At 51.5% G+C, this 273,263-nt stretch overlaps 2 protein-coding genes and 1 long non-coding RNA gene across 20 annotated transcripts; 2 read left to right on the forward strand and 1 right to left on the reverse strand.

Moving 5' to 3' along the window:
• Nucleotides 1–6,594: 6,594 nt before the first annotated feature.
• Nucleotides 6,595–212,243, reverse strand: TNS1 (tensin 1). 17 transcript variants are annotated; one of them, XM_021923974.2, is made up of 36 exons: nt 212,093–212,243; nt 200,340–200,454; nt 187,893–187,930; nt 128,765–128,806; nt 115,859–115,900; nt 114,971–115,021; nt 108,757–108,806; nt 106,092–106,263; nt 103,301–103,351; nt 101,722–101,844; nt 101,261–101,325; nt 99,250–99,333; nt 94,840–94,952; nt 94,325–94,385; nt 94,025–94,100; nt 93,315–93,444; nt 90,669–90,734; nt 89,220–89,336; nt 56,045–57,622; nt 49,729–49,815; nt 44,552–44,748; nt 43,625–43,700; nt 39,987–40,079; nt 38,900–38,923; nt 38,377–38,415; nt 30,622–30,820; nt 26,548–27,617; nt 23,775–23,861; nt 22,550–22,681; nt 22,081–22,173; nt 21,250–21,327; nt 19,139–19,210; nt 18,716–18,884; nt 17,919–17,987; nt 17,440–17,472; nt 6,595–11,409 (listed from the first exon to the last, which is right to left on the reverse strand). In XM_021923974.2, exons 1-36 carry the CDS (start codon nt 212,123–212,125, stop codon nt 11,265–11,267), a joined length of 5,670 nt encoding a protein of 1,889 aa, XP_021779666.2. In that variant the 5' UTR covers nt 212,126–212,243; the 3' UTR covers nt 6,595–11,264. The 17 variants fall into 17 exon arrangements, with proteins under 17 accessions (XP_021779666.2, XP_031507361.1, XP_031507369.1 ...); XM_031651501.1 differs by lacking the exon at nt 212,093–212,243 and having other exon boundaries at nt 22,081–22,170; nt 200,340–200,444; XM_031651509.1 differs by lacking the exons at nt 200,340–200,454; nt 212,093–212,243 and adding an exon at nt 187,321–187,346 and having other exon boundaries at nt 187,893–188,008.
• LOC108581414 lies at nt 187,817–207,469 on the forward strand. 2 transcript variants are annotated; one of them, XR_002516272.2, is made up of 4 exons: nt 187,817–187,972; nt 193,111–193,337; nt 196,231–196,329; nt 207,233–207,469. It is a non-coding gene; the product is annotated as an uncharacterized LOC108581414 (long non-coding RNA). The 2 variants fall into 2 exon arrangements; XR_001893602.3 differs by having other exon boundaries at nt 207,346–207,469.
• Nucleotides 212,244–252,293: 40,050 nt separating the features above from the next.
• On the forward strand, nt 252,294–253,560 carry LOC110740943 (C-X-C chemokine receptor type 1-like). Its single transcript, XM_031651512.1, has one exon. The coding sequence runs from the start codon at nt 252,452–252,454 to the stop codon at nt 252,821–252,823; it is 372 nt and encodes a 123-aa protein (XP_031507372.1). The 5' UTR covers nt 252,294–252,451; the 3' UTR covers nt 252,824–253,560.
• Nucleotides 253,561–273,263: the final 19,703 nt, after the last annotated feature.

Raw genomic sequence — 273,263 nt, forward strand, 5'->3', positions numbered from 1 at the left:
ACGAAGACTCTCCTGCCCCTGGGCCTTGGCATGTGCTGTTCCCTCTGCCTGAAACACCCTTTCTTCCCTCTTTGCCTGACCAACTCCTGTTCACCCTTTGGATTCTGACATTCTGCACATGTCACTTCCTAAGGGACGCCTTCTCTGCTCTCCCCAGACCAGCCAGATCCATTTAGAAACTCTTGCTCCGTAAAGCACCCTTGCTCCCGTGCACGATCACATTGTGATTATATCTTTGCTGATTCTTTATAAGTTTTTCCTGATCCCGTGAGACCCGGAGTGCCGTGAGACAAACAAGCACATTGTTAGTGCTCAGGGCCAAGTACAGTGCCTGTACACAGTAGGTGCTCAGTATGTATCTTTCAAATCAGTTCATTGATTGGTTGATTGACTTAACCCCAAGCTGGGCCTGCTGTCTCCAGAGTGCTAAAGCTCCATCTCTCCTGGTGGTCTCTTGCTGTCCTCGAGGACCCCTGCCCATGCCCCAGTGGCCTTGGCTCCTATTACCCTACACCAGCCAGAGTCCCCTGAGGGAGGGAGAGGTAATGGTTCGGCCAGATCAGATTCTGCAAATGCAAGAGGGGCTGAGGGAGGGCCGGGGCGGGGAGATGACAACCTTCCAGGCACCCCTTGGTTTCCCAGGGCCAGGCCTGGGATGGGGGTTTCTCAGGACTGATCTGGGAGTCAGGAAATGGAGCAGAGGTTAAGAGGAGGGGCCCAGAAGATGGACATCCTGTCTCGATGGCCAGAGATGATCTTTCAAACCCCATAAAACCTGGAGCCATGGAGGCGGTTGTACCAGCATCCCACACGTCGTAGTCTGGAGTCCAGAGCCGGCCAGATCGATATCATGTGAGAGCCTTTCTGCTCCAGCCTTTCCGCTCTAGCCTTTCCTGCTGCCAAGTGTCCCCAGAGGCCTAAGGAAATGGCGGAGAAGGCAAGAGGCACCAGAAAAGGAAAGGAAGCACATGTTTCTCAGTGTCCCGCAGGGCCAGCAGTAAGCCGAGCACCGTGCTAGGTGCTGTGTGGTCATGCAGCCCTCCAGGATAGGTGTGACCCCATATGACAGATAAGGAAACTTGGGCCCAGCCATGCCTATCCTCTGGGCTCCATCTGGATGAGGCGGTCTCCTGGCATGTGCCAGCGGCCATACCTAGGACAGAGCCTCGAAAGGGCCTTTTGCAGTCTCTGGGCCCAACATTTCCAGGTACAGGAGCTCACCCCTCCCAAAGCACCCCTTTCCATTTCAAGCATCTCCTCCCACCTCTGGCCTCCCTGTGGCCCTCATCTGTTACATGTGGAGCCCAGAGAATGCTGACTCTTCCAGCGAGGGGGCCATCAAACATTGGAGGCCAGCATCCCATCTCATCCTCCCTGATCCCTGAAGCTCTTCTTCTCCAGGTCGAGCTCTCGGGTCCTTTGGGTGCTCCTTGGGGCCCTGACCCTTTCCCACCACACCCCAGCTTGCCCACATCCCACATCCAGTGTGTGCCAGGCACCACCCCCCCATGCAGCTGATCCCAGTCTGCAGAGCTCATGGAGACATTCTCTCCCCTCCTTTGATCCTGCCCTTCTGCCAACCAGTGCAGCAGGGGTCAGCTCACTGTGGGAGAAGCTCCCTGCCCCACTGATGACCCCATGATCCCTTGGACTGACTCATCAGTTAGCTGAACACCAGAATGCTTGGAGAGAAGGCGGTGGAAAGGAGATGCCTGTGTGGAGATGCAGCATATTCCGAGGGACTAGGTCTCTTGTGTACATGTGTCTGTGTGTGTACGTGTGGGCCTGTATGTCTGCACATCTTGTGTGTGTGCATCTGTGTGTCTCTGTGCATGTGTGTTCATGTGTGTGCATCTGTGTGTGCATGTGTATATGTGTGTCTGCGTGTCTCTGTCCGTGTGTGTCTGCATGTTTTGTGTGTGTGTATCTGTGTGTTTGTGTGCATGTGTTCATGTGTGTATGCATCTGTGTGTCTGTGTGTGTGCCTGTGTATATATGTGTCTGCATGTCTCTGTGTGTCCATGTGTGTGTCTGCATGTTGTATGTGTGTGCATCTGTGTGTCTGTATGCATGTGTGCTTGTGTGTGTGCATCTGTGTGGATGCATATGTGTTCATGTGTGCATCTGTGTGTCTATGTGTGTGCAACTGTGTGTGCATGCGTATGCACGTGTGTCTTTGTGTCTCTGTGTGCGCATGTGTGTGTCTGCATGTCTTGTGTGTGTGCATCTGTGTGCCTGTGTGCATCTGTGCGGGCATGTGTATGCACGGGTACCTGTGTGTCTCTGTGCATGTGTGTGTGTCTGCATGTCTTGTGTGTGTGCATCTGTGTGTATGGGGGGAAGGTGTGTCTTTAGTCCTATACCTACTGTCAGTGTTTTTAGAATGGGCCATATCCTTCCCATGTTCTGACTGCTTGTAAATTGCTAAGCACTAATAAATAGGCATTTTCACCAACTAACAGGGAAAATTCCAGAAAAACCAGTTTCTTAAAAGAGGAAGGCAGACTTTGATTTCACCACCCCGCCCCCCACCCCAGGAGGTATTGTAAAGCCCGTGGAGCTGAAATGAAGCAGCCTGCAAAGCCTCTTCCAGGTGTCCCCTCCCACCCAGCTGCGCAGGCCCTGGGGGTGAATCCCATGAAGATATGGCCATGGCCCCTCCCCTCTTAGACAGCCCACGGGACGCAGGAGGAGGGACATTTGAGGCCTGGAATTTTTAAAATACCAGTGGGCTCCACTGCAGATGGGAGGGGATGGTATCCTCCCACCCCCAAAAAGCGAGGCAGGGATCTAAGCCAGTCCAGAGGGGACTTCTTCCCACCGTGCCTTCCTCCACTCCTCAGCTCCCCACCCGTCCAAGCACAGGTGCCCATGGGCCTACACACACCCCTGACCTAGAAGAAGCCAATCTGAGGAGAGGGCTCCTAGCGACTTTCAGCCTGGGTTGCACAGAGTTACCCAAGAGTGATTAAAATTCCCACTGCCCAGGCTGGACCTTAGACTGACCCACTCAGAATCTCTGGGGTGGGGCCCAGGCTTCAGTACTTTCCAGCCGAGCTTGAGACAAGAGAGAGCCTCATAGCCGCCATCCCTCTGCCCCTCCTTGCCCCTGCTGACGTTCCCACCTCTTCCAAGGCTGGACTCTCTTCACACCCTGCACGCCTTGTGCAACCAGAGTTATCCTGCTCATCAGGACCAGGACTGGTCCCTACCGGCCTCAGCCAGCCCCAGGCAGCAGAGATTCCAGATTCTTGTCAATAAGGCAAGCACCCAAGGTGAGGTCTAGGGCTGCTTCTCTCCCATGGAGACCCACACTGGGTCCTCATGTTTCAGGTGGTTGAGGCAGAGCCCGGGGCTGAGCATCTCAGCCTGGCCTAGTCCCAGCAAGAGATACACATGCAAGCAGCTCAAACTTCAGCACTCACGCAGATTTTCTGGGGATCTGGCTAACATGAAGATTCTTATCTGCAGGCCTGGGGTGAGGCCAAAGGTCCTGTCTTTCCTGTAAGCACCAGGTGATACTGATGCCAATGGTACAGGGGCCACACTCTGCGTAGAAAATGCAAAGGTGGCTGGGCGCCTTTAATCACACCTGTAATCCCAGGACTTTGGGAGGCTGAGACAGGTGGATCACGTGAGGTCACGAGTTCGAGACCAGCCTGGCCAATATGGTGAACCCTCATCTCTACTAAAAATACAAAAATTAGCCAGGAGTGGTGGTGTGTGCCTGTAATCCCAGCTACTCAGGAGGCTGAAGCTAAAGAATCACTTGAACCTGGGAGGCGGAGGTTGCAGTGAGCTGAGATCGCACCACTGCGCTCCAGCCTCCTGGGTGATGGAGTGAGATTCTGTCTCAAAGAAAAAAAAAGAAAAGAAAAAGAAAAAGAAAAAAGAAAGAAAGAAAATGCAAGGTCCTTTGGGTATTCTGTGTGATAATGTGTGTCAGGAGAGCTGCCCTTCTTCACCCAGAGCCCTCCGCTGCAGGCCCGTCCACTTCCTTCTTGAGGTACCAGGAGCACAGCCACCACACTGCTGAGTCCCCTCAAAGGCCAGCTGCATCAGCTCGGCTCACAGGCCATAGCTTGTCTCTCTCATCAGACACTCCTCCCCTGTACCAGGCCAACCCCCGAGGTCCCTACATCCCTCCGCAGCTGGACAGTGTCAGGGGATGACCTCCTGACCTCCCCCATCACACACCCAGGAGCCCTGGTCCACTCCCTGGGAAGCCAGCCTACAGCCTAGCCCGTAACCCCCTATCTGACCAGTGACATCAGTTTGGTTTCCCGCTTGTCCATGGCTCATCAGAGTGTGTCTCTCCCCTCAGAAGCCAGCCCTGAGAGCGGAGAAAGAGGCAAGAGCTAGGAAGAGCCTGGCTGAGAAGTCAGCTCACCTGGGTTCGTAGCCTGGCTGGGCCACTTACCCCGGCTCTGTGATTTTGAGCAAGTGTCTTCACCTCGTTGAACTGCAGTTTCTTCATCTGTGAAATGAGGACAAGGATAACCCTTACCTCTCAGGTGCACGTGCGTGAGAAATGATACCCAAGTGCTTAGCACAGGCTCTGGCACTTAGCAGGTGTTGGCTGAATGCCAGCCTTCACCAGTGGTGATGCCGAGTACCAGCTCTTCCAGCTAGAAACTGTGTGACCTCTCAGAGCATCGGTTTCCTTATATGTCTCTGTGTATAACAGGGCCTACTTCACGGTTTTGTTGGGATGACTCAGCATGACGATATCTAACAGATAGCAGGGTGCAAGACATGTTCAGTCTCCACCTTGGACAGGGTCTGAGTTTCCTGGGTCTTGTATCCCTCATAGCAACAGGTTTCAAAGTATGATCCAGGGACCCCAGGGGTCCCTGAGACCCTTTCAGGAGTGCTGAGGTCAAAACCATTTTCATAATGCTATTAAGCCATTATTTGACTTTTTTGCTCATTTTCCCACAAGTATACAGTGTTTTCCAGAGGCCCATGATGGGTGATATTGCAACAGATTGTATGCAGAAACTGATATAAGAATCTGGCTGTCTCCTGGTAAGCCCGACACGAATAGGCCTTTACAAAATGCAAAGCACATGGTGGCTCATGCCTGTTATCCCAGCACTTTGGGAGGCCAAGGAGAGAGGATTGTTTGAGCCCAGGAGTTCGAGACCAGCCTGAGCAGCATAGTGAAACCTCTTTTGTACAAACAAAAATATTAAAAAATTAGCCAGGTATGGTGGCACACACCTGTGGTCCCAGCTCCTTGGGGGCTGAGGTGGGAGGATCACTTAAACCTAGGAGGTTCCCTAGTCATAGCGAGCGTGAGCTATGATTGTGCCACTACACTCCAGCCTGGGCAACAGAGCAAGACTCTGTCTCAAAAATAATAATAATAATAATGCAAAGCAAAGTCACCCTTCTCACCCAGTGCTTTTTGTTTTAGAAAATATTTTTTTTTCACAAAAATGCTATCTATATTAACATGTGAAGAATTTATTGCTATGGAAGTGAATTAAGTACTTTTAGTGTTCTCAGTTTTAATTTATACTATGGTAAAAGATCAAAATTTATACTATGGTAAAAGATCAAAAGATATAATCATTCTAAACAAAAGCCCTTTGGGGTCCTGAATAATTTTAAGAATGTAAAGGAATCCCAAGACCCAAAAACTTGAGAAGGCCGCCCACAGGAGGACCGTGAGGGTCACTGAGGGCTCAGCACAAACCTGCTCAAATAAGCTGGTCCAAGCCCCCCTCCAGCCACACGGTGAGCTCAGGGGAGAGCTTGCGCCATGTCATTGAGTATTTTGGATCTCCCAGAGACCCCTGTGCTGTGCTAGGCATGCCTCAATAGGTCCCACTCCCAAACTTTCTGAATTCCAAAGAATTCACCCAGGAACCCTGGGCCTGGTACACGAGTGAACCACACATTTGCCACTTGATGGGCACCAGCCCTGAGAGATGTTGCCTGACAACCCGTGTTCCCCCTCTCTCTGACAGACCTCACCCCTTCCGGGATCAACCACTTTCCCATTCTCAGTCCCCGTAGTTTCAGGAGGCTCCAGAGGCAGTTGTGTGACCCAGATCCGGATAGAGTGATTGGTTTCGAGTTAATCATATGAGCCAGGCAAGATCCAGATCACAGCCAATGAGCGCGTGTCCCAGTTTCTTGCTGAGAACATTGGGAGAAAAGAGCCCTCTTCCCCTAGGGCTATCGAGCTGGTGGGATGGAAGCCCAGAGCATCTGGGGGCACTGCCACTCAGATACAGCTTGCCTGAAAGTTAAGCCAACTCAGACCCAAGTGATGGGGACGAATTCCTGATTCTACCATTTGAGCTCTTAAATGCAGCTAGGCCCGGACTTCTCAGTCACTTGGGCCAAGAAACTTATTTTTTTCCTAAACAGGTTTGAGCTGAGTTTCTCTTCCAGCTGAAAGAGTCTGAATGAATAAACGCATGGAACCAGAACCACAATGCGGATGGTGGGGAAGGCGCTGGGAGGGTTTGAGCTGTCCACCAGAGGCATTGCTGAAGCCCACCTGGATCTCTGGAGAGGCCCCTTTTTGCCCACCAGAGACGTGGCAGACCCCTGTCTAAACAACACAGATAGATAACGGCACAGAGTTTTCTTTAACTTTATCATTTATAAAGCCATACAATGCATCGCAAAGAAACAAAGCAGCTGTACAGGAGTGGGGACGCGTCAGTGTACAATACATTCATGTCCAGGATAAGGAGCATACACCAGGATTTATACACGGTGGCAGCGGCTATAGGCACGATGATACAAAATATAAAGTATATTTCCATCTATATAAATACACAGCTGGGGTGGGGGAGGATGCTGGGTGATCTTGTTTCTCTCGCAGAGGGCCTGGGAGGCAGGGAGGGTGGTGGGAAGGGATTTCTTACATTTGTTCTGAATGACGGGTCTGAAGGGAGGAGAGAAATGGGGAAACGCAGCCTGCACACACTGATGTGCTCTCACACACACGCACAAACCAAACACAGACACAGGAGAGTTGCAAACGGCTTAACACTGACTGGAAAACAAGCTTGGGACATCCCTCTACAGTAACTCCACTGCTGGCAAGAGCCCAGGCGTGGGATATGAACAGAGGTCCTCCAACATTTTGGACATTTGAGGACAGAAGGGCCAAGAGGGACGAGGCCCCCACCCTGCCCCTCTGGGTGGCCCACTCCTCACCTGGGCCATCGCTGAGACTCCACCAACTGGTTGCCCTACAGGCCTCACCTCCCGATTCCCCTCACTGCTGGGCAACATTGAACTTGAAGTTCCATTGCCCAGCACCTCCAACCCCTACCCCCAAGTTCCCTAAAGAGATGAGCAAAACACACGCACATACATACATCCACACTTGCACATGCACACACACGTCCTGTGTTACCACTGGCCAAGGAAACGCAAGTCTCAGGATTCCAGGGCCTGGACCTGGGGTAAAGGGCTGCTCTGGGACTCCGCCCCCTAACCTCTTGGAGGACCCCGAGTGTGGGGGTAGAATTGGGTGTCTCCCTTGACTCACATGATCTTCCCAGGTCCTAAAACTGGAAAAAAAAAAAAAAAGTGGGAGAAGATCCAGGAGGCAGGAGTGAGGGACAAAAGTGGGAGTGAAACTGAAAAGTGGGAGTGAGACTAGATTTGATCACACTCACCACCCTTCTGTGTTCCCTGGACAGCATGTTCCCCTGGAGCCCCTGCGCAGGCTCATCAGAACAAGGCAGAATCCCCTACTCGCCAACCTCCTGAGAGCCCTTTATAGGGGCATCACGCTTGTCCAGGAGGACTGCCCCTCCTGCTGTCACACAACCACTGGCCCCTCCATCCCTCTCCTGGCCAGTCTCGGAAGACCCAGGGGGCCTCAAAAGCCAGGGGAGAAGGAATCCTGGCCATTGGTGTCCACAGCTTTCAGAGCTACTGGAGGAGAGGCTCAGATGAGGTGGCTCAAAGGCCTTTCCCAAACTTAGAATGTGATGTATCTGTCCCTCAAGTGCCTGGCTAAATAAGAGAGCCAGAACACCATGCTAGCAGGCTGATCAAACCGCTCACTTCCTCCCTGTCTTCCTTCTCTGGTCCCCTCTCCATTGTTTTCTCGCCCAATCCTTCCCTCTTGCTCCCCTTGGGAAAGAGCCACATGGAGCTCACTGGGCCCCTCCCCCAGCTGAAAGGACATGACCCTCTTCCCTCCAGACACCCAGCTGGACAGCTGGCGGCAGCACGGGACTGAGCCTGCTGGGGTCTGCGTCGCTGCGATGGCCATGACTCCCCGGCTCTTTCTTGCCCATCTTCTCCCAGACCCTTTCCCATCCCAGCCCATGTTCAAGGCCAGACAGCGCTCTCCTGGCTGACACACAGATTCAACAATAAACAACAGTAAAATAGATTGAGGGAGGGAGAAGACAGAAGAGGATAAACATTTACAAAATAATAATTAGTAAAAGTGCTTTCTTTTAAAGGAAATCTTTGGCAAGAATATACTGCAGTGCGGAGTGGTGTGTGCGTGGAGTGGTGTGTGTGCGTAGGTGTGTGCATGGCTGCACAGCTCCCTGTGACACAGGAAGGCTCTGGTGCGGGGCCCAGAGGTGGGGCCACTGTGGGGACTGGGAAACCCTTCCTCATCATTCACCTTGAAAGGCCACACTCTCAGAAACTGACTCCTTCCGCAGGGATGCTGGGAGGGAGTTACCAGCTTTCTGGCATCAACGAGTCCTCCCGCAGGGGCACACACAGCTCAGGCTGGAATGGAGGGGCTGGTCATGCATGCAAGGTGGGCTGCGGTGGGTGGTGAGGAAGAGGAAAGCGACTATGAAAGCTGACCCCAGACTCAGTCCCGGGCACCAGCCAGGCTGCTTGAAGGGTCTGATACACCGCCCAGCCTCAAGTGTGGACAGAACATCCATGCCAGGAAGAGGCTCCTGGGCTGTCCAGTGGGAGATGAGATATTTACAAAGGAAGGGGATGGGAAATATCTCCTATCTTGGGAGATAACTGGGGTTTGCTAGGGAATGAGGAGAGGGGGAAACCCAGATATTTGGCTTGAATATCTCAGAAGGAAGAGCACTTTGGAGGGACTTCGATCACCAGGCACAAGGTTTCACTCTGGGAAGCAGGGGGTGGCCGGTGGGGCCTCTGCCCCTGCTCTCCACCTTCTGCAGACACCCTCCTTTCCAACTCCCTGAAATAGAAAGTCCACACAGACACAGCTCCTTGGAGGAGAAAAAATACAAAAGGCACACACACCCCTATGTGTGCCACACACACCCATGTCCCCGCATGCTCACACACTTGCTCAGGCCTGCAGAGGCAGGGACAGCTCCCCACACATCCTGGGGGCTGACTGCTGGGCCCCTGGCTTGCTGAAAAGTAACGGGGCCAAAGGGTGGAACATATGCAACCCCTCCCAACACTGAGCCCCACACAGTCTAGGGAAGGCCAAAGCCAGGGCAAGGAGACCCTGGCTGCTCCAAGAACAAAGGCCCCCTACATTTCAGGCTTTACTTACATATGTAAAAAGGGATAGGAATTGGTTTATACCCAGGGAAGGCAATAAAGCAATATGGAAAAACAATAAATACTTCTTGTCAATTTACCTATTCTTTTTTTAACCTTTTCTTACATTTTATTAGCTTACAGATTCTGTCAGTATGTCTCATGTATATATTATATAATATTTATATATCAGTACAATGCCTCTCTCTAGGGGACCCCCATAGGCTTAAGAATGGAGTCCTGGTGAATTTTCCATTCTGGCTTAGAGTCCTTAAATGGTGGTCAGGTGTCTTCCCAACTGTCCAGTGGACCTTAGGCCCTTTGGCCCAAGTGCAAGCCTTCTGCCCTCTGCTGCATGGGCAGTGTGGCTCAGCTGGGGAAACCAAGGCAGAAAGGGTGACAGTGAGGTTTGGCATTGTAGGTAGGCGATACGGTGTACAGGTAGCAGCCCCAGGAGCTCTGCTGAGGTCAGAGGGTGCCTGCAAAAGCCAGACCCTAAAACACTTACAGAGGGGAGGATAAGGACTCCAGGTTTCTCCCCTGAGCCTCACTGAGCAGGAAGCAGGTTCCCCAGGGTGAATTCCAACACAGGGACCCTGCAGAATAGAACAGGGCTGGGCAGAGCAGGAAGGCTCAATCCCCAGCCCCTGAAAAGGCATCATGCAGGTAAGCAGGTCTGAGATAAGGCTGGTCCTGGGGCATGAAACCCAAGAACAGGGCTGAGAGGTGGGAGCTAAGGCAGAGTTCAGGGCCCCAGCAGGAGCACATTACCTTCCTTGCTGCTGAGCCACAGGCCTTGGGGAAGACACCCCGAGCTCAACAGCTGCCTGTTCTGACAGATCTCTTCGTATGGACACACATATTTCTACCTCCTCAAACCAAAGCTCCAGCCTTCTGGCCAAGGCGGGACAGGGTGATGCCATTGCAGACCCTCCCACTCCTGCTGGGGTCTTTGCAGAGGAGAAGGGTCTGGCGGCACCCAGGGCCACTAGAGTGCAGGTGCAGGCACCAGGAGAGAGCCTCTGTCACCCACAGCCTGGTTGTTTGTCCCTCCCCTGCTGCCCTGCCACCGCCAACCCTAATCTTTGGACAATATGCATGTGTGTCTACAAACACATGGGACAAGGACAAGCCGAGCTGTTTATAATTCGAGTGGATAAAGGCTGAACTAGATCAATGTGTGAGGATGTGGGTGCAGACACACACTCACACAACAATATAGTGAAGGCACAGCAAAGAGACCTGAGGTGCCTTGGGTCTGAGATACTTTCAAGCGAACAAGTTCTGCCACTTGATGTCCCACGGTGGCTCTGTTTGGTTTGACAACCTACCCTACAGGTGGCCAGAAAAAGATTCTCCCAGCTTGATTTCCCCTTGCAAAGCAGTTGAGTTAAGGAGACAGAGCTTTTCCATCCACCCCCCCGCCAAAACTGTGGATTCCCAAGGAGGTTTGTTCCTTCTCTTTTGAGGACATCCATCTTCTCGGGGTAGGGAGGGGGTATTAAGCAGACCTGGTTAGTTTTGGAGGCTTTGGGTTTTTGCAGTTTCCATCTACCCAGGGGAATCCAAGTTCTTCTCCTCCATCTTTTGCTTTCCCTCTTTCTCTCTCTCTCTTCCCCCTCCCCTCTGCAATTCACTTCCCTCTCCCCACGTTGCACTTTCTTCTCTCCTCCGAAATTGGCCCAAAGTCCTCCTTCTGGGTTCAAGAGTGGTCAGGATTCACGGGTCCCCTCCCCACGCGCCCCTTCCCCAAGGCACTGGCCCTGGGCAAGAGGCAGGGTTCATCTCTTTTGGCCGGCGTTCAGCATGACCTTGGAGACGAAGTTGACGATGGCAGAGGCCGGCTGGTTGGGGTCAAGTTCAGCAAAGAGGTGGCAGGCGTTGTCCGTGGTGCTGCCCTGCTTCCGGGCCACAAAGCCGAAGAGCCTGCAGGCAGGAGAGGGCAATGGGCATGAGGGGAGGGCAAATGGAATCCCAGGAGGTAGACAGCAGCCCAGGTAAGCAAGCTGGTCTCAGGCCAGCCTTTCTCCTCCATCCCTCCAGTAAGCCTCAGCATCAGGGACTCGGAGAGGCACAGAAGAGAATCCTCTGTGCACTCCCCTGACTGCAAGCCAAGGCCTGGAAACAGTGTCCCGCCTTGTTTAAGGATGGGCAGAAATCCCCCTTGGAGGGGTGCGAGGGAAGCTGCAGGGGACTGACAAAGCTGGATAGTGAGGGGTGGGGAGGAGACCAAAATAAAATGGGAACATTCCTAGACAGGCCTCTCCCCGCCCATCCCAGCCCTACCCCTACTGACTGTTCTGACACACAACACATATGCCAATCAGGAAAGTGCTGTCTGCCTGCAAAGAGCTCGGCCTCCTCAGACACCACAAGGTCAGGGAGACAAAGGTCAAGTAGTTCACACCCCTTCACACACACACTGATTCTTCCTGGGCTCAAGAACCTTGGAAGCCAGAAAATAAAAAGGGAAGGTGGACCCCACACCCATTCCCCACCCCCACCCGCAGGCCTGGAGTGACCCAGTGTTCTCTTTGCAAAACAGAGTTAAAAATATGAGGGCAGAGAACAGAATGTGAGCTCAGGCCCCCTCCCAGCCAGCATGTTGCTAATTAGAGCGAGATGGGGAAATGAGGACAGCTGGAGATTCCGATGGAAACCCCTCTCCCTACCGCAGGACCATGGCAGCTAAAGTTAGCAAAGGGGGATTCGGCTGTTCGCTGTGTGCCATACACACCACCACACTCATACACACCATCACACACGCATACAGCACACACACCACACACACACACCTACCACACACATACACACCACACACCACCACACATACACACTGCCCACATACCATCACACACACATACACACCACACACCACCACACACACCCACCACACATACACACACACCACCACACACATACACACTGCCCACATACCACCACACACATACACACCCTACACACACACCACCTACACACACATTACCACCCATCACACACACCACCACACACATACACACTGCCCACATATCACCACACACATACACACCCCACACACACCACCACCACACACACACACCATCACACATACCTTACTACATTATTACATAGTATACATACACACCAGCACACACACCACTCACAATACTAATTCCTACCACACACACATACACACCACACACATACAAACTCCACACATACCATAATTCCACACACACCACCCACATACCACCACACACACACCACCACACACATACCACCACACACGTACCACCACACACACACCTACCACACATATAAGTACTACTCCATGCTTTCACTACATATATATATTAGTCCTACCACACACCACCTCACACACACTACCACACCACCCATCACACACACCACCACACACACACACACAATGCCACACACACACCACACACACACACCACCTACACACAGTAGCACACACACACCACACACACCACCACACACACACACAGCACACACACACCACACACACACCATCACACACACACCTACCACACACATACACACCACACACATATACACCACACACACCACCACACACATACACACCACACACACATACTACCACACACATACCACCACACACACACCTACCACACATACCACCCACATACACCACATACACATACATACTCCCACATTACCACTACACACACACACCATCACACACACACACACCACCACCACACACACACACACACCATCACACACATACCACCACACACACACCTACCACACACCTACCACCCACATACCACGACACACATACACACCCCACACACACCAGCACACACATACCACCACACACACAGCACACACACACCACACACACACCAATACACACATACCCCTACCACACACATATACATACACCACACACACCACCACACACATACACACCCACCTATTATACTCACTCACACACACACACAGCACACACACCACACACACCGCCACACAACTTACCACACACATACAGACCACACACACCACCACACACACACACACCACCCACATACCACCACACACATACACATCACACACATACACACTATCATACACTATATCATATTGGGACACTCACCACACACATAATACCACATACACACACTCATATTACACATACAGGCATACATGACCACACACACCACTACACACATACCTACCACACACATACACACCACATACACCACCACACACACCACCCACCTACCACCACACACACACCACCACACATACACACCATCACACACACCACACACAACACTCATCACACCATCACACACCACCACACACACACCACATACATACACACCACCCACATATCACACACCACCACACACATACACACCACCTACATAACACCACACACACCACACACACACACACTACACACACACATACCACACACACCACCACACACATACACCACCACACACATACACACCACCCACATAACACCACACAACACACACCACCCACATAACACCACACACACCATCACACACACACACCACCACACATACACATCACCCACATAACACCACACACACACACCACCTACATAACACCACACACCACACACACCACCACTACACACACACCTACCACACACATACCACAGACATCACACACACCACACACACCACCACACTCATCACACCATCACACACCACCACACAGACACACCACACACATACCACCCACATACCACCACACACACCACATACACACCACCACACACATACATACCACCCACATAACACCACACACACACACACCACACACACTACCACACACACCACACCCACACAACACCACACACACACAACTCCTACATAACACCACACACACCATCACACACACACCACCACACACATACACATCACCTACATAACACCCACACACACACACACCACCTACATAACACCACACACACCACACACACACCACTACACACACACCTACCACACACATACCACAGACATCACACACACCATCACACACACCACCACACTCATCACACCATCACACACCACCACATGACATGACCCACTCACACAGACACACCATACATACTACCACCTACATACCACCACACACACCATACACCACCACCACACACACATACCACCCACATAACACCACACACACCACACACACTACCACACACATACACACCCACATAACACCACACAACCACTCACACACACCCATCACACACCACACACACCACACACACACACCACACCACACACACACACCACATACACATACACACACACCCACCCACATACACACACACACCATCACACACCACGACACACACCACACACACACACTACCTACATAGCATTTCACCCAACCCACATAACAATCTCACACACACACCCACACACACACACCATCACTCACACACACACCCACCACCACACACCCACACGCACACCACACACACCACCACACACATACACACCACCACATACATACACACCACCCACATACCACCACACAAACCACCACACACATACACACCCTCACATCCATACACACCATCACACACACAACACACACCACACACATACACCATCACACACCACACACACACCACTGCACACACCACACACACATATACCACACACACATATACCACACACATACACAAACCATGCATACATACATACACAGGCCACACACATACACAACATATACACACCAAACAACACACAAACACAACACACACACACCACACACACACACATTGATATTAATCCTTATAAGCTTTATAGCTGTGTTCCCCTAGCCTTAGAGTTCTGTGGGCTGGAGCAACAGGGCTGCTGCCTGGGTAATGCCCAGGTGGCGCGGTGAGCTGGGGTCCACAGGGCTGCCCCCAGCATCTGCCTTTCCTGGCTGGCTCGGACCCTGAGAAGGGGTGGGGGTGATCCCGGCAGAGGGAGGAAGCATGCCAGCCCTGGCTGTGGGCGTCTACCAGGATGGAGACCCAGCAACTGCACCTGACGGGAGCACCGAGCTTGCCCTCCCCTGATATTCCTTTCAGCTGTGGCTCCCAGGCTCCCGCAATAGACCAATCCTCTCATCTGCCACGAGGAATAGATCCAGGCAAGAAGCCTCAGCCCCTAAGGGCAGGAGGGAGCCCTTGCAAGATCCCAAGAGCTAACATCTTGAATTTTGCACCTGAGATCCCTGGCTGGCCTCGCCTCGTCCCTGTCATGATTCCCTGTTAGCCCACTGCCCTGCTCAGCCTCTCCCTGTGGCCTCTGTCCCACCCATCAAAGCCTCTTCAGCAGGAGGTTCAACTCAAAACCAGCTCCTGAAGGAGGAAAAGAGGGATTTCCAGGCTTAGGGGCCCCGCTCCCTTCTGTCCCTGACCCTCTCCCCTCGCAGGGCCCTGTGGTGAGTGAGCACAAGCACCTTCAAACACGAAGTTCCAGCCTGCCGCCGTGGCCTGCAGAGACATGGGAGATGCAGGGACTCGCAGCACTGATGACCCTATGAAGCCTGGACAGGGCTGAGCCCCACCATCCCACATGGCGTCTCCTAAGCCGCCATCACTGACCATGTGATAGACTAGTCAGTCCATTCATTCGGACTGAGGCATCCTCACCAGCCTCCTCCTGCCTCTGCTCCTCCAGCCTCTGTTCCCTCATTTCTTCACTCAACAAATATTTACCAGCCTCCCCATGTGCCAGACATGGCCCTTCCCTCGGGGAGCCTGCAGTCTGGTGGCCATGAGGCCCCTCCCCTGAAATAGTCCCTCCTACTCCCATTCTCATTTTGACCTGTCCAAATTGAACCTGTCTTTGAAGACCCATCCTTAAATATCTGCTCTTTCCACCTCTCTGAGGTGCTAATGTGTTCTCTTGCATGAGCTCCCCAGATGGAAGCTGAACTCTCTTGCTGCCTCTCCCTCCCTTGCAACTGACATGTTTTTTAACAGTGAACGTTTTGTTTTTCTAAAGCAACCTTGTATGAAGTTTGCATGTATAAAGGTGAAAGCAGTATTTTACAGCTCCAAATGCATGACATTTACCTATTATAAAGTCAATCAGTGAGGATAATAGGGTTGTTGGAATAATCCTGACAAAGTGGGAAGTGGATGACAGATCATAGTGACAGTCTCATGTCAGCTTCAGACCCCAGGTTATGCCTATATTTTGTTTTGGTTTTGTGATTGTGAGAAAAGCCTAGTTCCTACTGACAGACAACTGCAAAGAGCAGCAGAGTTTTCCCTCCCTTCTGAACACCAGGTGCAATCCAAGGATGCTAGGATCCTTGGAACACAGTTTGAAAGTCACAGAAGCATCTTAGTGCTATTTAGACATCTATCTTATCTGCTGTGCCAATAGGCCTCCTGAGGGCAGGGTCAGAGACCCAAGCAGGATCTGAGTTCCTTGGAGGCCCCTAGGACATGTCCACTGGATGGAGGAATCCACCCAAAGGTCCCAGGCCATCCCCAGAATTCAGACCTTCTGGGCTCCACATTCTGGTAAGGCTGCCTTGCTTGGCCACAAGACTCATAGGAAAGCCCAAAAAAGCAAGAACAAGAATAAAGGCAGCTAGAATTGGGGCAGAAAAGATCATGTAAGCAACCCCTGCCCCACTTCCATTGCTTCCAATGAGACTCTGTTTTCTGTCCACTTCCTGCCATCCCTGCTGCTTCTGACCCTGGGAGAATGAAGGTGGCTAGACCAGAGGCTGGGCCTCTGGCCTGGAGGAAGGACAAGGCAAAAGGCCTGTATGCCTGGTCAAGCTTCGCTTGGAAGCTGAGTGACCTCGGCACAAAGGGTTTTGCTGCTCTTTCCCTACCCCTGGCCCTGGTTTCTAAATGTGCCCCGTGCTTCCCTCACTGTGAAGTACAAAGGCCAGCCTGCTGGGTGGGGGGTAAGAAGTCACACTTACTTAGCAGGGGCACCACCCTCTGTTTTCATCCACCTGTGGAGAGAAAGTGGGCTCAGAGTAAATCACCGTACTTTCTCCCTAGAGCCCAGCCCCACACACACCCAGACCTTCTGCAGGAAGGCAGGGGACCGACCCCCCATTCCCAGGGCACAGGAGCTGCCCAAGCTCACACAGAGATGCATTCAAGGTGGAGAGAACACTGCAGCCTGCCTCCTGAGGGGCTCTCCCCATCGTGGAGAGGCAGGTTCAGGGTCAGGGCATGACAGAAGGGGTGGCTGTGGGCACTGAGTCCCTAGGAGAGTCCCCATATCTATAGTGGGAAAGACTCAAAAGATACCCAACACGATTATTCACACATGGGCAGATCTTCCAGCTGAATGGAGAATGTACACACATACACATGCACATGCACGCACCCACACAGACGTGTGGGAGGGAAGAGAGCTATGTGGGAGGGAAGGTGTGTACAAGAGACTTACTTTCTTTCCTGTGGATCCAGGTCACAGAAGGTGACAGTATTGAGGGGGTAGTGGCGTCTGAAAAAGAGCCTGCAGCACAGACATCAGATAAACAGGGAATGAGTGCTAACGGGGCTGCTTTTCCCCTCCTTCCACCAGCAGGTCAGGCCACCTTTCCACCATCTGTGGCTATCACAGGTCCACACAACCTCTCTCTTATGAGCAAGATGGCCTGAGCTGCTGACACTGGCAACCTAAGCAATGTACAGAGACAGACGTGCCATAGAATCATCCCAAATGCCAGGGGCTGGGAAAGGAGGAAACTGGCACTGAGGAATAGGAAATGTGGGGAGGGGTTGGAAGAAGAAGCAAAGAGGCCGGGGACACTGTTAGGAGAGAGTCCAAGTGGATGGGCTCTGCTCCTAGAAAGCAGGTCCTTTTTATCAGTTGTATTTACAGCCATATACGCAACGCTGGCAAATTCTCACAGAAGGATGGATGAATGGGTAGATGGATAGATGAATGGAGATATAGATGGATGAAGGGAAAAACGGGTGGTCAGGGATAGATGAGGGATGAATGAATGCAGGGATTAGATGGATAGATGCATGGATGGATGGATGGATGGATGGATGGATGGATGGATGGATGGATAAGTAGCTGGGTAGATGGGAGGTAGATGCAAGACAGATGGACAGGAGGGTAGATGAGAAGTTGGGTGCAAGGAATTAATCAATTGGTAAATGGGTGGGTACATGGATGAACAGATGGGTCACAGGAAGGAGAACCCCACCCAGGAGCAGGCACAGGAGTCTTACTTTCTCTGGTTGTCAGTCAGAGTGATTCCCTGGGCAGAGACTTTGAAGTGAACGATGGTGGCAGCTGGCGTGGGGTCTGCAGCCAATGTCTCAGATGTGGCTTTGGAAATGGCCTGTGGCCCAGTGAGTGACTCCATGTCCACAGAGTTGACGAAGAGCACATTGCAGGCTGGAAGAAACCAACCCAAGGGGGAGTCATGGGAGCTGGGGTGGGTGAGGACATTAACCCAGATCCATTCTTCAGGGAGAAGGTAGCAGATAAATTTCAGGCTAGCCTTGAGCCAAGGCATCTGCACATAGAAATGTGATCTTCCCAGAGATATTTGGGCCTGGAGAGACCTCCAGCCTGCATCTGCAGGAGGGATCAGGGCAGGAAGGCAGAAAGGAAGGCCTGGGCATGGGTAGTTTCAGGTGACCACTCACCTGCCCCTTGTTTCAGCAGGTCTGCTGTTGAATTGGCAGGGCCAGAGCTATCTTTCGATTCATCTGTGGGGTCTGAGACAAAAATTCAGTAGGAATTAAAACCCTAGAGCTGGAAAGAAGCACAAGTTTGGCTGGGCTGAAGTTGAGCTCTGCAACTCTTTGGCACAAGGGACATTGCTTTTCATACCAGAACATGGCAGTCAGCCCTGAGTTAGGCTCATTCTGAATGTTTGATGATTGCTCTAAGCAGCCAGCACACTGGTTGTGAGCTCTGGAGTCCAGCAGAACTGGGCTCAAACCCTCACCCCAGCACTTACTAAGTATCTATAAAACAAAGACGATGATCATGGTACCCATGTCACTTGGTTTTTGAGAGATTCCATGTACAATTTAGCCAGTGCTTAACATAAAGCAAGCCTTCAAGTGACAATTGGCATTGCTGTTATTGTTTTGCATTGATATATCTTTGTGTAGGTCAATAAATCCTCTAATTTCCCTAATTCATTAAACCATTGATCCAGCATAACTCTAATTCCAATGTTAATAAGAATTGAGTGATGGACATATTAGCTTGATTTAACCCACAATGTATGCATTTATCAAAACATCACATTGTACATGGTAGATAATTTTTTTTTTTGAAACAAAATCCTGCTCTGTCACCCAGGCTGGAGTGCAGTGGTGTGATCACAGCTCACTGCAACCTCAAACTCCCAGTCTTTAGTGGATTCTCCCACATTAGCCACCAGAGTAGCTGGGACTACAGGCATGAGCCACCATGCCTGGCTAATTTTTTTACTCTTCTGTAAAAATGGGGTCTTCTGATCTTGTCCAGGCTGGTCTTGAATGCCTCACTTCAAGCAATCCTTCCACCTCAGCCTCCCAAAGTTCTGAAGTTATAGGCATGAGCCACCATGCCCAGCCAATATTTGCATTTTTAACAAGTCCCCAGGAGATGCTGATGCTGTCGGTCTAGGCCCATACTTCGAAAATGACAGGTTTATACAATCTAAATATTAAACAGTTTTTTAATTGCTGAACTACTATGGTAAATTCCATAGGAATATAATTCAATTCGTGTCTGAATTGTGTCATTGGCTAATAGTGCTATTTAAGTTGTATTTGAACTTATAAGCTAATAATGTTGGTCCATTACCATTAATAGTTCAATGAACTAAACTGGATAAATAGAAATTGTCCAAAAATACTGGAGGTGTTATGTGTGGGCATAGCCCCAGGAGCTCCAAGACAGACTAGAAAAGATCCTAGGGCCACAGCCTAGGAGTGCTTCTGAAGGTCCTATTGTTGAGAGAGTGGGGAGAAGGCAGCCCAGCTCCCAGTTCTGAGACCTTGCACTGGGGGTGAGGCCAATGACCCTCAGGTGAGCCCTGTGTCTCCGAGGGCTGGGCAATAGAGGCCTGTGCTGGGAGGAGTTCCAGGTGCCCACCTGCCATGCTCCAGGGCTGATGCGCCTCCATGAGAGAAGCTAAACACCCCCTCTCCAGCCCTGCCGTCTCACTCAGATTCTCATCCTGCATGTCCTCATGCTCTTGAGTCCATTCCAACTTCCCACAATCAAAAGAGGACTTGCTCTTCCCTAACAGCTCAGCGTCCCCTCAGTCAGGGAACACCCTCCCAGCACACAGATTAGAAAATCCAGCGACATCGAGGCACTGCCTTCCCTTTCCTGAGGCTGCTCTCTCCTCTCCATCCAGACCAACCCCCAGCACCTCAGTCTGCCTCCCCGCTCTCTTCCCCAGATGCCCATCTCATCCTCCAGGACATGTCTCCTGTCCCCTACTTCTCCTGTCTCCTGTCATCCCTGGGATGACACGTGGTCTGAAGATTCCATATGAATTTCTTCACACGGAGGGTTTTCCTGAACAATCTGGCAAGTCCATTTATGTATGTTCCTGGAGTCAAGCTTTTTCATAAATTTTTTCTTCTTTTTTAATAGGAAAAAAAGGAGAGTAATTTTGAGTTTCTCCAGATTGGTAAAATGATGTGTGTCCTCCAGCCCTGGCCCATGTCTAGAGTGGCTGGCAGGATCAAGACATGACGGGGGCCAGCTCAAGGGTGTGGGTGGTGAGCCAGGAGTCTCACGTTCCTACCTCGATTTGGAATGACCAGCTTGCAAGGCAGGGCCAATGGGATGATAGAGTGCTGGTAGACCAGGGCAGACAGCGATCCTGCAGGGAAGCAGACAGCATGTCAGGGGCAGCGATACTGGAAGTCAGAGGGGAAACCTCCACCTCCACCCTCATCCCGATACACACGATCTTCCACTTCTTTGTTACTTCTACCTCAACCCACCAACAAAGCTGAAAATTCACACCCTCTTCTTAACAAGATCCAAAAGAGATTCCCAAGGTTCACTCCAGCAGTCATAAAGTTACCTAACAACTTTCCTTTGCAGAAAGTTCCTCCTAACATTGCTCCTAACTCACCCCAGTTACTGGGGCTCCTCTGAGAACAGGGCAGAAGGATCAGAGAATTGTGGGATCCAATCCCAACTCAGTCACATCTCACCTGTTGGTTCTCAGGTAAGTGTAACTTTGATGACTCTCATTTTTTTCATGTGTCAATTCCTCCCTATTAGGGAGGATGACCCCTATCAAACAGGAGAGCTGTGAGGCCAGACGTGATAGAAGGTGCTGGGACAGTGACATTCACACGGTAGGTGGTCAATTAAGGCAGCTGATTTTACTATTGTTACTCCAGTTATAATGAGAACAAGTCCCAGCTGGGCAGGACAAATACAGAATGCAGTTTGGCAGAATTAGGAGCTGCACTGCAGAGGGAGACAAGCCTCCATTCATTTTCTCCGCTGAATTCACGACAAGGGTGGCTGGCAGAGCCTGTCAGAAAGAACTTGGAGGAACCCAGGACAGGGCCAAGACTCAGGCCAGACTGTAGAGACGGGGGCAGCAGGGACAGCTCACCGAAGTTTGGCTCATTGGGGCAACCCTTGAGCTTGACTCCTCTGGGGCCGGTCTCTATCAGAAAATGCCTGACCAGCTCATGGGTCATGTCTCCTGGGACAAAGAGAAAGAAATGAGGCTCAGTCCCTTCCCATGGCTTCCTCCCACCACCTCCCAAGACTGCTTCAAAACTTCCGCAGTACGCAGGGCCAAGATGGGAGAAATGGCCGAAGAGAGAATGTGACTGGAGCCCCACGGACTGCAGCGCCCTCTGCTGCTCTCCCACCCCGCAGGAAACACATGGCAGGCACCCAATCTCCTGCTTTCCCCATCTTTGACCCCAACCATCGCCAAGCCCAAGACACCCTCTTCCGAAGAGTCTGATGGGAGTTAGGGTCCTGCGCAGCACCCTGGGTCCCTCCAGCACCTCCAGGTTTAGCAACTATAAAGCTCACCTTGTCCTGAGCCCCGCTCTGGGAGATGAGGTTACCTTTTTTATTCTGCTGCATGATGGTTGGAGGTGGCGAAGACACCTTCATGGCCAGCCCGTAGGCGCCTCGGAAGGAGTGACTGTCACGGATGATGAAGGCCCCGGGCTCCTGGTCCTTCAGGAGTGCGATGGCTGCATGGGGAAGGGACAAGGAGAGGGGAGGAAGCAAGACATTGGTGGCACTAGTTTTACTTAAGTCTCACTGAGCCTACCGACCTTTGTTTTTTCTTAGGTGAGACAACGTTCTTTGAAGTTAGAATTTAACTAGTCCTAAGGGTCTTCCTGTACTCCAGTTGGCAAACTTATTCTGTTGGGTTTTTTGTTTTTGTAAGACCGGGCCTCACTGTCACTCAGCCTGGCATGCAGGCACAATCATGGCTCACTGCAGCCTCGACCTCCTGGGCTCAGGGGATCCTCCCACCTCAGCCTCTCCAGTAGCTGGGACCACAGGCCACTGTTCAGCATGTGCCATTTTGCCTGGATAATTTTCTTTTTTTTTGTTTTGTAGATTCAGGATCTCACTATGTTGCCCTGGCTGGTCTTGAATTCCTGGCCTCAAGTGATCCCCCTGCCTTGGCCTCCTGAAATGCTGGGATGACAAGTGTGCCCCACCACACCCAGCTGACAAACTTCCTCTGTAAATGGCCAGAGAGTAAATATTTCACGCTTTGCAGGCCATGCAGCCTCTGCTACAACTACTCCACTCTGCCACTGCAGCAGGACACCAGCACAGAGAGGATGCAAGCCAGCAGGTGTGGGTGCGCCCCAATAAAACTTCATTTACAAAAGCAGGCAGCATCCAGATTTGACCTACGGGTTGCCGTTGCTGACCCCTGTCCCACACCCAGACAGGCTTCCCCTGAGAATCATTCCCACATTCCCCACTTTGTTCTCTCTCTCTCTGTAAAATGCAAAAACCTCCCACATCAGGCAGACAGAGAGCTACGGTTTCATGTTATCTTGGCAGACCTTTTACTTTGCCCAGGAAAACCAAGGCTTTGCTGTTTTTAAGAACCCTTCCAAGAACTGTCTACAACCACTGCTTCTGTGTTCCCACACTTCACTGAGGGAAGTGCTTCCTACTGTCTAACTTCAACCCCAGCCCCCTCTGTGATGACCCCCTGCTACAAAGAGGACTAAATTTGCCTCTGTTCCTTGCCCAGGGAAGACACAGGAGGCCTCAGCCAGCTATGACCTCTGATGGACCACAGAGCCCAGCACTCACCCTGCTCCCTGGAGATCTCAGGCTTGTACCAATACTTAGAAGTGTCCTGGACAAACTTCACTTTAGCCCGTGTCTCCGGGCTGTTGTCTAAAGCAGGAGAAGGGAAGAAAGTGTTATGGGTTAAATTGTGTTCGCCCAAAACATACATCAAAGTCTTGACCCCAGTGCTTGTGAATTTGACCTTATTTGGATATAGGGTCTTTGCAGATGTAGACAAATTAAGATGAGGTCACACAGGATTAGGGTGAGCCTTAATCCAGTATGCCTGTAGGCCTGGTGTCCTTACAAGGAGAGTAGACAGAGATACACACAGGGGAGAGCACCATGGAAGGTGCAGGCAGATACTGGGGTGATGCATCTACATGCCAAGGGACACCAAGGATGCTGGCGGCCACAAGAAACTGGGAGAGAGGTCTGGGACAGATTCTCCCCCGGAACATCAGGAAGGAGCTAACATTGCCAACACCTTGATTTTGGACTTCTAGCCTCCAGAACTGTGAGAGAACACGTTTCTGTCATTTTTAAGCCACTAAGCACACGGTCCTTTGTTATGGCAGCCCCAGGAAACTGACATCAAAAGCTGATGTCCTCGAACACACAGTGGAAGGGACCTTCGGCCTCCTCATCCATCCCCTATCCCCTGGCCGCCCTCTGGGTGGCTGAGCCACCTCCTGGTGGAGGGCCTGGCACTGCATTCTCGCAGAGCCCACCGAAAGCCTTCCTCCACCCCATGTCCCCCTTTCCCTAGAAGACTGTGACTAAACCCTTCCTGCGGCTTTTCTCCCACGGGCTAAAACGCTTGCTTCTAGAACCTTCCTCCACAGGCTCAGTTTCTCAACTTCAGCATACCCACTATGAAGATAAGGGCAGAAAGATCCATTTCTGCCCCCTGTTCCCCAGGCCCCTCCTCACTTTCTACAGGGAAAGCCTATGTTCTGCATCACAAAGTACAAAAAAAACTCACTTCTCTTTGGATTAAACAGGTGATAGCTGGCCTAGAATCTAGAGGCCATCTACTGCATGTCGGGCACCCCACTTCTCAGGCAGACAACAATGCCCACACACACCCATGCCCAGACTCTTTGCAGACCTTGCAAATTTGTCGTAGAACATGAGATTCTGGAGGGAGCTCAGACAGGACAGAGTCCAACTGCCTAATTTTACATATAAGGAGAAATTCAGAGACGAGAAGTGACTTGCCCAAGTCACACAGATGGTGGCCTTGGTAAGAGGCCCTAGCAGCCAGTTTAGGACCAGCTAAACTGTATCTTCCTGTCTAAGCATCAGGATGTGTGGCCCTCACTCTCAACCTCTTCCTTCAGCTTTTGGCACCAAAGAAAACCAAAAAAAAGGGAAGGGAAATAGAAAAAGATGAGGATTCCACATTTTTCCTCTCCTGTCTTCAGAGACAGCAGCTGGCATGAAAGACACTGTAAAGTTAAGAGAGCAGATCAGGAGACACAAGTTGTGTCTCCAGTGCTAAGTCAATTTCAACCTATGATTTACACTCCCTTATGCTTCTGGGATCTGTCTTCCAGCGATCGTGAGGGGAGAGGTCAGCTCCCTTTTCTGGCAGCTGTGTGCTGAAGGTCTCTGGGTTAGGCAGCTGGGCCGTGCAACTGCTTCAGGCTGCCTTTCTCCGTCCGAAGCCCCAGGCCCCACTGCTGCCATGGCCTGTTTAATGAGCTGTCAGAGGAGGCTGCAGTCCCACATGCCTTCCTGTGTTGACTCCAGAGGCTATTTTAAGCAGGGAAGATGGTGGGAAACAGGAAGTGTCCCAGCTACTAGACGTTTTGCATCCTTCAAGGAGAGGGGCTGGGAACCAGATGTCCCCAGGGGGCGGCAGGAAACAGGGGGTGCAGGGTCATTCTAGGTGTCCTGGCTTGGCAGGCTCAGGGCAGGACCTGAGAGTGATACCGGGAGAATCTAGGCAGCTGGGGCCCATCTGAGGCGGCCCAAAACATTCTAAATCTGCCTCAAACATTCAGGGCCACGGTGCACACAGTCAAGTTAGAGGCTGGCCTTTGTGTTTAGACAATGAGCTATCTAAGTAGAGGCAAAGGTGGCAAGTCCTGGCGATGGGTGAAGAATTCACTGCACAAACCTGCATGGGCTTCGATGAAGTTGGGTCTATGAGGAGTGATGTGGCCACTGCGGGGGTGGCAAAGGTATGGAGATCCAGGTTTGGAAGGCAGGTTTTCAAGGTCATGCTAAATAATGATGACCCCCCCAAGATACGGACACATGATAAAGATAACTCTAATGATGCTTGAAGACCATTAGTTTTGGGGTGGCGTGGCCTGGATTGGAAGCCTGGCTCTGCCATTTCTTGACTGTATGATACTAGACAAGTGACAGAGCCTCTAAGCCTCAGCTTGTAAACTGGGGTTAATAATATTAATACCTACTTGACCAAGTGGCCAAGAAGCTTAAATGAGACAGTACTTAGCTCAGAGCCTGGCACACAGCATGTGCCCAGCAAGTGGTAATGGCTATGAGGATGATGATAATCATAACCGTAATACTATTCATCGTTATTCTTTTTATCATCCTCATCTGTATCCACATCCTCATCTCAGCATCCACAACCACAGCACACTTATGGGGAGGACACCTCCAACTCTCCTTATACAGATAAACTAAGTCCCAGAAATCAGTGATTCACCCAGGCTCACCTGCCAAGGGAATGTCAGAACATTCACTGGGACAGATATTTCACTCTTGTACATACTTCATCAGCAGGAGAGGTGAAAATGGAAGTGGAGAGGCTCACCTGGCATGGAGTACTTGGAGAAGTCGGGCAGAGTGTGGGAGAAGGAGACAGTGCTGCCCCCGCTGGGACTGGACATGCCGCTGGCGACAGGCGAAGACACCTTCCCGTTGATGGTGGCATAGTTGGGGAGGCTGCCTGCCCGGTCTCCCACCGACATCCTTCGCTTCTCTGGCAAGGCCGGTGTTGGGCTCCCTTGCCGGAAGGCTGCTGAGTCCGGCGACGGGGAGGTGGCAGGGCTGCTCAGGCCAGGGTAGTAGGCAGGGGAGACAGGGAAGGAGGGCGTGGAAGGAGCCTGGTAGCCAGAGGCACTGCTCTGCCGGGACACTGTGGGTCTCCGATCCTCGGGGGTAGAGTAGCCACCATAGGCCACATGCCGGTCCAAGCAGGGGCTGCCAGGAACCACAGATCCAGACCCTCCCAGGTGACGGCCCAGGCTGGGGCTTCCAGGGCTGGCTATTGCATTGCCATGGAGACCGGAGGCCAGGTTGCCTTGGTGAGCCCCAGGGTGCCGGCCCAGGCTGGGACTCCCCGGGGTGGTGGCCACATTGTTGTGGAGGCCAGAAACCTGGTAGGCCCCTGTTGGGTGCCGACCCAGGCTGGGGCTCCCCGGGGTGGTCGCTGCACTGCTCTGGGGGCTGGAGACCGTGCTACCATGGAAGCCAGTGCCTGGTGGACCCATCACCTGGCGATGGCTCAAACTGGGACTGCTGGGGGCAGCCATGCTGGGGTTGATGGCCCGCCGGCCGAAGCCAGGGCTAGGGGGAGTGTTGGTGCCCACTGTTCTGTGACGCGCCTGAGGGCTCCCAGGCACCGTGTGGACGCCAGCCACACTGAACTGAGCTCGGGCCTGGCTTTCTGGAGACGAGCTGAATTGCTGAAGTGAGTAGTCGGGGCTGCTGTAGCTACTGCCTACAGTCGGGAGAGGAGAAGAGCTCTGGTAGTTTCTCTGGGCAGACGGGCTGGGCTGTCCCAGGCTGCCGGAGCGGAAGCCAGACTCCAACAAAGGCTGGGTGGGCGTCCGGGGACCCTGGTCACTGCTCTCTCCGGATGGGAAACTCCCCACTGAAGTGCTGCAGAGAGATGGAGGGTTGCGATGTCAGCGGACAGAACTGAATGAAGGGTGGATTTACAGCGTGCTCTCTGCCCTCCCTCCAACCACAAACAACAGGAAGAATGGGCCCACTGGCAGTGCGGCAGAACGTCAGAGTTTTATACGTTACCTTACAGAACCATCAGGGGAAGAAACTGAGGCTCAGGGAGGTTAAGCAGTAGGCTTAGGACCACACTGCTTATAAAAGACCAGGGTTTCAACTTAGCTGTGTCTGATTCCCAAGCCCATGTCTTCCCCACTGCACCATGCTCACTCCTGAGCCACGTCAAAGTGAAGAGCCCTCTCCTATCGAAACTGGAGGTGGCTGTCATGATAGAGCCTCCAGCATCACACAGATTCCCAGTGGAGTTTCCTGGCTCCTGTTCCTACTGGGGGTAGCCCTGCCTTGACTCAGTTTCCTCAAGTGTGATGTCATCATCCTTAAACATTGACTGAGAGTGCTAGACTGGGGCTTTCACTCCTGGATGGCTCCAAAAAAGCAAAGACAAGGAATCATAGGGGAAAGCTTCACATCAGGGGATTTCAGGTCATTATAAGGTCTGCTCTCCAGCCACTGGGGATGTGGCCACCAATGGAGAAAGCTGTCTTGCATGGTAATGAGGCTCCTGTCATTAGGAGCATTTAAGCAGAGGCTGACAGACTTACTGGCCTGAATGTTGTAGAAGGAATTTCCTGCATTGGGAGGTTAGATGAGATGAGCTGAGAGGTCACTACCAATTCTGACTCTGAAACAATTCAGTTCAGAGGAGACTATACCTGGGGTAATTGCCACAATCAAAAGTTCCCTTGTACAGTTAAGTCTAGGTCCGCATGGAGTGACATATGAGAGCACAGCAGCACAATGTGATGGCCAGTGAGTTTTTTTGCTTGTTGAAGTTTTTCCACGTGGAACATGACAGGGCTGGATTAGCTGACCCTGACTCCTTCTAGACCCAAATTTCTATCCATCTATGGTGAGAGAAACAAAGGTAGACGGAGGCTTTGCATAAACTAGTAGCTGTGGGGAGGTAGCAGGTAGGCCGTGCACCGGGAACTCCCCATGGGGAGGGGTCCTTACTTAGCCAATGGGCCAAAACCTGGAGCTGCAGGCTGGAAGGATCTTGTGGTGGGCTGGCCGTCCCTGGGCCAGGTTGGATAAGCTTAGGTTCACGGGGTGATGTGAGGTTTTGGTCGGGAGTGTGCTCTTGGGCCAGACAAGAGCCAGGAGTAAGGAGAAGGTCAGGGGCCAGGCTAGGGCAAAGTCTACTTTGCATCCCAGAAGGCGCCAGAGCAGAAGGCCACCTCCTGGTATAATCCAGAATAAACTGGATTCGGAGGAGTGGGAGACAGAGCCAGGCTGAGCAGGGCGAGAGAAGGAGACACTAAAATGGAGTTCTGGGAGGTTAATCCTAGGGGAGAAAGGCTAGCTTCCTGGAAAGGGCCAACACTTCAGCAGGAGGGATTTGAGTGAGAAACAATGAACAGCTTGCTAATGCCAGGGCTCACTGAGCACCAACAACGGGTGGCTGGGGCAACTTAGGAAAATCCCCTTTCCTTTAAAACAGGAAATGCAACCCTCTGCCGGAGTCAGGCCTCCTGAGCAACGCAGCCTGCTGCCTGTTAAGAGGCTGGGGAGGGGGAATGCTTGGCTTAGAATCCAGAAGACAGCTGCCTCCACTCATCTGCTCCCCTAGTTTTCCCATGGTACCCCCGCTTGCAGGGGAGGCTCAGCATGGAGCCAATGTAGACAGTGCAGCAAACTGGACCCACTGGGCCTGGCAGGGGAATTTGCAGGCCCTGTGACATCCCAGGCTAGGGAGGGCAGTGGGCACAGTGAAGAAGGGATGGTCAGGGCAGAGTCTCCCCTCCTGGGGGGCAACACCTCCTGGATCCTCCTCCTTTGCCTGGCACTCGATGCCTCGCCTGAGCTGATCGCAACCCTCCTTTCTTATGTTGTCATCCCATCTCTGTGTCCCCTCCACCTTCACCCCCACTGCCCCAGTCAAGCAGCTCCTTGCCGCACCCCTCCACTGAGTCTGTCAGCAGGGACTGTCCACCCAACTCTGGGCTTTCATCTCTGCATGATGCAATCAGAAATATGAACGCCAGTCGTCCATCCACCGAGGCACCCCCTAATAGCAGGCCACATGCCCTCAGCATCACACTCCCAACATGGCCACAGCCCAGTCCTCTGTCCCTGCTGGGCTGTCCTTCTGGAATGCCCTCTCTCTCTTTCTTCATCTTTCAACATCCCGCTAGTTCCTCTGGACCCTCCACAAATGCCTCCAGCCCTCAGAAATCCTCCCTGCATCCCTAGCCAGAAATAATGGCCCCTTGTTCTGAGCTCCAAGCCCTTTACTCATGTGTGGGCTTTGGGCCCATCTGACTCTCATCGTGTGCAGGGAGGGCGCCATGACGCAGGTCTGGGGCAGAGGACAGAGATGTGGGCTCTGGAACCACACGCTTCCACCTGAATCCGATTTATGCCACTGCTTAGCTGCGGGACCTTGAGCAAGCTACTGCACCTTTATGCCTCAGTTTCCTCGTCTGAAAAGTAGGAACAATAACAGTGCTTACCTCCTAGGATTGCTGCGAGGATTAAATAACTGCATAAAGCACATAGCAAAAGTGCCTGGTACCTAGGATGAGCCCACGATATAAGTCATTACTGTTGGTAGATTTTCAACTTGGAGAAGGACTTTGCGGCATTCACCGTGGTAAGCCTCACTCCTTCCAGCACAGTTTTGGATGGGCGGAATTGAATGAGGCCTGGGAATTATAGGTCACTGGGCTCCCCACAGGATTCGGCACGCAGGACATGTGCCCCCAATGCACCTTGATGAAGTGGTTTGCAAGGTGCCACCATCTGGGTATGATTTCTGCCTGTCCATGCCACAGGCAACAGATCCAGGAGGCCTCACCCATCCCGTCCCAGTCCCAGGCCTGGATTCTCATCCCCCACCCACTGCCCCTTCCCAGCTTACCTGTCAGCACTAAGGATGGGGCTGCTGGTGGAGAGGGGACTGGGGGACACAAAGGATCCACCCAGGGTCCCGTTCCTCAGGGGTGTCTCGTGGCCATAGGCCTGGGCGGCTGGAGCGCTAAAGCTCTTGGGCTCAGAGTCCTGAGCTCGGGGCCCAGCCACAGCTGTCCGTGCCACAGACTCCACATAGCTCCGGGGCTCTGGAAGGGGCAAGGGGAAAGAGACTCTGAGCACAGATCCACAGGGGTGCAGTGCAGGGCCCACCCAACCTCCCCTGGAACACAGCCTCCCAGACTCCTGCCTGGGAACATAGGAATAGCCCCCAAAGGACAGGAAAGGCTCCCGCCTGCCCAGACCCACCCTGCCCTGCAGTGACCTTTCACCAGGGCCTTGCTCAGAGGAGGGGGCTCTGAAACGGATCCCAGGCTCCGCCTCAGAATATGGTCATCAGAGACTCTTCCCTCCAAGAACTAAGAGTCTGTCCACAGCTGGCACCTTCTTTGGCTGCTCTCTTTCTTCAATGATCTTGCTCAGCACCCAGGCCCTTCCAGGTTCTCCTGGTGCCACTAGAGTCTGAGGCCCTACAGCGGGCCCAGAGGTCCATCCCTGCCTTGCCTGTATCCCAGGACAGTGCCAGAGTTCATGTGAGCTCCACCCCCTACCCAGAATCCAGAAACAGCTTTAGCCACCTAGCAACAGGCCTGCATTGGTGAGACTTGCCCTGCGGGGCTGCTGTGGACTCACCAGCCCCTTCGATGCCAAGACACACCCAGGCCTCTCCGCCCGACACACTCAGCATTCCTCTAGAGACTAGCGTCAGGGAACCCCATTCCCAGGCGGAACTCAACATTCCATCGCCCACCTCGGGCATTCCTGTAGCACCAAGCAGTTTACAGAGGACCTCATTATACACGGCCCTACCTGGTGTTCAAAACGGCCTAAGAGGAGGGGGTGGGGGACACATGCTAGAAAAGGCCACTTTACAGATGAGGATGCTGAGGCCTGGCAAGGGAAATGACTAGGTCCCAGATGGCCCGACTCCCAGACCAGCACCTGCCCGACTCCTCTAGGGCCTCTGAGGCTAGCTCCTAAACGAATTCCATTTGAAAAAGGAAGAAGCAGCAGAACACTTTTATTTACCCCAGGCCATGGTCGGGGAGGGATGTCATTCCTACCACCTCCACACCCCGCCCTGTCCCTGTCTCACCCAGGAGGAACCTGGCCTGAGTACAGAGCCATACCGCCCACAACTAAGTCATCCACTGAAATCAGCCTGAGAAACTGAAGAACCAGAGTCTGTGCAGCCCTCAGGAGGCCAGGCCCCTGCAGCCCCCGCTGGCCAAGACAGTGATGGTAAGAGTTGGAGAAGAGCCCCCTCCTCCAGGTCCCTTATGGGTGACAAGCCTGGGGTCCAGCTGGCTGAAATGCAACCTTCTTCCCCTTAGCCCAAAGAAAACCTTCATTTGGAAGGAGCCTAGTCACCAGGGTGCTAGCGGGGCGTTTCCAGCCTTGCTGCCTAGGGGCACAGCCTCCACGGAGTGGCTTCTGGGGTGGCCCCCAGGTCTGACATCCTACACCCAGGCCAGCGGCCTCTCTGGACACCGGAAAAGAACGGTCCCTCAGCACAGGAGGCTTTACAGAGCAGATCCCAGAGGCTGCAATGGAGTCTGCACACAGCTCCAGCCACAGCCTACCCATCTGCCTTTTGTCCCCACACAGAGCCCCCTCCACTCGACAGCAATGACAGTGGACAAGGCTGGGGTAGTTTGTCTGTGAAGAGACAGGCACGGGTGGTCTATTCTAGGTACCAGGCACAGGGTGATGCAGATCCAGGCACCTCAGCACCCAAAGCTGGAATCCATGTAGGCAGTGCCAGCAAGACCTCCTCGAAAGCCTCCCTCAACCAGCCCAGGCCACCCACTCCCCTCACAGAAGGCCCAGGCCAATTCACACCAAAGGCATGGATTCTGTGCCACCCAAGCATGAGGCTCTGCTGGAACTACGAGACAATGCAGAGATCCCCTGAGCAGGCCCAGTACACTTTTTTGTAAAGACTTAATAGTAAACATCTTAGGCTGGTGGGTCAGGCTGTCACTGTTGCAACTACACAACTCTGCTCTTGTGGTGTGAGAGCTTACATAGACAATAGGACAGTGAATGGGCATGGCTGGGTCGCAATCAAACTTTTTTTTCCAAAATAGTCAGTGGGTGGGATCTGACCAGCTACCACGGTGTGCTGACCCCTGATCTAACCTGTCTCCTCAGCCCAGAGAGGTGGAGCCATGTGCCCAGGACATATGGATAATTAGTGGCAGTGAACACTAGCACCAGAATCTCCAGACTCACAAGCTGGCTCTGGGTGACCTAGACAGGGCCCATAGGCTCACAGGACACCCAGAGCTGGCTCTATTCAGCACTCCAGCCCATCAGCCAGAGCAGAGCCAACTCGACAGGGTTATTCCTAATGATAAAAAGAGCAAACAATTATACAGGAAAAGTAGGATTCAGGGGGTGTAAGTACCTTGCCCAGGTCACAGCTGGCAAGGGGCAGAGTCGGCCGAGGAACCCAGGCAGTCTGGCCCCGACCTGCCCTTACCCACTGCACATGCAATCCTCTGCAAGTTGGGGAGCCAATAGTTTCAGTGAGTGCTTTAGTCTCGAGCAACTGGTAATCCAGCTTGGGAGAAGAGATCATCAGAGGGAGTCTCACCCACAGCCATGCAAATGACACCCAAGGTCAGAGTCCACTGTCCCCTCCCGTCTCTTGCCACCCTAGGTCACTCTCTGAAAACTCTTCCCAGACCCTTCCAGGCACTCAGCATGGCTTCGCCCGGGTCTCCACGGCTCTCGGAACCCCTTCTCTCCCAGCCAGGGAGACAAAGCCACTCTTTGGCTGCCCGTGGGCTCCCAGAGCCTGCCTAGCTGATCTGTGTGCTGAGCCCTCACACAGCACCTGGCACACAGCAGGCCCTCAATCTGCATGTGCTCCACAAAGTCACAGAAGCACGACACTTACCCTCCAGCCCCATCCAGAGACACATAGTAAGATCTCAGAGGCCACATCCATTTTTCTCACTCCCTAAAGTTCAAGTTGAAACCTATGTGAATGATACTGTGAAGGTCTGTGCTCTTCTCCAATCCACTGACATCACTCCTGATCCGCTCTCTACCCTGATCTGCGTTTCTGGAGGCTGACTTCTAGTTACTATGTCATCCAGACCCCCTTACTCTCTGGCTCAGGATAGCTTTGGCCTCTGGCTAGTAAGGAGGGACTGGCAGGGGATGAGAGGGAGGGAGACAGAAGAGCAAGGTGCCAGTGGCTACATCCCCTCCCCATCTCCCTCTAGCCACACTCCAGTCAGCGGCCCTGCCCTCCAGCTCCCTCCTGGTTCCTGAAAGCCTGGGATGATGGCTCCCTGCTCCTGATAGGGAGCACTCGGGGTGCTTTACCATCCCTCACTGCTCTGCCCAGACCTTTTAAGAGTCCATCAACTGTCCTAGGTTGTTCCACTGGAATGAACCATCAGTTTCCCGCCATGCCCTTGACCCACACATTAGGTAAGCAATTCCCATTGCCCTACGCCCCACCCCTTTAAGGAAGTACAGGTACCCCTTCTAGCAACTGTAAAACTGAGATAAAGTGGGCTGCACAACTCCATCCTGTAGTCTAAACGCAGGCACCTGAGCTGCAGCCTGGAGTCTGCGGGTAAGATTGCATGGAGGGCCCATGGGACAGTGTATTAGAACCCTGAGATGGCTCGATAGGATGGCCAAGTTCTTTAGGCAACAGTCCCATTGGCCCCTTCAGCTCCTAAACTGCAGAACACCAGAGCAGTTCTCAAGACACTGGGAGTCTGAACTTGGGGAACAGGATGGCTCGCCCAGGGAGAAGCAGCTGCATCCATTCCCACCACAATGTTGGAAACAGCCCTTGTGCCTTGGGTGGCCAACCTAGCCAAGGCCACTCAGACCCAGCCCCACCTGGCCCTGCCCTCACCGGGCCCCCACCTCCTTTCTCCTTCCCAGCACATCCTCTTCCTTGGTCAGCTGGTCTGCCCTCCGACTGCCACCCCTACCTGCCCTTCCAGTCCCACACCATGGGGTGGAGATGAACGAAGCCCTTCCATACAATCTCTACTCATGAACCCAGAGCAGGAAGGACCTTTGAGAAGTTATTTGATTTCCTGAGTTCATCTCCAGAACTGTTTAAAACCCATCTTCAGGGCTAAACATCAGTTTTCCCAAGTTTTCAGATGCAGATTTCCACATTGAAAATGCTTCCTTTTTCTGTCTATTCCCTGGCTCTTTCTCTCTCTCCCACCCCAGGACAATATACTTCTACTTGCAAGCTCTCTCCTCACCCACCACCCGTGCACTTACTAGAGACTTTCTGGGACTCAGTTTCCTCATCTGCAAAGTGGGAATGAGGATACCCACCTGCCCGGCTAGGATCAGGTGAGAAGAGACAGGAAAGTTCCTCCTAATTCTTTCTTGCCAATCCCAGGCCCGGTGTTCAGAACCACTGCTCTTAGCCGCCCATCCCTGCCTTCCTCCACTCCTCACTCGCACCACCTCTCCTGCTGTTTTCCTCCTTTCCTCCAATCCTGGAGCAGCTGCATCAGAGGCTACAGGGAGTTGGGCAGGGCGGGAGAGGTGGGGACAGGGAGGGTACTTCATGTAGAACATTCCAGGAGCCCAAACCCTGCCAAGTGACTGCTGGCGGTGGAGAGCAGCTGCAGCACAGGGTGACTTGGGCTCCTCCAGTCTGGCACTGTCAGCTCCTCGTCCACACCCTGAAGCACATTTTCTGTCTCCTCAAAGAGGCTCTTTGCTTGGAGAGAAGGGGCACACCCACTCTAAGTTAGATTAAGACATGTGGGTGAAAGAGAAAGAAGGGAATATGGAAACCCCCAGGTCCCAGATCTAGGAGCTCAAAAGTTAGAATTCCAAACCTTTTAGACTGGGCCACATGCCCCCTCCTCCCAGCCCCCATGCCATCCTATTCCTACCCCGGCTCAGCACTTTTGCCTAATATTGAAATGTCTGTTGGCATCACTCTCCTCACCAGCTGCCTTATGCATCCTTATATTCCCAAAGCCTGGCACACAGTCAGTGCACAAAATATTAAGAATAAATGAAGCAATGAATGAAAGAATGAATGAATGTAAAGTGTTTCGCACAGCGCCCGGGACATAGCAGACATCCCTCAAATTCTTCTTCTCCCCCAGCTGAATAATCCTGCCTCTGGCCATTTTTGCCTCACGGGCATTTTTTTCTGAATTTCCCATCAAAGTATCAGCAGGGAAATCAAGCGGAGCCTCAGAGGGTCAGCAAAGAATGAGCTTTAGTCTGACCCGGGCTATGGCACATGAGTCAGGAAATAAGGAACTGGCTGCCCACAGCTTCGCTCCCTGCCCCTTCCCCACTCCACTCCCCAGACCATGGGCAGCAATTCCAACTCCCACACTGGAATCCCAGGGCACGGTGCCTGCAGGCCTGAGAAGAGCTTTGAAACAGCCACTTGAGGAAGAGACAGGAGACCAATAACTCCAGTCTGGCTACATTACCTCCTAACTGTGACCTTGGGCAGATCCCCCAACACCACCCACAGTGCTGATGTCAGCTGCATATCTGTGACAACAATGGGTGTGGCTGAGTTAACCCCTAAGCACCTTCCCCTCCAAACTCTGTGGCTCTGGCCAGAGCACTTGGGGCCCTGTAAGATGAGAGTCATTCAGGAGGTGCAGTTGGCAGATAGTTCTGTTCTATCGAGGCCCATGCCCCTGAAGTCACCCCAAAGTGAGAGACAATCACCAGGCCCTGCCAGCTTGCTGGATAGTCCACCCCATGGTCCTTTCCACTGGACAGTGTTTGGGATACCACGGGTCTAAGTCAACCAGCTTCGAGGAGAGCTGACAGCCTATTGCATGGTCCGGCATCTGAAGCACAGGAACGTTGGCTCTGAGCTCCAGCTAATGCCAGTTTCTCTCTCCCAGCTCCTGCCCTGCCAGGAGCAGCGGTCAGCCTCCAGCTTGGGAGAAAGCCCTTTCCCCAGGTATGAGGCTGCAGGGGAGCAAGGAGGGGCCGTTCTCAGCAGAGGGATGCATGCTGTGGCCCACCTACTCTGTCTCTGGAAGCTGCCCTGTTCTGCAGCCCCCCACGCAGCCTGATGCTGTTGCCCAAACCCCAGCTGGTTAGGAGAGGGCAAAGTCTTCTGGGAAACTCCAACCATCCTAGCTGGGTGACAGCAGATTTAGAGGGGCACAGGCCATGCCCGCTTAGGGGGTGGAAAATCAAGGTGGTGTGTACAAAGGAAAGTGGGAAATAGGCCTGAGAAAACCAGCCAACCGGCCCAGGGCCCAGGTGGGAAGTCAGAACACCTAACCCGTCAGAACTGGAAGCGATCACAGCACCCACCTTGCCCCATCTTCCTGGTAGAGATGGGGATGCCAGTGCCCAGAACCAGATGCTGGTCTCCCGCCCAGGTTGGCACCTACTTTGTTTCACCTGCTGGTTTCAGTCCTCACTCGAGTTCTGCTCCTAGTGAGTCCAAGGCCTCCCACCTGATTACACCCCCTCTCTGCTTCCCTGGTGCCCAGTGCAGGGCTCATTTAAATCAGGGGTTCATCTGGGACCCATAGACATGCCAGCTCCTTGAAACTGCTTTTCAGAATTACTTGCATGGGAATCCCAATGCGTTATTATATACACAGGGGGTCCATAGATTTCCTGAAATACCCAAAGTTGTCTGAGATTCCCGAAAGACAGACCTGGTACTTTCAGTGTTGATAGGAAACCAGGCAGGGCTTCCAGAGGGCAAATCATGGCTCTAAGATGGGGTCTCTGAACCAGGAGAATTATCCCCCCAGGGGACACTGGCAATGCTGGAGACATTTTCGATTGTCATGACTGAGTGAGAGCTACTGGCATCTAGCAGGTAGAATCCAGGGACACTGCTAATCCTCCCACAGTGCACAGGGCAGCATCCACAACAAAGACTCATTCAGGGCCGGGCACAGTGGCTCACGCCTGTAATCCCTGCACTTTGGGAGGCCAAGGTGGGTGGATCATCTGAGGTCAAGAGTTCAAGACCAGCCTGGCCAACATGGTGAAACCCTGTCTCTACTAAAAATTTTTAAAAAATTAAAAAAAATTGCTGGCCATGGTGGTGCATGCCTGTAATCCCAGCTACTCAGGGGGCTGAAGTGGGAGAATTGCTTGAACCCGGGAGGCAGAGGTTGCAGTGAGCCAAGATTGTGCCGGTGCACTCCAGCCTAGGCAACAAGAGCGAAACTCCATCTCAGAAAAAAAAAAGGAGTCATTCAGGCCAAACTGTCAGTGGTGCCAAGGTGGAGAATCTCTGCTCTGAGAAATGCCTGTGGAGCACGCCCTGGAAAAGGGGATCTGAGTCCCTCCCTGTCTACCCCTGTGAGTGGCTGCACACCAGGCAGGCTGGCGCAAATGGTGCTGGGAGAGGAAGGTGCAAGAGGAGCGTTTGGGTCAGCAAGGTGACATTGCAGGAGCCCCCAGACACTGACTGCGCCTGTGCCTGGCAGCTACAAGCTCCCCCATCAGGACTCAGGAGGTGCCCAGGGTGATATCTCATCACCAAGCGTTGAGGGACAGGAAGGCCATGTACCTGGTCACCTGAGTTCTAGTGAAGAAAGAGAGCTGCCTCCAGCCAGCCTCTTCAAGCCCTGCATGAAAAGCCATTTCCAGACCCAGAGAGCAGGAAGCCACAGCAAATGCCACTTACCTTCTGAGAGCCTGACCACCACCTTCCCCTCATCTTCCTCTGAGGGAAGATGAGAAGAGAGATGGGAGGAAGGAGAGGCAGGAAAGAAGGGCAGGTGGTGAAGATGAGGAAGAGCAAAAAAGGAAAAAGAGAGAAAGATATTAACAGGGATTATTTCTTGAGAAAGAGAATCTGTGGAGAAAAGGGAGGTGGGAAAGCTGGGGTGAGGCCAGGGCCAATTTGCGCTGTCCACAGAAGGGCTCCAAGGGGAAGGCCGAGGCCCACCCTGCGCAGGACCCCAAGGCTCCACGGCATAGTTGAGCTCCTGACTCTCAGGAGCCCGAGCCCCTCACAACCCCCGTGCCCAGGGCTCTGTGGGCCGAGTGTCAAGCAGGAGTGTGCTGGCTGGTGAGAGGCAGCCGCTAGCCCCCTTCTACTGACCCCCCGTGGCTCAGTGTCCCTGGCCATGCTGACACTCTGAGTGGGAGGCTGTGCCCAGCTGTGTAGCTTCGTGGGTCACAAATGCATGCCACTGCCCACCTACCTGGCTGGATGCATCTTCTGGTAACTAAGGAAAAAAGTAAAGTTGACCCCAGGAGCCCCCACCCAGCCCTAAAACCAGAGCCCAGGGAGCAGCTTTCTGAGTTCAGTGGCCCCACATGGCCACCAAGGGCCCAGGGAGCCCTGTCTCCCTCCACCATAGGAAGGAGAGGAGCTGGGAAATGGGAGGAGGAGGTCAGAGGTGTGAACCTGGGGTGGTGTCTGCTCAGAGGAGCACCTTCTGCCAGACAGGCCCAGGGCCCTGCCCTCTACCGTGCCAACAGGACCGGCTGTTTGACCCCAGGGAGGCCAGGCAACCATCCTCCTTCCTTCCTCAGAGCTTGGGGTGCTCTCCTCAGCAGCAGGGTAAGATGCAGCCAGCATCGGGAATGGGGATGGGGGATGAGCACAGGCCGGAGAGAGTCAGAAGCCCGGAGGTGGCAGGTCTTGGAAAGGCAGGAGAAGACCTGGGCTGGGGGCAAGGGGGTCAAGGAGATGGCAGCCAGTGATGACTACTGCCAGTAATGGGTTTCTGTGGTAGGGTTCTGTGGGCCTGAAGAGGCAGACCAAGAGACCACTCTGAATGCCAAGTGATGCCTCGTGGATGCCAGGTGAATGCCTGTCATGCCTCGTGGATGCTCAGAGCAGAGCCAGCTGGGCTGCCAGCAGAGGCCCTGGCACAGAGCAGCAGGGGCATGCTTCTCTGACTGTGTGTGAGTGTGTGTGTATGTGTGTGTACCCATGTGTGCATGTGTGTGCGCCCATGTGCATGTACTCAAGGGCCTGAACACCTCGAATGTGTGGCTTCCAGCAGAGATCTCCACAACACCAAGGAAACTGAGACCAGGCCTCCAAAGCCCCAAGCTAGAGGAGGATGGAAGTTGTGCCAACTCCACAAGTCAACAGGCAGGAAGGCTGCAAGGAAATCTGTCACCCGCCAACCCTACAGAGAGAGTCCTCACCCAGGCCTGACCTCAGCATGGGCACAAAGCCGGCTGCTGACCGGATTCTGAGGCCCGGGTTTCTGTCCAGAACCACAGGAGTCCTCCTCCCCCTGGCCCCCCTCCCCATCTTCCCTCTTCCCAACTCACCTCCTGTGGGGTGCAACAGGATGTCTGCTGGGTTGTGGGGTTTCAGGCCCAGAGCAGACAGGGGTGTCTTGGCCAGACCCGGGGGGGACCGCACTGTGCCAGGAAGAAGAGGGGAGACACAGGGAGTGAGAGGTGGGCAGGAAGGCAGACGCACCAGGCATGTGAAGGCTGTGGGACCAGAGATGGTGCCGAGGAACCACCCTGAAGCCCAGCGCTTTGGCTCCACTGCCCTTTCCTGTCTGCATTTCTCCACGTTTGAGCAGTTTAAAGGATAGAGGGAAAGATTCAGGAAATGGCAACCTTGTCCTGGCTTTGGCCCCAAACTTGAGAGAACCATTTCCACCCCTAGGCCCTTAGCTTCTCGGTGCAGTCCCTTTACTTTGCAATGGCTTATAACACACATGCAGGCTTCTGCAACTGTCTCTGACATTCTCTATAATAATCTCTCATCCCTCTTCCTCCCCACCCAACGTGCGTGCGCGCGCGCGCACACACACACACACACACACACACAGAGTCCATTTAAAACATGCACTTGGATGGATTCAGAAGAGAACAGAAGAAAATTGGGCCTCAGGATGGCACACCCTGTAAAGGACAGAGACAGAAGGAGATAATGGGCCAGGGCTATGCCAATCCTGAGACCTCAGGCCAGCCCTTGGCCAAGCATGTCCCTTGAAAAGCCCAGGAGGAGAGAACTTCTCAATGTGGGGCTCTGTCCCCCTAAACCTCAGTGTCCTGGAAGGAGGAGAAGGATGCAGTCTGTGGCCAAGAGCACCTACTCCCTATGCAAAGCCTGGGCTCCTCCCAGGCCACGCATCTGGGTTACAAGTGTCATGTAACACGCAAGGTCAGAAAGGGCTGCTGGCTTTTTCCCATTGGCCAAGAACCCGGCCAGATTCGGAGCTGATCTGCAGGGTGGCTGTTATGCCCAGTCACGAGATACCTGGGTGGCAGCTGCCATGTCTCCTGACACAGCTCTGAGAAGGAGTTAAAAAATGAACTCTGTGTCTCCTATCAGCGACATTGGGAGCCTGCAGAGACCACAGCCCCAAGGACACTCTGCCTGCCGAATGGCCTCAACAGATTAGCCATGGCCCTCAGATGCCCAGGAACCACCAGCAGCAAAAGCTCCATGACCCTCCCTGCCCCTGCTGCTTTCCCCAAAAGACAGTGAGACCTACAGGAATCTTAGAATAACGAAAAAATACACTCTCTCTCCATGCAAGCAACATACATAACTCATTCGTGCAGGTGAACACCCACATGCACATGCGAACAGGAAGACATCACAGGGGTCCGGATGGGTGGCCCACCCCTGCCCTTCACCCTCACTCTGTCCTTGGATGTCCAAAGGACAAACACAGCATAGGGGACAAATGGGTACAAACATACACCTCCAGTTATGGGATAGGTCTAGGCCTCACGTCTCTGTCTATCCTCCCTCTGTCTTTACATACACACACACACACACACACACACATAGATGCATACACACAGATTCTGTTTCTACCACTGCCACACCCCCTCTTCCCTATCATGGTGTCTTGCTCATAGATACCTATCAAACGCTTATTAATGTTTGTCAAACCAATGGCGATTGAATGAAATTAATTATGAAATAATACACCTGGCCTCAGAGACAGTTGTTCGTGGAATAATCACGAAGCAGCCCCAGCCCACAGGTATGTGCATGTTTAACCAACTGGTGCAGCGGAGGCACAGGTGCGCCCACGAGGAGGTGAACGAGACGAGAGGACCAGACAGGGCAGGAACTCTCTCTTGGTTCCTCCCTTGTTCACCTCCAGCTCCTGAATTCCTCATTCCCCCGGTTCCTGGGCAAGTGGGCCCTTCTGCTGAGGCAGATGAGTGGGCGACACTAAAGCCAGGCAAGCCTTTTGCTTCCTGAGAGAAAAATTCCACACGTTTCTCTGCCTTCGGTCTTCTCTCCCTAACCCTGTGTGTCTGTGGAACCTCTGACTTCTTCTCGCCAAGGCACCCATGGCTGGCCAAGAGGAGGGAGAGAAGGCGGCAAAACCCAGTTCTAGCACAGCCCAGGTGGCTCCCACCCCAGGCAGGGTGATGCCCTTTCCCTGGCCATTTAGGGCTAACAGTGAATGGAAGCAGATGTCAGCTTGGAAAGTGAAGGCCTGGGAGAGAGGCTCCCCGCGGCCACAAGAGGCTGCAGCGTTGACTCTCGCGTCACCTGCTCTAGGTTCACCCTGTCCAGCACAGCAGCCACAAGCTACACATGGCCGCAGAGAACTTACAGAGTGACTAGAGTGAACGGAGATATGCCATAAGTGTGAAACACACACCGGGTTTTAAAGACTGAGTATGAAAAAGAACACAAAACATCCCGTTCTTTTTCACATTGATTATATGTTGAAATGCTAATATTCTAGACTGGGGTTAAATAAAACATAGTAAAATGAATTTCACCAGTTTCTTCTTACATTTTATAAGAGATTGTAAAATAGCTCAATATTTTTATTGACTTATTTGCCTATTGAAAGGATATTTTGGATTCAACAAAAATGTCATTAAAATTAATTTAGCCAGTTTCCTGTTATGTTTTTTAATGTGACTACTAGAGAAATTTTATTATAAATGTGCTCATATTATATTTCCATTGGACAGTACTGCTCAAGGGAGAGCCACAGCTTCCAGGGGCCGCCAATCAGTCACACCTTCAGCCTCCTCATGCCCAAGATGGCAGCCAACACAAGTTCTGCTGGCACATGGGCCACGTACATTGCCACATTCCTTTCCAGTACAGGACAGCCAGCCCCCAGGGGAATGTACAGCCAGCTCCAGTTCTCCCTCCTCTCGCCACTGCCAGTGGATAGCTTGGGCCAGGCCCAGCCAACCTGATCCCTGAACAGCACCAGTGTCTCCTTCTTGTGCTGACCCAGGCCTCTCCTGAGTACACTGAGTCCCTCGCGGCCTGGTATTAATCCATCACTTCCTTCCCCACAACCACCTCCTCCAGTTCCTCTTCATGTCTCTTCTATAAAAAGGAACACTGCCCCATGCCTCGGCTCATTTGGGTCTTGGCTTTAGGTGGACGTGTCTCTGTCCTTTGGGGATCTGCCTCCCCAGTAAGTGTATAGGGGCTGGGGGCTAAATGCCTCTGCCTGGAGGCCAAGGATGGATAAGCTGGGGGCTCTGTCAGCCTGAGGGTCCTGGGTCCCTCTCCCCTTGGTAGAAGCTAAATAGGTTGCCTGTAATGGAAGAGGTGTCTGGATACTGGCAGAAATGGAGGTCAGAAACAAAGCCAAAGTCAAGTCACAAGGAGTCACGCTAAGATGGTGGGGTCTTTTGAGTGTGGACGGTAACAAGACTCTAAACAAGTAAGAAAACTCTGTAATGTGGGAGCCCAGAGTCCCACGGTCACTCAGTCTGGACCCTAAAACTGGGGCAGCTGCACCCTTAGATGTGTGAGTGTGGACGATGGAGAAGACAATGGCCATGAGCAATGGAAGAGAAGGGGCCATGGGGGTGAGGAGCAGCACGTTCTGGCCCCACCTGGGGCACTGTCACCTCCAACCCTCAGGCCTGGGGCACTCCCACAGGCAGGGTTGAGCTGAGGGGCAGAAGGGGACACAGGGAAGACGAGCTTCACAGGGAATTCTTACCCCCACTCGGTGGTGGGCTGCTCGGGGAGGTTCCCTCCATCTCCTCGAAGGCCTCCTTGTAGCTGTGCAAATGGGGCTGTGGAAGAATACGGGCAGAAAAAGAGGGAAACCATGAGAAGGAGAAGTTTCCCCTTCAGATGACCTGGGGTATGAGGACAGTGAGTTAATCAGCCCCCGAATCCCCTCGTCAGACTGGCTCCTCACTGGTGCTCAGGGCAGGAGACAGGTCCTGCCAGAGGCAGGAGAGAAAAGATATCCACAAGCCCCTTCTATCCAGAATGACTCATTAGCCTGGCTTTTATAGGCCAGTACACTCGCTCCCTCAATGTGGCCCGTGGACCACCTACATCTGAATCTTCCAGGGCACACATTTAGAATGCAGATTCCCGGGTCCCATCCAGATCTACTACCCTGGAATCTCTGGAGGAGGATTTGGGAAGCTACAGTTTTAACAAACTCCCTTTTGGTTTACTCATGCTGTAGTTTGAGACTCACTGCCTTCAACTACTGAAATGTCTTAGAAATGCAAACCTTTTGGAATGAAAATTAAAGCTCCTGAGAAAAACCTTATAACTGCAAAGGGTTCAAAAATAATTTTTCCCCTCTCCAGGATCTAGTTTGGAGTTTTGAAATTGTATTCACCTATACCATCCCCAGGATTCTTACCACCTTATTAAGGTACTCTCTAGGAATCAAAAAAGAAACTTCAATCTCAACATTAATGCAAGAAGTGGGGACATAAAACTATTTAAGGAAGGAAATGGGCCCCAGATTCCACACGTCAGAGAAGAGAGTTTGGGTGAGGACGCAGGGGGTACAGATCACTGAGTATACTGACATCAGCGCCAAGTTGCCCATCAGGTTTCTGGAGATTTGAAGTGGGCACCACTAGCCTCTGTGGCCCCAAGATACAGCTTAAGGACTCACCTCTTTGGGCCGCCCTCCAGGATTGAGAGCGATGGTAAGAGCCAGCTCGGGGGAGACACACTGGACAGGGGAGCGAACCCCAGGGCTACGAGGGGATGTGGCTTCTGGAGACTGGTTCTCATACTGTCCATCACTGGCCGCCCGCCTCCGCAGAGGGGCTGGGGGCTCTGCAGGCTGCTTCTCCCGAGCCTGCACCCCTGGGAGGAAAGCAGGGTGTAGAGGACAATGAGCGTTTTGTGTAAGAAATGATCCATCGGCCTAATCCCTTCAGAGAAGGCAGTGCCTCCTAGCTCAGAGGCCAAGCTGGGGCTGGCCTGCCATCCCCCAGTGTCTTCCCCTCAGCCCTCCTGGGCCCAACTCTGTTCACACCCCAGGTTTTCTCTGCAGGAGAGGGGATCTGCTTAGATTGGCTCAGACTTCACCAGGAATCTCTCCACACAGGGCTGAGACCAAGAACACAAAGGACTGATACAAGAAACAGATGTCAACTACTTCCAACCCCTGGGGGCGGAGGGCCAGAGCTTCCAGACAAGGGAGGGGAGGCGGAGGGAAAAGAGAGTCTCCAAGGCAACTGCATCAACCAACCAGCAACATCAAGCCTGTGGGGAAGAACTCTTGGAAAGAGCTAAATTGCATCATCTTGCAAATGGTGCTCCCAAGGAGAAACAAAGACATGACTAAGCCTTGTTACGAAGTCCCCGGCCCCACTTGGCCTCTGGGATAATTTTGGCTTTCTCTGGGGTTCCCCAATTTCATCCGGTGTACCACTGAACCTCTTACCAACTCCCCTTATACTGGCCCCTTGGCTCCCCGCCCCAAAGATGGCGGCAGATCCCACCGTGTCCCTCCCAGCTGAAGAGCAGGCAGAGAGAAGTCATGTGCTCCATCTGCTTTTCTGTACTTCCCATCCTAATCCCATTCCACAGGCCTGGGGATGCTGTTAATCTCACCCTCCTTCCTTCCCACTCCCTCTTCCCACAGCTGGGCTGAGGCATGGAATCCATTGCCTCATTGAGCTGGTTCCCAGAATCCTAGAAAACTCACTTCCTGGGTCCCAGAGGCCAAGACCCAGCCTGAAGTGTGGGCTTCTGGTCCTGAATATCTTCTGGGAAGAGATTCCCAGCCCTGCTTTCACCACCGCTAGGACTTACCAAAGGCCCCAGGTCACATGGGTCAGTGCATGTGCACACATGCACACACACTGCCAGCCCCGAGGAATGTGCCAGTACAGCCAAGCAGAAATCACCCTCGTTCAGACAGAAACATCTTCTGCCATCCACAGTGAGGACTGCATGTCCCCAGGCGCGCCTCCCAGCACCCCTAGTCTGGCACAGCCACAAAGGCTGCCACAAACAGCACCACCTGTGAAGACTTCCTACTTGTCATGAACAGCAGGCTGCCGGCTGCCAAGCCTACGGGCAGACACACACTCACACTCACATAGGCAAAGCCGCTCTGAGACACGCCCTCATACTGTCCCATAATCAGGGGCTCCCATAATCGGGGGTGGGGGGTGCGTCGGGAGAGCAGCAGGACCGGCATTTGCACATCAAATGCAGAAGGTACCGAGAGATGCCCTGAGTCTCCGCTTTGGGCTCTTTATTAATCAGGGGCAGCCCTGCTGCCATCTCAGCTAAGAAAATAGCACCCAGGATGGGGACAGTAAACTGGACGCTGACCTCACTCTGCCACTTACAAACTGTTCCACTTAAAGCAAATAAGCCCCGTGCCTTGAAGAGCCCTTATTCACAGAACAGAAAAATAGGAGTCCCATTGGACCCAGCCAGGGGCTGCCAGGAGCATCTACCTGGAGAAAAGAGCAGTGTGGTTTTGGGAAGGGTGGGCAGCTTGCTTCCTGCAGCAACCCCACACTCCCAGGCCTTAGCTCCCCAGAGCCCCCATCCCACTCAGGTCTCCTGGGCAGCTTGGACCAACACTGCCACTGGTTTCATTCCTGGCAAAAACATTAGAGAGAAACAGACATAGCCATTGATTTTCTAACAATAATTGTGACAGAAGAAGCCCATTTGGGAAACGCTCTTGGGGTTTGGAACTGAGTTCAGCCCCAAGGTTAAAAGAAATGCATTAGGGCTGGTCTCAGTTCCGGGCTCCTCTGCCCCCAGCAGCTCTTTCTGGCAGATCCCTCTGCCTTTTCAAGGTGTGGCCAGTTTCCCTGCTGGGGGATCTGACGTTTGCCCTTAAAAAATAGATCTGTTTGCATTTGAGGCACCGAATCTCCTGGAAAAACCAAGAACATTCTACCCAAACTTCCCAAAGCTTTCTCCACGTTCAGGGGCCACGGATGCCTGCAGCAGCCTGGGGTGCAGGGGGCACCTGACAACCGTAGAGAATGTGAGATCCTGGCATGAGGCAGTCAGCCATCTGAAGGTGAGCTGCACCTTCCCAATCCTCTCTCCATCACCACCAGAATGGCACGTGGGAGCATGTTCTGACCAGAGGCAGGGAAATGGAGGGAATGACCTCCAAAGAGCTAAGGAGCTGCAGGGCAGCACCTCCCTCTGCGGAAGGGGGAAGACCCTGCATTCCACTCCCACGGGGCCAGCCCCTCCCCCTGAAGAGCACCAATGGCCCCATGGCACCAATGGCCAGTCAGGGCCACTCACATTCTTTGAACACAGTGTCCCACTGTTGTCCCCCTTGGCAAGCCCAGATCTGCCTGGAGTGTCTGGAGAGACATGTTCCCTCTCTCTTGTCTTGCTCTATGGGAGGGGAGACTGGCGTGGCAGAGGGGAGAGAAGAGAGCCCCATTGTTCCTTAGCCAAGCTGGGGTGTCTGGACACAAGCTGACAGCCAGTGTCAGGGAGAGAACACCCTCTCACGTCCCAGAAGCTGACCGATAACAAAAACAGGCCTGCTCTCCCCACCTCCCTCCCTCTCACCACCACCCTCCACCCCAGGACTTTCTCAGTCTTTGGCCCCATTCTCTCTCTCAGGGCCTCCGTCTCCTACACCCACCCAGGCAGAGGCAGGTGCCTTGCACAGACACACATGTGCATGCTTGCATGTGCACACACAAACACACACACACACATACACACAGCCTAACAGAAATGGCAGCAGGACACTGGGATGATGGGGGTACCTAGTGGGGCCACTGGGTCACCCTCAGAACCTCTAGGGCCAGCCCCTATCCCAGCAGAAGGCCATGTGGCCAGAGGAAGAAAGGAAGAGAAGCTCCCAGGAAGCTGAGAGGGCTGGGGTGCCCTTAAGACAACAAAGTGTCTTTAGGATCCTAACACCCTATGTTCAAGGAGCCCTGGGGGTCCTCTAAGGGCTGCTTCATACATGGGCATCAGGCCTTCCCCACAGCCCTGCCAGGATGAGAAGTTACCCTGGCCCCAGGGTTCCACACAGGCCCCCAGTCCTGAGGAGCACAACACCAGAGCAGCCCCCTTCCCAGGGAGGCGTCACTCTGCTGCCAGGACAGTGCTGTGCTGGACAACAGCTCACTCCAAGGCTCCCCTAGCGTGGGGCGGACTGTTGGAGGCAATCCCTTCATCTGACACACACACACACACACACACTCACACGCACACTCACACGCACACTCACACACCCTGCAATTCTGGGAGCTGTAGCCCTGACACAGACCAATACATGTACTTTGGCAAAGCACTGCTGCCCGCCGCCCCTGGATCACGCGGACAAGTACGCTGGTGTCAGGCTTCATGATGTGCCTCCTCTGCACCCCCAAGACTGGCCACTGCCACCCTCACAGACCCAGCTCTTCTTTCCAGTCTTCCAGTTTCCAAAAGACTGGATTCCTCAGCTCCAGGTGGCAGGGCTGGGCGTCCGACAGCATGCCTGGGGCTCCGGAAGCGAGGGCCACCTGCTGGGCCAGGGCACCAGAAAGCCACACGGCGATCACACTAGCAGCCCTAGGGCAAGCCATGCCAGCTCCCCTTAAGGCAGGCCCACCATCCCAGAACCTGCCCCTACCCAGGCCCTGCTGAACACTGCACTCCCCACCACTGGGCTGAGAGAAGGGCAGAGGGAGAAGAGAGGAGGGAGGGGCGGTTGAAGGGAGCAGTCTGCTAGAGCCATCTCCTGATCATCCCTGGACTGGGAGAAGGAGGGGCCATGGAGGCACCAGATACTGCTATTGGGAATCAACAGTTCCCATCACCCCTAGGCCTTTTCCTGGAGCTGCTCAGGGCCATGGTGTGGGGCAAGCCTGAGCACGGCATCTTCCCTGACCCAGCCTCCAGGGTCAGAAGAGCAGGGGAAGGAAGAGGTGATTCCCTGGCCCAGGCTCAACGCCTAAGGGCCTGCGTGTCCCAGAGGTCAGAGGTAGATGTTAGTGGATGGCATCATTCTCAAATGAACCACCGTGACCCCAATGAAGCATCCACGAGGTCCAGGGCATGTCAAACCCCGTGCAAAATACACAACAGGACAGGACTATCATCTGTCCACTTCTCAGATTGGGAAATTGAGCTCTAAGTAGTTAAGAGACTTGCCCAAAGTCACAGAGGTGGTCTCAGGCAGGGCCAGGACCCCAACCCAGGGCTTCTGACTCTTAGCCATGGGATCAGAGATTAGGAGTGGGACCAAAGGGGTATGCTGTCCCCAGGATGTGCCATGCTCAAGAGTGGACAGAGCAGCAGGGGCTGGGGCACCACTCTATGTTGTGTCTGGTGGCCCCAAGCAAAGCTCAGCCTGGCTCCTGCTGAGACCTAGCCCTGCAGCCCAGGCAGTCTGGCCAGGGTGGCCGGAGTGCTGAACTGTCCGGAGCCCTCACCGAGCACCCTCATTGCAAAGGCCTGTATCTCCGCAGGGGACTCTGAATGTTAGTCTAGTCATTCCAGACATTGTTCCCAGCAGGCAAGGCTAAGGCTAGCGTGGGGCCCATGTTCATGCAGACGTGAGCTCTGGCTCATGCAGAGAGGAGGGAGAGAGGGCTGGAGAGAGGAGGGATGGAGAAGTAAGTGAGGAGACAGAAGAGAGGATAGTGAGAAATGGGGGAGGAGAAGGAGAAACAGATGGAAACCAGAGAACAACAGAAGAGGGAGAAGAAAAGACAGAGGAGAGAAGGAAGAAGGTGGGAAAGGTTTGGAAGGAATAGCACGTGGAGAAGGAGTGAAAAAGAGAGAAATTGATGCTCAAAAGTGGGCCAAAGAACTGGAAAGGCAGAAGGGGGAAGGAGAGCCACCCACCAGAGAGGGAGGAAGATCGGAGCCGGTGGCGAGGAGGGGGCAGGAAGCTGCCACTGTGTCCGATGCCCTGCAGCTTGGCGTTGTATGCTGCCCACCCCCACCCCAGGGGAGCCAGCAGGAGTGGGAGGCAGGCAGGAAGGGAGGATATGGGGCAAGGCAGGCACCCCACCAACAGCACAGGGAACAGATGGACATGGGAAACACAGAGAATGAAGGGGACGGGGCATTAAACAGGACAAAACAAAACAAAAACAAAGAGAAAATCAAGATTAGTTGGTGTTTTGACTCTGGGATCTGGGCATACACTGGAGGGAGATGGGGAAGGTGTCAGACAGGAAGAGAGGGGGATCCAAGGTCCTGCTTCTCTAAAAGGCAGATGGACTTCCTGCTGGCCAGCACCACAGTGTGTCCCTCTCTTCTAACCCCAGGGTGGAAGCAAAGGTGCCAGCATGGGACCAGGAGACTTCACATGTCCCTCACCTGCTCCCATAGGCAGCAGGCCTGTCCCTGCACCACCCCTCTTTTCCTGGGCACCTGCCTCTCCCTGGACCCAGGTAACACACCCAGCCTGAGCCCAAGGGTCACCCTCTCTCACACTCTGGCTCCTTACCACAGCCATCTGAGTGATCCTCTTTCCTGGGGAACACTTTGTGCTTTTCTGCTCTGGCCCCCAGCTCCTGGTCATCACCAGAAAAGTCCTTAAGATGAACCTTCTCAGATGTACTAGAAGGACATGCTATGTTATCCTTTCCTTGCCCCTTGTTGACTCCTAACCCACCTTCACACCACAGGGCCACATGAGTGGTCAACACTGCCCCTGCCCTGGCCCCCAGAGCTTGAGCTATGTTACTTTTCCTCTCCTTCACAAGCTGCTCCATGCCAGTTCCTATGCTGGTTCCCTCTCTTATCTGTAGTCTCGAAACGTGGGAGGCTCCAGGACTCCATCCTTGGGACCTCTCCTTACCTGTCCTCAACCCCTCGGTGACATTGCCCAGTGCTATGCTTTACCTGGCATGTATACGTTGACAATTCCCACATCTCTAAGTTCCAGCCTCTCCTCCTTAACCTCTGCAGACGTTTCATGGTCATCTCAAACTTAATGTGTCCAAAAATCATGTTTCTAGTGTTCCCCTGAAACCTGCTCTTCGTACATTGTTACCCATCTCAATAAAGAGCAACTCCATTCTGTAGTTGCTCAGGCCCCAAACCTAAGCGTTGTCTCTGACCTTTCTCTTTCTGTCTCGTTCCATGTGTAATCTATCAGTAATCTTGTTGGCTCCACCTCCAAAATATGTCCACAATCCAAACTCTTCTCCCCGTTCCATGGCCACTGCCCAGCAGCAGCCACCTAACTGCTCTCCCTCCTTCCATCCTGCCCACCCTGGTCAATTCAGAACAAGTCGGATGATGTCACTCTTGGGCCCAAATCCTTCCTAAGGCTTCTCATGCCATATGGAGTAAAAGCCACCACTCTTTCAATCACCTCGAAGACTCTCTGTAAGCTGTCCCCATTCCCATTTCCTCTCTGAACTTGTGTCCTGCTATGCCTCCCTTGATCACTCTGCTCCAGCCACACCAGGCACACTCCTGCCTCGGGGCCTCTGTACTTGTTGCTCCATGGGGCTCATCTCTCACTGTCCAGTCCCGATCATCTCATGGAAAGTGCAGCCAGCCATCCCCTACTTCTCACTGCTTTATCTCAATGGCACGTACCACCTATCTGACATAACCTATGTATATGTGCTTATTTGTTTAGTATCCATCTCTGCCATAAGGGCAAGGATCTTTATTTGTCTTGTTTGCCACCATTTTCACAAAGCCTAGACTGGCAAGTAGCACGCATTAGAAGTTCATGTCGAATGAATGACTGAATGAGCCTTGAACTCATCTCCTATTCTCAGAACAAAATGTAAAAAAAAAAACAAGTGTTTTCAATTCAAGCTCCCAAATCTTGACATCAGTATTTCCCTCTATCTTTATCTATCCTTTATTCTAATTTCATGAAGAGGCATCTTACCTCCTGGTTGAGCCTAATTTACCTATGTGGACTCCTAGGCCTATCCCCTCTTACCTCCTTAGAGACCTTATTCTATCAACTTCTTTCTTTCTCTTCTTTTTCTTGTCCTTCCTCCCCACATGTCCAACCTACTCCCCTCCTCTTCTACATACAAACATTCTCATGACTCTTATATTTACAAAAAAGTCCCCAATCTCTCACTATCCTCTTTAACTACCACTCTCTCTCCCCTCTTATCACAAAACCACTCAAAAGAGTAGTTGGTTTGCTGTCTTCACTCCTTCTCCACTCATCCTCAATCCCCCATAGTCTGGTTTCTGTCACCAACACGCACTAAAAATATGCCTTTGATGTTTTACACAGGGTTGCCTAATTTGCAAGTCCAGTGGATTTTTCTCAGTCCTCCTCATGATCTCTCCAGGCTGACACTGCTAACCTCCTGCCCTTCCTCCGTGAAACCCTTTACTGCCTTGACTTCTGTGATGACATGCTGTCCTGGTCTCCTGCCACCACCCGAACACTCACTCTCAGCCCCTTTGCAGCCTCTACCTCTCTTCGTGGTCATTCCATCCTAAGTTATTTTCTCTCCAAGCCCTCTGACATTGAGATCTCATATACACCCAAAGATTTAACCATCACCTTTGTGAGAATGATTCCAAAACCTGCAGCTCTTCCCATTCTTTCAAGCTCAATTCCAAAGTTCAGTTGCCTTCCATACATCTCTCCCTGGAGGCTCTACTGTCCCCTCAAACTCAACATGTCTAACACCAAGGCTTCATCTTCCACCCAATGTCCTCCTTCTGCCTTCCTGCTTGTTAACAGAACCATCATTCTATTTCTATTCATGGAGCTCAGAATCATTTCTGATGAACCCTCTCCCTCACCCACTCCAGTCAATCAACACATAAGTGCATTGGTTCTACTTCCACAGGATCCATGGCATCATCTCTTCATTTGCGTTCCTATGGTCAGCACCCTAATCCAGCCCCACATCACTTAGGCTATCTAATAAGCTCCCAGCATCTCCTGGCTCGAAGTCTCTCCCATGTAGTGTCCTTCCTGCCCAGACCCACCAGACACATCATCCTGAACCTCAGCTCCGGTCATGGCATGTTACGCCTATGAAATCACAGTAATGGCTTCCTACAGTGCTGCCAGGTAAGATACAAGCTCCTTAGTCTGGTATTGAAGACCATCAAGAGACAGACCCCCAGGCTACCTATCCTGACTTGTCCCTCACAGAGACTATATGCTCTCAATCTACTTGCCATGCTCCGAACATTTTCTTTGCTCTCCTGTCTTCACTGTGAACCCTCTCTGCCCAGTGATCCCAATTACTTTCAAAATCCTATCCATCTTCCAAGGCTCAATTTAAAAACCACACTTAACACTGCCTCCCCCAGCTCTAGCTGATAGTGATCGCTTCACCTCTCTCCTTCAGAGCTTTCTCCTTTCTCCTTACCTCTCTTATTACAAAAGACTATTTTAAAGTTCCAGTTCTTTTTCCCCCTTCTAAACTCTAGACTCCTTAAGGATAAGATCCATATCTGATTTCCAACATGCACTGAAATCTCTACCTCTAGAGACATCTGAGATCAGTCCAGTCACACAATCAGGGACATAAGATAACCCAATGGACTCTCCAACTCTGACTCTTATTTCTTTTTCTTGTCTTATTGCACTAGCTAGGACATCCAATACAATGTTAGATGCAAGTGGTGATAACAGACATCCTTATTTTGTCCCTGGCTCTAATAGGAACGCTTCCAGTGCTCCACAGGAAAGTGTGATGCATGCTATAGGTTTCTGGTCCCTACCCTTTATCAAATTAGAAAACTGCCCCTACATTCTCTATGACTTAAACTGGAATAAGGCACAAGGGTGATTAGATCAAAGTGGAATAAACCAGGGACATGAGACTGAGGTATGGAGGACAGCCAATGGGGAAAAGGCAGACCTGGGGGAGGAAAGCCAGGAGAAATCAGATCAAGTTCATGGCCATGAAGAGGTTCTCCCACAGATCTGAGCTTCCTAGGTTACTCATGTCAAAGCACATGTTCCAGCTTCTTACAGCGGAGATGTAGAAAGAGCAGAAAGAAGTAGTGCTGAAATCTATCTTCCCTGCCTCCCAGACTGTTCTACACATTGATCTTGTCTGTCTGCCTTTATCCACACAGGCACTGCAGATATCCTGAAAGGCTACTAAGGAAATTACACACGCAGGACCTGCTGACATAAATTCTGTTATAATGACAGGGCTTGAAGCAAAGAGGCAACTTCATAGCCCTGGGAACCAAATATAACTGTCCCCTCTATACATTTCATCCCTTCTCCTGAGTCACTCCCAGTTGATGGAGGAAACGGAAACAGGGTTAAGGAATGGGAACATTGTCCCAACAGTATCCTTCCCTCCCTAAGATTTCATGGCAGCCAAAGCCTGAGAGGCTACAGAATATGGAAGCTGACAGTCAAGCCCTTGAAAGCTGGTAGGAGAGAAAGGGCTAAAAGGCAGTCCGCTACAAGATAGGCATCCTCCTAGGGCCATTAGGGTTGTGGCCTCCTCTTGAGCAAGCTCTAGGAGAGCTACATGGAAGGGTTCTTGTAGGGGAGGAAATGTATTCTGCTCCCCCAGAGAGAAGGCTCCTGGATCCTGCCCGTCATTAGACTAACATGTCACTAATCTTTAGGCCACCACTCCAACCTCACAAAATATTGGGAGGGGAATTAAATTCCCAGGGAATTCAGAGAGCCCCATCCCCCTCCCCTCAATAAAACCAAGAAGAAAAGGGTCTCTGCTGACAAAGCCAGGGGGGTGTCTTTATCTCAGGGGCCCAGATGCAGGAGGAGGCAGAAGTCAAAGCCCACCTGGACCACCCACGGAGCGTTTCATCCCTAGAGTTAAGAGCTGCTCATCCTGTGTTCCTATGCTCAGGTGAAAGGAATGGTTACTGCTAGTTCAGCTCTCTATGGGAGGTAAGGCTGATTGCCAATTTCCATGGTGTAAATACTCCCGCAATGGCCAATTTCAAGCTATTATACCAATAGTGGAGCTGGGGACTCTGCTCTGCTCTGAAGTACAGAAGCAGGGAGCCTGTGCCCCCACACCAGGTCCTGAGCCAGCTGGCCTGCCCCAAGCTGCTTCCCTAAACCCACGGTCCATCTCCAGGGAGGGTGTCTCCTTCCCTCCCTGCAGCTGGCATGGTGACTCAGCTTCCCCTAAATTTAGGAAAAGGGGCGGAGGACAGAGACAGCTGCCCAGGCTCCTCTCCTCCTCGCTGAGCTCCCACCACCCTGTCAGCTGAGGGGCTGGCACAAGGTCCACCCAAACCCACAGTCTCTGGTCCACCCCTGTCTGGGCTTCACCTCCAGAATAAAGTCACCCAATAGGTTTTCCTGCCAAGTTCAGCCACCCTTGTGGAATGGGCATAGGCTCAGACCAGTGGGAAGGGAACCTCGCAGCTGTCCCTCCCAACATGGCCCTGGACATGCTGCCATTTCTTGCCTTTGTCTCCCCAAAAGCTCTTCTGAGTGTCCCACTTTCCTCTCTCCCAAAAGAGAGGCCCACTCTCCGACAGGAAAAGAAGCTTTTTGTCTCGGTGCCTGCTTCCCATACCGGGCTGGTTCTCAGCAAAGACCAACAGGAAAACTGACTCGGAAGGGGAACCTTGGCCTCCCCGCAAAGACGATATCCTGAGAGGCCCCAGCAGATAGAGCCTAAGGGCTTAAGGATACCCTCTCAGCTCTTTCATGGCCTCTGGGAGTGGGGCCTAAGGGGGAATTTGAGTCTATAAAGACCTCCCTCCAGCCTTCTCCACATCTCCCCCAAGGAACTGAAGTCTGAGGACAGACAGCATGACAGGCAATTGCAGAGTCTCCTCTCTGTCTAGAAAGTCTGTACTCCAACCCCAAAGTCACCACCTCCTGGAAGCTTTCCCTGACTGCCCTAGGTGGTAAGCTTTGCTTTCCCAGGCTCTGGGTTCTTGGTCCCGCCTCTGTCCTGTCACAGTACACATTACTCTCTAATGAAATCATCTGTCTGTGTACCTGTCCACTCACTAGACTGTAAACTCCTTGAGGGCAGGAATTATTTGACATTGAACTTTGAAACTTGGTGTCTGACTTGGTGCCTATCAGACAATGAATGCAGGAAGGGATAACTGGCTAACATGTAGGCTCCAGAGACCCTCCTCCCACCAGTGAAAGCAACACCTGCTTAGGGGTCATGGCTGGACCTGTACCTCCCCCCAGGAAGACCAAATAAGGAAGGGATAGAAGGAGTCAGAACAGAATACCTCTTACCTGCTACCCTGTGGGCCACCAGCCCTTCCAAATTTAATGGCTCCTCCTCTGGAGTCCGGGAGGGATCTGAAGTCGCTTCCTTTGGTGAGAGCAGAGGCTGAGCAGTGAGGCCAGGGAGAGAGGCTGGGGGTTGCTGAGGCCCTAGAGGGCTGTGGGTGGTCGGAAGGAAGGCAGGCAAGGAGGAAGAGGCTGGGCTCTTTGAACGGAAATCCTGGTTAGGCCCAGCTGAACACGGCTGATAATCATAAGGTGAGTAAGACCTGCCAGGAGGGACAGACTCCAGAGAGGCCCGTGGGGCTGGCTCAGGGGTTCCCAACGAATGCCCACTGGTGATGTAGCCAGATCTGGACTGGGTCAGTGGATGGGACTGACGGGAGGATCCGGAGAGGGGCTGGGAGGAGAGTGGAGAAGCCCCTGGCCAGGCCCCGGGGACACTCTGGGACTTGTGTAGTGGGGCAGCAGCGGAGGCTGGCTCCAGGTCCAGCATCAGCATGTTGAGTGCTTCGATGGACTGTTCAATCTCCTGCTGGGAGGCTGCCCGCGGGAACTCAGGGAGACTGGGGATGGGGGTCTCTGCCAATGGCTGAGGGCTGGGCCTACTGGCTACAAGACTCTCCAAGTGGACTCTTTCCTGCTGGCGTGGAGGTGGGCGAGGCTGCGGCTGCTGCTGCTGCTGCTGCTGCCATGAATTCAGCCCCCTTTGCACAGCCTCCCGGCTGCTTCCCCCTCGAACTGGAGCTGGGGGCAGCTGGGGTTCGGCTTCCGAAAAGGATTGAGAGCGGAACATACTGCTGGGGTCATGGGCATAGTGGGAGGTGGTCACTGGCTGTGGCCAGGCTGGGTGGGGCCCCTCCCGCTGGTAGCCAGCTAAACCCTCCTGTGCAGAGTAGGAGGGCCGCATGGGGACCGTGTGGCCAGCATGGGCAGCCCCTGCCCGGCTGGCAGACTCGTAGGGGTAGCCTCCTCCATTGACCATAGGCTCCATGGGGTAGGGCTTGTCCAGACCATTGGTCAGTGGGGACAGGGCCTCTGGGTAGCCCCCCTCACTGGTGTTGGTGACCCCGTCCAGGGAAGACAGTGTGCCCACACTGCCCGCACTGTGACCATCCTGGTTTGGCAACTCATCATCCAGGATGTCTGTCTCCCGCTCAGAAGCTAATGCCCCGCCATTGACATGAACCTGGGCAGGGACAACATGGCGTCCAGAGGAGGGCACAGCCGGGACCCCCGCTGGGCGGGACCTGAGGTGCTGGGTGTGGTACATGGCGCCTTGCTTCTCTCGCTCTAAGCCAAAGCCACTCAGCAGGCGGTCCAGCTCCCGCTTCTCCTGGGGACTCAGGGCAGCAGGGGCACTGGAGGCCCCAGGGACAGGCTCATCGGTCTTGTCTGTCTTGGTGGAGGCCGTGGAGTTGCCTGAGTCGCTGCTCACTGAAAGCGTGTGTTCCACGTGGTTGGGGGTGGCCGACAGTGTAGGACGTGTGGCATTGACAGCCCCGGTGCTGCCGTGCAGGGAGTCTTTCTTCTTCACCTTGGCATACAGGCTCCCATCTAGTGGCCCCTGCGTGTGTCCCACCACCTCTGCAAGGGACAGAGCCGGAACGGAGACAACAGACAGCAGACATTAGTGGGAGGCAGGGGTATCATCCACTCTTCCAGAGAAAGAAGCTAACAGCTCCCATTCCCTGCATCCTAAAACCTCCTCTCAGCACCCTGAGGTGGGGAAAAGGGGAGATGACAGAAATACCTCTACCCTAGGCTTTGGGGCAGAGCCTCACCAACACAGGGTCAGGCAGCGGAGCCCAACACTGAACAGGAAGCGCTGGGGGCAAATCGCTCCAGTCCCAAACCTAGCTCCGGCATTTCACCAGCTTCCTGACCAGAGGCATGAATAACTCTCTGAGCCAGTCTCCTGGTCCATAAAATGGGGATCATAATAGAATCCAGTTGAACCATCTGAAATTGCCAATATTCATTAAACACACAGTGCTTCGAGTATAAATGAGTTGACACATGATGTGCCGAGACCAGTTCCTGGCACGTGGTGGGAGGTCAACAGCTGGGAGCCCTAACCATTGCCATTATGAGTATCCTAATTCCTGAATGACCATTTCCAACGCATCCTCGGTTCCCTCCGCCACCCCACCTCAGAAAGTCTCACCCCTGCTTCGATTTCTGGAGTTTCCATTCTGGATTAGAGGCAGAACGCCAAGAGAGTAGCCACTGCCTTGAATGCCCATAGAGGTATCAGCATGGACGGCCAGTCGCCCCTCAGGATAGCCTTTGCCCAGGTAAGCAGGGGGAGAACTCAGGAGGACAGTAGGGTGCAGTGAAGGGCCCCACCATGCCCAAGATGGTGGTGGCAGGGAGGCTGAAGGCAGAGCTGGGACTCTCTGAGACAAGCTAGCCCTCAGCTAGATTTGTCTCCAGCTCAATGCAAAGGATGCACTAGAACCATTCAGAGATACAACGTCATTCATGCTGCCCACTGCCACATTTCCAGAGGCTCCTCCCAGCTCCTCCCCAGCACTGCCCACTCCTGATGGACCCCCACCCCTCCACCAGCAAGCTCAGCCCATACCACCCAAGACTCCAGGAAAGGGATGCGGGTTCAGGGAAGGTACGCCAGGCAGGATCGCAGCAGGTCTGCAAAGACGAGCGTCCTGATCCCACCGCTCTGAGCCAGCCCAGGAGCCCCTGAAGAACGGGCCAAGGTGGGGCTCAGCCAAGCCAACAGTCCCTGTGTCAGAAGGGACACGCTTTTCCTATGCTGGAGGATGGGGAGCATATAGGGTGCTGATGCAGGGGGTTCAGGGACTAGGGCAGGAGGAGAAGCATCTTAGGGATCGTGAACACAAAAACAAGATGTCTTCAGGGGTGAGAGAGTCCTCTTGTCTGCAGGCAGCTCAGAGGACCCCCCTGAGCAACACTTTCTCTGGAAGGAAAAAGTGAGCGCTGGGTGGCTGGGGGCCAAAGGGCTGACTCAGGAATGAAGAACTTCCCCGCCCAGAGGAACTCAGTGATTTCACACCCTGTACAGTCAGCAGCCCAGCCGCCAGCCCCAACAGACACACACACACATACACACGCACCTCCCCTCACTCTAATCCAGGCTCTCCATTAGCAAGGAAAAAAGACCTTTCCCAAAGCCTACACCAGCTCCAGCCAGACACCAGCAGTCACACTCCAAGCCAGACAAAAAGACAGAGATCACCCAAATCAGAAACACCCAGGCATGAGCATGCACTGGGTGCCACACAATGCCAAGAACCACAGTCAGAAAGCACTGGCATGAACATGTGCACACAAATACCAACAACAGTGGCCACCACCATGCAGTGAGCACAGCCCAAACGCCAACACTTTGCCGGGTAGTCTACACGCGCATCCTCTCTAGCCATCGTCTCCGAGCCAGACAGTATTACACCGATCACAGCAAGGGAGAAACTGAGCCTCTGAGAGGCGAAACTGTTTATTTGCCAACAATGCTACCTGATAAAGCCAAGATTTAAAATCAGAGCTAATTTCCTTCCAAGAGTATGTAATTTGTATTATGCTACACCTCCCTCATATCACAAACACAGACACACATACACACAAATTAGAATAAACACATAACAGGCAGGAACACCCCCAAATAAATACTGAAAGCCACAAATATTTCAGAAAATACAAATGTTCCTACCATGCCCAAAGATCAGCCCTGAGGCCAGAAGTGGCAGCCTCTAAAAATAAACACTCTGACAGAAGCCCATGGCCAAAAACAAGTGATCAGACGACCACAAAACAGGAACATCCCAATCAACATACACACACACAGACCACAGGCCAGCCATGTTACAACACAGAGAACTTAGCACAAAGATGCCCCACCAGGCACTTGCATACCCCTACACACACACACACACACACACCCTGGGGACTGGATGCCCTCCTCATTTACTGACCTCTCCAGATCCATCTCTCTGCCCCCAGTTTTCCCCAAGGCTTTGGGACCTCAGCCAACACCAGCCCCAGACAACACAGGACCAGAGTGTTGCAGCGGCCCAGGGCCCAGGGCTAGGGGCTGGTCTGAACTGAAAAGGAGTTTTGGCTAAAATACAATCTGAATCTCCACCAACCTGGCCCTGTGCCTAGACCCCTAAAGGCTGCTAAGACGCAGGACCAGGCACAGCTGCCTCTTCCAATCCCCCTATTATCATCGTAAAGGGGTCTTCTCCCTGTAGGATGAGGGAGGCTAACCTTCATGCCTGCTCCCTCCAAAAAACTGAGCTCCTTGCTACGCAAAAAAGAGAACTCGGCCTGGCATGGTGACTCACGCCTGTAATCCCAGCAGTCTGGGAGGCCGAGGCAGGCGGATCACCTGAGGTCAGGAGTTGAAGACCAGCCTGGCCAAAATGGTGAAACCCCGCCTCTACTAAAAATACAAAAAATTAGCCAAGCGTGGTGGCACGTGCCTGTAATCCCAGCTGCTTGGGAGGCTGAGGCAGGAGAATTGCTTAAACCTGGGAGGCAGAGGTTGCAGTGAGCCGAGATCGCACCATTGCACTCCAGCCTGGGTGACAGAGCAAGACTCCATCTCAAAAAAAAAAAAAAAAAAAAAAAAAAAAGAAGAGACCCCAGCTGCCTGTTTCTAGAAGGGCGAAGCACGGAAAACAGGCGCCTCTGATGCACTCACATCTCTGGGGTGGTTCTCTCGAGGATGGAGCCCCTTGGACCAGCTGGCTCAAATCTGAAGAGCTGGCTTTCCTTCTCACTGTCCCTAGAAAGCTGCAGGCTCCCTCCTGGGCCAGGGCACCCCCTCTGCCGCCTACACTGTGAGGTGCCAGAATTCCGCTCCTGGGCCAGTGATCCCCTCCATCCTTTGTGCCTCCTCATCCCCCAACTTCATGCTCATGTGGTCTGAGAAGTGGGGAGCTGGAAAGCAAAGGCTGGTGTGTCCAGTGGCTTCCCCACTTAGACATGTTCCATAGTGAGAGCCACTGGGGGCAAATTCAAATCAGAAAGCACATACGCCCCTGCAGCATCTCAGTCATGATTAACAGAGAGCTTTCAGCGGCAGAGCTGTGAAGGCACCCCCCAGGCAGGACAGAGAATTGACTACCTGATATCTCAGCCCTTCTTTGCTTCTGCGGCCAAGCCCCACTCTGCATCGATTTTGAAAATATCAATGTTAAACTTATTCTGTCATGTAATCTATTCCCAAGTGGGCTCCTGTTTGCAGCAACAACATCAGGAACAATCATAGCCAAGCCACTAAGGCATAGTAAGAAAATCGAACAGATGTAAATTGTTTAATTAACTCATTTGCTAACTACAAATGGAAATGTCTCTTGGCCCCAGATTGCACCCTCCAGGCCACTCAGCACCTTTGCTGAGCTGTCCTCCTCTTCCTATCCAAGGGAAGTTTTGAGAATACCCAGGCGGGTCCCAGGCTTATCCAGCCCCCATGGGGGCTCTGCTGAAACCCCAGTATAGTGGCAGGATCTGAGGAGCACGTGCCCCTCCTCCTTCCATCAGAGACAAGACAAAAGTCTCCCATCCCCCACTCCGGCACACACACACTCATCATTCCCTTCTCCCCGTCCACCACGGCCACATTAGAGCTTTTTACTGGGACCACAAGAAGCCGGAACACAATGTTGGTTTCAATCTGTCAAGTCAGGAAGGGCAAAAGACAGAGGGGGACAGAGAGGACAGGAGTGAAATTACGTAGAGGAGGATGGGAGAGGGACTTAAGGGAGGCTGGGGAGGTGGCTTTATGGCTCTTAATCTGAGGGGCTCCCAGCACCATCTTCTTGAAGTCCCAGCAGCCACACAGGGAGTGGTCAGTTCGGGGGAATGCATCTCAGATGAGAGGAGGCTGGACATCCAGAACAACAGGGCATAGGCTAGAGGGAGGGGTCTGCATGTCTGGGGGCTGTGGGCATTGTCACGGGTGACAGTGGAGTGGGATAAACTGAAGCAGAAACACAAGCTGCAGGTGACCCCAGGTGGAGAGCTGCAGGCCCCAAGCCCAGTGAGCCTGGACATCTGCCCTTGTGGGCTGAAAGGTCCAGTGCCCTGCCCATTCCTCTTGGTGGTTGCAAACCCCAAAATCTCTCCATGGCCCCACTGGCTTTGTCTGAGGATGTCTCCCTGCTCTTCTCAGCAGCTGCAGAGAGTCCCAGACTCCACCCTCGACGCTGAGCTTGATTGCACCACGGGACCTTTATTCCAGGGCCACCATAGTCCAGATGCACGAGTCACGCTTTTGGAAAGCTCTGAGGAAAATCCCCAGCTGACTTGGGTGTGCACCCACTCCCCGAGGCTCCCTCCCAGCAAAGGGTGCCGAGGTGTGTGCGGCACTAGCCGTGCAACCGAGGCTGGGATGCAGGAAAGTAAGGACGCAGCCATCTAACACACTTGAAAAAGAACAAAGGAAACAAATAGGGGATGGTAAAGTCACACGGTTTCAGGGCAGCTGTTTTCTAATTTTGATGTTCATAAGAACCTCCTCTGGAGATTGTTGAAAATCTAGATTTTAGGACCCTATCCTCAAAGACTTTCACCCAGAGGCCTGGGGCGGGGCCAGGAATCTGCATTTTTGCCAGCTCTCCAGGGGTCCTGGCACACACATGGCTAGAGGACATTAGAGAAACCCACCCCAGCTCATCAGCACTTTGGGCTCTGAGATCAGGAAACCCCACTTCTGTTCCTCATGAGAAGCAGAGAGGTTTTGCTTATTTAGATGTTAGGACAGATGGCCCAACCACGAAGAATAAAAGGTGCCAGCCATATCGACTGCAAGAAAGGAGTCACCTTCATTGGTGATGACTCAAGGACAGACCCTTCCCTGTCCGACCAGCAGGTAGGTTTTGAATAGTGAATGAGTTATTAAGGTTTTCGGGATGGATCCCTTCATGATAAAAAGTCCTTTGGGTCCACATCCAGCAAATAACAATTCATTAAAATGCATTACCCAGAGCCGTGATGACCACCCAACGTGGGAGAAAATCAGTGCCATGCCAATAGGAAGAAGCACCGTGTCTAACCTGGACATAGGCAGTTTGGAGGCAGACTGGGCAAAACTCCTTAAAAGGAGGAGTGGGGAATCCAAGGCCACGTGCATCTGAGAGGTAGGTGAGCTTTGATGAGAAGTGAAGCTTGGCCAAGAGCCTGCCCAGAGAGCAAGTTCTGGTTGCGTTTTCCCTTATCCACACACTCTGCCCCAGCCATGGGAAGAGGCAGGAGAGGCTACGGCTGGGGCAGGCACCAGGGCAGGAGGGGGGGCTGGGTCCCGGGAGGCCACAAGGGATGTGGCTCTGGAGAGGAGACAGGGAAGTGTGCCCTCCCACCCCACCTCAGCAGCCGGACACACCAACACTCAGAAACATAGCTCCCATCTTAATGGCCATATCAGCTTGCATTGACCACTAACCCACTCAGAGCCCAGCCTCCGGGCCTGTCAGGTGAGGATTTGAGTGCGTGTGTGCAGCTTTGCTCAGTCATAGCACTCAGGAGCTAAGGCTCTTAAGCTAGACCTGGCATATCCAAGCACTCTCTACTTTTCCTCTCTCCATCCCCTGCTTTACATTTCAACAGCTCTCATCACCCACAGGGCAAAGCCCAACCCCCACACTGGAAATGTCAGACCTTTTCCCATCAGGCCTCTGTCTACCTTCTGAAGCCTCACTTCCTTGTCCTCAATACCCCGAACAACCCCTACTCTATTCCTACTCAACTCTTCATACGCTCTTTCCCCTCTGTACATGCTGTTCCTCCCCTGCAATGTCCTTCCTCATCCTGCCCGTGAAACTCCCAACCCCCTGGGTAAACACTTTCAGACTCAGTTCACACTTCCCTGGGAAGTTTCCCTTAATCTAACTTCTTCCCCACTGTCCTCCAGACTCAGGTAAACCTCTACCATGCTCCTGTTGTCCCTTGAAGACATCTTTACTGTGACAACAGTCACCCACAGAATGGTCATTACTGATGTCCATGTCTGTCTTCCCACTTTGCTGAGAGCTCGGTGAGGAAGAGCCTTTATTTCTCTCTCTGTCTCTCCCTCTCCCTAGGGCGGGTTCCCAGATGGTGCCATCCACAACGCGGTCTGTGTGAATGATGCCTCTTGAAGTTCAATGTGCAACCTGCATGGCTGTACAAAATGGCCCTAGAGAACAGTGCCTGTTCCATCAGTGCTTCTTGCATTACACTGAGTAGCCTAGAAAGCTTTATGTAGTTCTGTCAGCCATTGAGACATTCTTCTTTCACCACCACCCAGTGAAAAATCAGGGGTTCTAGGTGGACCCCAAGTTTCTCCCAAAGGTGAGGGAAGAGAGTCAGTGCAGCCAAAACATGAGAGACGGGTATTCCTCATATTCTGCAGCAAAGGCTGAGCATGGTGGAGGTCCTTGAGCCAGAGCCTACCCCATGGCATCCCCTACAGACCTCTCCGGCCACACTCCAGCCCAGTGGACATCAACTTTCCTAGACCAAGGACCCCTGGGAGATCTGGTGAAATAAGGGAGTTGACGAACACCCACACCATCTGTGGATCCCAAGATACAGCATATGCATCGAAAAGTTAGGGTGCTGCCTCTGGAGATCCTCTCTGTCACCCACGACTTGTGTGGAGAATGCCAGACTCCATCCAGGGGAAACAGGGCGGCACACTGAGCAGAAGCTTTGCAGCTGCGGGAGCCTGAGAAGTGGCTCAGAGCACCCCACTGGGTTTTAACCTGCCAGGGGAAGTGATGTGAGGAAGGCATGAGGGTAGAGAGGGCCCCATGGAGAACCCCGGCATTTGGCTCCAGGAAGACCCCGACCTCCTGCAACATCCTGGCATTGGTGGCAGGGACTTCCTCGGGCTCAGTCTGTGACAGTCTTGGCCTCCACCCATGCCAGCTTCCCTTCCCACAGACAGCCAGGGATTGAGGCAGCCCTTTGTTCCCCACAGCCTGCAGCGAGCTCTGGAACTTTCTCAAGGGGAATGGGCTTCCGCAGGGGCTCTGAAGTTCTGCAGAATTAGAGGTTGAAGAGAAATCCCTGAACCTCTGAAGGAGAGCCACACAGAGGAGACACACCCTCTGAACAGCAAAGAGGGCAGGTGCCAAGTGCAGCCCAGGAGACTTAGGTGCACGCTGGGAACACGGACAAGCACAGGGCCTTGGGCCCCGGTGGGCAGGGACAGACCAGTCCATGAGTGATAAATAGACACCTGTTTTTCTTTCCATTTAATAGCATACACCAGAGGGAAGCCACTGCACCTTCAGAAAGTGAACAGGAGAGAACAAGATTTTTCTCAGGGTTGTGCTGTCAGTCTTGTCACAGGTGGCTTTGTCCTCTAAGCAAGTGACCTCACCAGTGTCACCCACAAGCTTGCCTCTGGACCCAGGGAGGGTGGGCCAGCTGGGCTTCTCCTGGCCACCTCCGCATTCTGTTGAGTCCAAGAAAAAAAGATGGAGGCTCAAGGCCCAAGACCCACATGGAACCCAAATCTGAATGTCAGCCTGCGGCCTTGAAGATGGAGAAAGTCAGCTTCAGACTGAAATAAAAAATAGAGCGCCTCCCACCCACGGCTGCCTCCGCTGCTCCAGGCCCTCTGGGGGACAGCAGAACTGGGATCTCCAGGGCCCGGGAGGTCAGCTCAGCCAAGAGAGCTTTTTAAAAGCCCTGGGGCTTTTAGAGCTGAAGGGTCTTAGGGGAATAGTTAATCTCCCTGCCCACCCCTCACTTTATAGGCTGACAATGAAGCTTAGCAGGCTCAGGACCACCCAAGATCACCCAGCAAGGAAGTACAAAACCGACTCCTGGCTCCCCGTTCAGTGCTCTTTCCCCTAATGCTGCTTCAAGGTGAAGATGGCTAGGGCTGGAGGCGCTGGAAGACAGATTCTCCAACTATGTCTGAGGACCCAGAACCTCAGGACAACATAATATATGGTGCTTCTGTCAAGCGATGATGATAAATGTGTCCCCGGACCCTCCTTAGGACGGACCCATGGCAATTTTCCCAGATACCATCTTACTTGAATTCATACCATGCCTTCCATAAAAAGGGAGTAGGAGCAGAAAACCTGATCGTGACCTTGACTTCAGTCCCGAGGGCCCAGGGGCCTGGAGGGCCACTGATCTGCCCTGCCGTGGACAGCCCACACGTGCAGGACAAATGTGAATTCTCAGACCCAGCCTCCTGACTCTGGCCTGGCCTGGGTTCCCCCCAGCTTGGAGCTATAACCCGAACCTGGCACTCCCACCCCTACCCTCAGCCTATACAGGCAGCAGATAACACAGGCACACTCGGGATGGTAAAAATAGCTCCAGAGCCCACAACAAGCTGAAGTCCTTCTCCGCCAGGCCAGGGTGCCAGCCTGGGCACTCAGAGATCCCTGGCTAGAGGGGAGTCAAGCTGCCAAGATCTCTGCCAAAGTCAGGAGACAGCCGTGAATGGGAGCCCACAGGAGGCTGGTGGGGAATGGTGAGCGCTGGAGGTGCCCCAAAGCTCAGGCCACAGATGCAGGGAGGGGGCGTCCTGAATAACATCTCACCGGAGCTATCCACGCTTCCACCTCATTCCCTCTGCCCACCCCATTCGCGCACAAGACGAACCATTACCCCGCAAGACTTAGGACAACTCAGACACACAGCCCCCCAACAACTCAGGCACCTTCGCCCTGAAAACTGTGGCACTTACGTGTCCCAGAAGCAAGTCCAGGAAGGGGACCGCGAGGCCCGTCACATCCACATCAGACAGCAGCAGAGCGGGCCACAGCCCTGCTCAGCCACAAGCCCTTCCCAGGTAGGGTCGTGACAGAGCCTGCCCCTCCACACCCTCCCAGCACAGAAGCACCAGCCCCCCAGCCCAGGTTCAGCAGAAAGCCACACAAGGACACTCACAGGCAAAATAGCTGCCCAGCAGACACTTACCCTCTGGAGGGAGAGGGAGGAAGCAGAGGGAAGCCCGCTCTGATTTGATCCTGGTGCCCCAAGTTCCCAATAATTCCTACATGGCTGCAGCTCCAAGTGCTGTCTGCGTCCTACTCAAGCTCCCTCCGACTGTCAGGGGTGGGAGGAGCCAGTGCCGCCTGCCTGCCCATGTACACACACACACACACACACACACACACCCCACTCCCTCCCTCCCTCCACTCTCCTGCAGGCTCTCTCCCCAGCTCGGCTTGCTCTGCCTCACTCTGGCTTGTAGGAAGCCAGTGGGATAAAACTCTGTCTGTAATTTCAGCCAGCTGGGTCCCCAGGGCTTCACTTATCATCCTGCAGCTATGCAGTTCTTGAATGACATCACGGTGGCTTCCCAAGCCCTCCACTCCCACCGGCCGGGAGTCAGGAAAAGTGGCCAGCCCAGCCCAACCCCAGCCCCAGCCCCAGCCCCAGCCCCTGCTCAACTCTCACCCAGCACAGTCTAGCCCAGCCCAGTCCCAGCACAGCCCAGCCCAGCCCAGCCGGGTCCCAGTCCAACCCAGCCCAGTCCCAGGGTAGCCCAGCCCAGCCCCAGTCCCAAATCCATGGCAGCCCCAGTGCCCTGAGGAGAAGCAGGGAGAGAACCTGGGAGTAAGGTGAAACTGAGCCCTGAGCAGAGAGGCAGGGATGCAAGGGCCAGAGAGGGAGGGGAGAGAGGTCCTATGAGGGTATTGAGATTTATTTCCCCAAATTTTCCACATTTTTTTTCCATTCTCAGCAAATGGAAGGCAGAACAGATGACAACAATTTTCCAGCTGCTGAACAATAAGGTGGAAATCTTTTTTTCCCTTTCTCTCCCCCTTTCCCCTCCACAGGGCAGAGTCTAGGAGCCAGGACACATCCTTGACTTGGAAAAGGAAAAAGAAAAAAAATCCCACAGGGCCCTGCACTTCCCAGAGGTGAACACAGGACCTGAATATAAGGACTGGGGTGTCACCCAGGCAGGGCTCCAGGAGGGGACAGGAGCCCAGACATGAAGTTCTCAGTGCAAAGCTTTGGATTCTGGCTTGGCAACCTGACATTTTGGGGGCCTAACTTTGGGAAGGCCAGTGTGTGTCTGGCCAGGGATATTGGTCCTCCAGACCACCTGAGATGCTTCCATTGATTGGCTGTTGGTATTTTGCTTGTTCCCAGCTGTGGAAATCATGAATAGCAGAGTATCACTTTTCAGAGTTCGCAATGCCTCACCCTCATTCCCAACCACCCAGATGCGAGGGAGACCATGCAGCCAAAAGGTAGGTGAATGGCCTTCAAGTTCCCACCATTATCCTGGTGTGCCCTAAAAAGTGCCAGGAGTCCCTAACTGATAATAAGACACCAAATCCCCACTCTTATTAGCATGTCATTTGTGACTTATTTGCATATCAATTGAATCTCCCAACCCAATTCTCAGAGTGGACAGGAGGTGATTGGAGCTTTGCGGCCAGGCCAGTGGGAGCTTCAGCAACTGGTGTCTCCATGCAGAGGGTCCCAGTTAGTTTCAACCCCAAAGTGCTTCCACAGACACAGGCTTGCCCTGAGCTATGGCCACCCCATCCTCGCGCCCAGACCTTCCCAGCTAGGTTTGGTATTGTGAGATCCGGAGGGAGAGCTCTGCCAGGCACAGCCCAACTACTTCTCCCTCTGTTTCCCCTCCAACACCTGAACCCTCAACCCCTCCCCATTGTCAGCACCCCTCTCTGGCTGCTGTTCTTTGAGGGTAAAGAAAGAAAATAAGGGGAAGAATGAAAATGGTACCCAGTGCCCTATATCCTGACCACTGACCTATCTTCACTGATGAGATAGAGTGGGACAGCTTGGTGTCACAGACTTCAAAGAGACCATTAAAAATAGGGAGACCAGGGGAGGGGAAGCAGAGAGATTCTGTGCCTCAGGCTCCACCTGGGGAAGACCACAGTTTGGACAAACTATTGCAATTATCCTCCTACATCCATAGAGCCTTCTAGAACTAACCAACAAACCCCAGGCTCTTGAAAGGTTTAAGGCACCCCAGTTTACCCACTTGTCCCCACCCTACCCAATCCACAACAGTGTTAGCAGAGATTTTGTGTGCACACAACCTCCATGTTTATTTGCCCATCTGAATACCACCTACATTATTATTTTGTACATTATAAAAATAAACTTCATTTAACTTAAACTAGTTCTAAGCGCAATATCCATGATGTCCCAGATTGAATGGGCAAAATAGATATCTTTTTTCCAATATGCATCAAAATAAATATACCTAATGTCAGTTCATATATAATTAGCAGTCTGACCCCTGAACCATGCTTTGGAAAACACTACTATACAATAGTTCCTGCCAGTGGCAACCCCATCTGATGGTTCTCCACTATCATCCAGGGGGACTAGCCCCCAGGAAGTTTTATAAGAACCCTGATTCCCTGGCTCCACCCAGAGGCAAAACTGTCTAGAATGGGGCCTGAGAAATTGAATTTGAAAATGCTCCCCCGCTGTAAATAACAGAGAGCCAAGTTTGGCAAAAACCGCTCCTGGCTGTACTCAAATGCTTCCGGTACAGGGATCTTACTGTCTTCCTCCAAAAGCCCAGCTCATCTTTACAGGGCTGTAACAGTGGATTTTAGCTCAATATAGGAAAAAACACCCTGGAGCCCTCTTTTCCACTAACTGGCCTTACAGTGCCCGATGGAGTGGGTCAGAACAAGCCAACCGCCCCCTTGGGAGAGCCCTTCAGATACTGAATGAAACGCGCCTGTCCTGCTGAATCTCCCCTTTGACAGGCAGCCCCTCTCCCTGCAAGTCCCTGAGCCTGACATACTTTCTGGTTGCTTCTCTGCACTTGCTTCCAGTCGTTCTTTATCACTTTGAAGCAAGGGACCTACAAACAGCCCACGTGGGTGCTCTGACCTACAAGAGGCACAACAGGCCTGTCACCTCCCATTTTCTGGAAACCATGCTTTCGTTAATGCAGCCTAAGATTATGCCTGGCCCTTCTCATTCTCATTACTTCAGCATCTGCCGGGCTAAGAACATGGACTTGGAAGTCAGACATTGGTTTGAATACAGATACTACCAGTTACTAGCTTAAGGCAACCCTGAGCCAATTACTTGTCTGAGCTTCAGTTTCCTTATCTGTAAAATAGGTATACTAGTCATTGTATCTCAGCAAGTAGTGCAAAGACTGATATAACACATGAAAAGCTCTCAGCGCAGTGTACAGAACACAGAAGGTGCTCCAAAGGACAGACCACCAGCAGTGCAGCGTGGGCTTCCCCGTCTCCCTTCCCTAGCCCTGAGCCCCCTGAGCAGTACCTATGGGACCCTATCTCACCAGGTCATATGCATCACACCCAGTGCTTAAGCTTCAGGACATATAATTTGGCCTACCCTATCTCTGCTTGAAAATCATGGCCTGGAATGGCCAGCACAGAGAAGAGGCTTCGGAAATGGTGCAGACTCCAAGGATGTGATGCCATTCCATTAACAAATACTGAGCCTATCCCAACATTGATTACTGCCAATGGTGTGCCTGAAAATGCATTGCCACTTCCACCTGCAGAGATGAATTCATCATCAAGGACCACAAGGAGAGAAGGATGGGCATGGCCTCAGCTGCCTGCTTAAATACGAAAGGATTTCCCGGGGGCTTGGGCAGAGGACAGGGCACGGCAAATCCGGTTCGAAAAAGAATATGCTTCATCTTACCATGTTTCCTATTTGGGGAAAAAAAAAAAGACATTTTTTTTTTCTTAAAACAAACTACAGAAAATAGCAGGAGAAAAGTCTCTCCCAATAGGGGTGGGTTAAACTAAGCTTGAAAGATGATGGCATTATTCTGTCTTCAGAGGCAGCAGTATTCCCTGTACCCCCTGAGATGGCCCTGAGCAGGGCAGTTTCATAAAACACAAGTTCTAGAGGCAGAGGAATGGACCTGGATACCTTCTGGAAACTTCTCAGGTGCCAAGGATTCTTCAAGACCCCAGATTTGCCACGTGACACCACACTGTGGGCAGCCAGCCCAGGCAACATCCTAGAATCCCCTCATGGTCAAGCCAGAGGATGTCATGAGTTCATCAGGCCCAACCCACCCACCCGATTTCATCTGTCCAACTCAGGGAGGGGAAGAGTTTCCCACTGTCACAGATGGTCAGTGCTGGAGTGAGATTGCCACCAGGACTCCTGGCTCTCAGAGGGAGTCCTCCCCACTGCCAGATCTCAGTCAGATGCCATGAGATGGGTGCTCAGAGACTATGAATTCTCATTACAGAAGAACCACAAATGTCTGCAGGTCTAGCTGTGCAAAGAAAGTAGGATATTAGCGTGCAATTCTACAATGAAGACACACTTCCCAACTGTAGGTCAAGTAAATGCCCCTGTTCCCTCCAGACCATCCTTCCAGCCAGCAGACCTACAACTGGAGCCAGGCGGCCAGGGCCCCTCATCCACACTGAGGGGTCTCTCCAGAAAGGAAGGGGGCCCAGCCTTCCTGGCCACCCCCTCCCAAGGCTTAGCCCCTTCCTATCAAGTTCTTTCTTTTCATTCATAGGTATAAACCAACATTCCTGGTCTGGCTCTTTGTTCTTCCTCTTAAAGAACAGAATGACTGAGTGCTTTGGTTTCCAAGTAGACCCGTCCCAGAGCAGAAGGAGGAAACAGAACAGTGTCCCTAGTGAAGGACTACTGCACACCCTGCAGGTGGGAGAGGTGAGATCACAAAGATGAGAGGTTAGAGGAAAGAGAAGCACCTCCAGGTAGCCAGGGCCCCCCAGGCAATGTGTGACAATACTGCAGATATTTGGGGTTATCACACCTGGAGGAAATACTACTGGTGTCTAGTGGGTAGAGGCCAAAGATGCTGCTAAACATCCTACAATACACAGGACAGATTCCCACAACAAGCAATTATTGTGGTCCCAAGCAATTATATTGGTCCCAAATGCCAATAGTACCACAGGTGACAGGCCCTGAGCTAGACTGAGGGATGAAGGAGCTTGGGGTGTAATAGACTGATCTCTGAACTAAGACTCAGGAGTCTTGCGTTTCAACCCCATCTGGGCCACTACTTCGCTGCTTCAACTTGGGAAAGTGATTTCCTTTTCCTGGGATTCAGTTTCCAACGTGGTAAAATCAGTGGGACGAGATAGGCTTTGAACTCTAAAACTTCTGGTTCTATGGACAGCCATCAAGGAAGAGAAAGGCGTGGCTAGAGGGAGCAGTCAGGGCAGAAGAAGGAAGAGATCTCCCAAGATAGGCGTGGTGTCAAGGTCTCAAATGTCTGGGGATAGAGGGAGGAAGGGCCCGCTGCCTGGGGTGGGCACAGCAGCTGCATATGTGATAAAAACATGTCCTTAGACCTCCCCAGGACCTCCTTCCTGCCTCCCAGCCCAGTGGACAGGGAAGGCAGGGCCATAGGAGCAGGACAAGCTTCAGGCACCCCTGGCAGGGCTTCAGCCTTCCAGGGTCTTCACAATTCCCATCCCAGGAAGGCAGTGGGTAGGGCCAGGCCCAGGAGCACGTTCCCTGAGAACAGGACAGGAGACCGAGTGCCAGAGGATTACTCAGGAAGGGAATTGTCAACTCCCAGGCAGATGTTCGTGTTGGATGAGGGTCGGGATATATCCACTCACCGCCCTCCTGCTTCTCCCCACCCTTACTGCTCCCAGGACACAGACACCATGTCAGTGGCAGTCCTCACTTGCTGAGGATGGAGGAAGAATGGGGAGAGGGGATATGGGGCTTTGGGAGCAAGGGGGAAGGAGAGGGTAGAATGGAATAAGGCAGGCACGTTGTTGACTATGTGCCTGCACGTTAATGGAGGTTCCCTTGCTTGGTTCTACAACTGCCTTTCAAAGTGGATATTGTCATGCCAATCTTCCTGATAAAGAAACTAAGGCTCAGGGGTTGTGGCTTGCTCAGGATTACATTGCCAGTCTGACTCTGACAATCATGCTCTTTCTGCTTCCCAGAAAGGAAGGAGAAACAAGAAAGGAGATGGAGGAGGCAAAGGGTTAGATCTTAGAAGATCCAACAAGAAAAAAGGAGTGGAGAGTGACAATAAAGTCACAATGCTGGTTTATAACAAACTCCAGCAGCCAAGTGAGCACTGTCCCCATCAAACTGGTTCCCTGGGAATTTTATGCATGCATCCTCACAATGCTACCAGGGCTCAAAGCTCTTCTGGAAACAAGTAGAACACTGCCTCAGGGCTGGTTTATAATTCACACGAATGAAACCATCTCTGCCAGTGAGGTCAATCACTATTCCTGACCCCAAACAGGCCCATTCTTTCAGCATCCACATATAAGTTGGGTTACCAAACTGGCTGCACAGTTTTATAATTACAGCTCTCAACATTGATGGGTTGGGGTACACAGTGGGGCAGAGGTCCATGTGGTTCCACGCAGAGAGGTGGCTATGACTAGAGGGGTCCATGTGGTTCCATGTATGAGAGGTGGGTGTGAGCAGAGGAGTCCATGTGGCTTCATGCATGAGAGGTGGCTATGACTAGAGCGGTCCATGTGGTTCCATGCATGAGAGGTGGGTGTGAGCAGAGGGGTCCATGTGGTTCCATGTGTGAGAGGTGGCTATGAGTACAGGGGTCCATGTGGCTCCATGTACGAGTAGGTGCAGAGGAGGGTGGAAGATCTGGGTGGGTATCTGCTTCCTTCCTCAAATAAGTCCATCTAGGGCTAGGCTGAAAGTGACTCACTTATGCAGAGGCCACCAAACCATGGAGCACAGGCCTGCCTGGGAGACAGAAGCCAGGGCACCACCCTTGGGCCTTTCTACCTTTGCATCACATGAGGAGCACCCATCTGCTTCTCAAAGGTTCTTAAGCAATGTACAGACAGAGAGAGGAAAGCAGGGAAGAAGGAGAGATCTGAGAAGCTTTGAGCTTTCATATCAAAATCTGATCTCACTGCCCCTGGAGAAGGAGAACACACATCAAAGAACACTTTGCTGCTAACAATTTTTTTAAGCAATCAAAGGCATAAGTCCCAGATAAGCAGCCAGGGCATCGACTGCCTGTAAAGATGTAAAGACTGGGCAGTCTGAAGCTCCCCACACCCATCAACAGGACACAGGGAGATAAATGGCCCAGGGGTTGAACAACCGAGGTCCAGTGTCCTGGAACCAGGAGTGTCTGAGGCAGGACACCCAGGTCCCTGAGAGATAGTCTTGTGAGTGCAAATAATGCTTGAGCAAAGAAAGAGGGGCAGGAGAAAAGGGACTTTGGGGTGAGACTCCTGAGTCCCCTTTGCACAAGAATGAGCCAGGGCCTTGTCAGAACCCTCTAAAAGTTGCCTTGTTTTCCCATGTCCACGAGCCATGGTCACTCATCCCACCTAGACAGATGCGTGGGGTGGAAGGATTCTCCTCAACTTTCAGAAAATCTAGAATATCTAGTCCTGGCATCTGTTCCTGTTTCTCAGATCCCCCAAAGGCAAGAGAGTTCTCCTGAATGTCAGACCTCCATCCTTCCAGGAGCAGCTAAAACTCACCTCTCCAACTCTGCCCCTAGATCTCTAACTAGCCATGGTGTAATAAACAGACCTAGAGAAAACGCTGTCTGGCTGCAGCAGCAGCAGACTGGGAGCCAAGGGGCCAGAATTCTAAGGGGTGATTTTGGACAGGCCTCAGTTTACTCCACTGTGCAATGGCAGAGGGCAAGTATGGGTGATCCCTAAAGTCCTGTTTGGATCTTGATCCTCAAGGATACAACTCAGAGAAGATGCTCTACCAGGCACTGTTTGGATCCCAGAGCCTCTGAACTCGGCGGTCCTGTTTCTCCTCTCCTGCTTGGTCCTGCCCGGGTGGCTTCAGGCTCCAAACTTGTATGAGGCTATTTCTGAAGCAGCCACGGAGCCCCTGAGGCTAGGACAGAAAAGGGGACTTAGAGGAAGGCTGTAAATACACGCCAGGCTGCAGAGGTTCCCAGGGCCATGCAGGGCAATCAAAAGGCTGATTTATTTACATCAGTGAAATGCTGAAACTCAATCCCCGGAGCAAGCTGACCTGGCAGACAGCAGCAGGCAGCTCCTCACCCAGAGCAGAATTAGCTAGTCCACAGCCTCTCGGGCCTCTCTACTGGGGCTGGCAGAGGGAGGGGACAGGGAGAAGGCTGGGGCTGACCAGCTCAGCCACTGTGGCTCCAGATCCCTTGGGCTGGCCTCTCCCTTCCCCATCACTGGCCTGCACGTGTCTCCAGGACACAGGCACAGCACTGGGCAGAGCTGGACAGGCAGGCTTCCCACATTAACTCAGTTCCTATTCCCTAGGTTCTCAAACCCTGACTGCATAGGTCAGCAGGGTAGGGCTCCTCAGGACTCCTACCCTTGCAAGAAGTGATGAGAAATGTTATGCTGAGAAATGGTGGGTGTCAGAATCCAAGCTCTATCCCTACCTGGCCGTGTAAACATCAGTAAGTTACTTAACCTCTCTGTGCTTGTTTCTTCATCTGCGAAATAGGCACAAGAGAACTCAGGTCACAGGAGAGTCAGGAGGAGTACAAGAAATTATGGGTACCTAACAGTATCTCACATATGGGAGGGTGTATATTAAAGGAAGTGAGGGGGTAGATTCTCCTCCTCATCCCTAACCAAATCACTGGCTGGGAGCATCAATTAATACAATCCTTATGAAGGCCAGTCTGGCCCTGTCTATAAAAATTATTTCTTCATATATTCTTCTACCCAGCAATTCCACTTCCAGAAACGTGTCCTATAGATAGACTTACCCAAATGAAAATGGTGTATGTGCAGCACTACTCACTGCAGCATTCTTTTGGAAACAGCAAAAGATTGGAAACAACTTAAATGTTTCTATGATTTAAAGGCAGTTTTTAAAAACCTAGTTATTAAAACATAGCACACACATACAGTGGAATAGTATGCAGCTGAACAAAATGAGAAGACTCTTTACCTGCTATTATGGAAAGATCTTTACAATGTATCATTCAACAAAGAGGCTGAGGCCAAAGCCAAATCCTTACTATGGCTACAAGGCCCCAGGTGATCTACTCCCCGTTACCTTATTTCCCAACACAACCTCCATTCAGTCACGCTGTCCTCTTCCTGGCTTCCCAAACATCTCAGGCGGGCCCCTGCCTCAGGGCCTTTGCACCTGCTGTTACCTCTGCTTGGAATACTCTTCTCCAGATATTTGTCTGGCCAGCTCCTGCACTTCTTTCAAGTCTTGGCTCAAGTGTTTGCTCCTCAGAGGGCCTGGACTGACCAACTCCCCTTTTTAAAAATGTTAGCTAATTCAATGCCCACATTCCCAATCACCCTTACTCTGCTCCATTTTTCCCAGAGTATTTCTCAAGTTCTAACAGGCTCTGTCAGTTACTTATTATGGTTGTTTTTAAATGTGTTATTGTCTGCCTCCACTAGAATGGAACCACCACATGGCAGGGATCTTTGTTTCATTCATTGTTCCGTCCCCAGCATCTGGAACAGTAAGTGGCCAGCACAGAGTAAGCACTCAGTAAAGACCTGTTGGATGAAGAAGCGAATATGACTGAGAACAGCTTATGTACCAAAGAACATAGATGATGTGGGTTTTTTCCTTCTCTTCATCTTCTTCGATTGCATGGACTCAAGGTTAGGCCTATCTTCATGTCATTCCCACCCTCCTGCATGCTGATGTGTTTTCTCAAAGGGAGGAGGCCATAACCTGCAGTCTGATGGTCACTGATGACCAGTGCCAGGGAGGTAGGACCCCTGAGCAGAGGGAGTGGGTCACACCTGGGGATGGAGCCCGGTATTTAGATGATGTTGGGGAAAAGCTTCACAGACACCTAGTTCTGTATAATGGGAAGAACACTGGACTTGCAGCCAGAGGCCTCAGTTCAAAGTCCAGCTCAAGAACTGGGATGGTTGAAGGTGAACTCGGGGAAGCATTTTATAAAGTGCCACCCATGGTCAGGTGGCGGTATTAGCAAAAGTTAATGCTTAGTAATGACTTCCTGTATAATAGTTGCTGAGCTAGGCGTCCAAAGATTATTTCTGTTAATTCTCAACGCTGTAAGACAGGTACTAGCCTTCTCCCCACTTTACAGGTGAGAACACTGAGGCCCAGAAAGGCTCAATGACTTGCCCAAGGTCAACAAAAGGCAAGAGGCAGAGCTAGGGCTCAAGCCCAGACAGCCTGAGTCCCAAGACCATGCTTGCAATCACTACAGGACCTCCCAAGGATCTTCCCACCTAAAGACTATCACCTCCCAATGACGTAGGTTCCACCTCTTCCCAGCCCACTCTAAGACACTGTCCTTAATTTTAAAGGAGGCAGCCTATTACTGAAGCTATGTGAGCTCAGTGGCTTTGGTAGAATTTTAGAAGGTCTTGTGCCTGGGAGAGGGACATAGAGAAGAAAGAAGGAGATTTACAGGGGATGAATCATCCATGAGCAGCTGAGGAAGTAGAGGGAGGGTTATCAAAGGAAAAAGGACTGATCATTTGCCAGACCCCAGATCCCTTGAAACCTTTTCCCATAAACGGCCTCAGAACCATCCATCAGACAGAAAGCAGGGACTTGGAGAGTGGACCAAGAGGGAGGGGCTCTGCTGCAGGAAGATGGGGTGCCAGGTAGCAGGCAGGGGAGGCAGTGGGTAGATGCAGGCAGGCTCCAGGGAGGATGCCGCCTCTCCAAGGCTGATGGAGAGACTGGCCCCAAAGCCAGGCCAGGACAATGAGTGAAGAAGCTCAACTTTGCCAAAGCAAATCAACCTCTGAAAAGGCAGGGAGGAGCGCCCAAGGTCTGAATAGATCCAGCAAGGAATCATCTGGAATAATCTAGAAAGAGGACCTTCACCACAGAGGGCTAGATGCTGCTGTGAGCTGAATGGGGAGGCTGGAGGACTGGAGGCTGAAGGCAAGAAAGCCCACTGTGGGAGCCACACACCCACCAGAGCCAGGGGTGGCATCAACCCACCCCCACCTGCGTGGGACTCTGAGTGGCCTGGTGGAGTCTCCCCAGGCAGCCACATGGGGAGGAAGTGAGGAAAGGCAGCCCTCAGCCAGCCAAGTTCACCAGGGCAAGAAATGCAGGTTCTGTGGACACATCTACTGCAGGTTTGGTGTTCTTTATTTTGTAAAGGTTGCTTTAAAAAACTGAAAACGAAACAAAGGAGAAAAGAGGCCCCTGCACCCCTTCAATAGCAGACGGGGGAATGGAGCCCCAGGACTCTGATGAGAGCTTCCGGGACAGCTCAGCTCAGCTCAGCTCCTGGGAGCAGCAGGGGCCCCAGGGAACACCAGCCCCTCCCTTGGCCCCACACTGCAACTGTTCTCGCCTCCCTGGCCTCCTGCAAGGGTGTCCTGGCCCTCAGCTCACCTCCACCACCTCCAGCATCCTGCTAAGATCCCACCACCCCATCGCAGTGACCAGAGCAATTGTGTGAGGAAGCCAGTCAGATTTGATTGTTTCTCTTTCCTTTTACTTTCCAGACGTTGAGCAACGTTTTTATGCCACTTCTTAATCTGAAAAACAATTCTGCCTTCAATGCCATCTATCCTCCCAGGGGCCCTTCAAATGCAGACCCTCTGCAAAGCCAGCTCCTCTGATCACAATCATCCCCAGAAGACAGGGGACTTGCCCGAGCCCCTTACCCACAGGCTGTGGGTCAGAGTGGACACAGCACCGGGCTGACACCCCCACCCCGTCTCCAGACAACCCCAGGGCACAGCTTTCTGTATCCCCAGGACTCGCACAGTGGCCACCACCTAGCAAAGGATCAGTTAAGTATCTGGAGAAGAAAGGAAGGAAAGGAAGAAGAGAGGGAGGAAATGATGGGTGCAAAGCGGCTTTAGGTGGGTAAGAAAAAGTATTTGATAGAAGCTTAAATTTCTTTTATTGGATATAATTCGAGTCAGTATCTTGGGGTCCTGACAGGTCCGGATGACTTGCACTTGTCTACAGGTCTGGCAGGAGAGGAAACAGGGAGGGAGACTGAGGGGAAAGAGTTCACACTCCCCCGACCCCTGCCTCGATCTGGATATTTGAGCACAAGGGAGCAGACTGTGCCCAGAGCTCCGGCTAGCTCCGAGCGTGGCTCCGGCCTTCCAGCCTGCACCCGATGGCAGAGATTACAGAGCACCAAAGGCACATTCACTCGGGAGGGTATTGGTTTACTGTGTGTTCCATGGGCAGAGGCTGCTGCCCAAGCATGCCAGCTGCCTCGCAGAGCAGGGCCAGCTAAGGGTCCAAGGGCATTGAGACAAACCCAGCGCTGCTCGACAGGGAACAGTGCAAGCAGGTGGCTGGCAGATACCGGGTCAGTGGTGTCATATTTTTACCCGCAAGGTCAGGCTTGCCTTGTATTTGAATTCTCAAGACTCTGATTGTGCCAGTGAGTCAGGAGAGGACTCTCCTCTTGGAGGAGGCAAAAGAACCAAGAATCCTCCTCAAGGAGCTGTCTCATCCAGGCCTCTGTCTTGGCCTCTATGCAGACCAGCACACACTAACATCCACACCTCTTGTCCCTCAACATCTCTACCCAAGGGGGCCAAGAGGACAAGAGGACCAATCTCCCTGCCACAGCTGATTCACCCTCTCACAGTTGGGAAGTTCTACCAGGGGGCTAACCCAAACCTCTCCTGCTAGTATCTCAGCCCTTTGTCCTGTATGATGTGATAGATCAAGGACAGAAGCTTTCAGTAGCATCTTTGAATTCCTCCCTCCCCTGCTACTGCCCCTACCACCTTGAAGTCACAGGCCAGAAGGGGCTATCCCCTCTGGAGGCCAGGTGACCATTTCCCAACAAAAATCAGTTCAGGGCTGAATCCCAGGCTCTCAGCACCCACATATAGAAACTCACCCCTGAAGTCCTCTGCTCAGATACAAGGGGCACATGTATCACTCCCCAGGAACCTTGGACTATTTCCCTGAGTTATCTGGGACCACCTGCAATCCTGTACTCTCCTCTCTTGCTGGTTTCTCCCACGTCTTACTCAAAAGTTCAGACGGCAAGAATGTCAGACCCTGAGAAAATACATCAAGGGCAAACTGTGTGGTGCACTTGAGTTCCCTCCCGCAGCCCCACCCAGAGGGAGCGCTGGGACTCTGCTCCCCACTGCTGAAGTGTCTCACTCTTGAACCTGGAGGACACCTTCTCACCACTCTCCCATCTGGCCTGGGCCCCAGGAGATGAAGGGACACAGGGCTACATAGGCCCGGGACTGGCTGGAAGATAGAACTCATGGGCTTTTTTGCTGTTCTGCCATCCAGGGATCTGAAACTCGGCCTCCCTCTCTGTGTAATGGGGCAGCCTTTCCAGGCTAATCCAGGCACCTCTTCTAAAGCTGGAAAGAGATCAGGCCACACAGCCTAAAGCATTTTGGGCTACAGATGAAGATCATAAAATGACAGGTAGCAGTACAGATCCCTGACTGGTTGCAGACCCACCATGTTGGAATCCTGCCTTCACCATTTATCCAGAAGACTTCCTTGGACAAGGTCCTTAACATCGCTGTTACTTGCCTCAGTTTCCTCATCTATCAAATGGGAACACTATTTGTGACCAGATGTTAATGTGAAAGTACTTGGGTCTCAGTTGTAAAAGAGGCCTGAGGACAATGAATGATACATTTCAAAACTAAGGCAGGAGACAACCATGCAGGCCTTGCAGAAGAGATGACTAACATCAAGAAGTGAAAAGACCACTCACAGAATATATCTGCAAATATATACCTGATAAGGGACTTGTTGCCAGAATATAAAACGAATGCTTACAACTCAATAATGAAAAGACAAAACAAAAATTTAAAAAGTAAACAGAGGATGTGGATGGGCATTTTTCTAAAGAAGACCATAATGGCCAATTAACACATGAAAAGATGTTCAACATCATTAATTCTTAGGAAAATGCAAATCGAAACCACAATGCGATACCCTTTCACACCCACTAGGATGGCTAGAATCCCAAAGACAGAAAGTAAGTGTTGGTGAGGTTGAGGAGAAAGTCTCATACATTGCTGGTAGGAACGCCAAATGCTGTAGCCACTTTGGGAAACAGTCTGGCCGTTCCTCAAATGATGACACACGTGATCCAGCAATTCCGCTCCTGGCTATCTACCCAAGAGCAATGACAACCTAAGTCCACACAAAAACTTGCACATACAAGTTGACAGCAGCATTCTTCATGCAAGCCAAAAAGTTGAAACAATGCAAATGTTCATCAATTGATGGTGATGTATGGATAAACAAAATATGGTATGGTCTACAATAGAATATTATTCAGCAACAAAAATGAATAAAGTAGTGATACATATTACAATGTGAATGCACCTTGAAAGCACTGGGTCAAGTAAAAGAGACAAGACACAAAAGACCACATATTGTATCACTCCATTCACATAAAATGTCCAGAATAGACAAATCTACAGAGACACAAAGCAGATTAGGGTTGTGAGTTGGGGGCAGAAATGGGAGTGGCTGCTGCTGGTTATAAGGTTCCTTTGGGTGGGGGTGATAAAACTGTTCTAAAATGAGATTATGGTGATGGTTGTACAAGCCTAAATATACTAAAACCCATTGAATTGTATACTTTAAACAGGTGAAGTTGTGGTATTAAATTACATCTACACAGCTATTAAGTTTTTAAAGAGAGTGATGGCTGAAAACAGTTTTGTGGTTCCAAACTATACCACCATACACACCACGCACAAACATATGTATCAAAGGTGTAAAAAGATCAGGAAGTGGAAGATTGTAAGAGGAATTGTGGAGAGCATGGTGTTTGGCAGCAAGTCCCACCTTGCTATGGGCGTATCCCTCATCTCAGTGAGTCTGCTCAGAGGCTCAGCAGGCACCTGAGGGTGCATGGAGGATGTGAAAGACAGGGGCCTAACTGTGCTGTGGGAACAGGGGCGGGGGCACACTGGCCACCTCAACCCAGGTCTTTGCGGGGGCCAGGAGTGCTGATGGTTTACTTTCGACCAAGGTGAGAGAGAGCCAGCTCCTGGGCTACCTGAAATGTTGTCCATGAGGGCCACCTGCAGGAGTGAGAGATTTCAGCAGGATGAGGCTGGAGGGAGAGAGGGATGACTGGGCTGAGGAAGGGGGTCCTGAGCATCTGAACAGAACCACGTTCGCCACCCAAAGAGAACAGGGAATGAAAGACTTTTGGGCAGTTGGACGGGGTCTCCCAAATACCTACAGAAGTGCCTCAGGAGAGAAGCCAGAGGGCATTCAATGCCTCCAGAATCTTCCACTGGCAAAGAACCCAAGAGATATCATTTGTGTCTCTGTCTCCACACAGAGCATGCCTGTGTAACCTCACCAGGCAAGAAAGAATGTTCTGGAATGTTCCCCCTTTCTTCTCTTCCTAACCCTAAATACGTATGTCAGGAAAACAGAAAGAAAACTTACTGAGCCTCCCCACCACCACCACCACCCCCGCCCCCCAACCAACACACACAGAGCTAGCAGCCAGATAGGAGCTGCCAAGGGGGAGGAGCAAGTTCACCAGCACCAGGCATATTTATTTGTTACCAACTGAAGGACCTTGTATTACCTGAGAGTGGCTAGAAAAGGGATGGAACTTGCCCTAATGTCATCTGGGGGAAGGGGAAACAGGGTAGACTTAAAGGGCAGAAGTATACAAAACAAGTAGCATTTTAATCACATCCTTCAAGTTCCGCTTGTTCAGCCCAATAAGTACAAAACAACACCCACCTATAGGTGTTTGGGGAGGATTAACCAAGAGGACATACAGTCAGTGGTGCCCAGCACCCAGAAAGTACACAGTGCTCTTATCTCACGGTCATCGTCAGCATCAGCGTCCTCAACACTGTTAGGGTTTTGGAGCTGGAAGCCCTTTTTGAAATCCATTATCCTCAATTCGCTGATAATGAAACTGAGAACCAGAGAAGGGAAGTAATTTTTCCAAGGTCACATAGCAAGTTGATATCAGAGGCATGTCTCCTGACTCCCAAGAGTGGGGCTCCCAGCACAGAGCCAGCTATAGATGGTTCCCAGAGAGCAGAGGGACATGGTGAATGTGGGCTTTTTCTAAAGAGGAGAGGGCTAAAATCACATCTGTATCTTCTCTCCTCCAGCACTTCAATAATAATAAAAACAGACACAAATCACTGCCAGCATGGCATGCACCACTCTGCTTTTCACATTTTATGTATATTACCTCATTGTATATCAGACAATGCTATAGCGAAAGTACTGTTATTGAACCCATTTTACAATTAAGACATTTGGATCTCAGAAAGGCAAAGTTACTTGGCCAAGAAACACACCTATAAACAACAGAGCATAGAACCAGATCTTCTGATTCTGGGTCCCCTGGCCTTAATCCCTAGAATAGAGATTGGTCTGTTCAACCTAATTTCCAGCTTCTCATCTTCTATGCACAACTTCCTTGCTCCCTTTGAAGCTAGGCATGGGTGTGTGGCTTGTTTTGGCCAGTGAAACATGAGCAGAAGGAAAGCATGTGAGTTTTAGGCAGGAGCAGTGTGCAAGTCATGGTGTCCTCTTCCCACAGCCGCAGCAGCGAAGGAAGCACCTGCAAGATGAAGCCACCCTCAGCCTAGAGTATCTGTGATGAACAGAGACCTTGCTGACCCCCAGTGGACACATAGAATGAGCAAGAAATACGCTTTTGTTGGGTGAGGCCACTGAGAAGGTGGGACCATTTGTCACTGTGGCATAATTGAGCCTCTCCTGACTGATAAAACCACTAAGCCATGCTCCTTCCTGCTCTGAGCCCATGGGTTGGGCTCAGAAGGAAGCCTGGCAGGACCTTGTTAGGTCTTCACACGTCATGAAAAGACACAATGCTTGAGCTCAAAGAAATGGAAAGAAATACTATCTACTCCAACCCTCACATTTCATAAGAAGTAAAAAGGACCTATGGAAAAGGAGTTACCAGAGACATCCAGAACCCAAATCTTCTGCCTCCCAGGCCAATGTCTATGCATGCCTGTCTATCTCTCCATGTCTCTCATCTATTTCTTTCTCCTTCTTGGTCTCTGCCTGTTTGCTGTATCTCTTTCCCTCCCTCTATCCTCTTTCAAAAAAAAAAAAAAAGTATCACAGAGTCCTTGGATAAGCCCAGCTCATAAGAAGTCATCACAGAATAGGGATTCCTGGCTCCAGGCAGAGGCTCCTCCCCAACCCAGACAAAAGCACTTGGGGAGTGGACTGGCACCCTGCAGAACTGTAAGATCTCCTCTGAGGGCTGAGAAGCTTGGGCACAAAACCAAGGCCCCCTGTCACCAGCTCCCGGTTCTGGTGGGATTATCCATGGAAACAAAGGAAGTACTGATGGTTGCCAACCAGGAGAAACCCAGAAGTGGGGTGGACACCAGCCCCTCACCCTTGTCAGCCAGGCTGGGAGGCTTGTCATTCCCCTGCGTCACCATGTCCTTTGTCCCTGAGAAATCTACTTTCTGAGAGCACCCCTCACTTGCCCAACCCCTGTTCCTATCCTCTGTTGAGTCAAGAGAAACTCTAAACAACCAATGTCCAAGGAAGTCACGGAAAGGTGGGGATGGATGAGAAGGCAGGGAGGAACCCAGGCCTGGTCAGCCCGCAGGCTTCTCAGAGGCAGAGGGCAGCCCACATCCCTTGGTTCAAGGCTTGCTTCCGAGAAGGCTTGCCCTGGAACACTATGGAGGAATTTGGAGCCTGCTCTATACAGCAGAGGCAAAAACACAGCGCCACCCCTACCCATGGGGACCTGGAATCTGGGCACGGGGCATCAGATCTCAGGCCAAGTTGCTAATGGGGCTTCTGGAGGCTGCAAAACTGGTGTTAGCCAGAGTACTGAGCTGGCAGGCTCCAGACCTAACTGGAGAGGGGCAGAGGCTCCTGCAAGGAGGGGACCAGACCTCTCCCCATCACCCATCCTTGACCTCCCCTTCCTCCCCACTCAGGATCAAAGGCCTGGGGCATCCAAATACATGTGACCCAGAAAACTCCTTCTGAGGTGTGAAGACCTGCACTGTTGCCCCACTCAGATTCCTGTGTTGCAATCCTAACCCCCAGCAGCTCAGAATGCCACTGTATTTGGAGATACAGCCTTTAAAGAGGCAATTAAGGTGAAAAGAGATCATTAGTGTGAGCCCTACTCCAATATATCTGGTGTCTTTATAGGAAGAGATGAGGATAAGGATACAAGCCGAGGGAAGACGATGTGAAGATACAGGAAGAAGACAGCATCTTCAAGCCAGGGAGAGAGGTCTCAGGAGAAACCAACCCTGCTGAAACCTGGATCTCTCCGACCTGTAGCCTCCAGAACTACGTGAAAATTCATTTCTGTTGCACAAGCCCCCCAGGTCTGTGGTGCTTTGCTGTGCTGCCTGAGCAGACTAATAATACTTCAGGCATGAGAAGCATCAGAAGGCACTGCTCTGGAAATAAAGGGTACCCAAGACACCTCACTCCTGGCCACTGTCCCACAACAGACAACTTTGTCCAGTTGGAGGGTCCTTATTATTGAGCTTCCATTTGATTCTTCACCCTCATCACGCCCCGCTGCTCCTGGCCCAGGAGCAGGTGAGCCCAAAGTCTCCACCACAGCCTCAGCTTGCTACAGAGAGACACAGCTGGACCCGTCCCACCATGAAACGGGCTTCCCTGTGTGGTAGTGAGTCCCTGTCATCATTAGGGCTTGCGAAGTGAGACAATGATCCTGAAGGAGCCACCTGAATGGATTAGGGGTGTGGGTTCCGGGGTGCTGGTAAGCTGAGCTCCAAGGGAGGTAGAAAGGGATTTGGATTCCAATATCAACTCCACCTCTTGTCTCATGACTCTGGACAAGATTGCTAACCTCAGCCTACTTCCAGGGTCTTCCTCCAGGAAATGGGGTTGGCACAGGCTGAGCTGAGCTAATGCCAAGGAGGGTCCATACATGGGGGTTTCCTGCCCCATTGGCAAGCCCCCTCCCTTTTGGGTTTTATGACTAGCCTGGCCACCTGAGCCTGAGAAATCGGCCTTCAGAGAACAGAAATTCAACAGAATTCGGGAGAAGGCTCTAAGTGTCACAGTACTGCTAGCTGTAAACTTGAACTTGGAGTTGGTCTGGGGGACTGCAGGCAGTGAGGAAAGGGTTAAACGCAGAGCAGTTTCTGAGATGATGGTTAAGTTAGGGGCAGCAGGAGGGCCTCCTAGGGGACCAGGAGCTCTGAGCCCGGTGCTGGCCATGCCTCACTGCCAGGAGAGGGCAAGGTGGGGACACAGGTCACACTAGAGGATGCAGGCCAGAGATGACATCTGCTGCTGACTGCCTGGCTGGGTGCTCCCTGCCCCCGCCATCTGAGTCTCCTGGTGGGCTCCAGAGGGAATGATCTGGCCCCTACTATCACCCTCCCGCACTGGGCCTGAAATAGAAGAGGTAGGCAGGGGGCCACTTTCAGAAATGGCCCCAGGTCACCTTGGACACCCTTCCCTCTACCTATTTCAAGAGGCCAGCCACTCACCAGAAGCATTCCTGAGTGAGCGTCACACACTCTTCTCTGTGGGTGGGGCAGGGGCTCAGCTGTTGCCTGCACTGAAGTCTTGCTGAACACCTGCCTCAGGGCAAGCCCAACGGCCTCCGGGGTGCCACGCTCCAGCGCACCCCCCTCCCCTAACCCTCCCTCTTTCTCACAGTCAGGATTGGGTGAACTTCTCTGTCCGTGGGTGAGAGGTAGCAGCCAGAGAGGTACTAGGCTCAGTGGGACCCAGGTACTGCCACAAAACCAGATGCCCAGAGCTGGCCCCTAGGGACGTCAGCCAACCCAGGATAGCATGGTGGGCAGTGCGGTGGCTTGAAACCCAGATCTGCTCTTGACTGGTTTGGCAAGTGGGGCAGGTTACTTAACCCCTCTGTGCTTCAGTTTCCCCATTCAAACATAGTAAGAGTCACAGAATGGCTGGGAGCATCAAATGAAACGGCAACTACCAAGTTCTTGGTGCCATGGCTGCTGCATGATAAATCCAGGCCTTTTCCCTTAGCCATGTCTTGCAGGCACCTGACACGCTGGCCATAGTTGACACAAATGTGTCAGGGACCCCCGAGGACACACGGCCTGCAGCCCCTCCTCAGGTCATGCTGCCCACAAGGGGCTCAAAATGATTTGTTGACTGAATCCCCATTTCACAGCAGGGCAAACCGAGGCCCCAAGGGGCGGTATCTTGTCAAAGGATTTGAAGCCAGGTAGTTTGGTTGCAGAGGCTGCATTCTTAACCACATGCTAAACTGCCTCTCATGAAGGCTGCTACAGGCAGGTAGAGGGGACAGAGGGCTGGTGAGGGAAGGTCCTGGCTGCCTCTTCTGCCCCCTAGCCCTTCCTTTTTTCCCTTCTAATCCATTCCCTCAGACAGAGGGATGGAACCAGCGGGATCTTTTGGCCAGCTAAAGGTCAGCTCGTCCTGCAAGGACAGAGGGGCCCTGTCTGGAGGCTGAGAAGCTGGCCCTCTGCCGAGAGGGGGAGCCGCTCTCAGCTCTGCTGTCCCTGGGCTGCCTCCCACTCTGACCGTCTGCTCTTCTTCCTTCCCCCACAGCCAACTATATCCTAAGCCCCGTCTTTCCCACATCTCCTCCTCGCCCTTAATTATTTTACCTTTTATTTGCCTGGCACTTTATAGTTTACTAAATGTTTCTACATTTATCATCGCATTGACTGTGCACCAAGGAGAGATGGAGAGACAGTAAAAATTATTTCCAATTGCCAAGTGTTCTTGTTAAAAATGCAAACATCCCCAGCACAACGACCAATTAGGCTGGCAGCCACTGAGACCTCAGAACAAATTCGCTCCAGCCTCTGCTTTCTGCTTGGCCGCTCAGCGCCAGGGGATGGAGGAGTGCTTTTCGGGAGCAGCCTGGGGGGTCGGAGGGGCCTGGTGGGGTGTCTTGGCCAATCCAAGGGTGCTGGGCCCCTGGGGCAGGAAAAGCACCCCAGGAAGGGGTTGGGAACTGAGGCAGGTGTGAGGACAGGCCATCCACTTTTCGACGTTGCACAGAAAAAATGTGCTGTCAGCAAGTCCCCAAATTCTAGCCCAACCACCCTCCCTCATCCCACCTCTCTCTGAAACTTTGTGCACATTCTTGTGCCCCCAAGGTCAGAGGAGAAATCTGTATTCAAGAAAAGGCCCAAAGATTTTCAGAGAGGAGTCATCAAATCCAAAACCTTGGGGAGGGAGACGGAAGACAGCGCTGTGTAGAGGAAAGAGGGCAGGGGGAGGCCCCCAGGCCTGCCTGTCTCTAACTCAACTCTGCCATGGGCCCCAGGGGCCCCAGGATGGCACAGCCCTACCCAGGACTGGCTTCAGCTGGGAGGAGAAGCCGGACGCTGGGTGCTGGCATCCTTGAAAGGGCCATCCTGAGTCATGGGGGCAAATCAGGAGGTTCTGCCTCTGGGAGAGGTCTCAGTCACCCCACCTGAACACAGATCGGGAATGGGCTGGACCATCCCAAAGGTCCTCCCAGCTCCAACATTCTGCGGTCCTACGACCACCTCAAGAAAAGAAGCTCGTGGCCAAACCCCAGACAGGGCATCTCAAGAGTTCCTGGGCTCCGGGCATGCTCACTTTCAGAGCCCGCCCCATGTCTCCTTACACATATGCAGATAAACCACATACATAAATAGAACTCTCAAGAGATGACCTGAGTTGCAGTGGACGATTTGACATAATGTTGGGTTTGTAGCTAAATTAAACATGTATTAATTCCAATGCTGTTGCTTCTTTTCAAATTTCAGAGTGTATCAGTTTGTTCCCAGCTCTCAAACGTTTTTGTTGGCTGTTGATGAAAGCTTGCAGGCCCTAGATCCTGTGTCTCTGTTCCTAGTACCCTGACCCCAGAGAACTCAGGCAGCGAGCCTGAAGAAACCCAGCAGTGGGTTTAATACACACGTGACAAATGCTGTTTCTGCAGCACAACGGGGGGTATCTCAAGCTCCACTCAAGGCCGCGTCCTCCAAGGAGTCTTCCCAGATCACTCCAGCTCTCAAAATCCCTCCCTGCCAATCCCAGAGAACTCACTGTCCATGGAACTTACTTGGCTGCAGCAATACACTTCCACAATAACCCTCTTGTGGCCATTTTGCTGCCTTCCTTGGCTCTGTCCTCATTTTTATTTAATATATTCATATATGTGCCTTATCTTCCCCCAGTGGACTGTGAACTCTCAGAGGCACCTCAGACTTCCCCTCTGCCTCCTCTCGAACCCAGATCTCTTGACAGCAGGCCAAGAGAAGCAAGGTCATGTGAGCAGAGGCTGTGCAGTTTGGATAGGGGCTGGGAGCCACTGGGTCCCACCTACCCTCCATGCCGTCATCTCGATGTCCACTGAAGTTGTCGTAGGAGTCCCAGCGGATGAGGGGGTCGGAGGTGTTATAGTCCACAGACACGCTCGGCCCATTCTCCAGGTGCTCCATGCCTAAGTGGGATGGGAAAGGCAGGGGCAGTCAGGGAGGCAGTGCAGAGAGGGAAAAGGATCAGCAGCTGGAAAAACAGAGAAAGCCCACAAGCTCCCCAAGAGATGCTCCCTGAGGGACTTCTCGTTTTCTTGAGCATGGCGGGCGGGACCAGTGGTTTAAGCTGGACTGAGAACTGGGAGTCCAGTTTCTTACATTCTTGAAAAGGCTCATGCTGGGTCATAGGGGTAAACCAGGACAGGCACTGAAGAATGAAGACCCCCTGGAAGAAAGCAGGGAGGACCCCTGGCTGGGTGTCTGCCTCTTTGTCTTCTGTGTCCCTGGGGCTTCTGAGGCAGTGCCAAGAGACCAGGAAGTCTGCCCCTGGAGTCAGACCCTGGGGGTGGGGGGTAGGCTGGTTATGAGCTGCATGGGGTCAGGGACAGCAGGGAAATCACAGCCCTGACATTGAAAGGACATAAAGCCTCCAAAGGTCATCCCGGGCATGACCCTGCCCCCTCTTAAAATGCTCTCCACTCCAGACAGAAACCTAGGGAGCACGGCAGAATCTCCTAGCCACCCACAGAAAACCCAGCTTAGCATTAGGACAAATACCTAATGCATGCAGAGCGTAAAAGTAGATGATCGGTTGACAGGTGCAGCAAACCACCATGGCACATAGATGCCTAGGTAACAAACCTGCACATTCAGCACATGTATCCCAGAACTTAAGGTAAAATAAAAATAAATAAATAAATAAATGTTTAAAAACCCAGCTCAAAGACAGCATAGCTGCTAGTCAAGTCTGTTAGGGCGAGTTACCTTCCTGGCTTGGCAGTCCTTTCTTTAGTCTATCCAGAGTCCCTCTGCCCATAACCTAACTTCATCTCCTTTCATTCCATTCTCAAATAAGATGGTGAACAACTGGTCTCCACTTATAACCAGTCTAGAGGCTTCAAGGTTATTATTAAACTGGCCTTCAGGTTGAATCACCTCAGTTCTCATAAATACGCATCGTCTATCCAGCACCTTTGAGTGTCCCCTGCCCGCCAGCCACTCCCTCCATCTACCGTGGCCCTCAGTCTCTGAATATAACAGGCTGATGACCTAATGCGACCAGAACAGTTTATCCAACCCAATGCCTCTCTGTCTGCTTTTTTATTTTTATTATCCAGAGATTAAGTCACTGGTTCATGTTTAGCTAGGGGTCCACTCTGAAACCCAGATCCTCTACTGATGGCCTGCCTCTCAAAGATAACTTGGTCATTGTGGAAGAGACCGGGGTGGAAGGGTGGTGGAGATAGGGTCAGGATAAAAGGAAGGAGTGAGAGAATGAATTCTAACTTGGGTTATACCTTGAATTTTCTCTGGCCCATAAGAAAATACAAACTCCACTTTGCCATACTCTGGAAATCGATCATCTGGAAAAAGAGAAGGAAAAACAAAAATAGGCAAAAAGTCCCAAAAAGGACTCCATAAAAAGTTTTCTTCTAGAAAAAATTAAAATACCATATATGTACATGGTTAATAATATAATAATCAACGTATATTTATACATATATACATGAAATTATACAATGGAATTAAATCTCCTGCCACTCTAGCCCCTGTCCTACTTGCCTGAGGTAATGAGGTAACTGACTGTATTTCTATTTCTTTTCTACTAGCAATTTACCTCTAAGACTCTATCTAATAGCCACTATTTTTATGCCACTATTTCCAGATACCTATTTTATTTTATTTTATTTTAAGATGGAGTCTCATTCTGTCACCCAGGTTGGAATGCATATTTATATTTTTGAGACAGAATCTTGCTCTGTCACCCTAGATGGAGTACAGTGGTGCGATCACAGCTCACTGCAGCCTCAATCTCTCAAGCCAAAGTGATCCTCCTATCTCTGCCTCCAGAGTAACTGGGACTACAGGTGCAAGCCACCACACCCAGCTCATTTTTGTATTTTTTGTAGAGACAGAGTTTTGCTGTGTTGCTGAGGCTGGTCTCAAACTCCTGGGCTCAAGCAATCCACCGGCCTCAGCATCCCACAGTGCTGGGTCTACAGGTGTGAACCACCATACCCAGCCAGACATGAATTTTAAATAACTTCTGTGGATTGAGCACTATGAATATGAATAATTTGGTTCACTTACACTACTACCCCCACTTCCTCTCTTCTTAAATCTGATTATTGTTTTTATTTATTCTATTGATTGTCTTTGAAACTTTAAATAAGATAGTTAAGCCTCTATTTCTTTTTCTCTTTTTAGAGACCAGGTCTCACTCTGTTGCCCAGGCCAAAGTGCAGTGGTGCAATCATAGCTCACCGCAGTCTTGCACTCTTGGGCTCAAGTAATACTCCTGCCTCAGCCCCTGGAATAGCTGTGATGACAGGCACACGCCACCATGCCCAGCTAGTGTTTTTTTTTTTTTGTAAAGACAGAGGTCTCACTATATTTACCAGGCTAGTCTTAAACTCCTGGCCTCAAGCAATGCTCCCGCCTTGGCCTCCCAAAGTGCTGGGATTACAGGCATGAGCCACTGTGCCTGGCCATGCCTCTATTTATTGATCTGTCCATTTTCGATGGTATTTCCTGACTCCCACTATGTAAGAGAAGGAAATCTGTGACCCTCCCTTCTCTCAACTTCTGCCCAACCCCTTATTTATTTTATCAGCTATTCCTTTATTTTTCCTTGTTAAGACTGCCATCATTTACATTCTATACTGTAATTATGATGGCATCTTCTGGCTCCAGTGCAAGGAGAGCTCATTAAAGAAACACCCTTCTACATGAGCCAGGCTACACTAAGGAGATCTGGACCCTCCTCCAAACGTCAGTTCCAGTCTTTCACTGCCTGAGCCCAGTCTGGACACAGATCACTGCCCACTGCTTGTAGGAAAATAAGTTACAGCAAGGATGGCATCTGCTCCATGGGACTCCTATCATGCCTGTGCATGTCTCCATCACTGCAGGCATCACTTCGTAGTATCATGTTTGTGTGTCTCTCACTGAGGAAACTGTGAACTCCCTGAGGGTAGTGTCTGACTTCTTTCTGTTCATATCTATAGGGTCTAGCACATGCCCGACACATATAGACACACAAGTGATGCTTGGTGGATGGATGGATGGATGGATGGGCAGATGGATAGGTGGACAGATGAATGAATATGTGGATGGATGGATAGATGAATGAAGGGATGGATTAATGGATGGATGAATGGGTGGGTGGGTAGATGGATGGGTGGGTGGATGGATGGATGGACGGACGGACAGATGGAAGGACGGATGTATGGATGGATGGATAGATGGATGGATGTGTGTAAAGATGAATTGGTGGATGGAAAGAGAGATGGGTAAATAAATGTGCATTTATATGTCCCAGGCATGAATGTGATATAGATAAAACTTCCAATGAATAAAAGAAAGAAGCAAAAGCAAACACCAAACCTTTCCGAACCACCTCTTCTTCTCTCAGAAAATGGTTCCCCCTTGCGGCGGCCACACCCCTCCACTATTGCTCTTCTGCCCTACAGGGTAACTATCCCCTGCTGGTCTGCCTGCCAACTCAACAAGATTTTTGAACTCCACCAAGGCAGAGACCATGTCAGGTTTCACTTTGAATCCCCAGCACTTGGTACAGATCCTAACACAAAGCAGATGCCCAATGAATGTTGAAAAGAAATGATTATCAATAGGACACATGTGACAAACTGGGAGGACAAGATGAAGGAGAGACAGGGAAAGTAATAGAAGGCTGCAAGATATAAAACAGCCCAAGGACTGGGAGGAATTTACCTCCACTTCTACTAACAACTGGAATTCCCAGACCATCCCGATCTCAACTCTCTCCCAAGTCTCTCTCAACTCTCTCCCATCATCATCCTGAGATTAGACAGACCACATGGCCCAGAAAAGATGGTCCCCATACCCACCATATCCTCTCAAACTGAGCTCCTCTCCCTGCCACAGGGGTGCCCACCCCCAGCTCCACTCAAGGAGCGCACCTTTGAAAGCATCATCAAGGTCCTCCTTCCCAAAGACAACACCCAGGTCATGGATGGCACAGGTGTGGAACTGCACACGGAAGATGACGTCTCGGGCTGGGCTTCGGAACTTCTTGTGGTAGCACTTCAGCTGGGTGGGAAGATGGGCAGAACCAGTCAGGGGTCTGAGGCTCGGAGGTCAGGTCCCAGGGAGCCTCCTTATCAGCTCCACTGACTAAGCCCCCAAGGCTCACCCCAAACCCAATGAGGGAGAGCTCATCAACACCAAACAGGATCTCAGAGTTCTGTGGGGAAACTTCTAGAACAGCAAAGAATTGGAGATCAGCCTTGGCCTCTGGGGACAAAAATGTCCTCCCAAGAAGTTTCTGCATACAAGTCAGAGTGCAAAAAGTAAGATGGATTTAAATGGTAGCAGGAAGGACTAAAGCTAGATTTCACAGAGTCCTTGTCACCAATAAGAAGCCAGAAGGTAACAGCTCACACTGAGTGGTATTTCCCTGGAGATGCTCCAGAACAACAGCTAAGCCCAGGGTGAGAGACACGGACTGTGTGAGACTGGAAGGTCTTCCAAGAGCCCTGAGAGCCTATGGTTCCAAGCCCGGCAGCCCAGGAGGAGTAGCTGTCTTGTCCCGAGAGGCAGGAAGGGAGTAAGAAAAGAAGAGAGAGAAAATAAACAAGGATGGGGCTTGAGACAGAGGAACAGCACTCACCAAGATGTCTCCCTTCAAGAGCAGTCCTGGCTCGATGGTGATGCAGACGCTAGTCTGGCTGTCTCCTGGGATGTTGCTAAGGGAGAGAGGTGGACAGAAACCGAGAAGGCTGCTGGAGGGGAGATGAGGGAGGGGCGTTTTCTCCCTGCTGCCCCTATGCCACAGAGTTAGTGGGAAATCTCTCTGACTCTGTCCTTTCAGTCCTCTTGAGAACACTCTCTCCTCTCCCCACCCTTCTGACCTGGTCCTTAGCCCTGGGCCTTGGGCATCCCTGGCCTCTCATGCCCATGTAATACTTACTAGATGCCAGACGTGTACACAGGTTGCATGGCCTGGTAGATGCGGAGAAATGGCCGACATCCTGTAAAAGTGGGGTGGGTGTTAGCTAAGACAACAGAAACTGGCAGGTGGGAGGGGCAGAGGAGACAGTGAAGGGAGAAAGAGAGAAAGGAAAGAAGGAACGGGGAAGTCGAGGTAGGAAGGGGAAGGAGGAAAAGAGGAAAGAGAAAAAGAGGAAGCAGAAAGGGGAAGAAATGCCAACTTTTCACTTGTAAAGCAAACTAAATTTATAAAAACATTGCCCATCCAACATCATTGGCCAGCAGGCGCTGCAAATATCAAACCCATTTTGAAAATGAATAGATTGGGGCTTAGAAAAGTTCAGGAAGCAATGCACTTGAGAGTCCAGTGGAAGTCTTATGACCCTGTAGCTCTTATGTTGTCTGTTACTACCCAAGGTTGCCTCTTAGAGGAGAAGATGGAAGATGAAAGGGAGGAGTTGGTAAGGGGGAGGCTGGAGGGCTCAAGGCAGGTACCTCCTTTAGACTCAAAGTTGGGAATGCCGTGCATGATCACGTGGTGCAGAAACAAGGGCTTGTTGTTCATTTTGATGGAGCCGGAGAGCAGGCCACTGAAGTAATGCACATACCTGCAGTGGTGGAAGAAGCAGCTTCAGGGAGAGAGGTCTGTGCTGGTGCAGTAATCACTGTTCTGTCTTTTCTAAGAACATTGCCCTAGATCGCTTACCTACTCTACCCTCTCCCCAACCAACATGGTCCCCCTCCCCAACCAGGCCTCCCTCCCAGACATTCCTGCCTGCTACCGGGAGCCCCAGGTAGGAAGAGTGAGCAGGTGTACCAGACCTAGAGCTGGGTCAAGCCAAGCATCCCACTTGGAGTTCGCCACCGCCCTCTGGTGGTCAACATGAATATCTCTTTCCTGCTTCACTCCCAGCCCAAGAATCTCCTGCTGTACCAAAATTTCCACCCCACATACCTGACAGGCAACGTTTAGCTGCACAAGGCAGGCCCAACCACCAAACAGCTCTGACACCCTCACACCCCTACACAAAGCTCAAATCAAGCTTGCGCTCATACTCACAGCCCCAGTTCTGCCCACAGATCCAGTAGCCACAAGGGACAGTCTAGCAAATAGTGAGCAAGACTTTAATAGATGTAGTTCTTCACTTTCTCTACATCACACTAAAGTGCATGAAGTCCCTCTCTCTGTATCCTTGAGTTTACTTGATATTTGAGGTAACTAGCTTCTAATAAGTATTACTAACTCTAGGGTCAACATCCCCCAATATTTTTTTGTTGTTGTTTTTGAGATGGACTTTCACTCTTGTTGCCCAGGCTAGAGTGCAATGGTGCAATCTCGGCTCACCACCACCTCTGCCTCCCGGGTTCAAGCAATTCTCCTGCCTCAGCCTCCCAAGTAGCTGGGATTACAGGCATGCGCCAACATGCCCAGCTAATTTTGTATTTTTAGTAGATACGGGGTTTCTCCATGTTGGTCAGGCTGGTCTCGAACTCCCAACCTCAGGTGATCAGCCCGCCTCGGCCTCCCAAAGTGCTGGGATTACAGGCATGAGCCACCGCGCCTGGCCAGCATCCCCCAATTCTTTAACAAAGATCTGTTGGAAGAATGGAAGGACTAACCCATACCTTCTCCTTCTAGACAGAGAGGATAAATAAGGTCCAGGAGGGGTCACTGGACTCCAGAGACACACAGCAAGAAAACACAAAGCTGGGAGTGGATGGGGAGAGCAGGAAAGAAGTCTGGACCCCAACGCATCTGCCCAATAAACTAGAGATCAGTCCTTCTGCGTCCATTAGTCAGCATTTTCCCTTTTCTTATTGGCCAGGGAATGCCAAGCTGAGTCAGTTAGACCAATCAGAATGTATGCCAAGGCTCTGCAGGAGCCAATAGTAGGTCTCTGAGGAGGGTGGAACTAGAGCCCACATAACCATGATAAGATCCCCTCCTGTCTCTTGGCTCCTTGGCCCACCTCCAGGCCTGTGCGCCTCTGTCCCTGGGCTTGGGTGGGGCCTCCTCGGACTACTCAAGTAAGATAATCTGATGGGCAGTACCCGCTCCTATTCAGACCCCTGCCCCATTACTCAAGCCGGAAACCTGGAATAGCAGTTCCTATCAGATCTCTGGATCACGCCAACAGGATGTGTCTGTGTTCGGGGGACAATGAGTCCGGGGGCGGGTGACAATGAATGAGAGAGCTACAGGCAAAGCCCCTCCCTCTCTCTTTCCCTGCCTTCCTCTCCTCCATCTGCTCCACTCCCTGCAAGTGACATTGACAAGAAGGCAGGAGGGTGGCAACAAATGCATAGTAAACCCACAGTTGCACTTCCACATCTGGGCTCAGAGAGGTGACCCACCCACAAACAGAGGCAGTGTCAGATAGGAGCCAGGCAGACACGCCCCAACGGCACGCTGTGCAAGCGCATTTTGAACACCAGGTGATACGGTTTGGCAGCATCCTCACCCAAATATCATCTTGTTGTAGTTCCCATAGTTCCCTCGTGTTGTGGGAGGGACCCAGTGAGAGATAATTGAATCATGGGAGTGGTTTCCCCCATACTGTTCTCAGGGTAGTGAATAATTCTCACAAGATCTGATGGTTTTATAAGGGGAAACCCCTTTCCCTTGGCTCGCTCTCTTCTCTTGTCTGCCACCATGTGAGATTTGCCTTTCACCTTCCGCCATGATTGTGAGACCTCCCCAGCCACGTAGAACTGTGAGTTCATTAAACCTCTTTCTTTTGTAATTTGCCCAGTTTTGGATATGTCTTTATCAGCAGCGTGAAAATGGACTAATACGCCAGGGGATCCCTAAATAATCCTATTCCTGAGAGGTGACACTGATCCCTGGTCTTCAGACCTTCACTGCTCAGACTCAGAGATGTGATTCTCTGCTCATTCTCTCCAAGTCACACTGTGCCATTGGAACAGCATGCTTCTCTCTTAGTATCCTTATCCTTCAAGGTCAAAGGTCAAACTGTGATTACGGTCAGCAGACACACATGGCAAGCCAGAGACTGAGAAGGCAGTATTTGACCAATCGTTCTTCTTCCCTGAGAAGACTCTCATTGATCCACAGCTGCTGTGTCTGGGGGCCTAGCCAGAATTTTCTGCACATAAAGACATCCCATTTCTGGTTGCTGACTCTGAGGCTGGCTATCAACTGTTTTGTGCCCACTATAAGGTGCTGGGTTGCCTGAGGACTCACTCACTTCTTGGGCTTCCAATTACATTGGTGGGAATAGCCCCCAGCTGGGACAGCAAAGTTCTAGCCAGCCAAGCAAGGCAGGGTGATGGGGCATGTATTGAGACTCTCAGCATGGTGAGGCTAAAGAGCTCCAGGACTCACAGCTCTAGGCCCTTGTTGGCCCAGTCAATGTGCGCAGGGACTAAAAAGGCAAATGGGATGCTTTGGCCTCCAGGCCCTTCTAGTCAGTGCTATTCCTCTGTCTGGATCCTTTACCCTGGGCACATTCACTTGGAGGCTTCCTTCTCCCCACCCAGATCTCATGTTACACGTCACCTTCTCGGAAGGCCCTTCCATGTGAATCAGCCCTCTTGCCAGCCCCATCACTCTCTAGCCATCATAGTTTGCTTTTTCTTTGCAGCTCTCATGACTATCTGAATTGTTTCCTTATATGTGTATCATCCACTAGAAGCTGAGCTCCCTAAGCCCTTGCCTGGCAGATTCCGCACCATGTCACCAGTGTGCAGAACGGTGCTGACATCACAGCAGGTGGCAGGCCCACAACTCCCAGCAGCAAACGGAACTGGGCCTGTGTCCCACCATCCAGGTCTCCAGCTTGGGCTTGGGTTTCCCACCACCCTGGCTGCAGCCTCCCCCAAAGACGACCACCTGCCCCTGATGCTGCCTATGCCTTCCTGTGGATGAGATGTCATTGAGCAACACGTCACCCACGGAACAGGATCCCTCAGGACAGTGGGTCACACAACCGGGGGGCACTGCCCTGGCCCAGGCATTACTAGGCTTTCATGTACTTTCCAGTTCTGCCACTACTCGCTATAGACCCTGGCCATGTCCCCTCCCTTGGCTCAGCTTCTAATCTGCAAAATGGGATGCCTAGGTCGTCACATGACAGCTTACCACGATTCCAGTTTAGGCTCAAATTCACCTGCTCCAAGAGGTATTCCCCGACCATCCCCCTTAAAAGAGCCCCGTTCCCCTCCTATCAGTTCTCGTGTCTGCAGTGCCCTCTTTCCTTCCTAGCCTCATTGCTGTCTGACATTGTCTTGTTTGTACGGTTGTTCGTTTCATGTCCATCTCTCTCATTGGGTATCAGTTTACCAAGGGAAAGGACTTTTTCCTATTCGCCTGGATATCTCAGTGCTTGGAGCCATAGTAGATGATTTAAAGTTTGCTGAATTAATAAATCCATCCCTGCCCTGTTTCCTGCCTGGGCTATTGTGAGACTCCAATGAGACCATACGGTTGAAAGCTCTCAGTAAAACTGTCTAAACTCTCCCAACAGAAGGTGATCCTTATCATGAGTCTCTGACCTCCCACAGCAGGGGGCAGTGACGCAGTCTCCTGTAGACTCATCCAAGCACTGAAGCAATCCTGCCTCCAGGGCCAAGAACAGCACACGCCTTCCTATGCCAGCGCCTTTTTATCCCCAGACTCCTGCTTGCCCACGAAGGTTGCACTGCTCTCTAGCACAGGCCTCAGAGTCAAGTGCTGTGCCAACCTGCGGGCACGCACCACAGGCTGTCTCCCGGGCTCTTCTGTGTGCCTGAGCTCATACCACTGCAGGCTGGCATCTGAAAACATGTGCCTGGTACACCCTCACCTAGGCACAGCTATCCCATCCCTGTGAGTACACAAGTCTTGTCTCCACATACAGTGAGTGCACACATACATGCATGGGGCTGAGAGCCCCAGAGACCCACCTTCTTTGGGATGGCTGGCCAATGGGCACAATCTTATCCTCATAGAACCGCTTCATTGCAAACCGGTCCAGAGCCTGGTCCGCACTGCAGGGAGAGACAGGTGGTCAAAAGAGGCAACTCCTGCATCCAAGAGCCCCTTGTTTTCCCCACCCCTGCTCCCTCAGACCTGCAGAGCCCTCTGGCCAGCCCTTGTCCTGGAGGGAAGACAAGCCTCTTCCCCCTGCCATCCTGTGCTGAGAAGCTTTCTGGGAAAGAGTGCTTCAGCATCTCTCCAACTGTGTGGGGTAGCACTCAGCCCAGGCTTTAAAGCTCAGCAGCCTGGGAGCCCAGCTCAGGTCTACACTTATGAGCCCCATGTCCTGGTACAAGTTCATGAATCTCTCTGAACTTCATTCAGAGGAGAACTTCACTCTCCTCACCCATCAAATGAGGGTGATAATTGCCCCTTCCTCAAAGGTGACTATGGAGATGAAGCGAGGGAACATCCATAAAGAGCTTGACACACAATAGGGGTACAGGAGTACAGTAGGGGTGTAGCCTCATCTTTGCTCATCATTAAGCAAAGATGAGACTGGCTTGGGTTGCTCAAAGTCCTAACGCTACAGCCTCCTGGCAGGCCCTCCACAGAAGATTCTACCTGTCCTCACAGGGCGCTCAGAGAAATCACTTTGAAGTGAAAAGATCACGAAGCTCCAGTGACTTCCCATCACTCTTAGAGCAAACTCCAAAGTCCTCAGTGAGGCCACGAGGCCCCATGTCTCTGCCACCTCCTAGCTTACCCTCTTCTTCCTCTTCCCTCACTTGCTCAGCTTCAAATACCCCAGCCCCTCACATTCCCGTCCCTCCTCTTCTTTCAGTGTGCAGGGCTCATCCCGCAGGCCTGATACGGCTCAGCCCTTCCCATCCTGGTCACTCAGGTCTCTGCTTCAGTGTCGCCTCATCAAGAAGCCTCTTCTGACCATGTACCCGCCTCTCCACTGCCCTTCTCGAGTCCCTTTACTCTTTAATGATAACTAGCACCTGCTATTACTAATGTATTTGTTTGCGTGTTTAATGCCCATGAAGGCAGTGACCTGGCTTTGCCCTCTGCTGCATTCTCAGCACCTAGAACAGAGCCTGGCACATTGGCTGTCCAATATTTATTTATTTTTTTCTTTTTTAGACAGAGTCTCCCTCTGTCACCCAGGTTGGAGTGCAGTGGTGCCATCTCGGCTCACTGCAACCTCCGCCTCCCAGATTCAAGGGATTCTCCTGCCTCAGCCTCCTGAGTAGCTGGGATTACAGGCACCTGCCCCATCATACCCAGCTAATTTTTGTATTTTAGTAGAGACAGAGTTTCACCATGTTGGCCAGGCTGGTCTCGAACTTCTGACCTCAAGTAATCCACCTGCCTTGACCTCCCCAAGTGCTGGCATTACAGGTGTGAGCCACTGCACCTAGCCATATTCCTTGTTGAATGGATAACAAAATGAATGGGTGAATCCCTCTGCCTCCCTGAAGAGTGGGATAGGAAAGGGAGTCAGTGACTGGATGTTCTTTATTCTTGTTCCAAACACCTAGGTAGGAAGAGGGCCCCCTGTTGTCCAGAGGCAGAGGAATGCATGAGACAACTTCTATATTCTATATTCTATATTCTATATTGTTTTGTCAGACCCAGATCTGATCCGACATTTCTTTCTGACTCCCTTCCTGCTGGCCCAGGGAAAAAGAAGGTGGTTTGGCAAGGAAATGGGGCTCCGAAGAGCTGGCCGTATGGGGTGCTCAGGACAAGGCCTGCCTCCCAAGCCTGCCCCACCAGAGCCCCCAAAAGAGAACTGGACTCTCTTCCCTCCCACCCTCTGTCCACAGGCTCCTGCCTCAGAGCTGGGGGCCCCTGAACCCGTCCTCATCGCTTTGCATTCCCTCTGTGCTTATCCCGTCACTCCAGGGAACAGAGAGGCTGTGGGTGGATGAGAGGAAGGGGTCACACTGTCAATGTTCCGGAGGATGGGCGGCTCCAGGCCCCTCTTACCTGGCAGAAATGTTGCTGTAGTGCATGTAAGCCGCGATGACAACTCCTATCCTGCCTCGGTTTCCCTGAAAGAATCCCCAAACACAAAAGCATTTATTTCTAAGGCCAGCCCTGCTGCCCCAGAGCTTATCTAGAAGCCTTGGTGGAAAGGAATTATGGCTGGAGAGAGGGGTGTGGATTTAAGGGAGAACATAAGGAGGAAGGAGGCCTCAAGGGAGGGAAACAGGTGGGGACTAAGTCTCAGAAAAAACACATCTGATCATCCACTGCCGTGGACATAAGCTGATGTCACCTGCACTTCTTAGAGGTGCCCCCCAAGACAGAATCTATTATCCCCTAGAAAGAAAAATACACACAGACTTATATGCTCACAAAATCCAAGGATATAGGCAGGTACACACGATCATCCAAGGACACATTCAGGCACTCACACACACACACACCCCTGCCACAGCTCTGACCTTGTTGTGTAGAACAACGACATTGTGGGGGTCTGCGTTGAGCCATGTGTCCATGGCCTTACAGATGCTGCAGATCTTCTCCAGGGCTGGGGTGTGGAGGTCAGGCCAGCCAAATTCCAGTACCTACGGCCCAAGCCATGAGTGAGAAGAGGGCAGAAGCCCTGCAGAGTCAAGCAAGCCAGCGGGAGCCGCCCACGCCACGTGCTAGTACCTGGGCGGCGGCCCGCAGCTGCTGGTTCCTGCCAGGACTTGGTTCCTCCCTGCCCACTGGTCAGCAAGGAGGCAGGGGTGTGAAGAGTAAAGGCCGTGCATGACCCAGTACTGGGGACCCTGGGTCCAGGTCTTGGCCCTGGCACTGACTCACTGTGGGGCCTTAGGCCTCATGTCCTCTTCCAGTCTCAATTTCCCCATATGTGTGTTTAAAAAAAAGAAAGGCTTAGAGCTGATGACCCCAAGGTCCCTACCATAGAACTGACCTCCAACATGCTGAGGGGCCCCAAGCACTGCCCTCAAGCTCTTCTCCCACGGACAGCTCTGAGGTCTGGCTCAGGCTGAGAGAGGAAAAAGCAAAGGGCTGTCTGATGTTCATGACTCTTTTCTAAGCCCTGGACACACAAACCATCCACTTTCCAGGCCAGTCAAGAGCAGCCTCAAGGACACAAAGGGCAGACCTGAAGAGCAGGCTTCGGGCCTCTCAAAACCTTTCTAGACTCACCAACTTTAAAGTAAAAGAGAACTCTGCAAGGACCCGTACAGCATACCTAATCCAGCCAGGCCACTTTCAGAGGGGCGCACTGAGGCCCAGAGAAGTCCGTCACCCCCCCAGGGTCACAGAGCAGCATGTACCAAACTCTCAAGAGTTAGGAGCAGATGCCCATGGCAAAGCCTGCACACAGCCCCCCGAGCAAACAGAGTAAAAAGCAGCAGCAGGGCCAGCCTCGCTGGCTCACGCCTATAATCCCAGTACTTTGGGAGGCCAAGGTGGGCAGATCACTTGAGGCCAGGAGTTTGAGACCAGCCTGACCAACATGGCGAAACCCCGTCTCTACTAAAAATACAAAAATTAGCCAGGCGTGGTGGTGGGCACCTGTAGTCCCAGCTACTCGGGAGGCTGAGACAGGAGAATCGCTTGAACCCGGGAGGCGGAGGTTGCAGTGAGCTGAGATCATGCCACTGCTCTCCAGCCTGGGCGACAGAAGGAGACTCCATTTCAAAAAAAACAAAAAAACAAAAAACAAAAAATGGCAGCTGGAAGGTCAAAAGCAGCAACTTGCAACTACTTTAAATCCAAAAACTAAACATCTCACAACTCCAGTCTCACCCAAGAGATTCTGTGTACTCCCCAGCAGGCAGACCTGGGTGGAAAGTCACTGCCCCAAGCTTTGCTTTCTGTAATTTACATTATGGAAAGGATAAATAGATCATTTTCCATTTTCCAGATATAAGATGGCACTCTGACTTTGAATAGGCTTTTCAAACTGTCACAGCATTTTCCCCAAGATTATTATGTGGGAACCGCAGAGAGGGAGTCCATCTGTTCTCCTTCTCCTCCCCCACCCCAAAACAGCCACTGGCTCACCTTGGCATGGAGCTTCGTGATGTCAGGTCTCCGCTCAGAGAGGTTGAACAGCTAGAAGGAGAAAAAGGAAGAGAACATGAGGAGGTGAGAGTGAGGAGCGCAGCGAGGGGAGAGAGAACCATGGGCTGCTGGTCCCAGAAAGGATGGTGGCATCATCACCAACTTCCTCTGAAGAGCCCACGACAGCACCCAGCAGGGCATCGATGTCCTTCCACAGCCAGGGGCCTGGCCACAAAACAGCCATGAGCTCCCTGGACCTCCTGTGCCTGCTCTCACTCTCTCTCCCCTGATAGGAATTCTATCCATACATGAACATGCAGGTGAGTCCCAGCAGACACACCGTCACCAAGAGGAACTAAACTGTAGGTCCTCAGGATGAAGAAGGAGAGAGAGAGAGATGAGGACACTGAGCCACCCCGCTCCGTGAGCGAATGTCCTGAATGGAAGACGAGACAGGGATGGAACTTGTCTCCAGTCCCACTTGCTTCTCGTCACACTGAACGGGAATCCAGTGGTGTGAGATGATAAGTAGTTGGCAATCTCTGGTTTCCACTTCACACATGGACCTTAGAACCTCATCCCATGAGGCTGCAACTTCTCTGTCACCAGACATCCTCCATCAGAGGGGCAAACCATCCTGGGTGGTCCCAATCAGACCCTTGACATACCTCTCCCAGCACATGCCTTTCAATGCGTGACCACTGGGGTCCCATTCCTGACCACTGGAATCCCACGGAATTCCCCAGTCTCTGGAATTCCTGCCTCTACCTCCGAGGGGGGCATGCAGAACTTCCCACCTCCACCCCACTGCCTGGGAAACTCAAAGGCCACTGTGTCATCTCCTGGGGAGACAAGGGGACAGCCCAGTCTGGAATAGGCAGGATAGAGAGAGGGGTGGCAGGGCACCAAGTCCCCTAGAACCCTGGACCCCTAAAATCAGAAATAGGTGGATTTTCATCCACTCTTGCACTCTGTAAAGGAACACACTTTATTATGTTACAATAGCCATCACTCAATGAATGTCTGCCACCTGCCAGCCTGTGTTAAGGACTTTACATCTAACAGCTGGCTTAATTCTCTCACCAACCGTAAGAGGTAGATCTTAGACCCACTTTACAGATGCAGAAGCTAGGGCTTAGTGAGGCTAAACAGCCAAGATCTTGTAGTTAGTAAAAGGAGAGCCAGAATTTGAACCCAGAGCTTTCTGATGTTTAAAGCCAGGCTCTTAACAATGCCCCAATGCAGCTAACAGAGGGGTCTCTACAGTGGTTGAATAGTATCCTCAAAATGTCATGTCCGCCCAGAACTTCAGAATGCAACCTTGTTTGGAAACAGTGCCTTTGCCAATGTAAGTAGTTAAGGATCTCAATATGAGATCAACCTGGATCTAGGGTGGACCCTAAGTCCAATAATTGATGTCCTTATAGGAAGAGAACGCACACAGAGACACTGAAGAAGGCCACATGGAGATGGAGGCAGAGGTTGGGGTGATGCGCTACAAACCAAGGAATCCCACCAAAAGCTAGGAAAAGGCAAGAAGGGATTCTGCCCATAGGATTCAGAGGGAGTATGGCCCCCTCAACACCTTGATTTCAGATTTCCAGCCTTCAGAACTGTCAGAGAATAACTTTCTGTTATTTTGAGCCACCAAATTTGAGGTAGAGTCATCACTTGGTGTCTATGGGTGATTTGGATCTAGGACCCCTCCACCCCGCCATGGACAGTGGATATCAAAATCCATGGATGCTCAGGTCTCTTACATAAAATATGTACTATTTGCATACAACTTGCATATAAAAAATGTACTATTTGCATATAACTTATGCATATACTTCCGTAGCCTTTAAATCATCTCTAGGTTACTTGTAATACCTAATACAATATAAACGCTCTGCAAATAGTTGTTCTGCTGTATTGTTTTTATTTGTATTGTTTTTTATTGTTATTTACTGTTGGGTTTTTTCTGAGTATTTTCAACTCATGGTGGATTGAATCCACAGAGGTGAAACTCGTGGATAGAAAGGGCCGCCTCATTTGTTACAGCAGCCCTGGGAAACTAATGTGGCCTCCTACATCCCACCTCAAACACCCTGGGGGCAGCCACCTGAGGTTGTACAGATCAGATCTGTGGGTCCAGTCCACAGGCACCTCCCTCTAAAATGGACCCGAGCCCTCCTCTGGGGCCAAGGACGGATCGGCCTTTCTGCGTTAGTGGAGACCACTGCCAGTACCTCTCTCCCATGTGCTAAGGTGACTCCTCTGGGCCAGGCCAAGCCAGGTGCCAGCAACCCAGGGTCCCTTAAGACACATGTTGCCAAGACTCTGCCCTCAGACTTCTCAGAGGCACCGACCCTGTGCCAGCTCTGCCACTTCCTGACCCTGCAACCTTAGGCAAATAACCCCACCTCTCTGTGCTCCAGCAAGTGCCTGCTTGCTAGGGCTGCTGCAAAGGTTAAGTGCGTGGAAAGCAGTTGGAACAGGGCCTGGCTAGTAGCAAGCGCTCGATAACCTGAACTCTTATTGTTACTCTCTTCTCCTGGCCAGCACACACATGCACACACAGAGTTCCAGATGCCACATTCCAGCTGCAGCACACTGCTTAGAGCAGAGCTGGGCGGGAGAGTGATGGAAGACTCAGGCAAGAGAGCTGCCTGAGGAGAAGGGCAGATAAACAAAGAGAAGAGGGTGGGCTGGCACAGGGGCTGGTGGCAGGGATACCAGCCATGAAGAGGTGGCTAGCAGATGGAAGCATAGAGGGCACAGGACAATGGGCACGAGGCCCCATCCTCACCAGGTAGTTGCCTCCATGTTTGGACTTGAGCATCTGGGCCACCTCACGGAGGTTGCTCCGGAAGTTCTCCTCATTGGCTGTGCTGGGGAAGGAGACAGCGATGATCCTCTCTGTGACGTACACCAGGTCCAGCTCACAGCTGTCCTCCATGGTCCGGCTCACACTCATGTTTCTAGGGAGACAGCAGGCAGCAGAGGGTCCAGATCAGAATCCAGCCCACAGGGAAGGCCCCAGATAGCTGCACCCCATACACATCCTGTGTGACCCCCAATTGCAGTCCAGGGTGCTTGGCTGCTCTTCAACCCAAGGCCAAGGCCAGAGGCTTCCTCTGGCAAGGCCAGTGTGGCCAGCTTGGGATTGCCGGTGAGAACAAGCTGGGTAGGACTGGCAAGGACCTCAGGCCATTTCAGAACCAAACTGATAACACCAATTCTTGGTTCCCATCAGTCCACTGCCTTCAACCTGTGACTCCAGAGCTCAGAGCCAGGGCCAGACTGGCCCAGGAACCCGGAGCTCTGGCTCCCGACACTGTGACTGCCTGGCCAGGCAGAAATCTCCCGAAAGGCCCCAGACTGCTCTGGAAGAGGAAGGAGAGCCTGCGCTGAACGCTCTCCAGCCCTGGAACGGAGCCTTCCACTGCCCGCCCCTCGCTCTCTCGAGCTGTGGAGTGGGCGGGAGACCTCTCAGGGGAGAGGGCAGCTCAGGTGACATGTTCACCTGGGTTCCAGGTAAGCCAGACCACAGCACACATTCCAGCCCTCCCGGAGGCAGGCTGACTCCTGCCCTTTGTTCCTTGGCCTTCTCCCCACCTCTGGCAGCTCCCACCGCCTGCCAGAGCTGCTTCTTGGCAGCAGCCTCCCTGATTTCTAAGGGCCCAGGAAACAAGAGGGCATGGAGCCCTTGCTGCTGCAGTGGTGGGTAGCTGCCAGCACCATGCATTTCCCGGAGAGGTGGGGAGGTCCCTGGGCTGGCCATCCTCTCCACTGGGCACCGGGTGAGGAAGGGAGGGGCTCACATCTTTACATCTCTCCCAACTTTTCTTCCAGAGGAAGGGTCCAGGATGCCCACTGGGGAAGCCCACCTCTTGCTTCTAGAAGCACCTCCCCCATCCCTCCAGCTTTTTACCCCATCATCAACCTCCTAGTGTCTCGCTTCCCCTTCTATCAAATGCAGGCAGCACTCACATTTCGTTCTGCTAACCTTTCACCACAGCGGGATAAAGTGGAGAGTAGAGGCCAGCGAAAGGAATACCGCCGGGATATTTAAAAGTTACGAGGGCTTTCTGGCACTACACAGAACAAGGCCCCGGATGCTGAGAAGCCGTGAAGAATCCAGACCTCCACCAGGGTTCAATCCCAGCCCAGGTGGGGCGTGGAGGTGGGGCAGCCAACGATGAGGCATGGCAGGTCCTCTCTGGTGGGATGACAGGGCCCCAAGTGGGATTGGGGACCAGCACCCGGGGGTAAGGAGCCCGGTTTGAGTTTGACTCTGAGTCCCGGCCACTTCTTGTCCCTATGGAAAGCTTCTCATTGCAGCTGTGGGGGTGGTGAAGTTTCTATCTCAAGCCAACTGCCTACCCAAGGACAGTTCTTGTAGGTGGTGACCAGTCTGGGACAAGAAGCCACATGCACACATACCTGCAAGCAAGTGGGTGTGAGGGTGGGGAGCCTCAGCTAACTTGCAGCATCCCCTCCTCCCCACCCTCCAAAACCCCTCTCTGTCCTGGCTCCAAGGAAGAAACTAGAATGTCAGAAAAACTCGCAAGCCCAAGCTCCTGTGATTTCAGCCTCTCCCTCAACACAGGACGGGGAGCAAGAGGTACTGCTGAGGGCCATGAGTCAGACGTGGCCCACAGGGACGCTGACCTGCCCCTGTCTACAGGCTGGATCCCGGGAAGGACGCAAAGACAGAACAGTGCCACCAGCCGGACAGCCTCAGCATCACACTCTGAATCCATCTGTCCAGGTCTGAGGGAAGGAGGGGACCCTCTAAGAAGCCACCTCCAGTCCGTGGACAGCCAGCAGAGGGGCCAGAAACTGCCAGGGGCTTCCACTCTACCCCAAGGCTGGCATCCCCGATCATCTCAGGAGCCTCGGTGGGTGAAGGTGAGGCAGAGGCGGAGGGGAGCAAAACAAACTCTCTGGATCACCAAGACACAAAGTCCCTCGTGCATCCCCTTCCCCCGGCCCCTGCCAGCCTAGCCAGATAGGGAACTTTCCTTTTATAAACTACTCTGCCCAGTCAGAACCCCCTGTTTGCAGAGAGGAAAGGATTCAGCACAGGCCTCGATGCCCACCAGCCCTAAATGCAAATCCAAGTGCTGCTTCTTGGTAGCTGTGTGACCTTTACAAGTCACCTCATCTCTCTGAAACGCAGCTCTACCAAAGGGAATAAAATACTTACCTTGCGGGGTTGTTGCAAGGACTAGATGAGCTCATGCAGGTAAATAAAGACTCAGCTCAAGGGCCCGCTAAGAGCTCAAAACACAACTGTTGCCAAGGGCATCTGCACCCATCCTCTCCTGTGCCTTTCACATTTGCCCACACTCCCCACCCGTGGCTTTATGGCTGCAGTCTGGGGCACCCAGAGTCAAGACTTAACAGGAACACCCACAGTGACCCCCCTGCTTGCACTCCCGCCCCCTGCCCCCATGGGCCAGGCATACCTGATGGGCTGGAGGTGGGGCTGGACACTCGGGGTGACCCTGGCGGAGCCCTGAGAAGGAGAGAAGAGAAGCGGCATTATGCAGGGGTGGGCAGGATGACGGGAGGAGCACACCAGAGAGCTGTCCACAGGAGCAAACACGATCCTCTTCTCCTTTCCCTGCCAACATTCCGACCCTGCCACCCTAACCCCTGCAAAAACACAGCCCGCCGAAGCCAAAGCCATCAGCACTGATTCCACGTGAGTGTGCCTGCCTGTGTGCAAGCCCCAGAGGGACGAAAGGAAGAAATCCCGAATGCTGAGGACTGCACCCCACCGGGCTGGTGCCATCCACACTGAGGGCACACTCAACAGTTACGGACTCAGTGGAAACACATTTCACTTTGATTCACTCACCCACACAAGAGAAACCCCAAGAGGAGAATACGACTGCCACCACGAAAGAAACAGGAGTGATAAGAGTAATGGTGCCCCTCTGTCCTGCTACCATCACCCCACACTTCTCTGCTTGAAAGTAGTGACGTCAAGTCATTCACTTGAGTTTAGAGACCAGAACAGTCAGGTGGAGCATGCAGGAACCAAGACGAGGCCTAAGGCAGTGAGCCATGCTCCTGAGGGCCCACTCCCCACTGTCTGTGGCAGACAGTAGCCATCTCACCCACTCCCCTTTTCACAGCTGTCGAGTGGTACGAACTTAAGCAAATGGGCCCAATCCATCCCAGGGCAGCAGGATGGTATGGCGGGTGTGAAAGCACAGGGTCAGAGGCCCACAGACCATGGAGTTTGGATTCCAGGATCCTGCTGGGCAGCCCTGCCAGTTGTAATGTAACCCCTCTGAGCCTCTTGTAATGTCACATGTAAAATGGGACAACCTTCAGGCTGGCGGTGAGAATCCAAAGGAGTTATGCATATAAGGCACTTCGCATCATGCCTGGCATTCGCCAGATGACAGCTGTTGTTTCTGTCGTTACTTTTGTATCAAGAAAAATGAAAAGGGTAGTTACAACCAAACATTCACCTCTATAGAAAATCAACACCCTGCATCGCCTCTACCCATCCTTCCAGCCACCTCATAGGATTCAGAATCGGGATGCCCCGCTTCTAGATTCTCAGACCTCCTGAGCCCATTGACACCGTCCAAACACCCATGTGCCTCTCGGAAAATGGCCTTTTCCTCCCACCAACTTGCAGCCTCTTCTTCGAGGAGACAGGACCACAATCTGCCAAGAAAGGAAGAAACTGAAGCACAGAATAACTTACCCTCAAGTCCCTAGGAAGTTGATGGCCAGGCAGGATTCACACTCCAACCCGGGGCTTGACCATGGGGTCTCCAAGAAGAGGAGACCCTGCACCCCTCTCCTGGCTCTGCAGTGCCCACGAGGCAGGATAGGTGGGCTCCGAGGCCCAGCTCTCAGCTGAGCCCCAAGTTAGAGCAGCTCTGCTAAGAGGGGGACCCTCCATCCAGCCTTCGGGAAGAAGGCTCTGCCTAGAGTCCGCTCTGTCCCAGCTGCCTCGGACCAATGAGCAGCCCCGCAGCAGTGAAGGAAGGAACAGCCAAGTGCGGCTATCGGGGGGAAGTTTCTAAGTCTCACAGCTCTTCTGGCCCTGAGGACTCCAGTTTGCATGAGTCAAGCTTGGGGGTGGGGGGATTAGAGAAGGGTGGAGCTGGGAGTCAAGGAGTGATTGTGTTTGGTTTTCAAGACCCAAACCAGGCTGTTCCAAAACTACCCGCTCAGTGGAACACAGAAACCCAACACTTCATCCATCTCCATTCCACTGGTCCCTAATGAGGAGTCCCTGAATCTCCCCAGGCCCTAGGCCCTGCTCCAGGCCCCAGGGCCACCCTGCTATAAATAGCCCCTTGGGTTTCATCTGTTGCTGATCCGTAGCCACTTTTGGAGGAAGCCACCACAGCTGCTTTGAACAACTGGAAGCCACAACGGTAGCCAAGACGTGAGGTGTGGCCGGGAGCATGGGACCAGACCCAGGGAGCTGGAGAAAGACAATGGGCCATATTGAGATGGGCTTGGCAGGGGGAACTGGGGAACCAAGGGGAGCTGGGAGCCTGCAAAGGTGCAGGGGTAAGCAGGACGAGCAGGGCAGCAGACCTGGCTCCCGTTTCCCCACCGCCCTCTTCCAAACGTTACAACACTCCACATTCCTCAGCCTCCCCACCCCAAAAAAAGCCAGCGAAGATAAATAAAAACTTGGCCCAAACAGAGTCTGGCCAGGCCGCCTCCAGAGGTGATAAGGCAAAGTCCAAGCCTGCTCTGCTCCACCGGGCGGGGGGGAGAGGAGGGCAGGGGGAGGAAGCCACCCTGGACAGTGACCCCACTGCGGAGGATGGGGGACGAACAGCTGGGACTGTCATCCCCTGATGAATCACTGGGCTGCCCTCTCACTGACGGGGCTTCCTGTTTTCTGCAAAGTTTGGGGGCACGTGACCCTTGCTGGCAGAGAGAGAGCAGACATGCACGGTGACACGTCTGAGTGTCGGTGCACACAGACAGAACTCAGAGAACAACAAATGGGCTGGGGCGGGGGGGTGCGGCATGTCAGCAAACACACCCTAGTGCTCCAGAAACACAGGTGACCTCACACGAGGCTAGAGATGGCGCCTTTGGAAGCATGCCTCATCGTGTAGCTCTTTACAAGCACGGTGGGAGTAAGTCAAGGCATCCGGTCATCCCTGAGCCTCCAATCTTCATGCTCACTCTCTCATTCAGCAAACATCCACCGAGTGCCACCAGCTGTGTCCCCGGCCATGCTCCAGACACCAGGGGACAAAGGAAGTGAAGTCCCTGACCTCAGAGAGCTTGTATTTTACGGACCATGATACTCATCAGCGGGAGGAGGAGAGGTTCCGTCTCATTTACCCATCTGTAAAATGGGCCCCGTACAGCGCTCACATAATCTTCTGCCTACTCTGCATAGAGCCCCTAGGGCAAACGACTACAGGACTTTACAAACTGTTTTAAAAAGGAAAATAAGTTCTCTGCCTGCCTGTAATCCTATCTTTTCCTCTCTGGGGATCACAAAGCACTTTACCCACATGGCTTTGAACTTCTTCCTACCTCCTCTCAAGACATAGATCGATTATAGAACTTTTCTTTTTTTTTTTTTTTTTTTTTTTTTGAGACAGAGTTCATGAAGTCGCCCAGGCTGGAGTGCAGTGGGCGCCGATCTCGCTCGCTGCAAGTCTTCAGCCCCGGGTTCACGCCATTCTCCTGCCTCAGCCTCCCGAGGCTGGGACCACAGGGCTCACCAGCCGGCTAATTTTTTGCATTTTTAGTAGAGACGGGGTTTCACCGTGTTAGCCAGGATGGTCTCGATCTCCTGACCTCGTGATCCGCCCGCCTCGGCCTCCCAAAGTGCTGGGATTACAGGCGTGAGCCACCGCGCCCGGCCAGATTATAGAACTTTTCATCCAACTCTCTAAACACCAAACAGAACTCTCCCCTCTCCTCACCTCCAAAACACTATCCTTCCTTTGCTGAAAGGGCACCATGAAAGGAGACTCCACAGCCTCCTGGACATAGTGTCTTACTTTGCTCACTGTCAGGAAGTTCCTCCTGGTATCTAACCCCCATCCTTCCTGCTGCAGATTCAGCCAACTCTTTTTGCCTTGGTCCTCACTGCAGGCAAGAGCTGATCACCACTCAGACACTACTGGGTTGCTCAAGGTCTATGACCCCAGGTTCTGTTATCTGCCGCCTTCTTCCCCGTCATGAGGCAAGGAGCAGGAACCCCCAGCCTTGGGTGGGGTTGGTTTGAAGCAATGCCTCTGTGGGAAGAGCCCTGCCTTCCTTTGAGGTCCACAGACCAAACACAACAGCTCAGGACCAAAAGAAAAGCCATTTCCTGAGCCCAGGTCCCCAGAGGGCCACAGTTGGGAGGAGGGTCTGTAAGCGAACACCAGGGGCCTTGTCAGGCAGCCAGAGATTGGTGACTGACCTACGTCAGGGGCCCGGCCCCATTCCTACATCTCCTCTGGGGGCTGTGGCCAACCCCCACATAGCACCCCCTTCAGCCACACCTCTTCCCCTCTCCTTCCTGCCCACTAGCCTGGATTTTTCCAAAACAAAGTGCGACACAGCACACTGTCCACAAACTCCACTACACACCAACTCGGCAGGAGGAAAACAGCCATTCCTGCCTGTGAGTCCTGGGCCGTGAGCCAGAGACAGCAACGCAGCTTGACAAACAGCCACATTATCACAGCAGCAGGCCCAGGTCCTCCTCCCCTAGGGTAGACTGCTGGAGAGTCCCGTGGCTGGGCAGGGGATTGGCTCAATGACCCTGGGGCCAACCCAACCTGAGACAGGTGACAGGAGCCTTAAAATTTAGGTTTTCTCTCCTCTTTTGCAGTACACAGGCCGTTCTGCTAACTGCTCACTTGCTTACCCTTCCAAAGCTCATCTTGTCCCTCCTCCCATATCCAGACAAGACAGCACACTTACCCATCTTGACACACAGGCACAGACACATCCATCCCAGATCACCAATACTTTCTTCTTAAAAAAGTCAAAGAGCCTCAGTCACAAATAAACGGCCACCTCTTTCTTCCCTAGGACCAAGGTCATGCACACTCTTGCAATCAAAAGTTCTTCGTGATGTCCAACTTCACTCTCTCTTGCTGTAACACTAGTTGACGGGATCCATCTGGCCCAGGCTGGGAATGTGGGGACAGCAGCTCTAGGATTTGGCTCCTGAGTGTGCTCAGACCATTGGCTAGAAGGCTTGGTTCACACACCATCACCCTGTCCCCTTGCCAAAGGTTAGGAGTTCGGGATAACACCAGACCCCAGCAGCAGTCCCAGGAAGGGATGGAGTGGCATTCACCGAATCATTCAGCAATGCCAAGCCTCTGTTTCCTCATCTATAAAGTGGACTCGTAGGCTCTGCCATACAGGGGTATCAGGAGGATCTCAAAACAGCCAACAGAGCTCCCAGCCCTTAGTCAAAATAACAGTAATAAGAATGGCTCACAGTTATTGAGCACGTATGATATATTTTGAGTACATGAAGCTTGTACATCCTTGGTAGTAGGTACACACAAAAGATTAGGTTCCCCCTGCACCCCAGCCCCAGAAACATTACAAACAGGGACAAGGGCCCCTCCCCAGTACGAGTACCCCATGCCCAGAGGAACTCACGCATACCTTGAGCAGAGCCTCCCCCACTAATTTAAGAGGCATGCTCCCTGCTCCACCTGGAGAGGTCCCATGCGGCCCTTGGGATGCTGCCGCTTTGTAGGGCTGGACATGCAGGACTGCCCCAGGGCAATGTGGCGGTGGCAGTGGGCTCACCACAGGAGTCAGGCTGCCTATAGGAGCTGCCCCTCCTGCTCCCGCAGCACTCCCTCCAGGGCCCTCCCCACCGTGGGTCAGGCAGCTGTCAGATGATAGGGCCTCGTGCCATCAACATCTACCCCTGTGCCAACCACCAAAACCACTCCCTGTTCCTCTGCAGCCCAGGGCGGGTGAAGATGGAGGGGCCAGCACAGGAGGCACTGTGAGAGAGGGGCAGGGAAGAAAGGAGAAAGCCCCACTGTGCTGGGAGTCTGCCCCTGGGGTGTGGAGACAAGCCCAACCCCAAACGAGGCTCAAAGCACGTCCTGGAAGAGCCCCTGAGCCCTTCTGCGGGATCCTTCCATTTCAGGCATCTGCCCCTTCCCCTCTCCCCAAAATGGGAGGCAGGAGGAGCCCAGGGGGACCCGTGGACCCATCTACCAGCCTCCTCCTGAAGCAACAGCATCTAAGCCACACAGTGGTGCTTGCTATTTTCTAAGACTCTTGTCTCCAGGGAAGCAGGCCCTACCACTTCCCCAAGGACTAAGACGGCCCCAAGAGTCAGGGCTCCTTCTCTGCCTCAGCCCTCAGTTTCCCTTGCTGTGGTTTTGCGCGTTTCCCCTTGCTCCCCATGGCCACTCATCACACACCAGCCTGCCGTAGCATGCCCTCTCTCCTCCCGCCCGGCCTGAGCACTGAGGCCTGGCGCAGTCGCGGACAATGAGCTCTGGATCCCGCTTAGATGGAGGTGGCAGCCAAGACGAGGGCCCAGCCTGTAAGGAAACGGGCCTGCCCACAATCCCAGCCTCTCCTTCTACAGAGAGGTAAGGGAAGCCCACAAAACAAGGCATTATCCACCTTTCACCCCATTCCCCCTGGCCACCAGGGCCCAGCCCCATCCTTCTTCTCCCCCTCCACACTCACGTTGTCCTCGAGGCTTTTCCGTGTGTTTCCACCCCGGGAGGCTCCTTCTCCCTGCAGACAGAGAAAAGGCAGTCAGAGAGGGGAGGCAAGAAAAATAATCAAAACGCACCCAGGTCTTCCACCTGCTGGGTTCGTCAGGAGTGGCAGATGAGGAGGTTGGCAGAGGGGCCTGGAAATAACTTTGGTGTTTGTTTCACATTTCTTTGCTCATATCAAGGCCTCCCCAGAGCTAACCAGACCCTCTTGTTTACAACTCACCACCACTTCTGTGGGAGATACTGTTATTCTCATTTTGCAGATAAGAAAACTGAGGCATAGACAGGCTCATGCTTTGGCCACAGTCACATAATTAGAACCTTGGCGGAGTCAAGGTTTGAACTGAAGTCCTTCATCTCCAAGCCCATGATTTCCTGCTGATCATCACCAGGAGATCTCTCTCGGCAGTTAACCTCAGTTTCCCCATTGCGGAACCCACCTACTTTCCTCCCTTCAATCTTGCACATAGCCTGGAGGAAACTGTCCGTCTCTCAGCTAGGTCAGAAAGACCTGTTTGGAAAGATCTGCCTGGCTTTCTCACATTCTGCATATTTCATAAGGAAGCCCACATTTAACTACCGGCTGCTCCCTCTCAGCTCCCACCCCGCCTCTCCCTCTCTGCCTGCCCAGTTGCCTAGCAGCCCATTTCCGAACACACGGGGATAGTCAGACGCCCTTCTCCCAGCGTCAGCAGCCACCCCACTACTTCCCCGCAAGTTCCCCAAATCTATTCTGGAAGCATTTCCCCAACCACATCTGTCCGCTCTCCCCCAAATCCACTCTCCACTTCTGGCCTTCTCACTCCTGCTCAGGCTGTTCCGTCTCCCTCCACCACCATCTGCCATCACTCACCGTATCCACTACATTCTTTGGTGTGTTCTCAGTGGTGATGGGCTGTAGACAGAAGGAGAAACAGCATGAGCCCTCAGGGCAGACATCCCAGGGATGGGCTCTCTCCCCATGGCTGGTGGCCCTGATGGGCAGAATGCCCCCTGAGACAGGGATGATGAGGCCAACCCAAGACTCAGGCATAATCTGGTTGGCCCTAAGCACAGGGGGAAGAGTGTGGCATGCAGAAAACCATCCTAATAGTGCTAGAACCATCCAGTTCTACAAACCTTCACCAAAGACCCACGCTCGGTGCCCGGCGTCAGTCCTCTGGTTCTTACAGTTGCTGACCCTCAAATTGGAGGGGTCAATGACCTACAGCATCTCATTTATTCCCAAGAATCCAGGAGGTGAGTACCATTGCTACCTTTTAGCCCCACTCTACAGATAAGAAACTTAAATGACTGAGCCAACATCATCAACTCTAATAGAGACGGCAGGATTTGAACCCCATGTTGGGGCTTTAAGTGATATCCCAACAGTCTGAAATAGTGCAGCCAGCCAGTCTCATTACTTCAGTGGGCTTTCAGGCCGCCCACCATTGGGCCTCACACACCTCCATTTCCAAGCACAGAGGCTCTGCTCCATCAGCCCCGGCCCCTAAACCCTTCTTGCTTGTTCCCACATCCAGGTCTTTACTTGTGGAATGCCTTCCCCTCTTTTCCTACAAGGAGGGCTCTCTTCCTCCAGTTAGCCCTCCCTGGCCACCGCAGCAAGTGGGATCTCTTTCCCACCTCTGAACTCCAATCACCTCCCTGTCTGGTCCTCAGTGTATGAATAATCTCATCATGGGAACACATGACTTTTTTCCCCAACTACTGTTTTATTTGTGATTCTTATTCCACCTTCATCCGAAATAGATTCAAAGCAACATTTGGACCAATTCATTTGGAAACTCCCTCCTACCAGGGTGGATGTATGCATAGTGGGCCATCAACAAACACCTGTTGGCTGATCCCATTCCTTACCCCGGCACCCTCCTTTCTTCACTCAGAGCAACAGAAGGGCTTCCTACTAAAGATGGTCTGATTTCTCCCCATAGCAAGAAGAGAAGCTTCTTATGCCAGGTTCACCTCTTGACCAGAATCTAGGGCTCCGTTTCCAACTCAGTAAAGTGGTTATGGGGCCCTCAAATTGGGCAGAAAGGCCTGAGCACAACTGCAAAGGTTCTGGAGCAGAGCTTGGCGAGGACGAGTGTGACCCAGGTTTAAGACCATGTGTCTCAGCGCAAGAGGCAGCTGCTACAACCCCATCCCAAAGAGCTGAGGGAGGAGCTGCTCATGTCCAAAGGCAGGGGAATGGACAGAATGCCCCTCTAAAAGGTTCCCGCATCAGGGAGGAGTGGGCCCAGATGGGCATGGAGGAACAGACTGGGCTGAGCGGAGGTAACAGTGCCCTCTCTGGAAATGGCCCAGACTCGTCTACCCCTACTGCCTGGAAGACAGGCGGCTGAAGACAAAACTCCTTTCCAGGGGATGAAACTTCCTGAGCAGTTCAGGACCAAGGCAGCTGGGGATGGTAAAGGGACAATGGGGTCCAGGCACAGGGGTTGGGGGACTGGGGCAAACCCCTCCCACACATCTCCTCCACTCTCCTCCCCACTGCTAGGTACACCCCCTTCTCTCCACCCGGAGTCTGAGGATGGCTCTGGAGGAGGAGTAAAGATGCCATGTTCTGCCCTTTCTCAGCTCAGCCATAATCCTAACCCACTAATCCCCTAGCCCACTCAGGGTAAGCTGGAGCTCTTGGAGCTGCCTGCTTATTAGGACCAGGTGCTCCCCTCAGCCGCCAACAACCCAACCCCACCCACCCCTCTACCAGGGACCCCACCCCCACTAGAGCAGTGTCAGCCACCCCAGGCCCTCTCCACCCCCCAGCCTTTCCCTTCTTTTGCAGGGGCTCTGTCCTTCCCATGTGGAGACCTGAGGGTGGGCAGAACAGCCCAGCTGCCTCATCTCAGAGCTGCTCTGGTCTCCTGTGGGAAGGAAGGGAACTCCCGGAAGGCAGACCACAACGGCACTGAGACACAAACCCAAAGCCCTCACTCCTGACCTGTCCGCTACCCAGCCTGCTAGAATGGACAGACATGGAATGGGCTGGACAAGCTAAAGATGATACACCTGCCCCAGGCCCTTTCAGGGCCCAGATAAGCCTCTTCCTTCTCTGGTTAAAGCCTCCTAATAGGCCTCGACCCTCAATAGAGCATGAGCCCAGGGGTCTCAAACTTGAACGAGCATAGCACCACCCAGAGGGCTGTTGATACACAGGTGCCTGGGCCACCCCACATATACACAGTTAGACCTAGGATGGGACCCAAGGACGTGCATTTCTACCAGGTTTCCAGGCAACACAGGTCCCAGATGCTTCTCCGAGAACAACCAGCCCGAGCTAACAGCTCCCTTGCCACCAGGCAGGACAACTCCAGCTCAAAATCAGCTTGGGAGCAGGTGGCAGGATTTGGACCTACTGCTCCCTAAAAGACCTTGGCAGCAGACTGCTGGGGTCCACATGCTAATTCTCTCGGCTGCTACCTAACTATGCAACCTTAAGCAGGTCACCTTGTCCTTCCTGCTCCTCAACAGGCCCGCACAGGGTTATGTTTTGGGGATCAAATGCAATAAAGCACATAAAGCACTTAGAAGTGTACAAGACACTAGGAAGCTCTCAATACTTGTCAGCTATCACTATTATTTATCATCTCTACCCTTGGGGCAGCACTTCATATCCCTGAGGCCCAGGCCCTCTCCAGCCCACCCTGCCTCACTGTGACCCTCCTGCCCCACCCCTCCTGGGTCTGGCATGGTGCAGACAAGGGAGCTGAAGTCAATATTAGAAACCACAGGCCTCAGCAGTGCAAGAGAAACTTTCTCCTCCTGCCAGTGATCATCTGAGCACCATCCCCTTTGCCCCCACCCCTTCCCCATGCCAGCTGGAGGGCAGCCACATGGTGACGCTTGCCAGAGATCAGATGCCTTCAGCTTACTGGTTGAGATGCTTCCTGAGGAGCTAAAAATTTCCAAACCCCCACTCCCCACACCATCTAAACACCCGAGTTGTCCTGCAGTGTTTGCAAACACAGCCAGTATGCATGCTGCCCACCCCTCCTTTGCCCTCCAACCCAACTCTCCCAGGATTCAAGTCCTATTTCTCTGTTTCCCAACCACTGCCAGCCTTGGGGCTACTGGGAAGGAAAAAGGCATGGGACTGGTAACAGGAGGGCAGGATCCCCTGAGGCTGCCACTGCTCCATGCCCTGCAGGGAGACCAGAGCCAGTGGGAAGCCCTACCATTGACACTGCCTAGTGAGTCCAGCTGGCACTCCTGGGACCCTCTGGAACTGAAGCCCCTGACCTTTGTCTTCACTCCATTCCTGGCCAGGATGTTTCTACAGCTACCACACACACACACACACACACACACACCATCCTTGCATGCCACTCCTAGGGACATGGGCTCTGAGAGGGACTTAAGACATCATCTCCTCCATCCCCCTGTTCCACACATGGGGAAATTGAAGTACAGGGAGGTCTGATCTGTCGAGCCTTTCATGGTGAGGTTCGTGGCATGACTGGAGCTGGTTCCCAGGTTTGTAAAGCCCACTTCCAGGCTCATCTCACTGCCCTCACCCTTGGCCCCAGCCATCCTGCTGGCAGGGTTAGCTGGTACCTCCCTGCGGGCTCTTCTTCTCCTTCCTCCTCAAGTCAGCTGCAGAGGGATGAAGTGGGTGGAGCCCAAACACAGACAGACCCCTAGGTCTGACCCCACCCACTGCCCAGTCCCAGAACAAAGCCTGGAGCTTAAGGTCTCCAGGCTTTCCAAAGTGAGAGCAGCTGACTCACTGTCCCACCAAGGGTCTTCCAGAGTCCCCCTTACCTCCAGGAGGGACAACTCAGAATCCAGTTTAGGAGCAGGTAACAGGTTGCTACCTGAAAAGCAAGCCCTGCTCTTAGCGGGCCCCTCTGCTCTAGAGTCCCAAAGCCAGCAGTTAGAGCACAGCAAGGTGGGGACTAGGGCGAAGCCCTTGGGGCACAACATTTAAGAAGGCATCCGTCTCACTCTCAGGTCCTGCGAGTGCACTTGCATAATCCTGAGAGTGATGACTCTTCAGATCTTACACCATAGAGGCCTCACTTGCCTGGCCCTCGTCCTAGCCCTGGCCCTGAGATGCCTTTTCATAAACTTAGTGCAAGAACTACAACTATTCTTTCAGGGCTGGCAATGCCCGGAACATAGTGCTGGGCTCTTTGCTTTCCTGATCACCAGTCCTCAAAACCACCCTGGGAGGTGAGCATTACCACACAGTACAGTTTAGGAAACTGAGCGCCTGGGAGATGCAGTGACTTGCCCAAGTTTCCACAGCCAGTCAGCAGGAGAGCTGCTGTTTGAACCTTGCTCCTCACCTCCCCATCATGCTATCTCCCCTCTCCCTGGCAATGATCTCTAGGCAGTTCCTCTGATAACTGCCTTCCTGTGGGGAACAAGCTTTCTGAGAAGTGAAGGCTAGTTGTAGCAGGTCTTCTGTCCAGGTCCTCAGTAGGAAGACACTTCTTAACCACACTTCCACAGAAAGAATAGGAACCGGGCTGCAGTAGGAAAGACTGAGATCAGACAACAGAGAAAACTTCCTGAATTCGAGGGGTCGGGAACCACAGGGTGGATAAGGGAAGCTCCACATCCTTTCCTCAATTTTTTTCCAAAAAAAGACATACATGCCCTCTCCACACATGCCTTTACCCTCCCCCACTGCATGGGCCTGAGGAGGGGCGAGGAGGGGCCAGGAGGGGCCTTTGTGCTGGAAGGTTGGGGGGTGGCTGCCATGACTGCCTGGAGGCTCACACAGGAGGACATGTCAGTGGCCTGCAAGGAGGGTGGGCTGGGAAAAATATATCTGTGCTGCTGTTTTGGAGGAAGGAAACAACAGGATGGGGGAGGTTCCCAAGCCTGAGCTCAGGGATGAGGGGAAGGGGACTGGGGAGGAGGGTGTGCAGAATGCGGGCTCAGCCTCCGGAGGAACATTCCGTCCAGAAATTCCTTACACCCTGCCCCTTTCCACCCTCCAACTCTCCCAACTCTGGCCCCCTGGGAGGCCTGGAATCTGGGCGGTCTGGGGGCCAAAAAGACCACCCCATGACATCACATCTACTGCCACGGCAATGAACCGTGAGGTCACGGCGCACTGCCTATCAAGAGGGGAAGGAACTGGGAGCCGGCAGGGAGGGCTAGCGAGGGCTGGAATGGCCTCAGACCCAGGACCCAGAGAAAGTTATTCCAGGCTCACTTGTTTCAAAAATAGAAGCATAAGCAAATGCAGGGAAGGGGCTAAAAACAGAAGGGAAGGGCAGGGAAACAGCCTTCATGGGGCACTTGGAGCATGGCAGCCTCTGAGATGGCACGTTAGAGGCGTGGCCCCATTTAATCATCCCCACATACAGACCTATGAGAGCCCTTTATCAACAGCATAATTACAAAACCAAGGCAGTGGCGGAAGGCAGCAGAGGGAGACAGCTCTTTCTCCATGCCCCGTGCCTCCCAAGGCATCACCTCCCTTCACTGTCACAAGCAAGGGCTCTAGAAGGAGTACTTTGAACACCTTTCTGCAAATGAGGAGACGGAGTTTCCAGGGAGGGTGGCTGCTCAATGTGAGATCAGGTCTGCGCCTCTGAGTCTGAGACCTCTGAGGTCTGCACCTCCCAGAGCCCTGTGCTCTCCCCTCCCTCAGTCTTGAGAAAGTGGGAGCCAATGGGTAAGGGCTGGAGAAAGAGTGCTGAGCAGACAGGGCTGGCAGAGGACGCTGGCAGTGGAGCCTGCGACCCTGAAGTGTATCTGCTCAGTTGCTCCAGGGGCCCCATCGTCTCCCAGCAGGCCCAGGCCACCAGAGGAAAAAGAATAGGCTCCATGTGATTAAGGGGAAAGTTATGTCTGATTTCTCCACAGGCGAAGGATCTGGCCAGATCACGCCTGTCCTCAACCCCTTCTCCTAATTCACCTCGAGGGGCCCAACACCCAAATCCTGGCTGAGGCTGTGCAATGGTGGACACCCCCACTGCAGCCAGCTTGCACAGGTTGGAGTATTTTGTGCTGTTTCTTGTCATGTCCTTCACTGGTTATGGCTTTCCTCCCCGACTTGACCAGGCACTGGAAGCCTATGCCCTTCCTCCACACCCCTCCAGCCACCCTTGCCTATAGCCTTGGAGCCACACTGAGCATCTATGCCAGCCCTGCCCTCCCCGACAGTCCCTCCCTGCCAAGCCACCCTGAAACTGGCAGCAAACTCCCAGTTCTAACACTCTGCTTTGGGTCACTTCCCCACTCGGGGACTCAGGATAGCCCTTAATGCTTAGCACGTCAAGTTCAAGTTCCCCAGTGTGGTTTGTGGACTCCTCCAATATCTGGCCCCTTCTCCCTCCAGCCACTCCACTGTTTACTCTCTCTTCTCCAGCGTGCAGCCTCTGGTCACAGCTGCTCAGTCCCACCAGGCCTATCACGCTCGTCCCTGCCCCCATTTCTGCACCCATACTGCTCCCACCACCAGCCCCAGGCAGGGCCACCAAGGGTTGTTTGGGCCCCGGTGATACAAGATTGCCCGGTTCTCTCTTCCCCCTAGCAAGACAGACTTGCCCAAAACATTTATACTAGATTGCCTGGCCCTCTTTCAGACTCAGCAATTGGTATCCAGGTCCTACACCCTCTCTGTTTCAGCCCTGCTACCTTCCAAAATGCCCTCCCTCCTTCCCTCCTCTCTTCTATTTGTTCCAGACTTAAACTAGGCTTGAACAGAAGGCAGGTTTCCCCAACCACCACAGCACGAGCAAATCAAGCAAATCACTTCCTCTCCTGAACACCAAGGCTACCACCTCTCGTCAAAACCCCAGAGTCAGGCACTATTTCCATAGTGTAGTTCTCTCTCTCCCACTGAACAGAGGGTTCCCCAAGGTCAGGACCCTTCACCCTACTTGGACTTTTCAAAGCAAGGGTTACAGGGGAGGTGTTCAGCACATTCAGGGATGCCTTAGCCTTTGTGTATCTTGTCACTTCGTAACCCAGTCAAATGGCAGGACCTCAGTGAGCGTGAGGACTTCTACCCAGGCAGCTCCTTGAGGAGGGGATCTTCCATCAGCATGGTGCCTTATACCTGATAAGTATCAGTGAGAATGTTTTGTGTTTTTTGTTTGTTTTGTTTTTGTTTTTGTTTTGAGACGGAGTCTCGCTCTGTTGCCAGAATGGAGTGCAGTGGTGCGATCTCAGCTCACTGCAACCTCTGCCTCAGCCTCCCGAGTAGCTATGACTACAGGTGTGAGCCACCACGCCCAGCTAATTTTTGTAGTTTTAGTAGAGATGGGGTTTCACCATGTTGGCCAGGATGGTCTCGATCTCTTGAACTTGTGATCCACCCGCCTCAGCATCCCAAAGTGCTGGGATTATAGGCGTGAGCCACCATGCCCGGCCTAAATGCTGTTCTTTAAGAAGCACTTTGAACTCCTTTTGGCAAATGAGGAGACTGAGTTTCCTCCTCTTTCTGATGACCTTAACCTACCAAGTTCTACTTTGCAGAACAATGGAAAATGAGTTTATTTGCCTTTCAACATATTCTCACTCCCATTCTGCACCCATTCCATGTCTTGTCTCTCTAGGCTAAGCAGCCCTAGGGGTTGCTCAGGTTGGGGTTTTCAACCTCCCTCCCCATGCTCAGCATCCTCTTGGGAATGCAATGCTCAGAGCTTGCACCTCCCCTTTGAAAATCAGCCATTTTTTCAGGATTTCCCAAGGATGGCCACCCGTGGCCTGCCCAGTGCCTTGGGATGAAATGCATCAGGTCAGAGTTCAGGCTGACTGAAGTGACTGTACATCACCCTTGAGGGAGCAAGCCCGCACACTGAAGCTGAGTGCTCCACTCTCTTTCTCTGCTTTCAATTGACATCACACCCTTCTCTGCTTCCGTGAGGCAGCACAGTGCCTTCTAACCTCAGATCTGACACTGGGAGACCTTCAGAAAGTCACTTAAGAAGATCAGGGCCTGTTTCCTTATCTGCAAAAGAACAGGATGGGACTAGACAGCATCTACAGTCCTCTCCACCCTGTGGCTCCAGGTCTACTCCATGCCCATCTGTCTTCGAGAAGCACTGACACCTGTGGCAGAAAGGAACCCTGAAGCCCCAGCACATAGAACAGTGCCTAGCACTGAGGGGTCCTAAGCCCAGGGGGTAGGTGCTCAAGAGATATGTATTGGCAAGATGGCTGGATGGTTACATGGATGGACAGACCCTCCCCCACATCCCAAGCCTACTGGCAAATAGAGAAGCTAGCTGTTTAGAAAGAGGGGCCCAGGAGAAGTCCATCACCCAGCAACATCGCATACTTACATCAGGAGCAAGCACCAAGGGCAGCCTAGGGAGAAAAGCAGACCAAGAATCCACTCCTGACCCAGCCCTGCCACTGCGAGCTATGTGACCGTGAACAAGGCACCCGGTTTGCTCCATGCACAGTTTGTTCCTGTCTTCCCAGGATGGGCTCGGGCCTGCCAGGCTTCCACACAAGTCACTGTGGGGTCCCAATGGTCCCACGTCATGGAAAGGGCTTTGAAAACGGCAAGGGCTATGCAAGTGACAGTGATATCAGTCATTATTTGTGCTTAGGAGGGTGAACTCTGGTGCCAGACCACCGTGTCAGAATCCCAGCTCCCCTTTTAATAGCTCTGTGACCTTCAGCTTCAGTTCTTCATCTGTGACATTGGGATCATCACAGCACCTCCCTCATTGCACTGTCATCAGGATTAAATCAGTCTATTTTTGTAAAGTGTTTAGAACAAAGCTCGGCAGATATGAAGTTCCAGTAAAGGGTTAATTTCTCACTGTTGCTATTATCACTATTATGAGTGAAACCAGCCTCCTCGGACTCCCATGGTGTCCCTCTTCAATCCAAGCATGATTTCCTCCTGGGCAATTTCTATTCCCCATTCACCTCCTCCCCTCCAGACCCCCCACCCCGACCTACAGACCTCCAAGTCATTCTACAGTGACATTCCAAGCCCCTGTGCTGGGCCTGCCTGGGCGAGGAGAAGCAATGTGCACACCATTCCACCCCCAGTCCAGCTCTCCTGCCCACAGAAGACCTGACATCCGCCGACCTTGGTGGCCAACCCATTTGGCGATCACCCTTGAAAAATTCCTTTGACTCTTATTTTTCAGAAGTTGAGAAAAGCTGCTTCAGCTCTTTCCAAGGATCAGGAGTGTCTGTGGCAAACAAGCCCCCTCACCTCTCCATCCTGCCCCACCAGTGCCCCACAGGAGGGTGGTGACCCTAGGTCCCTTCTACCCAAGGCCTTGGGCAACATCTGTTGAGTAAGATGAAAACATGGTTGAAGATTAAGCCACTTTGCCCTGGCTGGCCCGGGCGCAGGCTGGGAAATGTGTTTGGCTGGCAGGGCCTGAAGCTGGGCAGAAATTCTATGTCTGAGAGGAGGGGTCCTAATCCCAGGGGTTGGAATTTAAGCAAGATCAGTGAGAAGGCCAGACAGAGAGCTGGAGCTGAACTGAGACATGAAGAAAACACAACACACAGAAGGACAGACACACCATGAGGGACAGGGAATGGGCAGGGAGGCTGGAGAGCAGCCTACTGAGGCTGAAGGGCAGGCAACAAATGGAAAAGGAAGGAAAAATACAAACCCGCCCTTTCCTCCCTCTTGTGAACCTGTTCAAAGCACTTGCCTCGCCCGCCCGTGAGGAAACAGGTGCTGAGTGCTCTTGGGGAAGCCAAACTTTCTCCCGGTTTCCCCTGGGCCACTTTCCCACTCCCCAGGGACAGTAGCAGAGCTTCCAGTTGAAGGCAGCTGCCACCCTCCCCCATGGCCCCCCACCTTTAGGACTCGACAGCCCCACCCATTCGCCAGCTAGGGAACAGGAGCCATAGCAGTCCTGATTATTGAGTACCCAATCTGCCAGACATCGGGCTGAATGCCTTCCTTCCAGCCATTCAAGAAACATATATGGAGCACCTACCGTGTGCAAGGCAGTGGGGACACAACACTGAACAGAACAGATAAAACTCCCTTGTCGTAATGGAGTTTACACGCTGGCGTGGGCAAAGCCCCTTAAACAAGACAAATAAGTAAAATGCATCGTGTATCAGGGGCGATGCATGCTGAGGGGCAGTGGAAGCATGGAAGGGAGACTAGGTGCTGGGGAAAGGGAAATGCTGACCCTTGAATAAAGATTTGAGGTTCGGCCAGGCGCAGTAGCTCACGCCTGTAATCCCAGCACTTTGAGAGGCCGAGGCAGGAGGATCATATGAGGTCAGGAGTTTGAGACCAGCCTGGCCAACCTAATGAAACCCCATCTCTACTAAAAATGCAAAAATTAGCAGAGTGTGGTGTTGTGCGCCTGTAGTCCCAGCTACTCAGGAGGCTGAGGCAGGAGAAATTGCTTGAATCCGGGAAGTGGAGGTTGCAGTGAGCCAAGATCGCACCACTGCACTCCAGCCTGGGCGACAAAGTGAGACTGTGTCTCCAAAAAAAAAAAAAACTTGAGACTGGGGGAAAAGCCTTACGGGTATTTGCAGGAAGAGCATTCCAGGCAGGGGGAAATAGCAAGTGCAAAGGCCTGGAGGCATCATGTATGTTCAAGGACCAGCAGGAAGGCCAGATGGCTGAAACAGAGCGAGTGAGGCGCTGAGAAGGAGATGAGGTGAGAAAGGAAAATGACAAGACACAGGTGAATGAGAAGGAGCTGAAGCAAGAGGAAACCTGTCATGTAGGGCTGCTTGGGCCAATGGAAGTACCTGAGCTTTTGCTCCAGTGAAATGGGCCAGCACTGAAGGGCTTTGAAAACAGGTGAATTAAATGGATTAATGTGCTTACTTTGGTCTTTTGGCAACCTTACAGCATAGGTACCGTCACTAACTCCCATTATGAAGAAGAGAAACAGAGGTCCAGGGAGGTTAGCAATGTCAGGGTCATACACCAAGGAGCAGGGGAGCTGGGATGCAGAAGGAGGTGGTCTAACTTCCTTGCTCTTTACTGCTGGGGAGGCGGGTTGTGACTCAGGCAGGGGAACCTCTGGGAGCACAGTCTGGTGTCATAGCCATTTCACTACCAGGCGGCTGATCCAGCCTCCTCGAAGGGCAGAGCCCCTGCACAGGTGGGGCACATCACAGAGACACGCAGCCTTGCTCAGGCATGAGTCTCTTCTGGATTCTAACTGCAGTCCCTCCAGCTGGAATGCCAACCTATTCCCTTTTGTCCCAACCTCTGACCGCTCTTCATGTAAACAAAGCTCATGAGACTCCCAGCAACCAAACATCTAGCTTCTGCCTGGTGGTCCCTAAACCCTGGACCCCCAGCCTCATAAAGCAGCCAAGAACATTCTGTTCTTAGCCACAAGGTGGGAGTTCAGCTGCAATAAGGAGAAATGTACACTCGCCCCTCCCCGCCCGCCCTCCTCGGACTCCCATGGTGTCCCTCTGCAATCCAAGCGCGATTTCTTGCTGGCAGTTCCAAGCCCGACTGCAGTCCACCCCCAGCCCCCGCTGTTGCCAGATGACCCTCCACTGGGCTCCGTGTGAATAACACTCCACATCTGCAGCAGCAGGGCTGGGCAGCACTGAGGCCCAGGAGAGCCTGGCCCTAGTGAGACCAGGGAAGGAGGGACCACTGCAAAGAAGGTAAACAGCCCCAGCAAGGCCTGAGCCGGAACGTGCAGAGCAGTGACACTCAGAGTCCCAAGCACTTCTGTGCACTTCATTTCACTCCATCACCACCCTGAATAGGGAGGGAGGGAGGGAGAGGGTACACTCATCAACATGGAGGGGGCCCTTGGAGCATCTTGACAGAAAGGAAAATGGAGGTCCAGAAAAAAAACAGGATGGGACCACCCACTTGTCATACAGCAAGTGGATATTGATGAAAGGAAGGAGACTCTGCGGCCTGACTGAGCGCCCAGTGTCTGGGCTGAGCAAGTCACCACAGAGATGTGTGAGGTACCTACAACTGCTTGAGCTCCAGGACAGCCTCGCCCCGCCCCAGGCTCCTGCTAACATCAGTACCGACACAGGCACCTCCACAGCCTGATCCAATTGTGCTCACAAGGTGCCCTTCTGGGACATACCCACACACCTGTACACAGGCACACACGTGCATGCGGGCAGCCCCCTTCCTTCCCCAGCAGCCCCCAGAGCCTTGTCTGCCTCCAGGGCCGCGGTGGGGAGGAAGAAGACCTCTGAAGGGTGAGAAGGTGGTGAGAGGCAGGAAGGAAGACTGCCCAGTGTGCCAAATCAGCCCAGCTGGCATCAGGGTGGAGCAAGACCCTCTCTACAGCTCACAACTCACAGGGATCCTGCCCCAGTCCGGGCTATGGTGCAAGCCTGATTTGGGGGTGAGGGGAAAAGAAGTGGGGTAAATGGAAAGGGAGCAGAAAAGCAAAGTCAAGCCAAGGGGCTTAGAGGCAGAACAGAGGTCGCCTGTGGGGTGAAACTGCCCAGGTGAATGGACTCTGAGGGTCATCCCCCACCTCCAGCCCCAGGGTGCCTGACCTGGCACCAGGCAGGCAGAAGGAGATGCGTGGCAGCCCCTGGTCCTTGAGCCCCGGGACAACAGGCACCTGGCCAGGCCTGGAGACACACAAGATGCCCTTTTATGGGTTTTTCTAAGGACGCAAGTCTCAAGGTTGGAAATAGCAGGCACTGCATCTCATCAGAAGGGACCTCATGACTCATTTCCTCCCAGGCCTGCTTCGGCCCAGGGAGGTCGACCCTCCTCCTCCACCTAATTGCCCGACACCCCAGTTACCAACATATTTGGGTCTAAAGAAAGCTGCAGCTGGGAGCTGCGGAGGGAGGGGAGGCGGGGCTTGCAGGGCAAGGAAGGGCCGTCACTCACCACCAGCTCATGGTTGGATGGAGGAACACAGGGGGCAGCCACCTGTGGAAGGAACAGAGAAAGGGCAGGTGAGCATCTCTTGTCTCCAGAAACAGTCAGCACCTCCTGAGGTCACCACATGCCTCCCCCCGCCCCATTCCCTCATACAGGCTGACACTTTCCGGGTTGAGAGTTCTTCAGCAGACTATGGAGCAACACAGAAAAAATACTCCAGCAATAACACCTGGGAAAGGGAGCGGGGGCCGCAGAAGGCAAAAATGAAATGAGTGTAACAATTAAAATTCTGAGACAAATATGCAGATGCTGGGAGACTGGAGGTCACTGCACAGGCATTTCAATAACAGAGGCTTCAGGTAATAAGAAGGAGGATTTTTTTTTTTTTCTCTATGTCCTGAAATTTCTACAATGTGGTAAAATTCATTTTGCATTTTTTAAAACTGTGATTAGGACCATCATCAGAAAAGGGAGAGTCACCACCTTGGTTCTCCCCATTGCTAAGGGATCTCCCCCAAAGTTCAGTGCTGCAGAAGGCTCCTACCAGCTCTGGCAGTTTCCCAGAGCATGCAGGAAGTGGGTTGGTAAAGTGACCCACCAGCCCTTCCGAAGAAAGCCATGAGTGCGGCTAATACATGTGGAAGGCTTGGAGAGGCAGAAGCACCCTCTGTGAGTGAGCTGTGATCTTCACAAGTTTCATGATCCTCATCTTCCTCTCTGATCCAGAGAAGGAGATGGCAACTTGAACCTCCAGACAGAGGGAAGAAGGGAGAGGGGGAGAGTAGACGGGAGGAAGGCAGCCGGGAAGAGGAGAGTAGAGGGGAGGCAGCCAGAGGGAGGAGGAGAGTAGAGGGGAGGGAGGGAAGGCTCCATTGCTCCCTTCCCTGAGATAACATTTTCCTGGCCAGGCCTGGCAGCCGAGCTATTACCCTGACAATTAGCAGGGGCATTATCAGAGACTGAATGTGCTCCTTTTTTCTAGCCAGGACACGTTTTTCTTGGAGCTCAGTCCTCCACCTTGGCTCCAATTCCTGACCTGAACACCAGGCAAGGGGCCCACAGTGGGCACAAAGTGGGAGACTCTCCCTCGGGCATGAGGCTATCTGGGAACAAGCCATGGATGTCCAAAGAGGGGGTAGCTGCCTCCCCCAGACAGGGGGCAACCCCTCCCCACCCACCAGCCCGGTGGAATGGTAGCAGCAAGAGCCCTCAGCCCAGCCCCAGCTGGTGCTGACTGGGCATTGGGCACCCTAGCTGAGCCCTCCCTCCAGCTGACCGCATGCTGTCATCCCACTAGCCCAGGGATTCCCCAGGCTTGACACACCAGCCCAGACAAGGACAGCACCTGTGGGGCAGTGTGCTCCAAGCTCTGGAAGGGGCAAAGTTGGCTGGGAGTTGGCATTCTTGGGTTCTTGACATAGTCAGGCTACAGACTCCCTGCCCAACTCGTTCTCTAGCAAACAGGCCCAAATGGAGTCCTAGCATTTATTCCCCGTTGCTCCACAGAATTCTAGGACTAGTGGGAGAATCACAGGGGGCCAAACAGAACCGACAAAAATAATACCCAATACTATTGAGTGTGTACTAGATGACAGGCATGATTATAAATGCTTTATCTCTGTTAACACCTTTAATCCCTGCAACCACCCAGTAAGATGGGTTACTATTGTTATTTCCTCAGTTGCGGTGCACAAGGCATGGAGAGGTTAAATTGCCCAAGGTCACACAGCTGATAAGTGGCTGAGATTTGAACCCAGGCGTCTAAGTCCCAAGATGAGATGTGAAGGGAAGCTTACCACTCGTGAGAATTTCGGGAGAATGAGGAGACACAGGGGGAACAGAACTGCCCCCAGAAGCCCAGCGTCCTTAATCTACACCAGCACGGGGCTATGAGTGATTGTTTTAGAAGAGGCCTCTGAGGGACAGAACCCAGGGCTGGGGGAGAGGGTGCCAGGGTAACAGACTGGGAGGGAAGGGGAGTTCCCCAGAGCTGGCTGTGGCCTGCAGGGCTCTCTGCTTGCCCTGCCTACGAGACCAGGTCTCAGCTACAGGGGACACTGCTGTCCCTGCCAAGCACAGCACCAAACGCTGCTCTGGGGACTGGGAGGTTTCAAGGTCATGGGCCAGGGCCCCAGGGTGCCTTCCCCCAACCCACTCTGTCACCATGGGTCCCTCAGTCCCGGGGGAGAGAGTACAGTTCCCAGGACAGCACCCTTGCTGTGTTCTTTCCTCTGAGCTTGGGTTGGGCAGGGACCACGAGCCAGGCCAAGCTGCCAGAGGACGGGCTGATGCCTGCCGCTGCCAGGGCCCCAGCCTCCACCAGTCCCCTCCCTCCCAAGAGGTGTGTTTCTGCTCTCCATTTAGAAGCTAGGGATTGGAAAAGGGAGGGAGGGGGTTATGGCTACATTTTGAACTAGGAACAGAAGAGACAGGTGTTCTCTGAGACGAACAGGACGGTCTCCCTCCCAGACCTACTCTCAGGCAGTGGACAGGAGGGGGCCCAGGTATCCTGACCGCAGGTCCCTTCCCTGGCCTCCAGAGGCAGAGGCACCCCCTAAGAACCTGGCCCTGCAGGGGAGCTGTCAAGCCCCAGCCCGATGGCCTGATGCCTGGGTGCCCCCTCGTGGCCTGCCACCCCCCACGGCGTCTTCCATCCTCCGCCCACAGTCATGCATTCCAGGCCCGCTGGCCGGCCAGCCCACTGACTTTGTTGTGTGTTTCAATGTTTCTTGTCTCTCTCTTTTTTTTTAAGCAGAGAAATGTTTCCTTAAAAGGCTCTCGCCTTCCCTCCGGCACCCTGGCCCCTGGCCACCCTCTCAGGAGTCCAGAATGTGCCAGGGAGAGCCAGGGCCCCCTGCCACTCTGTGGCCCATGCCCTGTGGCCCCACAGTCCTGGAGTCCCCAGGGGGCCCAGGTAAGGAAGCCTCCTTCTGCAGAGCGGCAGACTCTGAGGGTGGCTATAGGGGGTCTTGGTGCCAGCCCTGCCATAGGCTCACCTCCCAGAGCTGTCAGTGTGGGATTCCAGGGCTCAGACCCAGAAAGTCAGCCTCAGGTAAGCCCCCTTCTCCCAGTGGATCTCATTTAGACATTTGGAACTGACAGGGTGTCCTGCTCAATCTTTTCACTCTGAATAACATAGCAATAAAAATCACAGCAGCAAATAAACTCCCATCACCCTTGCTCTGTGCCAGGCACTGTTCTCAGCAGTTTGCATTAATTAACTCATTTAATTATCGTAACAATGCTGAGCGTAATCATTATTATCCCCATTTTGTGGATGAGAAGACTGAGGTACACAGAGGCTAATGAGTTGGCCAACAGGAGGCACAATGCAAAGTCGGGGTCCGGGTCTGGAGACATGCTCTTGTCCTCTGTGCTAGAAACACACATGTCCACAGAGCCATCCACAGTCACAGGAACAATGCTCATGGAGTGAGTGTGCTATGTCTACACTCAGCCCTTTGCTCACACTAACCAAAGCTTAATTACTGTACCAAGCCCTTTGCTCTCATTGGATGCTATTACCCCCGCTTCACAGATGAAGAAACTAAGGCACAGAAAGGTTAACAATTTGCCCAGCACTGCAGCAAAGCAGTCTGGCTCTGGAGGCTGCGAGGTGGAGCCCCGGGGGTGCAGCTGGAAGGTGAGCATGGTAGCCTCCCAGACCAGGGCTGATGCCTGGCACTCGTCAGCCCCACACCCACTAGTATTTTCTCAACTTCAGAGGTCCCTGAGCACAATGGCAACAACAGGGCACACCCGCGGAGACGCCCCCAGGACACGAGGGCCTAAAAGCGCTAGAGAGCAGCCAGCCCAGGCAGGGAGCTCCCTGCATGACCCAGGCTCTGCTGTCCTCTCCCTCTTCGTTCTATGCTCGGCCCCCTTATCCGGGACCCGAAGCCACACACAGGGATGGGTTCCTCTCAATCCCTCCGACACCTAGTTCTGTTCTTCCTCGGAGCCTGTGCGTACGCAGTTCCCTCTGCCTGGAACGCTCTTCCTCCAGCTGTCTGCAGAGCTGTGTCCTTCCTGTCCTTCTAGCTTTGGCTTAAATGTCACCATCCCAGAGACCCTCCCTAATTCCCTTATGTTTCTCTCTCTCTCTCTCTCTCTCACACGCACACACCCACACAATATTCTCTCTCCCACACTCATATCTCTTCCTTCACAGATCTTATTACAATTTGTAATTATAGGTGTGTGTGCTTCCTTGTCTATAATCTGTTTCCCCCTCTAGAAAACAAGTGTCATGAGGGCAGGAAGCACATCTTATCCATCAAACTAGTCCAGCACAGAGCCAGCACACAGTAGGTACACACTAAATGTCTGTTGAAGGAATGAAAGTGATTCGAGGCCTGAATCACTTTCAGGTGCCAGGGAGGCACCTGGGGTCACTTGTGGTAACAATCGCTGCTATTTGTTAAGTACCTATTAGGCGCCAGGCACTGGGGCTAATTTTGTCATACACCTGATCTCTCTGAGACCCTCCAAGCCCACAGAGTCAGCAATATTGCTCCCATTTCACATGTGGAGAAACAGAAGCTCCACAAGGTCATGATGTTTGCTCAGGTTAATCAGCTGGGAAGGAGTTTAGATCATAATCCCACTACATCTGCATTTGTGAAAGGTAACATTTCTTGAGATCTTGGCCCTTTGGGTGTCTGGTGCAGTGGTTATGCAGTGGTAACCCACTGAGGTTTTTGATTAGTCTCATCACAAGACTTAGGTTGTCCATCATGGTATTTCAGGTGACTGCAGTTATACAGCTGGGGGTACACAATTACCAACCACAGCAATATGTGCTTATACATTTCCCTTTTGCTTATTTCTTTATGAATACAGTTCATCTGCTCATAACTGTTATACCAATGTGACTATCATTAAACACCTGAGTGTTTATGCTTGCAAAAATATAAGTGTTATTATTGCCTATTTTATTGTGTAAAATGGCCTATGAAATGTTCTGTCGTGTTTTTACATGTTTCTCAAACCCCCTTTTAAAAATGTAAATAAACATCATTTAAAGAATTTTTGTTATTTTTTCCAAAATTATATTTTTGGGATTTTACCATTTGGGATTATGACATTCAGGCTTCTATGCTCGGCTCCCACTGAGAGGAGGTCATCTGCAGGTGGAATCTTGGTCTGTGGACTCCAGGCACTGCTCTTTGCAGATCAAGAGAAAACCCAGGCATCTGCCTAGCACTGCCCCTCTCACCTCCCAACCCTGCAAGTGGCAGGACCAGGGCCCCAACTGGGTGACACTCCCGTCCCCAGGCCCCCAAGAAAGAGCCAACATCTCAGCCTTAGTTATGTAAAATCCCAAACTCCTAAGCTTGCCCAGCCCTCCAAAGGGGCCCCCCACACACATTCACACTCACCTGGCCCCTGCGACTGAAGAGGACGGCCTTGCCCCCAGCTTAAACAAGACCCATGTGCATCTGGGAATTCAGCATTTCATATCAGACTGAGTGGAAAAGGGGTCTCCCCTCAACCATCTCCTGCTAGTCCCTTTTTCTTTACCGTGGTAAAATGCACATAACATAACCTTTACTATTTTAACTATTTCTAAATATATTCGGTGGCATTAAGAACATTCACGGTAATGTACAACCATTACCATTATCCATTTCTAGAACCTTTTCATCATCCCAAACATCCTTACACCCATTAGCACTCATTTCCCCTCCCCCAAACCCCTGGTAACCTCTATTCTACTCTCTTTCTTTATGAATTCGCCTATTCTAGGTACTTCCTGTAAGAGTAATCATATAATATTTGCCCTTTGATATCTGACTTATTTTACTTAGTATTAGAAGCTGAATTCTATGTCCTCCTTCATGTATCAAAGTCCTAACCCTCGGCAACCTCAGAATGTGACTGTATTTGGAGACAGGGTCTTTAATGAGGTAACTAAGTTAAAATGAGACCCTAATCCAATTTGACTGGTGTCCTTACAAGTGGAGGAAACGAGGGCACAGAAATATACCAGGGAAGACCGTGTGAAGGCACAGGGAGAAGGTGGCATCTCCAAGCCAAGAAGAGAGGTCTCAGCAGAAACCAACCCTGCTGATACCTTGATCTCAGCCTCTGGATTCCAGCCTCCAGAACCATAAGAAAATTCATTTCTATTGTTTAAGTCACCCGGTGTATGGTATTTTGTTATGGCAGCCCAAGCAGACTAATACCCTTAGCATCATATTTTCAAGAGTCATTCAGGTTGTAGCATGTATGAGAACTTCCTTCTTTTTAAGGCTGAATACTGTTCCATTGTACAGATTACACCACCTCGTGTTTTTCCATTCATCTATCCATGGACACCTGGGTTGCTGACACCTACCTCACATCCCTGCCCCAAAAGGCACATGAGAGGGAAGGAAACTGGGGTTTGTAGAGTACCCACTGTGTGTCTCTGAGCTGGGTGTTTTACATGTCTTATTTTTTGTGATCTTCTTGACAAGTTTTTCAGGTAAATGGGCTTGGAGAAGTTAAGCAATTTGCCCCAAGTGGAATAACTAGTGGTAGTCACTGTGGCGGAAACAGAAGTGTTCGTTGCTAAGATCTCTGCATGCCAGGCACTGTTCCGAGCTTTTGTGTATGCATCCTTCACTCCTCACAACCACCCACGAGGCAGGCATCAGCATCCCCGTCCTCCAGGGTCTCAGGCAGTCCTCTCAACCATTCTGCCAGACCCGAGACGGCGCAGCTTCCAAAGGATGGTATCAGGGCTGTCACCTGGGTCTGCCGGACTCAAACACCTGCCTAGCCCCACCTGTCATGCTGCCTCTACAGTGGGACAGGGCCCATGCTGTGGCAGAGGTGCCAGGGCTGCGGGATCACAGAGAGAAGTCAGGGGATCCAGGCAGGCTCCGTGAAGCAAGGGCAACTGAGCCTGGCGTGGAGGATGCATTGCTTCTGTTTGTCCACTGTGTGTCTCACCCACTACCCCGAAAGCTCCGAGAGGAGGCAGCACATGGATCATTTCCATTGAGAAGTCCCCGTGCCTGTCTCAGAGCCTGATGCTCACTTGGTGAGTGGATACAGTTTTGAAAGGTGGAGATGGGGAAAGGACATTTAGGGGTAGGAATAACACATAAAAAAGGCACGGAGGTGGGAATGCTTGGCGTGTTGAAAGAACCACTAGAAGCCCTCTTTGGCTGGGACACAGGATGGGTGAAGGAAAGGAAGAGGGGCATTGAAGCAGGCATTGGAAGGGATGAAGAGAAGAAGGATGACATAACTGTCTTTCTAGGCTTGACCATGGGCAACCTTGAATGCCCAGTGAAGGAGTTAAATTTTAGCCATTGGCACTGGGGAGCCACTGAAGGCACTTGAGTCGGAGAAGGACCAGGCTGAAATTATGCTCCAGATAAAAATGTCCAGGAGTAGGATCTGGGGAAGGTGATGGGTGGGAAGTTTAAGGCAAGCAAGGATGTACAGTCACATCACTAATAACAACAAGGGGAAGGAGAAAGTGGGGAAGAAGAGGACCCTATAACCCATAGACAAGAGGCCATCAGGCACCCTGAAACCCAGGGGCCCTCATCTCCACCCCAACAAAACACACATTTGCAGTGACCCCCATCCCCACCCTTGACTTCTCTTCCTCACCCAGAGCACGGGAGGGTGCCACTACCCACTCTTAGAGCAGACCTGGCATGCCCACAGCTCTGCCTGCAGTTCACCCTCTGGGCCCTGTCCCAGGAACCTGTGGCCAGGAGGCAGGCAGCTTCTGAGCCCTGGCCTCTTGAGACAATACCAGAGGGGTCCAGAAAAATCCAGACAATGATCCCAGAAGGCCCCAGTCTCCATGCCTGTGATGAGGAAATAGGCAGGTGACCCCCCAAGTCTGTGGACAGGGCTCACACCATGAGTCCACTGGAACTCAGGAAGGCCCCAGACAGCCCCTCCAACCCGGTAAGGCAAGCTGGGAGGCCCAGGGGAGAGGGCCAGTTGTTGGCCTGGCAGCCAGGAGGGAGGCAGGCCTCCTTCAGGATGTGAGGATGCTCAACAGACAAGGAGCTGCAAGAATGCCAGGGCCATGGAGGGAGGGCGTGGGGACAAGATTACCAGGCTTACCTGGAAGGGCCAGAGGTCTCAAGGATCCCAGCACAGCTCAAAGACACTGGCCTCCCAGGCTGAGCCTCAGGCCCTCAGAAGGAGGGATCCTGGAGAGAAGGTGGCCACTGCCGTGGCCCATTTCCTCCCCAGGCCTGTGCCCTCCCCGCCGGGCCGCTGGCCTTCACCAGGGCTTGCTCCAGCCTCTTCAGGCTCCCCGGCCTGCTAGGCTGTTTCCTTCCCTTATATAGAGTTCTGTTTGGACCAGGAAATGAAGCGCATCAAGTTCCTGGAGGCAAGAAGGGGCCTGTTTCCAGCGACACCAAGCCAGGGCACACACGCCCAAGCCCTGAGTGTCCCTCCAAAGACAGTGGGGACAGGGAGCGGGCCTGGCCATTTCCCCAAACGCAGAACAGGCTGGGACCCAGAACCTGCAACAGACAGGACACAGAAGAGTCCCAGAGGGCTGACTCAGCCCTGTCCCCAAGGCCCCAGGCCCCACCCCTCCCCAAATCCTCCTGAGCCAAGCTCCTCTTAGATCACTGGCCCCATCAACCTGTCCCCAAAGCTGCAGCTGCCCACTGCTTCCTCCTCCATTTCCTCTTCTTGTCTCAGGATCCTCTTTCCTGGCCCCACTCATTGACCCCCCAGCCCATCGCTAGGCTCCCTATCCTGCAAGTCACTCAAGATGGGCTCTTCAGACAGAGGAGTTCCTCTTCAGACAAGAACCTCCCCACCTCTAACCACACCCACACACAGAGCAGCTGTCAGGCCCACATAAAGGCCACTCAACAACCACACCTGAACGAGGCAGGGAAGAGCAGGTGTGCCTGGCCCTTCAGGAGCCTGTGGAATGTGGAGCTCCGGGCAGCTTCAGTCAGAAGCTGACAACAGTAAGGGGAACTCAGGGGGACCAGCAGGTCAAGCTGTGGGACCCATAGGCCTCCCACCCACTGAAGCTAGCCCCTCCCAAGCCAGCCTGGACGAAGGCACGACACCATGGCATTCAGATGGACCCACCCCAGGTGAATGCAGGGAGTCTTCTCTGAAGATTTGCCTCCAGACAACCCAAGCAGGGATCTCAAGGGCCTCGGCTCAGGGGCCACACTCACCCACACCCCGAATCAGGGAAGCTGGGAGAGGTGAGGCTGCACACTAGGCTGGACTTCTTAGGAGCATGTGCTGATGAGCAGGGGGGTCAGAGACGTGGGGTTCAGCAAAGCTGCACTGAGTACTTACTGTGTGCCAGACCCAGGGAGCACGAGAGAGCACAAGCCTGCCAGGACTGGGTAAGAGTGTCCCCGCAATAGCCAGGACAAAAGGCTAGGCCAGGCAGGGCCACAGGGAAGCACCAGCAGGAGTTAGAGGGCACGGAGGGGCCCAGGGCATGACCCGTCAGCATCCTGGATTCACGATCCAGCCCACACTCGGCCATGTCTTGGCCTTCCTGCATGGCACTGACAACCCTAGCCACCACCCCCAGCTCCACATCACCCCCTCCCTCAGCCCTGCACCCCCCACCCACCCTGGCCACCAAAGTTGTTCAAGCCAGAAGCCCGAGTATCCTCCTTCATTCTTTCCCCTCCCTTCCACCAAGCCTAGGCAATTCCTCCTCCTAAATACCTCTCTGAGCCACATACACCCCTTCCCAGGTCCTATTAATCATAGAGATGATTGCAACAGCCTTCAACACTGGTCTCCCTGCCCTCAGCCTTGTCCCCTCCAGCCCATTCTCCACTTGGCAGCCAGGGAGCTATTTCTAAAATGCACATCCAGCAGTGTCACTTCTCTGCCTAAAGTCCTTGCATCGCTCTCAGCTCACGGGAGAAAGTCCAAATGTCCTAATATGGCCATCAGGCCCTTCGGGACCTGGCTGTGCCTCTCTCTCCACGCCCATTTCTCACCTCTCCACCTCAAAGCCCTTGCTCTGGCCAGAGAAAACCATGTTCAGGTCCGCTTTCATTCAATATGGTGCACTCTGAGCTAGGGGCTATCAGCCCATTTTACAGATGAGGAAATGAGGCACTAAGAGGTTGCATTCTCAGCCTAAGGTTACACAACCAGTAAATAATGGATATTGAACCAAGTTCTGCAGTGGCTGTGTCCAAAGTCTCATATCTGCCCAGGACCACACCACCTTGCCCAGTCGGGAATCACAGAAAGTTTCATGGAGAACATGGCCTTTGAGGTGGGTAGGGAGGAGAGATGCCAGGGGTCAGAGAACACAAAGAGACCAGTTAGCTGTGCCCAGGGCACACTTGGCCAAATGGAGAAAGGTGCTCAGAGAGGCAGCTAATGCCACACTGCACATGACCTGGAGGGCCAGGCTGAGGCCAACGTCCAGGGCCCTGGAGTGGCCTCATGCCCCCAGAGCCAGTGAGAAGGCATGGGTGAGCGGTGGGGCTGGAGCCCGAGAGTCCAGCCTGGAAGAGGCTCTGAGCTGGGCAGGGAGCAGAGGAGAGAGGTTAAAGAGCGGCTCCCAGAAACATAAGAAGATGGAGGGGCAGGAAAGTGGGGCAATCGGAGCTGCTGAGGCACGCTGCCGGAGGACTGGGGGTGAGCCAGCCGCCATGCTAGAAGAGGAAGTGTGAACAGCCAATATGGAATGCAGGCTTCGGAGTTGCCTTCTCCAGCAACCCAAAGAGCAGGAAAACCCTATCCCTTCTCCCCGGCCTATTCTGAAGCAGGGAGGCTGGGGGACAGGGCCGGCAGCACAGAGAACAGAGCTTCTAGGAAGTTCCTAGAAGAGCTGCTCAAGGAAAGGGCTGTGGTCTGTGGTCGTGGTTCTAGTGGGACTCGTGTGAAAGGAGGTGACAGGCATGGGGAGTGAGACCACGTGTTCATGCAACAATGCCCACTGAGTGCCCCTCCATGCCAGGCTCCCAGCTCTGGAGACAGATGAATGAGGATGGCCCCGCCCGGATGGGAAACTTGTGGCCCGGTGGGGGAGACAGGCATGTAAACAGAGAATTATAAAACAGCCCCAGTAATGCTATAATGGAGGTATGAAGAGGGCTAGGATTTCACTGGGATTCAAGTCCATCTGTTTTTCCACCCAGAGGGAGGCTGCCCACCCCACCCCCTCACTTTCCACCAAGGGTTTCTGTTTCTAGATGGGAACTTGAAGGGACAAAAGTCTTTGACCTTAGCTGTGCTAGAACAGTAAGGCAGGAAGGGTGCATGGGAAAAAAATCTAAGAGCAATGGGAAAACCCAAGGAGCCAAAGGTCTCAGGCAGTGCTGAGGACCATGCCAACCACCACGGAGACGTGTGAGAGTAGATTGTGCAGGGCTAAGTCAGGCCCAAAATAGAGAATTCTGGGTCTGGGGCCACACTCAAACCCACACAGACATCAGAGACCCACACAGACATCAACCCCTGTCTTCTGAAGCTAGGCCATCGTCTGTTTGCCAGCCAGGACAAGGGCGTAGAGACCTCTCCCCTTTCAACACCTGTGCAGTTACTTGCAAACCACAGGGGTTCACCTCCCGGTTTCCTAATTTCAAGGATGCTGTTGATTGTATGTAGCATCATCAACTGAATAACAGTTTTTGAGGAGGGGGAAAGGCCACTTGAATTGTACACATCGATCCTAAGGTGCATTCCAATTTCGGAAATGTTAAAATGTTTTTTAAAAAAAGACATCTCCGATTTGAAGAAGTGCCTTAAATTTTTGACTCTTCGGGTTCCCTACGCTGCCTGTATCACAGCCCTATGTGGTGGACAATCAGGAAATCCTTTCTGATGTCTACCTACGTCTTCTTTTAAGAGTTTAAGGCTGGCCAAAGGGAGGAACAGGGGGGAAAGCAACCCAACCACATATTATTTAGGAAAAAAATCCCACATTCTCAAAGCTGGTCTATGGCCTTATGTTCCCTGGACGTCCACAGAGGTCATTTTTTCTCATCACCTGACTCCAGACAGCTTTGCACTAAGCCCAAACCTGGTACCTGGGAGCAGATTCAGCTCTATGAGATTGTAACTCCTTCTGTCTGCAGGTCTTCATTTCCAGATTCGTGAACACACTAAGAAGCCAGGAGTTTCCAACTACAGGGTAAGAGGAGGGATAGAAAAATACCTGGACTGGGAGTCAGGCATGGGCTCAAATGCCAGTTTTGCTACAGACTAGCTATCGAGATCTTATTTAACCTCCCTGAGTCTCAGTCTGCCCCTCTGTAAAATGGGGGTGAGATCCTTTTTGCAGAGTGACTGGAAGTACTCAATAAAGTTGACTTAGGTGGCATAAGTAAAAATGTCTGGAATATGCTTAGGAGATGTTAGTTCCCTTCTGTGTTAGCCTGGAGGTGATTAATGGCATTCTCTGCAGCTCAACATCCTCATTTACGGACCAGTAAATTCTATGCACCGGGCTCAGTTCTAAGCATCTTATGCGTCCCAAAGCACTTAATCCTCACCTCACCCCTGTGAAACAGGTCCTAGTCCTATCCCCATTTTACAGAAGAAACTGAGAAACAATAGAGGGAGAGGAAGGAGCTGATTTTTAAGATCCCATCTATTGTTAAAGTCAAAGAAAGAGTGGGATACTGTACGATGCGAGAACTTTCCATCAAAAAAATCCACTGTTTTTCCTGAGCTCTGAATTCTTCCATGCATAAGCTTCAGTTATCTGAAAATTCACTCAGGTGGAAAACTCCTAGCCCCTAGATGGCAGCGACAGGAGGCAGTGCAATTGTTCTACACAATGAGCGCACATCAGGGCCTGGTGTTCTGGAACCCCATCTGCTCTGATGGACAAGGCTGCACCAGGAGGCCCCGGAAGCAGAAAGTCCCGAGGGCAGAGCAGCCCCGCTCTCTGTTGCTCCTTGAAATCCATCTGGGGCCGAGTGGCAGGAAGCCCCCTCTCACTTCCAATTACCAGGCAGCAGAGACTTGACGCACAGCCAGCACTGAAGGCCAGAGTAGGCCTGGCTGTCACCAGCATTGTTTGGCTCCATTTGACGCATATCCACCCTTGGTAATGCTTCCTTGCTCCCAGGCAGACCTCAGAGATACACATATCTGAAACCAGGTCTGGAGGGGAAGGAGGAGGGCAAATGGAGGGGCAGAAGAAGACCTGGCTCTCTGTGGCTCGGAAAACACTGAGAGATTTTAAACGGACAGAAAACAAAGCTGGCATCAGCTAAAGACCCGGTGACCCAGACACTGCAGCCCTGCATACACACATACAGCTCAAAACAGCCCAAGGCACACACAGTGCACACGCCTGACCACTGCCAGACCCAGATGCAAAGTCACCCCCTGGTGCTTGGGCCCCACCCCAAGCAGACCCACGCAAACAGAAACACATCCGCGCCGCCAACACATCCACTGGCAGGGGCACTCTGCATGGCCCCAAGCACAGCTGATTCCAGGAAGCCAGAAGGGAAAAGAGCCCCTATGTACAGACTGGGGCAGGGGGAGCATGAGCCAGCAGAGATGGGGGGTACAAGAGCAGCCCAGGGCCTCTGAAGCACACCCAGACCTCTGAGCTCCTTTCAAAGTGCCCACCGCAGCCGAGGCAAGCAGCAAATTCCCCTCACACTCGCCTGTCCCATCTGAGCCCCGCCCATCCTTCTAGAACAGCAGGTGAAGGGATAAGGCACACGGGCAGACGCTGGGTGGGAGGTGTCAGAAATGGAAGAGCAGGTGCACAAACAACAGGGTGGAGTAGATAGGAGGATATGCAGCCTGAACATTATGGGGTGGAAGCACAGGAAGCTGGAATTTTAGGAATAGAGGTGGTGAGAAGGGACAAAACAGAGTTTAGGGCTTAGGACAACCATATTATTTGAACACATACAAGGAACACGTACTTCAGACAGGTTATCCCATTTAATCCTTCCAATAAGAGATTCAACAAGCAGTAGCCTCTTTTCACATATGAAGCTACTGAACCTTACATATGAGGCTACTGAACCTTACATATGGGGCTACTGAACCTTACATATGAGGCTACTGAACCTTACATATGGGGCTACTGAACCTTACAGCAGAGAAATGTGTTGGCCAAGGTCACACAGCGATGCGTGGTTGAGCTGGGACTCAAACTCAGACTGCAAATTCTACACTCCTTGAGGCAAGGCAAGTCACCTGGATGCTTAGAAGACAAGACAGAGTAGCGATGGGGCCAAGGGAGTATGCAGGCATAGGTGATGGGAGGGGCTGATCCAGAGAAGCAGAGAGAGGCAGAGGGGACGAGGTGTGGCACCCTGCTGGCCGGGACCCCTAGCTCCTAAGAAGCACAGGGAGGGAGGAACTCAGGCTGCTGTGATTCAGTGGCTGGGCCTTCGGGGAGAATTTCCGGAGCCCCAGACAGCTCTGTGCAGTCTAGGAGCCACCTACCCAGTGGAGACACTGAGCCATTACTCACAACTGTTACTCACTTTGCCTCTGCACCCACGTCCCCATCACATCACTTCCTCCCACTCTGTTCCCTTTGGGTGGCCAAGGGGGCAGCAGATCTTCCCCAGTCCCCTCCCTCGCTTCATTGGCTCCAATCCTGCCAACTGTATCCCCACCTGAGTCACTGGGACAGAGACGGGAGATTCTGGCCAGCCCAACCCTGACAGCTGTTGCCCTCTGCTCTGTTCCGAGAAACCAAGCTGCCTGGAGGAGTGGTCACTGGGGCAAAGAACGTTCCAATTCCAGTGCTGGAAGGATCTCCCCAGCATTTCAGTTGGCATCCCAGCAGATGCCTGAAGAGCCAACAGGATCCCACCTCCACGCTGGACAGCTCTGCCAAAGGCTCCAAAACTAGGAGCCTCTCTGTTCAGAAAGATGCGTGGACTTGCAGAATTTCAGCACTGCTGAAAAGACAGAACGCCCCTAACTCGAACTTCTCATTTCGCAATTGAGGAAACCAAAGCCCAAAAAGTGGAAGCAATTTGCCTAAAGTCTCACAGTGCCAAGAGGGACTAGCAGGCCACCTGACACCCCTGCCATGGGTCCTTCCACGGTACTACACAGACCTCTCTCTCTGCCCCAAGTCAGAGCAGGCCCCTGAAGTTGACTCTCTCACACTCCTATTGCAAAGCAACACTGAAGACAGGAGATCTGAAGGCAAGGTGAGGAGGGGGAGGAAGGAGTTGCAGTCAGACAGTGGTTACTGGGGAGGAATCACTTTCCAACAGTGAAGGGCACTGGACTCCAGGCCACCTACTCAGAGCAATCTGCCCAGGAGGCAGGGAGATGGACTGCAGGCCCTCTGGAGGCTCTGGAGCTCAAGGGCCAGGCCCTCTGGCAGGAGATGATGGGAGGAATTCTTAGGGTCCCAGCTGGGAACTTGGGAGAGTCCTGGCCTCCTCTCCAATCACCTCTCCTCCCCCAGCCCCCACCCCTCACCCTGGCTCGCCCCTGCTCTCCCAGGGTTCCAGCCTGGAATCCAGGCCTGACCACTGCCTCCGCTCCCACGCTTGGCTCAGCTCAGCCAGCCACAGCAGAGGCAGCCACATGTGTGGTGGTGGAAGCAGTTTGTGAGCCACTGAATTCCTTCTAAGCCTCCATAGGAGCCTCATCTATCTCTTGTGCTCTCCCCTCCCACTCTGGGCAGTTGTACTCATCCCAGCCAAGAAACCCCTGCATCAGCCCCATTCTCTCCCACTGCACCAGTAATAGTAATAACAATAACAAAAACAGCAATAACAATCACCAAGGTTTATGCAGAACAGCCTGCGTGCCAGACCCTGTTCTATTTGTTTCCTGCATTTTACAGGTGAGCAAAGGGAAGCACTGGCAGGTCAGGTAAGTTGTTCATGGTCACATAGCCTGCAAGAGGTGGGGTCAGGATTCACACGCAGACCATGTGGATGCAGAGTCTGTGAAGTTGACGCCCACATCACGCTGCCTCATGAGAGGTCATTGCTCTAGGAAATAAATGCTGCTGAAATTCCCTCTCCTTCATCAACACACAGTCCCTGAACATCTGCGACATGCCAGGCACCTGGCCTTTGAGACACTCAACATCCCATCTAACTCTGGACAGGCAGCCACTCTCTGCACTCACCAGGCCATATAGAGCCAGGCTGGGCATGGCTGTCTCTGAGCAAACAGGCTCCTCCACCCTAACCAGGGAACACTGCTATTCATTCATTCATTCATTCATTCATTCATTCATTCATTCAACAAACAGTGAGGGGCTACTGTGTTCCAGGCCAGATGGTAAAGGAGGCCTCCAAAAGGATCCTCTCGGTGCCTTAGATATGTAAGCTGCCTACAGTCTACCCTCACTCCTGCCTGCTGCAGTTCATCCATCCCAGGGTTGCGTGTGAAGACTTGCCAAGGATGGCTCTCTCCTGGCCTGAAAGATCTCCCAGCAAGGAGATTTCAGGGCCTCCTTGGCCTCCCAATCCAGGAGGGGAGGACGGTATGCTGGAAGGAAGCCCAGAGGGATCAGGGAGATGAACTGACTTGGGAGAGGATTTTCCAGCCCCAGGGCTGAGGAATTTGAACATAGGATTCCAGGAACTCAGGCCCTGGCTTGAGGCCTGTCCCTAGGACTCCCCTTCCCAGTACAGCCATCACAGTGGCCCAATTGCCTTTCCTAAATCACAGTTTCATCATGTCTTCCCTATATTAAAATCCCCCGCCGCTCCATTCTTTAACCTGGCTCAGAATATCCCCCACCCCCGTCTTGGGCCCCAAGCAACATTTTCAGGCTCTCCCCAAAGCCATCCTTTCCCACACATGCCATTTTAAGCCTCCATATACTGTGAGTTTGCTCCATGCCAGGCACCGGGCTGAGAACTTTACAAATAGCATCTCATTTCATATCCACACTAGCACTACAAGGTTGGAAATATGAACCCCATTTTACAGATGCAGACACTAAGGCTCAGACGCATGTAGCAGAGCTGGGAGGGAGACCCACGCTGGTTACTGCTCCTTACCTGCATGCCACTGGGCCTCTGCGCATGCCTTCCCCTGTGCCTGAAGAAGTCTTTGCTCCTTTTCCTCCCGGCAAAACTCCTTCCCAAACTTCAAAATCCATCTCAAACGGCACCTCTTCTCCAAAGCTTCCTCCACTCTGCCAGCTCACGTGACCTGCCTCCTGCTTGACGTTCCCGCTGCGTTTTGCAGCAACACTCTGTATACTCCCCTCGTCTCCCCACTAGATCGTGTCTCCCGGTCTTTCCTGCCTCATACCCAGCACCTTGACTGGCACAGGGTGGATGCCCTCAAAGGCTTTTAAAGTGAACAATCCGGTGGCCCCACGTGCCCTGCTGGACTCAGCTGCTGCCGCACCGCATCCACAGTGGGTCCACCAGCACCGCCCCAGACCCAAGGAGCCCACCCCTGGGGCCGGCCCATCTCTGCCACCCCCAAATCATAGCCCAAACCCCAGCTCATATCCCTGGGTGGAGGCTTGTCCCCATGCCAGCCCCCCCTTCCTGGCTTGGCGGCCCCTCTCGCTCAACCAGCTCTGCCATTTCTGGGAGTCTCAGCCGGTGATTAGGGCCCTAATCAGCAGGACTTCCTGCCAGCGACTGCCAGAGGTGGGGGCGGGGCGGGGAGGGAAGCAAGGTCAATCCAAGGTGAAGTTCCACAGCGTTGGGACTGGGGGACGCCCAGTGGAGGCCCCGGGGAGATGGACTCACAGACCCCCCACCCCTGCACCTCTTCAGCCCTTCATTTACAGGTGAGGGCACTGAGGCCCAGCGAGAAAAGGGACTCAGGCGGGACTCCTCCAGAGGCTAGGGACGGAGTCAGGCCTAGACTCAGATCTGCTCACTTGAGGACCACTGCTCTCCCACCCAGATGAACCCCAGGGTGAAGCCCCTCTCTTCCGCTTCCCCTGAAGCTCTCTTCCCCACCCCTACCACCTACCCCAGCACCAAGCCCAGCATTGAACCCACAAACTGCTCCCACACAGGGTGGCTGGAGACCAGCTGATTGCCCAGGTCTGGTCAAGGTCAAGGGGCAAAGGTGAGGCCCACCTCTACACAAGCAATGGCCTAGAAATTGGGCAGAGGTGAGCAGGGGCCAAGGAAGGAAAGCAAGATAGGGCCGGGCTGAGCTCAGGAACCTTCCCCAGCTGTCATCATCATCAACCCAAGCCCATTCTTTCTCCAAAAAAAAGCTTAATGCCTTTTGCAGCTGCAACTGGGCGGGCCAGGGGTCCGGAAATGGAGTTCACCCCCGACCCAGAGCAACCCCAGCCTCCCTGGGTGGGAACCGGGTTGGGTGGAGAATATAGCTTGGCAGGCCTTGAGGGCTGACCCCTGCTAATGAGGAATGTCAGTGGCACCGGAAAGCAGGAGACCCCAGAGAGGGCAGAGGCCTGGGATGGAGAGGGATTGTGGCCAGGAGCCCTACCCTTGCACGGGTTCAAAGCTCTCAGCTTATATGGCATGTAGGAAGAGCAGACATGGTTCTCCCCTACATGCTACCAACAAGGGACTGAACTAAAGTTGCAACAAGAGGAATGCCAGTTCGATTCTGGGGGAACCTAGAGGGCATAAGACACAATAATTTGAAGCAGTTATTTGGGGATCCTACTTTAAAATGTAGATGCCACCTCTATGGGTGTAGCCCATGGTCCAGGGCAGGCTTCCTGGAGGCCAGGCTAGGTCCTTGCTCAGCCTGGGAGTCTCCGATTCTGTGACTCTCATCAAGGCATGGGATGGGATCCAAGAAGGGGAGCTCGGGCTGGTTTATAATAATGCATCTTGTTTACAGTGATGGCAACTTTCTCAGAGTCCTCCGTAAACACAGATCTGCATGGGCTCCCTGAACAGACAAGACCTCCGGAGGGCCCCTCAGCTCCCTGCCTGCCCTCTAATTGCAGAGAAAGAGAGACAGAATGGGGACAGAGAAGATTCTGCCCTGGGATCTGATGCTAGGACCTCTTAAGGGAAAATGACACCAGCATCTTCTCCACTCTCTAGTCCCATAATTTTCTTCATCTTAGAGATGGAACAACAAGACAAGAGAGAGAGAACTCTATCACCACCACCACCAATAATAATCATAATAACTAACCTTCATTGAGCACCTACTATGTGCCAGACACCGCCCAAAGTGCTTTAAATAAATTAAGTCATTTGATCCTCACACCCATACCTTGAAGCAGATGTTATCCCATTTGACAGTGAGGAAACTGAGGAGACCAGTTGGTTGCCCAGGTCTGGTCAAGGTCAAGGGGCAAAGGTGAGACCACACAGCTGGTAAACCAGGTCATCATGAGATGAGCCCCAACAGTCTGGCACCAGACTCACATTCTCAGCCTCCAAACAGACCTCAGTCCAAGTCTAACAAATCCTCACCAGGCCCCATCAAAACCCTCACCCCTCTGCCCTCCATTAGTCAGTCATCTGTGTGTTGAGCAGCACTCTGCCAAGCACAGCAAGGATCCCCAGAGAGGCCAGAGGTGCAGGCCTGCCCTCAAGGAACTTGTAATCCATCCAGAAGACAGGTGAGCAAACGGGAAACTTGCAAGGATCACAGAACACTGTTGGGTCTCTCTGAGGGAGAAGATGAAAGTCGAGGAAGGTCCCTGGGGGAAATAGACCCATGTCTGGGGCCCCATAGTGGCCAAAGGGCCAGAATTCCCCCCAGCCACTCCTGTGACCCCTCACCCCCATCAGCTCTCCAGGCCCCCACCCTGCTGGTCCAGTCCCTCCTGTCTCCCACACCCAGGGCTGAACTACAGGCTTTCAGGGCTGAACTACAGGCTTCCAGCCCTAAAAAGGCAGGGACTGCACAGCCCAGACTAGCCCTGGAGGAGGTAGCGCCAAGGACTGGCTCGGGCCCACCCACCACCCCTCCCACATGGGCTCCAGCTCCACAGAGACAAGCCTCTCCCCTTGAGGGAAGGCGAGGTGGGGCAAGTAGGAAGATGGCCAGGTCCACCAACCTGGGTAGAGGCTGCACTGGAGTTCTCTAGTGTCCAGCAACCTCCCGGATGGGAAAGCGCTCCAGACCATTGGAGGGAAGGAAAGAGGGAAGGGCCGGTGTGACCTTGCATAATGGAAGTGGCACCAGGGGATGTGGGCACAGCCTGCCAAGCTGGCCACCCTGCCATCCCCAACCCCTTGTCCCAGCTCACTTATGCCCACACTTCTGCATGCCTAATAGCCCTAGAAAGCTAAGAGCCATCTGGCCAGGGAGCTACTGAGCCAGGGGCCATTGGTGGATAGTAATGGGGACAAAGTCTAGGCCAGTCCTCTCAAATCCCAGTCTCCAGAAACCACCCTCTCCCTCCACCCACTTCTGATTTGCTTATTTGGAGGCTGGTAACTGGGAGGGCTTTCCTGCCTATCTCCTCTGCCCCCCACCTCCAAACATATCCCTCAACTGGGCCTCAGTTTCCTGGGGTCAAAGCGGCTTTTGGCTTCAGAACTAAGCCAAGAATCCAGAAGCACTGGCAGCCGAGAGCCTTTGCCTGTCACCCTCGCTCCCGCCCTGGTGTCCCAGGCTCATGGCACACTCAGGTCTCCCGATCCTTCCCTGCATGCCCCTCCCACCATCACTGAGTCTCTTTCAAACCCCAGGAAAGAGTGTCATCATTTAGCAGCCTCATGTAGTCCCTGACTGGAGAAGAGGGACTGAAGTTAGACATCAGAAAGGACCTCCCTCTCAGATGAAACCAAGACTGTGAGGGGGCTCCCCTGGTCGGAGGCGGTGGTTGAGCTGGGTGATCTCAGTCTCCAACTGTGTCACCCTCTCGTCAGGAGAAAAGGGGGCACAGGCATCCACAGAGGGGCTGTGGAGGAGGCTGGCTGTAGGAAGGATGGAGTCCAGGGTGGGTTTCAAGCCCACCCGGAACCACTCATGGGCACTTCCATCATGGGAAGCCCAAATCTGTTTGGTCTGGGGAAAGCTTTGGCCCCAGCCCCCTCTGGTTCTCCTCTCACTGCCCACCTCAGGAAAAGCATGTTTGGAAAGGCCTGTGAGAGGTACTGCTCCTCCCCCACTCGTCCTCCTGAGAGGCTCTCGAGAGCAACTGCCTTGCCTTGCACCCCTCACCCCATGCCAGTTACGCAAGCCCATTTGACGCTGCCCGGACAACCCTGCATTATTTACAAACGTGGAAACTGAGGCTCAAATGAGACCCACGCCTGAGTTTTTCTGCATCTCAGATCTCGACACTGCCCTCGGTCTGCCATCTCCAGGCTGGCTAAGGAGGCCTGTTTTGGGGAGGCCAAACTGGGCAGGGGTTCAAGGTGCCCAACATCTCAGCACCCAACCCCGGTCCTTGCACACTGGCCCCAGAGCCCCTCAACAGGGAACATGGGCTCTAACTGCAGGGGTTGGGGGTGAAGCCTGTGGTGCTTGCTGTCCCCTCGACTCCACACTGTCACACAGCCCACCACAGGCAAGGGGTAGAGTGGGCCAGGAGGAATAGGAAGAACCTCAGAACCTTTGCAGGAAGCAGCTGGGGGCGGACCTGGTAGGCAGTTGAGCCACGGGTGTGAGGGAGAGGCACAGTGCCAGGGCAGAGCGTCAGGTTCTTGGTTCCTTACACATTGGCAGGAAGGAGGGGGCCCCTGCGAATGGTCTGTGCCCACGCCCTAAGCCAGAGGACACAGCTTCCTGATCCCCCATTCTGGTGTCAGAATTCTCCGACTCCAAGTATCCCAGGCCCTCAGCATCCCAAGAGACCATCCAGGTCATCGCCTCTAACCACATCCCAGCCCAGGAATCCTTCCAAGCCGTTGTCCAGCCTCTGTCTAAACTCTCCCCAGGACAAGATGCGCTCCACCTTACAAGGCAGCCCATCCTCCTGCTGACCCACCAGGGTCCTTAGGAAGCTCTTCGTTCACATGATCCGAGATTCCACCTCTGAGGCTCCTCTTCCTCAGACCAAACAAAAGTCCTTTCTGGCCCCCCTTGACTCCTGCTCCTATCTGGGTAGAAACAGGAGTCTGAGTGTCCCCAGACTCCAAGGCTTCAGCCACAGTCCATCAGAGGCCAGAAGTTGGTCCACAAAACAATAACATCTTCTCTGAACCCATAAGCACCCCACCCCAGCCCCGCTTCACCTGGCCACCAGGTTCTCTGTGCTTATACTTCCTGGACACCGCCACCTCCCTGGGAAATTCTTCACTGGGGCTTTGCGGGAAGTGAAGTGTGAAGAAGCATGGGATGAAGGATGGGGAAGCAGAGCCAGAAGGGCTCAAGACCAGGCGCCTAGAAGAAGAGGGTCCCAGGTTGCCTCCTCCACCGCCAAGAACCCTCAGCTCCTGGTTACAGTGCTGGCTCCCAGCCCTGCTGGTCAGCCGGACTGGCTGAGACCCTCCCCAGCCTGGTCCAGCCCACTCCTCTCCAACTCCCTGCCCTCCATGAGCAGCAAAGTCCAAGACAACCCCAGGCTGGGTCTCCAGCGCTGATCCCATGTGGGGCTCTCCCACCCACCTCTCCATCTCAATCCACATCCTCCCTCACTCTCACCCACAACCCTGGGCCAGAGGTGTCAGGTGCCCCAGTTGTAGAAAGTGCTGAGGTCCAGGGAGAGCTGGAGTGGGAGAGACAGAGTGGCCATCAGCTGGCAGGAGCAGGTGCAACTTGAAGTCACATCTGAGCCACCATGGTCTCCACCCACCCCAGGCAGCTTCAAGAGGGGAAGAGAGGGTGCTCCCCCTACACCTTCCCCACTGCTGCCACATTGAAGAGATGGCTAGTACTTCCAGAAGAGAAATCCCTGTCTCCAAAGATCCTGGCACCCCAGTTTCCAGGTCCTCCACCTATTCTCACCCCACAACCGCCTGCCTGCCTGCCTGCCTGCCTGCCCTCCTCCTCCAGCTCCTCCCCACGCAGCACCTATCCTGTCCCCTAACCCCATCCCCTCCCCTGCAGGGATCCTAGCCTGGGAGCACAGCAGGCTTCTCCCGGTTCCCCCCGCCCATCACCCCCACCCAGTTTCCTCTTCTAGAACACTGGCCAGCCTAAAACATCTGGGCAGGCAGTCCTGGCCCAAGTCCTGGATTGGGGGTTGGGGGACAGATACTGAGGTCAGCTCTGTATGGATTCTCCAGCCTGGGAACGGTGGCAAGCAGGGCATCAGAGTCAGAGAAGAGGAGGGGTGGAGGGAGAAGGAGGAGAAGGGGAAGGCAGCTGCCCCTGTCTGTTCATTAACCACCTGGATTAGCCATTTCTACCCAGAGGGATGAGGAAGGAGTAAGGGCTAGTGGTTGGAGAGGACAGAGGGGGCACTCCTGCCAGACTGTGCCCATGGGCAAGGGAGCAGGGCCCATACTGAGGAGTAGAGATGGGAAAAGTGCTTTGAACCCTAACCTTACCAGGCCTGCCAGCCCCTCCCTGCAATCAAGGTCAGAGCTCAGGGAGCTAAGTGAGCCTCTAGGAGAAGAAAAGTGCCCTCATAGCAGCTCAAGTGGGTGACAAGGAAAGACATGAAGAAGAAAAAATACTCATGCCCCCGCAATGGGCAGGCAAGTAGCAGAAGAGACCCCCAAGCTTCTCCCTCCCTTGGTCCCTGTGTCCCTCCCTACTTCCCCAGCTGGCCTCAGTCCCAAGCAGCCACTGACACCAGCAACTTCCCCAGCAAACAAAACTCCTTCTGACTGGTCGCTCTCTCAGAGCAGGGACAAGCCGCACCCCAGACATCCCTGCCAGAACCACAGAAACATCTGAAGACAGGGGACTGACAAGGTTGGCCTCTGAACAGCTTGCCTAACCCAGAGACATGGGACCAGGCAGGCTGACCTCACCTTCTCCTAATCTGATCTGTGGTCTTGACAGCATCAGTGTCAACAGCCCAGCAGCCCTGGCCCGCTTCATTTCCCTCTACACACAAATCCACACGCACACTTACACACATGTACACCATCACACGCGCATACTCACTCACTCACCTTTCCTGCAGGAGCCACTAAGTGAGGTGGGTGTCTGAGCCAAGGGACTCCCAGGACAGGGGCGGTGGCCAGTGGCAGAGGCAGCGGCTGTGGCTGGCAAGAAGCTGGTTTCCCAGAAGAAGGCAGCGAGTGAGCCTGTGTCCAGGCAGGCAGCGGGGTGCAAGGAGCAGAGCTGGTCCCAGGGCCACTGCTGGGAGCAACTGAGCAGAGGGCTCTGCTAGTCGGGTTCCCTCCCAGGCCAGCCCAGGGGGCGGGCCAACAGTGCACCGCCTCCTTCCCGGAGTCAGCCAGCAGTGGGCCCCCTCCACCAGCCATGGCCTCCTTTAACCCCTGCAGTGCTCTGCTGGCTGCACTCTAACCGGCTGTGGCCAGGCCCTGGCAGGGCGCAGACACCTGGGGCAGGAGATCACCAGGGAATGTGGCTGCCTCTCCTTCAGCCACTGGCCCAGCAGCCTCCCTGGGGACAGAAGGGGCAGGGCCAAGAAGGCTTGGGGGACAGGGGTGGGGAAGTGGGCAGGGAGGGGTCAAGACTCCATAGAAAAGACACAGGTGCAGAGAAATGGCCAAAGGGCTGCTGGGTGGAGAAGAATGTTTGCTGAGATAGTGAAGATGATAATAATCATAATATAGCAACTCTTAGCTTTTCTACAGCACTCTGCTCTATGCTGTTTCCAACTCATTTTGTGACTGGAGGCCAGGAATCTCACTTCTGAACCTGCTTTTTTTTTTTTTTAGCTGTCAAATGTGAGATAGTAATCTCTGCTGTTTTCTCTGGGCTGAGTTAGGACATTTGTGACTGTACATTCAAAAGTCATTTAGGCTGAGCTCCAGTGAAGGAAATACATGCTTCAACTCTCTTTGAAATGGACCAAAAAATAAGATGGATTGACGGAAATGTGATAAAGCAAATATATTAAAGTGTTCATTGTAGAATCTAGGGAGTTTACCATATAATCATTTCAACTTTTGTACATGCATGAAGTTTTCCATAATAAAAATAATGGGGAAAGTGATGTGAAAAGTTTAGAGCACCATGTGAATGATAAAAGTGAAGAAGCAGATAGGATTATTTAGAAAGGAAGGGGAAAGTTATTTGCTCCACACCTATCAGACGCTGGGCACTAACGGCCATTAACTCTCACTTAGTCTTCTAATCACCCGGTTACTACAGCTGAAGATTGTGACCTCGGAGCCCAGAGGTGACTTGTGGAAGTCCAGGCCACACGGTGTGGAGGACCTCACACCTGAACCTGGCTGACTCCAAAGCCGAGCTCGACACCACTCAGACATCCAGAGGTTGAAAGGCCCTTCCTTCTCTTCCCCATCTGGGCCAGTGGCCTGCATCTCTGAGCCTCAGTTTCCCCTGCAACACAAAGGTCTTTAAGAACTTTTCCAGTCCTAACACACACAAATTTTATTAATTCAGCCAAACCCTTCCCCAAGCTTCAGTTTTCCCCAGAAGTACAACGAGAGGGGAGTCCCTGAGAGGGGATAAGATTTTGGAGCATGTGGGGCCAGAGCCACAGGGAGATGGCCAGCGCTTTGGAGGGCTGGCTCGCCCCCAATCAGGGACAATGAAACCCTTGGGGATGGGGGAGAAAAGGACACCTTCTTGGGACCTTATACGGGGAGGGCAGAGATAGAAGCATCATTCCCCTCATCGTCTGCCTCCAGAGCAAGATTTCATCCTCTCCTAGCTGGAAAGAGGGTCTGGGTTCTGAGTCCCAAATTCCAGCATCCAGAACCCACCAGCCTCAATAGCAACCTCAGTCTGTGAGAGTGTGGATGCTGTGCACAAATGGCAAGGATGGTGAAAGCAGAGGGACTATGGGGACACTTGGCCTAGTCCTCCCTAGCCGTCGGCCCAGCCTCAAACCAAGTCTCCCACTCACTGGCCCCAACTCTGGGGCAAAGGTGACCCCAGAAACATTATCCTCCTTAACCCCTACCCGCCACCCCCACTGCAGACTAAGGGCCCCTCTGAGGCTTAGGTCAGCTCCGCTTAGGTGAGGGAAGTTAGAGGATCCTGGGCCAGTTTCAGCTCTCTAGAGGTGGATGTGGGAAGTGTGCTATAAAATTAGAACTCCTCCCACTAGCAGGTACCCAGAACAGCAGAATGTTCCATCTTCCCCTTCTCTTCCTTCCAACCCACATCCATATTATCCCAACTGACATCAAAGGGTCCCAGCTCCCCAGTGTCTGCCACTTCCAGTCCGAGCTCTGCAGTGGAACATCCCGGCCTTTCTAACCTTCTCTCCCTCCATCCCCCAACCTTGATCGTCAGGCCTTTCTCATACACCATTCTCTCTCCTCCCTGTCAGCATTCAGGGCTCAATTCAGAAGCCATCCTCCCTGGATCCTTCTCCAGACTCACCACTTGGAGGGCACTGTCCCCTCCTCTGAACACCTGGGACTTCTGTGGCTCACTATCGCCCTGACATGCAGTGGGTCAGATGCACTTCTATGGTTCCCATTTTTGGAACGATGAGGGATTCGTTCATTCTTTCCCTACCCCTTTCCTCATTTGTCCAGTGCCCAGCATAAGGTTGACACACAGTAGATTCTCAGTAAGTGCGGAATGAATAAATGAATGATGAAGAGATGGATGGATGGATATTCAGTTCATGATTGAATCAAAGGGCATTTTAAAATGCTTAATACAGCACTAAGCCATACCAAAGATAATCCTATGTAGACTTTTATATTTGAAGCTATATAATCGCAGGCAGAAACACGGGCTTTGCTAGGACCCAGGACATCCCAGACACATCCCACAAAGGTCTGTGGCAGATTGGGCAGGCGGAGGGCTGGGGGTGCTGGAAGACCCCTCCTCCAGCCATTCTCAGGAGACTTTGGAGGTTACACTGTCCATCCCCTACCCCATCATCACCCTTCTTTCCAGCCTGCCTGCTCCAGCACCTGGGTATAGAACTATAAACCCAGCAAGTCCCTTGAAACCTTAAGAAAGGAAGTCAACAAGCTAGAGGATTTCACAGAAAAAGAGCAGCCTTCTTCCTTAATTCTAAGAGCTGCTCATAGCCCATCATCTATCCTCAGCTCTCCCCAGTGTCAGTTCCACCATCTCAGTCTCTCTCTCTCACACACACACACATACACACACAGACGCACATACTCTCTCTCTCTCTCTCTCTCACACACACACACACACACACACACACACACACACACACACACAGTGAGAACTGCTTTCTGAACAAGCCTGCTCAGCCCCCTGGCTCCCTCCTCCCAATTCTTCCTTCCAAGCCCCTAAGGACCAGGGTTCCCAGTGTCTCCACTTCCCATCCCCAGCCTCCTCCCCACCTCCTTAAGCCAACCCATGCCCCTCTCCTTGTCCCTACATCCCCCCTCCCACCCAAATGCAGGATTGCACATCTGGTTCCAGTTGTGGTTGGTCCCTTCAAGGGTAGGCCTGGGGGTTTCTCATAAACCTGAATAATACCAGCCTTGGAGCCCGATGGAACTGGGGTAAGGGAGGGCAGGAGGCTGAAGGGGTGGGGGAGGGAGAAAAGACAACAGCAAGAGGTGAGGAGACGCAGAACCGAGAAAGGAGATGGCAGTGCCTGGCATCGAGCAGGCGCCCAGTGGATGCCTGTAAGCTGCAGACAGAGGCTGCAGAAACAGATGGCAGGAGAGCCAGGAGCAGAGAGAAAGGGACAAAGAGGGTATCAGAAACGGAGACCCAGAAGGAGGAAAGAGATGGAGCTGGGGGTGGCAGGACAGAGCCTGGAGCAACAGAGAGGCCATTGAGGAGAGCAGGGAGCAATGAATTGTGTGTGTTGGGGCCAGGTGCTGAGTTAGGCACTTCCACTGGAAGAGAAGGGACGCGACAGAAAGGGGACAAAGGACACAGAGAAGCAGAGAAGAAAGGAGAGGAGAAAGTCAAGAGAAAGATGGGGCAAGGTCCAAGCTTCGTGAATCCAGTTTTCCCTGGCCTCTCAGCCCCAGCCCCACCCAGGGCCCCTCAGTGGCAGGGACAGGCAGGGGAGTTCAACCCAGAGATGCCTTCATTTGTTCCTTCATTTCACTTTAATCAACATTTAAGCTCCTGCCCTGCACCAAGCTTTTCCCATGTGCACTCCACACAGATGCCCGTGAAAATGTGGGAGTGGCTATGATTCTCACCCCAGTCTTAGAGATGGGCTCAGAGCAGTGAGGTTAAGCAAAAGCACAAAGTGGCTAATGAAAGAGACAGAATTTGAATCCAGCTCTTCCAACTCAAGACCATGTCACCATATGACACAACTAGGAATTCCAGGTCCCAGCACCACCTTCGGAGGGCACCACATCACCTGACTCCCACGCTCAAGGGGCCAGACACTCAGGTTCTTACAGCACTAAGGAGAAGTTCCTCTGAGCTGGGCTAAAAGCTGACAAGATTCCCAGCAGGGAGGGGTCGGTTCCCCAAATCATCCTGTGATGGGTAGGAAGTGTTAGTCTCTAGGGCAATTACTGGAGCCGCCTCCTCTAGCACCCTGGGCCCTCACTCTCTTCTTCCCCGTCCATCACAAAGAAGGCAGGGCCACATGCCCAGGTCCCAAAGGGAGAGACCACTGGGGCACAGCTCTGCTTTCTTCCCAAGATGTCCTGGGGCAGAGGCTATTCTGGGCCTCTGAATCCTGCTAGGCCCAACACACGCCGTAGAGAGCCAGGCCCTGGGGGCCATTCTAGGCATTCAATGTCTGTGCATTTGAACTGCACCTTCCCTCTTCTGACCATGCTGTCCCCCCTACAGCTAGGGATGAGTTTGGACTGTCTCCCAGGGTGCTTCCATCTCAGGATCACCCCCTATTGGGCCCCCCTCACTAGGACTCACTCCAAAGATGACCCGAGAAGCCACATTCACACTGCTGCCCTGAAGCCTCCCATCCTTGCCTTTCCTTCCTAATGTCAGGTCTTCTTCTATGTATCATCCTCAAAACTCAGGCCAGAAGGAGGCAGGAGTAGGGGCACTCCCTGCTCACCACTGTGTCCTCTATGACATCTCATTGGCATGTATTTGCATTTGCATCCTCTCTCAAAGTGCAGAAATGTGCACAGCACCAGGCCCTTTGCTGCCCACCCCCACCTCAGGAAGGAGAAGTGCTGGGCTTTCCACATTCCAGCTTCCTACTCAGATTTGTACCATAGTCTCGGGGCAGAGGATGGAAAGGGAAGGAGAGTCAGGGGAAAACAGCCTACCAACAGCTTATCCCCAAGGCACACACTGGCAGCCCCTCCCTCCTCTCACCCTGCCTGTTTCTAGCCAGAAGAGCACTTGGGTCCAGCACCAAGAGCCTCAGACTGGGAGTCAAGGCCTCAGGCTCCAGCCCAACTCAGCCTCCAATACCCTTGATGATCAGAGGAAAGTCTCAGTCCCTCTTGGCTTCAATCTCCGCATCTGATGGCCTTAAGGTCTCTTGGAGATGCCCAGTAACATGTTTCTAGGCAGGTGTTGGTCCTTGGCAGAAAGTACTGCGCATAAATCCCCTGTCTCCCCTGAGAAGCACAATTTTAAAGCAGGAAGGACCCTGGGGCTCTAGCTGCCTCCAGGGCAGGGTTTCCCTTGGGTCTATCCCTGCAAAGACCACTGGTATCAGCCTGGATGCCTTCAGGGAGCCCTTCTTCCCGTAGCATCACACCTACCATCCCAAACCCATTATTTTGAGGCTTCTAGACCGGATAACTGGGGAATCCCCAGACCTAGACTATCTGTATCTCAGGAAGGTGTTGGCAGGATCCCTGATGAAATTCCTGGAGACAAGAGAGAAAGCTGAGTAGATTCCTAGCCAGCAAGCAAACGGTGTTGATGAATAGATCAATGTCAACTTCCTGACTTGCCAAAGGGCTATGTCCTCTGCCCTGGCTTGTTCAACATACTTATCAGTAACTTAGGTTACAACTTAGAAGGGAGGCTTACCAAGCACACCAAGGAACAACAACAACAACAAAAAAGCACCAGGAAAAGCTAAGATGCTGAAGTGAACTGAAATGCAAAGCTGACTTTATAAATGAGCCAGAATTAGCAAGGGAACATTTTATTTTTCTTGGGGTAATGTCCAAAACAAGGGTTCTGAAGTCATAAAAAACCCGAACCAATAATAGTTCATACAGTAAAAGGTCTAAAATTTATTGAAAACAGAAATTCAGTTTAGCTAACAGTAGGATACGCTTGCCCCCAAAAGGCACAGGCACTTTTGACTATATTCATGGAGGTATAGCATCTAGACCAAAGGAGATAAGAATTCTACTCTACTCCACCAGACACCATCAGAAATGTCAGTTTCTTTTCTGTACCCTATACGCCAAAGAGCATCCAGAGGAGGACAGCAATAGACACTCAGTAAATATTTGTTGAATAAAAACCACAAAGAAAGGTTAAAGAAACCTAGTCCAATTTTTGTTTCAGATAGTAAAGAACACAGCAAGCACCATCAACTCCTTGAAAAAATTGTCTTGGGAAAGTGAACCATGGCAAGGGCCACGCCCAAGTGCACCTCCACTATCTCTCTGCCCCTTCATCTGGGAACTCCTTGAAGCCTAAGGCCATTTCCATTCATCTTTGAATGGCCAAGAGGCAGAAACTACCAGGAGCAGCTGCTAGGAATAGGATAACATCCTGACAAGGCCAGGCCTGTGGGCCCCGGTCAGTGGGGAGTGTGCTGGCCACACCCCGAGAGCTGACCTTTAGCCAAGCTGGCTGCTGGGCTGGGGGAGGTGAGGAGGCCTGGCTGGTGGCAGAACACTTGGCTCACACGTGCTGTCCCAGGCAGGCCCTGGTGCTGGCCAGCTGGCTTCCCACTCCCTAGGCCTCCCCCTCTGCCACCATCTAGTAGTCCTGTGGGGACCCACCCCAGCTGGGCATCCTCGCCCAAAGCCCAGAGCTGTCCACTGGCCCAGGTCCAAGTTTGGTTCCTCTCTCTCCTCTTCCTTCTTCTGTTCCCCTCCCTCCTCTGCTGTCACCTGCACAGCCCTCTTCCTCCTCTGCACTCCTCTGCGCAGCACCTTCCTTCCCCTCCCCTGCTTTAGTTTACCCCTCACCCCACACTCCTTCTCCCTAAGCCCATCCTCCAGGGCTCTGCTCATGGCCATTCTCCCTGCCCCGGGCTCCTAGGGAAAATCTCCCCATTGCCGCAGCCTCCTCCGCTCCCTAGAGTTTTTAGTGATGTAGCACTTTCAGGGTTGGAGAGAGCTGGAGACTTCCCTCCTGAGGACTTGGGATCTGCTCCTATAGAAAATAATCATCACAGGCCGGGCACGGTGGCTCAAGCCTGTAATCCCAGCACTTTGGGAGGCCGAGACGGGCGGATCACAAGGTCAGGAGATCGAGACCATCCTGGCTAACACGGTGAAACCCCGTCTCTACTAAAAAATACAAAAAAATAGCTGGGCGAGGTGGCGGGCGCCTGTAGTCCCAGCTACTCGGGAGGCTGAGGCAGGAGAATGGCGTAAACCCGGGAGGCGGAGCTTGCTGTGAGCTGAGATCCGGCCACTGCACTCCAGCCTGGGCGACAGAGCGAGACTCCGTCTCAAACAAAAAAAGAAAAAAGAAAGAAAATAATCATCACCTTGCTCCACTTTGAAATGGGGTGCTATCCCTCCGGGGGAAGGGAATCACAGAAACCTGGCCCCATCCTACCAGGAGTGGAGAAGACAGCCTAGGCTTTGGAAGTGCACCGACCACATCTGAAGCTGTGTAACCTCGAGCAAGTTATTTCACTGCCCTGAGTACTGAGTGTAAGATCTGGCCCAGAGCAGCTCTCCATAAATGTTAGCTCCCTCAACATTCTCCTCCTTCAAAGACGCCATCACCACCTCCATCCCAGAATTACGATTCATCTCTCTCATGTATCTGCCTGCTTAATAATGCTCAGAGTTAGTGAGTGTTTCCCAACTGACATACGGTTCCTAGAGCTTTGTGAGGATTAACTCATTCCAATCCTGCCAACACCCCATTGGGTATTGATCTTTATGAACCCCATTTTACAGAGGAGGAAACTGAAGTTCAGAGACATCAGCTACGTTTGCTACTCCTCTCCTAACTACAGCAGCTGCAGCAAGCCAGCAGGGCCTCAGGGTCTGGCTGGACCACATTCCAGTATATCAGGGCTCTCCTTGACCTGACAGGGGCTCTCCCGCCCCTACCTGCACACCCCAGGCCCTCAGGGTTCCCTCTCCATCCTCAAGGTGGCTCCCACCACTGGGAGAAACCTGCTTCCTGGAACCTTTGGTTTTGCTTCAGGGAACAAATCTTCCCAAAGCTTTATTCAACACACACACACACACAGAGTCATGTAATCACTGGAAGCCTCCCATAGTGGTGGCATCACAGGCTGGACGTCCCCAGGTTTTTCAGTTTCTGTACTCTTCCACATGGCAGGTACTCAGTGGTTCTTTCTCTGGTTCTCATCCTTTTCCAATTGGCTCCGTCCCATCTATCACTCACCCCTTCATTCCACAAGTACTTTCTAAGTGCCCGCAGTGACCCAGGCCCTGTGAGGCCCTCCAGACAGAACACGAACACAGCCAGGTGGGCCCCTGCCCTCAAGGAGCACTTGATCTAGGAGAGGGAGCCGCTGAAGGAACAAACACGAACACATGACACAAATCACAAATCACAAATCACACTGAGTGACCTGAAGGGAAAGAACATGCGGCTGGAGGGAGAGACATTTAGATTCCAACAGCTGATGGGCACTTAACATGTGACAAGCCCTGGCACAGCCCCAGTGCCTGCATTCATCATTCCCTCCCCTCCCCTCCCCACACCTGGGAGTAGATGTTATTCTAACCCTATTTTGTGCAGTTGAGGGAGCTCAGACTCAAGAGGTGAAGCCACTTGTCCAAAGTCAATGATAATGAGACAGCAAATAAGCAGGGGTGATAGGACTTGATTCCCAAGTTCGTACTCTTAACCACTATGTCATTTGCCTCTAAGAGGCTCAGAGAGGGTTCATTAAGGCCCACTTCCCAAACCGGTGACTCTCCCACGCCACACACACACACACACACACACACACACACACACACAAGCCAGCAGCAACCTGCCCAGTGCAGAAGGCAGCAGGCCCAAATGCAGCATTGGCTTCACCAAGACGGCGATCCCCAACCTCCAGACTCTCAGCTCGTTCTCCCACTCGGATGGCTTGGACACTTCACCTTTACCCTGGTAGGCTTCAAGGTGGCTGAGGGACTGGCTAAAACAACGTGAATGGGGCTGATGATGACCCCTTCCCAGCAGGGCTTGCTTGAGAAACGGTTCCTTATCTCATGGATGCGAACAGGGTTGGGGCAAGAAGGGCCCCCAAATCCGGGAAACAATCACTCCAAGCCCTCCCCAAGGCCACCCAATCAAGGCTCACAAAATGTTGAGGCTTTAGAGTTGAGCAGCCGAATCCTCTCCTCGTAATGACGTGGAAACGAGGCCCAGGGAGGACAAGGAGGGAGTCCCAAAATCACCATAGGGAGAAGCTCAATGATGTCAACCCTAGACAGGGCTCCAGCTCCCAGCCCAGTGCTCAGGCTCTGCATCACACTGGTCCCCAGGAGGGGAGGTGTTAGCCTGGCCATCTGGGGATGGAAGCAAGAGCCTCACGTCCGTTTCTAATGTCCATGAAGAGGGAAAGAGCAGCTTGGGCCCCTGGGGTAGTGAGGGATCTGCAGAGCCTGGATGAAGGATGCTCGGGCCAGGAGCAGCACAGTCCTGCCCTCCACTAGATGATCCAAGCAGAGGCTGGGGCGGGAGGGGTGGGAGAGTGAGGGGCAACAGCTAGAGCCCCTCCCTCTGGGTGCTCCTCACTAGGTACCCCATGGGTGACTGTTTTCTTGGAACATTGTGTTCAGGCTGTAAGCCTTGGCTCAAGCAATCTACCCTGGCAAATCTCCAGCTGCCTGTTTAATAATGTACAGCCAATCGGCCATTAACTGCAAATTAAAAATATAAAAAGAAAGAAAGAAAGAAAAGTCTGGTGGTTATTTTTGTTGTTGTTGGCTTTTGGGTTTTTTCTTCCAAGTACTTGGTGGTGGTTGTGAAAAACACTCAGGCCAATCATAGCCTGCCCTGGCTGGGGGACCCTGGCAGGTTCCACTTGCCTTTGCCCACTCCCACCCACCCCACTGAGCCCAGGCGCCAAACAGCCCGCTCCCATCTCCACAATCCTGGTGACACCCTGGGTCAGCTACCCTAGCGGAGCTACAGGGTGGCCTAGGAGGACCGAGGGAGGGGATGTGGGATATGCTGGCAGGCAGAAGGAGTCCAGCTCTAAAGGGGCCAGTGCTTCCTAGGAATTCCACTCCCATCTGGCCTGTGTCAGGAGCAGAAGGTAGAGCTGGCATGACCCAAGCAGGTGTGAAGAGCTGAGTAAGACACCAGGTGGCCAGCTGTCCCCCTTGGGTCCCTCTCCTGGGTTTCAGCTGCTTTCCATGTGGGATTCAAGATTTGTGGTCAGATCAGGGGAGCTCAAAAGCAAAAGACTCAGGAGAGCATTTAGGGCCAGAAGGGGAGACACTAGTCCTGTAAGAAGATTCAAACAGAATGGTCCTGGGCCATCTGCAGAAACTGGCCTGGGCTAATAAGCCCGCCAGGCTCTCCTTGCCTCTCCAGCCTGGCAAGGTGCTGCCTCCCCAAACATCTAAGCAGAGCAAGGCAGTGCCACACGTGGAAAGAGGCAGGAGCCAGGGGCTAGGCTCCTATGGCTCTACTCTGGTTCCCTGGTGACCCTGCCCAGTCTCATGCCCTCTCTGGGTCTCCATCTTCTCGCTATGCTGAAGCGAATGAGCTGCAGTCTCCCATCCTGCGTGGGAATGTCAGCCGGAAAGGGACTGCCAAGGTGAGATGCAGCGCAGCCAGCATGGACCCTAATCCTGATAATGACAATGGTGATAGCGATGAAGCCGATGATGATGACGGAGCTATCATCTATGGAGCTCTTAGGGTGCTCCAGGTACTCTATCTGGTTTATTCCTCCTGGTAACTAAGCAAGTACTGTGATTCTCACCATTATAAACAGGAAACTGAGCTTTGAAGAGGTTGTTGCTTCTCCCAATGTCACAAGGCTAGGGAGTGATCAAGGCAGTAGTTGGACTCAGGCCATCTGGCCTCAGGGCTCTTTACCATGCTGCCTTAGAGAGTCCAGTCAAGGAGAGTGGCACAGACCTCACCATCAAGAGCCCCAGCAGCCCTTCCTGCCCTACCTACACATCATGCTGCTGGCCTCTCCTTCCACCATCCAGCCTCCTTGGGCCTTTGCTTCCCTTGTGTTCCCTAGACCCCCTGTGGGCTTCCTGCACACATGCTGCTCACACACTCTCGTGAGTAAAGGACCCAAAGATCCACACTGGCAGACACTTGCCCCCACACAGGCACATTCCCACACATATACATGCACACAAGGGTCCTCAGACACGCAAAAGATCCATGCACACACTTCCATGAACATACATGCACACACACAGGCACACTCGTGAGCTCCATCCAACAGCGCCTGGGTGCAGGTACCCATGGGCTGTCTGGGCAGGCAGAGCTGGACAGGTGTCCGCCATAGTCCCCAGGGGGCTACTCCAAAGGGGAGAAGCTGCTGGCTAATAACACTGCGGTGCATTCCTGGCACCTCAGCACGTTCCAGCCTCGGTGTCTCACCCCTGTGGGCTCCACACCCGCAGTGCTAACTGGGAGGAATTGCAGCAGGTGGCACCACCAACACAGGCGCCCTGGCCAGGAACCAGCTGCTCTCCCTTCTAGCCAGCTTCTCCCTCTCGAGGGGCCCCAGGCCCATATGGGCCTCAGTTTCCCCTCAGAGACATCCACACAGGGAAGGAGGGGAAGGTCTGTATTCATCCTGAGAAGGGGGCCCAAACAGAAGCCTTCCTCCTGCACAGCGCCCGTCCACCACCAGTCCCTCCAAGCTTGGCCAACACACACCGCACTGTACTGCCTCAGGCACCAAGTCCTCAGTGCCTGGGCAGAGCCTGGGCAGCCGGAGGTTACAGAGCCCCTCCTAAGCAGTGGGAGGCGGTCAACACCTTATCTCATCATGACTGTGGTCATTTGACAGGCGAGGGGACTGGAGTTCACTGAGACAGGACCCAGAATGTGAACCCAGGTCTTTCAAGTCCTCAGCCAGGGGTCTGTCCATGGCCTCAAACAATCCTCCCTCCTGGTCAGCTCTTGGAGTTGAATATTTTCAGTGACACTGGGTAGATCAGGGAAAATGTCCCTCTCAGGGAAAAAACTCATGTTCATTATAGGCTCAGAGACGGGGGACTCTCAGCACACACAAACAGGCTATGCTCCCACAGTGTCAGGCATCTGGGGCCTCTGCAGCTGCCTTGAGGTGGGAGGGGTGTCCTTGGAACAGGAGATTGGAGGATATGAGCCCTCCCCCACCCCACCAAGTCCCAGAGTCACAGAGAGCTCTGGAAGCCTTGGGAGCTGTGAAGTCAGAGAAAGGGGGTCCCCCATCCAGGGGTCAAGAGGACGGGGTCTTTGAATTTTGTTTTTTTGTTTGTTTGGCTTGGTTAAAAAAAATTTTTTTTTATAGAAACGGGGTCTTGCTACGTTACCCAGGCTGGTCTCGAACTCTTGGGCTAAAGGGATCCTCCCGACTCAGCCTCCTAAAGTGCTGGGACTACAGGCATAAGCCACCACACCCGGCCACTCTTGAACTTTGGGCTATGGATCAGGATGAAGGGCTGAGACCTGGGGAACAAGGGAGGCTTCTGGAGGGAACATGAACAATAAAGAATCCTGAGGGGCACAGCAGAAGGGGGAGTAACAGGCACACAGAAGAGTCAGGCAGGAAAGAGAAAGAACAAAGAAATAAAGACAGGGAAGGGGATCTGAAACACCCAAAGGAGCAACGTTGCAGGGAGAAGATGGAGACGCAGGCACTGGAAAGTCCTGTGGGATCCTGGTGGTCCCAGGGAACAGCCCTCACTTCAGTCTCTTTCTCCCCCTGTAACATGACAAATGTTCTAGGGCTGCAGTTCTAAAGTCTGTGGACACCCACATACTCACACACTCACACACACACAACTCACACACATGCACCGCTAAATCTCAAGTTTCCCTCTGGGCAGCTCAGTCAATGAGGTCTAGAGCTGTCCCAGGCACTTCTCCAATGAGAACACTGCGGCCCACAGAAGGGCTGTGGCTTCCCCCAGAGGTGCCTTGGATCCAAGGGAGATCGTTGGGAAGAGGACCTATGTGTCCCCATGGCCTCAGTTTCCCGGAAGGCAACAAGACCAACCAGTCGAACTGAGGCATGAGGCCTCCTAAGGAAAGGAAGGAGAGGAAGGAAGCAGCTCAGGGACTCTGGGGCATGACTTTCCCAGCCCCAAGGAGACAGGATCAGGGAGAGTCACAGCAGTGACCCAAGCTTGACAGCAGCTCAGAGAGGACAGGACCTTGGCTGGCAATGAAAGCACAGGCTGGGGGCACAAGGAGCAGGACCACGGTGTGGAGCGCAGCTGAAAGACGGGGTGTGTTCCCATGAGGCCACCCTCTGGGCGGCCTGCCCCCACCCGGGTAAGGCAGCTGTGCTTCCCAGAGCCCAGTGGCCCCATGGTGGCCAGCCCCTTCTGAGCCAGCCAGGCAGCCTTACATGGACATCTCAGGGATATGGTATTTATGAGATGAGGCATCCAGCGAAGCAGCCGTGTGAGATCCCCCTCCCTGCCCAGCTTCACCCCAAGGTGCCACGCTCCTCCCACTGTCTCTGCACACATACCCAGCCCCTTCCAGAACCCCCTCTCCTTCCTGGGGACAGGGAGGTGGGACTGGCAGGCTAAGGCTGTACATGAGAGGGGTCCAGACACTGGACTCCTGATTTCACCAGGAAATAAGGACCCATCAGAAACAGTCAGTATGTATCACCAATTGGTCGGTGAAGGTGGTGCCAATGATATATGTCAATACATGATTACTATGGAAATAGACAAAGGCCTGAGAGAGCGCAGTTTCTACGTTCTTCTGCCTGATTCAAAGAAACCAACCCAAATAAGACATTTTTGAGATAATTAGAGAAAATTGAACACAGACGGGGTAGTAGCTGATCATAAGAAATTATTATTAATGATGTTAACTGTGATAATGGTATTATGGTAATATTAAAATAAAAAGTCCTTATCTATTAAAGATGCATACTGAAGTATTTCAAGTAAAGTGATATAATGTCTGGGTTTTGCTTGAAAAATACCCCAGCAAAAAAAAAAAAGGTGGGGAGAAGAGGGAGAACAGATGAAACAAAAACAGCAAAAAGTGGATGGTTGTTGAAGCTGGGGGTAGGTACAAGGGAGTTCATTAGACCATTCTTGGTACTTCTGTATAGGTTTGAAATCTCCCATAATAAAGAATTCACACACACACACACACACACACACACACACACACACACCCCACGGAGCCCAGGCGCCAAACAGCCTGCTCCCATCTCCACAATCTGATTCCATGTTTCCTAAAGTGTGAGATTCAAGATGATCTTAGTTGGAAACATGGCTCAGCAATTTTATTTTAATATTCATGTATTTCAAGAAAAATTAAAAACATATAGATTAAACCCACAGTTTCTATCACTTAGAACTGATAAAAGGTTAAAAAAGCAAATCGGTTTTTTTTTATTTTTAATGAAGTGAGCAGTCATGTAGGATGGTGGTAACTGACATGGTCAAATGGGAAAGGAGAAAATGCTGGATGCCATTTGGAAACAGTGAGCTCTCCCAAGGTGCCCCCTCGTGGGAAGCTGACATGCAGTCCCACACAGCAGTCACGCACCCTCTTCCCAAACTGTCCTCTGTGTCCTGAGCATGCAGGCTCATGGCTACACAAGAGATATCGGTCACAGAGGAAGACCACGCTGGCGGTGGGTGGGTGGATGGCTGGAATGGAGAATGATGATGGTAAATGATGACGACAGTCGCTGTTCACCAAGGGTGGCTATGGACTAGTTCTTTACTTCCATTTTCTCCAATCCCCACATAGCCCTCATGGGTAGACCTAACCATCCATTTTACAGACAGGTAAAGTGTGACTGAGAGAGGAGAAGCGACCTTCTCAAGGCCCCAAGACCAATGGGTGGCAGAGCTGGACATTGAACCCGCATTTCTTTGATGCCCAAACCTGCACTTCTTGAACCACCCAGACAGGCAGGCAGGCAGGTAAGCAACCAGTCCAGCAGGAACCTGAGACCCAGCAGAGGGTGGGGTAGGGTTAGGGTGGGTTAGGGTAGTGCCCTGAAAAGGCTTCCTGCTTGCCCAGGTTTCTAACTCTACACCTCTAGGAAACTGAGGATGGGAGAATGAGGAACTCAGACCTTCTACAGGGTTCTTAACACCCGGAGATCCCCAGCCAGTTTTCGTGGCAGCCCAGGCCCCAGGCCACTGAGCAAATCTTGCCTCCCATTCTTGCATCTTCTCTCAGGACCGGGGTCCTGTGTCCCGGGATGAGACAGGTTGAAGGGAACCTAGTGCTGCACTGTGCAGGGAGGGGGCTGTTGGGACATCAGCAGCCCAGGGGTCCTGGTTTCACCCATTCCTTAGCTGTGTAATATAAGGCATGCAGCTTCACCTCTCTGAGACTCAGCTTCCCCCTCCTCCCCACCCTACTCTCTGTTCCTGCTAAAATGGAATGGTAGTAATAGCAACTTCTTCACGGGTTTTTTGAAGTATTTATCGACACAACCTTAGCATGGAACCTGGTATCTTAGCATGGAACCTTAGCTTGGAACCTGGTGTCACCTTAGCATGGAACCCTAGCATGGAACCCAGTGCCTTAGCATGGAACCTCAGAATGAAACCTGGTATCTTAGCATGGAACCTTAGCATGGAACCTGCTGTCACCTTAGCATGGAACCTCAGAATGAAACCTGGTATCTTAGCATGGAACCTTAGCATGGAACCTGGTGTCACCTTAGCATGGAACCCTAGCACGGAACCCAGTGCCTTAGCATGGAATCTTACCATAAAACCTGGTGCCTTAGCATGAAGACTGGTGTCTAATTGCTTAATAAATGATAACCACTATTATTATTATTACGGACTACCCCACCCAATATCCACACTCAAGCCCTTTGGTATTCAAGGTTCTGATGAGACTGGCCTGAGGGAAGCAGCTGGGTGGGCAGCCGCCGGAGGACATGGAGGCAGCTGGACGCCTCTGTGGGTGGAGGGAGAGAGGGGCAAGTGGGGGCCTCAGCTCTAGCCTCTCCAGGAATGCGACTGGGGCTGAGAGGGTGGGGGTGAGGGGAGATGCCTCGCCGCTGAGGTCAGGCCCTATTCAGAGCTGGCAGAGTGTTTATCATCATCCTCACGTGTGAAGGGAGGAGGGCAGAGAGGGAAGCCGGCAGGAGGAGGAGGAGGAGGAGCAGCAGCTGCAGAGGGTCTGGGAGGGACTTTCAGTAGGGCCACCGCTGCACAGTCCCTCACCTACCCTTGCACTGGGGTCCTGGGAGACCTCACCAGTCTCTCCACTAATTCATCCAGTGAGTGGGGGGCAGAAGGAGTGTCCCCCACTCATGGACCCACCCAGGAACAGGATATCCACCCCACAGCAGTGCCATTTGCAAAGCTCTTCAGCAACCCTGCAAGCTAGGTGTTATTTTCATTATCCCTATCTTACATTTGAGGAAATTGAGGCTGGGGGTGGTCAAGCATGCTGCCAAGAATGCTCACTGATGCTAACCCCATCTCCTGGTCTCCGCACAGAACACAGAGGCAGCTGGATGCCTCTGAGGATGGAGGGCGAGGGGGGCCAGTGGGGGCCTCAGCCTCAGCCTCTCGGGAACACGGCCAGGGGTCGGACGCTGGCTTCCAGGGGTGGATGCAGGGCAGGGGGCATGTAAGAACAGATGTGGTCTTAAAGGGCACAGGTGGCCCATGCTGTTTTCCCAGGTCAATGCCAGGCAGGCTGGGACTCTAGCACCCAGCTCCTGATCCACCCCTCCAGACACACACCCCACCAGTGCGGGAATGCTCAGCCTTTCCCTGCCCAACACGACCATTTCCATCCTTGAGATTCCAATTAAGGGAGTCCCAGCTGCTCCTTCAGTCCCCTGTCCCCCTTCCCGGGTCCCCACCACCAGAGGACGACCCCTCCTTAGGACAACCCCAGTTCCCTCCAGCTGCAGTTCAATCTGTTTCCCTCTAGGCTGTCCTCCAAGAAGACCAAGAAAAGCATCTAGTTACCCTCAGGGACTGTCTGGTAGCCACTCCTCTACTGAATCATGAACCACTCTGAGCCTCAGTTGCTCCTCATGGAAAAAAGGAAAACAACTGGCACCCAGGGAAGTAGCAGGATGCCAAGGCCCCATCAGTGAGGGAGGTCTTCGGGATGTATGTAGGGTTTTCCCCTTGCAGGCAGGCTCCTCTCTCCTTAGCTTCCCTGTCTCCCTCCCAAATCCTGGAAAGCTAAGTACTCCCTCTCCTCCTGTCCTCCCCCAGCAGCCTACAGAACTTCAGGGAACTCCGCCCAGTTAGGGAGCCTTGCTCAGTGGCTTTCCATTCAAATTCCAGAGGGTTTCCCACCACCATCTCAGGGTCTCTCTCTCTCTCTCTCTCTCTCTCTCACACACACACACACACACACACACACACACACACTCAGGCTAAAGCCGCAATTCCTGCCTTGGCTCTGTGGTTGACCCACTTTGGTCTCTCGGTTACCCTCTTCCAAACGGATCAGATCAGAGAGAGAAACCACTTTGGTTGGCATCACCTTAGCCTCTCCCTGAAACGAAGAATATCCCAGGTGTGTCCCCAGGAGAAGTGAAAACTCCAGGTCCAAGTCCTGAAAGTATCTGAAGCCAAGCCCTGTGGAGAGGCATTCCCACTCTGACTTAAAGGCGGGCCTTTAAGATCCTCTAATCCCCTACATACCCTGGAACAATGCTTCTCCCATCTTACAAATGAAAGGAGGGATTTGCACAAACCCTCACGGAGAGCGGGAATCAAAGGTCACAGCTGAAAACAAAAGAGGCCAGGACTTGAATGATATACTTTTATCCCAAATGAGCCTGGTGGGACCCCCCCCGCCATTCTTCATCCACCCCACCCATATTGATATAGAAAATGACTTCCATACTCCCAAGAAAAGAACATTCACTGAGTGTAATGATGAGTTCTCTCTATCAACTTGACTAGGCTATAGCACCCAGTGATTTAACCAAACACTACTCCAGGTGTCGTGCGAAGGTGTTTTGTAGATGTGATTAAAGTCTACAATCAGGTACCTTAAGTAAAGGAGGCTAACCTTGAAAAGGTGGGTAGCCTCCTCCAATCAGTTGAAGGCCGTAAGAGCACAAACTGGGGTTTCCTGAAAAATAAGATATTCTGCCTTAAGAATCTGCAACATCAACTGTGACCTGAGTCTCTGGCCTACACACTTCACACTTGTCAGGCCCCACAATTGTGTAAGCCAATTCCTTACAATAAATTTCGTAATATGGGTTCTGTTTCTCTGGAGAACCCTGACGAATAAAGTGAGCAGATAAGAGAAGTCAAGAACTGGGCGGGTGTGGTGTCTCACGCCTATAATCCCAGCACTTCGGAATGCCGAGGTGGGCAGATCACCTGAGGTCAGGAGCTCAAGAGCAGCCTGACCAACATGGAGAAACTCCATCTCTAAAAATGTACAAAATTAGCTGGGTGTGGTGGCGCATGCCTGTAATCCAAGCTACTTGGGAGGCTGAGGCAGGAGAATCGCTTGAACCCGGGAGGCGGAGGTTGCAGTGAGCTGGGATCATGCCATTGCACTCCAGCCTGGGCAACAAGAGTGAAACTCCCTCTCAAAAAGAAAAAAAAAAAAAATCAGGAACTATGGGTCCTACCAACATAAGGAGCTCCCATTGGCCATAGCTAGATCAATTGGATCCAAGAAAAAAAAAATTATCATCTGAGTTTATGATCCATAAAGTAAATGTCAAGGTGTCCATACTGACAATAAATAATTGAATAAATAAGTGAATTGGGGATAAGTCACCATTCTTTACAGCAGAATTCCAATTAATAAATGTAGAAGGAATGATGGAAAGAGAAAATCAAACACACCCAAATTGAGGGGCATTCTTCAAAGTAACTAACCAGCACTCTCCAAAAGTGCCAAACTCATCAGCAACAAGGAAGGACAGAGGAACTGTCCCAGCTAGGAGGAGACTCAGGAGACATGATGACCACATGCAATGTGGGATCCTGGATTGGATCCTAGATCAGAAAAAGGGCAGTGGTGGGAACACTGGCCAAATTCTACTACAATCCTCAGATTAACATCAGATCAATGTGAATGTCCTGGTTTTGATAACCATGCATGGTTATGTAAGATGTCAGCATTAGGGGGAGTTGGGTGAAGGATATAAGGAAACTCTCTGTACTATTTTTGCAAATTATCTGTAAGTTTAATCATGTCAAAATACAAAGTAACAAAACAAAAACTTGGGTCCTAAGGAAGACACAGATTAGGGTCAGATGAGAGTCGGAGGACAGTTTAAGAATTAAGTCCTTGGAAGGGGAGAGGAGTTCAACCTGAGAGGGTCCCAAGACACCCCCAGGAATCAGACAAGGGATGCTCAGACTAAGAGGGCAGAGGAGGAAGAATGCAGACCACCCAGGGAGCATGGCAAACAGAGCTGGCCCAGGGATAAGTGGCACAGGTGCTCCGGCATGGGGTCATCACCTGGAGAGAGCCAGACTGCATCCAAGGACAATAACCATACTGCTGCCACACCACCACAGCCATCACAGGTCACCGGCTACCATGCACCAGGAGTGGAAAAGCACTCTCCATACATCTAATCCTCACCACAAGACTGCAGGCAGGACTCATGACCCCAGCTTATGGACCAGGAAGCTGAGAACCTGTGCACTTCAGAAAATGGCCCAAGGCTACTCAGCGATAAGCAGGGGAGGCAGGAAGCAAATCACCTCTGATGTATATTTCCAAATAGCTAGACAAGAATAATTCCAGTGTTTCTAGCACCAAGAAGAGATAAATATTTAAGGTGATGGATATCCCAATTACACTGATTTGATCTTTACAAATTATATGACTATATTAACCTATCATGTGAGCCATGAAAATATGTGCATCTACTAAAAAAAAAAAAAAAAAAAAAAGGCCAGGCTCAGTGGCTCACACCTTTAATCCTAGCACTTTGGAAGGCCTAGGTGGAAGATTTCTGCTCTGAGCTCTCAGGGAGTTTGAGACCAGCCTGGGCAACATGGTGAAACCCCATCTCTACTAAAAATACAAAAAAAATTAGTCAGGTATGGTGGTGTGCACCTGGAGTCTCAGCTACTCAGGAGCTGAGGCTCAAGAATCGCTTGAACCCGGGAGGAGGAGGTTGCAGTGAGCCGAAATCACGCCACTACACTCCAGCCTGGGTGACAGAGCGACACTCTGTCTCAAAATAAAAATAAAATAAAATAAAATTTCTTAAAAATCAGCTCTGACTCCCCAGGCCCCAAATCTTAAAACAAGAGACTTTGACTGTTTCCTGTCCAACCTTCCTCCTCACAATGTAAAACAGCTACTGAGAGCTCACCACCTCACAAGACGGCCGGTCCAGTGGAGAACATTCAAATTGTCTTCCCTGGAGGTTCGGCAGGCCTCAGTAAAGCAAAACACAACGAGCCAGTCCACGCTCACTTCCTCCACCCAACCCAACTGCAACCTCTGTCCTCAGACTTTATTCACAGAGGAGTGTTGATCATAATTGCTAGCATTTATCTATTGCTCTGAGCACTTCGTAGGCATTAATGCATTTAATTCTTACAACCATCTTATAAAGCAAAAACTGTTTATGACTATTACAGATCAAGAACTCAAGTCAAAAAGAGGCTGTGCAACTTGCCCAGTGTCAGAGATAGTGAGTGTTGAAGAAGAAAAGTCAGACTTGGAGTTCAGCTCAGATTCTCTCCCCAAGCCTCTCCCTAAGCCTGGGCTCAAGTCCCCGGTCCTGGTTCCACCACCTTACTGGTTGTGTGAGCGCATTGCTCAACCATCTGAGCCATTTCCTCCTCTGTGCCCTAGCGATTATATTAATACCTATCTTGTAGTGTTGCTGTGAGGATAAGATTAAATAGATCCTGTATGTGCAAAGATATAGGAGTTTTGGAAGCTGTGCACTGATGTGGAATTCAAGCCAGCGTGAGTTCTGTATGCAGAAGAGGGCTCCAGGGCTTTCCTGCTGCTCCTCCAACCACATATGACCCCCGAGTCACCTTCCTCCCCTGCTTCCTCGAACAGGACATAGTCTGAACCCAGACACCCCTGGACACCCTCGCTTGGGTGCGCCGGGCCAGTGCCAGAGGAAACAGGCCGGGGGTTAATCTGTGACTCGCTCTGTGTTCCTCTGTGCCCCAAGACACATACACCCCTCTCCTCCTAATGGCCCCCCGCTAACATCCCACCCACCTGCCCGCTGCAAGGGGCATTGGCCAAGTCACTCATCAGCCAGGAGCCAGAGCTCTGAGAGAGAGGTAGCAGGGGTGTCAAAGGTCCTTGGCAGGGAGGAGCAGAGAGAAACAACTGTGGCAGAGGGGGGCATGCATGGCCAGCAGGTGGCTGCAGGCAGAGGAATCCACTGGAACAGGGTAAGGCAGCACGAACCACAGTCATTCCATGCAGCTGCCCTGGCCTGCTGGCTGGTGGATTTCTGGGGCAGTTCGCTGCTTGTGATTTCTGGGGCACTTAGCTCTTTATTATGCTAGGATCTCAGAAGAATAGAACAAGAGTTATCTATTGAGCAAAAGCCTATCACATGCCAGGATTTTACCTACATTCTCTCTAATCCTCCCCCCAACCTTGCAAGGTCAGCATGATATCAGCAAGATATCAATGTCACCATTTTTATACAGCTGAGGAAACCTGATTTCAGAGTGGGAGTGACTTGCCTGATACAACATGGTTCATGTAAATAGCAGAGTCAAGAGCCTCCTAAGCTGGAGGCCACAGGGACTCCAACTGCACGCACCAGGCCACATCTCCTGCTGTCCAGGCTCAGGAAGCGGATAGTTCTAGGTCAGTGTCTTGGGAGGCTCAGAGAACTACGACTGAGTCTGAGCCTCCAGGCAGAGCCCAGCAGCAGAGAATGCTGGGTTCTCATAAGGCATCCTGGGCCTCCCTCCATACCAGCAGGTTCTCTCAGCCAAGGTGGAGCCCCAGGAGGCAAGGAGCTGCCACTCCCCACTGCCAGGCTCACCACACCCCGGGAGGGGGTGATCCACCAGCAAAGGCCTCGCTCTCCCTGCCTAGCCAGCTCAACGGGCACCACAGACCCCCCTGAGCTAAAAGCCAGAAGCAGCCAGGTTGGCTGGTGTGGACCAGGGGTCTCCTCCCACCCCACTGACAGAGCTCCTAACCTGAACTGGACCTTCTGCCCTCCCCTGGCACCTCATCACGAACCCTGCCCTCCTAGATCCCTCACCTGCTCAGTGGGACTCCACTGGTCTTTGTTCCCTCTAGCACACTTCATTCAGCATCCTGTTCCACCGGGACCCCAGGACTTTCCTCTCCTCTCTCCCTCTCCATTCTCCATCTCCCATTTGCCCTTCTCTCTGCTCTGGGCTCCTACCCTCCCCCTCTGTAACTCCTCTGGTCTCTCAGATGCAGCAAACCCCTGTGTGATGTTTACACAGCCCCAGAGTCAGAAACGCTGAAAAATATGAGACCTTTGGGGAGCCACATTCCAGGAAAATGAGAAGCCAGTCACAGCTCAGTGTCTCCTCACCCCCAGCCTTGCCCCTCCCTGCTATGGGGAGCAGGCTGCGTGTGTGTGCATGTGTGTGTGTGTGTGCGGGCGCATGTGTAAGGAGAGAGACAGAAAGAGAGAGACTCAAAGATGTCAGGGGAAGTTAAAACTTCTTGCAAAGTTGTTATAAAGCAAGAGGAAGTAGCTTCTCCCCCGAAAATCTGCCTCATCCTTGAACCCATCCCCAGTGAAGCTGAAGCCAGAATAACAGAGACCAGGGAAAGCTGCAACTTCCCCAGGGCCTGCATCCAGTCAAGTTGAAGAGGCATTTCCAGGGGCAAACACGGGCTCCTCAAGTGCTGCCAGGGACTCCAGCATCAGATGTTGAAAAATAATGCAGATCGCTAGGTCTAACCCCAGATGCACTGAGCCAAACTTGAGAGGGCAGGAGTATGCTGAACAGGCTCACCAAGCGATGCTGAGGCTCACTGAACACCTCGAGGGAACACTGACCCATCGCTCTCCCCTAAGCAATGATAAAGTCAGAAAATCATGAAGTCACAGCTGTGGGGAGTAGAGGCTGAGTGTAGAACAAGAGAGGTCCCTTGCTGTACTGAAATCTATCAGACATTAGAGCCAGACTCTCAGACCTGAGCAGGAAGCCCACATCACTGCCCGCTGGTTGCATAACGGGTGTAAGACTTTCCCTTCAATGGCCCATTTGACAGTGTGAACAATCACATCTGCTTCATGTGTGGTGTTTCAAGGATTAAATGAGAACAGTGTCAAGTAGTCACCATGCAGGGGATACTTAATAAACAGTGGCTATAGGCCACGCACAGTGGCTCACACCTGTAATCCCAGCACTTTGGGAGGCCAAAGCAGGCAGATCATGAGGTCAGGAGATCGAGACCATCCTGGCTAACACGGTGAAACCCCGTCTCTACTAAAAATACAAAAAAATTAGCTGGGCATGGTGGCAGGCGCTGCCTGTAGTCCCAGCTACTTGGGAGGCTGAGGCAGGAGAATGGTGTGAACCCGGGAGGCGGAGCTTGCAGTGAGCCAAGATCGTGCCACTGCAGTCCACCCCGGGGGACAGAGTGAGACTACATCTCAAAGTAAATAAATAAAAATAAAGATAAAAAATAAACAGTGGCTATAAGCAAAAGCAAGGAAAAGGTAAATTCTTTGAAAAGATCAACAAAACTGGCAAACCTTTAGCTAGACTGATTAAGATTCAAAGAAAGAAGACTCAAATTACTCAAATTAGAAATGAAAGAGAGGACATTGCTACCAACCTTACAGAAATAAAAAGAATTATGAAGAAATACCATGAAGAAATCAGATAACTAAGATAAAATAGACAAATTCCCAGAAAGGCACAAACTACCAAAACTGACGCAAGAAGAAATTAGAAGTCTGAATAGATCTATAATAAATTAAGATATTGAACTGGCAATCAAAAAACTACACACAAAGAAAAGCCCAGGTCCAGATGGCTTCACAGGTTTAAATGTTCTCCACAAACTTTTAAAGAAGAATCAATACCAATTCTTTACAAATTCTTCCAGAACATAGAAGAGAAACAAACACTTCTGAAATCATTCTATGAGGCCAAAACCAAACAAAGATATCACAGGAAAAAGAAAACTACCATCCAATATCTCTTTTGAATATAGATGCAAAAATTCTCAACAAAATGCTAGCAAAGTGAATCCAGAAACATTTAAGAAGGAGAAATACACCATGATCAAATGGGACTTATCCCAGGAATGAAAGGTGGTTTTAACAACTGAAAATCAATTAATGTAATATACTGTATCAATAGACTAAAAAAACAAAAGCCACATGATCATCACTAAAAGAATTTGACAAAACCCAACACCGTTTCATGATTTTAAAAGCGTTCAACAAACTAGGAACAGAAGGAAACTTCCTCAACCTGATGAAGGGCATCTATGAAAAACCCACAGCTAATATCATGCTTAGTCATGAAATATTGGATAGTTTCCTCCTAAGTTCGGGAACTAGACAACGATTTTTGCTCTTGCCACTTCTAGTAACATTGTACTGAAATTTCTAGTCAGGACAATTAGGCAAAAAATGAAATAAAAAGCATCCCGGTTGGAAAGGAAGAACTAAAACTATACTCACAGAGGACATCATCTTGTATGTAGAAAATCCTAAGGAATCCTTTAAAAACTATTAGAACTAATAAATAGTGATGATTGTAAGATAAATCATCACTACACAAAATCAATTATATTTTTATATACTGACAATGAATGATCTAAATATGAAATTAAGAACAACTCCATTTAAAACAGCATCGAAAAGAACAAAATACTAAAGAAAAACTTCACAAAAGAAGTAAAAAATGTATACTCTGAAAATTACAAAATATTGTTGAAATAAAGAAGATATAAATAAATATAAACACATCTCAAGCTCATGAATCAGAAAACACAAAATTGTTTTTTGGTGTTTCTTGTTTTTTGTTTTGATTAAAGTCTCACTCTGTCACCCAGGCTGGAGTGCAGTGGAGCAATCTCAGCTCACTGCAACCTCCACCTCCCGGGTTCAAGAGATCCTCGCACCTCAGCCTCCCGAGTAGCTGGCATTACAGCTGTGCACCACCATGCCTGACTAATTTTTGTATTTTTACTAGAGATGGGGTTTCATCATGTTGGTCAGGTTGGTCTCGAACTCCTGATCTACCTCAAGTGATCCACCCTCCTCGGCCTCCCAAAGTGCTGGGATTACAGGCATGAGCCACCACTCCCAGCCTCAAAATTGTTAAGATGGCAATATTCCCCCAATTGGCCTACAGATTCAGTGCAAACCCTATCAGAATTCCAACTGGCTTCTTTGTAGAAATTGACAGGCTGATCCTAAAATTTATTTAAGGGACATAGAATAGCCAAGATAACCTTGAAAAAGAATAAAGTCAGAGAATTCACACTTCCCAGTTTTGAAACTTAATACAAATGATGCCAAGATCATTCAGTGGGGAAAGAATGATCTTTTCACCAAATAGTGCTGGAACAAATGGATAACCACATGCAAAACAGCATTTACCTTACTTCACACCATATATAAAAATTGACTCAAAATGGATAAAAGACCTAAATGTAAGAGCCAACTGTAAACTCTTAGAAGAAAACAGGGGTAAATCTTTGTGACCTTGGATTTGGCAATAAATTCTTAGATATGAAAGCAAAAGCATAAGCGACTAAAGAAAAAATAAAATAGACTTCATCTAAATTCAAAACTGGCTTTTAAGACAACCAGAGAATGGAAAAAAAATCAGATCATATATTTGATAAGGAATTTGTATCCTGAACATATAAAGAACTTTTACAACTCAGTAATAAAAGACAAATAACCCAATTTTTTAAATGAACAAAGAATGTCAATAAACATTTCTCCAAAAAAGATACACAAATAAAAAACACATGAAAAGATACTCAACATCATTAGTCGTCAGGGAAATCAAATCAAAACCACGATGAGATATCACTTGACATCCACTAGAATGGCTACAATCAAAAAGTCAGATAATAACAAGTGTTGACAAGGATGTGGAAAAATTGGAACCTTCACATATTGCTGGCAAGAATGTAAAATGGCACAGCTATGTTATGGGTTGAATTATGTCCCTCACAAAAGATGTGCTGAAGTCCTAACCCCCAGCACCTTTTTGGAAGTAGGGTCTTTACAGATGTAATCAAGGTCTAAAATGGGGTCATGAGGATGGGCCTTAACCAACTATGACAGTTCCTGATAAAAAAAAAATTTGGACACAGAGACACACAGACACAGAGGGAAGATGATGTGAGGATACAAGGAGGCCACCATGTGAAGACAGAGGATGGGTGATGCATCTACAAGCCAAGGGACACCAAAGATCGCTAGAGACCTCCAGAAGCTGGGAAGAGGCAAGGAAGGGCCCCTGCAGGTTTCAGAGGGAGCACAGCCCTGCCAACACCTTGATTTTTGACTTCCAGCCTCCAGAACTGTGAGACAATACATTTCTGTTGTTTTAAGTCACCTAGTTTGTGATACTTTTTTAGGACAGCCCTAGAAAACCAATATAAGCTATTGTGTAAAACAGCTGAGCAGCACCTCAAAACAATAAACATAGAGTTACCCTATGACTCCACAATTCCACTCCCAACTACACACACCCAAGAGAAATGAAAACAGATGTCCACACAAAAACCTGTACATGAATCCTCATGGCAATATTAGTCATAATAACCAAAAAATGAAACAACCCAAATGTCCACCAAATGATGAATGGGAAAACAAAATGGGCTACACTCATACAATGGAATATTACTCAACCATAAAAAGGGAGCTACAGCATAGACATACCTTGAAAATATTATGCAAAGAAAAAGAAGCCAGTCCTGAAGTCCACAGCTATGAAATCATCAGTCAGCAAATATATAGAGACAGAAAGATTAGTGGCTACTGATTGTTGGGGTGGGGTGGGGGAGAGACAGAGGGATTAGGGGTTCAAGCTAAAGGGTACAGGGTTTCTTTCCAAGCTGCTAAAAGTCTTCTAAGATTGACTGCAGTGATGGTCACATAACTCTGTGATGCTGCAAAAAAAAAAAATCATTGAATTGTATACTTTAAATGCGCATATTGTATGGTATGTGAATTAGTTATACCTCAATAAAGTTGTTTAAAAAAAAAAAAAAAACGGGAAATTAAGCCCTCAACCCCAGGAAGCACTATTAAATACATGGTATTGGGCTAGCGCTGGCCAAGAAGACAAAGACAGGGCTTGGTCTCCAGAAGCCATAGACCAATGGTTCTCAAATGTGACTGCAAAGGAAGTGCACATGGGAAATGTTATTAAAATAAACTTTATTATGATATAATTTACATACAATAAAATGCATCCCTTTTAGGAATAGAGTTCAACGGGTTTTGACAGGTGCACGCATAATTACCACAATCAAGATAGAGAACATTTCCATCCCCCAAGGAAGTTCCTTCACACACCTTTGCAGCCGATCTCCTCAACACTCCCAACTCCAGGGAACTACTAACCTGCTCTGTCACTAGCGATTTGTCTTTTCCAAAATGCATTAAAAGGAAATCACCCAATATGTGCCCTTTTTGTGTCTGGCTTCTTTCAGCACGATGTTTTAGAGGTTCATCCACACCGTTGCGCATAGATCATTCCTTTCTATTGCAGTGTAGTATCCCACTGTACTATGACATCACAATTTCTTTATCCATTCACCTGTCATTGAATATTAAGGTTCGTTCCAGTTAAGGGCTATGGGAAATAAAGCTGCTATGAATATTTGTGAACAAGTCTTTTTACAGACATGTGTTTACTTCTCTCATATAAATATCTTGGAGTGGAATTTCTGGGTCATACAGCAAGTGTATGTTGAATTTTATAAGAAATGGACAAACTGTTTCTAGAGTGGTTGTACCACTTTACATTCCCACCACTGGTTACCACTTTTGAAAATCCCAATGCCCAGGTCAGGTCTAGCCAAAACAAATTAAATCAGAATCTCCAGGGAGTAGAATACAGACATTGGTTTTCTTAAAGCACCCAAGTGATTCTAATGTGCAGACAAGACTTCAAACCACTGGTAGAGATATCAGGGGCCATACAGCAGGCAAAGAAGCAAAAGATATACTATATTTGCCTATAGAATTTCCTCACTCTTCCTTGATAATGGAGAGAGAGAAAAGAAGGAAAAACAAAAGCAATGTCTATCTAGTCTTCACACCACTGCCCACAGAAAACTTTGTTGATCTCTCAGACTCTCTCTACCTTACAGGAGGTAGAAGGCCAGAAGAATACAAAGTAATAAACACATGTTAGCAACTTTTTAACAAGTGAGTTTTGAGCTTAACATTTTAGTAGTGTTACCATTCCCAGCACTCACAAGAGCTCTACAAGATAAATACTGCTAGAATCACCGTGTTACAGATGAGGAAGCTGGGGCCCAGAGAGGTTCAGTAACTTGCCCAAGATCACACAGTTAGTTATTGATGCAGCTGGGATTTAAACTTAAGCCTGTCTCCAAAGTCAAAGAGCTTAAACACTCCACTAAGCTCAGAGCCATCGATGGGTCCTGGGGCCATGAACCTCCTCCCACCCAGGTATTTACGCTAGCAGGAGAATACAAGCCTCCAGCCTAACTGTAAAAGAAGGCTGCAGGTGTGTTTACAAGACTAGCAGGAAAGGTAATGTGCAATGAGACTGAGAGGTGGGGGTTAATTATGGGATTTCCTTTCCTTTCAAGCTTAAAGGATGAGATTTAAGCTCTTTTGGTACAGGGGAGGAGACCAAGTTGTTGCTGCAGCCTCCTCCCTCCGCCTCAGTTGGTACTTGGGACAGGAAAGTTACAGGGCCTGGAAAGAGGTAACAGAGAGCTAAGGAAGGAAGCCAGTGGGTAAGAAAGAGCCACCCAAGAGGCTCAGGCCTGGGCCATCTGCCTGCCCAGCAGCTGCCTGGTCTTTTCACTGAACTCTTGTCTTGACCTGCAGTGGACAAAGAGCATTTGGCTGGAAGACGCTGCTGTTGTCAACTGAAACTGCTATTTCAAAACAAGGAGTGAGGATCAGCAGGGAGGAAAGCATTTTCCAAAATGTATCCAGGGGCTAGGGGAAACTGGGTGCTTGCCACCCAGGAACTTTCTGTACTATCCTTTGCAACTTTTCTGTAAACCTAAGGCTATTCTAAAATTAAAAGTCTACTTAAAATAATAAATATATAAATAAAACTTATTTGAAAGTTATGGAGTCATACAGCAGGGGACAGAAGAGAAAAGCAAAATGGAAGAAAAGCTGCTATATACACACAGCACATGTGCTAACATAAAAGTGGAAGGTAGGCAGGGTGTGGTGGCTCATGCCTGTAATCTCAGCACTTTGGGAGGCCAAGGCAGCCAGATCACTTGAGCCCAAGAGTTCAAGACCAGCCTGAGCAACATGGTGAGCCCCATCTCTACAAAAAGTAAAAAAAAAAAAAAAATTAGCCAGGTATGGTGGCGCACACTGCAGTCCCAGCTCAGACTCGGGAGGCTGAGCTGGGAGGACTGAGGATGGCTTGAGCCCATGAAATCGAGGCTGCGGTGAATCGTGACCACACCACTGCACTCTGCCCTGGGCAACACAGTGAGATCCAGTCTCTGAAAAAAAAAAAAAAAAAAAAATTGGAAGACAAGTCCTGGGCCATTCATTTTAAATCCTCAACAGGAGAGAAACAACTGGGGACAGATAAGGATCCCAATGAGGGGTAAGGGTGGGAACTAAGAGAGACTGGGAACTCACTTCCTTCAGGAGATGTAGTGGGAGGGCTGGAGAATGGGGTTTCCATGAACTACAGTAAGATTCCTGGCTCTGACCCAGGTCCCTCTCTTCAGTGTCTGATGCTTTCACTCTTGTTCTCTCTCCTCACCTGCTCCCTGCCCATTTAACCCAGAGCAGACCAGAATCACATCCAAGGCCCCTATGCCAAGGTGCCATTAGCCAAGGTGGGCACCGTCATGGGGCCTGGATGTTGGATCTGTACAATGGGGCCACTGTGAGCCCTGCCCACCTCACAGAACTACAAAGATGAGGGAAAACATGTTGTAGATTACAAAGTTCTGTGTAGAGAGAGGTGACTAAGGGTTCATAGCAGGTCTGCTCCTAACAGTCCCAAACTGGAAAGAACCCAAATGGCAATCAACAGTGGAATGGATAAATACATTGTGGTTTCTTCACATAATGGAATACAACATAGCAATTAAAAAGAATGAGCTCCCGCAACCCACAAGAACACGATGAGCCTCCCAGACATAATGCTGAGCGAAATACGCCAGACACAAAAGCAAACATACTGTGTGATTCCATTTCAATGAACATTCAAGAACAAGCAAAACTGATCTCTGATGATACAGATAAAGATAGCAATTACCTTTGGGGCATATTGACTTGAAGGAACATAGGGGTTGCTTTTTGGGTGCTGGGAATGTTCTAGATCAAGATCTGGTTCTCATGTATGTACAAATCTATCAGAATGTACATTTGAGTTTTGTATAATTGAGAGTGTGAATCATACCCCAATTAGAAAAAGGAATATGATTAGAATTATTATTTGGAGCACCCTCTGTGTCAGAAGGTAGGAAGGCTTTTGGGAGGGGTATTTAAAGTGATTTTGCTGCTACTTCTCTCCTGCTTTCCTCCATCCCCTCAGCCTCTCCCCAGAAAGGAAGGACTTGTTTCTCAAAATTCCTTTATTCCATCCTTCTATCCCTTTATTGGCACTCCTACTATGGACTAGGTACTATTCGGGAAGCTGGGGTGGAACCCAGCTCTCAGCCTTCCGATGCGCAATCAACACATAGATAACATTGACTGTGAGCTGGCACTGAGGCTCTACCTCTACCAGCAAAAGCATTTTCTCTCAAGCATGTCCAAGTGGCAGAGAGCTGGGCACAGAATATCTGTGATTCTTTCCAGGCTTTAACTATCGTTCCAAGAAAGGAGAAAGGTGCCTACTATATGCCAATGTGCATTTAATCCTCTGCAACCCAGCTCACATATCTGGAAAGCAGTGGGGATAGAGTTCAAACCCAAGTAGGTCTGATTCCCGTACCCTGCCCTTCCCAACACTCCCATGGCCTCCTAGCTGCCAGGTCTGCATTGCCCTGTCTCTGGGCATCTGTAGTGTCACCCTCCAAGATGGCCCCCACTGATTCTTGCCTCATGGTATTCAAGCCCTTATGTAGATTCTTTCCACACTGAATAAGGCTGACCTATGTAACCAATAGGATATTGCAAAAATAACAGTGTGTCTTCCAAGGATAGTGTATAAAAGATATTGTGGATTCTGCCTTGCTCTCTCTTGAATCATTCATTCACTCTTGGGAAACCAGCCACCATGTTGTAAGGACACTCAAGCAGCCCTATGGAGAGGTTCGTGTGGCAAGAAACTGAGGCTACCTGGCAACAGCCAATCCCAACTTGATAGCCACATGACAGAACCACCTTGGAAAATGATCCTGTAGCCCGTCAGGCCTTGAGAAGACTGCATCCCCAGCCAACATCTCAACTGCAACCCCATGAGAGACCCCTAGTCAGAACCAGTCAGCTAAGCCACTCCCAACATCCTGACCCCTCAAAACATTTATTATCATGAGATAATAAGTGTTTGATGCTATTTTAAGCTACTAAATCTGGGGGCCATTTATTACACCATATCACTCCATATACATAACACAGCCCCTGTCAGAACCATCGCTTCGTGCTGCAGGAACAGTCTGAGGGTGGTGTGTGAAGGCATTAGGAAGCAGCCACTTAGCGGAGGAGTGGCTAGAGCAGGCTGAATAGGGAAGGATCAACATCAGCAAGAAACCCCAAGTGCATGGTGGTACTGTGAAAGGAGACCAAGCAAAGCTGAAACTCTGGAGCCATCTTTCCTAGAAATTTCTCACACACCTCATCTATTTCAGTAAGTGAAACCATGTGCACCCAGTTACTCTGGCCAAAACCTGGGAGTCATCTTTAAGCCCACTCCCACTCTCACACCCAACATCCGATGGCTCAGTGAGGCTCCAGCTCTCCCTCAGAAGGCATCCCAGACCCAGCCCCTCCTCACTGCCTTTCTGGCGAGCACCATGGACTAAGCCACCAGGCTGTCTCGAGTAGGCAACACCAGCGGCCTCTTGGCCCATGTCCCTACTCCCATCTGGGTGCCTGCTCAAGGCCAGAGTGGCCTTCTCAGAGTGGAAATCCAATCGCATCCCTCAGGCCCAAACTCCCCAGCACTCACTACTCTTCAGCCCTCTTTCAAGTGTAACAAGATCCTCTCACCTCAGGGCCTTTGCACCTGCTCTTTCTCCTCCCCTACATCATCATCTGGGTCCCACCTCACACAACTCTTCCTCCAAGGAGTCTTCCTGGGCTACCTTAGCAGAATTCTTCTCTAACCCGTTGCTCCAGCTCATTCACTTCAAAACTTGCTTGCCTATTTAGTGCCTGTCTCCCCTATTGCAAGACCCATGAGGGCCAAGACCTTCTCTATCTGTTCACTTGGAACAGTGTCTGGCTCATGGAAGGAGATTACTAAACATTTATTAATGCATCCTGCCTAGAAGCAGGGGATGGACAAGATGACCTCCAAGTTGACAAGGCTATAAAATCCAGAGTATAGAGCTCTGCTGTGGCTCTGTGGCTCCCGCTGCCCTTCCCAGCAGGAGAAAAAGGCAGGGCAGCAGTAAGAGCTGTGGTTTCAGGGAGAGACCCACCAGCTGGGTGGAGCGCTCACCACCAGTGGGTCCCATTCCCTATAGAGGAAACTCCTATACAAAGCCCATCTGTCTCTCTGGTTACTGCCCTGCCAGTATACCCTCTCCTCCACTTAGGTGGCCTCCTTGAGCAGGGCAGAGCAGGACTGCTGCAGCCTGGTGCATTCTGAGCCCCCAGCACACGTGAGACTCCTGAAGTAGGCTATGCCCCCAAAAAGTCATCTTTAGTATTTACCTGCTCCCATGCACAAGGCTACTGCATGACAAGGGGCCATCTGTCACATCTTTCTGGGCCTCTCTGGGCCACCCATCTCCCCTAATCAGATCCTCACTGCCTGTAAGTTTATCCCATTATCCTCCCTAAATGTATCCTGCTGCTGTCAAGAGATGGAAAGAAAAAGGAGGAGTGGCAGGCAAGGATGGAGAAATGCATGCCAGTAGGCAGTGAGGGACAAGGAGAAGGAAGCACAAAGGCCCAGGGACAGAGAGCAGGTGAAGAATTACACTGGGACACCTTGAGGATGTCACTCAACCTGGGGCGCCTCAGTTTCCTCATCTGTAAAACAACAGGATCTTTTGGCCAATGTTTTATGCTCTAAAGGAATTAAAAGAACAAAGTCTGATAATGCGTGTGAAATGCTGTCTAAGATCCAAAGCACTGTACAAATGTCCATTGCTATTAAGAGAAAAGGTTGCAGGAAGGGCAGGAAGAAGGGGTAGATTGGGGAGGAGCAAGAAAACTGGAAAGTTCTGGTGTTTAAGGCAAAAAAAAAAAAAACTCTGCTCTGGATAAACAGAACAAGGAGGGAGGTGGAAGGAGAAGCAGAAACGTACTCTCTCTCCAGGGGAGAACAGGCTGAGGGAGGCCGCAGGAAAGCAGAAGACAAGGGAAGGGGCAGAAAACTCACTGCATGGAGGTACCTGCTGCAAGCCAGGCCCTCCGCACCTCTGCAAGGGGAACATTCCAAGCTGGAGTCTACAGATGGAGATGCCCTCCAGCAAGGTGTGTGCTTGGCTTAAGTAAAGTTTCTTTGGAGGAAGATTCCTCCCAGACCTGCTTGATCCATCAGCACCCCTTCCCCAAGGTGACACTTGTCCCTCCAAGTTCCCAGCAGCTGAGCATCAGTCATGACATTTTTGAGCACCCACCCTATGCCAGGCACTGGGCTGGGCACTTCACATACATTATCTCATTGAATTCTCATAACAGCTTTAGGAGGTAGGCTTCTTATTCCCATATCCCTGAGGATGAAACAGAGGCTCACAGAGGTACATACCTTGCCCAAGGCCACCCAGCTAATAAGAAGCAAAACATGAAATGCACCAGATACAGGTCCCCAACTGCTCAATGAATGCTCCTTTTGGAAGCATCTTCTTCTACTCCCTGAACTCCCTGAAAGATCAAATATGAAGAGCAAACGCAGGGAGTGAAAGGGCAAGGAGGGTTACAAGCAACGATGGGAGAAGGTGCAGACATTTGCTGCAAGCGAAAGGCAAGGAATGCCGTTTCCACCCCCCGACAGAGCTGAGCCATTGGACAGAACCATTTCCTTCCCAAACTCATAACCCATCTTGGTGCGGATCCCCCACCCCCTGTTATTCCAAGAAGCTGATATATGACTCCTGGGTCCAAACCTCAGTGGATACATCAGGGGCTGAGCCAGCCTGGCCAACCAGGGCCTAGCAATCCCTCCAGTCTTCTTGCCTCAGTTTCCCTCTCCCACCAAGACCAGCCAGGAAATACTCACGGGGAAACTGAGGACCAAAAGGAGACCTGGCCAATAAAGAGGAAGGGACAGTCTCTCAGGGGGTTCCAGACCAACCAATCCTGACCCCCGACCTCATTCTCCACTTAGGCCACCCACCCGCTTCTCCTGCCCTGGGGGTCCTGTGGCTGTAGACACTGAGGTTTTCTAGTTGGCCAAATTGGGCCAACTGGGGCTTTGCACGGCCCGGGGTAACCGAAATGGATCCCCTCCCCCTTCCCCTCTCCCCCTTGAGAACTAGCAGAAACACCTTGAAAGGCCGCTCCCTCGGAGCTCGGTCCCCACCAGACACCCCCAGTAACCGCCCAGATTGCGCGCCGCGCCCCCAACTCACATCCCCCGACTCCCCAGCCTGCCCCTGCCCCCGCCCCCGGGCCTTCGCCTTCACCTTGACCTGCGCCCGCTCCCAGGCCCAGGCGCTTTGCATAAACAAAGAGAGGAGGAGGGACGCCCCGGGCACCGCCCCCGCCCCGCCGGCGCCCCCGCTCCAGTCTGGGACCCCGAGCCAGGCCTGTCCCAAGTCCTCCCGGGCCCGCCAGCCCGCGGCCCCTTACCTTGGCCTGGCATTTCCGATGACAGGAGAAGCTGCAGACTGCAAGAGAGCGAGACACAGAAAGAAAGTTTTAGCCGCGAGGTATGAAATGGAAACTCCGCGAAATCTCCTCCCACCCCAGCCCGCAATCCGCGCTCGGGAGGGAAGGAGGGAAGGAGGGACGGAGGGAAGGAGAGAGGGAGAGAGGGAGGGGACGGAGGGGAGCGGCTGCCGGGCCTGCGGGGCGGGAGCGCCCGGGACTGCGGACCCGCGGCCGGGGAGGCAGGGGGCTCCCAGCGCCAGAGCCTCCCCGGGTGCGGGAAGGTGGGGGGAGCAAGGGGGAGTCCCCCACTGGACCCCTGCCAGGGGCAGAGGTAGCCCGGACCCGGGCCCCACGCCAGCCCCACCAAGGAATAAGGGGGGCCTTCTCGCCTTACACACACACCAGGCAAGCAGACGACATCGCAAACCACAATCACACTTACTCTGACCCAGAGGCAGACACACAGACCCAATTCAGAATCCAGGGGAGGGTCCACGCGTATACACATTACACCCACACACACACACTCACCCAGAACCACTCCCACCCATCCATACATACATCCGTGCACACACACACAGCGTCACACACAGATTCATCCAAGAAGACCCCTGACCCAGGGCACCAACACACAATTTTGTGGAACACCCTTAGATGCAGCCTGACACAGATTTGTGAATACAGACATGTGAACAGATGCTCACATAAACTTCATGTGCATGACTTGAAACACACACACACACACACACACACACACACACACACACACACAGGACTTGTTCTTCTTCCTATTACCAGAAGCTGGAATCAAATTTCCTATAAGGTTCCCAAAGCCTGGAATGTCCCCAGCCCTGCTGCCCCACCCCCCAGGGCTCTGGGACTCCACCAAGGGATTTGGTGACCTCCCTACAGATCTCATGGGTGGGTGAGGGGTCTCCTGGGTTCTGCACTGCTTTGGGTCTTGTTGGCTGCCCAGGACCTGCTAAGGCTGGGGGGTTAGGAACTCTGGTTAGAGAAATGGGGAGGGCGAGGTAGGGGAGTTCCCTGACTCCAAATCCTCACAGCCACAGCCCAGGACCACAGCCTTCCACCTCCTTCTCCTAGATCTACTGCACCCCACCCCCTTCCAGCTTTGAACCAGCCTGATTCTCAGCAGAGGGCAGAAAGGGAGGTTGAGGCACAGACGAGGACCAAGAGCAGCCCAAAGAGGCTCCGGGGTTCCCCACACTAAGGCTTCTTCTGGTTTGTCTGAGGCAGAAGGGGCTGGGAATGGGGAAGAGGGAGAAGCTGGGAGGCACACTGGGTGGTGCCTGGAAAGGGACCTTGGCCACTGTCCCTAACATGGGATCTTCTCTCAGAACCTAGTCCTGGCCCAGCCCAGGCCTGTGACTCACCGGTGCTGAGCAAAGCTTTCCTGACCCCACCAGCCACCCAACCCAGCTCAGGGACATCTCCACCCTGGCCACAGCAGGACATACTCCCTGCTCAGCCACACAAGCGTTACCATCCCTCTGACCTTTCTGCTTCTCCCTCTCCCTCAGCACCCCCACCAGCCCGGGTAGCAACTCCCTCCCTTCTCAAAGGTGTTCCCTTTTGGATAGCAGCGGCCTCTCCTGCCCCACCCCATCCAAATAGAGGAAACTTCCCCTTTGTGGGTCTGACAATGTATGCTCCTTTCCGGGGGACCTGCCTCTCTCTCTCTCTCTCCTACACACACACACACACACACACACAGAGAGAGAGAGAGAGAGAGAGAGAGAGGGAGAAGGAGAAGGAGAAGGAGAGAGGGAGGGAGGGAGGAAGGAAGGAAGGGAAGAAAGGGAGGGAGGGAAGGAAGGAGGAGCCTGGTACACAGGCGAGGCTTAATAAATGTTTGCTGAGTTGGACCTGTCTGAAGATCTCCCCTGAGGTTTACACGCACCCCCATTTAGTCATGTCCCCCCAACTCTCAGATCGTTCCTGAGCTGTAGACCACCACCTCAACGTCTCATGTCCAACCAAAAAGGAGTTTCTAAGTATCCACCCAGTCTAGACATGAGGGACACAATAGGGGCCAGACTCCACCTCCCTCCAGCATGCTCCACACTCTGACAGTTCCCAGAGTGCCTCAGGGCCTTGGCACTTGCTGTGTCAGCTGCCTGGAACACTCCCCCTCACCCCAGCACTCCATCGTTCCCTGGACCGAATCCCTCTTATCCTTCGGGAATCCACCCAAAGTCATCTCCTCAAAGAGGCCTCCCCTGACCACTCAAATTAGAGTAGCTTTCCAATTATTCTTTTTCAGCACCCTGGTTATTTTCTAAAGTTGCCCTGGGTAACTTCTCTCTAGTTTATCTCCCCACACTACACTCGGGAGGGCAGGGAGCATGCCTTTCTCCTTCGTACCGTAGCCCCAGCAGCTAGAACAGTGTCTGCTTCAGGCCCACAAGACCATACAGCATCTTTGTGCAAACTAGGAGGCCCACCCTCTGGGCAGACCAGCCCCGGGGACACACAGCTGGGTTCATGCACAGTGTCTTTGTGGAAATGGTGAGAAGGTGCCCTTTCTCCAGGCAGATCGGCCCTGTGCCAAGATGCATGGCTTGGTAGGCAAAGGGTGGGCTGACTCCTGTGCTGTCTCGGGTAGGCACCCTTGGCAGCACATGGCCTGCATGACTGTACAGGGCAGCCCTGCCTGTCACACAGTGGGCACACACTCAGCAAATGCCCTCAAGTGAGGAAGCAAACGGAGAAATCATCAGGTAATTGCAATACGCTATGCTGAGTGCTTCCTGCACACTGGAATGCAGAAAGCTTGTCCTTGGCAGCTCTACAGACGAGAACGAGGGAAGACCACCCCCACTCCAGCTCCCAGCCCAGAAGACAAAAGCTTAGCAAACTGAAAGCAAGTGGCAGATGCCAAGCAGGGCAGGCTTGGCCAAGCCCCCATGAATGGATATTGACACCTGCAGAAGCATCCGCCTCCAACCCCAAGGAGGCCCGCTTGCTGAGTTTCCTCCAGGGAAGCCCCCTATGCATGCCTGTCCACCTATCTCACATCTCCTCCCAACGGACAGTATGTCCTCCTCTCTAACTTGCGTCCCTCTTGCTGTAATCTCAAGTTTGGGCCTGCCAATCTGCTGGCCTCTCACTTTCAGATCGATGAAATATTCAGATGGGTTACAGAAAGGGAAACTGTGGCAACCGGCCTCGCAGGTAGCTGCCAATATTTCTTGCATCTGCTACTCATACCCTTCTGGAGTCCCCTCCACACTAAATAGGGCTGATTTATATAATCAGTCAGATATTATAGAAATGACAGTGTGTGACTTCTGAGGCTAAACCATAAAAGACACTTTGACTTCAGCCTTGGTCTGTTGGATCATTTGCTCTGGGCCAGTGACCATGTCATGAGAACACTCAAGCAGCCCTATGGAGAGCGCCGTGTGGTGAGGGGCTGAGGCCTCCTGCCAATAGCCAGCCCCAGCTTGACAACATTAAGTAAGCCATGTGGTAACTGGATCCTCCAGCCCCAGTCAGGCCTTCAGATGAATACTGCCCCGGTGACATCTTGACTGCACCTTTTATAAGACACTCCGAGCCAGAACCACCCACCCAGCCAAGTCACTCATGAATTCCTGAGCCGTGGAAACCATGTGGAATAATAATTTTGATTTTTTTCTTTTTTCTTTTTTTTTTTTTTTTTTTAAGACATGGTCTTGCACTGCTCTGTCACCCAAGCTAGAGTGCAGTGGCACAATCTCAGTTCACTGCAAGCTCATCTACCAGACTCAAGTGATCCTCCCACTTCAGCCTCCTAAGCAGCTAGGACTACAGGCATGTGCCACCATGCCCTGCTAATTCTTGCATTTTTTGTAGAGAGGGGGTTTTGCTATTTGTCCAGGCTGGTCTCGAATGCCTGAGCTCGAGCAATCCTCCTGCCTAGGCTTCCAAAAGTGTTAGGATTACAGGAGTGAACTATGGTACCCAGCCTGTATTTATTTTAAACCACTAAGTTTATGGGTAATTTTTTATGCAGTACTAGATCACTGATATCAGAACACAAGACCCATCAGAATGCAAGAGCCAAAGGTAGCAGATGCTGGGAACCAAGGCCAGAGGCCATCTTCTGGGTCCTACCTTGCCCCTTGGTGCCTGCAAACCCTCGCTTTAACTCCTTCCTCACTTCCCTTACCCTACCAAGTAATTAGTCATTGTGTTCCAGAAAGTAACTCTTAAGAGGCTAACGTATTCTGTAACAGCCCAACTAAGACACCCCCCACCACCATTGCCACCTACCCCTTCCTCCCTTCAACAGAGAAAGGGGAAAAACCCAGTTTCCAACCCTGGGAACATCAGATACTGCTGGGGAGACAGCCAGTTTATGAGTGACAGGGACCAGTCCGTGAGTGACAGGGATGCTCACTCCACAGGTACCATTTCTCATCAGAAGGATGGGGACACGCAGGGAGGAACAAGAGCAGGAAAACCCCAGCCTTCTCCTCTCCTGAATCCTCCACAGAGACACATGTCAGGATGGGCCCCACCTGAGCAGATCATGACCTCCCAGCTCCTACAGAAGGCCCCAAAATTACAAACTCACCCATGCACCCTCCTGAACCAGTGACCCTGTCCAACCAGAGCTCCATGGAGCTCCAGGAGCCCCAGGAGCCCCATCTCTGCCACAATATCAGCACTGCCCCTGCACAGCAGGGCCCAGTGGTGGCCTGAGAGGGAGCAGAAAACCCCTTAGTGAAAAGGGACCCTTAGATTACTCTGCTGGGGTGAAGAACTGCACCCCCAGCCCTTGGCCCCAGCTCCCGCCCCAGCTGGGCTGCCGGTACTCTGTCCTGGGGTTGCTTCCTGCCTCTCGGGAACACAGGAAGCCAACATTGTTGGGATCTAAATGGCCTTTTCCTCCTGGACTTGGGTCGGAAAATGAGCACATAGCCTCAGTGTGCACCTGACCCCGGCGATAACCACTCGCATGCCTGGTCCAGCTTCAGCTCCTTCCCTGGCCGGCACAGAGCCACAGGCCTGGCCACCTGCCTGCTCACTGGTCACTCAGCCTGCCCTGCTGGTTCATCTCCACGGCCTGGGCTGGAGGTGTGCGGTAGCTAATTTAATGAGTCAACTTATATAGGCCATGGTACTTAGATATTTGGCGAAACATTGTTCTGGATGTTTCTGAGAAAGTTGGTTGGTTTTTATTTTTTAGATGAGATTCACATTTAAATCAGCAAACTTTCAGTAAAGCACATGACCCTCCATAATTTGGGTGAGCCTCATCCAGTCAGTTGAAGGCCTTAATAAATAAGACCGACCTCCTCAAGCAAGAAGGAATTCTGCCAGCACACGGCTCTGGACTTGAACTACAACAGGCAGGGGTACCCCGCCTACCAACCTACCTTGCAGATTTTGAACCTGCCACAGCTCCACAATCACGTGAGACAATTCCTTAAATAAATCTCTATCTTTTTTTCTACACACATCCTGTTGGTTCTGTTTCTGCAGAGAACCCTGACTGATACAAGGTGTCTCAGGGGATAGTCAGGGGACATGGTGTGGCTCTGAAGTAAGAACAGGAAGAAACCTTCCAGATCAAGCTTGTCCAGCCTGCAGACTGCAGGCCACATGTGGCTCAGGATGGCTTTGAATGTGGCCCAACACAAATTCGTAAACTTTCTTAAAATATTATGAGTTTTTTTTTTTTTTTTTTTTGCAAGGCAGGGGGGCATATAAGATGGTTTCTTATATGCACCCAACTCTTTCTTTCTTCTTTTTAGTCTTTCTTTCTGAGACAGGGTCTCGATCTGTCACCCAGGCTGGAGTGCAGCGGTGTGCTCACAGCTCACTGTAGCCTCGACCTCCCCAGGCTCAAGTGGTCCTCCCACCTCAGCCTCTGGAGTAGCTGGGACTACAGGTGTGTACCACCACACCCAGCTATTTTATTTTTTTATTTTGTGTAAAGATAGGGTCCTGCTATGTTGCCCAGGCTGGTATCGAACTCCTGGCTCAAGTGATCCTCCCACCTCGGCCTCTTTTTTTCTCCCTCCCCCAAGATGGAGTCTTGCTCTGTCACCCAGGCTGGAGTGCACTGGTATGATCTCAGCTCACTGCAACCTCTACCTCCCGGGTTCAAGCAATTCTCCTGCCTCAGCCTCCCAAGTAGCTGGGATTACAGGTGCTCGCCACCATACCCAGCTAAGTTTTTGTATCTCTAAGTAGAGAAGGGGTTTCACCATATTGGCAAGGCTGGTCTCGAACTCTTGACCTCATGATCCACCCACCTTGGCCTCCCAAAGTGCTGGGATTACAGGTGTGAGCGACCGCACCTGGCCCCATTATGAGATTGTGTGTGTGTGTGTGTGTGTGTGTTTTTAGCTCATCAGCTATGGTTAGTGTTAGTGTACTTTACGTGTGACCCAAGACAATTCTTTTCCCAATGGGCCGCAGGGAAGCCAAAAGATTTGACACCCTGTTCTAGACCATCCCATCCAGTAGTGTTCAGACTTTTATCTTTTATTTTTACAGCCAAATGCCTCAAGCAGATGGCTATATGGAATCACAATGACTCTAGTTAAGATTCACTGAATGCAGCCGGGCGTGGTGGCTCATGCCTGTAATCCCAGCATTTTGGGAGGCCGAGGTGGGCGAATCACAAGGTCAGGAGATTGAGACCATCCTGGCTAACACGGCGAAACCCCGTCTCTACTAAAACTACAAAAAATTAGCCGGGTGTGGTGGCTGGTGCCTGTAGTCCCAGCTACTCGGGAGGCTGAGGCAGGAGAATTGTTTGAACCCGGGAGGCGGAGCTTGCAGTGAGCTGAGATCACGCCACTGCACTCCAGCCTGGGCGACAGAGAGAAAAAAAGAAAAAAAAAGATTCACTGAATGCTTGCTATATATCAGGCTGTTTGGAGTCCACCATATATATATATATATATATATAATCTCACTTAATCCCGTAGTAACCTGATGAGGGAGGTACTGCTGTGGTGTGATCTCGGCTCACCACAACCTCTGCCTCCCAGGTTCAAGTGATTCTCCTGCCTCAGCCTCCCAAGCAGCTGGTATTACAGGCACGTGCCACCATGCCCAACTAATTTGGTTTTTTTTTTTTTTAGTAGAGATGGGGTTTCTCCATGTTGGTCAGGCTGGTCTCGAATTCCCAACCTCAGGTGATCCACCCACCTCAGCCTCCCAAAGTGCTGGGATTACAGGCGTGATCCACCACGCCCGGCTTTTGTCCCATCTTAAAGTTAAAGAAACTGAAGCTGAGAGGGGTGAGCAATCAGCCCAAGTTCTCACTAGTAAGGCTCAGAGCGGGGATTTGAATCAGGTTATCTAAGTCAAGGGCAGGATCACCACAGGATCCTGCCTCCTGACAGATTTAACTCCTAAAACCAGAGCTTCTCTGACTGAGGTGGGCAGGGGTCCCAGAGCCCTGACCCCTTAAGACTCCCTTGGATTCATCTCTTTCGTACCCTCTTTGGCCCCTAAAGCTCCTCCAAAAACCTTACAGCTCCTTCAGAACACAGTTTAGAGCCTCTAATCTAGTCTCACCTCCTTATTTAGAGAAAAGAGAAAGCCCGACCCAGAGAGGTTAAACATCTCACCTGAGGTCACACAGCCAGGTGGTATTAATAGCAAGCCAGGGCTAGACACCCAGGGTCTTCCCACCCTACCAGGCTACCTCTGGTGGTTCCAAGGAGGCCCTCAGACACACGGCGGAAGCTGGGTTCCCCAGTGAAGTAACAGGGAGAAAGAGTTCCTACAAACAAGGTTTCCCCAAATCCAGTGGGTGCCGGCTTCTGCATAGGCTTGTCCCATTAAAGGATGGATCATCTTTCCAGGTGCATCCTACCCTAAGGAAACTACAGGTGACTGTCACCCCTTCCAGGCTCACCAGAAGCACTGAGAATGGAAGTTATCCAAGTCTGGGCCCAGATCAGGCCCTGATGGCAGCCCTCAGGCTGCTGAGCCGCCATCCTGGTCTCTTCCTGTGGGTTTCGGCCCGGTGGGAGGTAGAGCCCTTTCAGCAAAGCTCTGAGTCCACACAGCCTCCCTCTGGGGCCCCAAGTACAAATGGACTCCCATAGAGCACTTCCCTAGGGACCTGTGGGAAGCCGACTATTTGGACTGAGGAACTCCTACACATCCCTCAAGACCCAATCTGCACATGCCTTCCCTGCTGAAGCCTGACAAGAACGTCTCTACTGAGTCAGAGACGGCCCTCCACACACACAGACACACACACACACACACACACACACACACACCTGTGTCAGCTTTGGCACCATGCCCCATGATTGTCTGACTGTGTCTGTCTTCCCAGGTAAGGGGCTGGCTGTCAGCACCAGGACCCGGCACAGCATCTGACCCAGAGGACGGCTCAGTTCCTGATTGCCAGATGGCTGCACGGAGCACGGAGGAGGTGAGCAGCAGCCTGCGTAGAGGGAGCTATCCTACCTCTGCAGACTCCAACCAGGGAGTTTTCCAGGCCCTCCCACTGTCAGGGCCTCAGCAAGTATTCTTAGTCCAGCTCCCTTAATCATAGATGAGAAAACTGAGGTCTGAGCTATTAATTGACTTATCCAAGATCACAGAGGCTGTGAGAAGCAGGGCCAGAAATAGAGCCTGGGCCACTAACAACGCCCCTGCACCTGTTCTCCTGCCGTTGTCTCGTCTGTCTCTGCATCTTTCACACGGAGCCTTTATCCCTAGCACAAGGACCTATCTTACAGGCACACAGAACCTCAATGCTCCTCACAGCAGCCCCCCAGAGACCCAGGACAGGGTTCATATGCAGGAGTCCGCAGGGGTTCACAGGTCCAGCGGAACCCCTTTGCCTGTACATCTATGATGCCCACAGGTCCACCACCTTAGTTTCTTATCTGCCTTATTCATATTTGAGTCTTCCAGAACCAGGACCAGACCCCAGGTTCCTTTCCTCTCTTTCCCACCTCCTTCGGCCGTATTACATCAAATGGGAAATGCAAGAGGGAGGGAAATGGAAGAGGAGGAGGAGCCCAAGCTACAGGTCCAGGCAACTAGGGGGAGACAGGCCAAACGCCCCACTGTCTCCAGATCTGAAAGAGCTTCCTCACTGCGCCCTGCCTCCAGCAGAAGTTTCTTCAATGTTGCAAGTCCCATGGAGACTGGGAATCCAGGGCCTTGACATTCCATGCACCCCACCCCACCTATCACCACGAGCCACTCATCAAGAGAGTTGCCATGTTGTAGCCAAGACTTGAAGGCTGAGAGCAGAGCAAACCCATTGAGTCAGGCTCAGTGGACAGACATGAGCTGGAATTTGGTCCACACGTGCCCCCTCAGACAGGGAAAAACCCATACAACCACATCGGGTGGCCCTGGATGGGTGAATGAATGGATGGACGAGGGGACCTATCCACCTCGTGCCATCGTGAGCTCCTGACTCCAAAGCATAGACAGTGGCTTCACTCCTGCATCTCCCACCAGTGAACCCAGTAGCCCCGGCCTCCTCCCAGGCCTGGTGATCCCAGTCCCCTTGCTGAGGCTGCACACGTGACCCATAGAACCAGGAGCCTTCTTCCCTTCTCCCTGTCTGGGCCTGGCCCCTGCACCTTCCGCAGCCCAGTCCTGACACCTGCTGGTCCTGCTACAGCATAGCCCTGGCTTTCTTCCCACCAAACTCCCCACCCTCCAGAGCTGCCAAACCAGTCTGGCCACCCACCCTCCCCTCCAGTTTACACCAGCAGGGCCAGGCTGAGATTAGGTGAAACCAGGGACATGTCTTGCTCACCCTGGGAGCAAGGGGTGCTGTTCACATGAGGTCAAATCTTCTCCTCAACCCAAGCCCTCAGCCCAGGTCAGCTGGGGAATCTAGAGCCATGGAATGCGAGGGCCACCAGAGACTGCAGCCAGAGACATGCCCAAGGTCACACAGTGAATGTTGGCAGGACTTCCTTCTGCCCCCACCCCCAGGGGGCCTCGTATCACCATATTGGGAGTCCCTGAGGTGACAGGAAGACACTAGGGAAGGAAGAAACCATGGGGAAGGGCCAGAGGCTAATGTATGCATCCTTGCAGGGCAGGGTGGGGGGCTGTTTTGCAAACAAAATGCAAAACTTCACCCCTAGCAATTCTGTGACTTCTCCCCTGGCTCCAGCCCTAAACTGCCAGCAAGTCCCAGCCAGACCTCTTGGGAGGAGGGTGACACCGCGTGGCTGATTTTGGTATTGCAAAAGTCCCGGTTGGCCACTTTCTCTCCCACTGAGAGCACACATCTGAAAATCTCACTCGGGCCGCTCCGGGGTGCCTTGGCAAGCGACGTGACCACTCTCAGCCTCGGTTTCCTTCTTTGTAAAACGGGGATGACACCAGCACCTTTTGGGGGGGTGTGAACATCAGATGAGGTCATGCCTGTGAGTGTTTGGTATGCAGTAGGTGCTTTAGAGATTGGTCAGTGGGCTCTGAGGCCCAGCCTTCCAGCCTGCTGGGACTTTGACATGGAGAGGGGGGCTAGAGAGAGGGGCCAGGGAGAGAAAGCCGCATGCGCAAAGGCTCCAGGCAAAAAGGGCATGGCCTGCCTGGCATGCCCAACATAATGAGAGGTCACGTGAGGCGCCAGTGGTTTAACATGGAGTCAGGAGCAGAGGAACATGAGGCAGAGAGCTGGGCAAAGGCTGAGCCCACCAGGCCTGGCAGCTGTGGAAAGAGGTCTGTGCTCTGTCTTGGGGATTGTGAGGGACCCCCAAAGGCTTTGAGCCAGGAGCTGACATAACTGGATTTATGTTTTTAAGTCCCACTGGAAGCTGGTGTGGAGGGTGGGTTGCTGAGAATAGGTTAGGAGACAGGAGAAGGCAAAGGTGAGTCAGTCGCCCACATGAGAAATGACAACAGTGGAATTGGGAGGGGATGATGCCAAGAAGCTCGGGGACTCCAGCTGTCCTTGGGAGGCCCTGCAATTGGTGGGATGTGGGGGTGAAGGAGAGGGAGGCATCAGATGGGGCAACGGGGTGAGTGAAGGTGTCAGCCACTGATATTGGGTGCAGGGAGCTCCTGCTGATTTCACTGTGTGATCTGGGACAAGACCCAACTTTTCAGGCAATAATGACAGCCAAGCCCCAGGCCATTCCAGGAGCTCATGAAAATAGTGATTGAAAAGCCTGGCAGACAACAGGTCCTCCGCTGAGTCTGACTCAGGGCCTCTTAAAGTCACCTCTGAGCTGCCACAGGAGAGGGCTGGGGCATCCTTTCTTTGCAGAACTCCCAGTGCCAAGCACATGACTTCCACACACCAACCACATCCCATCCACATGCCTCAAAACACGTCAGTCACATGACCTCAATGCACCTGCCACAAACCCTCCAAACAGCTTCTACATACAGACCACATGTTATCCACACATCAACCACACACCCTCAGCACACATCATCCTCACACCATCCACACGCCAACCACACACCCTCAGCACACACCATCCACACACCAGCCACACACCTCAGCATACATCATCCACATGCCATCCACACACCAGCCACACACCCTCAGCATACATCATCCATTAATGTGCCATCCACATACCAGCTTACACACCTCAGCATATCGGCCCACACACCAGCCACAGCACCATCCACACACCAGTCACACACACTGACCACAACCTCCACATGCCACCACACATCAGCCTCACACCCTCAAAACACATCATCCACATGCCATCCAGACACCATCCACACACCAGCCACACACCCTCAACATACACCATCCACACGCCATCCACATACCAGCCACACACCCTCAGCACACATCATCCACACACCAGCCACACACCATCCACACACTAGTCACACACCCTCAGCACACATCATCCACATGCCATCCACATACCAGCCACACACCCTCAGCACACATCATCCACACACCAGCCACACACCATCCACACACCAGTCACACACACTGACCACAACCTCCACATGCCACCACACATCAGCCTCACACCCTTAAAACACATCATCCACATGCCATCCAGACACCATCCACACACCAGCCACACACCCTCAGCATACATCATCCACACACCTTCCACACGCCATCCACACAGCCTCAACACAACCTCCCCATGCCACCACATACTAATCATGCATCTTCCACATGCCACTCACATGCCACTCATATACCTTCTTCATGCCACTCACATGACACCCATATAGTTTCTTCATGCCATTCATCCTCATACAAGCATTCCATTTCCACGCCACCCTCCACCTGCCATGCCCACCACACCCACCCACATGCTTGTCATCCAGTGAGCTCAGCATCCTCCACCAGACGAGAACAAGGCATCAGGTTGGGACCCCAAGGATGTGTGCACAGCAGAGTCCCAGCCTGGCCCAGGCCCAGCCATCTCATTCCCCTGATGGGTGCTCCCATCCCCCACAGCCCAGACAGCTGCTCACCTTTGCAGGTGCAGCCTTCCTGGGTGATGACCTGGCGGCAGATCCCACAGGGCTTCACCTTCTTGAAGGTCTTCACCTTGAAGTGGTGTGTCTTGGGGGCCTCCAGATCCTCTGGCTGTGGGAGGAGAGGCACAGAGTCAGCCCTGGGTAGAAGGCTGGGGTCCTGGGGAAGGAGTAGAGGAACCTGGGGGAGAGGTAGGCAGAGACTGGGAAAAGGATGGCAAGAGACCCTCAGGGTCCAGAGGAGGGAGGAGGTCCCAGGGACAGAGAAAGGTGTGGGGTGGCAGGACATTCATCCCAGACTCAGGTGGGGCCCGTGGCCTGAGTCCAGACAGCAGCTGGAGAGCTCAGCTTCCGGGACGTGCAGCCCCCACATGGCTTCCTACCTTGGCTTTTTTTCATTTATTACGAAGGCATGGCTCACACACAGCAGACTGCGCTCATTTTAAATGTATTGCTCGATACGTTCCACACATACACCCCACAGAGCCACCTCCCTGAAGACTCCCTCATGGCCTTGCCCATTCCTCTCCCCAAGGTTAATACTATTGTGGCTTCCATCACCAAAGAGTCACGGTGCCAGATTTTTAAACTTCCTCAAGATGAAATTATCCAGTGCATAGTCTTGCGTTTGGCTTCCTTCACACACCATGAGTCTGAGGTCCCTTTAGGTGGCTGCATCCAGCGCAGCTCCTCCTTTGTCCCTGCTGTGCACCGTCCCATTGTGTAGATGCAGCAGGTTTACTTGTTTGCTCTACTGCTGATAGGCCTTCGCTTCTCTAACCCATGACCCCACAATGCCATTTCCCCTCATTCTCTCCCCATTCCACCCTCTCCACCATCCCCTGCCCCAGCCCAGAAGGCTTCTTCCATCTTTATTTTTATTTTCAATTCTTTGCATTATGAAAACACAGAGATGTGGCTATCCTTTTTAAATGACACCACCTCATGCATGAGAGGCAGGCTGGTGGCCCAAGCCTTCCTCTCAGCCTGACTTACCATAAAGCCCTGGGTCAGTCGCCACTCCACCACTACCACAGTTTCTCTCTCTGGATGGCACCACACCCCTGGAGCTCTGACAGTCTGTCCTTTGAAATCACATATGGGAACATGCTCTAAGATGCAGAGCCCTGCACAGACACTGCCCAGCTTGCAGGCCCCACGGTGGGGGATGGGTGCCCCTATTTGGAGGACTCCTCAGGGAAAGCATCCCCTGCTCCAGGCACTCACCCTGGGGTCTAACCTGATTCCCTTCCCCGCTGTAGCAGAAGGGAGCAAGACACAGACACCAGCAGCTCCCTCTGACTCCCCTCCACCAGGCACAGACCTCTCTGACACCCCTCCACACACATGTGCGCACACACAGAGACACGATCCCAGCCCTGCGGTGTGCGGAGCATGCGGAAGGAAAGTCCACTTGTTCCTGTTCCCCTCCTTGCACCTGCCCCAGAGCCCCCTGGGTCTGAAATAGAGGCTGGGGAGGAGGACTGTGAGTCCAGAGCAGGTAGAATGACGGTGTCCCACACACAAGCCCGCGTGTCTAGGACTCCTATCTGAAGACACTGCAGCGGTGAGTCCTGGGTGACAGAGACTAAGTCGTAGAAACACAGAGAGAAAAACAGACAAAATGAGACTGAGTCAGAGGCAGAAAGGCAGAGAGGCAAAGAGGCAAAGGCATAGAGGGGCAGAGGGAAAGAGAAAAGGACAAGGGAGAGAGAGGGGTGCGGGAAGCAGACAGGACAGAGAGAGAGGAGCAACAGAGAGACAGAGAAGAAAGAAAGACCAAGATAAAGGTAGACAGAGAGAATGAGAGAGATGAGACAGAGACACGCAGAAACTAACAAGGGGGTCAGAGGCTCAAAGAGAGACAGAAGGACATGGGAGCTCCCAAAGGCCAAATCCAGGAAGATCAGAGCATCAAAATACATGATGATAGGAATGGCTTAAATGTGTGTATGCTGACAATCAGAAATGCAGTCATCGCCACATAACGACAGTGGTCCCATAAACTTATAATACTGTATTTTTACTGTCCCTTTTCTACATTTAGATATTTTAGATATACAGTTCCCAGCCTACAGGGTTCAGTACAGTGACATGCTGTGCAGGGTTTTAGCCCAGGAGCTACAGGTTATACCATACAGTAGCATAGGTGTGCAGTAGGCTGTACCATCTGGATATATAAAAGTACTCTCTATGATGTTTGCACAATGACAAAATCCCCCAACAACACATTTCTCAGAATGTATCCCCATTGTTAAGTGACTCATGACTGTAACTGAATAAACAAAGTTTGATAAGGCACAAGATATTTACATCATCTCCAAGCACCTCCCCACATCATACTTAGAAATTACAAAGAGGAAGAAAGTAACTTTTCCTGGCTTCCTCCACTTTAATCAAGTGATCAAAGTCAGCATCACTCCAATGGTAATGGGATGATGGAGCCAAGCTCGGAGCAGGGCTGCACTGAGAACAGACGCCGCTTCTGCGGTATCCCTGCCAGAAAGCCTCAACCTGAATCTAATCACGAGGAAACATCAGGCCAACCCAAACTAAGGGACAGCCTACACATTAAACGTCCTGGAATCTCCAAAAGTGACAAGGTCATGGAAATCAAGGAAAGGCTGAGGAGCTTTCCAGACTGAAGGCAGCAAAAAGACTTGGCAACCAAAAGTAACGGCAGCTTCTGAACCAGGTTCTGTTGATGCCCACAGGACATCACTGGGACCACTGGCGGGACTTCCCTGGGTCTAGATTGAATGGTAGTAAGGTATCCATGTCAGTTTCCTGATTTTGATAGCGGGGCTGGTCAGGTAAGAGAGTCCTTGTAGAAAAATCAGAAAAGTATTTAAGGGTGGTGGGGCATCATGTCAGCAACTTACTCTCTGAGTTCTGGAGGGGAGAAATGTTCTTTGCACTGTATTTTCAACCTTTCTGAAGTTGGTTAGAAATTCAGAGAGACAAGCAGAGACAGCAGGGGTGGGGGAGCAGAGACAAAAGCCCAGGCTAGAGGTGGGGACTGCTGAGGGTGGGGAGCTGGAGCCCAGCAGTGCCCCCTGGTGGTCAGGGAGGCCTCTGCAGGGTAGATCCAGCCAGCCACCTCCTGGGTTCTGATATTCAAGAGAGCTGGGTTCCACGAGCTTCGGCTGGGGCTGGGGTGAGGGTCGGGCAGGGTACTGCCCAGCTCTGGGCCTCACTCTGTCACCCCCATCCCACGAGAAGGGGCAGGTAGGTCCCTTCTATTCACCTGTCTCACCTCCCCTGGTTTCTGTCTCAGGCCTGGACTTGAGGGACTTCCCTTAGATTTCTGCCACAAACGTGCCAGGGAGGGGGCCCTGGTCAGTGTCAACTGCAGCAGTCCAGGCCTGGGGTGGGGGGAGGTGCAGAGGACGGACCTGGGATTCAGTTTAAGTGCTGTCTGGGGGAGGCAGAAAGGAAACCCTAAAGCCAGCTCTCCTGGTCCGACTCTGGCAATCCCCAAGCCTGTCTCTCCCACCCCACTAAGTCAGGCAAAGCCCATTGCCACTTACCCGGCAAACTTCCCTCCCCATGCCCCATATCCAGCCCTTTTCCCAAAGCCTAGGGATATAGGCCTTCTTCCCAAAGCACAGTTAGGGCAGCAGAGTCTCCCAGAAGACAGCCCTGGCAGCCCAATGACCCCATGAGTGGCATGTGCAGCCTTCCAAACCAGCTTCTCCCAGGGGCCCCAGTTTGCCTGCTCTGCCAGCGCAGCCCCAAGAAATCTGAGTTTACAAAATCTTTCGCTCCTGGGGCCTGGAGGGCAGGGACAGGGCTTCAGGTCCATCTCTGCCCTCGCTCAGGCCTCTCTAAGCAGCCACAGGGGATGCCCCGGGACACTCCTGCCCCTCAGCCCTACTGGGTCCTGGCTGTGGCTGAGCGAGCACTGGGGGAGGAGTCTGGAGACCTGCCTTCTAGGCTATGTGACATTGAGAATATCAGTGACCTTTCCTGAGCCTCACAGTCCCCAGATGAAAAATGAGGAGTTTGGACCAGACAGTCTGAGTGTAAAGAGAGGGGAAATGACACAACAGCCCCTTTGGAATGAAGCGACTGAAAGTGATGAGGGCGGGACTTGCGGATGATTCAGAGAGTGGAATGAATGAGGAGACATCAATCCTCCAAGGAGAAGGCTGTGAAGGGTGGAAGCTGTGAAGTCCCTTGCTCTGGTGGGAGCGAGGGACTAGCTCTGCCACCTCCAGGCAAGGGGCCCCAGGCTCTGCTGGCATCCACTTAGTTCCACTGTAAAACAGGGTCACTGAGGTGATCTTGTTAAAACAGTCATCCCATAGGTTTGATGTTCCCAGGATGCTCGAGGAGAAAGTCTAGGGTCGGTTAGCTTCCTATCCTCAAATATATGAAGGAAGAGTCATTGTAAGTAGGCACCAGACGTCATCTGTGAAGTTCAGAAGGCAAAACCAAAACCAGTGGGCAGGCACTGCAAGAAGGCATAATGAGACTCAGTGGGAAAAAAGAACTTAACAATCAGACGCTAAAATATGGGCTAAGAAGAAAAGCGGGGTGCCTGGTACCTATCCAGCCCTCCCCCCGGGTTGTTCTGCAGGTACAGGCAGAGGATGTAAACAAGCCCCATAAAGTGCAAAGTGCTGTTCAAGGGTAATGGCTTGTTATGACAATGATCGTCATTTTTCCTGACAAGTGGCAGACAGCCTCACGGAGCACACCCCGGGGCCCTTCCTTTGCTGGTTCCAAAGGAACCTACCTGGGGAAAACTCAGGGGCAGAAGGAGACACAGCCACAGCTTGGAGCCGCCTGGTCCCTCCACACCCCCACCCCCCAACCCCCACCTCTCTCAAGAGCCAGGGCCCAGAAAAGGGGAAGGCTCCAGCCTATAAGTCCTTCTTCTCCTCCCTCCAAGCCCAGAGCTCTAGCCCCCACCCTGCGACCAGCCCACCCAGCATCAGAGGGCTTTCGTGGCCCTCAGGGCTTCCTCTCCCTTCCCTCCCTCCATGCAGCCCAGCCTTCCTGCCCGGGCGGCCCAGCCAGAGGGGTGTGGCACATCTGGCTTGGACAGCCTTGGCGAGAGTCCTTGGCCCTGGGGTGGGAAAGTCTGTTTGTTGGTTCCTCCCTGCCCCGTGGGGGCAGAGCAGCAGTGAGGGTTGGGTGGTGATGAAAGGGGGTGATAGACCCCGGAGTTCCCAGCTCCTGAGCTCCTCCTACAAAACTGCCTCAGCGCTACCTTCCACAAGTCTTCCTGTGGCCAAAAAGCCCTGGATGATGTGGGGAGAGGGCTGGAGTCTGCAAGCCAGGGAAGGGGATCACCACACACAGGCCTAGGGCAGACCTGGGAGGTCAACTCCTCTCACATTCGCTCAGCCCACTAGCCATCCACTGCCCCATCCCCCCTCACCCTTAGGCTGGGAGGCCTGGTGGGCATCCAGCATCGTTTATGTGAGAAAGGCTCAGATCCCCAGTGAGGCTTCAGGCTGGCTTCTGGGAGTCCCATGGGCACCTCAAATTCCAGCTTCCTCCAACCCCACTTCACCTTTACACACACACAAGTCCCCCACCCCCATGCCTAGCCATGTTCTTGGCCTGACCATGTTATTGGTCGCCCCAAGTGGAAAGCTCTGAGTCACTCTCAACTCCTCCCTGCACCTCCCCCACCCCCAACTAACCAGTTGCCAAATCCTGTGAATTTTGCCTCCTAAACACTCATCATCCTGTGCTTTCTAATCCTACTGCCTCTGCCCTATATGATGCCTTGGCACTTCTCCCCAGGGCTGTTGCAGCAGCCTCCTGGGCCCCGACACCAGGCCGCTCCCACCCATAGCCCCTACACTACACAGCCTCTTAGGATCACAACTACAGCTCTGTAGGGTCTGGCACCTCCACTCACCCCAAATGCTGCCATGTCTTCCCAGGTGTCCGGAATAAACCCTGCCCTCCCTGGAGCCAGCAGGGGAAGAAGTATTGGTCCCTACCCAGCCCACCCTGCCAGTCCCAATCCCCAAGATCCACTTCCTGACTCCCTGCCCTGTGTCCACCCAGGCTGCTCCACACTCCCCAGCCACCCGCCACCCCTCTGCACCTCTGAGCCTCTGCCCAGAATGCCCTTCCTCCCCTCTTTGCTTGTCTAGCTTCTAGACACCTTCAAGGGCCTGATTCAAACTTCATCCCCTCATCAGGGGTCTTCCCAAATACCCCTGGATCCCCATCAGAATCCATTTCCCCACCCGCTGTCTCCTCATTTTAGTTTGAAAAGTGCAAAAGCTTCGGAAAAGATGAACACGCATGTTCCCTTTCCCTATGATCATACTCAGAAATTCAGCATCAGTACAATCCCATTGTCTAATACAGTCATTCTACTGCCCCAAGAATGTCCATGAGAGCCGGGGCGTTGTTTTCGTTTTCATTTTGGATTCAGGACGCAATCAGGATCCTGAACTGCCTTTAGTGGCTGAGTCTCTCATCCTTTAACCTAGGCACGTTATCCACCTCTCATTTTTCTTTCTGACACTGATGTTTTTAAAGGTTTCAGGGCAGATGTTTTGCAGAATGCCCCTCGATTTGGATTTTGGTCATTTCCTCACGCATCAGTGCAGACTAAGATTCTGGGGAGGAATATGATTACCTCGGTGTCCCCTGCTTTTCCCAGTCGCTCTTTCTTTGAGCCTCACCACAGTACTTGCTTCAGTCTAATGGCCCCTGCACTTGTTACCTGGGCAAGTAGCTTAACTTGCTCTACCTCACTCTACTAATCTGTTCAATGGACCAATGACAGTCACCTCCCATAGGCTGTTGTGAGGATGAAATGAGATTGTGCTGTAAAGTCGGTGGAATGGGGCCTAGCGCATGGTGAGCGCTCAGCAGCAGTGAGCGATTCGTGTTGTCTTTTCTGTGTGCGTCAGACTACCCACCAGGTAGACGTGTCAGACACACATCTGCTCCGTGTCCTCCGCATCCAGCACAAGTCTGAAGAATCACATGGGTAAAGCTACTGCCTGGCCTCTGTTTTCTGTAGTGAAATCACACCCCATTCCCATGGACCTGCCCTCAGAAGAGAGAGAACGTGGGGCCACCCTCGTCACAAGCCAAGACACCAGGTGACCAGGTGCTGTCATCTTCTGGCTGAGGAGATGCTCCTGGACTTCCTCGTTTAATCCTCACAATGATGCCCTGCGCTGGAGTGAGGAACCTGCCCAGGGCCCTTCCTGCATGGCCCTGGGACTTGCTCTGTTGCCAGGGCTGCAGTGGTGTAATCATAGTTCACTGTAGCCTTGACCTCCCGGGCTCGAGTGATCCTTCCACATCAGCCTCCCAGTAGCTGGGACTACCAGCGCACACCACCATGCCTAGCTAGCTTATTTGTTTTTCATACAGACATGGTCTTACTGCGTTGCTCGGGCTGATCTTGAACTTCTAGGCTCAGGCAATCCTCCCTCCTTGGCCTCCCAAAGTGCTGGGATCACAGGTATGACCACTGTGCCTGGCCAGACTCACCTGTAGATCTAGTTTAAAATTCACCTCCCAAGGAGTCTTCCCTGAGACCTCCTCCCCCAGTCCAGGTTAGGTCCCATTTACATCCCCCAGAGGTTCCCTCTTGGTAACACCCATCCTGCTTGCAATCATGTGCCCAATATGTGCAAGCAGCTTGAAGAGAGCAGGCCCTCCATAATAATCCGTGAAAAGGATGGAAAGGTGCATGGGGAGTGTAGTTAGAAAGCCAAATGACGGGATGCTTCCTCCATCACACGACCTCCCCAACACCATGCCCTGACCCTGGGCTGCCCACCACAGTCCTCTTCGCTGATTAGGGCTCATGCGTCATTCTTAGGGCTTGATTCTCACAGACCCCACATGCCCTGCCCCAAAGCATTCCCAGAATGGAGAACCCTGGCAGAGGATGCAGCAGATGGGGTTGGAGTCTCAACTCTGACTTGCCGGGTAGCCTTGAAAATGTGCCATCCTACAAGAAGCACTAACATTTATTGAGCTCTTATATGTGAGAGACACTTTTCTAAATGCATGTGTGGATTAGCTCATTCAAAACCGAACAACCTTCTAGGTAGGTGGGGAAACTAAAGCACAGAGATGTGAAACTACTTGCCTATGGTCACACAGCTGTCAAGTGACAGGCCCACCCAGGATCCAGCCCAGGCATTGCACTCTCAGCCAGCATGCTACACTTCCTTTCAACAGTGCAGGAAAAAAAGGGCCGTGCTGCTCCCCAATTTTGTGCCTCACACATCACTTTGCAAAACTTTACAAAAGGAGAGTCTTATTTCAGATCCTGGCGATTCTCATGCAGCCCAGCCTACCTCCCAAACCCACAGTCAGGAGGCCCTTACAGGTCAACCAAACTAGAGAGAACAGAGAACGAATTCAGGACCAAAGCGACAGATTGGGGTCTGCATGGCTGGAATTGTGCACAAGGAATCCAGAGCTCATGAGAACCCTTCTGTCGAAAATGTGTGCTTAGCACTGGGCAGGACACCAACTCCAGGAAACAGAATACATTATCATCTGCAGCTGGATGTGGCCTTAGAGAATAGTGTCCAAGTTTCAGCGAGGTCCAGAAAAGTCGAGTAACCAGCTTGAGACCACTCAGCTTGCTCAGGGCAGGGCCAAAGCTGCACTTGACTCCCAGGCCCTGCCTGGTGGCTCTTTCAGCCTCACCCTAAGCCCCTTCCCTGTTCCTGAGCACAGAGCGAGCCCCTCCGGAAGGAAGGGCCTGCACCTCTAACTCCACCGCACAACATCAAAAAGCCTCAATTGCTAGCCATGCAATTATTTTCTTGAATAAACCGTACTTGAATATGTAATAGCAAATGGGCACACTTGATGAGAAAATCAAGTTATGCATAATAAATAGCTCTGCTCCTCAGCTAATAAAGTGATTTTTATTCCTAGGGCTTGTTAAAACTACGCACTCCAGATATATTACTTCTTAGATGACACAGTTGCAGCTTTCCCTGTACAGGAACAAGTGAACCAATAGATGCAAGCACTCAGTCTAGGGCACAAGACCTATCTCTGACAGATCCTCCCTGAGGCCACCGACCCAGCCAGTTCCTGGCCTCAGAGTAGCTGGTCAGAGTTCCTGGGCAGTCAGGAGACACAGCCCAAGGAGTAGAGCCCTGTCCCATGACACCCTTCCCAGGGAGATCCTCCCCCAGCATCAGGTCTGGGATATAGAGGATCCCAAGAATCAGGCAGGAGACTGTGGAGTGGGAAAGGGGCCAGCATTTGCTGTATGCACCTACTGTATGCCTACATACCTGATCTTTTGACATCTATTGTCTCTTTCCCCACCCTAGTCATACAAGGAGTACATTATTCTCCCCACTTTACGGATCAGAAAACTGAGGCTCATGAAGGGAACTGTTTTACCAAGCCTGCCCACACCAAATGATGGAAATAGGGTTTGAGCCTAGTCCTGTCTCGTGCCAGGACTGGTTCCTCTGTCCAGTTCCTACTGCCCCAGTCTCTGGCCCACCCTGGCCATGGGCATCACAGCCAGCCAAGAAAGAATGGGGACCAGGAGAGGAGAGGAAAAGGAGGCAGGGGAGGGACACAAGCTTTTCTAGTCAAAGACACTCAAGGCTGGGCGTGGTGGCTCATGCCTATAATCCCAGCACTTTGGGAGGCTGAGACGGGTGGATCACTTGAGGTCGGGAGTTCGAGACCAGCCTGGCCAACACGATGAAACCTCATCTCTACTAAAAATATAAAAATTAACTGGGCATAGTGGCGCACACCTGTAGTCCCAGGTACTCGGGAGGCTGAGGCAAAAGAATTGCTTGAATCCAGGAGGTGGAGGTTATAGTGAGCCAAGATCATGCCACTGCACTCCAGCCTGAGCGACAGAGCAAGACTCCATCTCAATTTTAAAAAATGAATAAATAACAATAAAGACACTCAAGGAGACCTACAGCTGCCTTGGTCCCCAGACTGCCCCCTACTCTCAGGGAGGGTATAACACCCATAGAGCACTCTACCTGCCAGGCACTGCCCTGGGGAATAGGATACAAAATCTCATCCCTACCTCTCTGCACCCCGTTTGTCTAAAATCCTCATTTCACCCATGGGGAAGCAGAGGCTCACTGGGATGAGGCACTTTTCCCAATATCAGTCAGCTGAAGGGGGCTATAGAGCCCTCTCTCCATTCATAGCAGCTCATCACCCCTGGACGTCTACCTGCCATCCTTCTTGTGTCACCCCTGGACGTCTACCTGCCGTCCTTCTTGTGTCACCCCTGGACGTCTACCTGCCGTCCTTCTTGTGTCACCCCTGGACGTCTACCTGCTCTCCTTCTTGTGTTACCCCTGGACGTCTACCTGCCGTCCTTCTTGTGTCACCCCTGGACGTCTACCTGTCGTCCTTCTTGTGTCACCCCTGGACGTCTACCTGTCGTCCTTCTTGTGTCACCCCTGGATGTCTACCTGCCATCCTTCTTGCTGCAGATCTCCCTCCTGCCTACCTCTGTCCTCAGCACAGAGACGAACCTGGCCAAGGCTCCCATTTTCCAGATGTCAACACCAGCCCAGTAAACCACAAATGCATCCTGTGTGCAGGCCTCCGCAGTCACTCTCAATCTATTAATCCAACCCATCCCAGCACCCTGGCCCAACATGCCACCCAAACCTCCTCATTCCAGGCCCCCTCCACAACCCTTTCTTTCTTTGCCCAGAGGATACCTGGCTGCCCAAGTTTGTGTTCCCACAACTGACCCCAGCATGGGCTTGCCTGGGCCAAGAGGGCCCTCCCAAGGAGTGGCCAGAACAAGGAAAGGAACAGGAAAGGCCACATCTGGATCACAGTCCTGAAGCCCCCTCCCCCAAACCAGTCATCACTCTCTCAGAGCCCACAGTAACCTCAGCCAGGGACGACTTCCTCGCCCTCCTGACCCCATGCATGCCTTTGCCTAGCCAAGACAGTCCCACAGGAGCCCCTCTGAGGAAGGGGTCCTCTCCTCCTCTGACCCCCAGCCCTTCTGCAGCAGGCAGCCCTCTCCCATCCCCCTTTTCCCAGAAGCCTCAGCCTAGGTCTGGCCTTAAGACTTTTAACCTTTACCACATGGCCCCAGGCCTCTCTGCTGGCCCCTCAGACATCCCCATCCTGGGACCCACCTTCTTGAACCTGGGGCCAAGAAAGAAAGGGGGAAGAGCAGGCCATGGCTCCCTTCTCCGGGATGGGGAAGTCTTGGTAGCAGGGGAGAGCTATGGAGGAAGGGATGGCAGTGGGTGGAAGCTGAAACTGGGTGTAGAAGGAATAAAGGGGATGGAATCTGAGAATTCTCCCCCAGTCCAGCTCTTCTAGACTTAATATTCAGGGCTACTATTCTCTGCTCCCCAGCCCCACCACTGCCTCCTCCTCAAGCTCTTGGGCTCAGCAAGTGAGTGGGGGGCGGTGAAGAATTTTCGCCCCATTATGGGATGTGAGTTGGGGGAAAGGCTCTAAAGAGAAGCAAACTTCTCCATGGCTTCCCTCCACTTACAGCTCTGGGACTCCACTGGGGGGCGGGGAGGTGGGACAGGGGATGTACTGACCCGGGTCCCTGGGCCTGGGCCCTGTTGGTGGGGAAAGTCTTCCAGCTGAGGGTTGCTCAAGTCAGTCTGTCCTTCTGTAGGTCAGAGACAGAAAGGCCCCTCCTTCAAGACTGACACCCCCCACCCCAGGCTCTCAGCGAAAGGATAAGGTGGCAGGGGCCGCTGGGGGACGGGAGGCTTAAGGAAGAGTAATGTCGTAGCTAAAGCAGCCAGACCTACCCAGAGCATGCAGGACAGACAGATCCACGTCATCTTTGCCGGGTCCCGTCCCTGGGGCACGCCCAGGGCCTGCGAAGAGCCCCTGAAGCTAGAGTCCCCGCGGCGCTGGTAGAAGGGCTCTCTGAGTCCGCTGCTGCTCCAGCTCCGCCAGCATCTGCTGGGCCTCTCGCCCTGCTGCCTCCAGCTCACCCTCCCTCCTCCTCCTCCTCCTCTCCCCCACTCCACCCCCTCGTCCCAGCCTCCTCTCTCCTCCCTCCTCCCAGGCTCCACCGGTGGCCTTGAGGGTCAGGAGCCCTGCTTTGCAGGGGCGTAAAGGGGACAGGGAAAAGAGACAGCTACCAGAGGCAGGGCCCCCCTAAGCCGCGCCCCCACCCCGGGACACAAAACCCCTGTGTGCCACTAAGGCTCCTCCGTCTTCTGATCTGGTGCTGGTGGGCCTAGAGTCCTCCCTCCTCACTGCAGACCCCCACCCCCGGCAAACCAGCCTGGGGGCCTTCACTCCTGGAACCCTCCGGACCACTGATGGATGAACAGGCAGCTCCAGGCCCGCACAGCCGGCACATTCAGGGTGCCTTGGCCCCTCCCCCTCTCCAAGTACCCGTGCCTGCCTTCCTGGCCTCCTCGGAACACACATGCATTTACACACACAGACTGGGACAGACTCTGGTGCCCACGCGCCAAGCTCAGAGCCCAGGACAGGCCTTAACACAGAAGAAATCAGGCCCGAGACTGGGGAAGAATGGCCCTGGCCCCAGGCTGTGAGTTTCATTCCAATTTTTTTCCCATTTCTTTTTTTTTCCCCCTTCTTTCTTTCTTTCCTCCAAACATCTGTCCCAGCCCTTCCTGCCTTTCTGAAAGGGAACCCTGCTCCAGGCTCCCGCGAGAGTATGTTTTTCTTGACTGTACCCAGGGCCAACATTTGGTTTGCATTTCCCCACTTCCTTCCCCTCCTCCCCTCTCCCCCTCCTTGGGCCCAGTTCTCCCCTCCCACCATTCCACAGGCCTCCTTCTTCCCCACAGCGTCCCCTGCCCACCAGCCCTCCCCTCCCCTCGCCCCCACCTCTGCCCAGGGACAATTGTTGGGGTCTAGAGGGTGGAAAGGGGCTGGGTCAGAACCCAAAAGTATTCCCAGGGAGCACTAAGGGGGAATCCAGCGAAGTCTGCCCCAGGCCCTCATTGTCTGGAACCACCACGTTCCCCTCCAAAAACACCCTTGTCTTTGAGCTCTGGCCTTGGCTGGACCAACTGTGGGTGGGTGGGGGCCAATGAATCACCCGTTCTGCTCTTTGGAGCTGTCCAGGAGAAGGAGGGAGGGCTCAGTCCCACACCCTCCTGTGGACACACACACACACAAGGACGTAGTCCAACTCACGTCAACACACAAGAGCCCGCCCAGGGTAGGCACTAGGAGACCTCGTTCCTAGACTGAGTCACTTAGCAAGAAAAGTCCTCTTGCCTGGCCTCCTATGCACACTGTGCTATACATGCACCGGGGCCACATGCACAAAGGGTTACAGATCCCCCTGCCTCCCTCCCCCACTCACCCAAGGCCATGCCATGCCGCTCTCCGTCAGCACCACATACCATGCAACTACCGGCCTCCTCCTTCACGGGACCTGCCCAGCCACTTGTGCAGACTCCCAGCCCCGGGACCACCCAAGACATCTACCTGGGAAACCCCAGAATGAAGGGGAAACACTGACTCTTCATCTGAAAAAAGACTGCTGTATTCAGATACACAGGTTGTCCACGGCACCAGGAACTAACTATCTATTGTTTGGTGGTTCTGAGAAGTCAGGGGAGGACACTGAAGTGAAGTGCCAATTTCCCATCCTTCCTAAAGCCAGTACCTGAGTGAAGAGTCTTTGTTCTGTTAAAGGAGTCAGGGTCCCCTCTGCATACTTCTCCAAGTCCTTCAGAGCTCTAGGGCTGGGAAAGATCCTGCCTCTAGCATCTTTTCCCTGCCAGGATCACAGTGCTCCTCTGGACTCCCTACCCCAAGCCTACTGGGGCTTCACTGACATTTTATGTCACTGAAATGAACCAACACTGAAATGAACCACTGTTCCACAGTGGGTTGGGCCTGCAGTCACGGCTGGGGATGTCCATAGAAAAACCTCCGCAAACCCTCCCATCTCCCCTGGCTAGAGCACCAGGCAAGCAAAGGGGAGTGATCCTCGGGAGGCCCTTCACTGCTGGCGTCACTGAAGACGCCTACAGGCAGCTTTCTCTGGAGTTCTGAGAAATCACCTTGGAGCTTCCCAGAAATGCTGGAAAACCAGACCAAAGACCAAGTCACAGCGACACCAACTTGTCTGGCCTCCCACGCAGCCCAAGGAGGCCCTGCTGCCTCCCTAGGCTCCTCAGCTAGGACCGAGAATGGAAGTGGGGGACCCTAGTGCTGGGGGTTCCCTTGGAGAAACCCTCCCTCCAGAATACCCCCATCCCCATTCTCCAAGCCTATGGGGTCTCTCCTGTATATTAATCACTCATCATCAGGAAGTCCTTCCTGCTAATTAACCACCATTCTCCCTGTTGAATGTTGACTCTGCCAACTGAGGTGTCTCCAACTGTGTGTAATGACCCTGTTCCAGGCTTGTCAGCCTTTGTTCCTCCTTCACAGCCTGGTGTCTACACCCCCACCCACACATGGGCAAGGACATGTCCTATGTTTTGTATCCCCAGAGCCTGGCATACAGTAGGCACCAGACATGGTTGAAGAATGACTCAATCACCCAATCAATTAGTCAGTGGGTCCTCACATATTTTCCTCCTGTAAGTATTCACTGCTTCCTTCCCAAACCTTCCTTCTCTTCCCCTCAAAAGGGCCTCAGGCAGCCCTGCCTGTACACCTTCACCCACACTTTCAGTGCCACCCTATCTGCAGCCACCTCTGCCTGCTGCCAGTGCCCCGCTGCCAAGCTCTAGCCAGTTGCAGACTCTCCACAGGCCCGGATGGTTTCATTCATCTTGGGATCCCCACCCTGTGCCCAGACCCCTGTCTCACACAGCAGACATGGAGTACACACTGGAGGACTGGCCGGGGCTCTACACTGGCATCCAGAAGCCTCTGAACCCAGCCCCAACCCTGTGTCATCCCCACCATTCCTGCCTTCCTGCTGCATGCAGAGACCTCCCTCCGCTCCTCCCTCCAGCCCCCTGCTCAGCAGCCAGCTGAAGAAACAGAGTCAGGTCTGTGGGCTCTGGTGCTGGCCCTGGGCCCGGAGGAGGGTGGAGCCAAGGCAGAAGGAAGGGTGAGTGTGGGCAGGAATGTGCTAATGGTCTTAGAGCCTGAGTCTGGCAGGCCCCTCCCTGGGCCTCAGTTTCCTTTACCTGCAGAATAACCAGGCTGATGGCCTCCAAGTTCCCTTCCAGCTCCTCCTTCTGTGATGCCACAAGTTTCCCAGGCCAAGGCCCCATCCCTATCCAATTCAGTCTTCCTTTCCTTTGACTCTTGTCCATCAAAACATTCTTATGTCCACCCCTCTCCTACCAGGGCATTAAGCCTTTCCTTTGTCACCGCTGGTCACAGCATCTGAAGGTCACAGAGCATTTTAGAGCTGTAAAGGCCTTCAAGCTCAGCTGCCCAGGGGTCACAGTAACAGCCATTGGGGGTCACCTAGAAGTTCAATTAGGGGAGCGGGCAAGGGGTCACAAGGACCTGCTGAGGGCAGGCCCCTGCTGAGGGGGACATCCATTCCTTGGTTCCCCACTACAGCATGCAGCAACACAAACCCACATCTCCGCATCTTCTGATCTGCCATAGAACCCCCATCTCCATATTTTATATAAAATATTTTTACAAAATTGAAAAAATACAAATTTGAAAGTGTTGGCTTAAAAAAAACCACTCTGAAGGCCCAAACCAATGAGTTTGCCAGGAAGGTTAGTCTCAGGGCACCTCTAGCCTCATCCAGCCCCCTTGCTTAACAGACAGTCACACTGCGTCAAAAGAGGTGGTGTGACTCATCAGAGGTCACGGAGCCCATAAAAAGCAGAGATTCAGTCTCTCGGCTCCCAGACCCCAGATTTTGTCTCTAAACCCTGCAGCCTGCCGCCTCTCACACTGGGGCCACTCACACTGCAGCCTTCCTCCCAGACCGTCCTGAGGGGCTCATGTCCAACAAGTAGGTGCAGAGCTGGCAATGGGGTTCTCCACCAGTGTCCAGGTATAGATCCCAACAGCACGAGACCCGGGAATCTGCACCGAAGCACTCAGCTCCTGGACCTCCACCCTCTCACCCCCTCAGAATCTGATACTCTTCCCCCTTCCCCAGGCAAGATTAATACCAATTAACTAGGCACTTGGCTTGCTGCATCATCTTGAAGGCTCCTACTAACCCTCGTTTTATAAATGCAGAAACTGAGGCATATAGAGGTTCAGCAACTGGCTCAGAGTCACACAGCTAGTATGATGTGTGAAAATGGAGCTCAGGGCATCTGATTCCACATCTCCCATGGATGGAGAATTTTCTTACAGCTATATGGTCACCCCAGGACTAGGGGCTCTGCTTCCATGTTGTGGTGACGTATTGACTGTTCTCTCCACTCACCTAAGGGCTGATGCTGAGGCTCCAGGGAGGGGTTCAGCCAGGTCTTGCTTGGCAGGAAAGAGTGGGGAGCCAAGGATAGTGCTACTACGTGGGTCAAGATGAGACCAACTGGCTCCCTAGTGGCTTCAGAAGAGTCAACAAGGAGAGATCTGGGTGCAGGCACGGTCTGTCCTTTGAGGCCCCTAGGGCCTCCCTTAGGTAAGCCATGCTGCCTCACCCATACACCTCAGCCTCTGAGTCCTGGGTGCCCCGACCTCTAGCAGAGGGCTCGTAAGTGGGGGCTCAAGTCCTATCCATGCCCCACCCACCAAACCCTGGCATGAGATTCATCAGCCCAGAGCATGGGGCACTACATTCTAATGCCCACCAAGGCACCACATGGGCCAGGGGAGGCCCTGCCCCCAGCCTCCACATCCAGCACTCCTCTAGTACCAGATTGAGGTCACTCTCTTGCACTGCAGAAATGTGGGTGCTCTCTGAGAGAGAAGGCAGAGCTCCAACCAGGCCCTGTATGAGCCTCAGTATCCCCAGCTGACACGAGAAGGAGCCTCACTCACACCCCTTCCCCTACCACCCCTTCCCCATCACACTGGGTGGGGACCGTGTCTGGGCCCAATCCCAACAGTGCTTAATAAGATCCTTCCCAGAGCTCTACTCCGCAATCTTGATCTCTTCCCCAGCTCTAATTTCCTGCCTGACTCAGGCCTCTCAAAGGCTGGAGGGAGGCAGCTGCAGCTGTTCATCCACCCTCCCACCCCCAGCCGCCAGCTCAAATCCTGGCCCAGAAGGAAAAGGAGAACGGAGTGAAGTGGTTCCATCATCCTCTACCTCTGCAAATGGGGAGGGGGTGTTGCTAAGCAGTCTGGGGTCCAACTGACCTGATCCTGGCCCGCCATTTCCCACTTCAGGCTCCTTTTCTCAAATCTAGAAATCCAGACTTCATGGCATCTGAACTCAGAACCCAGTGGAATGTGGACAGGGCTCCAGCCCTGTGATCTGCAGCTGCAGGGCCTGCCTCTCAGCCAATCCCTGAGGACAATGCATTTTGCTGGAAGATTTCAAAGCATACCTTGGGTAACTGGAACGGAAGCCTGCTGGCACCTTTCCCCACTGCGGAACAGCAGAAAGGGAAACTGAGGCTCAGAGGTAACACCTGGGAGAAGGAGTTAAAAGTCCAAGCTCCTAATGAAGCAGAAGGAGCCTGTGGATGGCAAGCATGGATACTGGGAGAAATCTCTCCATCCCTACATACTCTGGCCTGCCTAATGGTCTGCAAGATCTCTGCTGGAAGCAGACAATAACGATGATAATATCCCTGTTTTTTATCAAACACCTGTTATGGAGTAGGCACAGTTAAACACTTTAAGTGCATTACCTTATTTAATCCTCACAACACTCCAACGATGTAGATATTTTCATTATCCCCATTTCACAGATGAGAAAACCAAGATACAGGCAGATCCTGTAACTAGCCCAAGGTCTACAGCTGGTAAAGCCAGAATTCAAACCCAGGTGGCTGGCTCCATAGCTGGGAGTCTTAACCAGAATGGAGGACTTTCCCCTCCCCTGTGACAGGGGACCGTCCCTGTCCCAAGAGAGTGGGTCAGAAAGCCAGGACTTCCAGTCCCTGGAATCCTTCCCCTCATTAGAGGGTCCTGGGGTCCTGGGGGCTCTAGGTTATGATCTTGGGGTTCTCCTGGTCCTCCAGGGAGACTTTAAAGTTACGCACAGTTTTTCCAACTCCCTACTTTGTAGCTATGCCCCCACCTCCACCTCCACCCTCAGGTCTATACTCCCCCCACCCACACACATACACACGTTACACACCTGCTGAAGGCAACGTCAAGCATCTTCTCTGAGAATCCCAGGGAGACCGATATTCAACCAGGACACGCCCACCCACAGCACTGCACGTTCCCCAGACCCCTGCTCCTGCCCCCAACCCAGCTGCTGCTCCCTCCCTGGCGCCCCAGCCCCCATCCTCTCCCTGTCCAGTTCCCTGGTCCCTCCATCCTCCTGGATAAGTGGGAAATCCCTCCTGCTGTTCCCCAGCCGCCCCATTCCCGTGTCCATTTGACTTCCTTACCTCGCTGCCTTAACTCGGCGGCTTCTAGGGATTGGGGAGCAGGTGGCATTTCCAGGAACCCACCTTCTCTTCCCACGGAAATTTGAGAGGGATGCTTAAAACCCCAGGAACTTTACTCTGTATCCCCAAATCCGCCGCCCTCCCACAGACTCTGGTGCTATCCTTCAGACTTCTGATCCAAGCCCAAGACACTCAGGGGTGTGCGCTGGGGGAGGGGCAGCAACTCTCCTTCCCGGATCCCAGCAGTCTGGGTGGCGACTCCCCCGGAGTCCCAAACTCTGCTGAGAGCCAGGCTGACGACGGCCAAGACGGAGGGTCCCTGAGAGTGGAGGGTAGTAAGTCAGATCGAATGCCCAGGAAACTGCGGGAGGGAAGCGGCTGGGAGGGAGGGGGCGGGGGTCCGAAGGGGCCAGGTGTTGCCGAGACCTTTTACCTGGCTGCGGAGGCAGAAGCGCAGGGGCAAGAGGCACGAGAAGAGGTACTTGCCCCAACGGATCACGCAGGAGAAGCACCAACTCAGCCGAGTCATGCTGACCCCTGGAGTGGGCGCCTGGTGCGCGAGGGTCGGGAGAGGTGGACCCGCCGCTCCTGGCGCAGAGTTCCGGGGTTGGGGCGGGCTAGGAAGGCGGGCGCCCTGCCCTACCCTGTCCCCGGTCTCCCGGAGTCTCAGCCCCGGAGGAGCAGCCGGTGTCCTGCCCCCTCTAGCGGGAGAAGCGGGGCGGGAGGCCCGCGGCGCGGCCCGGACTGGGCTCCATCTCCGGGGAACCCCCACGGGGTGCGGGCGGCAGGGGGCTTGCACCCTCTGAGACTCTTCCTCCGCGTCTTTCTCCTCCCCTGGCGGCGTGACAGCCTCCGCCTCCTGCTTCCCGGGCGCGCTGCGGGGAGGGTGCCGGCACCCCGGCAACTTCTGAGGTTGGGGGAGCCGCGTGGGGGAGGCCAGAGGGGACCCGGCAGAGGCGGCGCCCGGCGCCGGGCGTCCACCTGCGAGGAAGGAGCGGCAGCCGCGGGAGCCGAGGCGGCGGCGGCAGCATTGTGCTCCTGGCTGCAGTGAGGGTGTGAGCCTGCGTGTGTGAGTGAGTGTGGATTCCCTCCAGAGCCCACTCCAATTCCCATATTGCTCCCCAGGGCATAATGTAATTAACTTAAACGGAGGCCTGCGGCTTCCATGACCCAAGTAGACACATCCCTGTGCCAGGCGTGCACGTGGGGACTCTGTGCACAGTCTGGACCAGCTGTCCAGTCCCACCTCCAACCTCTGACCCTGGCCACACACTCCGACTCCTCAGCCAGAATCTCTCTCTAGCCAACTCAGTGTGAGGGCGCTCAGACGTTCAGCACATCCAAAGAGCCCCTACAGGTTGGAAGGGACCCTGCCTGGGAGAGAGGAGAGCTGGACCAGCACTCTAGGACTGGAGCTGCACCTGCCTGCTCTGGGTTCAGGGCCTCAATTTCCCATCTTCTCCCTTCTGCCTGCCCTCTGCTACCTCTGCTGTGCTCAGCTGAACAGAGGATGGGGGCCTCTCGGGAATATTGTGTGAGGTCATCCTATTAGGACCCTAGAACTAGGGAGAGGGAAGGAAAAAGAGGGGAGGCGGAGGTCCTGGACTCTGGAGAGAGATGAGGAGAGACACAGAGACAGGGAGACAAAGGCAGAGAGAGGCAGGCGGAGACCCACAGACAGACTGCAGAGAGCTGGAGGGGCACCCATGAGCGTTGCTCGGGGTTCTGTGACTGCAGAGAAAGTGGGAGGGCAGGCAGCCGGCCAAGCCCGGAGAGAATGGGGCGGAGGAGCTGCCAGGGGGCCTCTTCCGCAGCAAGAGCCACTGGAGCCCAGCCAGACCCCTCCCCCATCCCCCTGGGGCTGGGCTGCCCTAGCACCATCTCAGGGCCATTTTTCCAGATGATGCTGCCTCCCTGTCCCCTTCCTCTCCTGCACCAGCCAGGGTCCCTTTCCCACTGTGTGAGCAGAAGACCTGAAAGTTTCTCAGCTAGCTCACCCCTGCCCCCAAGCTCTCCTCCGCCTGCCCCCCACGACAGACTCCTCAGGCCCTGCCCGTCCCCATTGCAGCTCCCCACCCCGAGACAAGGCAGGGGGGTCCAGCATTTGGGGGAGACTAGCAGGACCCCAGGGAGGGAGAAGGAAGAGGTTCCTGCTGGTGAGTAGATGGAGAGGGGGGAAAGAGAGACATTAGGGGCCCTCATCCCCTAACAAGCCCTCCAGCAAGGGGGATCACCAACCACCACACATGCTCTGGATAAAAGCTGGAGGGGGCGTCAGGGAGGTAGGAGGAGAGGTAATGAGATCCCCACACTAAAGTGAGCCCATCGCCAACCGGCTGGGCCTTTGTTCATGCCCACAATCACCAGGGAAGCCCCAGCACTGCTGAGTCCTGTTCCAAGTCTGACAGGGGGCCTTCCTCCTCTTCCAGGGGCCTTCTTCCATCTCCATAGCTTCCCTACTCCATCTCAGAGGAAATAGATAAGGGGAAATAGATAAGACATGAGACAGAAGGAAATGGGGTTTAATCCATCGCAAGTAGAATGAAGTTTCATCCAAAGGAATCACTTGTGGAATTTCTAAAATAGGAGGAAGTTATTCAGACAAGATTGGCTAAAGTGCGACCCTGCCTAGATTAAGAGAGGAGGACAAGGTGACTTTTTCTTAAGAAAATTATCAAAACCTTCTCAGCACTTGGGCATGAGAGACACTCAACAAACAGAAGGAAAGAAGAGTGAGCCAGTAGAAAGGGAAGGAAGCGATGACAGCATCCAAGGCTTCCCCGCCTGAAGCCAATGATGAACTGAGCTCAGCAGGGCAGAGTCCATTTCCAGCCACTGCCCAACAGGAGGTGCCTCAAGCCAAGGACCCTCCAAAGAGAGAGGAGAGAGTCCAAGGTTTACAGGGACCTGAAGCCAGGCCTGCCACTGCCTGGAGGGTATCCCAGCTTCCCACTTCCAGCCTCTGCCCACCCCCTCATACCCCATATAGCTTCATGCCAGGTGCCTCAATACCTGAAGGTCAATGACATACTGCCACAAGTACTCTGTTCTGTTTTCGAAACCAAGGGAGGACAGAATCCCAAGGATAACAGCTGCAGGATCCCCAGACCCCCCTGAAGCCACTCCAGAACCTCCTGGAAGATTCTAGCCAGGATCCCCTTTGCTTCTTCTTTCACCAAAATTCACATATGGGAGTGGGAGAGTTGGGTGGGGGGTTCTAATCCCAAATGGTCTTCTGTCAATCTTGATCCCTTTTCTCCCTCAAAACACTCAAAGAATCAGAAACTGCATCAGGCCATGCACAGTGGCTCACACCTGCAATCCTGGCACTTTGGGAGGCTGAGACGGGCAGATCACTTGAGGTCAGGAGTTTGAAACCAGCCTGGCCAACATGGTGAAACCCTATCTCTAGTAAAAATACAAAAAAAACAAAAAAAAGCCGTGTGTGGTGGCGGGCACCTGTAATCCCAGCTACTTGGGAGACTGAGGCAGGAGACTCACCTGAACCCAGGAGGCGGAGGTTGATTGCGCCACTGCACTCCAGCCTGGGTGACAGAGTGAGACTCCATCAAGGAGGAAAGAGAGAGAGAGAGACAGAGAGAGAGGAGAAAAAGAAAGAAAGGAAAGAAGAAAGAAAAGGAAGGGAAAGAAAAAGAAAGAAACGGCATGCAGCACCTGGTAGGTGCTCAGTCCATCTTCCCTCCAGGCCCCTGAGCATCAGGGACGGAGATGCAAAGCTCCCCACAGTGGACCAGACACAGATGCTCAGATGCAGGGAAACGTGTATTAGAGGCCAAAGTATCCCCCATGGGTAGGGATCGGGGAAGCCTGGGCAGGTTCTGGGCTGCCCTGAGGGCCTCATGCCAGGTCACATGAAGAGATCTCTCTGCAGCCCCCATGTGGAGGTCCAACAGTGGCCCCCAGCTCCTCGCCTTTCCCTCCCCAGTGCAACTTTTGAAGAGCTGGTCACCATCCTCCTGGGTTAACCTATCCCCTGGGGACTCCTTGTCCCCCTGCTCATGTGACATGGCCCTTTCCAGGCTCCCACAAATCCCGGACCTGTCTCCAAGCCTTAGCACCCCTGCTCATCCTCCCTCCCATGCCTCTCCTCAGCCACAGAGTCCAGACTGGCAAGGGGGGCTATATTGGGGGTCTGGCCAGGAGTTGGAGGAGGAGGAATGACTTCTCCACCCGCCACCACGTCCATGAGACCAGAGATCTGGATTCTGAGTGCAGGCCAGGGAGGAGGCTCCACAGTCTATGGCCAAGTGGGATGGAGCCCATGTTTGCAGACACAGTCTGCTCTGGGCCCTTCTCCCCAAGTTTGCACTGGGTCAGGGCTAGGAGGGCCCCTTTTACCTCCAGAGAAGCAATAAGAGAACGGGAAATTTCCCAGAGGCAGCCAGCACAGGTGTTGGGGAAACAAGAGAGCAGGTCATGGGAGGAGGGCCCACCTGGCTCAGGGTAGGCACAGAGCCTCCTCTGTCACAGGCCCTCAGGCCCTCAGTTCCCCTGGCTGGTTTTGTCTGCAGGGGCACAAAGGCAGCTCCTGTTAGGGAGAATCACTTGGGCATCTGATCGGAGACTCCAGCTCTTGCTTTCACACCCACGGAGAGATGCACAGAGACCACTCCCCCGGGACCCCTCAGCCTTTCTCCACCATTAGATGGGACATCACTACAGGCCCGCCTCACCCCCACCCGCTGGGGAGATAGAGTTTCACCACTCTCCCAGTCACAGAGATTCCTCCCAGGATTCCCAAGGGGCTGTCCTTCAGGTCCCACCTTCCAGGCAGGTTCCCAGGCCCCTCAGCAGCTGCACCAGGGATGGATTTCACCAGCTGCACGCATGGGTGAATTGCCCAACCATATACAAGGCACGGAACTCACACCCAACCTCTCTCCATACAACAGAATACAGGTTCCTGCAGAGCTGGGGCTCTATCTCATATGGACTCCGTGTCGGTGTCTCCTGGGCCTCCTCTGATCACCCCATTAAAGTCCTTCGATTACTTTGAGCCTCAAATCTATGTGATATCAATACGTTCATTTCTTCATAGCACTGTTTCTTTTTGATACATTTGCTGGATTCTTCCCTGTCTCACCCCTTTCCCTACCAGAATGCCAGTCCCAGAGGCCCTTACCAGTGTTCATGCCTACATCCCTAGTACCTAGCATGGTGCCTGCAGGGGGCCCATAATCATGAGTTATTCAGTAAGTGGAAGGAAGGAAGGAAGGGAGGGAGGGAGGGAGGAAGGAAGGAAGGAAGGAAGAAAGGAAGGAAGGAATGAAGGAAGGGCCATTTCTGCTTCCAAATCCACTGGCTCCCTCCCACAGCTGGATTATGGGCCAGTAGGAATTGCCATTTTCAGGGTTTTGCTGTCACTGTAGTCAGGACCGTGAGGTCTTTATTCACCTCCACTCCACACACCCCCTGATGACAGTCCCCACCTCCCTGTTCTGAAACAGCTCCCCAATATAGCACTGATTCCGGTTAAACTTGAACCCCTGCCCCTGATTTACATGAGAACATGGAGGCCCAGAGAGGTAAAGTGACTTGCCAGGGGTCACACAGCTAGAAAGTGGCAGTGCCAGAACTGGAAGAGGCCCTCATTCCTGAGTCATGGCTTTTCCAGAGCACAGCCTTATAACCAGAAAAGCAGAGAGAAGGGAGAGGAGGGAGGGGGAGAGGGAAAGAGAGGGGAAGAAATGTTTCTCCTCTCATGGATATCCCAAGGAGGTGAGTCCCTAAGTTCTCTGTCCCCTTCACCATTACTAGCCCAGGTCTCTGATCTCTGACAGGCAGGAAGTTCCTCTTGATACCTAACCTCCATTCCCCCTTTCAAATTCCAGACCATTTCCTCTTAGTCTGTCTTGCCTGAGGAAGGAGAACAGCTTGATCACTCTCTTCTACACAATGAATGCCTTCAGACCCTTGCAGCTCATTATTCAGGCCCCTATCCCCACCCCACCCCCACCCCCCCTTTATTCTCCAGGCTGAGAATCTCAGGTCCTCTGGGCCCCTTTCCAAATGACTTCCATCACCACCCAGCAGCTGACATGATAAATGGAGGGGTGGGGGCGGGGTGGGATATGCCTGGAGTGATGGTGGGTATCGATCCATGGGGATCCCACAGGCCAGAGCATCTGAGGATGGGGAGTGGGACAGCGGCCTGGGGTCATCTTGATTATCCCTCTGCCCTGGTGTGTTCCGTGCAGGGCCCAGCATGGAGACTGCAGACCTAGGAGCTGGGCGCTGGGTCTGAGCCCAGGCTCCCACAATGAGATTAAAGCAGGGACTGTCTAATTGATTCTGATGGAACTGGGAGAGAGAGTGAGATGAATGGAGAGTGCAGGAGAAGGAGGAAGGAGGGCCAGGGAAAGGGGGAGGGCAGGGGAGGGCCCAGTCTGGGAAGCCCATGGCATCAGCACTAGCTAATACAATTACCATCCACTCCCACCCCCAGCCGCTCCTGCTGCAGCCCCCTCCCCTTCCTGGGAAACCAGCCCACTGGCCAGTCTGCTCCTGAACTGGACAGAGAGGGTAGTTGGGTTGGGAGGCACAAGGGGAGGGGAGCTGAGTTAAAGCTCCTAGTCCTAGGATCCAAGATGATGCAGAGAGGCTGCGACAGTGACAGTGACTGGCAGGGAGCTAGAGACACCAGGAGGGAGAGACAGGAACACGGGGGAGATACAGATAGATTATCAGGTCCCCAACCACTTCAGGTCCATCTATCTAGCAGCTTCCCTCCATCTGGCTTGCTGCCACCCCACCCACCTCTCTCCCCTTGGATCATCTCACTGGGCTCCTCTCCAGGGCCCACTCCCAAGCAATGGTTACTGCAGTGTGAGAAGGAGTCTGGGAAATAGAACCCCAGGACTCTCCAGTGCCCCACTCAGCCCCGGGGCCCTCAGCCCATGCCCTGCAGATAGCCAGAGAACTGTGATAAGGAAGAGGGCAGGGGGGACCCAGGTCACCCAGACAGATCCCAGATGGACCCAAGACTGAGATGAGGACAGGAGGAAGGAAATGGACCCTCCCAGAGAGACAATCCAAAATAGGAGCGGCACTGGGGCTGAGACCTGGCATCAAAGACTGGAGATGTGAGCAAGCGCCAAGCCAGTGTGAGTGGAGAGAAGGAAACAAGCAAAGCAGCAGGGCAGGAGGAACATGAAAGGAAAGGGAGACAGGGAGGAAGGTGGGAGGCTCCTGAGCATCCTTAAAGAGCAGCCAGTGGTAGTGAAGGGACAGCACCCTGGAGAGGGGAGAAGAGTAAAGGAATCAAAGAATGAGGAGAGAATGCAGCTGGCCAGCCAGGGAAACCGCGGCAAAGACAAGGTAGACACAGCCTGACATGGAGGCTCCAGAAGCAAGCATGACTGGAAGCTCCCAGTGACTCCTGCCTCCCCAGGCTCAGACCACCGAAGGGACCTACCCAGTGGGGAGTATGGACTGAGACCCTCAAGAGTCCAGCTGTAGCCCCTATGATCAGGAGCCACCCTGGGCCAAGGGTCTCACGGCACTTGATTCCTGTCTAGGAGTAGGCCATCACTGGGTCAGGTCCAGGACAAACTCCTGGGGGGCTTCAAGTCCCCCCATTTGTGAGTGCTTCACTGCTCCACAGAAGTCAGGAGAGATGGCACTCACTGTGCCCTGGCTGGACCTTGCATCCCCTCACATCAAGGCTAGAGACTCTCCTGGAGCCTGAAGACTTCCATTCTGGCTGGTGAACTGAATGAAATAACTGGTTTCCTCTCTTTCCCACCCCAAGGATCCCAGACCCTTCTGTGATCCACTTGAACTTGGCTTCTGGCACGTTCTATGTTCACTCTGTCTGGTGGCTTTAGGGCAGAGCAGGGCAGGCTCAGCCCCAGGCAGACCAGAGATGAGGAGGTCTTTGATGGGACATCCCTTGGGCAGCCTGGCCCCATCCCTGCCAGGGCCCTGCCAGCCCTGTGGACGGATAAGCCTGGGGCACTGCCCCTCTGGGAGCCTCAGTGTCCTCATCTGCAACATGGCTGCTTCTGTGTTTGGTTTTCTTTCCTCCCAGGGCAGTTGAGTGCATGCTGAAGAAAACGTGTGCGTTGCATCATCTCCATTGTCCCCACCCTCGCCTCCCAAACAGAAGAATTCAGGTACAAAGCCAGCAAGGAGACCAAGGTCAACTCCTGGCCCTGGCACGTGTGGGCCATGTGACCTTGGGGAGTTATTTTCCTATGCTGAGCCTGCTTCCTCTTCTGTAAAATGGAGACTAGGATCCTAACCTCATGGAGTAATCGTGAGGATTAAATTAAATGTGAACATGCCTGGCAGGGGACCTGATTCATCGAGGCACCCTCGGGAGCTACTGAACAATATCTCACCCACAACCCCTCCTGGCTCTGCCAGCTGCACACTGCCCATCCCACACCCACTAGACAGATGCTCCCCGCCAGAGCCCTCAGCCAGAGCACCCTGTCTGGAACACACAGTTCACACCACTGTCCAGGGAATGAACGCCTGAGGGAGAGGAGCCAGGAGTCCCAGAAGGATGAGGCCAAAACAGCTTTGTTAGGAGATGCAGTTAGCAAGCTAGAGGAGAGGTAGAATAGAGGCACATGAAGAGGCTGGAACCCAAGAAGAGAGAGGAATTGGAGGATATGATGCTTCTCAGTCCAAGAAGAGAAAGGAGGAAGCACAGCAACGATTTCCTGAGCCCCTGCAGCCCAACTCAAGACAAACACAAGGAAACAGGCTAGGACTAAAGCAAAAAATACTCAAGTCAGACATTAGGCAGAACTTCCAATGAGGCACCACATTGCCAGAGAGGCCTCTCTTTTCACCCTATTATTCCCATACTATTCCCCATGCTCTTCTTCTAAACTCCAAATGAGGTCTGAGTCTTCACTGTCCCATGACACAGCATAAAATCTCAGTATCCAAAGCCCTGGCTCAACTTAGCAAGAAAACAGGCTGGCCCTGCTGTCCCTGTCCCCAAATCTCCAATCTCACTTAGTCTGGAACTCGCTGTGTGAATTCTCTTGCAGAATCCAAAACCCATTTCCAGGGCGATCTTAGACCTCCTGGGGAACGAGGCCGCTTCCCATGCAGACATCTGCTCCCATGCCTCAGAGCCCTTTCCCCAATCAGGTCTCACCTGGGCCACTCAGATTGTCCCCTTCCTTAAGTTTTCTGTCTCTGAGGGGCAGACTAAGGTGCACAGGCTGAGGACATGAGGTGGGAGCCGGGAAGGAACTGGGGAACAGGAAGGAGTCTGGAACTTGGATAGAAAGGGGACAGACATATTTTCTTTATGTGGCCAAACGAAGAAAGCAAACATTGGCCTGGAAATAGAGGAATTAGGCTGGGTGCAGTGGCTTATGCCTGCCAGCACTTTGGGAGGCCGAGGCGGAAAGATCACGAGGTCAGGAATTTAAGACCAGCTTTGCCAGCACGGTGAAACCCCATCTCTACTAAAAATACAAAAATTAGCCAGGTGTGGTGGCACGTGCCTGTAGTCCCAACTACTCGGGAAGCTGAGGCAGGAGAATCACTTGACCCTGGGAAGTGGAGGTTGCAGTGAGCTGAGATCGTGCCACTGCACTACAGCCTGGGCAACAGAGCGAGACTCCGTCTCCAAAAAAAGAAAAGAAAAGAAAAAGAAAAGAAATAGAGGAATTATATACAACATATACAGACACACATAAAGCACAGGTCCCCTGAGGGACATGGAGAGTCCCCTGGAGGATAAGGGTGAACGCTGGGACCCTGTAGATGGGGAGTGAGGGACTGAGAGAGAGAAGAATGGAAAAGGGAAAAGCTGGGTCTCCCAGAAAGAGAAAAGAACACACTAAAGGAACTTTCTGACCATTCGTGGATTCCAAATGACTGTGCTGACCTGCAAACTGGATGCAAAAGGAAGTGCAAATGAGGTAGCTTGCCAGATAATTCTTAGTCTATATCACTTTGACTATAATGAGGTGACAGTTTGGGGGCTGCCCTACAGGTGGGAACTACCCCAGTCCTCCTCCATGAGCACCCCATCTCCCTGGAGAAACCTGTCTTTCCCTCCAGGCTCGGGCACCAACGAGGGGGACTCATGGGACCTCTTTCCACCCTTGAGTCTCTTTCTAGGCCCTTAGGCCCCCTCATGCCTTTGCCCTGCCCGCCCTAAACTTCCTCCTTCGGCAAGGGGCTTGCCCTTTCGCCTCAGAGCAGGGAGGCCCTGAGGACAGACTTCTGTTGATGAAAGGAGGAAGGGAGTCCGTAAAGGGGAAATCAGTTACATTCCGGAGGTCAGTTCAGGATGTAACTCCAGTGCCTCCCCAGTGCGTCCTGTTCTCTGACTTCACACCCTGGCTGATTGGGAAGTGCCTCCTGATCCCTGCCCTCCCACCCTCCTGCTGGCTTCAAACCTCACCACCCTGTCAGCAGCCTCAAGACCACACCTAAGACCAGGAAAAAGACAGTCCAGAGGAGCCATCCCCATGCCCGATCCCCGGCTGCAGCCTCCCCACCGCCCTACTCTTTTTTGCAGGCAAGGGAGCCAAGCTCAGAAATGTGAAGTGGATCCTCCGGGTGCAGTGGGCCGACTGAACACACATGTTGAATTTTGCTCTGTCTTAAGCCCCCACTAAAACAACAGTAAGGGGGTTCCTTTTTTTATTATTGAAGCATAAATCCAAGAGGGAAAAAAAGGAGCGGAAACGGCAATGAGAGCGAGCAGATGTTCAGCAGCGTGCAGAGCCCAGCCATGGCAGCTGTGGGGGTGTTAAAATATTTCTGGGCCAGTGGATGAAGAGCCACAGCACCCCACAGGCCCAATGCGCCAGCCCCTCCCCTGGATCTGCAGGCCTCTCTTCAATTCAGCAAGGAAAGGGCCAACTACTGGTCCAGCAGGGAACCTAAGGACCCCTCCAGCCCTGCAGTCCAGTCCCTAGGATCACTGGTTAAATAACTTGATTATCACCTCTGACAACAGTGTCAAAATTCTGGGAGCCGGGGACTGACGGGCAAATCGGAATCATAAGCCTGAGAACGCTGACCCCTGAGCTGCCTGGGGAACCAATGAGAAGCAGCCAGGTTCTCTCACAGCACAGAGCCCCCAAAGGCTCACGATTGGTGGCTCAGATGCTTTTGGGGATAGGGTAAACGTGATCCTAAAACAGGAAGGTTGGTAGAACATGGAAGAAGAACTTCTGTGTCCAGCTCTCATCCCTGATCCTGCAGAAGACAGGAGATTCATTACAGAGAAAGGAAAATAGCCAGGCTGTGGCCTGGGGACAGCAGGCCCTGTTGACCAGACTGCAAGGCTGGAGGGGTCCTGAGTTAAAGGCTGGGGGCTAGCAAAAAGTGAGTGTTTGCTACCTGACTGTGACCTGCCCCAGGCAGAAAAGTGGAGGCCCAAGAGCAGGAACCCAAAGACACAGACAGGAGTTCCCCCAATGAAGCACCCAGCCAGATACCCCAGAGCAACCAATCCGCCCTTGACTATCCCTTTACTAAGGAAGCTTGCAGGGTAATGGAGGACAGCAAAGGCAACTCGGAGGAAGCAAGCGCGATGCAGGAAGAAGAAGCTGCAAGATAAGTGACCATTTACATCCTCAGCGAGATGAGAGAAGACAATGCATCCAAGAAACAAGAACAAGAGACTATTAGATAGAAAGAACATTCCAAGAACAAAAAAGGCCTTGAAACTGTTAAAGCCCGAGTCCCTGGCAGAGTCCTGAATGAGCCTGTGCCAGGCAGCTGCTGACCCCGGCCCTTACCCCTACTCCTCACCACACTGGCAGAAGGCTGGGCCCTCCTCTGAGAGCTCTGCGCAGCCCTTGGGGCTCAGGACCTCCTGATGGAGAATGAGTCCAAAATCTAGAGACCAGAGGGGAAATGGAGGCCCAGGCTTGGGAAGGGCAGGCCACAAGCCTGCAAGGAAGAGATAGAGGGGCCAGGCCAGGGAATGAAAAGGCATGGGGACTGCTGAGCTGAAGAGTCTGCAGAAAGTCCCTCTGGACTCTGTCACCCATGGACCCAGCAGAGATTGCCTAATAGCACCCCCAAGGGCAGAAAGCCCCCACCTTCCAGGTAGGAAAGTTGATGCCCAGAGCCTAGAGCGAGTGGAGCAGGCTCATCACTCAACCTACAACACAACCACCGCCTGGTATCTGGAAGGTCTGTGCGTCCAGTCTCGTGGTCTGCACTTGGGGTCGAATTCTGCCTTTATCACATACCAGCTAGGACTCCAGGGTGGATCCCGGCACCCCGCGTTCCTCTCTCTGCCCATGTGTTGCCCACCAGTGCCAGAAGTTTCCTCCCAGGAGTCGCTGGGGCCAGAGCCTCCATCCAGGCTTCCAACTGCAGCGGGTAGGGGGAAGGCCTCAGGGCCCCAGCAGACATGTCCCCCAAGGAGACCAGGAGGGACCTGGAGGACTAGACCCTGTCTCTGCCCCAGACTGCCCTGAAAGCACACCAAGCATGGTCTATTTTTAGCCGGGACCCAGCAGGCAGCCAGCCACCCAGTGCTATTCTAGACTGTGGATCAGCAGGCTGGCCAGGGTGAAGGGGCGCCTTGGCTGAGGCTCAGGAGCACCTCCAGAAGACCTCAGAGTGGGGGAAGGGCAGAGGGAGTTGAGGTGGGAGAAGTCTGGGGAAGATTGAAATACCGGAAGGGCAGAGGGTGAAGGGGCTTCCCTGGCACTGGCAGCGGGGGGTGAGGAGGAACAGACCTGGCCTCTTCTCAACACCCAGGAAGGCAGGTGGCCTGGTGAGAAGGAGGGATAGGCATAGGGAGAGTGAGCTGGAGGAGGAGAGAAGACAGAAGAGGGAGAGGAGAGACAGAGATGGAGGATTAGGCAGGGAGGCAGAGTGACAGGGAGACTCATAGAGAGGTGGAAGTGGCGATGGTGACAGCCCCCACTCCTGGGTAGGAGAGTCAATGTCCTGGCCTCTACCCCACCACACCCAGGCCTGACGGCCTCCTTTCGAAAGCCCCAGCCTCCTTTCTCCCACTGAGGCCACTCAGCCTTGGTCTAGGAGGCCCAAGACCATGTGGCATCCCCGAATCCTTTCAAGACCCCTCTCTGGCCCACAGGTTACACATAAAAGATGTCCAGCTGGGACGTGGACACGCACACATGCACGTGCACACACACACACGCATAGGCACACACGGCCTCCTGGGAAGAGGGGACAATGGAGAGGGGACAGGGGTGTCCCTTTGTCCCCCTGCCTGGCCTTGGGAGCGCAAATCCACACAAAGAGCTTCACAAAGGGCCTCTGGCTCACGGAGGGGGAGATAAATGGGTGGAGGGGCAGAGGGGAGCCCCCAGAGCTGGAAATGCCCAGTCAGTGGCTCTGGGAAGCAACATGGGGGCCGTTCTCACAGCCCAGAGGCAGCTAAAGAGCTTAGGGGGAAGGGGCAGCAGGCAAGGGTGGGCGGTTGGGGGTGGCAGAGATGGGGGATGGGACTCCATCTCTCAGGGCTGGGGAGAAAGCTGGGCCAGAAGTTGCCTCCTAGTGAGGGGGCAGTCAGAAGTGCCAACCTGAAGGATGCTACTGAGGGAGAGGGAGCTGGGCTTCCTTGCCCACGCTGAGCCAGGGGGCAACAGGCCCAACCCCACCCCAACCTCAAAGAAGGTGGTTGCCACAGACACTCACCTCATGTGGCCTCACATCTGGCTGGAAGAAAGGCCCAGGGCCTTCAGGTTCAAAGACCAGTCTGGGGAGGAGGTCCCAGGACAGGGGCTGCGAATTAGTCAAGCAAGACAATGACCCCTTGCTACCAAGGGACCACTGAGAACAAGAGGAAGCCCTCCCCACCAAAGGGTCCAGGCTGAGGGGCCTGTGCTTCTCAGCAGAAGAGGCGAGGAGGTGCTGGAGAGGCCAAGTGCAGAGGGCTGGGAACCCCGAGACCGGGCTCTCATCCAACTCTGCACCAATAATGGAGAGACTGTGGATAAGCCACGTTCCTGGGCCTCAACCTCCCGCTCTGTGAAACACGGTAATTATGCCTGCTCAGGTCTCCCTTTAGGGCTGCTGTGAGCATCATATAAGACTCTTTTTAATTTAAAGGCATTCATTATCATGATTGCTAACTGCCTTCTGGCCCGCCTGCCAAGTCAGAGACCCCAACCCCAGGGCTCTCCCCCATTCCTGGCCCCACCTGGCTCCTGGCCGAGTCAGCAAGTGAAGAAGTTAACTAGATGACCTCAAAGGCCCCTTCCAGAGAGAGAAGAAAACTGATGTCTCTTGAGCACCTACTTCATGCTGGGAACTTTACATACCTTACCCTCCTTAATTCTCTCACTAACCCTGTGAGGTAGGTGTCATCATTCCCATTTTCCAGACGAGAAAACGGAGGCTCACAGTATTAGTCAGCGGCAGAGCCCAGACTTGCAGCCAAACCAGCCTGAGCCCTGGTCAGGTCCATGCTTTTCCCCCACCAGCCCTCCTTGTTTTGTTTCCGTGAGGCTCTGAGCTCATCTGTCCCCACCCTCACCCCCAATGCCAGAACCCCAGAGAGAAGCTTCCAAAACAGCCCCTCCACACACACACACCCATCCTCAGCTAACCTCAGAAGTCAGCCGACTGCAGAGAGTGACAAAAGAGGGCAAGGAGATGCCCAGGAGGACAGAGTGCAGGCAGGTACCAACCACACTGCCTGCCCACTGTGTCCCAGAGTTTGGCATATGCTCTATACTCCAAAACTGACGCTTTGTCACAGCAGCTGAGGTGGGCTCTAGTCTGCCCATTCTACAGGTGATGAAGCTGAAGATCAGAGTCACTAAGCAGTTTGCCCAGGGCACCCCACTAAGAGGTAGTAAGAAAGGACTCTGAGTCCCCATTCCCTCTGCTACAGTTTCCCCTCTGAGCTGAATGAAGCCTTGGGGACGTAGCGTGGGGTCACATAGGCAGCAAAGGGGTCTTAGGAAGGATGCAAGAGAACCACAAAGAAACCATCCATCCCCCCGATCCAACCCCCCCGCCCCGCGGAATACTACCTCCAACACACTCACGCCCCTGCTTGCTTTGCTGCAATCCCATTAAGAGGCAAGGGAATAAATTAGCCCTGCTTAGCATATTGAGTGACTGGGGTTGAAGAGGCTGTCTGGGTGCCTCACACATCTCAATGCAGTCTGCCGGCTGCTGCAGTGGTGGGGAGCTGATGTGGGTAGTGGAGGCAGGGGACAGTCTGGCCTGGTCTGACCTCCCGCAGATGGCCTCAGCTCAGTGCCCAGAAATAGTCTCTCCTGCTCCAGCTTCATTCCCCTAATGGCACTGCAGCTTGGCAATGGCTCTGAGCACCCCTGCCCCACACATCATCCAGCCCAGGCCAGCCCCAGAGGACACCCAAGGTTATTGTCAGGGGGAGGGTGAAGATGCCCATTCTCCCGTAGCATGAGCTTTGGTGTAGAAGGCTGTGTCCAGGGGAAGAGGAGATGAGCACAATGCCTATTCCTGAATGCCCCTATCCAGAACCCTCTGTACCCATGCCTCAGTTTCCCCCTTAACACAGAGGCATCCCAAGCAGAAAGGAGAAACGGGGAGGAGAACAGAGAGGGTGTCAGAGGCCAGATGGGATCAGCCCCATGGTCCAAGCAGCACCACGTCAACTAACACAGCTGGGGAAAGGGATATTAACTCAACAGCCAAGAGCCAGCCTAATGCCAGGAGCCAGCCTAATGAACAGGCCTAGGCCTGGAGGGAGCATGGTAGCCTGGGGCCCAGCCTGCTGCCTCCTTCTAGGTTCTTGGGTCACCTCTGCCCACCCCTCCCATGCTACCTCTGACTCCCTGGACCAAAGGCCCTGGACCTCTTCATGCCTCAAAGTCCTGCAGCAGCTACAAGAATGCACCTCGCAGACCTCCTGCTGCAGGAAGCAGAAATGACGGGGGCCCCAGCTACCTACTTTAGTTTAGTTTAGTTGGGTTTAGTTTACTTTAGTTTAGTTTAGTTTACTTTAGTTTAGTTTTTGAGACAGAGTCTCGCTCTGTCACCCAGGCTGGAGTGCAGTGGCATGATCTCAGCTCGCTGCAACCTCTGCCTGTCAGTTTCAAGAGAGTCTCATGCCTCAGCCTCCCGAGTAGCTGGGATGACAGGCGTGCGCCTCCATGCCCAGCTAATTTTTTGTGTTTTTAGTAGAGACTGGGTTTCACCATCTTGGCCAGGCTGGTCTTGAACTCCTGACCTCAGGTGATCTGGCCACCTCAGCCTCCCAAAGTGCCAGGATTACAGGTGTGAGCCCCTGCTCCTGGCCTAGCTGCGTACTTTAAAATCCATTGTTGTGTTTGCTGAGGCAAGGCCCCCCACAGGCTTCTCCCTGCCATTGGCAGAGTGCAGTGGTGATACTAAGGCAGACCCCTGCCTGGGAGACACAGGATTTCTTTTTTTTAATTTGTTTTTTTTTTTTAAATTTCTATTATTTAGAGATCCCCCAGGCTGGACTGCAATGGTGCAATCATAGCTCACTGCAGCCGCAAACTCCTGGGTTCAAGTGAGCCTCCCGTCTCAGCCTGCTGGGTAGCTGGGATGACAGGTGTGATCATCTCACTGGCACTAGGGACAGTCTTTCTAGATCAACTTCACCTCCACGTTCCCTGTTGACTTTGCTGAACTCCCCTCGGAGTGCAGTGAGGTTAGGATGCTTCCCCCAGGCCTCTTTTCCTCTCTCCTCCCCTTGGGGTCAGGTTTACATTGCAGTGTGAGGCTCTCCCAGCCTCCCCTAGCTCTTTCATTTCAAAATCAGGCTTTTCCCCTAGTAAAATCCTCCATTCTATCCTATCTTGTTTCTCAGAGGACTTAGACTAAATCCCTTAGATAATGACACCACCAATAGTAACATCTTGATTAAGAGCTATCAATATGTCCCACCCTGTACTAAATGCTTTTAGGACAGTGGAGGAAACCAAGGCACAGAGAGGTTACATAAGATCTTCATCAACACACAGCCCTTAAGTGGCCAAGCCCAAGTGGAACTCAGTGTAAGCTCGAAGGTTGCTTGTACACCTACTCCCTCACACTATAACACAGATGCCAGCCATCCCTACCACCTGCCTTCTGGGGGAAGAAAGAGGGTAGAAAAGTGACTTGAGGCTCCTGAGGAGTGGACAAGACAGACTCACAGGAAGACACAGATGGAGCATGAGAGTGACGGAAGGAGAGAAAGGAGGCAGACAGGAGACCAGGATAGACCAGGAGCAGAGCCCGGATCTGGCCCCGAGAATCCTGACCCCGCAAGCAAAAGCCCCTCTACCTCCCCAGAGCAGGGCCAGGTTGGAATATTGGACCCAAGGAAGCAGTAGAGAAAGGAAAAGATGGCTGTAGGGCACTTTCCCACCCAACCACTTCTGGCCATCCTTGGCCAAACGCTCCCCATCCCCCACCTCCCTCCAGCCCTTTCCCCACCCACTGCGTATGTCAGGAGGCTGCGCCACAGGCGCCCCTCACAGCACCCAGGTCAGGAGACTCCAGCTCAACTCATCCCTCCCCTCCTTTCCATCCAACCCCTCAAGGGTAGGGTGGACATGCCTAGTCTGGGTCCAGGGTCCCAAGAAAGCCAGGCTGTGCCCTGCCCATTCCCCAAGGGAGTGATGTCTGGACGGGCAGCAGGTGAAACTGAGCCAAGAGGACATGGCGGAGGGCCAGCCACGAGGTGAGCTCTTGGCTCAGATCCTGGCCTGGCGGGCTTAAGTTCTTGGGGCTACTGGCTGGGGTGTTGAGGGCTTGGTGGAGGATAAGCCAGGGAGGAGGAACGGCAGCTGGCTTCCAGGGGTCCACGAAGGGAGGAGAGGCTTCACGGTAAACACAATACCTGTACTGCACCCCCCCCCCCACCCCGCCCCAACCAAACGCACACACACACTCATTCCCTTTTGGCCCAGCCATGTGAGAAACGCCCACCGGCTGTTCCAGTAACCCTACACCCGCCTGTCGTCTTCCACCCTGAGCCAGGGATACTTTAAAACATCAGTCCCTCTCTCGGGGGCCTTTCAGGGACTCCTTGGCCTACACATAAGTGTAAAGCCCAAACTCTTCAGCTTGGCATTCAAGGCCCTTTGCATGCAGACCCACCTCTTTCCAAGCTTCTGATCCTGCCTCTCCCCCGACCCTACTCTGCACCCACACTTAACCACTCCACTCCCTGAAAGGGCCACATGCTTCTAGCACCTCTGCGCCTGACCAAAATGGCCTTGCCTCTCCCTCTGGGTACGTGAACTCCTGCTCAAACTTGTTAGGAACTTGTTCAAAGTGTCGCCTCCTCTGGGAGGGCTTTCCAGACTGTCCCAAGCAGAACAGGCTAGTCCCTGCTCTAGAACCAGGTGACAGCCCTGGGCACAGTGTCTCAGGGTGATGTGTTGGACCCTCTGCCTCCCGCACTGACCTCCCAGGAGAGGATGGAGTAGAGATGGCATATGTATGCATGGGGCTTGGCAGAGGTGAGGGGACGGTGGGAGAGAGGAAAGGTGCATGGCTCAAGGATGGAGGGGGGATAGAGAAAGGGAAGGTGGCAGATGAGTGGAGGAAGAGGTGAGCGGAAAGGCAGAGGGGCTGAAAGGTGAGCAGACAGGTGAGGATTCAGAGGCTTCCCCAGTGCACAGCCAGCATCCACCCAGAGGCTGCAGGCCAGAGGCCCTGCAGACTGCAGGCTGGGTCAGAGGACTCTAAGGAATCAGGAGACTCCAGGCCACCCTAGATCCCTCTCAGTTTCAGCCATGGCAGGAGGAGGTGGGTGAAGTGGGATTTGATGGCAACACTCAGAAGTTCCTGGGAAGGGATGCTGGCAGGAATGCCAAGACCAGCTAGCCCAGAGGACACCCCTCTCCAGCATCCTGGTGACTGCCACCTCTGCCAGCCCCAGCTGGTCACCAGGCTCTTAAGTCCTTTCTCATGCTCTTCAAACCTCAAAAAGTCCTTCTGTCAGTTGACTTCACCTGACCCTGTACACATTCCTATCTGACTTCCAGCCATGCGTGAGCTGGCCCCCACTGGCCTTACTCCAACCCCCTATCTCCACACCTGCACCCCCCTGCTGGGTGCCCAGAGAAGCTCAGGCTCAGGTGGAGCCCCGGGCGCAGGGAAAGCCACTATTTCCCAGACAGAACAGCTCCATCCCGTACAGCAGCCCACCCAGGCCTCTCACCACCATCCTCTTGCATTTGCCCTATCTGCGTTCTCTCTCCTGTCTGTGGGATCTCTACCTGTCTGCCTCTCACCATTCATCCAGTCATCCCTTGGGCAACCTTTATTGAGTATCCAGATGTCCCAGGTCCTTTGCTAAGTTCCTGGGATGCCAGGCTCACTGAAGCTTGGCACTGGCCTGAAAACCCTGGCTCGTGGACTTACCGGGGAGACACACTTTAAACAGACAGCAGCAGAAGCACTCAGCACTCTCATATCCCAGGCCAGAAAGGAACCCTAGGGCTTGGGGTCTGCCATCCCCTATCCCTGGGGTAGATTTGCAGCTTCCTGCTCTGGGCTTTACAGCTACTCAGGCTAGGAGGCAGAAGGGCTGGCCAAAAGCACCAGGCTGGGGTCTTGGGGGTGGAGGTGAATTTAAAAATCAGAGCTGGGACAGTCAGCAAGGGGACCTGGCCCCTAAGCATAGCCTGGGTCCCCTTTCCTCCCCACTCCTTGGCCTCTCTGCAGATGGCAGCCTACACTTCCCACTCACAGGCTGCAGCCCCTCTGGGGTCTGCCTTAGCTTGCCTGCCCTTGGCACCAGGCTCTGTCCCAGTGCCAGGAGCCCTGGGCAAGTTCATACATCAAACAAGGAGGCAGTGGCTGGCTTCTTGCCCTTCTGGAAAGAGCAAACAAATAGAGGGTGTGGCCCTATCTTCAGCCTCACACCCCCTACCCATGCTAGGGACCCAAGCCTGCCTCCAGAGGGTGGGTAAGAGAGGTGATCGGTGGACCCCCACCCACCCCACTCCAAAGCAGGACTCCAGAGCTTCTTCCTCCTTTCCCTCCTGAGGCCCACAAGGCCTGGGGACAAGTGAATTGAGAAGAATCATTACAAAGGGACATAAGAGGGTGCTAGAGAATCTTCTCCCATCCCCAAGGCATCCCTCACCCCCAACGTCAAAATGCTGAAGTTCTCCCTTCATCAAATGATTCCTTTGATTCCAAGACACTCGGGTCTTCCAGAGACATCATCGAAATGGAGGGATACATATACCGAACAGATATCTGAGTTCATGATCTTCAAAAGACATGCATGAAAGTGTTCTTAGCAGTCTATTCACAGTAGCCCAAAACTAGAAACAACTCGAATGCCTGTCAATAGCAGAATGGATAAATCGCCAGCATGTCTTCACACAGTGGGATGCTGTCCAGCAATGAGAAGGAACGCTCGAAACCACACCCGGAAATGTAGATAAAATTCACAACCATGATATTGAGCACAAAAGAATACATATGATGTGCTCCATTGATTACAAGTGCCTTCTATTTATTAGACATTCTAGAACAGGCAACTCCCTGTGTTTAGAAGTCGGGATCGCGAGCTGCCCTCCGAGGGGGATTAGTGACTGGAAGGCGCAGGAGGCACATTCTGAGAGCTGGCACTGTTCTGTTTCCAGACTCTGCGTGCCAGGTATGTGAGTACATGCGTGTTTTCGGTCAGCAGGAAGTTCGTACACTTTTCTGTGTTTATGAAATATTTCAACACACTAATACAAATACCTTGACAGCCACCATCTCTGTGAGATGAGAGGGGTTATTTTCAACTTCCTCCTGCAAGTTGGAAGAAGTTCCTTCCACAAGTTCCTTCCACATGCAAGCCATCTCCATGTCCAGTCCTTTCTCCCAAGTTAGTCATGGCCCCACTCAGCCCTCTCCCTGACCAACCGTCTCTAACCCTGACCACTCAGCACCTCCTGCAGATGGCTGCCCCGCCTCCCAGGCACCTTGCTTTGACTCTCACCCTCCCAATCCATATACATACAGCATGCGTGCAAGGGCTCCCAGGGATCGAGGAGCAGCCAGGGAAAGCCTTTGTCCACTTCTGTAACAGGTCCTGGCTCTTCTGCATCCCAGGACCTTCAGGTGTGCTGCTCCAACCACCTGGAATGCTTCTTCCTCCCAGCTGCTCTTGCTTCGGCTCCTCGCTCAGATGCCACTTCCTTCACCTTCCCGGTGCAATCCCTCTGGGATCCTTACCCGTCACATCCTGAACTTGGCCTCCATAGCACTGTCTCCAGTCATGCATTTCTCTGTGCAACGACTTGTTTGCAGTCTGTTCCATCTCTCCCACTGGATTGACAACCCCCTGAGGGCAAGGACCCGGGCTGTGTGCTTTCTACCCTATCCCCAGCCCCAAGCTCCATGCCTGGCCTATAGCTGACGCTCAAAAATGCTTGAATCAGTGTTGAATAAACGAATGGCCTTACAGGCAGCCTCTGGGGAAAGCAGTAGTTGCATCTGGGGATGAAACCCTCACTTATCTGGACCCGGGACTCCTGGGATGTGGTCCCAGTGCCGACACTCACTTCTAGTGTGACCTTGGGCAAGTCACACTGAGGACCCCTACTCTGGTCCTCAGTGTGCTGGTTTGAAATGCAGGGGGTGGATAAATCAGGGCTATAGTGGGGCTTGAAGAAATACATGACATTGTGTATGTTTGCACAGTGGCTAAGTGTGTGTCTGTCAGTGTGTGTGTGAGACTGTGTGTAAGCGTGTGTGTACAAGTGTGTGTGTCAGCATGTGTATGAGTGTGTGAGTATATGTGTGAGCATGTGTGTGTGTGAGCATGTGCGGTGGAACTGCGGCATGACAAAGCATGATGTGAGCAAGTGACGTCTCAGCGGTAAAAGCATCGTCCGGTGCAGCATGATGTGCCACTGGTCCAGGTGATGCGATGGCATGGCTGGAGTGACATCGTCCAGGTATTGATGTCCTGAGGGCAGAGGTCCGCAGGCATGGAGCAGGCGGTGGATATGTCCAGGTGATGAGCAATAGTGGCGATTATCGTCCACGGATGCTGTTGCATGAGCGGATACGCCGCTGGATATCGTCCGTGATGGCGGTCAGGGCGACGGTTATCACGGATGCGGTCCGGCGATGCGCGAGCGTCCAGGCAAGGCCACGCTATCCATGTCCCATGTCCAGGTGATGGCATTGAGCGCAGCAGTAATATGTAGCGGCGATCGCGGCATTGCGCAGCATTGTCGGTGATGCGTCCAGGCATTGAAACCGAGGCAGGTGGAGTTGCATCCAGGCTGCGGCGGTCCAGCATCGATAGCGTGCGAGAGACCTGTGTGACCTGCATATGTGCATGTGTGTGGCAAGGGAGCTGTCTGTGTGTGTGTGTATGAGTGTGTCTTGGGTGAGTGTGTGAGTGTGCCTGTGTGTGTGTGTGTGTGTGTACCTTCTCCCTAGCAAGAGCACCCATAGGTTACACATCAGATTCTCAAAGGGATCTGTGTCCTCAAAAGACTCAGAAGCACTAAGATCCTTTTCAGCTCTGGGGTCTCCGATGCTACATAACAAGAGAGAGAGGAAGAGGAGGTCATCCAACCCATGGGGGAGGGAGTCAGGCCAGATCCTAGAACTTCCAAAAGGGGTGCAGGTCGCACAACAGGAATGCAGGGGAGGCTGCAGGACCAGGCCCCGGGAGAACTTCTAACTTAGTGGGTCTCCGGGCTGAAAGAAGCAGAGCCAGAAGAGCTGACTGCAGAACAGAAGAGGCAACAACAGCCCGGAGTCTGCTCCCCACTGCTCCCGCCCCATCCACAAGCACCCACTTGTCCTGGGATACAGCAGAGAGCAAGGAGGCATGACTGGCACCCAGAGATGCCCGCCAGGCCCCTTGGCACCCAGAAGGCTTGGCGGGAGGGCTCAGGAGGGTGCCAAGCCCAGCCTCTTGCTCCTGAGGCTGACATGTGGGACCATAGGAGGGCTCAGGGTGCAGGGCAGTTGTGGGACCGAGATAGGCCACCTGGGAGGGGCAGAGCCCACAGCTGCAGGCACTGACAACCCAGAGCTGGACTTGGAAGCCTAAGAGCCAAGACATGCACCCTCTCGAAGCCAAGGAGAGCAGCAGGAGCCAAAAGCTGGCCAGGGGAGAAAAAGGAGTGGGCAATGAGGGCTGGGGGACAAGGCAGTCCAGGAGAAGGAGGAGGACAGTCTGCTCGTGGAGGAGGAGGCAGCATGACAGGGGAAAGGGGCGATGTGGCCTGGGTAGGAGAGGGGTGTGCTGAGGGGACAGGAGAATAGCGAGGCTGGGTGTGGACACAGGCAGCAGGAGCTCAGGCTGTGGCTCAGGGAGACACACTGGGCCTATGGCAGGACCTGGGGCAGGAATGGGGGGTGTGTCTGCAGCAGGACTGGCATTAGGAGTGCCCTGGCAGGCAGCCCAGATGTCTGGGTAGCCACTGAACCCTGGCTCCTGAGGGGATCAGCACCCAGGAGATGTTTATCCACCCCAAGAACGAGGGTGTCACCCCTCCTCTAGTGAGGGCCCAGGTGATGGGTGCAGGCTGCTCTTCCCTAAGCCCCTGAAGCGGGGAGCCCCGAGCAGCAGCAACCCCCACTGGAGCCAGAGTCGGGGCACAGCAGCTGGGATGGAGCTTGATCCCCACAGATAGAGGAGGGAGGGAGTCACAGGCGAGCTCCAGGCTCTCCCAAGAGGCCTCTCAGAAACCAGCTCATCTGATGCAGACAGACACTCATCCCCATCCCTGTCCCTGCCACTGTCACACAGCGGCACACACACCCTCCCCTCCTTCTCCCCTTGATCATCCACCTCCAGAGCCCCGGCTCCTCCCTCCATCTCAGCCCCACTGCCTGTCCCTGTCCCTGCCCCACCTCACCTGGCCCAATAGGCACCCGCCCCATGTCAAAGGTGACTGTGTGGGAGGTGGGGAGGCAGGGACACGGGTGAAGAAAGAAGACCCACCAACAGTGAGTCCTGAGGTCACAGGGACCTAGAGAGGAATTACCCATCCCTGGTGACCCCAAACACCTCCTCCTACTCTCCCAGGGAGAAACCAGCGCCACATCTATACCAGGCCTAGTGGTTCCCTGGCAGACACCTCCTCCAGAAGAGATACCTGCCTCCCAGCTCAGACCTGTCCCCACTGCCAGGTCAGCTCCCCACTTGCTAGTCTCCCAGACTTACCCAGCACAGAGAAGGCAGGGGTGAGAGGCCAGCTGTCCCCACCATCCTTGGGCAGTTCTTGTTCCAGTGCCCCCACCCTCTTAACTCCAGAGCCCTCTAAATCAAGGGACACCGCCAGAGCTGCCCTTTGGCCCAGCGCAAGGAAGATTAACCATTTCCCTACCTTGCCCCAGCACTCCGGGCCTGCCCCTCTTGGATGGCTCCTAAACCAACCTCACCCAAGCTATTTGCCCTTCTAGGAGTCAGGTCCTATATCACCCTCTTCCCAAGGGCACAAGAGACCCAGGGGAGCCCTCCACCCAACTGGAGGACCCTTCACCCGGTCCTGGTCCTGCCTCCCCCTTGGTCCACCTGCCTTCCCACACTTCCCAAGCGGACTGGCACTGTCCTGGGTTGGCTTCTTACCTGTGTCAGGTGCCCTGGGCTCTGCCAACCGCCAGCTCCCGACTCGGGGCATCCTCCCTCACCCATTCCCGCAGCCCCGACCTGAAGCAGTAGCTGCCTTCTCTCCGCACAGGCCAAACCCTGAGGCTCCCAGCATCCAGCCCGCGCCGAGGCCCAGGGACTTCCCGAGGGCTGGGGACCGCAGGGTGGCCCGGGTCGCAGCTCTTCGCAGCACACCAGGCTCACAGTGCAGCCCATCCGGCCTGGCGCCCGGCGGGCAGGGGCGGAGACGCGGGAGCCCCAGGAGCCGGCCCGCCCCCAGCCCTTGCTACAGCTCAGCCCCGAGCGCCTGCGACATTGGCAGGGGAGCAGCAACGCCCCCCAGTCTGGCCCCGACACAGTCCCTGCCTTTACGGCCAGCAGCGACAGGAGCCCCCATTGTGGGGTCTGATGAGGGTCTGCAATACCGGTCCCGGACACAGCCAGTGATGAAGCCGACCTCAGGGAGGGGGGAAGAGAGGGTGGCAATGGTAGAGTCCTCGGGACAGGAACTTCAGACTGTCTGACTTGGGGGGCAGGGTGAGAAACACACCAAGAACATGACAGAGGGACAGGGAGAAGATAAAGGGAGACAATGAGGAAGAGGCAGAGATGAGGGACAGAGATGGGGACGCAGCCTCAGCATGGGGGATATAGGTGCAGGACCGAGCCCAGGGCAGAAACTCTGGGGCATCCCTGGTGCTGGTTTTTAGATGCGGTTCCTGGGGTTTGTGAAAACAGCCGTCCTCCCAGGCCCCTGCTCCGCTTCCCCGATACTAGCCTCTGGGGCAGCCCAGCCTGGAGAAACGAGGACCCGGCATGGAAAGACCCCAGCCTCAAGGAGGCAGAGCACAGCGAGGATGGGAGGCCCCAGCCCACGTGGGAAACCCGCCTAGCCCATTACTGGGCACAGGATCTCACTGGTGGTCTCACATCCATCCTTTTGGGAATGGGATCAGGACTGGGGGGTCGGCACTGGTAACCAGCACTCACGGGGACCGCTCAGCTCACTAAGGTGGAGAGAGGAAGGAGCAGCGTGGTGGGAACCTCGCCCTCTCCTCCCCACCCTGGAGCGCCGCCTCACAGCCCAACCAAACAACACGGAAGAGACAACCACAGGAACAGCAGCTGCGGAGCTCCACGGCCTCCCTCTGCCCCCTGGTGGCGAGAAGGAAGAAAAGCAGGAGCAAGTGCTGAAAACGAAAAGGAAACTAGCAGCAGTCCCCACTAACCACAATGGATCAGCCCTCATTTGGCCAACAGGTGACTCTACCCCAGGCCGGCCTGAGGACCCATTTCCCATCTCACTATTCTGCCCCAGTGCCCTGGATCCTGCCTCTACCACTTCTTCCCTGCAGCGTCTTCGGTTCCCCCACCGCTGTGAGCCAGGTTCCCCCTCCAGGCTGCTGGGCTGAGACTGAGTCACTTCTTCCCAGGCTGTAAATCCTGGGACAGCTCTGCAAGGCACTGTCACTAGGGAGGGGCTCAGGCAGCAGAGCCGCGCTCTCGTACCCCAGCCAGCCAGGCTCTCCTGGGTGAGTAGCAGGGAGACCCTGGAACTTACGGGGATAGAAGGGGAGTGATACCAGGAGCCAGGGAAGATAAATTTCACACAGGATCTGGGCTGGAAGAGGCTGCCGAGACCATCAGTCCAATCCTTGGTCTACAGGTGGGGAAACTGAGGCTCAAGGAAGGTGAGTGATTTGCCCGAGATCACACAGTGAGTGCGTAGCCAGGCCAGGATGGAGACCCACGTCTCTGGACTTCTGACCCCATCCTCCCTAAATCCCATGTCCCACCCACCTCCCTCATTTACCTCCGTTTCCCTCTCCCCTCCCCTCCACTGTGTTCCGCTGCTGCACCACTGCCACCCCACTCCAAACTCCAGCAGCCGCAGCCTGGGAGGCAGGACACCTGGGTTTTCCACTCCATACCTGGTCTTGACTAGGATCTCAGAATAAGGCCACCAGCTGTCAAGGCCACAATGTCCCTCTCTGGGCCCCAGGACCCATCGGGAGGAGAAGAGGATGAGATCCCCCTGGAGAGAAAGGCAGTATTAAAACCAGGCGCCCTGCTCCGCACACACACGCAGCATCTGCTCAGGCCCAGACCTGGGGCTGCACTTTACTTCTGCACCCTCTCCTCAAAGAACACACATTTTCCACTCAGCTGGGGCCCAGGAAACAATGAGTGGGTGTCTCGAGGAGGATGAGTACCCAGGCAAGGCTGAGGGCACCCCATGGAGAAAGAGGGGACACCCCCAGCCTAGTGTCCACATGACATAAGCCCTCACAGGGTCACTTACACCAAGTCAGGGCCCAGAACACGGGCCTTTTGGGCACACAGACCTGAGTTCAAATCCTGGGTACCTCTGTGATGTTGGATAAAAATCTTACCTTCTCTGTGCCCCAGGTTCCCCTCTAGCCTCCCAGGGTTATGTGGGGATTGAATGGGACAAAGATGTTAAACAATTAGCACAGTGTCATCACCCGGGGACTGCTCAATCGGTGAAGGCCACACCTTCATATTCACATGCTGGCCTACAAGATAGAGCTGGGATTTTCTCCCCACTAGGTAACTTGCTGTGTGGCCAGAGATAAGTCTTTCCCTCTACAGACTTTCCCTCTGTAAGCTCTACATCCTCCTTTGTATAAGGAGAGAGCTGGGCAGTGAGACTCAGGGTCCTTCCTGGGCTCACAGTCCAAGTCACAGGGAATCACATTACCTAGCATCCCATGACTGGGTTAAATTAGAACAGGGGGGTGAGAACGAGTGAGTCTAGAAATCTAACTCTATAAAAGGAACGACAGGTCCAATTTGAACAAACAGGTGAGTTAGGGATGCTGCTAAGGTTAGCCACTGGGTGGCCTAAAGGATCTCTTAGGTCGTGTACAACTTTGGGTTTAATATGACAGAACCAACACTCCCTCAAGTTACCCAGAGAAGCTACTGGCTGTGAAATCCTAATTACAGCATAATGCTGCCAAGTGAAAGGGGTAGACATAAGCAAGGAGAAATTAAGAAAGGTAAGAGACTCGTTACGATGAGGAATCTTCTTCAGTGTTTTGGGGGAAACTGTCCACAGTGTGAAGTCATCAACTTCTCACTCTGGTTTGCAGCTTAAATGTCTCTGGTTATGGCATCAGGTATTTTGGTATCTCTGCATGGCACACACATCAGGCATGAAGGTTTTCCCTTGAAATTTACACCAAGTTGCCCAGCTCCAGCTTATAAGTCTTCAGGAACAGGGCAGTTCTTATTCTTTGTAATTCCATGGGAGAAAATTGGATTGGAAGAATCTAGAAGGAGTCAAGATCCAGTCCAGTCTACAGGTAAATAATAAACTGAGGCTGGGCGCAGTGGCTCACACCTGTAATACCAGCACTTTGGAAGGCCAAGGCAGGTGGATCACTTGAGGTCAGGAGTTCAAGACCAGCCTGAACAACATAGTGAAACCCCATCTCTACTAAAAATACAAAAAATTAGCCGGGCATGGTGGTGTGTACCTGTAATCCCAGCTACTCAGGAGGCTGAGGCAGGAGAATGGCGTGAACCCACGAGGTGGAGGTTGCAGTGAGAGGAGATAGCACCACTGCAGTCCAGCCTAGGCAACAGCGCACAACTCCATCTCAAAAAAAAAAAAAAAAGATAATAACTGAAAAACAATGAGCAGAGCTACAATCTAATAACAGGCACACTATAATTTTTTTTCTGAAACATAATTTTTCTCTCTACAGTCACTCTCATTTCTATTAAACATAATCAAAGTAAGACTAATTTATTTGCAAAATAAGTTTAGTCTCATCAAACACAGCCTGACTAATTAAATAAATGCAGCAAACATAGTAATCGACCACAGAGGTTTTCTTTTAAAGCTTGCCTTGTTGGAACTTTTGATAAGAAATCTCAAATTGGATTTTTTAAAACCTCTTGAGGCTAGAAAGCCAAACCAAAGCAGACTTCAGACTTCACCAGCAATACCTATAGATTCCTTCTCTGGACATTTTCAAATATGACATCCCAGTCAATGCCCTAGTAATATAGCCAGTACTGTCAATATATCCTGTTATAAAGAGAGCCGATTCCTATTGAATGGAAACAAATAACTATATTACCATAGAAACAAGAATATTCACAAATAGTTTCTGAATTCTGGAAGGATCCTATATGGAGAAAAAGTAAATGTTTCCATTTTTGTTCACAAAAGTACATTTGGCCAAATTGCTGTAATCTATAGATAGTTTAAAAGAAAAAAAAAGTTTCATAAACTATAGCAAACAAAATATTTAAAGAACCAGCAAAATTTCAAATAAAAATTCATAAAAAAAATTATCCTCCTCAGTTCATTTAACCTCATGTAATTAACTTTGTTCTGCTTGATCTTGATTAGAAGTTTCATAATAGCATCAGTCTCTTCAATAGAGTTATGGAAATTCTTACCCAGTCCAATGGTATGATCTTAAAGTTACCAAAAACCTATACATGTCAGAGTCCTTTCCATGAATCTCCTTGAACACATAACACCTTAGAATTATAGCTGCTTGAAAAAAAGTTTTCAAAAAAACACCAGAAAAAAGCAATTAATTGTGGAAAACAGGTCTTGAAATGGCCATGGTTAAAGACCTTATTTGTGTTTATTATGATGATGCAACTCAGAAGGAAATTTGGGCATCAGAGACATAGACAGAGCTGAGTTTGCTTTTGCAAAGTGCTCCATCGGTAAAAATGCAACAGTTTTGGGTGATTCATGGTGAATCTGTTTTCATTTTAATCATTACATATTCATTTTAAATTAAATTAACAAAAGTGAATCGATTTAAAGAATATTACCCTTCAGCAGACATGGCCAAAATGTGAAAGGTGGTTTAGGGATAATGGAAGTTTGGAAGACCCCAAATTAGATGATCGTGTTATCAGTGAAGAGTGCCCTCAGCTGCTAGTAACAAAAACCTAACTCCCAGTGGCTTAAAAACAGCGGGTGAGGGGTTTTTTGGTGGTGTTATTTTACGCATAACATTTGCTAATGTTGGTTGGGGGCTCAGCAATGTCCAAGGCTGACTGCCCTCTTTCTGATTCATTTGCCCTTTTCCTCATGGCCCCATGATGGTTGCTGCAGCTCTAGCAGTCACAAGCAAAAGGAAAGAAAAGGGAGAGAGGGTGCCAAGCAGTGTCTTTATTTCTTTTTGGTAGGAAAAGCAAGGGTTTTCCCAGAGCTCCCAACAGCCTTCTCCTTGACCTTCATTAGCCAAAATCGTATCCTTGGCCACTGCTAGGTGTAAAGAAGGCTGGGAGAGTAGGCAATAGATTGCATAACTGGTTTAAACCATCCTCATCCAATGGCGATTCTATCAGTGAGTAAGGAAGGGGCCTCACAGCACGATAAACCAACATCAGTAAAAGCAAACTGAGAGTGGCTGCTGTCTCTTTAAATTTCCTGTCACTATTTATACATGAAAAGAGAACCCAGCAGGAGAGTATGATCTACCTTTAAAAATAGGCTTGCCAGTGGCAGAATTGTAGGCATTTGTGGCATGATAAATTTGACGTTTGTGGTAAGGCAAGATTTACACTTCCATTAGAGGATGGTTGAGAAGGAACAAGGGCAGGCAGACCAGGTGGGCTGTGTGGAAGTGAAGCTTTCAGGCATACCTGTGGTATGAGTGTGTGACCAAAAGCAATAGACAATGAATCGCGCTGGTGACACGTGATCCATGAATCACAGTAGAAATGTCTCCCATTATTTATTTCCACAACCGTTGATTGAGCACTTATTATAGTCCCTGAAAGAGAACACAAAGATGAATGGAAGAGGATTCTTGCTCACAGGCTGGGAGAGGGCGGACTTTCAAACACATCATTGCAGTATAGTAGGGTTCATGTTATAATGGAGAATTGATGAAGTTACCAGAAGACTCAAGCCAGGGGACAGACATTAGCTGCCAGGGAAAGTTAAGGCAGGTTCCCGGAGAAGCCTTTCTCCATTACTGAGATGGGGAGAGCAGTGACCTTGACCCCAGCTCTTCCATTCGTGGACAGCCCCAGCTCTATGGTCTCTCTGCTAACCATCCAGACTCTGGGAGTGGCCTATGCCCCCAGCCTCAGAGCCATTTAAATCAACCGGTCATTGGCACTGGTTGTGCAAAAGAGTGGCTAGCAGCAAAGGAGCATTCATTTTCCCTTCAAATCCCCACCAGACTGCCTCAAAGAAGCATGTAAAATAAGTAAAGATTGTGTACCTGTTGTCCAAACACAGCTCAAGTGCAGCCCTCCACCTCCTTCCCACTGGATTGTCCCCAATTTGCTCATAGAGAGGACTCCTTCTGAAGTCTCTGCTATAAAGCCAAATCCTTCCCCCTTTATTCTTATCAGACAGTTGCAAGCTTTCACAGGTGATCTACAAGGGAATTTTGGAATAAACAAATGGAAATAAATTCAAGAAAAGGAAAAGAATGAAAACGATCATCCATAGAGTGGAGAATTCAGATAACGGACCCTCAACCCCAGCTTCACACCTGGGACCCCCGCTTGGTCATATGGACCCTGGCAGTCTCTAATCACAAGTCTGTGATCCCTTGACTTAAGTGTTCTTCTCCAGATAACTTAACTGTGGGGCTCAGAAGGGATGTGTTGTCTGACTTGGTTTCCTTATTTCCCTTTATTCATCAAGTGCCCTCTAGTTGTTAAGTCACTCTGATCCCTGAGCTGCAGCTCCTACGGTTGGACACACCCAGCTGGGGCCTCAGGTTGGAAACCACCTTTGCTTGCTGGGATTTTCTTTGGGGTAGGATGGCTTGGCTTGACTTTATTTTAGAAAACGTGTTCATTTCTGTGGGACCTGAGGATTTCTGATAAACTGGCTGCCCTCCTCCTCGCTTATGACCATGTACTAAACTCTGACTTCATACATGGAGGTAGGTGAAGAAGAGGCCACAACCTCCTCCTCCCTTCTTTTTATACCTCGCCATGGGAAGAGGCTGACAGTTTTCCAATTTGATGTTTATTGCTTTGCCCTAAGACTTTGTCTTTGGTGAAAATGCAAATACTGGTAGGGAGGGAACGTACTAAAATGTGTGTATCTGAGTGAACTTATCATAGATCTTCAGGCCTGGCAGCAAATGAGAGGTGGATGACTCTGTCTTCCTCGATTTGCAGATGAGAAAACTGAAATCTATAGGGGTATGAGACCCCACTCAAGGTCACGAGGCTTATTAATGGTATAATCAGGATAGAACGAGAACTAGGTGCTAGATGTCCTTACAACCAATCTAAGTAATTTTCCAAAGGCTTTCAGATGGTTCTCTAGAGAACCCTGGGGCTTTGAGGGGCTTTTTAGGGGTCATTTGTGTTGGGAGATCAGCAAACCCTCCCCCACAGCAGCTCGGCTTTTGTCTATTTCACATATTGGGCTTCTGGGAAATTTTTGTTTCAGCAAAATTCTTCACAATAGGAAAATATTTGAAAAGTCTTGAATGACTCTGTAGATTTTGGGGGGAAATTCAAGGGCCAAGATTAAAGCTTTATCCTCTCAAATGGCTAAAATTCCTTTAAACAGAGGAAAAGGCTTAAAATACAGGTTAATGCAAGGTGTTGCTACCACTTCCTTCTTTTCTTTCTTTCTTTTTTTTTTTTTTTTTTTTGAGACGGAGTCTTGCTCTGTGGCCCAGGCTAGAGTGCAGTGGCCGGATCTCAGCTCACTGTAAGCTCCGCCTCCCAGGTTTCCGCCATTCTCCTGCCTCAGCCTCCCGAGTAGCTGGGACTACAGGCGCCCACCACCTCGCCCGGCTAGTTTTTTGTATTTTTTAGTAGAGAGGGGGTTTCACCATGTTAGCCAGGATGGTCTCGATCTCCTGACCTCGTGATTCGCCCGTCTCGGCCTCCCAAAGTGCTGGGATTACAGGCTTGAGCCACCGCGCCCGGCCCCACTTCCTTCACCTAGTAAATTTTAAGAATCAGGGAGAACACAGGAAAGGAAATAATAGAAGGGGCCACCTGGGAACAGGTTTGCCTTCTTGCATTTTGCTTAGTGCTGGCCCTTCCCTGAATGTGCAAGACCAACCTAGTACCCCTATCCGAATGCGCAGACACAGCTGAGGATAGAGAAGGCTAAAGAGGGACAGAGGTAGAGACATAGGCTGAGAGGAGGCAGTTGTAGGTTGAGCTAGGACTAAGGCGTTTTCTCCGTATTCCATCTTACCCCATACTCAGGCCAGGCCTTGGAGTTATGGAAGGTGGAGAACACTGGGAAGCCAACCTCCAAGAAGCCCAGGTTGGAAGCAAAGGAGGAAGGTGAGCTCTGGTTGCCAAACCAACAGGGAAGCAAAGGATATCCCAGTAACTGCTCTCACATCCTTGATGAGAGCACCTTGAATCCAAGCTACTAAGTCACATTTCCTTCCATCTAACCTTCCAGTTAGATCAAACCATGACTGAAACTGAAGAAGATACAGAATATTACAGACTCATGGATGTGGTTTGGTGAGGAGCATTCATCACTGACATGCCACCTACAGCAAAAGATTACAGCCCCTGTAGACTGGAAACTGACACACTCAACAAGTATGCTGTGGTCGTTACCTATGCCCTAGCGTTCCTACTGAGCCTGCTGGGAAATTCCCCGGTGGTGCTGGTCATCTTATACAGCAATGTTGGCCGCTTCATCACTAATGTCTACCTGCTGAACTCAGCCTTAGTCAACCTACTCTTTGCCCTGACCTTGCCCATCTAGGCCACCTCCAAGGTGAATGGCTGGATTTTTGCACACCCCTGTGCAAAGTGGTCTCACTCCTGAAGGAAGTCAACTTCTATAGTGGTATTCTACTACTGTCCTGCATCAGCGTGGACTGTTACCAGCCCATCGTCCATGCCACTTGTACACTGATCCAGAAGCATCACTTGGTCAAGATAGTTTGTTGGCTGGGCGCAGTGGCTCATGTCTGTAATCCCAGCACTTTTGGAGGCCGAGGCAGACAGATATCTGAGGTCAGGAGTTCGAGAGCAGCCTGGCCAACATGGTGAAACCCCATCTGTACTAAATATGCAAAAATATTAGCTGGGTGTGGTGGCACCCGCCTGTAGTCTCAGCTACTTGGAGGCTGAGGCAAAAGAATCACTTGAACCCAAGAGGCAGAGGTTGCAGTGAGCCTCACACTTTTGTCTTCATCATGCCGCTGCTGGTCATGCTGTTCTGACACAGATTCGCCCTGTGCATGCTGTTTAAGGCCCACATGGGGCAGAAGCACCGGGCCATGCGGGTCGTCTTTGCTGTTGTCCTCATCTTCCTGCTCTGCTGGCTGCCCTACCACCTGGTCCTGCTCGCAGACACCCTCATGAGGACCCAGGTGATCAAGGAGATCTGTGAGCACCGCAATTACATTGGCCGGGCCCTGGATGCCACTGAGATGCTAGGCATCCTTCACAGCTGCCTCAACCCCCTCATCTACGCCTTCATCGGCCAGAAGTTTCACCACGGATTCCTCAAGATCCTGGCCACACATGGCCTGGTCAGTAAGGAGTTCTTGGTATGTCATCACGTTACCTCCTACACTTCTTCCTCTGTCAATGTCTCTTCCAACCTCTGAAAACCATCGACGAAGGAATATCCCTCCTCATAAGGAAAGAATAACCAACACCCTGAGGTTGTATATGGAAGGTGGTCTGGCTGTGGACAGGCACTATCTGGGTTTTGGGGGGACACTAGAGGATGTGGGGGAGTTAGGAACTGGTGTCTTCAGGAATCATGCCAACCTTCTGAAGAGCTGCTGAGGTACCTCCAAGGACCAGCCTTTGCAGCTCCATGGAAAGGAAGCACCAACATTCCTGTTGAACGTTGCATCTTTATCCCACTAACTGGCAAATTAATACAGTTTTTTTAAGCTAGTTTGACTTCATTTCTATCATTTGACATCAGAAGAGCCCTGACATTGTCAGTCCTCACATGGGACATTTTTACACAGATGAAGCTAAACCACAAAGGCAGACTTGCTAAGTGGACAGCAGGAAACTGAAAGAGGAGAGGACAGACAACAGGAGCTTTGAGCAGATGGTGTGCAAATGAGCTGTGGTCTCTTCAGCATGCATACATTCCTTTGATCATTATTTATTGAGCATTTAATAGGCTCCAGGCACCAAGGACATAGAGTGAACAAACAGACAGGGCCCTGTCTCCAAGGAAGGAAAACGGACTAGGAAAAACTGCAACTCACGGAAATCATTTTGGGAGGGAGGGGCGAGCTCTCTCGGAGCTCCTCATTGTCTTCTTCCAACCTGGACAGTGCCTCTCCGTGCCTACTCTTCTTCCCCAGATTGATTTGGCTATGTTTCTAGATAAACTTTAGACACTGCTTATCAATTTCTGTATAATATCCAGCTAGGATTTGGATTTGGATTGTATAGAATCCATAGATCAAGTTGGAGAAAATTGACATCTTAACGGTATTGAGTCTCCCAGTCTATGAGCACAGTATCTTTCTCCATATATTTAGGTCTGAAATATAAAATTTTAAAGAGTTTATTTGAGCAAACAACAGCTCATGAACTGGGCAGTTCCAAACCAGAAGCAGTTCAGGAATTCCACTGAGGGAATGCAAGAGAGAGGCTTTTATAAGTTGGACACAGAAGTATAGCAAAAAAAAAAAAAATTGATTGGTGGTCTGTTATACAGCTGCTTTATTTGGTCTATCCTGTTGGAAAGTCCCTATTATGTAAGTTTGTTGGCTACTTCTGATTGATTGAGATAAGTTTTGTTTTTCTTTAATATGGGCATTTACAAGAAATAGCTTATGTTTCACTTATGTTTGCAAATCAAGCCAGCTTGAGGTAATTTATAAGGCCTACCTGGTTTTGTTTTCTTGGGGATTCCTGAGGCCTGATTCCAATTTTAATTTACTTTAACAATTTTCCCTTTTTGGTCATCCTTTCAGCAAGCTAAGAGTATGAGCAAGCAATATAGCGTTATTCTCAGTTACTGCTACCGATGTAGTCACTGGAACAAAGAGTCCTGTAGATGCCATTATCATCAACAGCTACCCTGGGATGTAAAATCACATAGTCAGCACTATCCAAAATTGCATAGTCTTTGTAGGCTTGAGTAGTTAGGCTGTTGACTTATCCAAGTTGTCTAATCCTTGATAGCAATCATTTGATGAGTGAGTGGCTGGTGGGAACCACCATGTAAGAGACTATGACACACTCAGGATATAAAGGCAACGACAATCAGGAGAATAATACCCGAGGACTGAAAAATTCCCTGGAGCAGAGTTTCCAGAATTTAATCAACTAAATAAATCAATAACGGAGGGAGTACCTTATTTTAAAAAAAAAAAAACATATTAGTTTCTTAAGGTCTTTAATTTTGGGGCAACTATTTCTGATTTGTTGACATAGAAACACCATTTCTTATCAATATGAGTGTAAGTTTTTCTTGTTAAATTACATAGCTTAAAGAAAACTCATGGCATGTATCTATGAAAACAAAAGAAAAACAGAGGTTAATATTTCGAGCAAACTATGATCTTAGTTTTTTAGTCCAGAGGCTAGTTAGTTGAGATTTCTAGATTTGAGTGTAAAGCATCTTCAGAAGATGAAATGAGCATGGCAGCTGCAGTCTGATGGATTTACCTCATTTGCAGTTTGAATGTCTCTGGTTATGTCGTTGGGTGTCCTGGTAAACTGTCCAAGTGATCCCCATAGCAGCAGGCATGAAAGTTATTCATACATGATCTGCTGTAGTGATTTTTCTGAAGCTAAAATCATCCAGCTTCAGCTTGAAGGGCTTGGGAAATGGGCAGTTTTAATTTTTAATGAAACAGGAAAAACCAATACTCAGTCCAGTTTACAGGGACATAAAACTTCAAAAAAATGAACAGGATCAGAACTTGATAATGGGTGTGTTACAGTTTTCTACTGAAATACAGTCTTTATTATAGTCACTCCTATTTTTACCAAAAATAATCACAATTATTTTGTTTCTACAAAATAAGTCTAGTTTTGTGATTGCAGTGTTGCTTTTCTGGCTAAAAACCTCTGTGGCCAGTGGTGCCTCTGCCCAAGTTTTGGTCTTGCATCCAGGGAGAATGAGGTAGGCAGAGAAGTGGAGGGTGAGCAAGATGAAGAGAAGGTTTACTGCATGTGAGAACAGCTCAGAGGAGACCTGCAGTAGGGTAGCCCCTCTCTGTAGGCAGATTGTCTCATTGAGTCTTCAGCTCTCAGCAGAGAGGAGGCCCTGAAATGGGTGGCTCCTCTATGTAGGCAGATCATCCCAGTGAGTGTTCAGCTCTCAGGAGAGAGGGTAGGTCTTCTCTGCAGCTGATCATTTTGGTCATCTGCCACTCTCAGCAGACAGGAGGCCCTGAAGACAATAGCTCCTCTCTGCAGCTCGTCATCCAGTTGTCTGCAGCTCTCAGCAGAAAGGAGACCCTGGAGAAGGTAGCTCCTCTCTGCAGCTGTTCTTCCCAATATCTGTTCCGCTCTCAGCACAGAGAGTAGCTCCTCTCTGTAGCTGGTCATCCCAACATCTGTTCAACTCTCAGCAGAGAGGGTAGGTCCTCTCTGCAGCTGGTCGACCCAACTTCTGCAGTTCTCAGCAGAGATGAGGCCCTGGAGAGGGTAGCTCCTCTCTGCAACTGGTCATCCCCACAGACTGCTCTTCTCTGGCTAAGTCTGGGGTATGTATTGTCTTCAGATGGGGGAAGTGCATGCTGATTGGTCCATCAGCAGCCATGGATGGGCACAAGAAAAAGCACTACAAGCTCTACCTCCAGTCCACAGGACTGGCAGCCCAACCCCCAGACTTTGAAGGTGGGGCTTCACCAGTCACCCACCACCTTCCTCCCAGGAGCCTGTCTGCCTCCTGCCACCATCCATGGCATCAGGCTGCTCACATGAAGGGGCACCCACAGGCCAGTGCTGAGCTGCCCTCAGCCCCATCTTGGATTTCCTCCCATGCTTGTCAGTGCCCAAAGTCCAGAAGGGGGCTGAGGAGGCAGGGGGCTGGTGTCCCAATACTGTTCTAAGTGTGCACCCACCCAGCAGGGCTATGACAGTGCCCAGGCTCAGATGCAACCTTACTGCATGATCGGAGTGGACACCGGGAGTGGGACGAGGCCAGGCAGCAGGAGCAGGCACTTCTGAGCCTGCAAAGGACTGGGAGGCCTTCCGAGGCCTCCAAGAGCACAGAGATGCCAGGAGCTACAGCTAGGCTTGGGCAGCTGCAGTGGCACCCAGGGATGGGTCCATAGAGCAGAAGGCCCAGGCTGCACCTCCTCGCTGCAGCCGGTGTCTTGGCAGTGGCCAGATGAGCCACTGCTGCCATCAGTTTCATGAAACTTGACCTGAATGTATATGTAAATGCAAGAATAATAATTCTATATATGCTATAAAATATGATAATATCCAAGGTACTTTATTGTGTTTGTATCAGTCAATCTTAGTTATTTAAAACTAGCTGTAATGAGAAATCCCAAATCAGACTTTTTTTATGTTAACTTTTATTTTAAGTTCAGGGTACATGGGCAGGTTTGTTACATAGGTAAACTTGTGTCACGGGGGTTTGTTGTACAGATTATTTTGTCACCCAGGTATTAAGCCTAGTACCCATTAGTTATTTTTCCTGACCGTTTTTCTTTCTTCTCCCATCCTCCACCCTCTGATAAACCCCAGCATGTGTTGTTCTCCTCTGTGTGTCCATGTGTTCTCATCTTTTAGCTCCCACTTATAAGTGAGAACATCAGTATTTAGGTTTCTGTTCCTGCATTAGTTTGCAAAGGATAATAGCCCCTAGTCCATCCATTTTCCTGCAGAGGACATGATCTCATTCTTTTTTATGGCTGCATAGTATTCCATGGTGTATATGTATCACATTTTCTTTATCCAGTCTACCATTGATGGGCATTTAGGTTGATTCTATGTCTTTGCTATTGTGAATAGCACTGCAGTGAACATATGTGTAGCTGTCTTTATAATGGAAGGATTTCTATTCTTTTGGGCATACACCCAGTAATGGAATTACTGGGTAGAATTATATTTCTGTTTTTCGGTCTTCGCCACACTGTCTTCCACATTGGTTGAACTAATTTACACTCCCACTGACAGTGTGTAAGTGCTCCTTTTTCTCCCCAACTTGGCCAGCATCTGTTGGTTTTTGACTTTTTAATAGTAGCCATTCTGACTGGTGCCAAGTAGTATCTTATTTTTTGTGGTTTTGGTTTGCATTTCTCTAATGTCATTGATGTTGAGCTTTTTTCATATGATTTTTGACTGCATGAGAAATCTCAGATTAGACTTTTTAAAACTTCTCTAGACAAGAAGCCAAGCAAAGAACTCAAAGAACTTGCCCACTTATGTCCTATTTACAAAGAGAGTACATTTTTATTGAACCAGTGCAAATACCCATATTGCAAATAAGAATATTTAAGAAGAGTTTCCAAATCCTGGAACCATCAGGTAGGAAGAAAAAGATAAACGTTCCCTTTCTATTTAAAAAGTATATTTTATCAAATTAATGTAAGTTATTGACAGCTTAAGAAAAAAGAAAAAAATTTCCCTAAATCTAGAAAACAATACATTAAAAAAAAACCAACAATGTTTCAACAAAAAGTAATAAAATGAATAATCATAATCATTCTCATCAGTTAATTTAGCCTCATCTAATTAACTTTTTTGTTTTGTTTGATATTTTGTTAACAGTTTCATGAAACTATCAGTTTTCTCTTAAAGTTTTGGAACTACTTACCCAGTCCAATAGCATAATCTTAGTTATCAGACGCCTGTACTTACCAGTCTTTTTTCTACTTATTTTTTAAAAATTGACAAATATGTACATAATAATGATACATATTTATGGGGTACATAGTGATGTTTTGATGTATACTATGTATAGTGATCAGATCAGGGTAATTAGCACATCCATCATCTCAAATATTTGTCATTTTCTTGTGCTGGGAACATTCAATATCCTCTCTTCTAGCTATTTGAAAATATATACTATTGTTAACTATAGTCATTGGACAGTGCTATAGAACACTAGAATTTATTCCTCCTATCTAATTGTGTATCCTGTAATTGTGTAAGGAGAGTGTAGTCTCTCACTACTCCCCCTGCCACCTGCCCTTCCCAGCCTCTAGTAACCTCTCTTCTACTTTTCACTTCTATGTGTTCAACTTTTTTTAGCTTCCACATATGCGTGAGACAATGCAGTGCTTAACTTTCGGTTCCTGTCTTATTTCACTTAATGTAATGTTCTCCAGTTCCATCCATGTTGCTGAAGTCATCATTTTCTATGAACATTTTGCAATGTTGTGTCATAGTTGCTTTCAAAATCTTCCAGGAAGAAAATTTGGTTACTCTTAAAAATAGAGCATTATAAGACAATCATTAGTTTTATAACTGATAACATTATACCAGAAAATATGAGATTTCTAGGAATTTTATACAATTTCTAGAACACTCTTATCAATGACAAATATAACTTAGAGGAAGTTCAGCATCACTTATTATTTGGCAGTGCCTCTCACGCAATTTAACACATCAAATAAGTCTAATTAATTTAACTTCCCTCTTGTTACAAGGAGATAAAATTAATTCTTTTGACACATTTCAGGGACCCTGCTGGAAACTCTCAATGTTAATTTGAGGTCCAAAAGACTTAATTTAGAATGTGATTTTGAGGAGCTGTCAAAAATGTCAAAAGGTTTAAAACAAACATTTGATTAAATAGGTTCACAGGTCACTGTGAAACAATACCAAAATGACAATGATTTTAAAGGCAAACACAAAAAGTTTCATTGTGGGGAAAAAAAAAAAGTTTAGCTCTTTTAGTATAGAAAAAAATTCACTTTTCTTCAATAATAAAAGGCTTTTAAAAAGACAACATGAAGTACAAAAAATTACCTTGATTAAACACAAAATCTGTGTTTCTAAGCCAATTATTTGATGAGTAAGGAAAAAAACCTTTCACAATCACGGGGAGACCAATACTCCAAGAAAATGTGTCCTTTAAACAGAGAGAAAACCTAATTCTAACTTTGCACCAGTACATTACTGAGTTTTTTTAACTTTCAAGTAAAATCTATCTAATCTTAGTACTGTGACCACAAATAAAGTTCTTCTGTCATAGACCTTCTGCAACTTTCTATATCTACTCATTTTTTTTTGTCTTAGTCTTTTTCTCTTTTTTTATTCTGGATCAATAAGTCATCTTGCTCTAAGACAAAATTACTCCCTTTTCCTCTTAAGGAAAACACATATGTTTTATACTTTTCCTTATTAAAAATACATCTCACTTTTAAAATACATTTTTCATATACATATTTATATACAGTTGTTTTCATTCATCCTTTGTTTTTTGTAGTTTTAATTACATGTATTAATTAAAATTCTTAACCCTTAGTAGCCTTAATATCTAGTGAAAATTAGGAAGTACGTGGTTTCATTGGTTTTAAATCGTATTTCCCCATAGCACAGGATATGCTTACCAGTGCACGCAATTATCTCTAGTTCCTCTTTAACAACCAGCCTAAAGTACATAAGCTTAAATCTACATTTATTTAGTGATTAATAATTTTAGTAGTTTGTCTCATATGGAAATGATCTAGATATTTAATTTATATTTATATTTTCATATTTAATTTTAATCTAGAAGTCTATCCCATTATAAAGTTCCCAGTTATGAATGTTAAGTCTTTTGGCTACTTCTGATGGGTTGAACTTACAAGTTCTGTTTTTCTATAGTATGAGCATTTATATTGATTTCTTTTTTCAGGTCTTTGAGGCATTGCCACACTGTCTTCCACACTGGTTGAACTAATTTACACTCCCAGTAACAGTGTATAAGCGCTCCTTTTTCTCTGCAACCTTGCCAGCATCTCTTATTTTTTGTCTTTTTAGTAATAGCCGATCTGGCTGGTCTAAAGTGGTATTTCATGTGGTTTTGATTTGAATTTCTCTAGTGGTCAGTGATATTGAGCTTTTTTTACATGATTGCTCACCACATGTATGTCTCCTTTTGAAAAGTGTTCATGTCCTTTGCCCACTTTTTAATGGGGTTGTTTTTTCTTGTAAATTTGTTTAAGTTTTTTATAGATGCTGGATATTAGACCTGGATATTAGACCTTCGTCAGCGGTATAGTTTGCAAAAACCTTCTCCCATCCTGCAGGTTGTCTCTTCACCCTGTTGATAGTTTCCTTTGCTGTGCAGAAGCTCTTTAGTTTAATTAGATCCCATTTGTCAATTTTTGTTTTTGTTGCCATTGCTTTCTGTGTTTTCGTCATGAAATCTTTGCCCATTCCTATATCCAGAATGGTATTTCCTAGATTGTTTTCCAGAGTTTTTATAGTGTTTCTTATGTTTCTGAAGATATTATGGTTTTTGTAAAGATTTATTTGATTCCCTTTATTGTCTCTGTCTCTTTACTTTTGGTCTGATAAACTCAGTTACTACTTATCCATCTACTTCAGATTTCTATTTTTTAAAAAATCAGTTATCTTTTCTTCACTTTCTCTTAATCCTTGTACCTTGTAGGATTATGCCTTTAAAAAATCCCTTTATTGCCTTTTTTAATGGATTTTTGAGAGGAAATAGAGGTAAACACATTCATTAAATTCTCCATTTTTAATATAAAATGCCTCTGGATTTTTAAAACATGCTTATTTTAAAAATCACATTCAGATTGCTCTATTATCTCTAGTCCTCAGTAGTGAAATCTCCCACGGGTTAAGTTGGCTGATTGTTGATTCTGGTGGTTATTAGTTCTTTGTAATATTTAATCATGAATTTCTCTTTTGAAGAGCATATTTTTATGTAATCTTGCATTTGCCCTTGATTACAAAGAAATCTACATGGAGGAAGTTTCATGGCTGTACTGGCTGGGGCACTACTGGGTCATATGGTTCACAGTATTTTTTGTTGTTGATAGATTTCTTGGCCCTGAGTTTCCACACCATTCCAAATGGCAGGTCTGGGACCTCATCACTTGATACTCAGGCTTGGGATTCTAGAATGTTCCTCAAATGACCTTCTTTTTCCCATGGCCTGGGGCAGGCAGCTCACTTGTGGATCATGTCCAGAGTTGGCAGGTGTTTTTCCCTGGGAAAGTCTCTATGTCTCCTTCATCTTTGAAGGATAAGTTTGCTGAATATAATATTTGAGGTCAAAAGTATTTTCCCTTCAGCACTTTGAATATATCATCTCACTCTCCTGGCCAGTAGAGTTTCCACTAAGAAGTCTGTGGCCAGACGTATTAGCCCCTTCATATTTAATTGACTTCTTTTTTCTTGCTGTTTTTAGGTCTTTTTTTTTTTTTTTTAGATGGAGTTTCACTCTTGTCGCCCAGGCTGGAGTGCAATGGCATGATCTCAGCTCACCGCAACCTCCGCCTCCCAGGTTCAAACAATTCTCCTGCCTCAGCCTCCCAAGTAGCTGGGATTACAGGCATGTGCTACCATGCCTGGCTAACTTTTTTATTAGTAGAGACAGAGTTTCTCCATGTTGGTCAGGCTGGTCTCGAACTCCTGACCTCAGGTGATCCACTCACCTCAGCCTCCCAAAGTGTTGAGATTACAGGCGTGAGCCATCGTGCCCGGCTAGGTCCTTTCTTTATCTTTGACCTTCTTTATCGTTGAGTTTGATGAATAGATGCCTTGAGATAATCTTATTTGAATTGAATCTGCTTGTGATAGTGACAGGAGAGAGACAAATTCCTAGTCAGATGGGGACGGGTCCCTGGTGAAACCTGACCTTCAAACCAAGAACAGTTTAAAGCCTGAAAACCCAGCTATCAGTTTTGGATAGAGTCCACGACTGGAGTGAGAACTTCTATCCCCATCTCACCCACTTTTCTTGATTGGCTACTTTTGGATGATGTCTTTTAACCAATCGAAAGGTGTTTTTTCCAAAGCCACCCATGGACCAATCAGCAAGTATTCCTCCATTCTAAGCCCATAAAAATCCCAGACTCAGCCTCACAGATGGCTACCCCACTTTCAGTGTCCCCTCCTGCAGCCAAGAGCTTTTCTTCTGTCACTCAATAAAATTCTTCTCCGCCTTACTCACTCTCCGGTGTCCACATATCTTATTCCTCTTGATCACAGGACAAGAACCTGGAACTCATCAAGCTACAGTAGGCAGGAGTGAAGGAGCTGTGATGCTCCTGGCTGGCTTGATGAGCTACAGATGACAGGAGTGAAAGAGCTGTAACCCTCCCTTCCACTTGCCGAACTGCAGGAGCAAAAGAGCTGTGACACTCCTAGCCAGCTCACCAAGCTGTGGGAGGTGGGAATAAGAGCTATAACTCTCCCTCCTGCTCACAGAACTGCAAGAGTGAAAGAAGCTGCTGGGTGCCACTCCCTTCCACTCGCCAAACTACAAAATCCACATTTCGTATTATATGACTTTCTTATAGCTGGATATTCACATCTTTCTCTGTATTACCACATACTTTTTTTTTGGCTTAGCCAGACAGTGTTATATTTGTCTCTGCTAGATGTTTTAAGATCATAAAAGTATGAGTTTGACCTAAGAACAAATGTACAGATGAGAGTACATGCAATGCTCATTGTTTTCTGTATATCAAACACAATTTAACCTTTAGTGATTTTCTTTGACAGGAAAAATACTTGGAATAACGACCTGCTCTAATATCTCAGTTTTCAAGAGTAATCTAGGTAAAATTATTGTAAATAAAAAACAAGGTATATATGAATGGAATAAACAGTTATACACAAACTTTTCATGTAATTTAAAATTTTGAAGTTAGGTTAAAGTAAATGACAGATATTTATAAAATATCTAAGTAATTTCTTTTCATTTTTTAAATAAATTTTTGTGGAGATGAAGTCTTATGATATTGCCCAGACTGGTCCCAGACTGCTAGGCCCAAGCAATCCTCCCACCTCAGCCTCCCAAAGTGCTGGGATCACAGTCCTGAGCCATTTCTAAATAAGATAAAATGCTGAAACATTAATTGTTAAACATAACTTCAAGCTTATTTATTTTTGACTTCTGAAATACTATGAAAACACAAAAGATATTTGGGTCTGTTAAGAAAATGTCCTATACCACATTAGAAATTGTTCTGTAAAAATATGTTTTTAAGTATTATAAAACGTACATTCAGGGGATGTTTATATATAACAGTCCAAAAAAGTACTTATTCCTGGGTTTTTACTAAAAATTAAGGTTTCTAAAATTAAAGTTCTAATCAATATATTTAATTCTGTGTACAAAATATACGAAAGCTAATTTATGCAAGAGAAAAAATATTATGTGGTTTCAATAATAATGAGAAAAAGAGAACGTTCTTGTCCTAAGATAAAATGACTGACTGTTCCAATATTAAAAAAAAAAAAAAAAACCAGAAAAGTGTAGGGCAGTGATGAGACCTTAAGAAAATAATGGAAGACCTAAGCAAGTTAGGGAGGGTTTATGAAGGATGGTTTTGTGAAGGGAGTTTTGTGTGTGATTACATTGCCTGGATTTAAAAAATGTTTCTAAGTTTTCTAAAAATTAAACACTGACGTCAGGGGTACGATGGCACGGGGCTGGAGACTGATCTTCTATGTTTGAAACAGAAAGCTTTTCTTAAAATATTGATCTGCTCCTAGTAAAACAAACAAACAAAAAAAAAATTACAGGGGTTTAATTCTGAATTCTGTTGAATTTTCAATCATCTTCTAAATTACACCTTTTTTCTATTTTAAATGTTCTACATAATTTCAACTTAGAAGTGCTATCTTCCTCATTCAAAATGATAATTTCCTTTCTCAAGGTAGAGTTTTCCTCCTAAAGCTTTTCAGACTTATGTCTCAGGGGTTCAGCTTTTTTCACATCTCACTACATGTGACTCACAGGTCATGCGTCACTGCCTTCTGCTCTTCTTCCTTGAAAAGGTACATCTTTTTGCTTTACTAAAGTGGTGACTGTCCCCTTCAATATTTGTCAGTTCCTGCAGCTGTTTCTTTTTTTATTTCAGACTCTGCTCTTGCGGCCTGACCCAGAAAGTTTGTCTTAAAGGCCTAGAAGGACAACGTGTCCTCCAGTGTAAGTTGACTCTGTACTCAGCTCTTCCTGATGTGTCTAAATTGTTCTATGTAACCAGACAATTTCATATGCTTTTACTTTTTCTAAAAGCCATGCATTCCATTGCCTAAGGTATTGGTTTTCTTGTTTACCTTTTTCTCCTATAATATGGTATACATTCCTAACCTGGGACATAATCTTCTTGTGTCTAATTAGCTTCGTATGAGGTTTGCCTTCCAGGTTATCCAAATAGGCTTCCCATAAAGACAAGCTGTTATACTGCAGGAGGCTCTTCTTTACCTTTTAAGTAATCCGCCTAAGAAACAGAGATTTCAAGTTTTAAGGTAGTTTTTTGCCAGACAGAGTATTGAGCACCTGTAGTTCCAGCTACTCAGGAGGCTGAGGCAGGAGAGTTGCTTGAGTCCAGGAGTTCAAGGCCAGCCTAGGCATCATAGCAAGACCCCTATCTTTCTTTAAAAAAAAAAAAAATAACTTCTTGTGCTTTGTGCTGTTATTAAGGTTTGGGGAACCTATTAGTTTATTAATATTAATAAACTAATATTAGGTGTTTTGAAAGCCATCCCTAACACAAGTATAAGGTTTTTATTTTCTCTCAGCTATGTAACATTTTATATTTACTTTTAAAGTATTTTTATTATCCTTCTGATTCAATAAATGACTGTTATTTCAAAATGACATTTGATTCCCCTTATTATTGTTGTTATAATTATTTCATAAACATAAGGCTCACCCTGTCACCCAGGCTCAAGTGCAATGGCATGATCATAGCTCTGTGCAGCCTTAAACTACTGAGCTCAAGGAATCCTCCTACCTCAGCCTCCTAGGTAGCTGGGATAACAGGTGCAAGATGCAGTGCCTGGCTCATGATTCTATTTTAATTAAATGTTTTAAGCCTTTTTAACATCTTTGACAAACTTCCCTAAAATAGAATTCTAATTTAAGTCTTTTTAACCTAACATTGACCTTGGGATTTTCTAGTTGGGCCCCTGGAAAGTCTCAAAGGATGTGTCTCTCATGAGGCTTATTTAATATGTTTAATTGTATGAAAAGCACTGTCAAATAACAAAATGATATTAAACCTCTTCTTCTTCTTTTTTTTTTTTTTTTTTTTGAGACAAGGTCTCACTTTGTCACCCAGTCTGGAGTTCTGTGCCATGAACATGGCTCACTGAAGCCTCAACCTCCCAGGCTCAAGCAATCCTGCTACCTCAGCCTCCCGAGTAGCTCAGACTACAGGTGTGCACCACCACACCTGGCTAATTTTTGTAATTTTTTGTACAGACTGGGTTTTGCCACATTGCCCAGGCTGGTCTCCAACTCCTGAGCTCAAGCAACCCACCTGCCTTGGCCTCCCAAAGTGCTGGAATGACAAGCCTGAGACACTGCACATGGCATAAACATATTTTAAGTTATATTCACAAGGATGTTACTGACAGAAATCTTCATCTTCTAAAGATTATATGAAATTTATAAAAGTCTGATGGTCCTGGTGTTATGCTGTCAGTCATGATTCTCATTTTTGTCTTAAAATGCTGTTTGCAATACAAATGACAGAATTCCTTTTCAAAAGTTGAACTTACATCAGATTTTAAGCATGGCTATTCTAACTTTTTATCATCTACTGTGTTGATTCTTCTCTAAAGGCATCTGCAATCAGATTCATAAGACTCTTAAAAGTACTCTTAAATGCAGGTTTTTAATTACTTTAAGATCAATGGACTAGGGTAAAGCGTGATGGCTCATGTCTGTAGTTCCAACAGTTTGGGAGGTCAAGGCGGAAAGATCACTTGAGGTCAGGTGCTCGAGACCAGCCTGGCCAACACAGCAAAACCCCAGCTCTACTGAAAATACAAAAATTAGCCAGTTATGGTGGCGTGTGCCTGTAATCCCAGCTACTCAGGAGGCTGAAGCACGAGAATTGCTTGAACCCGGGAAGTGGAGGTTGCAGTGAGCCAAGATCACACAACTGCCCTCCAGCCTGGGCAACAGAGTGAGATTCTGTCTCAAAAAAAAAAAAAAAAAAAAAAAAAAGTGAAGCAAGAAGAGAAGTTCAGAGAAAAAAGATTAAAAGAAATGAACAAAGCCTCCAAGAAATATGGGATTATGTGAAAAGACCAAGTCGATGTCTGATTGGTGTGCCTGAAACTGACAGGGAAAATGGAACCAAGTTGGAAAACACTCTGCAGGATATCATCCAGGAGAACTTCCCCAACCTAGTAAGGCAGGCCAACATTCAAATTCAGGAAATACAGAGAACCCCACAAAAATACTCCTCAAGAAGAGCAACTCCAAGACACATAATTGTCAGAGTCACCAAAGTTGAAACGAATGAAAAAATGTTAAGGGCAGCCAGAGAGAAAGGTCGGGTTACCCACAAAGGGAAACCCATCAGACTAACAGCAGATCTCTCGGCAGAAACTCTACAAGCCAGAAGAGAGTGGGGGCCAATATTCAACATTCTTAAAGAAAAGAATTTTCAACCCAGAATTTCATATCCACCCAAACTAAGTTTCATAAGTGAAGGAGAAATAAAATCCTTTACAGACAAACCAATGCTGAGAGATTTTGTCAGCACCAGGCCTGCCCTACAAGAGATCCTGAAGGAAGCACTAAACATGGAAAGGAACAACCAGTACCAGCCATTGCAAAAACATGCCAAAATGTAAAGTCCATTGATGCTAGGAAGAAACTGCATCAACTAACGAGCAAAATAACCAGCTAATATCATAATGACAGGATCAAGTTCACACATAATCAAGTTCACACATAATATTAACATTAAATGTAAATGAACTAAGTGGTCCAATTAAAAGACACAGACTGGCAAATTGGATAAAGAGTCAAGACCCATCAGTTTGCTGTATTCAGGAGACTCATCTCACATGCAGAGACACACATAGGCTCAAAATAAAAGGATGGAGGAAGATCTACCAAGCAAACAGAAAACAAAAAAAGAGCAGGGGTTGCAATCCTAGTCTCTGATAAAACAGACTTTAAACTATCAAAGATCAAAAGAGACAAAGAAGGCCATTACATAATGGTAAAGGGATCAATTCATCAGGAAGAGCTAACTATCCTAAATATATATGCACCCAATACAGGAGCACCCAGATTCATAAAGCAAGTCCTTAGAGACTTACAAAGAGACTTAGACTCCCATACAATAATAATGGGAGACTTTAACACCCCACTGTCAACATTAGACAGATCAACGAGACAGAAAGTTAACAAGGATATCCAGGAATTGAACTCAACTCTGCACCAAGCGGACCTAATAGACATCTACAGAACTCTCCACTCCAAATCAACAGAATATACATTCTTCTCAGCACCACATAGCACTTATTCCAAAATTGACCACATAGTTGGAAGTAAAGCACTCCTCAGCAAATGTAAAAGAACAAAAATTATAACAAACTGTCTCTCAGACCACAGTGCTATCAAACTAGAACTCAGGACTAAGAAACTCAATCAAAACCGCTCAACTACAATAACCTGAATAACCTGCTCCTGAATGACTACTGGGTACATAACAAAATGAAGGCAGAAATAAAGATGTTCTTTGAAACCAATGAGAACAAAGATACAACATACCAGAATCTCTGGGACACATTTAAAGCAGTGTGTAGAGGGAAATTTATAGCACTAAGTGCCCACAACAGAAAGCAGGAAAGATCTAAAATTGACACCCTAACATCACAATTAAAAGAACTAGAGAAGCAAGAGCAAACACATTCAAAAGCTATCAGAAGGCAAGAAATAACTAAGATCAGAGCAGAACTGAAGGAGATAGAGACACAAAAAACCCTCCAAAAAATCAATGAATCCAGGAGCTGTTTTTTTGAAAAGATCAACAAAATTGATAGACCACTAGCAAGACTAATAAAGAAGAAAAGAGAGAAGAATCAAATAGATGCAATAAAAAATGATAAAGAGGATATCACCACAGACCCCACAGAAATACAAACTACCATCAGAGAATACTATAAACACCTCTACGCAAATAAACTAGAAAACCTAGAAGAAATGGATAATTTCCTGGACACTTACACTCTCCCAAGACTAAACCAGGAAGAAACTGAATCCCTGAATAGACCAATAGCAGGCTCTGAAATTGAGACAATAATTAATACTCTACCAACCAAAGAAAGTCCAGGACCAGACGGATTCACAGCCAAATTCTACCAGAGGTACAAGGAGGAGCTGGTACCATTCCTTCTGAAACTATTCCAATCAATAGAAAACGAGGGAATCCTCTGTAACTCATTTTATGAGGCCAACACCATCCTGATACCAAAGCCTGGCAGAGGCACAACAAAAAAAGAATTTTAGACCAATCTCCTTGATGAACATCGATGCAAAAATCATCAGTAAAATACTGGCAAACCAAATCCAGCAGCACATCAAAAAGCTTATCCACCATGATCAGGTGGGCTTCATTCCTGAGATGCAAGGCTGGTTCAACATATGCAAATCAATAAACGTAATCCAGCATATAAACAGAACCAAAGACAAAAACCCCATGATTATCTCAACAAATGCAGAAAAGGCCTTTGACAAAATTCAACAGCCCTTCATGCTAAAAACTCTCAATAAATTTGGTATTGATGGAATGTATCTCAAAATAATAAGAGCTATTTATGACAAACCCACAGCCAATATCATACTGAATGGGCAAAAACTGGAAGCATTCCCTTTGAAAACTGGCACAAGACAGGGATGCCCTCTCTCACCACTCCTATTCAACATAGTGTTGGAAGTTCTAGCTAGGGCAATCAGGCAAGCGAAAGAAATCAAGGGTATTCAGTTAGGAAAAGAAGAAGTCAAATTGTCCCTGTTTGCAGATGACATGATTGTATATTTAGAAAACCCCACTGTCTCAGCCCAAAATCTCCTTAAGCTGATAAGCAACTTCAGCAAAGTCTCAGGATACAAAATCAATGTGCAAAAATCACAAGCATTCTTATACACCAGTAACAGACAAACAGAGAGCCAAATCATGAATGAACTTCCATTCACAATAGCTTCAAAGAGAATAAAATACCCAGGAATCCAACTTACAAGGGATGTCAAAGACCTCTTCAAGGAGAACTACAAACCACTGCTCAGTGAAATAAAAGAGGACACAAACAAATCAAAGAACATTCCATGCTCATGGATAGGAAGAATCAATATCATGAAAATGGCCATACTGCCCAAGGTAATTTATAGATTCAACGCCATCCCCATTAAGCCACCAATGACTTTCTTCACAGAATTGGAAAAAACTACTTTAAAGTTCGTATGGAACCAAAAGAGAACCCACATTGCCAAGACAATCCTAAGCCAAAAGAACAAAGCTGGAGGCATCACGCTACCTGACTTCAAACTATGCTACGAGGCTACAGTAACCAAAACAGCATGGTACTAGTTCCAAAACAGAGATATAGACCAATGGAACAGAACAGAGACCTCAGAAATAAGACCACACATCTACAGCCATCTGATCTTTGACAAAACTGACAAAAACAATAAATGGGGAAAGGATTCCCTATTTAATAATCGGTGCTGGGAAAATTGGTTAGCCATAAGTAGAAAGCTGAAACTGGATCCTTACATGAAAATTAATTCAAGATGGATTGGAGACTTAAATGTTAGACCTAAAACCATAAAAATCCTAGAAGAAAACCTAGGTAATACCATTCAGGACATAGGCATGGGAAAGGACTTCATGTCTAAAACACCAAAAGCAATGGCAACAAAAGCCAAAATTGACAAATGGGATCTAATTAAACTAAAGAGCTTCTGCACAGCAAAAGAAACTACCATCAGAGTGAACAGGCAGCCTACAGCATGGGAGAAAATTTTTGCAATTTACTCATCTGACGAAGGTCTAATATCCAGAACCTACAAAGAACTCAAACAAATTTACAACAAAAAACAAACAACACCATCAAAAAGTGGGCAAAGGATATGAACAGACACTTCTCAAAAGAAGACATTCATACAACCAACACACACATGAAAAAATGCTCATCATCACTGGCCATCAGAGAAATGCAAATCAAAACCACAATGAGATGCCACCTCACACCAGTTAGAATGGCAATCATTAAAAAATCAGGAAACAACAGGTGCTGGAGAGGATGTGGAGAAATAGGAACACTTTTACACTGTTGGTGGGACTGTAAACTAGTTCAACTATTGTGGAAAACAGTGTGGCGATTCCTCAAGGATCTAGAACTAGAAATACCATTTGATCCAGCCATCCCATTACTGGGTATATAACCAAAGGATTATAAATCATGCTGCTATAAAGACACATGCACACGTATGTTGATTGCGGCACTATTCTCAATAGCAAAGACTTGGAATCAACCCAAATGTCCATCAGTGACAGACTGGATTAAGAAAATGTGGCACATATACACCGTGGAATACTATGCAGCCATTAAAAAGGATGAGTTTGTGTCCTTTGTAGGGACATGGATGCAGCTGGAAACCATCATTCTCAGCAAATTATCGCAAGAACAGAAAACCAAACACTGCATATTCTCATTCATAGGTGGGAATTGAACAAGGAGACCACTTGGACACAGAAAGGGGAACATCACACACAGGAGCCTATTGTGGGGAGGGGGGAGGGGGAAGGGACAGCAATAGGAGATATACCTAATGAAAATGACGAGTTAATGGGTGCAGCACACCAACATGGCACATGTATACATATGTAACAAACCTGCACGTTGTGCACATGTACCCTAGAACTTAAAGTATAATAATAAAAAAAAAAGAGATCATGGACTAAATAAATAACATTTCTAAAACTCTAATGAGAAAACTGATAGGTTCATAAAACTGTTAATCAAAATCAAGCAGAATAAAAATTGATAACATGAAATTGAATAACTGATACAAATTATGATTTTTATATCATTTGAAATATTGTTGATTCTTTACTTAAATGTCTTGTTTTCCAGATTTAAGAAAAGTTTCTCTCTTAAGCTATCTGTAGTTTAACAACAATTTGGTGAGGCAAATTGTCATGAACAAAGGTGAAAACATTTACTTATTCTTCCTACTCGATCCTTCTAAAATTTGGAAATTATTTGTGAGAACTTTTTATTTTATGACAATATAGTTATTCACATAAATTCAATAAAATTCTGTTTCCTTTATAACAAGATGCAATTAAAAATGTTAATTATATTATCAGGGTTAGACTAAGTTATCATGTTTTAACTTATTTCCGGGTACTGCAGATAAAATCAGAAGCCTGCCTTAATGTGACTTCCTAGTCTCAAAATTAAAAAAATAATAATAATAAGATACAAGGCCAGGCACATTGGCTCTTGCCTGTATTCCCAGCACTTTGGGAGGCTGAGGCAGGCAGATCACCTGAACTCAGGAGTTCTAGACCAGCCTGGGCAACATGATGAAACCCCATCTCTACTAAAAATACAAAAATTAGCCAGGTGTCATGGCAGGCACGTGTAGTCCCAGCTACATGGGAGGCTGACACTGGAGAATTACTTGAGCCCAGGAAGTGGAGGATGCAGTGAGCCGAGATCACGCCACTGCACTCCAGCCTGGGCAACAGGGTGAGACACTGTCACCAAAAAAAAAAAAAAAAATACAATCTAAGATTCAATCACTGTCTTTACTACACTTATATAAATAATCAGGCCCAACCTGATAAAACTAAATTTGGTGTTACTCTGATTATCTTCAGTAAAAATTGGGATGTCTAGAATACACTCGTTATTGCTTTTGTATTGTAGTCCAGTACCTTGTTTTTGATTTTTTATTATCTGACTGTAGAAGAGACTGTATCCTAAATTCTTCTGGGTTCCTCCAATCCAATTTTCCCCTATGGAATTACTAAGCAGGAAATTACTCTTTCCTAAAGCCCTAAACTAAAACTAAACAACTTAACATACATTTCAAGGAACAAGACTCATGCCTGATGTATGGGTCCACACGGAGAGTTCACCAACCATCCCCGCCCCAATGCCATCATCAGATATTTGAACTACAAAACTGGCAACTTCATGCTACAGGCAGCTTTTCCCAAGACCGTCAAAATATAACTCCATAGGTAGTACAACTCCTACCCCTCTCATTGACTACCTTTTCCACTTCACAGGATAATGCTATAATTAAAATTTCACAAATTAGATACTGCTATGGGTAATTTGACAGAATCTGACCTAAAAAAATTCTTCAGTCCACCTAGCAAGTATCTTTGGCAATATTCTAGTAGAAATTTTTGTTCAAATTGTCCCTTTTCTAGAGTTGGCACTCTCTGCTTTAATTCAGCCCAGTCACGGAATGCTACACAATGACTGCAACAGGTCTCAATTTGATTTGTCTAGTTGGTTGCCTTGAGGCTTGGGGGTTTTGTTCAAAACCATTGTACAAATTAGATTTATTATATTGTTGCTGGTTGTTTTGTGTATTCTGCTGTGTAAGCTCTGTTTTATTGCCTGTCTAATCTTTGGAAAGCCAGTTCTCTGAACAGGACAATGTTAGCCCCACACTTCAAGATGATTGCTGATGCCTGCCAGAATAATGTTTTTAGCTTTGATTTCAAACTATTGCATTCACAATATTCCCTGGTGTGGCTGCACCTTGAGAGTGTAACTAATCAATTCCCTATTGATGAACATTTGAGTTTCTTCTAATCTCTGATTTTTGTAAATAAGGGTGCAATGAATGTTCTGTACACATTTGTCCAATTAAGCGGGTATTTCTGTAGGATAGGTTTGTAGTAGTATAATTCCTGAATCAGAGATTGTGTGCATTAAAAGAGATGTCATCAAATTGCTTTCTCTAAAGCTTGTACCTATTTATCTACTACCAGCAATGCATGAAAGTATCTTCTTCTAATCTGGTGAATTCTCACTCCAAAATTGCAGGATGCAAAAGCCTGCACTCCACTCTGTGCAGTGGGTCCTCAAAATTACCCGAGTTGTCCCTGTGCTCTTCAATCACTTTCTCCTTAGCTT

This window comes from Papio anubis, chromosome 10 (assembly GCF_008728515.1).
Source record: "Papio anubis isolate 15944 chromosome 10, Panubis1.0, whole genome shotgun sequence".
NCBI classification, from domain to species: domain Eukaryota; kingdom Metazoa; phylum Chordata; class Mammalia; order Primates; family Cercopithecidae; genus Papio; species Papio anubis.

Excerpts from the sequence above, each read along its gene's own strand:
- TNS1 (XM_021923974.2), bottom strand. The coding sequence starts at position 212,125 with ATGACGTGGATCTGTCTGTCCTGCATGCTCTGG. Across the intron at positions 94,101-94,324 it reads GTGTACACGTCTGGCATCTA|CAACATCCCAGGAGACAGCC; the intron begins GTAAGTATTACA and ends TCTCTCCCTTAG. Across the intron at positions 44,749-49,728 it reads CCGATCTTCCTCCCTCTCTG|GGGTGCAGGCTCGGGAGAAG; the intron begins GTGGGTGGCTCT and ends CTTTCCTCCCAG.
- LOC110740943 (XM_031651512.1), top strand. The coding sequence starts at position 252,452 with ATGCTGTTTAAGGCCCACATGGGGCAGAAGCACCGGGCCATGCGGGTC.